Here is a 288,358-nt window from a genome sequence, read left to right as displayed (position 1 = left end):
CAGGACAGATACAGCACGGGGTTAGACACAGAGTAAAGCCCCCCTACACTGTCCCCATCAAACACTCCCAGAACAGGTACACCACGGGGTTAGATACAGAGTAAAGCCCCCTCTACACTGTCCCCCATCAAACACTCCCAGGACAGGTACAGCACGGGGATAGATACAGAGTAAAGCTCCCTCTATACTGTCCCCATGAAACGCTCCCAGGACAGGTCCAGCACGGGGTTAGCTACAGAGTAAAGCTCCTTCTACACTGTCCCCATCAAACACTCCCAGGACAGGTACAGCACGGGGTTAGATACAGAGTAAAGCTCCCTCTACACTGTCCCCATCAAACACTCCCAGGACAGGGACAGCACGGGGTTAGATACAGAGTACAGCTCCCTCTACACTGTCCCCATCAATCACTCCCATGACAGATACAGCACGGGATTAGATACAGAGTAAAGCTCCCTCTACACTGTCCCCATCAAACACTCCCAGGACAGGACAGCTCGGGGTTAGATACAGAGTAAAGCTCCCTCTACACTGTCCCCATAAGACACTCCCAGGACAGGTACAGCACGGGGTTAGATACAGAGTAAAGCTCCCTCTATACTGTCCCCATCAAACACTCCCAGGACAGGTACAGCACGGGGTTAGGTACAGAGTAATGATCCATCTACACAGTCCCCATCAAACACTCCCAGGACAGGGACAGCACGGGGTTAGATCCAGAGTAAAGCTCCCTCTACACTGTCCCTTTCAAACATTCACAGGACAGGTACAGCGCGGGGCAAGATACAGAGTAAAGCTCCCTATACACTGTCCCCATCAAACACTCCCAGGACAGGGACAGCAGGGGGTTAGATACAGAGTAAAGCTCCCTCTACACTGTCCCCATCAAACATTCCCAGGACAGGTACAGCACAGGGTTAGATACAGAGTAAAGATCCCTCTACACAGTCCCCATCAAACACTCCCAGGACAGGGACAGCACGGGGTTAGATACAGAATAAAGCTCCCTCTACACTGTACCAATCAAACACTCCCAGGACAGGTACAGCACGGGGTTAGATACAGAGTAAAGATCCCTCTACACTGTCCCCATCAAACACTCCCAGGACAGGTACAGCACGAGGTTAGATACAGAGTAAAGCTCCCTCTACACTGTCCCCATCAAACACTCCCAGGACAGGTACAGCACGTGGTTAGATACAGAGTAAAGCTCCCTCTATACTGTCCCCATCAAACACTCCCAGGACAGGTACAGCACGGGGTTAGCTACAGAGTAAAGCTCCCTCTACACTGTCCCCATCAAACACTCCCAGGACAGGAACAGCACGGGGTTAGATACAGAATAAAGCTCCATCTACACTGTCCCCATCAAACACTCCCAGGACAGGTACAGCACAGGGTTAGATACAGAGTAAAGCTCCCTTTACACTGTCCCCATCAAACACTCCCAGGACAGGTACGGCACGGGGTTAGATAGAGAGTAAAGCTCCCTCTACACTACCCCATCAAACACTCCCAGGACAGGTACAACACGGGGTTAGATACAGAGTAAAGATCCCTCTACACAGTCCCCATCAAACACTCCCAGGACAGGGACAGCACGGGGTTAGATACAGAGTTAAGCTCCCTCTACACTGTCCTTTTCAAACACTCACAGGACAGGTACAGCGCGGGGCAAGATGCAGAGTAAAGCTCCCTATACACTGTCCCCATCAAACACTCCCAGGACAGGGACAGCACGGGGTTAGATACAGAGTAAAGCTCCCCCTACACTGTCCCCATCAAACACTCCCAGGACAGGTACAGCACGGGGTTAGATACAGAGTAATGATCGCTCTACACAGTCCCCATCAAACACTCCCAGGACAGGGACAGCACGGGGTTAGATACAGAGTAAAGCTCCCTCTACATTGTCCCCATCAAACACTCCCAGGACAGGGACAGCACGGGGTTAGATACAGAGTAAAGCTCCCTCTACACCGTCCCCATCAAACACTCCCAGAACAGGTACAGCACGTGGTTAGATACAGAGTAAAGCTCCCTCTATACTGTCCCCATCAAACACTCCCAGGACAGGTACAGCACGGGGTTAGCTACAGAGTAAAGCTTCCTCTACACTGTCCCCATCAAACACTCCCAGGACAGGGACACACAGGGTTAGATACAGAGTAAAGCTCCCTCTGCACTGTCCCCATCAAACAGTCCCAGGACAGGTACACACAGGGTTAGATACACAGTAAAGCTCCGTCTGCACTGTCCCCATCAAACACTCCCAGGACAGGTACAGCACGGGGTTAGATACAGAGTAAAGCTACCTCTACACTGTCCCCATGAAACACTCCCAGGACAGGTACAGCACGGAGTTAGCTACAGAGTAAAGCTCCCTCTACACTGTCCCCATCAAACACTCCCAGGACAGGTACAGCACGGGGTTAGATACAGAGTAAAGCTCCCTCTACACTGTCCCCATCAAACACTCCCAGGACAGGGACAGCACGGGGTTAGATACAGAGTAAAGCTCCCTCTCCACTGTCCCCATCAATCACTCCCATGACAGATACAGCACGAGGTCAGATACAGAGTAAAGCTCCCTCTACACTGTCCCCATCAAACACTCCCAGGACAGGACAGCCCGGGGTTAGATACAGAGTAAAGCTCCCTCTACACTGTCCCCATCAGACACTCCCAGGACAGGTACAGCACGGGGTTAGATACAGAGTAAAGCTCCCTCTATACTGTCCCCATCAAACACTCCCAGGAGAGGTACAGCACGGGGTTAGCTACAGAGTAAAGCACCCTCCACAATGTCACCATCAAACACTCCCAGGACAGGTACAACACGGGGTTAGATACAGAGTAAAGCTCCCTATACACTGTCCCCATCAAACACTCCCAGGACAGGGACAGCACGGGGTTAGATACAGAGTAAATCTCCCTCTACACTGTCCCCATCAAACACTCCCAGGACAGGTACAGCACCGGGTTAGATACAGAGTAGAGATCCCTCTACACAGTCCCCATCAAACACTTCCAGGACAGGGACAGCACGGGGTTAGATCCAGAGTAAAGCTCCCTCTACACTGTCCTTTTCAAACACTCACAGGACAGGTACAGCACGGGGCTAGATACAGAGTAAAGCTCCCTATACACTGTCCCCATCAAACACTCCCAGGACAGGGACAGCACGGGGTTTGATACAGAGTAAAGCTCCCTCTACACTCCCACTCAAACACTCCCAGGACAGGTACAGCACGGGGTTAGATACAGAGTAAAGCTCCCTCTACACTGTCCCCATCAAACACTCCCAGAACAGGTACAGCACGTGGTTAGATACAGAGTAAAGCTCCCTCTATACTGTCCCCATCAAACACTCCCAGGACAGGTACACACAGGGTTAGATACAGAGTAAAGCTCCCTCTGCACTGTCCCCATCAAACACTCCCAGGACAGGTACAGCACGGGGTTAGATACAGAGTAAAGCTCCCTATACACTGTCCCCATCAAACACTCCCAGGACAGGGACAGCACGGGGTTTGATACAGAGTAAAGCTCCCTCTACACTGTCCCCATCAAACACTCCCAGGACAGGTACAGCACGGGGTTAGATACAGAGTAAAGCTCCCTCTACACTGTCCCCATCAAACACTCCCAGAACAGGTACAGCACGTGGTTAGATACAGAGTAAAGCTCCCTCTTTACTGTCCCCATCAAACACTCCCAGGACAGGTACACACAGGGTTAGATACACAGTAAAGCTCCCTCTGCACTGTCCCCATCAAACACTCCCAGGGCAGGTACAGCACGGGGTTAGATACAGAGTAAAGCTACCTCTACACTGTCCCCATCTAACACTCCCAGGACAGGACAGCCCGGGGTTAGATACAGAGTAAAGCTCCCTCTACACTGTCCCCATCAGACACTCCCAGGACAGGTACAGCACGGGGTTAGATACAGAGTAAAGCTCCCTCTATACTGTCCCCATCAAACACTCCCAGGAGAGGTACAGCACGGGGTTAGCTACAGAGTAAAGCACCCTCCACAATGTCCCCATCAAACACTCCCAGGACAGGTACAACACGGGGTTAGATACAGAGTAAAGCTCCCTATACACTGTCCCCATCAAACACTCCCAGGACAGGGACAGCACGGGGTTAGATACAGAGTAAATCTCCCTCTACACTGTCCCCATCAAACACTCCCAGGACAGGTACAGCACCGGGTTAGATACAGAGTAAAGATCCCTCTACACAGTCCCCATCAAACACTTCCAGGACAGGGACAGCACGGGGTTAGATCCAGAGTAAAGCTCCCTCTACACTGTCCTTTTCAAACACTCACAGGACAGGTACAGCACGGGGCTAGATACAGAGTAAAGCTCCCTATACACTGTCCCCATCAAACACTCCCAGGACAGGGACAACACGGGGTTTGATACAGAGTAAAGCTCCCTCTACACTGTCCCCATCAAACACTCCCAGGACAGGTACAGCACGGGGTTAGATACAGAGTAAAGCTCCCTCTACACTGTCCCCATCAAACACTCCCAGAACAGGTACAGCACGTGGTTAGATACAGAGTAAAGCTCCCTCTATACTGTCCCCATCAAACACTCCCAGGACAGGTACAGCACGGGGTTAGCTACAGAGTAAAGCTCCCTCTACACTGTCCTGATCAAACACTCCCAGGACAGGTACACACAGGGTTAGATACAGAGTAAAGCTCCCTCTGCACTGTCCCCATCAAACACTCCCAGGACAGGTACAGCACGGGGTTAGATACAGAGTAAAGCTCCCTCTACACTGTCCCCATCAAACACTCCCAGGACACGTACACACAGGGTTAGATACACAGTAAAGCTCCCTCTGCACTGTCCCCATCAAACACTCCAAGACAGGTACAGCACGGGGTTAGATACAGAGTAAAGCTCCCTATACACTGTCCCCATCAAACACTCCCAGGACAGGGACAGCACGGGGTTTGATACAGAGTAAAGCTCCCTCTACACTGTCCCCGTCAAACACTCCCAGGACAGGTACAGCACGGGGTTAGATACACAGTAAAGCTCCCTCTACACTGTCCCCATCAAACACTCCCAGAACAGGTACAGCACGTGGTTAGATACAGAGTAAAGCTCCCTCTTTACTGTCCCCATCAAACACTCCCAGGACAGGTACACACAGGGTTAGATACACAGTAAAGCTCCCTCTGCACTGTCCCCATCAAACACTCCCAGGACAGGTACAGCACGGTGTTAGATACAGAGTAAAGCTACCTCTACACTGTCCCCATCAAACACTCCCAGGACAGGTACAGCACGGGGTTAGATACAGAGTAAAGCTCACTCTGCACTGTCCCCATCAAACACTCCCAGGAGAGGTACAGCACGGGGTTAGATACAGAGTAACGCTCCCTCTACACTGTCCACATCAAACACTCCCAGGACAGATACAGCACGGGTTTAGATACGGAGTAAAGCTCCCTCTACACTGTACCCATCAAACACTCCCAGGACAGGTACAGCACGGGGTTAGATACAGAGTACAGCTCCCTCTACACTGTCCCCATCAATCACTCCCATGACAGATACAGCACGGGATTAGATACAGAGTAAAGCTCCCTCTACACTGTCCCCATCAAACACTCCCAGGACAGGACAGCTCGGGGTTAGATACAGAGTAAAGCTCCCTCTACACTGTCCCCATAAGACACTCCCAGGACAGGTACAGCACGGGGTTAGATACAGAGTAAAGCTCCCTCTATACTGTCCCCATCAAACACTCCCAGGACAGGTACAGCATGGGGTTAGATACAGAGTAATGATCCCTCTACACAGTCCCCATCAAACACTCCCAGGACAGGTACAGCACGGGATTAGATACAGAGTAAAGATCCCTCTACACTGTCCCCATCAAACACTCCCAGGACAGGTACAGCAGGAGGTTAGATACAGAGTAAAGCTCCCTCTACACTGTCCCCATCAAACACTCCCAGGACAGGTACAGCACGTGGTTAGATACAGAGTAAAGCTCCCTCTATACTGTCCCCATCAAACACTCCCAGGACCGGTACAGCACGGGGTTAGCTACAGAGTAAAGCTCCCTCTACACTGTCCCCATCAAACACTCCCAGGACAGGAACAGCACGGGGTTAGATACAGAATAAAGCTCCATCTACACTGTCCCCATCAAACACTCCCAGGACAGGTACAGCACAGGGTTAGATACAGAGTAAAGCTCCCTTTACACTGTCCCCATCAAACACTCCCAGGACAGGTACGGCACGGGGTTAGATAGAGAGTAAAGCTCCCTCTACACTACCCCATCAAACACTCCCAGGACAGGTACAACACGGGGTTAGATACAGAGTAAAGATCCCTCTACACAGTCCCCATCAAACACTCCCAGGAGAGGGACAGCACGGGGTTAGATACAGAGTAAAGCTCCCTCTACACTGTCCTTTTCAAACACTCACAGGACAGGTACAGCGCGGGGCAAGATACAGAGTAAAGCTCCCTATACACTATCCCCATCAAACACTCCCAGGACAGGGACAGCACGGGGTTAGATACAGAGTAAAGCTCCCCCTACACTGTCCCCATCAAACACTCCCAGGACAGGTACAGCACGGGGTTAGATACAGAGTAATGATCCCTCTGCACAGTCCCCATCAAACACTCCCCGGACAGGGACAGCACGGGGTTAGATACAGAGTAAAGCTCCCTCTACATTGTCCCCATCAAACACTCCCAGGACAGGGACAGCACGGGGTTGAATACAGAGTAAAGCTCCGTCTGCACTGTCCCCATCAAACACTCCCAGGACAGGTACAGCACGGGGTTAGATACAGAGTAAAGCTACCTCTACACTGTCCCCATGAAACACTCCCAGGACAGGTACAGCACGGAGTTAGCTACAGAGTAAAGCTCCCTCTACACTGTCCCCATCAAACACTCCCAGGACAGGTACAGCACGGGGTTAGGTACAGAGTAAAGCTCCCTCTACACTGTCCCCATCAAACACTCCCAGGACAGGGACAGCACGGGGTTAGATACAGAGTAAAGCTCCCTCTCCACTGTCCCCATCAATCACTCCCATGACAGATACAGCACGAGGTCAGATACAGAGTAAAGCTCCCTCTACACTGTCCCCATCAAACACTCCCAGGACAGGACAGCCCGGGGTTAGATACAGAGTAAAGCTCCCTCTACACTGTCCCCATCAGACACTCCCAGGACAGGTACAGCACGGGGTTAGATACAGAGTAAAGCTCCCTCTATACTGTCCCCATCAAACACTCCCAGGAGAGGTACAGCACGGGGTTAGCTACAGAGTAAAGCACCCTCCACAATGTCACCATCAAACACTCCCAGGACAGGTACAACACGGGGTTAGATACAGAGTAAAGCTCCCTATACACTGTCCCCATCAAACACTCCCAGGACAGGGACAGCACGGGGTTAGATACAGAGTAAATCTCCCTCTACACTGTCCCCATCAAACACTCCCAGGACAGGTACAGCACCGGGTTAGATACAGAGTAGAGATCCCTCTACACAGTCCCCATCAAACACTTCCAGGACAGGGACAGCACGGGGTTAGATCCAGAGTAAAGCTCCCTCTACACTGTCCTTTTCAAACACTCACAGGACAGGTACAGCACGGGGCTAGATACAGAGTAAAGCTCCCTATACACTGTCCGCATCAAACACTCCCAGGACAGGGACAGCACGGGGTTTGATACAGAGTAAAGCTCCCTCTACACTCCCCATCAAACACTCCCAGGACAGGTACAGCACGGGGTTAGATACAGAGTAAAGCTCCCTCTACACTGTCCCCATCAAACACTCCCAGAACAGGTACAGCACGTGGTTAGATACAGAGTAAAGCTCCCTCTATACTGTCCCCATCAAACACTCCCAGGACAGGTACAGCACGGGGTTAGCTACAGAGTAAAGCTCCCTCTACACTGTCCTGATCAAACACTCCCAGGACAGGTACACACAGGGTTAGATACAGAGTAAAGCTCCCTCTGCACTGTCCCCATCAAACACTCCCAGGACAGGTACAGCACGGGGTTAGATACAGAGTAAAGCTCCCTCTACACTGTCCCCATCAAACACTTCCAGGACACGTACACACAGGGTTAGATACACAGTAAAGCTCCCTCTGCACTGTCCCCATCAAACACTCCCAGGACAGGTACAGCACGGGGTTAGATACAGAGTAAAGCTCCCTATACACTGTCCCCATCAAACACTCCCAGGACAGGGACAGCACGGGGTTTGATACAGAGTAAAGCTCCCTCTACACTGTCCCCATCAAACACTCCCAGGACAGGTACAGCACGGGGTTAGATACAGAGTAAAGCTCCCTCTACACTGTCCCCATCAAACACTCCCAGAACAGGTACAGCACGTGGTTAGATACAGAGTAAAGCTCCCTCTTTACTGTCCCCATCAAACACTCCCAGGACAGGTACACACAGGGTTAGATACACAGTAAAGCTCCCTCTGCACTGTCCCCATCAAACACTCCCAGGGCAGGTACAGCACGGGGTTAGATACAGAGTAAAGCTACCTCTACACTGTCCCCATCTAACACTCCCAGGACAGGACAGCCCGGGGTTAGATACAGAGTAAAGCTCCCTCTACACTGTCCCCATCAGACACTCCCAGGACAGGTACAGCACGGGGTTAGATACAGAGTAAAGCTCCCTCTATACTGTCCCCATCAAACACTCCCAGGAGAGGTACAGCACGGGGTTAGATACAGAGTAAAGCTCCCTATACACTGTCCCCATCAAACACTCCCAGGACAGGGACAGCACGGGGTTAGATACAGAGTAAATCTCCCTCTACACTGTCCCCATCAAACACTCCCAGGACAGGTACAGCACCGGGTTAGATACAGAGTAAAGATCCCTCTACACAGTCCCCATCAAACACTTCCAGGACAGGGACAGCACGGGGTTAGATCCAGAGTAAAGCTCCCTCTACACTGTCCTTTTCAAACACTCACAGGACAGGTACAGCACGGGGCTAGATACAGAGTAAAGCTCCCTATACACTGTCCCCATCAAACACTCCCAGGACAGGGACAGCACGGGGTTTGATACAGAGTAAAGCTCCCTCTACACTGTCCCCATCAAACACTCCCAGGACAGGTACAGCACGGGGTTAGATACAGAGTAAAGCTCCCTCTACACTGTCCCCATCAAACACTCCCAGAACAGGTACAGCACGTGGTTAGATACAGAGTAAAGCTCCCTCTATACTGTCCCCATCAAACACTCCCAGGACAGGTACAGCACGGGGTTAGCTACAGAGTAAAGCTCCCTCTACACTGTCCTGATCAAACACTCCCAGGACAGGTACACACAGGGTTAGATACAGAGTAAAGCTCCCTCTGCACTGTCCCCATCAAACACTCCCAGGACAGGTACAGCACGGGGTTAGATACAGAGTAAAGCTCCCTCTACACTGTCCCCATCAAACACTCCCAGGACACGTACACACAGGGTTAGATACACAGTAAAGCTCCCTCTGCACTGTCCCCATCAAACACTCCCAGGACAGGTACAGCACGGGGTTAGATACAGAGTAAAGCTCCCTATACACTGTCCCCATCAAACACTCCCAGGACAGGGACAGCACGGGGTTTGATACAGAGTAAAGCTCCCTCTACACTGTCCCCGTCAAACACTCCCAGGACAGGTACAGCACGGGGTTAGATACACAGTAAAGCTCCCTCTACACTGTCCCCATCAAACACTCCCAGAACAGGTACAGCACGTGGTTAGATACAGAGTAAAGCTCCCTCTTTACTGTCCCCATCAAACACTCCCAGGACAGGTACACACAGGGTTAGATACACAGTAAAGCTCCCTCTGCACTGTCCCCATCAAACACTCCCAGGACAGGTACAGCACGGGGTTAGATACAGAGTAAAGCTACCTCTACACTGTCCCCATCAAACACTCCCAGGACAGGTACAGCACGGGGTTAGATACAGAGTAAAGCTCACTCTGCACTGTCCCCATCAAACACTCCCAGGAGAGGTTCAGCACGGGGTTAGATACAGAGTAACGCTCCCTCTACACTGTCCACATCAAACACTCCCAGGACAGATACAGCACGGGTTTAGATACGGAGTAAAGCTCCCTCTACACTGTACCCATCAAACACTCCCAGGACAGGTACAGCACGGGGTTAGATACAGAGTACAGCTCCCTCTACACTGTCCCCATCAATCACTCCCATGACAGATACAGCACGGGATTAGATACAGAGTAAAGCTCCCTCTACACTGTCCCCATCAAACACTCCCAGGACAGGACAGCTCGGGGTTAGATACAGAGTAAAGCTCCCTCTACACTGTCCCCATAAGACACTCCCAGGACAGGTACAGCACGGGGTTAGATACAGAGTAAAGCTCCCTCTATACTGTCCCCATCAAACACTCCCAGGACAGGTACAGCATGGGGTTAGATACAGAGTAATGATCCCTCTACACAGTCCCCATCAAACACTCCCAGGACAGGTACAGCACGGGATTAGATACAGAGTAAAGATCCCTCTACACTGTCCCCATCAAACACTCCCAGGACAGGTACAGCAGGAGGTTAGATACAGAGTAAAGCTCCCTCTACACTGTCCCCATCAAACACTCCCAGGACAGGTACAGCACGTGGTTAGATACAGAGTAAAGCTCCCTCTATACTGTCCCCATCAAACACTCCCAGGACCGGTACAGCACGGGGTTAGCTACAGAGTAAAGCTCCCTCTACACTGTCCCCATCAAACACTCCCAGGACAGGAACAGCACGGGGTTAGATACAGAATAAAGCTCCATCTACACTGTCCCCATCAAACACTCCCAGGACAGGTACAGCACAGGGTTAGATACAGAGTAAAGCTCCCTTTACACTGTCCCCATCAAACACTCCCAGGACAGGTACGGCACGGGGTTAGATAGAGAGTAAAGCTCCCTCTACACTACCCCATCAAACACTCCCAGGACAGGTACAACACGGGGTTAGATACAGAGTAAAGATCCCTCTACACAGTCCCCATCAAACACTCCCAGGACAGGGACAGCACGGGGTTAGATACAGAGTAAAGCTCCCTCTACACTGTCCTTTTCAAACACTCACAGGACAGGTACAGCGCGGGGCAAGATACAGAGTAAAGCTCCCTATACACTATCCCCATCAAACACTCCCAGGACAGGGACAGCACGGGGTTAGATACAGAGTAAAGCTCCCCCTACACTGTCCCCATCAAACACTCCCAGGACAGGTACAGCACGGGGTTAGATACAGAGTAATGATCCCTCTACACAGTCCCCATCAAACACTCCCCGGACAGGGACAGCACGGGGTTAGATACAGAGTAAAGCTCCCTCTACATTGTCCCCATCAAACACTCCCAGGACAGGGACAGCACGGGGTTAGATACAGAGTAAAGCTCCCTCTACACTGTCCCCATCAAACACTCCCAGAACAGGTACAGCACGTGGTTAGATACAGAGTAAAGCTCCCTCTATACTGTCCCCATCAAACACTCCCAGGACAGGTACAGCACGGGGTTAGCTACAGAGTAAAGCACCCTCTACACTGTCCCCATCAAACACTCCCAGGACAGGTACACACAGGGTTAGATACAGAGTAAAGCTCCCTCTGCACTGTCCCCATCAAACACGCCCAGGACAGGTACACACAGGGTTAGATAGACAGTAAAGCTCCCTCTGCACTGTCCCCATCAAACACTCCCAGGACAGGTACAGCACGGGGTTAGATACAGAGTAAAGCTACCTCTACACTGTCCCCATGAAACACTCCCAGGACAGGTACAGCACGGAGTTAGCTACAGAGTAAAGCTCCCTCTACACTGTCCCCATCAAACACTCCCAGCACAGGACAGCCCGGGGTTAGATACAGAGTGAAGCTCCCTCTACACTGTCCCCATCAGACACTCCCAGGACAGGTACAGCACGGGGTTAGATACAGAGTAAAGCTCCCTCTATACTGTCCCCATCAAACACTCCCAGGAGAGGTACAGCACGGGGTTAGCTACAGAGTAAAGCACCCTCCACACTGTCCCCATCAAACACTCCCAGGACAGGTACAACACGGGGTTAGATACAGAGTAAAGCTCCCTATACACTGTCCCCATCAAACACTCCCAGGACAGGGGAGGCACGGGGTTAGATACAGAGTAAATCTCCCTCTACACTGTCCCCATCAAACACTCCCAGGACAGGTACAGCACGGGGTTAGATACAGAGTAAAGATCCCTCTACACAGTCCCCATCAAACACTCCCAGGACAGGGACAGCACGGGGTTAGATCCAGAGTAAAGCTCCCTCTACACTGTCCTTTTCAAACACTCACAGGACAGGTACAGCACGGGGCTAGATACAGAGTAAAGCTCCCTATACACTGTCCCCATCAAACACTCCCAGGACAGGGACAGCACGGGGTTTGATACAGAGTAAAGCTCCCTCTACACTGTCCCCATCAAACACTCCCAGGACAGGTACAGCACGGGGTTAGATACAGAGTAAAGCTCCCTCTACACTGTCCCCATCAAACACTCCCAGAACAGGTACAGCACGTGGTTAGATACAGAGTAATGATCCCTCTACACAGTCCCCATCAAACACTCCCAGGACAGGTACACACAGGGTTAGATACAGAGTAAAGCTCCCTCTGCACTGTCCCCATCAAACACTCCCAGGACAGGTACACACAGGGTTAGATACACAGTAAAGCTCCCTCTGCACTGTCCCCATCAAACACTCCCAGGACAGGTACAGCACGGGGTTAGATACAGAGTAAAGCTACCTCTACACTGTCCCCATGAAACACTCCCAGGACAGGTACAGCACGGAGTTAGCTACAGAGTAAAGCTCCCTCTACACTGTCCCCATCAAACACTCCCAGGACAGGTACAGCACGGGGTTAGATACAGAGTAAAGCTCCCTCTACACTGTCCCCATCAAACACTCCCAGGACAGGGACAGCACGGGGTTAGATACAGAGTAAAGCTCCCTCTACACTGTCCCCATCAATCACTCCCATGACAGATACAGCATGAGGTCAGATACAGAGTAAAGCTCCCTCTACACTGTCCCCATCAAACACTCCCAGCACAGGACAGCCCGGGGTTAGATACAGAGTAAAGCTCCCTCTACACTGTCCCCATCAGACACTACCAGGACAGGTACAGCACGGGGTTAGATACAGAGTAACGCTCCCTCTATACTGTCCCCATCAAACACTCCCAGGAGAGGTACAGCACGGCGTTAGCTACAGAGTAAAGCACCCTCCACACTGTCCCCATCAAACACTCCCAGGACAGGTACAACACGGGGTTAGATACAGAGTAAAGCTCCCTATACACTGTCCCCATCAAACACTCCCAGGACAGGGGTGGCACGGGGTTAGATACAGAGTAAATCTCCCTCTACACTGTCCCCATCAAACACTCCCAGGACAGGTACAGCACGGGGTTAGATACAGAGTAAAGCTCACTCTGCACTGTCCCCATCAAACACTCCCAGGACAGGTACAGCACGGGGTTAGATACAGAGTAACGCTCCCTCTACACTGTCCCCCTCAAACACTCCCAAGACAGGTACAGCACGGGGTTAGATACAGAGTAAAGCCCCCTCTACATTGTCCCCCATCAAACACTCCCAGGACAGGTACAGCACGGGGATAGATACAGAGTAATGCTCCCTCTATACTGTCCCCATGAAACACTCCCAGGACAGGTACGGCACGGGGTTAGCTACAGAGTAAAGCTCCCTCTACACTGTCCCCATCAAACACTCCCAGGACAGGTACAGCACGGGGTTAGATACAGAGTAAAGCTCCCTCTACACTGTCCCCATCAAACACTCCCAGGACAGGGACAGCACGGGGTTAGATACAGAGTAAAGCTCCCTCTACACTGTCCCCATCAATCACTCCCATGACAGATACAGTACGAGGTCAGATACAGAGTAAAGATCCCTCTACACAGTCCCCATCAAACACTCCCAGGACAGGGACAGCACGGGGTTAGATACAGAGTAAAGCTCCCTCTACACAGTCCCCATCAAACACTCCCAGGACAGGGACAGCACGGGGTTAGATACAGAGTAAAGCTCCCTCTACACTGTCCCCATCAAACACTCCCAGGACAGGTACAGCACGGGGTTAGATACAGAGTAAAGCTCCCTCTACACTGTCCCCATCAAACACTCCCAGGACAGATACAGCACGGGGTGAGATACAGAGTAAAGATCCCTCTACACAGTCCCCATCAAACACTCCCAGGACAGGGACAGCACGGGGTTAGATCCAGAGTAAAGCTCCCTCTACACTGTCCTTTTCAAACACTCACAGGACAGGTACAGCACGGGGCTAGATACAGAGTAAAGCTCCCTATACACTGTCCCCATCAAACACTCCCAGGACAGGGACAGCACGGGGTTTGATACAGAGTAAAGCTCCCTCTACACTGTCCCCATCAAACACTCCCAGGACAGGTACAGCACGGGGTTAGATACAGAGTAAAGCTCCCTCTACACTGTCCCCATCAAACACTCCCAGAACAGGTACAGCACGTGGTTAGATACAGAGTAAAGCTCCCTCTATACTGTCCCCATCAAACACTCCCAGGACAGGTACAGCACGGGGTTAGCTACAGAGTAAAGTTCCCTCTACACTGTCCCGATCAAACACTCCCAGGACAGGTACACACAGGGTTAGATACAGAGTAAAGCTCCCTCTGCACTGTCCCCATCAAACACTCCCAGGACAGGTACAGCACGTGGTTAGATACAGAGTAAAGCTCCCTCTTTACTGTCCCCATCAAACACTCCCAGGACAGGTACACACAGGGTTAGATACACAGTAAAGCTCCCTCTGCACTGTCCCCATCAAACACTCCCAGGACAGGTACAGCACGGGGTTAGATACAGAGTAAAGCTACCTCTACACTGTCCCCATCAAACACTCCCAGGACAGGTACAGCACGGGGTTAGATACAGAGTAAAGCTCACTCTGCACTGTCCCCATCAAACACTCCCAGGACAGGTACAGCACGGGGTTAGATACAGAGTAACGCTCCCTCTACACTGTCCCCCTCAAACACTCCCAAGACAGGTACAGCACGGGGTTAGATACAGAGTAAAGCCCCCTCTACATTGTCCCCCATCAAACACTCCCAGGACAGGTACAGCACGGGGATAGATACAGAGTAATGCTCCCTCTATACTGTCCCCATGAAACACTCCCAGGACAGGTACGGCACGGGGTTAGCTACAGAGTAAAGCTCCCTCTACACTGTCCCCATCAAACACTCCCAGGACAGGTACAGCACGGGGTTAGATACAGAGTAAAGCTCCCTCTACACTGTCCCCATCAAACACTCCCAGGACAGGGACAGCACGGGGTTAGATACAGAGTAAAGCTCCCTCTACACTGTCCCCATCAATCACTCCCATGACAGATACAGTACAAGGTCAGATACAGAGTAAAGATCCCTCTACACAGTCCCCATCAAACACTCCCAGGACAGGGACAGCACGGGGTTAGATACAGAGTAAAGCTCCCTCTACACAGTCCCCATCAAACACTCCCAGGACAGGGACAGCACGGGGTTAGATACAGAGTAAAGCTCCCTCTACACTGTCCCCATCAAACACTCCCAGGACAGGTACAGCACGGGGTTAGATACAGAGTAAAGCTCCCTCTACACTGTCCCCATCAAACACTCCCAGGACAGATACAGCACGGGGTGAGATACAGAGTAAAGATCCCTCTACACAGTCCCCATCAAACACTCCCAGGACAGGGACAGCACGGGGTTAGATCCAGAGTAAAGCTCCCTCTACACTGTCCCCATCAAACACTCCCAGGACAGGTACAGCACGTGGTTAGATACAGAGTAAAGCTACCTCTATACTGTCCCCATCAAACACTCCCAGGACAGGTACAGCACGGGGGTAGCTACAGAGTAAAGCTCCCTCTACACTGTCCCCATCAAACACTCCCAGGACAGGAACAGCACGGGGTTAGATACAGAGTAAAGCTCCCTCTACACTGTCCCCAACAAACACTCCCAGGACATATACAGCACGGGGTTAGATACAGAATAAAGCTCCATCTACACTGTCCCCATCAAACACTCCCAGGACAGGTACAGCACGGGGTTAGATACAGAGTAAAGGTCCCTCTACACTACCCCATCAAACACTCCCAGGACAGGTACAACACTGGGTTAGATGCAGAATAAAGCTCCCTCTACACTGTCCCCATCAAACACTCCCAGGACAGGGACAGCACGGGGTTAGATACAGAGTAAAGCTCCCTCTACACTACCCCATCAAACACGCCCAGGACAGGTACAGCACGGGGTTAGATACAGAGTAAAGCTCCCTCTACACTGTCCCCATCAAACACTCCCAGGACAGTTACAGCATGGGGTTAGATACAGAGTAAAGCTCCCTCTACACTGTCCCCATCAAACACTCCCAGGACAGGAACAGCATGGGGTTAGATACAGAATAAAGCTCCATCCACACTGTCCCCATCAAACACTCCCAGGACAGGTACAGCACGGGGTTAGATACAGAGTAAAGCTCCCTCTACACTACCCCATCAAACACTCCCAGGACAGGTACAACACGGCGTTAGATACAGAGTAAAGCTCCATCTACACTGTCCCCATCAAACACTCCCAGGACAGGTACAGCACAGGGTTAGATACAGAGTAAAGCTCCCTCGACACTGTCCCCATCAAACACTCCCAGGACAGGAACAGCACGGGGTTAGATACAGAGTAAAGCTCCCTCGACACTGTCCCCATCAAACACTCCCAGGACAGGTACAGCACAGGGTTAGATACAGAGTAAAGCTCCCTCTACACTGTCCCGATCAAACACTCCCAGGACAGGCACAGCACGGGGTTAGATACAGAGTAAAGCTCCCTCTACATTGTTGTTGTATGTCCAATTGATGTCCTTTGGTCCTGTGCAAATGATCAGATCTGGTGTCGGTCGCGCCGCGGAACAGACTGTGTTCGATTCCTTAACTGTTTAATTGTCATTCTTTTCTTTTTTTCCTTCCCACCCATGTCTTTCTCCCTCCCTCTCTCTCCCACCCACACTTTCTCTACCCCTCGCTCTTTCCCTTTCTCTTCCTCTCTGTCTCTCCCTCTCTCTTTCTTTCTCTGTCTCGGTCTCTCTCTCTTTCTTTACCTCTCCCGCCCTCTTTCCCCCTACCTCTCTCTCTCTCTCCCTCCCTCTCTCACTTTCATTACCCCCCTCACCTTCCCCTCTCTCTCTCTCTCTCTCTCTCCCCCCATCCTCCACAACCACAGTGCCGTCCGCCGGGATGACCAGGCTGTCCCGCTCCCGCACCACCTCGCTGTCGGGCGCCTCGGTCGACGGATCCCGCTCGCGGTCTCGCACTCTGTCCCAGGGCAGCGACGCCGGGCAGCTGACCTCCAGCCCCTCGCACACCATGGAGGTCTCCTGCTAAGAGGAGCAGGCGCGCCGAGCGCCGGCGGCGGGGGGGCGGGGAGAGGGGGTTGGGGAGGGGGCGGCGGACGGACGGACGGCCGTACAAACCCGAACGGGGAAAAAGAACGTACGCCTTTCACCTCACAGGGAACGAAGTATCCTGTCCTCCAGTCCTTCCGACTTGGCTGGGTCGGACGCTGGGGAGGTTGGAGTGGGAGGGTGGTGGGTGGGTGGAAAAGAAGGAAGTTACGATCGAAGACTTAGTGACGGGAGGGAGGGGGAATCGTGTGAAAGAATTATGTTAAATCATTAAACAAAAAGAACTAATTTTCTGTCTGGGGGGTGGCGAGTCCGTACGCAATGACACGTACTCCGGCCCCACCCTGTTGACTCGCTCCTTGGTGATTTTGTTGTGTTCACTGCATGATAGAGGCCTCCGGAAAGGGACGAACATCTTCATCCACTGCCCCACCCCCCCAAGCTCCCCCCCCCCGACCACCACCTCAACCTCTTTCCGTGCTCTCTGGCTCAAGCTCTCTCCCTCTCTCTTTTATTTGAACAAGTCGCTTGGCAGGACGCGACCCCAATTTTTTTTTCGAATAACAAAAGGGAAAGACAGTCAAAGTTTTTAATCTTGCACCCGTCAGACGCAAGACTTCCAAATGCCAGGGCTTAGCTGTGGAGAAATGCGGCAGGAACTATTGTACCCCCCCCCCTTTTTTTTTTTTAATTCACACATGCGTTGGCCTGGACATGTTCCTTTCGCCTGCGAGGGGACAGATCCCTGCTCACTGATATTATGCAGCTTCTAGCACATCTGCGTGAGACGCATTGCGAAGCCCGCCTGATAATCGTAAATCGGATGATGGCGTGATTCCCAGCGCACTCAGGATTTTCCCGCAAGTGCTGGCCAATCGTGCAATCACCTCTACTACCCCACATTTAGCTTCTGAGTTTTGTGAGCTTGTTTCTCTCTCTCGTTTTTCTTCTAACTTTCCAAATTCCGGGTGGGAGGTGCTCTCGAGATGCCTGCCAGGCTTGGCGTTGGTTTTGTTGCATTCGGAATAACTTCTGGCGGAGATGGGGGCCGGCGGGGGGAGGGGGGCACGGTTTAGGAAAAAAAACGGAACATTGAAACATCCAACATTGACACTTTCGTTAATGCATAACGCAACCGTCATTTAACTCAGGCGGGAAACCATTTTGCTGCCACTTCATGCAAGCGGCCATTTCCCCGACTGTTCATGTGGGCGCCATTTTGCTACCGCTTCATGCGAGCAGTCATTTCCCTGATACTCATCTCACTGACAATTCATACAGGCAGCCATTTTGCAGACACTCCATGCGGGCGGCTATTTTTCTGACACTTCATGTGGGCGGCGATTATTATGCTGACTCTCCATGCAGGTGGCCATTTTTGCCGACACTTCATTTGGCCGGCCATCTTTGCTGACAATTCAGTTGGGCTGCCATTTTGCTGACGTTTCAGGCTGTGGCCATTTTGTTGACAAATCCCTAGCACTGAACCTGACATCGAGGAATGACATTGGAGCTTAAGGGGGGGGGGGGGGGGGGCTTCAGACCCTCGCTCCAACCCATTACCCCTCCACCACCTGCATCCTTCCCATCTCCATCCTTCCCTCCTTCACAGCGAGTCATCCTGCCCACACATGCCATTCTGGGCTCACGCGTGGAGGAGGGCCACTTTGGTGGGGGCGACCCACCAACCTCACTGCTCCGCCCACCTGGCACAGGGCTTCGGTCGGGAAGAAGCGGGCGTGTTGAAGAGAGTCAGGGTGGAGGGGGGAAGAGAGGGAAAAGAGACTACTCTCACACTCACAAATGGTGGGGGGGGGGGGGTTAAAGTCATGTGGTACAAAACACCAAAACCCAACTGCAAGTGTAGGCCCGAGGGCGGGTCATGGCATAGTGTGTACAATTGCTGTGGATCTGGGAAAACCGGTAAAGGGGGAGAGGCTGGCAGGAAGTAGGCGGGGGGCACCCGAGAACTGCCCTCCCCTGAAAAAGCACAAATTCCTGCCACCCTGCACCAGGCAGGATCTTTTTATAAAACGCTGATACGCTCGGACCGGGGACACCCTTCTCACTTGCAGTGGTGTTAGCAAGCTTGACCGTGTCGTCGGCCTAGGTTAGGAGGGTGGCCGGGGAGGGTAGGGGCAGGGGAGGAGTCAGCAACCCACACTTCTGCTGGTGGGAAGGGGGGGGGGGCACTTGGAAAGAGGGCCGCAATCCCCCCCACTCGCCAATTCAACCCTTTCACAGCCACACCGCTCCCTCGCCAAACTCCCCTCGGGTGAGCCAGAGAGAGAGAGGAGGGGAGGGGAGAATGTTCATGGTCAAGGGTTTCTGGGGAGGACCCATTGCCAACACGGAGGCCTGTCTCTTCGCAATCGTCTCTATAATGATTAATTATTAATGAAAAAAGTATTAACATTGTGTGATGGCCGTATATATAAAATATGTTATATACAGACTGTATGAATAAATGAAATAAAATCACTTCGATTTACAGGCTCCATGTGTTCTGTGCAACTCCTGCATTGAGGGACGTGTGGCGGTACTTGTACATTCCCCCCCCCCCCACTCCCCTCCCACCGCCCTTCGCTGCTGGAGTCCATTTTGTGTCGGCCCTTTATTTTGGGGGGGGGGGGGGTTGGCTGTATTAACGCTGGTGGTTCTGCAAAAGAGTTGGCGGAGATGAAAGCTGCCAAAATCCCCCCCCTCCCCCCCCCCCCCCCCCACCCCCGGCTTTTAAAAAAGGATATTGGAAGCCATGTCGCGCGAAGACCAAAATCACGCCAACAAAACAAGACACAGGGCCGGATTCTCCGGTCGGCGAGACCAAAGGGTGTTCAGCGCTCGGCCGGAGAATCCATTTCGACGCCGCAATCGGGGGGGGGCGGCGCCGTTTGTCCGATGCCCCGCCCCCCTCAAAATGACGTACTCGAGGAGTACGCCGCACTCCGCAATGGGTACGGCCTCGGGGAGTCACCTCAGGCTCTCCCCCCGATGGGCCGAATTCCTGACGGCGTGGGGCGCGTGTCCTCTCCCCTTTCGGGGAACTCGCGTGACGGCTGCGGACTGTGGTCCAGCGCCGCCCGGGGGGGGCGGGGAAGGGGGCACACCGTTCCGCTGGCAGGGGGGTCTGGTGGAGGGTGGCGAGGGGTGTTATAGAGGGGGGGGGGGGGGGGCTTCTGGCAGGACAGGTTCGCGCGCGGCTGCGCCATGTTGTACGGACCCGGCCATTCTGTATCTGCGGGTAAAGCCGGGGGTTTACGTGGCGCGGCTGCCAACCTCCCAATGGGCGGATCAATGGCGTGTGGGCGGCGCCGACCTTTTGGACGTAAGACCCAACGGATCCTGCAGACATAGCCGCAGAATCGGAAAATCCGACCCACGGTTTTTTTTGTCACAAAATGTTGCCAGAATTCATTTACGAAAGAGGCTGGGAATCCTGTGGCGTGTAACTCACCTCCTGACTCCCCCCCAAAAGCCTGTCCACAAGTCGGGAGTGTGATGGGATACTCTCCACTTGCCTGGGTGAGTGCGGCTCCGACAACACTCGAGAAGCTCGACACCATCCAGGACAAAGCAGCCCCGCTTTGATCGGCACCCCATCCACAAACATTCACTCCCTCCATCACCGACGCACAGTGACAGCAGCGTGTGTACCATCTACAAGATGCACCGCAGCGACTCACCAAGGCTCCTTCGACAGCACCTTCCAAACCCACCACCTCTACCATCTAGAAGGACAAGGGGCAGCAGACACATGGGGAACTCCACCACCTGCAAGTTCCCCTCCAAGCCCCACACTCACCACCCTGACTGGGAAATATATCGGCCGTTCCTTCACTGTCGCCGGGTCACAATCCTGGAACTCCCTCCCTGACAGCACTGTGGGTGTTACCCACACCACACAGGGACTGCAGCCGGTTCGAGAAGGCGGCTCACCCACCACCTCCTCGAGGGGCAATTAGGGACGGGCAATAAAGTCCCACATCCCTTAAATTAATAAAATAAAATCCACAGAGACACATCCTGTCCCCATCCAACACTCCCAGGACAGGTACAGCACGGGGTTAGATACAGAGTAAAGCTCCCTCTCCACTGTCCCCATCAAACACTCCCAGGACAGGTACAGCACGGGGTTAGATACCGAGTAAAGGTCCCTCTGCACTGTCCCCATCAAACACTCCCAGGACAGGAACAGTACGAGGTTAGATACAGAGTAAAGCTCCCTCTACACTGTCCCCATCAAACACTCCCAGGGCAGGTACAGCACGGGGTTAGATACAGAGTAAAGGTCCCTCTGCACTATCCCCATCAAACACTCCCAGGACAGGTACAGCACGGGGTTAGATACAGAGTAAAGCTCCCTCTACACTGTCCCCATCAAACACTCCCAGGACAGGTACAGCACGGGGTTAGATACAGAGTAAAGCTCCCTCTACACTGTCCCCATCAAACGCTCCCAGAACAGGTACAGCACGGGGTTAGATACAGAGTAAAGCTCCCTCTACACTGTCCCCATCAAACACACCCAGGACAGGTACAGCACGAGGTTAGATACAGAGTAAAGCTCCCTCTACACTGTCCCCATCAAACACTCCCAGGACAGGTACACACGGGGTTAGATACAGAGTAAAGCTCCCTCTACACTGTCCCCATCAAACACTCCCAGGACAGATACAGCACGGGGTTAGATACAGAGTAAAGCTCCCTCTACACTGTCCCCATCAAACGCTCCCAGAACAGGTACAGCACGGGGTTAGATACAGAGTAAAGCTCCCTCTACACTGTCCCCATCAAACACACCCAGGACAGGTACAGCACGAGGTTAGATACAGAGTAAAGCTCCCTCTACACTGTCCCCATCAAACACTCCCAGGACAGGTACACACGGGGTTAGATACAGAGTAAAGCTCCCTCTACACTGTCCCCATCAAACACTCCCAGGACAGATACAGCACGGGGTTAGATACAGAGTAAAGCTCCCTCTACACTGTCCCCATCAAACGCTCCCAGAACAGGTACAGCACGGGGTTAGATACAGAGTAAAGCTCCCTCTACACTGTCCCCATCAAACACACCCAGGACAGGTACAGCACGAGGTTAGATACAGAGTAAAGCTCCCTCTACACTGTCCCCATCAAACACTCCCAGGACAGGTACACACGGGGTTAGATACAGAGTAAAGCTCCCTCTACACTCTCCCCATCAAACACTCCCAGGACAGGTACAGCACGGGGTTAGATACAGAGTAAAGCTCCCTCTACACTGTCCCCATCAAACACTCCCAGGACAGGTACAGCACGGGGTTAGATACAGAGTAAAGCTCCCTCTACACTCTCCCCATCAAACACTCCCAGGACAGGTACAGCACGGGGTTAGATACAGAGTAAAGCTCCCTCTACACTGTCCCCATCAAACACTCCCAGAACAGGTACAGCACAGGGTTAGATACAGAGTAAAGCTCCCTCTACACTGTCCCCATCAAACACTCCCAGGACAGGTACAGCACGGGGTTAGATACAGAGTAAAGCTCCCTCTACACTGTCCCCATCAAACACTCCCAGGACAGGTACAGCACGGGGTTAGATACAGAGTAAAGCTCCCTCTACACTGTCCCCATCAAACGCTCCCAGAACAGGTACAGCACGGGGTTAGATACAGAGTAAAGCTCCCTCTACACTGTCCCCATCAAACACACCCAGGACAGGTACAGCACGAGGTTAGATACAGAGTAAAGCTCCCTCTACACTGTCCCCATCAAACACTCCCAGGACAGGTACACACGGGGTTAGATACAGAGTAAAGCTCCCTCTACACTGTCCCCATCAAACACTCCCAGGACAGATACAGCACGGGGTTAGATACAGAGTAAAGCTCCCTCTACACTGTCCCCATCAAACGCTCCCAGAACAGGTACAGCACGGGGTTAGATACAGAGTAAAGCTCCCTCTACACTGTCCCCATCAAACACACCCAGGACAGGTACAGCACGAGGTTAGATACAGAGTAAAGCTCCCTCTACACTGTCCCCATCAAACACTCCCAGGACAGGTACACACGGGGTTAGATACAGAGTAAAGCTCCCTCTACACTGTCCCCATCAAACACTCCCAGGACAGATACAGCACGGGGTTAGATACAGAGTAAAGCTCCCTCTACACTGTCCCCATCAAACGCTCCCAGAACAGGTACAGCACGGGGTTAGATACAGAGTAAAGCTCCCTCTACACTGTCCCCATCAAACACACCCAGGACAGGTACAGCACGAGGTTAGATACAGAGTAAAGCTCCCTCTACACTGTCCCCATCAAACACTCCCAGGACAGGTACACACGGGGTTAGATACAGAGTAAAGCTCCCTCTACACTCTCCCCATCAAACACTCCCAGGACAGGTACAGCACGGGGTTAGATACAGAGTAAAGCTCCCTCTACACTGTCCCCATCAAACACTCCCAGGACAGGTACAGCACGGGGTTAGATACAGAGTAAAGCTCCCTCTACACTCTCCCCATCAAACACTCCCAGGACAGGTACAGCACGGGGTTAGATACAGAGTAAAGCTCCCTCTACACTGTCCCCATCAAACACTCCCAGGACAGGTACAGCACGGGGTTAGATACAGAGTAAAGCTCCCTCTACACTGTCCCCATCAAACACTCCCAGGACAGGTACAGCGCGGGGTTAGATACAGAGTAAAGCTCCCTCGACACTGTCCCCATCAAACACTCCCAGGACAGGTACAGCGCGGGGTTAGATACAGAGTAAAGCTCCCTCTACACTGTCCCCATCAAACACTCCCAGGACAGGTACAGCACGGGGTTAGATACAGAGTAAAGCTCCCTCTACACTGTCCCCATCAAACACTCCCAGGACAGGTACAGCGCGGGGTTAGATACAGAGTAAAGCTCCCTCTACACTGTGATACACAATCAATACTCTTGAGTCCACGTGGAGTCATATCGATTCAGCTTTAATCAGATAGAACTGTACCCAGCAGCGAAGTTACAGAAGTGAAGGCTGCTGGGACGGCATTGGTTCTTATACCCCGCCTCTCAGGGCGGGGCTATGTACATTGCCCAATGGTAGACCCCGCGGTCTAGCCAATGGTCATTCCTCTCTCTGGTACCGCAATACCTGGTATTACCACATTCACCCCCTGTTAAAAAAGAGCCAGCGGGGTGATGGCCAGTATTACTGTCACCTTTTCATGGTAGGACCAGGTATTGCAGGTACCATGCTATCGAGGTTTACAGAGAAAGTTCTTGCGTTGTTAATTTTCTTCATGGTGCTGCAATCAGACGATCGGGCGGCCTGGTCGTCCTACTGCAGCGTCTAAGTTTCGGCGGCGATCCTGTTGAGGGCCCCGGCAGTAGTGACTCCGGGAACGTGGTGTCTTCCTCCCAGGCAGTTTCGGCACACCTGGGCGGCGCTGTAAGGTCGAAGGATGGGCAGAAGGAAGGGGTGCCTGTAGGGGGCGTCGGTGCCTGCTCGGCTCCGGGTCGGGGTTCTGGCGGCAGTACTGACCCTCCGGTGGGGTGGGGGGGGTGGGGGCAGTGGCTCGGGCGCGCGTGGTGCTCCGGCGGGCGCCAGGTCCCGGAGGGAGACCGTATCTTGGTGTCCGTCGGGGAACGCTACGTAGGCGTACTGGGGGTTGGCATGCAGCAGGTGGACCCTTTCGAACAGCGGGTCCGACTTTGCGCCCTCGCATGTTTCCGCAGCAGGACGGGTCCGGGTGTTGCTAGCCAGGTTGGGAGCGAGGTCCCCGAGGAGGACTTCCTGGGGAAAACAAGGAGACGTTCAGGAGGTGTCTGGTTTGTGGTAGTACATAGCAGCGACCGGATGGAGTGAAGGGCCACTGGGAGGACTTCTTGCCAGCGGGAGACTGGGAGATTCCTGGACCGAAGGGCCAGCAGGACGGCCTTCCAGACCGTTCCGTTCTCCCTTTCTACCTGCCCGTTTCCCCAGGGGTTATAGCTGGTCGTCCTGCTCGAGGCGATGCCTTTGCTTAGCAGGAACTGGCGCAGCTCGTCGCTCATAAAGGAGGACCCCCTGTCGCTGTGGATGTATGCGGGGAAACCGAACAGTGTAAAAATAGTTTGGAGTGCCTTGATGACGGTGGTTGTGGTCATGTCCGGGCAGGGGATGGCGAATGGGAACCGGGAGTACTTATCAATCACGTTCAGGAAATACGTGTTGTGGTCGATGGAGGGGAGGGGGCCTTTGAAGTCCATGCTGAGGCGTTCAAAGGGACGGGAAGCCTTTATCAGATGCGCCCTCTCTGGTCGGTAGAAGTGCAGTTTGCACTCCGCGCAGATTTGGCAGTCCCTGGTGGCTGTCATGACCTCCTCGATGGAGTAAGGCAGGTTCCGGGACTTAACGAAATGGAAGAACCGGGTGACTCCCGGGTGGCAGAGGTCCTCGGAGGCGGTCTACTTGCGCGGTGGCACAAGTGCCGCGGGATAGGGCATCAGGAGGCTCGTTCAGCTTCCCGGGACGATACAAGATCTCGTAATTGAAGGTGGAGAGTTCGATCCTCCACCGCAAGATCTTGTCGTTCTTGATCTTGCCCCGCTGTGCATTATCAAACCTGAAGGCCACCGACCGTTGGTCCGTGAGGAGAGTGAATCTCCTGCCGGCCAGGTAATGCCTCCAGTGCCGCACCTCTTCCACTATGGCCTGGGCCTCCTTTTCGACCGAGGAGTGGCGAATTTCGGAGGCATGGAGAGTGCGGGAGAAGAAGGCCACAGGTCTGCCTGCTTGGTTAAGGGTAGCCGCGAGAGCTACGTCAGACGCGTCGCTCTCGACCTGGAAGGGGAGGGACTCGTCGATGGCGCGCATCGTGGCTTTTGCGATGTCCGCTTTGATGCGGCAGAAGGCCTGGCGGGCCTCCGTCGACAGGGGGAAGGTTGTGGATTGGATTAGGTGTCGAGCCGTGTCGGCGTAATTGGGGACCCATTGTGCATAGTAGCTAAAGAAGCCGAGGCAGCGCTTCAGGGCCTTGGAGCAGTGAGGGAGGGGGAACTCCATAAGGTGGCGCATGCGTTCGGGGTCGCGGCCTATAACTCGCATTTCGCACTACGTAGCCTAGAATGGCTAGACGGTCGGTGCTAAACACGCACTTCTTATTGTAGGTCAGATTCAGGAGGTGCGCGGTCTGGAGAAATTTTCGGAGGTTGGTGTCGTGGTCCTGCTGGTCGTGGCCGCAGATGGTGACATTATCAAGATACGGGAATGTTGCCCGTAAACCGTACCGGTCAACCATTCGGTCCATCTCGCGTTGGAAGACCGAGACCCCCTTTGTGACACCGAAGGGAACCCTTAAAAAGTGGTAGAGCCACCCATGTGCTTCGAAGGCAGTGTACTGGTGGTCACTAGTACGGAGGGGTAGCTGGTGGTAGGTAGACTTGAGATCCACCGTGGAGAAGACCTTGTATTGCACAATCCTGTTTACCAGATCGGCAATACGGGGGAGGGGGTACGTGTCCAGTTGCGTAAACCGGTTGATGGTCTGGCTATAGTCGATGACCTTCCTATGCTTCTCCCCGGTCTTTACCACCACTACTTGAGCCCTCCAGGGGCTGTTGCTCGCTTCGATGACCCCCTCCTTCAGCAGCCTTTGGACCTCGGACCTGATGAAGGTCCGGTCCTGGGCGCTGTACCGTCTGCTCCTGGTGGCGACGGGTTTGCAATCCGGGGTGAGGTTCGCAAACAGGGAAGGCGGGTCGACCTTAAGGGTCACGAGGCCGCAGACAGTAAGGGGGGGTATAGGGCCGCCGAATTTAAAAGTATGTCTTTGTAGGTGGCACTGGAAATCCAGTCCCAGAAGGGTGGCTGCGCAGCGGTGCGGCAGCACGTATAGGCGCAAATTGCGGAATTCCCTGCCTTGGACGGTGAGGTTCGCGAGGCAGAACACTTATATCTGCACCGCGTGTGACCCGGAGGCCAGGGAGATCCTTTGTTGGGTGGGATAGGTGACCAGAGAACAGCGCCTTACTATGTCGGGGTGGACGAAACTCTCCGTGCTCCCGGAGTTGATGAGGCACGACGTCACGTGTCCGTTGATGGCGATCGTCGTGGTGGCCTTTGCTAGCGTTCGGGGCCGACTCTGGTCCAGGGTAATGGAGGCCAGCTGCAACAAGGAGTGAAGAAGATCGGGCAGCGCATCGTCAGCCATGTTGGGGGCTTGCGGCCCCATCCAAGATGGCGCCGTCCATGGATCACACATGGAGTCCGGGGACTCCGAAGATGGCGGCGGGGAGGAACAAAATGGCGGCAGGGAGGGACAAACTGGCGGCGCACTCTGCTCCCGCGAGGCGGAGGCCAGCTGCAACAAAGGGTTTTGGTCGGGCAGCGCATAGCCAGCCGTGCAGGGGGCTTGAGGCCCCATCCAAGATGCGCCGGCCATGGATCGCACGTGGAGTCCAGGGACTCCGAAGATGGCGGCGGGGAGGAGCAAACTGGCGGCGTACGCTGCTCCAGCGTGGCGGAGGCCAGCTGCAGCAAAGGGTTTTAGTCCGGCAGCGCGTAGCCAGCCGTGCTGGGGGCTTGAGGCCCTATCCAAGATGGCGCGGCCATGGATCGCACGTGGAGTTCGGGGACAGAGACCCCGCCGATTGGACCGGCGAGGGACAAAATGTCTGCGCGCACTCCTCCAGCATGGTTGCCGGAGGGAAGAATGGCCACGGCTGCGACGCTGCCTGGCGGGGCAAAGGCTACGGTGCGCCTTGGGTCGGCGGGGCAGGGAAAAGGGAGTCCGGCGGTGGGCCCGAGACGGTCGGGACTTGGAAGAACGGCTGTGGTTGCAGAGCGGGCGGCTGGAAGAACGGCTGAAGGTAGTCATTGGATACTGCGTTCACCGCGCGAGCGAGGCAGACCGCGGCATAGTGGCCTTTCTTGCCGCACCCTTTGCAGGTGACGGTGCGGGCCGGACAGCGCGTGCGGTTGATTCGCCTGGCCGCAGAAGAAGCAGCGTTGGCCGGCGGCGGTAGAGGGGCGCCTTGCCGTGCAGGCCTGCGGAGTTAGCGGGTGAGTCTGGGGGGCTGCCGCGGCGGGGTGCCACGAAGCCCAGGGGGGCGCAGTGCGCGGGGGAGCGTATGAAAGTGCGTTTTTGTACGCCACGTCCATGGACCCTGCCAGGGCCCGGGCCTCGGTGAGGCCTAGCGTGTCCATTTCGAGTAGCCTTCGGCGAATGACGGGGGAGATCATACCTGCCACGAAAGCGTCTCGAATTAAAAGTTCGGAGTGCTCGTTCGCCGTCACCGCTGGGCAGCCGCAGTTCTGGCGCAGCACGATCAGTGCCCTGTAGAAATCTTCTAGCGTCTCATTTGGGCTCTGCCGTCTCGTTGCCAGTAGGTGACGGGCGTAGACCTGATTAAGTGGACGAATGTAGTGTCCTTCCAGCAGTTCCATGGCTTTATCATAGTTCGCCGCCCCTTCGATCAGGGGGTAGATCGCCGGGCTGACCCGCGAGCGTAGGAGGTGTATTTTCTGCCTTTCCGTGGGGGTGTCGGCAGCCGTCTCGAGGTAGCTCTGGAAGCGTGCCAGCCAATGCTTAAAAATCGCGGCAGAGTTTTCTGCGTGAGGGCTGAGCTGAAGCACGCCGGCTTGATGCGGAGATCCATCCTTCAAAGTACTTATCTGATTAAATTGATACACAATCAATACTCTTGAGTCCACATGGAGTCATATCGATTCAGCTTTAATCAGATAGAACTGTACCCAGCAGCGAAGTTACAGAAGTGAAGGCTGCTGGGTACGGCACAGGTTCTTGTACACCGCCTCTCAGGGCGGGGCTATGTACATTGCCCAATGGTAGACCCCGTGGTCTAGCCAATGGTCATTCCTCTCTCTGGTACCGCAATACCTGGTATTACCACACACTGTCCCCATCAAATAATCCCAGGACAGGTACCACACGGGGTTAGATACAGAGTAAAGTTCCCTCTACACTGTCCCCATCAAACACTCCCAGGACAGGTACAGCACGGGGTTAGATACAGAGTAAAGATCCCTCTACACAGTCCCCATCAAACACTCCCAGGACAGGGACAGCACGGGGTTAGATACAGAGTAAAGCTCCCTCTACACTGTCCCCATAAAACACTCCCAGGACAGGTACAGCACGTGGTTAGATACAGAGTAAAGCTCCCTCTATACTGTCCCCATCAAACACTCCCAGGACAGGTACAGCACGGGGTTAGCTACAGAGTAAAGCTCCCTCTACACTGTCCCCATCAAACACTCCCAGGACAGGAACAGCACGGGGTTAGATACAGAATAAAGCTCCATCTACACTGTCCCCATCAAACACTCCCAGGACAGGTACAGCACGGGGTTAGATACAGAGTAAAGCTCCCTCTTCACTGTCCCAATCAAACACTCCCATGCGAGGTACAGCACGGGGTTAGATACAGAGTAAAGCTCCCTCTACACTGTCCCCATCAAACACTCCCAGGACAGGAACAGCACGGGTTAGATACAGAATAAAGCTCCATCTACACTGTCCCCATCAAACACTCCCAGGAGAGGTACAGCACGGGGTTAGATACAGAGTAAAGCTCCCTCGACACTACCCCAGCAAACACTCCCAGGACAGGGACAGCACGGGATTAGATACAGAGTAAAGCTCCCTCTACACTACCCCATCAAACACGCCCAGGACAGGTACAGCACGGGGTTAGCGACAGAGTAAAGCACCCTCCACACTGTCCCCATCAAACACTCCCAGGACAGGTACAACACCGGGTTAGATACAGAGTAAAGCTCCCTATACACTGTCCCCATCAAACACTCCCAGGACAGGGAAAGCACGGGGGTAGATACAGAGTAAATCTCCCTCTACACTGTCCCCATCAAACACTCCCAGGACAGGTACAGCACGGGGTTAGATACAGAGTAAAGATCCCTCTACACAGTCCCCATCAAACACTCCCAGGACAGGGACAGCACGGGGTTAGATCCAGAGTAAAGCTCACTCTACACTGTCCTTTTCAAACACTCACAGGACAGGTACAGCACGGGGCTAGATACAGAGTAAAGCTCCCTATAAACTGTCCCCATCAAACACTCCCAGGACAGGGACAGCACGGGGTTAGATACAGAGTAAAGCTCCCTATACACTGTCTCCATCAAACACTCCCAGGACAGGTACAGCACGGGGTTAGATACAGAGTAAAGATCCCTCTACACAGTCCCCATCAAACACTCCCAGGACAGGGACAGCACGGGGTTAGATACAGAGTAAAGCTCCCTCTACACTGTCCCCATCAAACACTCCCAGGACAGGGACAGCACGGGGTTAGATACAGAGTAAAGCTCCCTCTACACTGTCCCCATCAAACACTCCCAGGACAGGCATAGCACGGGGTTAGATACAGAGTAAAGATCCCTCTACACAGTCCCCATCAAACACTCCCAGGACAGGGACAGCACGGGGTTAGATACAGAGTAAAGCTCCCTCTACACTGTCCCCATCAAACACTCCCAGCACAGGTACAGCACGTGGTTAGATACAGAGTAAAGCTCCCTCTATACTGACCCCATCAAACACTCCCAGGACAGTTACAGCATGGGGTTAGCTACAGAGTAAAGCTCCCTCTACACTGTCCCCATCAAACACTCCCAGGACAGGAACAGCATGGGGTTAGATACAGAATAAAGCTCCATCTACAATGTCCCCATCAAACACTCCCAGGACAGGTACAGCACGGGGTTAGATACAGAGTAAAGCTCCCAGGGACAGCACGGGGTTAGATACAGAGTAAAGCTCCCTCTACACTGTCCCCATCAAACACTCCCAGGACAGGGACAGCACGGGGTTAGATACAGAGTAAAGCTCCCTCTACACTGTCCCCATCAAACACTCCCAGGACAGGCATAGCACGGGGTTAGATACAGAGTAAAGATCCCTCTACACAGTCCCCATCAAACACTCCCAGGACAGGGACAGCACGGGGTTAGATACAGAGTAAAGCTCCCTCTACACTGTCCCCATCAAACACTCCCAGCACAGGTACAGCACGTGGTTAGATACAGAGTAAAGCTCCCTCTATACTGTCCCCATCAAACACTCCCAGGACAGTTACAGCATGGGGTTAGCTACAGAGTAAAGCTCCCTCTACACAGTCCCCATCAAACACTCCCAGGACAGGAACAGCATGGGGTTAGATACAGAATAAACCTCCCTCTGCACTGTCCCCATCAAACACTCCCAGGACAGGAACAGCACGGTGTTAGATACAGAGTAAAGTTCCCTCTACACTACCCCATCAAACACTCCCAGGACAGGTACAGCACGGGGTTAGATAGAGAGTAAAGCTCCCTCTACACTACCCCATCAAACACTCCCAGGACAGGTACAGCACGCGGTTAGATACAGAATTAAGCTCCATCTACACTGTCCCCATCAAACACTCCCAGGAGAGGTACAGCACGGGGTTCGATACAGAGTAAAGCTCCCCCTACACTACCCCATCAAACACTCCCAGGACAGGTACAGCACGGGGTTAGATACAGAGTAAAGCTCTGTCTACACTGTCCCCATCAAACACTCCCAGGCCAGGTACAGCACAGGGTTAGATACAGAGTAAAGCTCCCTCTACACTGTCCCCATCAAACACTCCCAGGACAGGTACAGCACGGGGTTAGATACAGAGTAAAGCTCCCTCTACACTGTCCCCATCAAACACTCCCAGGACAGGTACAGCACGGGGTTAGATACAGAGTAAAGCTCCCTCTACACTGTCCCCATCAAACACTCCCAGGACAGGTACAGCACGGGGTTAGATACAGAGTAAAGCTCCCTCTACACTGTCCCCATCAAACACTCCCAGGACAGGTACAGCACGGGGTAAGATACAGAGTAACGCTCCCTCTACACTGTCCCCATCAAACACTCCCAGGACAGGTACAGCACGGGGTTAGATACAGAGTAATGCTCCCTCTGCACTGTTCCCATCAAACACTCCCAGGACAGGTACAGCACGGGGTTAGATACAGAGTAACGCTCCCTCTACACTGTCCCCATCAAACACTCCCGGGACAGGTACAGCACGGGGTTAGATACAGAGTAAAGCTCCCTCTACACTGTCCCCATCAAACACTCCCAGGACAGGTACAGCACAGGGTTAGATACAGAGTAAAGCTCCCTCTACATTGTTGTTGTATGTCCAATTGATGTCCTTTGGTCCTGTGCAAATGATCAGATCTGGTGTCGGTCGCGCCGCGGAACAGACTGTGTTCGGTTCCTTAACTGTTTAATTGTCATTCTTTTCTTTTTTTCCTTCCCACCCATGTCTTTCTCCCTCCCTCTCTCTCCCACCCACACTCTCTCTACCCCTCGCTCTTTCCCTTTCGCTTCCTCTCTGTCTCTCCCTCTCTCTTTCTTTCTCTCTCTCGGTCTCTCTCTCTTTCTTTACCTCTCCCGCCCTCTTTCCCCCTACCTCTCTCTCTCTCCCTCCCTCTCTCACTTTCATTACCCCCCTCACCTTCCCCTCTCTCTCTCTCTCTCTCTCTCTCTCTCCCCTCATCCTCCACAACCACAGTGCCGTCCGCCGGGATGACCAGGCTGTCCCGCTCCCGCACCACCTCGCTGTCGGGCGCCTCGGTCGACGGATCCCGCTCGCGGTCTCGCACTCTGTCCCAGGGCAGCGACGCCGGGCAGCTGACCTCCAGCCCCTCGCACACCATGGAGGTCTCCTGCTAAGAGGAGCAGGCGCGCCGAGCGCCGGCGGCGGGGGGGGGGGGAGAGGGGGTTGGGGAGGGGGCGGACGGACGGACAGCGGGCCGTACAAACCCGAACGGGGAAAAAGAACGTACGCCTTTCACCTCACAGGGAACGAAGTATCCTGTCCTTCAGTCCTTCCGACTTGGCTGGGTCGGACGCTGGGGAGGTGGGAGTGGGAGGGTGGTGGGAGGGTGGAAAAGAAGGAAGTTACGATCGAAGACTTAGTGACGGGAGGGAGGGGGAATCGTGTGAAAGAATTATGTTAAATCATTAAACAAAAAGAACTAATTTTCTGTCCTGGGGGTGGCGAGCCCGTACGCAATGACACGTACTCCGGCCCCACCCTGTTGACTCGCTCCTTGGTGATTTTGTTGTGTTCACTGCATGATAGAGGCCTCCGGAAAGGGACGAACATCTTCATCCACTGCCCCCCCCCCCCCCCCCCCCCCCCCCCCCCCCACCACCTCAACCTCTTTCCGTGCTCTCTGGCTCAAGCTCTCTCCCTCTCTCTTTTATTTGAACAAGTCGCTTGACAGGACGCGACCCCCAATTTTTTTTCGAATAACAAAAGGGAAAGACAGTCAAAGTTTTTAATCTTGCACCCGTCAGACGCAAGACTTCCAAATGCCAGGGCTTAGCTGTGGAGAAATGCGGCAGGAACTATTGTACCCCCCCCCCTTTTTTTTTTAAATTCACACATGCGTTGGCCTGGACATGTTCCTTTCGCCTGCGAGGGGACAGATCCCTGCTCACTGATATTATGCAGCTTCTAGCACATCTGCGTGAGACGCATTGCGAAGCCCGCCTGATAATCGTAAATCGGATGATGGCGTGATTCCCAGCGCACTCAGGATTTTCCCGCAAGTGCTGGCCAATCGTGCAATCACCTCTACTACCCCACATTTAGCTTCTGAGTTTTGTGAGCTTGTTTCTCTCTCTCGTTTTTCTTCTAACTTTCCAAATTCCGGGTGGGAGGTGCTCTCGAGATGCCTGCCAGGCTTGGCGTTGGTTTTGTTGCATTCGGAATAACTTCTGGCGGAGATGGGGGCCGGCGGGGGGAGGGGGGCACGGTTTAGGAAAAAAAACGGAACATTGAAACATCCAACATTGACACTTTCGTTAATGCATAACGCAACCGTCATTTAACTCAGGCGGGAAACCATTTTGCTGCCACTTCATGCAAGCGGCCATTTCCCCGACTGTTCATGTGGGCGCCATTTTGCTACCGCTTCATGCGAGCAGTCATTTCCCTGATACTCATCTCACTGACAATTCATACAGGCAGCCATTTTGCAGACACTCCATGCGGGCGGCCATTTTTCTGACACTTCATGTGGGCGGCGATTATTATGCTGACTCTCCATGCAGGTGGCCATTTTTGCCGACACTTCATTTGGCCGGCCATCTTTGCTGACAATTCAGTTGGGCTGCCATTTTGCTGACGTTTCAGGCTGTGGCCATTTTGTTGACAAATCCCTAGCACTGAACCTGACATCGAGGAATGACATTGGAGCTTAAGGGGGGGGGCTTCAGACCCTCGCTCCAACCCATTACCCCTCCACCACCTGCATCCTTCCCATCTCCATCCTTCCCTCCTTCACAGCGAGTCATCCTGCCCACACATGCCATTCTGGGCTCACGCGTGGAGGAGGGCCACTTTGGTGGGGGCGACCCACCAACCTCACTGCTCCGCCCACCTGGCACAGGGCTTCGGTCGGGAAGAAGCGGGCGTGTTGAAGAGAGTCAGGGTGGAGGGGGGGAGAGAGGGAAAAGAGACTACTCTCACACTCACAAATGGTGGGGGGGGGGAGAGGGAAAAGAGACTACTCTCACACTCACAAATGGTGGGGGGGGGGGTTAAAGTCATGTGGTACAAAACACCAAAACCCAACTGCAAGTGTAGGCCCGAGGGCGGGTTATGGCATAGTGTGTACAATTGCTGTGGATCTGGGAAAACCGGTAAAGGGGGAGAGGCTGGCAGGAAGTAGGCGGGGGGCACCCGAGAACTGCCCTCCCCTGAAAAAGCACAAATTCCTGCCACCCTGCACCAGGCAGGATCTTTTTATAAAACGCTGATACGCTCGGACCGGGGACACCCTTCTCACTTGCAGTGGTGTTAGCAAGCTTGACCGTGTCGTCGGCCTAGGTTAGGAGGGTGGCCGGGGAGGGTAGGGGCAGGGGAGGAGTCAGCAACCCACACTTCTGCTGGTGGGAAGGGGGGGGGGCACTTGGAAAGAGGGCCGCAATCCCCCCCCCCGCACTCGCCAATTCAACCCTTTCACAGCCACACCGCTCCCTCGCCAAACTCCCCTCGGGTGAGCCAGAGAGAGAGAGGAGGGGAGGGGAGAATGTTCATGGTCAAGGGTTTCTGGGGAGGACCCATTGCCAACACGGAGGCCTGTCTCTTCGCAATCGTCTCTATAATGATTAATTATTAATGAAAAAAGTATTAACATTGTGTGATGGCCGTATATATAAAATATGTTATATACAGACTGTATGAATAAATGAAATAAAATCACTTCGATTTACAGGCTCCATGTGTTCTGTGCAACTCCTGCATTGAGGGACGCGTGGCAGTACTTGTACATTCCCCCCCCCCCACTCCCCTCCCACCGCCCTTCGCTGCTGGAGTCCATTTTGTGTCGGCCCTTTATTTTGGGGGGGGGGGGTTGGCTGTATTAACGCTGGTGGTTCTGCAAAAGAGTTGGCGGAGATGAAAGCTGCCAAAATCCCACCCCGCCCCCCCCCCCACCCCCACCCCCGGCTTTTAAAAAAGGATATTGGAAGCCATGTCGCGCGAAGACCAAAATCACGCCAACAAAACAAGACACAGGGCCGGATTCTCCGGTCGGCGAGACCAAAGGGTGTTCAGCGCTCGGCCGGAGAATCCATTTCGTCGCCGCAATCGGGGGGGGGCGGGGGGGGTGGGGGGGGGGGGGGGGCGGCGCCGTTTGTCCGATGCCCCGCCCCCCCTCAAAATGACGTACTCGAGGAGTACGCCGCACTCCGCAATGGGTACGGCCTCGGGGAGTCACCTCAGGCTCTCCCCCCGATGGGCCAAATTCCTGACGGCGTGGGGCGCGTGTCCTCTCCCCTTTCGGGGAACTCGCGTGACGGCTGCGGACTGTGGTCCAGCGCCGCCCGGGGGGGGGGCGGGGAAGGGGGCACACCGTTCCGCTGGCAGGGGGGTCTGGTGGAGGGTGGCGAGGGGTGTTATAGAGGGGGGGGGGGGGGCTTCTGGCAGGACAGGTTCGCGCGCGGCTGGCGCCATGTTGTACGGACCCGGCCATTCTGTATCTGCGGGTAAAGCCGGGGGTTTACGTGGCGCGGCTGCCAACCTCCCAATGGGCGGATCAACGGCGTGTGGGCGGCGCCGACATTTTGGACGTAAGACCAGATGGATCCTGCAGACATAGCCGCAGCATCGGAAAATCCGACCCACAGTTTTTTTTGTCACAAAATGTTGCCAGAATTCACTTACGAAAGAGGCTGGGAATCCTGCGGAGAGTAACTCACCTCCTGACTCCCCCCCCAAAAGCCTGTCCACAAGTCGGGAGTGTGATGGGATACTCTCCACTTGCCTGGGTGAGTGCGGCTCCGACAACACTCGAGAAGCTCGACACCGTCCAGGACAAAGCAGCCCCGCTTTGATCGGCACCCCATCCACAAACATTCACTCCCTCCACCACCGACGCACAGTGACAGCAGCGTGTGTACCATCTACAAGATGCACCGCAGCGACTCACCAAGGCTCCTTCGACAGCACCTTCCAAACCCACCACCTCTACCATCTAGAAGGACAAGGGGCAGCAGACACATGGGGAACTCCACCACCTGCAAGTTCCCCTCCAAGCCCCACACTCACCACCCTGACTGGGAAATATATCGGCCGTTCCTTCACTGTCGCCGGGTCACAATCCTGGAACTCCCTCCCTGACAGCACTGTGGGTGTTACCCACACCACACAGGGACTGCAGCCGGTTCGAGAAGGCGGCTCACCCACCACCTCCTCGAGGGGCAATTAGGGACGGGCAATAAAGTCCCACATCCCTTAATAAAATAAAATCCACAGAGACACATCCTGTCCCCATCCAACACTCCCAGGACAGGTACAGCACGGGGTTAGATACAGAGTAAAGCTCCCTCTACACTGTCCCCATCAAACACTCCCAGGACAGGTACAGCACGGGGTTAGATACAGAGTAAAGCTCCCTCTCCACTGTCCTCATCAAACACTCCCAGGACAGGTACAGCACGGGGTTAGATACCGAGTAAAGGTCCCTCTGCACTGTCCCCATCAAACACTCCCAGGACAGGAACAGTACGAGGTTAGATACAGAGTAAAGCTCCCTCTACACTGTCCCCATCAAACACTCCCAGGGCAGGTACAGCACGGGGTTAGATACAGAGTAAAGGTCCCTCTGCACTGTCCCCATCAAACACTCCCAGGACAGGTACAGCACGGGGTTAGATACAGAGTAAAGCTCCCTCTACACTGTCCCCATCAAACACTCCCAGGGCAGGTACAGCACGGGGTTAGATACAGAGTAAAGCTCCCTCTACAGTGTCCCCATCAAACACTCCCAGGACAGGTACAGCACGGGGTTAGATACAGAGTAAAGCTCCCTCTACACTGTCCCCATCAAACACTCCCAGGACAGGTACAGCACGGGGTTAGATACAGAGTAAAGCTCCCTCTACACTGTCCCCATCAAACGCTCCCAGAACAGGTACAGCACGGGGTTAGATACAGAGTAAAGCTCCCTCTACACTGTCCCCATCAAACACACCCAGGACAGGTACAGCACGAGGTTAGATACAGAGTAAAGCTCCCTCTACACTCTCCCCATCAAACACTCCCAGGACAGGTACAGCACGGGGTTAGATACAGAGTAAAGCTCCCTCTACACTGTCCCCATCAAACACTCCCAGGACAGGTACAGCACGGGGTTAGATACAGAGTAAAGCTCCCACTACACTGTCCCCATCAAACACTCCCAGGACAGGTACAGCACGGGGTTAGATACAGAGTAAAGCTCCCTCTACTCTGTCCCCATCAAACACTCCCAGGACAGGTACAGCACGGGGTTAGATACAGAGTAAAGCTCCCTCTACACTGTCCCCATCAAACACTCCCAGGACAGGTACAGCACGGGGTTAGATACAGAGTAAAGCTCCCTCTACACTGTCCCCCATCAAACACTCCCAGGACAGAGTACAGCACGGGTTAGATACAGAGTAAAGCTCCCTCCACACTGTCCCCATCAAACACTCCCAGGACAGGTACAGCACGGGGTTAGGTACAGAGTAAAGCTCCCTCTACACTGTCCCCATCAACACTCCCAGGACAGGTACAGCACGGGGTTAGGTACAGAGTAAAGCTCCCTCTACACTGTCCCCATCAAACACTCCCAGGACAGGTACAGCACGGGGTTAGATACAGAGTAAAGCTCCCTCTACACTGTCCCCATCAAACACTCCCAGGACAGGGACAGCACGGGGTTAGATACAGAGTAAAGCTCCCTCTACACTGTCCCCCATCAAACACTCCCAGGACAGGTACAGCACGGGTAGATACAGAGTAAAGCTCCCTCCACACTGTCCCCATCAAACACTCCCAGGACAGGTACAGCACGGGGTTTAGGTACCAGAGTAAAGCTCCCTCTACACTGTCCCCATCAAACACTCCCAGGACAGGTACAGCACGGGGTTAGGTACAGAGTAAAGCTCCCTCTACACTGGTCCCCATCAAACACTCCCAGGACAGAGTAACAGCACGGGGTTAGATACAGAGTAAAGCTCCCTCTACACTGTCCCCATCAAACACTCCCAGGACAGGGACAGCACGGGGTTAGATACAGAGTAAAGCTCCCCTCTACACTGTCCCCATCAAAACACTCCCAGGACAGGGACAGCACGGGGTTAGATACAGAGTAAAGCTCCCTCTACACTGTGATACACAATCAATACTCTTGAGTCCACGTGGAGTCATATCGATTCAGCTTTAATCAGATAGAACTGTACCCAGCAGCGAAGTTACAGAAGTGAAGGCTGCTGGGACGGCATTGGTTCTTATACCCCGCCTCTCAGGGCGGGGCTATGTACATTGCCCAATGGTAGACCCCCGCGGTCTAGCCAAATCGGTTATCTTCCTCTCTCTGGTACCCGCAATACCTGGTATTACTACACATTCACCCCCTGTTAAAAAAGAGCCTGCGGGGTGATGGCCACAGTATTACTGTCACCTTTTCATGGTAGGACCAGGTATTGCAGGTACCATGCTATCGAGGGTGTTGTTAATTTTCTTCATGGTGCTGCAATCAGACGATCGGGCGGCCTGGTCGTCCTACTGGAGCGTCTAAGTTTCGGCGGCGATCCTGTTGAGGGCCCCGGCAGTAGTGACTCCGGGAACGTGGTGTCTTCCTCCCAGGCAGTTTCGTCACCCCTAGGCGGCGCTGTAAGGACGAAAGATGGGCAGAAGGAAGGGGTGCCTGTAGGGGGCGTCGGTGCCTGCTCGGCTCTGGGTCGGGGTTCTGGCGGCAGTACTGACCCTCCGGTGGGGTGGGGGGGTGGGGGCAGTGGCTCGGGCGCGCGTGGTGCTCCGGCGGGCGCCAGGTCCCGGAGGGAGACCGTATCTTGGCGTCCGTCGGGGAATGCTATGTCGGCGTACTGGGGGTTGGCATGCAACAGGTGGACCCTTTCGAACAGCGGGTCCGACTTGTGCGCCCTCGCATGTTTCCGCAGCAGGACGGGTCCGGGTGTGGCTAGCCAGGTTGGGAGCGAGGTCCCCGAGGAGGACTTCCTGGGGAAAACAAGGAGACGTTCAGGAGGTTTCTGGTTCGTGGTAGTACAGAGCAGCGACCGGATGGAGTGAAGGGCCATTGGGAGGACTTCTTGCCAGCGGGAGACTGGGAGATTCCTGGACGGTAGGGCCAGCAGGACGGTCTTCCAGACCGTTCCGTTCTCCCTTTCTACCTGCCCGTTTCCCCAGGGATAATAGCTGGTCGTCCTGCTCGAGGCGATGCCTTTGCTTAGCAGGAACTGGCGCAGCTCGTCGCTCATAAAGGAGGACCCCCTATCACTGTGGATGTATGCGGGGAAACCGAACAGTGTAAAAATAGTTTGGAGTGCCTTGATGACGGTGGTTGTGGTCATGTCCGGGCAGGGGATGGCGAATGGGAACCGGGAGTACTTATCAATCACGTTCAGGAAATACGTGTTGTGGTCGATGGAGGGGAGGAGGCCTTTGAAGTCCATGCTGAGGCGTTCAAAGGGACGGGAAGCCTTTATCAGGTGCGCTTTCTCTGGTCGGTAGAAGTGCAGTTTGCACTCCGCGCAGATTCGGCAGTCCCTGGTGACTGTCCTGACCTCCTCGATGGAGTAAGGCAGGTTCCGGGACTTAACGAAATGGAAGAACCGGGTGACTCCCGGGTGGCAGAGGTCCTCGTGGAGGGCTCGGAGGCGGTCTACTTGCGCGGTGGCACAAGTGCCGCGGGATAGGGCATCAGGAGGCTCGTTCAGCTTCCCGGGACGATACAAGATCTCGTAATTGAAGGTGGAGAGTTCGATCCTCCACCGCAAGATCTTGTCGTTCTTGATCTTGCCCCGCTGGGATTATCGAACATGAACGCCACCGACCGTTGGTCCGTGAGGAGAGTGAATCTCCTGCCGGCCAGGTAATGCCTCCAGTGCCGCATCTCTTCCACTATGGCCTGGGCCTCCTTTTCGACCGAGGAGTGGCGAATTTCGGAGGCATGGAGAGTGCGGGAGAAGAAGGCCACGGGTCTGCCCGCTTGGTTAAGGGTGGCCGCTAGAGCTACGTCAGACGCGTCGCTCTCGACCTGGAAGGGGAGGGACTCGTCGATGGCGCGCATCGTGGCTTTTGCGATGTCCGCTTTGATGCGGCAGAAGGCATGGCGGGCCTCCGTCGACAGGGGGAAGGTTGTGGATTGGATTAGGGGTCGAGCCGTGTCGGCGTAATTGGGGACCCATTGTGCATAGTAGCTAAAGAAGCCGAGGCAGCGCTTCAGGGCCTTGGAGCAGTGAGGGAGGGGGAACTCCATAAGGTGGCGCATGCGTTCGGGGTCGCGGCCTATAACTCGCATTTCGCGCTACGTAGCCTAGAATGGCTAGACGGTCGGTGCTAAACACGCACTTCTCCTTATTGTAGGTCAGATTCAGGAGGTGCGCGGTCTGGAGAAATTTTCAGAGGTTGGTGTCGTGGTCCTGCTGGTCGTGGCCGCAGATGGTGACATTATCAAGATACGGGAATGTTGCCCGTAAACCGTACCGGTCAACCATTCGGTCCATCTCGCGTTGGAAGACCGAGACCCCCTTTGTGACACCGAAGGGAACCCTTAAAAAGTGGTAGAGCCACCCATGTGCTTCAAAGGCAGTGTACTGGTGGTCACTAGTACGGAGGGGTAGCTGGTGGTAGGTAGACTTGAGATCCACCGTGGAGAAGACCTTGTATTGCACAATCCTGTTTACCAGGTCGGCAATACGGGGGAGAGGGGACGCGTCCAGCTGCGTAAACCGGTTGATGGTCTGACTGTAGTCGATGACCTTCCTATGCTTCTCCCCGGTCTTTACCACCACTACTTGAGCCCTCCAGGGGCTGTTGCTCGCTTCGATGACCCCTTCCTTCAGCAGCCTTTGGACCTCGGACCTGATGAAGGTCCGGTCCTGGGCGCTGTACCGTCTGCTCCTGGTGGCGACGGGTTTGCAATCCGGAGTGAGGTTCGCAAACAGGGAAGGCGGGTCGACCTTAAGGGTCACGAGGCCGCAGACAGTAAGGGGGGGTATAGGGCCGCCGAATTTAAAAGTATGTCTTTGTAGGTGGCACTGGAAATCCAGTCCCAGAAGGGTGGCTGCGCAGAGGTGCGGCAGCACGTATAGGCGGAAATTGCGGAATTCCCTGCCTTGGACGGTGAGGTTCGCGAGGCAGAACCCTTTTATCTGCACCGCGTGTGACCCGGAGGCCAGGGAGAACCTTTGTTGGGTGGGATAGGTGACCAGAGTACAGCGCCTTACTATGTTGGGGTGGACGAAACTCTCCGTGCTCCCGGAGTTGATGAGGCACGACGTCACGTGTCCGTTGATGGCGATCGTCGTGGTGGCCTTTGCTAGCGTTCGGGGCCGACTCTGGTCCAGGGTAATGGAGGCCAGCTGCAACAAGGAGTGAAGAAGATCGGGCAGCGCATCGTCAGCCATGTTGGGGGCTTGCGGCCCCATCCAAGATGGCGCCGTCCATGGATCGCACATGGAGTCCGGGGACTCCGAAGATGGCGGCGGGGAGGAACAAAATGGCGGCAGGGAGGGACAAAATGGCGGCGCACTCTGCTCCCGCGAGGCGGAGGCCAGCTGCAACAAAGGGTTTTGGTCGGGCAGCGCATAGCCAGCCGTGCAGGGGGCTTGAGGCCCCATCCAAGATGCGCCGGCCATGGATCGCACGTGGAGTCCAGGGACTCCGAAGATGGCGGCGGGGAGGAGCAAACTGGCGGTGTACGCTGCTCCAGCGTGGCGGAGGCCAGCTGCAGCAAAGGGTTTTAGTCCGGCAGCGCGTAGCCAGCCATGCTGGGGGCTTGAGGCCCTATCCAAGATGGCGCGGCCATGGATCGCATGTGGAGTTCGGGGACAGAGACCCCGCCGATTGGACCGGCGAGGGACAAAATGTCTGCGCGCACTCCTCCAGCATGGTTGCCGGAGGGAAGAATGGCCACGGCTGCGACGCTGCCTGGCGGGGCAAAGGCTACGGTGCGCCTTGGGTCGGCGGGGCAGGGAAAAGGGAGTCCGGCGGTGGGCCCGAGACGGTCGGGACTTGGAAGAACGGCTGTGGTTGCAGAGCGGGCGGCTGGAAGAACGGCTGAAGGTAGTCATTGGATACTGCGTTCACCGCGCGAGCGAGGCAGATCGCGGCACAGTGGCCTTTCTTGCAGCACCCTTTGCAGGTGACGGTGCGGGCCGGACAGCGCGCGCGGGTGATTCGCCTGGCCGCAGAAGAAGCAGCGTTGGCCGGCGGCGGTAGAGGGGCGCCTTGCCGCGCAGGCCTGCGGAGTTAGCGGGTGAGTCTGGGGGGCTGCCGCGGCGGGGTGCCACGAAGCCCAGGGGGGCGCAGTGCGCGGGGGAGCGTATGAAAGTGCGTTTTTGTACGCCACGTCCATGGACCCTGCCAGGGCCCGGGCCTCGGTGAGGCCTAGCGTGTCCATTTCGAGTAGCCTTCGGCGAATGTCGGGGGAGATCATACCTGCCACGAAAGCGTCTCGAATTAAAAGTTCGGAGTGCTCGTTCGCCGTCACCGCTGGGCAGCCGCAGTTCTGGCGCAGCACGATCAGTGCCCTGTAGAAATCTTCTAGCGTCTCATTTGGGCTCTGTCGTCTCGTTGCCAGTAGGTGACGGGCGTAGACCTGATTAAGTGGACGAATGTAGTGTCCTTCCAGCAGTTCCATGGCTTTATCATAGTTCGCCGCCCCTTCGATCAGGGGGTAGATCGCCGGGCTGACCCGCGAGCGTAGGAGGTGTATTTTCTGCCTTTCCGTGGGGGTGTCGGCAGCCGTCTCGAGGTAGCTCTGGAAGCGTGCCAGCCAATGCTTAAAAATCGCGGCAGAGTTTTCTGCGTGAGGGCTGAGCTGAAGCACGCCGGCTTGATGCGGAGATCCATCCTTCAAAGTACTTATCTGATTAAATTGATACACAATCAATACTCTTGAGACCACGTGGAGTCATATCAATTCAGCTTTAATCAGATAGAACTGTACCCAGCAGCGAAGTTACAGAAGTGAAGGCTGCTGGGACGGCATTGGTTCTTATACCCTGCCTCTCAGGGCGGGGCTATGTACATTGCCCAATGGTAGACCCCGCGGTCTAGCCAATGGTCATTCCTCTCTCTGGTACCGCAATACCTGGTATTGCCACACACTGTCCCCATCAAATAATCCCAGGACAGGTACCGCACGGGGTTAGATACAGAGTAAAGCTCCCTCGACACTGTCCCCATCAAACACTCCCAGGACAGGTACAGCACGGGGTTAGATACAGAGTAAAGCTCCATCTACACTGTCCCCATCAAACACTCCCAGGACAGGTACAGCAGGGGGTTAGATACCTCTACACTGTCCCCATCAAACACTCCCAGGACAGGTACAGCACGGGGTTAGATACAGAGTAAAGTTCCCTCTACACTGTCCCCATCAAATACTCCCAGGACAGGTACCGCACGGGGTTAGATACAGAGTAAAGCTCCCTCTACACTGTCCCCATCAAACACTCCCAGGACAGGTACAGCACGGGGTTAGATACAGAGTAAAGCTCCCTCTACACTGTTCCCATCAAACACTCCCAGGACAGGTACAGCACGGGTTTAGATACAGAGTAAAGCTCCCTCTACACTGTCCCATCAAACACTCCCAGGACAGGTACAGCACGGGGTTAGATACAGAGTAAAGTTCCCTCTACACTGTCCCCATCAAACACTCCCAGGACAGGTACAGCACGGGGTTAGATACAGAGTAAAGTTCCCTCTACACTGTCCCCATCAAACACTCCCAGGACAGGTACAGCACGGGGTTAGATACAGAGTAAAGCTCCCTCTACACTGTCCCCATCAAACACTCCCAGGACAGGTACAGCACGGGGTTAGATACAGAGTAAAGCTCCCTCTACACTGTCCCCATCAAACACTCCCAGGACAGGTACAGCACGGGGTTAGATACAGAGTAAAGCTCCCTCTACACTGTCCCAATCAAACATTCCCAGGACAGGTACAGCACGGGGCTAGATACAGAGTAAGGCTCCCTCTACACTGTCCCCATCAAACACTCCCAGGACAGGTACAGCACGGGGTTAGATACAGAGTAAAACTCCCTCTGCACTGTCCCCATCAAACACTCCCAGGACTGGTACAGCACGGGGTTAGATACAGAGTAAAACTCCCTCTGCGCTGTCCCCATCAAACACTCCCAGGTAAGGGACAGCACGGGGTTAGATACAGAGTAAAGTTCCCTCTACACTGTCCCCATCAAACACTCCCAGGACAGGTACAGCACAGGGTTAGAGACAGAGTAAAGCTCCCTGTGCACTGTCCCCATCAAACACTCCCAGGACAGGTACAGCACAGGGTTAGATACAGAGTAAAGTTCCCTCTGCTGGGGATTGAGGATGATTTAGCAGTTTGGATAAGAAACTGGCTAGCTGAAAGAAGACAGAGGGTGGTGGTTGATGGGAAATGTTCAGAATGGAGTTCAGTTACAAGTGGCGTATCACAAGGATCTGTTCTGGGGCTGTTGCTGTTTGTCATTTTTATAAATGACCTAGAGGAGGGCGCAGAAGGGTGGGTGAGTAAATTTGCAGACAACACTAAAGTCGGTGGTGTTGTCGACAGTGCGGAAGGATGTTGCAGGTTACAGAGGGACATAGATAAGCTGCAGAGCTGGGCTGAGAGGTGGCAAATGGAGTTTAATGTAGAGAAGTGTGAGGTAATTCACTTTGGAAGGAATAACAGGAATGCGGAATATTTGGCTAATGGTAAAATTCTTGGAAGTGTGGATGAGCAGAGGGATCTAGGTGTCCATGTACATAGATCCCTGAAAGTTGCCACCCAGGCTGATAGGGTTGTGAAGAAGGCCGATGGTGTGTAGGCCTTTATTGGTAGAGGGATTGAGTTCCGGAGTCATGAGGTCATGTTGCAGCTGTACAAAACTCTGGTACGGCCGCATTTGGAGTATTGCGTACAGTTCTGGTCACCTCATTATAGGAAGGACGTGGAAGCTTTGGAACGGGTGCAGAGGAGATTTACCAGGATGTTGCCTGGTATGGAGGGAAAATCTTATGAGGAAAGGCTGGTGGACTTCAGGTTGTTTTCGTTAGAGAGAAGAAGGTTAAGAGGAGACTTAATAGAGGCATACAAAATGATCAGAGGGTTAGATAGGGTAGACAGTGAGAGCCTGCTCCCGCGGATGGAAATGGCTAGCACGAGGGGACATAGCCTTAAACTGAGGGGTAATAGTTATAGGACAGAGGTCAGAGGTAGGTTCTTTACGCAAAGAGTGGTGAGGCCGTGGAATGCCCTACCTGCTACAGTAGTGAATTCGCCAACATTGAGGGCATTTAAAGGTTTATTGGATAAGCATATGGATGATAATGGGATAGTGTAGGTTAGATGGCTTTTGTTTTTTGACTTCCCATGGCGGTGCAACATCGTGGGCCGAAGGGCCTGTACTGCGCTGTATAGTTCTATGTTCTATGCACTGTCCCAATCAAACACTCCCAGGACAGGTACAGCTCGGGGTGAGATACAGAGTAAAGCTCCCTCTACACTGTCCCCATCAAACACTCCCAGGACAGGTACAGCATGGGGTTAGATACAGAGTAAAGCTCCCTCTACACTGTCCCCATCAAACACTCCCAGGAGAGGTACAGCACGGGGTTAGATACAGAGTAAAGCTCTCTCTACACTGTCCCAATCAAACACTCCCAGCACAGGTACAGCTCGGGGTGAGATACAGAGTAAAGCTCCCTCTACACTGTCCCCATCAAACATTCCCAGGACGGGTACTGCACGGGGATAGATACAGAGTACAGCTCCATCTACACTGTCCCCATCAAACACTCCCAGGACAGGTACAGCACGGTGTTGGATACAGAGTAAAGCTCCCTCTACACTGTCCCCAGCAAACACTCCCAGGACAGGTACAGCACGGAGTTAGATACAGAGTAAAGCTCCCTCTACACTGTCCCCATCAAACACTCCCAGGACAGGTACAGCACGGGGATAGATACAGAGTAAAGCTCCCTCTACACTGTCCCCATCAAACACTCCCAGGACAGGTACAGCACGGGGATAGATACAGAGTAAAGCTCCATCTACACTGTCCCCATCAAACACTCCCAGGACAGGTACAGCACAGGGTTAAATACAGAGTAAAGCTCCCTCTACACTGTCCCCATCAAACACTCCCAGGACAGGTACAGCACGGGGTTAGATACAGAGTAAAGCTCCCTCTACACTGTCCCCATCAAACACTCCCAGGACAGGTACAGCACGGGGTTAGATACAGAGTAAAGTTCCCTCTACACTGTCCCCATCAAACACTCCCAGGACAGGTACAGCACGGGTTAGATACAGAGTAAAGCTCCCTCTACACTGTCCCCAACAAACACTCCCAGGACAGGTACAGCACGGGTTAGATACAGAGTAAAGCTCCCTCTACACTGTCCCCAACAAACACTCCCAGGACAGGTACAGCACGGGGTTAGATACAGAGTAAAGCTCTTTCTACACTGTCCCCATAAAACACTCCCAGGATAGGTACAGCATGGAGTTAGATACAGAGTAAAGCTCCCTCTACACTGTCCCCATCAAACACTCCCAGGACAGGTACAGCACGGGGTTAGATACCGAGTAAAGCTCACTCTACAGTGTCACCATCAAACACTCCCAGGACAGGTACAGCACGGGGTTAGATACAGAGTAAAGCTCCCTCTACACTGTCCCCATCAAACACTCCCAGGACAGGTACAGCACGGGGTTAGATACAGAGTAAAGCTCCCTCTACACTGTCCCCATTAAACACTCACAGGACTGGTACAGCATGGGGTTAGATACAGAGTAAAGCTCCCTCTACACTGGCCCCATCAAACACTCCCAGGACAGGTACAGCAAGGGGTTAGATACAGAGTAAAGCTCCCTCTACACTGTCCCCATCAAACACTCCCAGGACAGGTACAGCACAGGGTTAGATACAGAGTAAAGCTCCCTCTACACTGTCCCCATCAAACACTCCCAGGACAGGTACAGCACGGGGTTAGATACAGAGTAAAGCTCCCTCTACACTGTCCCCATCAAACACTCACAGGACAGGTACAGCACGGGGTTAGATACATTGTAAAGCTCCCTCTACACTGGCCCCATCAAACACTCCCAGGACAGGTCCAGCAAGGGGTTAGATACAGAGTAAAGCTCCCTCTACAGTGTCCCCATCAAACACTCCCAGGACAGGTACAGCACGGGGTTAGATACAGAGTAAAGCTCCCTCTACACTATCCCCATCAAACACTCACAGGACAGGTACAGCACGGGGTTAGATACAGAGTAAAGCTCCCTCTACACTGGCCCCATCAAACACTCCCAGGACAGGTCCAGCAAGGGGTTAGATACAGAGTAAAGCTCCCTCAACACTGTCCCCATCAAACACTCCCAGGACAGGTACTGCAAGGGATTAGATACAGAGTAAAGCTCCCTCTACACTGTCCCCATCAAACACTCCCCGGACAGGCACAGCACGGGGTTAGATACAGAGTAAAGCTCCCTTTACACTGTCCCCATCAAACACTCCCAGGACAGGTACAGCACGGGGTTAGATACAGAGTAAAGCTCCCTCTACACTGTCCCCATCAAACACTCCCAGGACAGGTACAGCACGGGGTTAGATACAGAGTAAAGCTCCCTTTACACTGTCCCCATCAAACACTCCCAGGACAGGTACAGCACGGGGTTAGATACAGAGTAAAGCTCCCTTTACACTGTCCCCATCAAACACTCCCAGGACAGGTACAGCACGGGGTTAGATACAGAGAAAAGCTCCCTCTACACTATCCCCATCAAACACTCCCAGGACAGCAGAGCTAACATTAGTTTCCAAGTGTGCAAGAACTTTTATTTACACTATTTGATACAAAGCCCATACTGGCTGCACTCCTCACCGTCTCCAATCCTGGTGAACAGACGTCACTTGTACAGACACAAGCTTTGACTATAATAGAAACACATGGAAGCATCTAGCAGCAGCCGGCGAGCAGAGCTGGGAATCGCCTTGGGATCCATTGCCTCCAGATCCTCGGGTTTCATTGCCAAGTAGTCCCCCACCTCCGGGCACTGCTCTACTCTGGGGATGTTAAATCCATTCTGCCCACCTGTGCAGACGGAGGAAAGACAAGGGAAGGGGGTCAGCAATGCGCCACTGGAAATGTTTCACTCTCCGCACACTCCAGCGCTTCCCGCGCACACACGCGGGCCTTAGGATTCGTAGTGTTACGCTGGTCAGTGTGCACTTTTTAAAGGCGGAACTCACCATCAGGGACCTCGGTTTTAAAGAGGGAGTCTCTCCGTCAGGGACCCCTTTTAAAGAGGGAGTCTCTCCATCAGGGACCCCTTTTAAAGAGGGAGCCTCTCCGTCAGGGACCCCTTTTAAAGAGGGAGTCTCTCCGTCAGGGACCCCTTTTAAAGAGGGAGTCTCTCCGTCAGGGACCGCTTTTAAAGAGGGAGTCTCTCCGTCAGGGACCCCTTTTAAAGAGGGAGTGTCTTCGTCAGAGACCCCTTTTAAAGAGGGAGTCTCTCCGTCAGGGACTCCTTTTAAAGAGGGAGTCTCTCCGTCAGGGACCCCATTTAAAGAGGGAGTCTCTCAGTCAGGGACCCCTTTTAAAGAGGGAGTCTCTCAGTCAGGGACCCCTTTTAAAGAGCGAGTCTCTCCGTCAGTGTCCCCTTTTAAAGAGGGAATCTCTCCGTCAGGGACCCCTTTTAAAGAGGGAGTCTCTCCGTCAAGGACCCCTTTTAAAGAGGGAGACTCTCCGTCAGGGACCCCTTTTAAAGAGGGAGCCTCTCCATCAGGGACCCCTTTTAAAGAGGGAGTCTCTCCGTCAGGGACCCCTTTTAAAGAGGGAGTCTCTCCGTCAGGGACCCCTTTTAAAGAGGGAGTCTCTCCGTCAGGGACCCCTTTTAAAGAGGGAGTCTCTCCGTCAGTGTCCCCTTTTAAAGAGGGAATCTCTCCATCAGGGACCCCTTTTAAAGAGGGAGTCTCTCCGTCAGGGACCCCTTTTAAAGAGGGGGTCTCTCCGTCAGGGACCCCTTTTAAAGAGGGAGTCTCTCCGTCAGGGACCCCTTTTAAAGAGGGAGTCACTCCGTCAGGGACCCCTTTTAAAGAGGGAGTCTCTCCGTCAGGGACCCCTTTTAAAGAGGGAGTCTCTCCATCAGGGACCCCTTTTAAAGAGGGAATCTCTCCAAAAGGGACCCCTTTTAAAGAGGGAATCTCTCCATCAGGGACCCCTTTTAAAGAGGGAGTCTCTCCGTCAGGGACCCCTTTTAAAGAGGGGGTCTCTCCGTCAGGGACCCCTTTTAAAGAGGGAGTCTCTCCGTCAGGGACCCCTTTTAAAGAGGGAGTCTCTCCGTCAGGGTCCCCTTTTAAAGAGGGAGTCTCTCCGTCAGGGCCCCCTTTTAAAGAGGGAGTCTCTCCGTCAGAGACCCCTTTTAAAGAGGGAATCTCTCCATCAGGGACCCCTTTTAAAGAGGGGGTCTCTCCGTCAGGGACCCCTTTTAAAGAGGGAGTCTCTCCGTCAGGGACCCCTTTTAAAGAGGGAGCCTCTCCGTCAGGGACCCCTTTTAAAGAGGGAGTCTCTCCGTCAGGGACCCCTTTTAAAGAGGGAGTCTCTCCGTCAGGGAGCCCTTTTAAAGAGGGAGCCTCTCCGTCAGGGACCCCTTTTAAAGAGGGAGTCTCTCCGTCAGTGATCCCTTTTAAAGAGGGAGTTTCTCCGTCAGGGACCCCTTTTAAAGAGGGAGTCTCTCCATCAGGGACCCCTTTTAAAGAGGGAGTCTCTCCGTCAGGGACCCCTTTTAAAGAGGGAGTCTCTCCGTCAGGGACCCCTTTTAAAGAGGGAGTCTCTCCGTCAGTGATCCCTTTTAAAGAGGGAGTCTCTCCGTCAGGGACCCCTTTTAAAGAGAGAGTCTCTCCGTCAGGGACCCCTTTTAAAGAGGGAGTCTCTCCATCAGGGACTCCTTTTAAAGAGGGAGTCTCTCCGTCAGGGACCCCTTTTAAAGAGGGAGACTCTCCGTCAGGGACCCCTTTTAAAGAGGGAGTCTCTCCGTCAGGGACCACTTTTAAAGAGAGACTCTCTCCGTCAGTGACCACTTTTAAAGAGGGAGTCTCTCCGTCAGGGACCCCTTTTAAAGAGGGAGTCTCTCCGTCAGGGACCCCTTTTAAAGCGGGAGTCTCTCCGTCAGGGACCCCTTTTTAAGTGGGAGTCTCTCCGTCAGGGACCCCTTTTAAAGAGGGAGTCTGTCCGTCAGGGACCCCTTTTAAAGAGGGGGTGTCTCCGTCAGGGACCCCTTTTAAAGAGGGAGTCTCTCCGTCAGGGACCCCTTTTAAAGAGGGAGTCTCTCCGTCAGGGACCCCTTTTAAAGAGGGAGTCTCTCTGTCAGGGACCCCTTTTAAAGAGGGAGTCTCTCCGTCAGAGACCCCTTTTAAAGAGGGAGTCTCTCTGTCAGGGACCCCTTTTAAAGAGGGAGTCTCTCCATCAGAGACCCCTTTTAAAGAGGGAGTCTCTCTGTCAGGGACACCTATTAAAGTGGGAGTCTCTCTGTCAGGGACCCCTTTTAAAGAGGGAGTCTCTCTGTCAGGGACCCCTTTTAAAGAGGGAGTCTCTCCGTCAGGGACCCCTTTTAAAGAGGGAGTCTCTCCATCAGAGACCCCTTTTAAAGAGGGAGTCTCTCCGTCAGGGACCCCTTTTAAAGTGGGAGTCACTCCGTCAGGGACCCCTTTTAAAGAGCGAGTCTCTCCGTCAGGGACCCCTTTTAAAGAGGCAGTCTCTCCGTCAGGGCCCCCTTTTAAAGAGGGAGTCTCTCCGTCAGGGACCCCTTTTAAAGAGGGGGGTCTCTCCGTCAGGGACCCCTTTTAAAGAGGGAGTCTCTCCGTCAGGGACCCGTTTTAAAGAGCGAGTCTCTCTGTCAGGGACCACTTTTAAAGAGGGAGTCTCTCCGTCAGGGACCCCTTTTAAAGAGGGGGGTCTCTCCGTCAGGGACCCCTTTTAAAGAGGGAGTCTCTCCGTCAGGGCCCCCTTTTAAAGAGCGAGTCTCTCTGTCAGGGACCACTTTTAAAGAGGGAGTCTCTCCGTCAGGGACCCCTTTTAAAGAGGGGGTTTCTTTTTGAAGTATTTATTGATGGAAACTCAACCCTTGTAAGAATAAATGAACTTTGAAAATGATGTAGCCATGAATATAAATGTGTGAACTAAAAGCTTCCCCCCCCCACACGCAGCTGCACACACACACAATAACACACTCATACTCACACACACTTACAGATACACACAGAGGCAATCACAACCACACTCATCCTCACACGCATTCACACACATGATCGCACAAAATCACAGTCACGCCCTCATACTCTCACGCACCATCACATGCTCATACATGAACACACATTCACAGGCACAAACAGTCACAATTTCACACAATCACCACATTCACACACTGATAAAAGGAAAGTCGCCATCGTCCCAGGTGGCCACAGACTGCTTTCCCCTTTGAGGGGGGAGAGCTGACTGGTGGCGATTTAACCTGGGGATCGACGCAGGTGAAGGGCAAGGTTGAGAAGGCGGAGCCTTCATGGATAACCTCACACTCATATGCACACTCACTCACTCACATTGTGTTATGTACTCTGGAATAACACGGGATGCAACTCGATGCAGCTTTGGCCAAAAGATACTCCAGACATTGAAGTATGTGATTTATTGAACCATTAGCACAGTTCTCTCCGAGTTCGACTCTCCTGCTAACCTTGCTATAGTAACTCAGTCTAACTAACCGGTCGGCTCTAACCCACGTGGTGGGTGTGATGCTTCTGATCTGCCCCTGTCTCTCTAAGTGTCGCCTGTGGAAAGAGAAAGAGCATGTGTACCCTGTCCTTATATATGGGTTGCCCCCTTGTGGTAGTGTCACCTCTGGGTGTCTTGACTGCCCATTGGCCGTGTCCTATTCTATGTGTTCAATAGCTGTATTCTCTGTTCTGCTTTACCTGGATGGCTCGGATGCGTAGTGTTGAATAAAGAACACAAAGCTTTGTTAACGAACAAAACTATAAATTCATACACTGCTAAGATTCGTTCACATTCCTAAAGTAGAAGGTTGTTATATAAAACTATGCTATCTCTAACTTACAGAACTCTCAAGTATACAACCGCTCTCTATGTCTGACACTCCTACAGCCCTCTCCTATCTCTTAACTCCTAATCATCTAATCCCAGAATCCCCAAAGTCACATGATATATATATGACTGTTCTGTCGTTCCCTCGATTCAGAAGAAGCATTCGCATTAACTTGTCAACTCGTTACATCCCAGTCGATATACACATTACAAAACACTCACACACACACACTCACAACCCACACACACTCACAACCCACACACACACTCACAACACACACACACTCACTACCCACACACACACTCACAACCCGCACACACACTCACAACCCACACACACACTCACAACCCACACACATGCAAAAAGCGTCATTGACAAACTAAGAGCCAGGCGGGTGTGTCTATCCACATGGGGACGCAGAGGGTACGGCAGTTGTATGACAGTGATGCTCACAGGGACACATGCATTCAGGCAGACAGAGGACTACTGGACGCAGCAAGGGGTCTTACCTTCCCGGTCTGCCATGCTGTCAAAGAAGAGCCAATGGTCGTCTCCTGGCCCGTGCTTGACGAAGGCCACATAGTGACTGGTCTGGATGCACAGCACGGCAAAGAGCTGCATGGCCTGCTGTGGGATGATCCCGGGGAATTCCAAGTTCCCTCTCAGCTCGCCAGGGAGCAGGACCGCTCGGGGGTTGTGGTTCTTTCTCGCTGGATGACGATGAACCTGGAAACCAAAGCAGATTCTCCATGTTCTCGGTGAGAAGCCAACGAACCTCCGTCACACAGCACCCTCGCCCCACTCACTCCTCGCCAGCCCATTGCTGGCCGATGTGCCCTCGCCAAGAGCCCGACACCTGAGGATTGGCGCCACGCACTCACAGACCAGCCTGTTCAACCAGAACCGTCGCCTGACCTTCCCCAAACCTCCTCAGCCACAGACATTAACAATCTACAGTTCTGGTCTCCCTATCACACTGGGAGCACTGTGCACAATTCTAGTCTCTATCACACTGGGAGCACTGTGCACAGTTCTAGTCTCTATCACACTGGGAGCACTGTGCACAGTTCTAGTCTCTATCACACTGGGAGCACTGTGAACAGTCCTAGTCTCTATCACACTGGGAGCACAGTGCACAGTTCTAGTCTCTCTATCACACTGGGAGCACTGTGCACAGTTCTAGTCTCTCTATCACACTGGGAGCACTGTGCACAGTTCTAGTCTCTATCACACTGGGAGCACTGTGCACCGTTCTAGTCTCTATCACACTGGGAGCACTGTGCACAGTTCTAGTCTCTATCACACTGGGAGCACTGTGCACAGTTCTAGTCTCTATCACACTGGGAGCACTGTGCACAGTTCTAGTCTCTATCACACTGGGAGCACTGTGCACAGTTCTAGTCTCTATCACACTGGGAGCACTGTGCACAGTTCTAGTCTCTATCACACTGGGAGCACAGTGCACAGTTCTAGTCTCTCTATCACACTGGGAGCACTGTGCACAGTTCTAGTCTCTATCACACTGGGAGCACTGTGCACAGTTCTAGTCTCTATCACACTGGGAGCACTGTGCACAGTTCTAGTCTCTATCACACTGGGAGCACTGTGAACAGTCCTAGTCTCTATCACACTGGGAGCACAGTGCACAGTTCTAGTCTCTCTATCACACTGGGAGCACTGTGCACAGTTCTAGTCTCTCTATCACACTGGGAGCACTGTGCACAGTTCTAGTCTCTAGCACACTGGGAGCACTGTGCACAGTTATAGTCTCTATCACACTGGGAGCACTGTGCACAGTTCTAGTCTCTATCACACTGGGAGCACTGTGCACAGTTCTAGTCTCTATCACACTGGGAGCACTGTGCACAGTTCTAGTCTCTATCACACTGGGAGCACTGTGCACAGTTCTAGTCTCTATCACACTGGGAGCACTGTGCACAGTTCTAGTCTCTATCACACTGGGAGCACAGTGCACAGTTCTAGTCTCTCTATCACACTGGGAGCACTGTGCACAGTTCTAGTCTCTATCACACTGGGAGCACTGTGCACAGTTCTAGTCTCTATCACACTGGGAGCACTGTGCACAGTTCTAGTCTCTATCACACTGGGAGCACTGTGCACAGTTCTAGTCTCTATCACACTGGGAGCACTGTGAACAGTCCTAGTCTCTATCACACTGGGAGCACAGTGCACAGTTCTAGTCTCTCTATCACACTGGGAGCACTGTGCACAGTTCTAGTCTCTCTATCACACTGGGAGCACTGTGCACAGTTCTAGTCTCTATCACACTGGGAGCACTGTGCACCGTTCTAGTCTCTATCACACTGGGAGCACTGTGCACAGTTCTAGTCTCTATCACACTGGGAGCACTGTGCACAGTTCTAGTCTCTATCACACTGGGAGCACTGTGCACAGTTCTAGTCTCTATCACACTGGGAGCACTGTGCACAGTTCTAGTCTCTATCACACAGGGAGCACTGTGCACCGTTCTAGTCTCTATCACACTGGGAGCACTGTGCACAGTTCTAGTCTCTATCACACTGGGAGCACTGTGCACCGTTCTAGTCTCTATCACACTGGGAGCACTGTGCACAGTTCTAGTCTCTATCACACTGGGAGCACTGTGCACAGTTCTAGTCTCTATCACACTGGGAGCACTGTGCACAGTTCTAGTCTCTATCACACTGGGAGCACTGTGCACAGTTCTAGTCTCTATCACACTGGGAGCACTGTGAACAGTCCTAGTCTCTATCACACTGGGAGCACAGTGCACAGTTCTAGTCTCTCTATCACACTGGGAGCACTGTGCACAGTTCTAGTCTCTCTATCACACTGGGAGCACTGTGCACAGTTCTAGTCTCTAGCACACTGGGAGCACTGTGCACAGTTCTAGTCTCTATCACACTGGGAGCACTGTGCACAGTTCTAGTCTCTATCACACTGGGAGCACTGTGCACAGTTCTAGTCTCTATCACACTGGGAGCACTGTGCACAGTTCTAGTCTCTATCACACTGGGAGCACTGTGCACAGTTCTAGTCTCTATCACACTGGGAGCACTGTGCACAGTTCTAGTCTCTATCACACTGGGAGCACAGTGCACAGTTCTAGTCTCTCTATCACACTGGGAGCACTGTGCACAGTTCTAGTCTCTATCACACTGGGAGCACTGTGCACAGTTCTAGTCTCTATCACACTGGGAGCACTGTGCACAGTTCTAGTCTCTATCACACTGGGAGCACTGTGCACAGTTCTAGTCTCTATCACACTGGGAGCACTGTGCACAGTTCTAGTCTCTATCACACTGGGAGCACTGTGCACAGTTCTAGTCTCTATCACACTGGGAGCACTGTGCACAGTTCTAGTCTCTCTATCACACCGGGAGCACTGTGCACAGTTCTAGTCTCTCTATCACACTGGGAGCACTGTGCACAGTTCTAGTCTCTATCACACTGGGAGCACTGTGCACAGTTCTAGTCTCTATCACACAGGGAGCACTGTGCACCGTTCTAGTCTCTATCACACTGGGAGCACTGTGCACAGTTCTAGTCTCTATCACACTGGGAGCACTGTGCACCGTTCTAGTCTCTATCACACTGGGAGCACTGTGCACAGTTCTAGTCTCTATCACACTGGGAGCACTGTGCACAGTTCTAGTCTCTATCACACTGGGAGCACTGTGCACCGTTCTAGTCTCTATCACACTGGGAGCACTGTGCACAGTTCTAGTCTCTATCACACTGGGAGCACTGTGCACAGTTCTAGTCTCTATCACACTGGGAGCACTGTGCACAGTTCTAGTCTCTATCACACTGGGAGCACTGTGCACAGTTCTAGTCTCTATCACACTGGGAGCACTGTGCACCGTTCTAGTCTCTATCACACTGGGAGCACTGTGCACCGTTCTAGTCTCTATCACACTGGGAGCACTGTGCACAGTTCTAGTCTCTATCACACTGGGAGCACTGTGCACAGTTCTAGTCTCTATCACACTGGGAGCACTGTGCACAGTTCTAGTCTCTATCACACTGGGAGCACTGTGCACCGTTCTAGTCTCTATCACACTGGGAGCACTGTGCACAGTTCTAGTCTCTATCACACCGGGAGCACTGTGCACAGTTCTAGTCTCTATCACACTGGGAGCACTGTGCACAGTTCTAGTCTCTATCACACTGGGAGCACTGTGCACAGTTCTAGTCTCTATCACACTGGGAGCACTGTGCACAGTTCTAGTCTCTATCACACTGGGAGCACTGTGCACCGTTCTAGTCTCTATCACACTGGGAGCACTGTGCACAGTTCTAGTCTCTATCACACTGGGAGCACTGTGCACAGTTCTAGTCTCTATCACACTGGGAGCACTGTGCACAGTTCTAGTCTCTATCACACTGGGAGCACTGTGCACCGTTCTAGTCTCTATCACACTGGGAGCACTGTGCACAGTTCTAGTCTCTATCACACTGGGAGCACTGTGCACAGTTCTAGTCTCTATCACACTGGGAGCACTGTGCACAGTTCTAGTCTCTATCACACTGGGAGCACTGTGCACCGTTCTAGTCTCTATCACACTGGGAGCACTGTGCACAGTTCTAGTCTCTATCACACTGGGAGCACTGTGCACAGTTCTAGTCTCTATCACACTGGGAGCACTGTGCACAGTTCTAGTCTCTATCACACTGGGAGCACTGTGCAAAGTTCTAGTCTCTATCACACTGGGAGCACTGTGCACAGTTCTAGTCTCTATCACACTGGGAGCACTGTGCACAGTTCTAGTCTCTATCACACTGGGAGCACTGTGCACAGTTCAAGTCTCTATCACACTGGGAGCACTGTGCACAGTTCTAGTCTCTATCACACTGGGAGCACTGTGCACAGTTCTAGTCTCTATCACACTGGGAGCACTGTGCACCGTTCTAGTCTCTATCACACTGGGAGCACTGTGCACAGTTCTAGTCTCTATCACACTGGGAGCACTGTGCACAGTTCTAGTCTCTATCCCACTGGGAGCACTGTGCACAGTTCTAGTCTCTATCACACTGGGAGCACTGTGCACCGTTCTAGTCTCTATCACACTGGGAGCACTATGCACAGTTCTAGTCTCTATCACACTGGGAGCACTGTGCACAGTTCTAGTCTCTATCACACTGGGTGCACTGTGCACAGTTCTAGTCTCTATCACACTGGGAGCACTGTGCACAGTTCTAGTCTCTATCACACTGGGAGCACTGTGCACAGTTCTAGTCTCTATCACACTGGGAGCACTGTGCACCGTTCTAGTCTCTATCACACTGGGAGCACTGTGCACAGTTCTAGTCTCTATCACACTGGGAGCACTGTGCACAGTTCTAGTCTCTATCACACTGGGAGCACTGTGCACAGTTCTAGTCTCTATCACACTGGGAGCACTGTGCACCGTTCTAGTCTCTATCACACTGGGAGCACTGTGCATAGTTCTAGTCTCTATCACACTGGGAGCACTGTGCACAGTTCTGGTCTCCCTATCACACTGGGAGCACTGTGCACCATTCTAGTCTCTATCACACTGGGAGCACTGTGCACCGTTCTAGTCTCTATCACACTGGGAGCACGGTGCACAGTTCTAGTCTCTATCACACTGGGAGCACTGTGCACAGTTCTAGTCTCTATCACACTGGGAGCACTGTGCACAGTTCTAGTCTCTATCACACTGGGAGCACTGTGCACAGTTCTAGTCTCTATCACACTGGGAGCACTGTGCACAGTTCTAGTCTCGATCACACTGGGAGCACTGTGCACAGTTCTAGTCTCTCTATCACACTGGGAGCACTGTGCACAGTTCTAGTCTCTATCACACTGGGAGCACTGTGCACAGTTCTAGTCTCTATCACACTGGGAGCACTGTGCACAGTTCTAGTCTCTATCACACTGGGAGCACTGTGCACAGTTCTAGTCTCTATCACACTGGGAGCACTGTGCACAGTTCTGGTCTCCCTATCACACTGGGAGCACTGTGCACCGTTCTAGTCTCTATCACACTGGGAGCACTGTGCACAGTTCTAGTCTCTATCACACTGGGAGCACGGTGCACAGTTCTAGTCTCCCTATCACACTGGGAGCACTGTGCACAGTTCTAGTCTCTATCACACTGGGAGCACTGTGCACAGTTCTAGTCTCTCTATCACACTGGGAGCACTGTGCACAGTTCTAGTCTCTATCACACTGGGAGCACTGTGCACAGTTCTAGTCTCTCTATCACACTGGGAGCACTGTGCACAGTTCTAGTCTCTATCACACTGGGAGCACTGTGCACAGTTCTAGTCTCTATCACACTGGGAGCACTGTGCACAGTTCTAGTCTCTATCACACTGGGAGCACTGTGCACAGTTCTAGTCCCTCTATCACACTGGGAGCACTGTGCACAGTTCTAGTCTCTATCACACTGGGAGCACTGTGCACAGTTCTAGTCTCTCTATCACACAGGGAGCACTGTGCACAGTTCTAGTCTCTATCACACTGGGAGCACTGTGCACCGTTCTAGTCTCTATCACACTGGGAGCACGGTGCACAGTTCTAGTCTCTCTATCACACTGGGAGCACTGTGCACCGTTCTAGTCTCTATCACACTGGGAGCACTGTGCACAGTTCTAGTCTCTATCACACTGGGAGCACTGTGCACAGTTCTAGTCTCTCTATCACACTGGGAGCACTGTGCACCGTTCTAGTCTCTATCACACTGGGAGCACTGTGCATAGTTCTAGTCTCTATCACACTGGGAGCACTGTGCACAGTTCTGGTCTCCCTATCACACTGGGAGCACTGTGCACCGTTCTAGTCTCTATCACACTGGGAGCACTGTGCACCGTTCTAGTCTCTATCACACTGGGAGCACGGTGCACAGTTCTAGTCTCTATCACACTGGGAGCACTGTGCACAGTTCTAGTCTCTATCACACTGGGAGCACTGTGCACAGTTCTAGTCTCTATCACACTGGGAGCACTGTGCACAGTTCTAGTCTCTATCACACTGGGAGCACTGTGCACAGTTCTAGTCTCGATCACACTGGGTGCACTGTGCACAGTTCTAGTCTCTCTATCACACTGGGAGCACTGTGCACAGTTCTAGTCTCTATCACACTGGGAGCACTGTGCACAGTTCTAGTCTCTATCACACTGGGAGCACTGTGCACAGTTCTAGTCTCTATCACACTGGGAGCACTGTGCACAGTTCTAGTCTCTATCACACTGGGAGCACTGTGCACAGTTCTGGTCTCCCTATCACACTGGGAGCACTGTGCACCGTTCTAGTCTCTATCACACTGGGAGCACTGTGCACAGTTCTAGTCTCTATCACACTGGGAGCACGGTGCACAGTTCTAGTCTCCCTATCACACTGGGAGCACTGTGCACAGTTCTAGTCTCTATCACACTGGGAGCACTGTGCACAGTTCTAGTCTCTCTATCACACTGGGAGCACTGTGCACAGTTCTAGTCTCTATCACACTGGGAGCACTGTGCACAGTTCTAGTCTCTCTATCACACTGGGAGCACTGTGCACAGTTCTAGTCTCTATCACACTGGGAGCACTGTGCACAGTTCTAGTCTCTATCACACTGGGAGCACTGTGCACAGTTCTAGTCTCTATCACACTGGGAGCACTGTGCACAGTTCTAGTCCCTCTATCACACTGGGAGCACAGTGCACAGTTCTAGTCTCTATCACACTGGGAGCACTGTGCACAGTTCTAGTCTCTATCACACTGGGAGCACTGTGCACAGTTCTAGTCTCTATCACACTGGGAGCACTGTGCACAGTTCTAGTCTCTCTATCACACAGGGAGCACTGTGCACAGTTCTAGTCTCTATCACACTGGGAGCACTGTGCACAGTTCTAGTCTCTATCACACTGGGAGCACTGTGCACAGTTCTAGTGTCTATCACACTGGGAGCACTGTGCACAGTTCTAGTCTCTATCACACTGGGAGCACTGTGCACAGTTCTAGTCTCTATCACACTGGGAGCACTGTGCACAGTTCTAGTCTCTATCACACTGGGAGCACTGTGCACAGTTCTAGTCTCTATCACACTGGGAGCACAGTGCACAGTTCTAGTCTCTCTATCACACTGGGAGCACTGTGCACAGTTCTAGTCTCTATCACACTGGGAGCACTGTGCACAGTTCTAGTCTCTATCACACTGGGAGCACTGTGCACAGTTCTAGTCTCTATCACACTGGGAGCACTGTGCACAGTTCTAGTCTCTATCACACTGGGAGCACTGTGAACAGTCCTAGTCTCTATCACACTGGGAGCACAGTGCACAGTTCTAGTCTCTCTATCACACTGGGAGCACTGTGCACAGTTCTAGTCTCTCTATCACACTGGGAGCACTGTGCACAGTTCTAGTCTCTATCACACTGGGAGCACTGTGCACCGTTCTAGTCTCTATCACACTGGGAGCACTGTGCACAGTTCTAGTCTCTATCACACTGGGAGCACTGTGCACAGTTCTAGTCTCTATCACACTGGGAGCACTGTGCACAGTTCTAGTCTCTATCACACTGGGAGCACTGTGCACAGTTCTAGTCTCTATCACACAGGGAGCACTGTGCACCGTTCTAGTCTCTATCACACTGGGAGCACTGTGCACAGTTCTAGTCTCTATCACACTGGGAGCACTGTGCACCGTTCTAGTCTCTATCACACTGGGAGCACTGTGCACAGTTCTAGTCTCTATCACACTGGGAGCACTGTGCACAGTTCTAGTCTCTATCACACTGGGAGCACTGTGCACAGTTCTAGTCTCTATCACACTGGGAGCACTGTGCACAGTTCTAGTCTCTATCACACTGGGAGCACTGTGAACAGTCCTAGTCTCTATCACACTGGGAGCACAGTGCACAGTTCTAGTCTCTCTATCACACTGGGAGCACTGTGCACAGTTCTAGTCTCTCTATCACACTGGGAGCACTGTGCACAGTTCTAGTCTCTAGCACACTGGGAGCACTGTGCACAGTTCTAGTCTCTATCACACTGGGAGCACTGTGCACAGTTCTAGTCTCTATCACACTGGGAGCACTGTGCACAGTTCTAGTCTCTATCACACTGGGAGCACTGTGCACAGTTCTAGTCTCTATCACACTGGGAGCACTGTGCACAGTTCTAGTCTCTATCACACTGGGAGCACTGTGCACAGTTCTAGTCTCTATCACACTGGGAGCACAGTGCACAGTTCTAGTCTCTCTATCACACTGGGAGCACTGTGCACAGTTCTAGTCTCTATCACACTGGGAGCACTGTGCACAGTTCTAGTCTCTATCACACTGGGAGCACTGTGCACAGTTCTAGTCTCTATCACACTGGGAGCACTGTGCACAGTTCTAGTCTCTATCACACTGGGAGCACTGTGCACAGTTCTAGTCTCTATCACACTGGGAGCACTGTGCACAGTTCTAGTCTCTATCACACTGGGAGCACTGTGCACAGTTCTAGTCTCTCTATCACACCGGGAGCACTGTGCACAGTTCTAGTCTCTCTATCACACTGGGAGCACTGTGCACAGTTCTAGTCTCTATCACACTGGGAGCACTGTGCACAGTTCTATTCTCTATCACACAGGGAGCACTGTGCACCGTTCTAGTCTCTATCACACTGGGAGCACTGTGCACAGTTCTAGTCTCTATCACACTGGGAGCACTGTGCACCGTTCTAGTCTCTATCACACTGGGAGCACTGTGCACAGTTCTAGTCTCTATCACACTGGGAGCACTGTGCACAGTTCTAGTCTCTATCACACTGGGAGCACTGTGCACCGTTCTAGTCTCTATCACACTGGGAGCACTGTGCACAGTTCTAGTCTCTATCACACTGGGAGCACTGTGCACAGTTCTAGTCTCTATCACACTGGGAGCACTGTGCACAGTTCTAGTCTCTATCACACTGGGAGCACTGTGCACAGTTCTAGTCTCTATCACACTGGGAGCACTGTGCACCGTTCTAGTCTCTATCACACTGGGAGCACTGTGCACCGTTCTAGTCTCTATCACACTGGGAGCACTGTGCACAGTTCTAGTCTCTATCACACTGGGAGCACTGTGCACAGTTCTAGTCTCTATCACACTGGGAGCACTGTGCACAGTTCTAGTCTCTATCACACTGGGAGCACTGTGCACCGTTCTAGTCTCTATCACACTGGGAGCACTGTGCACAGTTCTAGTCTCTATCACACCGGGAGCACTGTGCACAGTTCTAGTCTCTATCACACTGGGAGCACTGTGCACAGTTCTAGTCTCTATCACACTGGGAGCACTGTGCACAGTTCTAGTCTCTATCACACTGGGAGCACTGTGCACAGTTCTAGTCTCTATCACACTGGGAGCACTGTGCACCGTTCTAGTCTCTATCACACTGGGAGCACTGTGCACAGTTCTAGTCTCTATCACACTGGGAGCACTGTGCACAGTTCTAGTCTCTATCACACTGGGAGCACTGTGCACAGTTCTAGTCTCTATCACACTGGGAGCACTGTGCACCGTTCTAGTCTCTATCACACTGGGAGCACTGTGCACAGTTCTAGTCTCTATCACACTGGGAGCACTGTGCACAGTTCTAGTCTCTATCACACTGGGAGCACTGTGCACAGTTCTAGTCTCTATCACACTGGGAGCACTGTGCACCGTTCTAGTCTCTATCACACTGGGAGCACTGTGCACAGTTCTAGTCTCTATCACACTGGGAGCACTGTGCACAGTTCTAGTCTCTATCACACTGGGAGCACTGTGCACAGTTCTAGTCTCTATCACACTGGGAGCACTGTGCACAGTTCTAGTCTCTATCACACTGGGAGCACTGTGCACAGTTCTAGTCTCTATCACACTGGGAGCACTGTGCACAGTTCTAGTCTCTATCACACTGGGAGCACTGTGCACAGTTCTAGTCTCTATCACACTGGGAGCACTGTGCACAGTTCTAGTCTCTATCACACTGGGAGCACTGTGCACAGTTCTAGTCTCTATCACACTGGGAGCACTGTGCACAGTTCTAGTCTCTATCCCACTGGGAGCACTGTGCACAGTTCTAGTCTCTATCACACTGGGAGCACTGTGCACCGTTCTAGTCTCTATCACACTGGGAGCACTATGCACAGTTCTAGTCTCTATCACACTGGGAGCACTGTGCACAGTTCTAGTCTCTATCACACTGGGTGCACTGTGCACAGTTCTAGTCTCTATCACACTGGGAGCACTGTGCACAGTTCTAGTCTCTATCACACTGGGAGCACTGTGCACAGTTCTAGTCTCTATCACACTGGGAGCACTGTGCACCGTTCTAGTCTCTATCACACTGGGAGCACTGTGCATAGTTCTAGTCTCTATCACACTGGGAGCACTGTGCACAGTTCTGGTCTCCCTATCACACTGGGAGCACTGTGCACCATTCTAGTCTCTATCACACTGGGAGCACTGTGCACCGTTCTAGGCTCTATCACACTGGGAGCACGGTGCACAGTTCTAGTCTCTATCACACTGGGAGCACTGTGCACAGTTCTAGTCTCTATCACACTGGGAGCACTGTGCACAGTTCTAGTCTCTATCACACTGGGAGCACTGTGCACAGTTCTAGTCTCTATCACACTGGGAGCACTGTGCACAGTTCTAGTCTCGATCACACTGGGAGCACTGTGCACAGTTCTAGTCTCTCTATCACACTGGGAGCACTGTGCACAGTTCTAGTCTCTATCACACTGGGAGCACTGTGCACAGTTCTAGTCTCTATCTCACTGGGAGCACTGTGCACAGTTCTAGTCTCTATCACACTGGGAGCACTGTGCACAGTTCTAGTCTCTATCACACTGGGAGCACTGTGCACAGTTCTGGTCTCCCTATCACACTGGGAGCACTGTGCACCGTTCTAGTCTCTATCACACTGGGAGCACTGTGCACAGTTCTAGTCTCTATCACACTGGGAGCACGGTGCACAGTTCTAGTCTCCCTATCACACTGGGAGCACTGTGCACAGTTCTAGTCTCTATCACACTGGGAGCACTGTGCACAGTTCTAGTCTCTCTATCACACTGGGAGCACTGTGCACAGTTCTAGTCTCTATCACACTGGGAGCACTGTGCACAGTTCTAGTCTCTCTATCACACTGGGAGCACTGTGCACAGTTCTAGTCTCTATCACACTGGGAGCACTGTGCACAGTTCTAGTCTCTATCACACTGGGAGCACTGTGCACAGTTCTAGTCTCTATCACACTGGGAGCACTGTGCACAGTTCTAGTCCCTCTATCACACTGGGAGCACTGTGCACAGTTCTAGTCTCTATCACACTGGGAGCACTGTGCACAGTTCTAGTCTCTCTATCACACAGGGAGCACTGTGCACAGTTCTAGTCTCTATCACACTGGGAGCACTGTGCACCGTTCTAGTCTCTATCACACTGGGAGCACGGTGCACAGTTCTAGTCTCTCTATCACACTGGGAGCACTGTGCACCGTTCTAGTCTCTATCACACTGGGAGCACTGTGCACAGTTCTAGTCTCTATCACACTGGGAGCACTGTGCACAGTTCTAGTCTCTCTATCACACTGGGAGCACTGTGCACCGTTCTAGTCTCTATCACACTGGGAGCACTGTGCATAGTTCTAGTCTCTATCACACTGGGAGCACTGTGCACAGTTCTGGTCTCCCTATCACACTGGGAGCACTGTGCACCGTTCTAGTCTCTATCACACTGGGAGCACTGTGCACCGTTCTAGTCTCTATCACACTGGGAGCACGGTGCACAGTTCTAGTCTCTATCACACTGGGAGCACTGTGCACAGTTCTAGTCTCTATCACACTGGGAGCACTGTGCACAGTTCTAGTCTCTATCACACTGGGAGCACTGTGCACAGTTCTAGTCTCTATCACACTGGGAGCACTGTGCACAGTTCTAGTCTCGATCACACTGGGTGCACTGTGCACAGTTCTAGTCTCTCTATCACACTGGGAGCACTGTGCACAGTTCTAGTCTCTATCACACTGGGAGCACTGTGCACAGTTCTAGTCTCTATCACACTGGGAGCACTGTGCACAGTTCTAGTCTCTATCACACTGGGAGCACTGTGCACAGTTCTAGTCTCTATCACACTGGGAGCACTGTGCACAGTTCTTGTCTCCCTATCACACTGGGAGCACTGTGCACCGTTCTAGTCTCTATCACACTGGGAGCACTGTGCACAGTTCTAGTCTCTATCACACTGGGAGCACGGTGCACAGTTCTAGTCTCCCTATCACACTGGGAGCACTGTGCACAGTTCTAGTCTCTATCACACTGGGAGCACTGTGCACAGTTCTAGTCTCTCTATCACACTGGGAGCACTGTGCACAGTTCTAGTCTCTATCACACTGGGAGCACTGTGCACAGTTCTAGTCTCTCTATCACACTGGGAGCACTGTGCACAGTTCTAGTCTCTATCACACTGGGAGCACTGTGCACAGTTCTAGTCTCTATCACACTGGGAGCACTGTGCACAGTTCTAGTCTCTATCACACTGGGAGCACTGTGCACAGTTCTAGTCCCTCTATCACACTGGGAGCACAGTGCACAGTTCTAGTCTCTATCACACTGGGAGCACTGTGCACAGTTCTAGTCTCTATCACACTGGGAGCACTGTGCACAGTTCTAGTCTCTATCACACTGGGAGCACTGTGCACAGTTCTAGTGTCTATCACACTGGGAGCACTGTGCACAGTTCTAGTCTCTATCACACTGGGAGCACTGTGCACAGTTCTAGTGTCTATCACACTGGGAGCACTATGCACAGTTCTAGTCTCTATCACACTGGGAGCACTGTGCACAGTTCTAGTCTCTATCACACTGGGAGCACTGTGCACAGTTCTAGTCTCTATCACACTGGGAGCACTGTGCACAGTTCTAGTGTCTATCACACTGGGAGCACTATGCACAGTTCTAGTCTCTATCACACTGGGAGCACTGTGCACAGTTCTAGTCTCTATCACACTGGGAGCACGGTGCACAGTTCTAGTCTCCCTATCACACTGGGAGCACTGTGCACAGTTCTAGTCTCTATCACACTGGGAGCACTGTGCACAGTTCTAGTCTCTCTATCACACTGGGAGCACTGTGCACAGTTCTAGTCTCTATCACACTGGGAGCACTGTGCACAGTTCTAGTCTCTCTATCACACTGGGAGCACTGTGCACAGTTCTAGTCTCTATCACACTGGGAGCACTGTGCACAGTTCTAGTCTCTATCACACTGGGAGCACTGTGCACAGTTCTAGTCTCTATCACACTGGGAGCACTGTGCACAGTTCTAGTCCCTCTATCACACTGGGAGCACAGTGCACAGTTCTAGTCTCTATCACACTGGGAGCACTGTGCACAGTTCTAGTCTCTATCACACTGGGAGCACTGTGCACAGTTCTAGTCTCTATCACACTGGGAGCACTGTGCACAGTTCTAGTGTCTATCACACTGGGAGCACTGTGCACAGTTCTAGTCTCTATCACACTGGGAGCACTATGCACAGTTCTAGTCTCTATCACACTGGGAGCACTGTGCACAGTTCTAGTCTCTATCACACTGGGAGCACTGTGCACAGTTCTAGTCTCTCTATCACACTGGGAGCACTGTGCACAGTTCTAGTCTCTATCACACTGGGAGCACTGTGCACAGTTCTAGTCTCTATCACACTGGGAGCACTGTGCACAGTTCTAGTCTCTATCACACTGGGAGCACTGTGCACAGTTCTAGTCCCTCTATCACACTGGGAGCACAGTGCACAGTTCTAGTCTCTATCACACTGGGAGCACTGTGCACAGTTCTAGTCTCTATCACACTGGGAGCACTGTGCACAGTTCTAGTCTCTATCACACTGGGAGCACTGTGCACAGTTCTAGTGTCTATCACACTGGGAGCACTGTGCACAGTTCTAGTCTCTATCACACTGGGAGCACTATGCACAGTTCTAGTCTCTATCACACTGGGAGCACTGTGCACAGTTCTAGTCTCTATCACACTGGGAGCACTGTGCACAGTTCTAGTCCCTCTATCACACTGGGAGCACAGTGCACAGTTCTAGTCTCTATCACACTGGGAGCACTGTGCACAGTTCTAGTCTCTATCACACTGGGAGCACTGTGCACAGTTCTAGTCTCTATCACACTGGGAGCACTATGCACAGTTCTAGTCTCTATCACACTGGGAGCACTGTGCACAGTTCTAGTCTCGATCACACTGGGAGCACAGTGCACAGTTCTAGTCTCTATCACACTGGGAGCACTGTGCACAGTTCTAGTCTCGATCACACTGGGAGCACTATGCACAGTTCTAGTCTCTATCACACTGGGAGCACTGTGCACAGTTCTAGTCTCTATCACACTGGGAGCACTGTGCACAGTTCTAGTCTCTATCACACTGGGAGCACTGTGCACAGTTCTAGTCTCTATCACACTGGGAGCACTGTGCACAGTTCTAGTCTCTCTATCACACTGGGAGCACTGTGCACAGTTCTAGTCTCTATCACACTGGGAGCACTGTGCACAGTTCTAGTCTCTATCACACTGGGAGCACTGTGCACAGTTCTAGTCTCTATCACACCGGGAGCACTGTGCACAGTTCTAGTCTCTATCACACTGGGAGCACTGTGCACAGTTCTAGTCTCTATCACACTGGGAGCACTGTGCACAGTTCTAGTCTCTATCACACTGGGAGCACTGTGCACAGTTCTAGTCCCTATCACACTGGGAGCACTGTGCACAGTTCTAGTCTCTCTATCACACTGGGAGCACTGTGCACAGTTCTAGTCTCTATCACACTGGGAGCACTGTGCACAGTTCTAGTCTCTATCACACTGGGAGCACTGTGCACAGTTCTAGTCTCTATCACACCGGGAGCACTGTGCACAGTTCTAGTCTCTATCACACTGGGAGCACTGTGCACAGTTCTAGTCTCTATCACACTGGGAGCACTGTGCACAGTTCTAGTCTCTATCACACTGGGAGCACTGTGCACAGTTCTAGTCCCTCTATCACACTGGGAGCACTGTGCACAGTTCTAGTCTCTATCACACTGGGAGCACTGTGCACAGTTCTAGTCTCTCTATCACACTGGGAGCACTGTGCACAGTTCTAGTCTCTATCACACTGGGAGCACTGTGCACAGTTCTAGTCTCTATCACACTGGGAGCACTGTGCACAGTTCTAGTCTCTATCACACTGGGAGCACTGTGCACAGTTCTAGTCTCTATCACACTGGGAGCACTGTGCACAGTTCTAGTCTCTATCACACTGGGAGCACTGTGCACAGTTCTAGTCTCTATCACACTGGGAGCACTGTGCACAGTTCTAGTCTCTATCACACTGGGAGCACTGTGCACAGTTCTAGTCTCTATCACACAGGGAGCACTGTGCACAGTTCTAGTCTCTATCACACTGGGAGCACTGTGCACAGTTCTAGTCTCTATCACACCGGGAGCACTGTGCACAGTTCTAGTCTCTATCACACTGGGAGCACTGTGCACAGTTCTAGTCTCTATCACACTGGGAGCACTGTGCACAGTTCTAGTCTCTCTATCACACTGGGAGCACTGTGCACAGTTCTAGTCTCTATCACACAGGGAGCACTGTGCACAGTTCTAGTCTCTATCACACTGGGAGCACTGTGCACAGTTCTAGTCTCTATCACACTGGGAGCACTGTGCACAGTTCTAGTCTCTATCACACTGGGAGCACTGTGCACAGTTCTAGTCTCTATCACACTGGGAGCACTGTGCACAGTTCTGGGGCGGGATTCTCCATTGCCCGACGCCTAGATTATAATCGGGGATGGGGCGGAAAATCCCTGTTTACGACCGAATCGGGGGCGGGGCCTGTTTTTGGACGCTCCGCCCCCTCCAAAACGGCACCGTCGAGGACGCCGCACGCCATTGGGTCGGCCTCAGGACGTTACCTGGAGGCCCAGCCCCGAAGCTCCGGCCCCGATGGGTCGAGTTCCCGACGGCGCGGGGGACGTGTGATCCCCGTTTCCTGGAACCCGGACTGTCCGGCGCCACCAGTCGTGGGGGTTGGGGGGGTGAGCCGTGCTGCTGGCCGGCAGGGGGGCGGGGGGGAGGGCTTTGGCGAGGGCTGGTAGGACTGGTGGGTGTGGCCCGGGGGGTTCCGGGGGCGGGGGGGGGGGGGGCACTATAAGCCAGGTCGGGTACGCGCGCAGCTGTTGCCATGTTGTCCGGCCACGGACCCGGCAATTCTCCAGGCATTGTTATCGGGAAGGCCACGCGTTTTACCCGGCCGTCAGCCCCTCACCAGTCGGAGCATTGTTGGGTGGGCGGCGCCAACATTTTTCGCCGCTAAACCAGACACTTCCTCCGGACATAGCCTCAAAATGGGAGAATCCAGCCCCTGGTCTCCCTGCCACGCTGGGCGCACTGTGCACCGTCCTGCCCAATGCCACTACACCTCCCCTCTCCGCCGCGACTCCCCCAACTCCCCCACCCAGGAACGGAGCGTCGCTTACCTGCTCGCTGCAGGCCACGCAGAACTGCTTCACCTTCCCCGGGGCCAGGTCGGGATCCTTGTAGCATTCCCGGCATTCCCAATAGGCCAGCTGCCCGCAAATCCGGCATTCCCTGGGGGCTGGAGCAGAGGGGGCGGGGAAAGGGTTAAAAGGCGAGGTGATGGGGGCAGGACGGGAAACCCGTCCCAAGCCCCCCGCGGGCATCGCCGCAAATCATGGACGCTGAGGTCAACAGAGCAAGATCCCACACACAGACACACACACACACACACGGAGCAAACGACCCAATCGGCTGCCTTCGAGCCTTCTTTCTTTGTTTATTCTTTCACGGGGCATGGACGCCGCTGGTGATTGTCCCCCCCATGAGCCGAGTGAGCCTGATCGGGTATTTCAGAGATGGGGGGCCGGCAATCAACCAGACTACTATGTTGGGGGTGGGTGCGGGGTCAGGAGTCACATGGGCCAGAGGTTTAAGTTGCTCGGTCATGTGCCTGGCCGGAGGCACACGAATTCGCCAGGAAGGGCGCGTCTCGTCTGTATGACCCGCGACAACCGCGCCATTGCTGCTGAGCCAACTTTACGGACAACACATTTTCGCGACAGGAACACACAGGGTGGAGGCTCGGGATGCCTCGCTCCTGCCATCTCTCATCTGCGCCATCCGGCCTTCCACCCCCAGCTCAGGTGACGCCACACGTCGTACAGAGTGCACCGCACGGCCTCGTGGATGGGGAAACACAGGCGGGTGAGTAGGCCCCGCCTTCAACACGGTGGGCCGCAAGATTGAAACATGGCTTCGTCCACTAACCATGACCCCCGTGAATAAGATTAAATACGTTTAAAACAGGCTGAGTATTTCACTGAAAAGCCCCCAGTCGCCACATTCCGGAGCCTGTCCGGGTCACAGAGGGAGAATTCAGAATGTCCAATTCACCCAACAGCACGTCTTTCGGGACTTGTGGGAGGAAACCGGAGCACCCGGAGGAAACCCACGCAGACACGGGGAGAACGTGCAGACTCCCCACAGACAGTGACCCAGCGGGGAATCGAACTCGGATCCCTGGCAATGTGAGGCCTCAATTTACGCTTGATTGGGCGCAGAGAGAACGCAAGGCCAGTGTTGTGCCCTATTGTCGCTTCACTTGCCCTTTGATTTTCGTGTGGATAACTTTAGTTATACCAGGAGGGAAAAAAATGCGCAGACGGAAATCACCGGTATAGGATGTAATTCTGGAGGACATGACCACAATCAGCTGTTATCAAGATTAGACGGGCGTTCCCGTCCCACGGTCACCATGCACCCACGCAATATTTGGGTCGGTGGGTGGGTGCGCCCGCGAGATTCTGACGTGCACCCTGTCATGGGAGTGTCCCTTTAAGAAATGTTTTCGTCTTATCACATGGCTTCAGTGATGTCGTTGTGTGGGTGGAGCTGGGCTGTGGCTCTGTGGGTTTTACTTTCACTTTGAGTTTGGGCTGGTTTGAACTGCACAGGTTGAAAGAAGTGCTTCTCTATCTTCAGTTTAAAAGCTGTTTCCAGACTGCGCGATAACTTAAAAGAGGTCATTGCTTTCTGGCAGGAATTCAAACCTGCTGTTTGAAGAGGGGAACAGAGCATCAATAACAAGTCTCATACCAGTAAGAGTGCCGTGTGCTGGGCCACACCTTTCAAAAGGGGTTTCTGGTTTTACTTGGATTTTGTTATTGAATTGGAACAGTTAAGGGGGAATTCATTAAGGATTATACATAGATTACTGTAGCTGTGTGGGGTCTTTATGTTTGTAATTGATAAAAATGCTTACTGTGTGGGGTTATACAAATGTGAACTAAATTCTTAGAATAAATATTGTTTTTTGGATTAAAAGCGCCGAAGAAGTCCGTCGAATGACACCTGAAAGGCAGGCTCTTGTGCTCAACCCAGCAAAATTCAACAAAAAGTTATAGGTCAGGTGAACTCCATCATATACTTTGGATTTTTTTTAAACCCTGGCCCATAACAACCCGTTGGCAATCGAGCGGGTGATTCAGCCCATTAAGGGGGCCGATTGAGGACAGCACGGTGGGGCAGTGTTTAGCACTGCTGACTCACTGTGCCGAGGTCCCAGGTTCGATCCCGGCTCTGGGTCACTGTCCGTGTGGAGTTTGCACATTCTCCCCGTGTTTGCGTGGGTTTCGCCCCCACAACCCAAAGATATGCAGGGCAGGTGGATTGGCCACAGGAAATTGCCCGTTAATTGGAAATAATGAATTGGGCACTCTAAATTTATTTTTTAAAAAGGGGGGGCGACTGGAACATGCTTTCACGGTCGCAGGGGGCGGGTGGGAGCCAATTGGCCAGGAGGCATTTTATGTTTTAGCTTCAACCTCGACTGGGACGGGCTGAAGCACCCGGGGTGAAATAAAACAATTTAAAAACTGGGGGTGGACTGAGGTTTCTGTTTGAACGCACCGCACAGATACGCTTGGCATCGTTTTTCCTATCCCGCTTTATCTTTCCCGGGTCCGCAGCTCTCAGAGGCAGTTCAGCAAGCGGCTGTAAAAAGCCCCCCCAACCCAACACCCTCCCGGCCGACGAGGCACACGAGAAACGCCAGCCCTGCACCTCCTTTTTCTCAGTGCCCGCTCTCTTCCCTTTCCTTCCACGGGCAGCACTCAGCCATTCCCATGGCGCAGTCCGGGGCTGACTAGGAACGTGTTTCACGCCCATGTTCCAGGAACGCCGACGTGCACGCCCGATGGAGGCCAGACCGGTGTAAGGATGGCACGTTTCCCTTCCCCAAAGGAGTAACATCACTGAACCAGATGGGTTTTTGTTTGTGACAATCAATGATGGTTGTCTGGGTCATCAGTACCGGGATTAGCGCCATATATTCCAGATTTCAAAAATTGCATTTAAATTCCACTGGCTGCCGTTGGTGGGTTTTAAACCCTTGTATCCCCCCCCACCAAACCCCTGCCCCACCCTCGCGCCCCTACTAGCCCAGTGGCGTTACCACTGTGGCACCAACTCCCCAGCTGTTGGCTGAGGGATACTAATTGAGGTCGCTGGGTAGTGAGGATTACTCGCTCTCACACCTCCCCAACCCCTCGCGTCCACCAACGGGCGGGCCAGGGGACCTTTGACATCAGCTTCCGTGCCCCCCTTTTGTCACAGAATCCGTTGTGACTCTCCTCCAGGGAGCTGCGACTGGAAACACCTCCGCCCCTAACCCCAACACCCTGGCCTACAACCCCCCCCCCGCTCCCTCTGACCCCTGACCCCTGAACTCACTGTCCTCCAACAGGTCGGTGATGTTTAGCTCCAGCGTGGGGAGGACCAGGTCGAACATCTTGAAATTCTTCCCGAACCGAGGCATCTGTAGGATCAGACAGGACGGAGCCTGTGAGGGAGGGAATGCGGGTGTTCGGGGCGGAGGGTGTGGGGGTGGGGGGGTGGGGGGGCGGGGGGGGTTGGAAGGAAGAAAGACAGAAGTTCAGGATGAGCAGATTGGGAGCAGACCTTTCCCCCCCCCAGGCGAGGGTCTCCTGGTCGGCTCTTGGGGGTTGGGGGTGACGGACAGAACATCGGTCCCGTTTCCCAACCTCGGTCAACAGTGGCTCGCGTCCCAATTTCAAGCACGGACGACAGGCCATTCGTCCCATCTCATCCCCATACTGGTTTTTAGCTCCGCACGAGCTTTCTCCCTCCTGTACATAATCTCCCCAACCCCTCCATCACCCCCAGCCTCCGCCCTCCCCATCAACCTATCCTTTCATTCCGGTTCCCCTCATGCATTGGTCTGGTTTCCTCCACTTTTAAACACATTGAAATGATTCCCCTCAACCACTTGGCATTCACTGATAATGGAACAGAGTAGAAAAGTAGGGAGGTGTTGTTGCAACTCTATAGGCCATTGGTGAGACCACATCTGAAGGACTGCGGTCCATTTTGTTCCATTTACTTGAGGAAGGATGTAAATGCAATAGTGACGGTTCAGAGAAGGTTCACTAGGTTGAGTCCAGGGGTGAAGGACTTGTCTTATGCAGAGAGATTGAGCAGTTTAGGCCTATACTCGCTGGAGTTTAGAAGAATGAGAGGAGATCACATTGAGGTCTATAAGATGCTAAAGGGGGATTGACAAGGTAGTCGGACAATGGGTGTCTCCCTTGTAGAACATTCTGGAATGAGGGGACATCGTTTCAGGCTGAGAGCGGTGGGCGGGGGACAGATTTAAAACAGCAATGAGGAGGAATGGCTTCACTCACAGGGCCGTGAATCTGTGGAATTCTGTACCCCAGAGAGCAGTGGGCGTCGGGACACTAAACAAGTTTAAAGTGCAGGTAGATAGGTTTTTAATTATTAGCGGGATGGAGGGTTATGGGGAGAGGGCAGGACCACTATCCTAATAAATATTGGGGTCTGATCCAGTATCCTAATAAATGTTGGGGTCTGGTCCGCTATCCTAATAAATGTTGGGGTCTGATCCAGTATCCTAATAAATGTTGGGGTCTGGTCCAGTAACCTAATAAATGTTGGTGTCTGGTCCGCTATCCTAATAAATGTTGGGGTCTGGTCCGCTATCCTAATAAATGTTGGGGACTGGTCCACTATCCGAATAAATGTTGGTGTCTGGTCCTCTATCCTAATAAATGTTGGGGTTTGATCCAGTATCCTAATAAATGTTGGGGTCTGGTCCAGTATCCTAATAAATGTTGGGGTCTGGTCCTCTATCCTAATAAATGTTGGGGTTTGATCGAGAATCCTAATAAATGTTGGGGTCTGGTCCGCTATCCTAATAAATGTTGGGGTCTGGTCGCTATCCTAATAAATGTTGGGGTGTGGTCGCTATCCTAATAAATGTTGGGGTCTGGTCCCCTATCCTAATAAATGTTGGGGTCTGGTCGCTATCCTAATAAATGTTGGGGTCTGGTCGCTATCCTAATAAATATTGGGGTCTGGTCCGCTATCCTAATAAATGTTGGGGTCTGGTCGCTATCCTAATAAATGTTGGGGTCTGGTCCGCTATCCTAATAAATGTTGGGGTCTGGTCGCTATCCTAATAAATGTTGGGGTCTGGTCCCCTATCCTAATAAATGTTGGGGTCTGGTCGCTATCCTAATAAATGTTGGGGTCTCGTCGCTATCCTAATAAATGTAGGGGTCTGGTCGCTATCCTAATAAATGTTGGGATCTGGTCGCTATCCTAATAAATGTTGGGGTCTGGTCGCTATCCTAATAAATGTTGGGGTCTGGTCGCTATCCTAATAAATGTAGGGGTCTGTTCGCTATCCTAATAAATGTTGGGATCTGGTCGCTATCCTAATAAATGTTGGGGTCTGGTCCCCTATCCTAATAAATGTTGGGGTCTGGTCCGCTATCCTAATAAATGTTGGGGTCTGGTCCTCTATCCTAATAAATGTTGGGGTCTTGTCCGCTATCCTAATAAATGTTGGAGTCTGGTCCCCTATCCTAATAAATGTTGGGGTCTGGTCCCCAATCCTAATAAATGTAGGGGACTGGTCCGCTATCCTAATAAATGTTGGGGTCTGGTCCTCTATCTTAATAAATGTGGGGTCTGGTCCCCTATCCTAATAAATGTTGGGGTCTGGTCCTCTATCTTAATAAATGTGGGGTCTGGTCCCCTATCCTAATAAATGTTGGGGTCTGGTCCTCTATCCTAATAAATGTTAGGGTCTGGTCCTCTATCCTAATAAATGTTGGGGTCTGGTCCCCTATCCTAATAAATGTTGGGGTCTGGTCCTCTATCCTAATAAATGTAGGTGACTGGTCCGCAACCCTAATAAATGTTGGGGTCTGGTCCTCTATCCTAATAAATGTTCGGGTCTGGTCCGCTATTCTAATAAATGTTGGGGTCTGGTCCGCTATTCTAATAAATGTTGGGGTCTGGTCCGCTATCCTAATAAATGTTGGGGTCTGGTCCTCTATCCTAATAAATGTTGGGGTCTGGTCCTCTATCATAATAAATGTTGGGGTCTGGTCCTCTATCCTAATAAATGTTGGGGTCTGGTCCTCTATCCTAATAAATGTTGGGGTCTGGTCCCCTATCCTAATAAATGTTGGGGTCTGGTCCTCTATCCTAATAAATGTTGGGGTCTGGTCCTCTATCCTAATAAATGTTGGGGTCTGGTCGCTATCCTAATAAATGTTGGGGACTGGTCATCTATCCGAATAAATGTTGGGGTCTGGTCCTCTATCCTAATAAATGTTGGGGTCTGGTCGCTATCCTAATAAATGTTGGGGTCTGGTCGCTATCCTAATAAATGTTGGGGTCTGGTCCCCTATCCTAATAAATGTTGGGGACTGGTCCTCTATCCTAATAAATGTTAGGGTCTGGTCCTCTATCCTAATAAATGTTGGGGTCTGGTCCTCTATCCTAATAAATGTAGGTGATTGGTCCTCTATCCTAATAAATGTTAGGGTCTGGTCCTCTATCCTAATAAATGTTGGGGTCTGGTCCCCTATCCTAATAAATGTTGGGGTCTGGTCCTCTATCCTAATAAATGTAGGGGACTGGTCCGCTATCCTAATAAATGTTGGGGTCTGGTCCTCTATCCTAATAAATGTTGGGGTCTGGTCCGCTATTCTAATAAATGTTGGGGTCTGGTCCGTTATCCTAATAAATGTTGGGGTCTGGTCCTCTATCCTAATAAATGTTGGGGTCTGGTCCCCTATCTTAATAAATGTTGGGGTCTGGTCCTCTATCCCAATAAATGTTGGGGTCTGGTCCTCTATCCTAATAAATGTTGGGGTCTGGTCGCTATCCTAATAAATGTTGGGGACTGGTCCTCTATCCTAATAAATGTTGAGTTCTGGTCCCCTATCCTAATAAATGTTGGGGTCTGGTCCTCTATCCTAATAAATGTTGGGGTCTGGTCCCCTATCTTAATAAATGTTGGGGTCTGGTCCTCTATCCCAATAAATGTTGGGGTCTGGTCCTCTATCCTAATAAATGTTGGGGTCTGGTCGCTATCCTAATAAATGTTGGGGACTGGTCCTCTATCCTAATAAATGTTGAGTTCTGGAGCCCTATCCTAATAAATGTTGGGGTCTGGTCCGCTATCCTGATAAATGTTGGGGTCTGGTCCTCTATCCGAATAAATGTTTGGGGTCTGGTCTTCTATCCTAATAAATGTTGGGGTCTGGTCCGCTATCCTAATAAATGTTGGGGTCTGGTCCGCTATCCTAATAAATGTTGGGGACTGGTCCTCTATCCGAATAAATATTGGGGTCTGGTCCGCTATCCTAATAAATGTTGGGGACTGGTCCACTATTCAAATAAATGTTGGGGTCTGGTCCTCTATCCTAATAAATGTTGGGGACTGGTCCCCTATCCTGATAAATGTTGGGGTCTGGTCCCCTATCCTAATAAATGTTGGGGACTGGTCGCTATCCTAATAAATGTTGGGGTCTGGTCCTCTATCCTAATAAATGTTGGGGTCTGGTCCGCTATCCTAATAAATGTTGGGGTCTGTTCCAGTAACCTAATGAATGTTGGGGTCTGGTCCGCTATCCTAATAAATGTTGGTGTCTGGTCCAGGATCCTCGTAAATGTTGGGATCTGGTCCAGTAACCTAATAAATGTTGGGGTCTGGTCGCTATGCTAATATATGTTGGGGTCTGGTCGCTACCCTAATAAATGTTGGGGTCTGGTCCGCTATCCTAATAAATATTGGGGTCTGGTCCTCTATCCTAATAAATGTTGGGGTCTGGTCGCTATCCTAATAAATGTTGGGGTCTGCTCCAGTATCCTAATAAATGTTGGGGTCTGGTCCGCTATCCTAATAAATGTTGGGGACTGGTCCTCTATCCTAATAAATGTTGGGGACTGGTCCTCTATCCTAATAAATGTTGAGGCCTGGTCCGCTATCCTAATAAATGTTGGGGACTGGTCCGCTATCCTGATAAATGTTGGGGTCTGGTCCTCTATCCGAATAAATGTTCGGGTCTGGTCCTCTATCCTAATAAATGTTGGGGTCTGGTCCGCTATCCTAATAAATGTTGGGGTCTGGTCCGCTATCCTAATAAATGTTGGGGACTGGTCCTCTATCCTAATAAATGTTGGGGACTGGTCCTCTATCCTAATAAATGTTGGGGTCTGGTCCGCTATCCTAATAAATGTTGGGGTCTGGTCCTCTATCCTAATAAATGTTGGGGACTGGTCCTCTATCCTAATAAATGTTGGGGACTGGTCCGCTATCCTAATAAATGTTGGGGACTGGTCCGCTATCCTAATAAATGTTGGGGACTGGTCCTCTATCCTAATAAATGTTGGGGTCTGGTCCGCTATCCTAATAAATGTTGGGGTCTGGTCCGCTATCCTAATAAATGTTCGGGTCTGGTCCTCTATCCTAATAAATGTTGGGGTCTGGTCCGCTATCCTAATAAATGTTGGGGTCTGGTCCGCTATCCTAATAAATGTTGGGGTCTGGTCCACTATCCAAATAAATGTTGGGGACTGGTCCTCTATCCTAATAAATGTTGGGGTCTGGTCGCTATCCTAATAAATGTTGGGGACTGGTCATCTATCCTAATAAATGTTGGGGTCTGGTCCTCTATCCTAATAAATGTTGGGGTCTGGTCGCTATCCTAATAAATGTTGGGGTCTGGTCGCTATCCTAATAAATGTTGGGGTCTGGTCCCCTATCCTAATAAATGTTGGGGTCTGGTCCCCTATCCTAATAAATGTTGGGGACTGGTCCTCTATCCTAATAAATGTTAGGGTCTGGTCCTCTATCCTAATAAATGTTGGGGTCTGGTCCTCTATCCTAATAAATGTAGGTGATTGGTCCTCTATCCTAATAAATGTTAGGGTCTGGTCCACTATCCTAATAAATGTTGGGGTCTAGTCCCCAATCCTAATAAATGTTGGGGTCTGGTCCTCTAACCTAATAAATGTAGGTGACTGGTCCTCTATCCTAATAAATGTTAGGGTCTGGTCCTCTATCCTAATAAATGTTGGGGTCTGGTCCCCTATCCTAATAAATGTTGGGGTCTGGTCCTCTATCCTAATAAATGTAGGGGACTGGTCCGCTATCCTAATAAATGTTGGGGTCTGGTCCTCTATCCTAATAAATGTTGGGGTCTGGTCCGCTATTCTAATAAATGTTGGGGTCTGGTCCGTTATCCTAATAAATGTTGGGGTCTGGTCCTCTATCCTAATAAATGTTGGGGTCTGGTCCTCTATCCTAATAAATGTTGGGGTCTGGTCGCTATCCTAATAAATGTTGGGGTCTGGTCCTCTATCCTAATAAATGTTGGGGTCTGGTCCTCTATCCTAATAAATGTTGGGGTCTGGTCCGTTATCCTAATAAATGTTGGGGTCTGGTCCTCTATCCTAATAAATGTTGGGGTCTAGTCCCCTATCCTAATAAATGTTGGGGTCTGGTCCTCTAACCTAATAAATGTAGGTGACTGGTCCTCTATCCTAATAAATGTTAGGGTCTGGTCCTCTATCCTAATAAATGTTGGGGTCTGGTCCCCTATCCTAATAAATGTTGGGGTCTGGTCCTCTATCCTAATAAATGTAGGGGACTGGTCCGCTATCCTAATAAATGTTGGGGTCTGGTCCTCTATCCTAATAAATGTTGGGGTCTGGTCCTCTATCCTAATAAATGTAGGGGACTGGTCCGCTATCCTAATAAATGTTGGGGTCTGGTCCTCTATCCTAATAAATGTTGGGGTCTGGTCCGCTATTCTAATAAATGTTGGGGTCTGGTCCGTTATCCTAATCAATGTTGGGGTCTGGTCCTCTATCCTAATAAATGTTGGGGTCTGGTCCTCTATCCTAATAAATGTTGGGGTCTGGTCCTCTATCCTAATAAATGTTGGGGTCTGGTCCCCTATCTTAATAAATGTTGGGGTCTGGTCCTTTATCCTAATAAATGTTGGGGTCTGGTCCTCTATCCTAATAAATGTTGGGGTCTGGTCGCTATCCGAATAAATGTTGGGGTCTGGTCGCTATCCTAATAAATGTTGGGGTCTGGTCGCTATCCTAATAAATGTTGGGGTCTGGTCCCCTATCCTAATAAATGTTGGGGACTGGTCCTCTATCCTGATAAATGTTGGGGTCTGGTCCGCTATCCTGATAAATGTTGGGGTCTGGTCCTCTATCCTAATAAATGTTGGGGTCTGGTCCTCTATCCGAATAAATGTTGGGGTCTGGTCCTCTATCCGAATAAATGTTTGGGGTCTGGTCCTCTATCCTAATAAATGTTGGGGTCTGGTCCTCTATCCGAATAAATGTTTGGGGACTGGTCCCCTATCCTAATAAATGTTGGGGTCTGGTCCCCTATCCTGATAAATGTTGGGGTCTGGTCCTCTATCCTAATAAATGTTGGGGTCTGGTCCGCTATCCTCATAAATGTTGGGGTCTGGTCCGCTATCCTAATAAATGTTGGGGACTGGTCCTCTATCCGAATAAATATTGGGGTCTGGTCCGCTATCCTAATAAATGTTGGGGACTGGTCCACTATTCAAATAAATGTTGGGGTCTGGTCCTCTATCCTAATAAATGTTGGGGTCTGGTCCCCTATCCTGATAAATGTTGGGGTCTGGTCCCCTATCCTAATAAATGTTGGGGACTGGTCCTCTATCCTAATAAATGTTGGGGTCTGGTCCGCTATCCTAATAAATGTTGGGGTCTGTTCCAGTAACCTAATGAATGTTGGGGTCTGGTCCGCTATCCTAATAAATGTTGGTGTGTGGTCCAGGATCCTAGTAAATGTTGGGGTCTGGTCCAGTAACCTAATAAATGTTGGGGTCTGGTCGCTATCCTAATAAATGTTGGGGTCTGGTCTCTACCCTAATAAATGTTGGGTCTGGTCCGCTATCCTAATAAATATTGGGGTCTGGTCCTCTATCCTAATAAATGTTGGGGTCTGGTCGCTATCCTAATAAATGTTGGGGTCTGCTCCAGTATCCTAATAAATGTTGGGGTCTGGTCCGCTATCCTAATAAATGTTGGGGTCTGGTCCGCTATCCTGATAAATGTTGGGGTCTGGTCCGCTATCCTAATAAATGTTGGGAACTGGTCCTCTATCCGAATAAATGTTAGGGTCTGGTCCTCTATCCTAATAAATGTTGGGGTCTGGTCCTCTATCCTAATAAATGTAGGTGATTGGTCCTCTATCCTAATAAATGTTAGGGTCTGGTCCACTATCCTAATAAATGTTGGGGTCTAGTCCCCAATCCTAATAAATGTTGGGGTCTGGTCCCCTATCCTAATAAATGTTGGGGTCATATCCTCTATCCTAATAAATGTAGGGGACTGGTCCGCTATCCTAATAAATGTTGGGGTCTGGTCCTCTATCCTAATAAATGTTGGGGTCTGGTCCGCTATTCTAATAAATGTTGGGGTCTGGTCCGTTATCCTAATAAATGTTGGGGTCTGGTCCTCTATCCTAATAAATGTTGGGGTCTGGTCCTCTATCCTAATAAATGTTGGGGTCTGGTCGCTATCCTAATAAATGTTGGGGTCTGGTCCTCTATCCTAATAAATGTTGGGGTCTGGTCCTCTATCCTAATAAATGTTGGGGTCTGGTCCGTTATCCTAATAAATGTTGGGGTCTGGTCCTCTATCCTAATAAATGTTGGGGTCTAGTCCCCTATCCTAATAAATGTTGGGGTCTGGTCCTCTAACCTAATAAATGTAGGTGACTGGTCCTCTATCCTAATAAATGTTAGGGTCTGGTCCTCTATCCTAATAAATGTTGGGGTCTGGTCCCCTATCCTAATAAATGTTGGGGTCTGGTCCTCTATCCTAATAAATGTAGGGGACTGGTCCGCTATCCTAATAAATGTTGGGGTCTGGTCCTCTATCCTAATAAATGTTGGGGTCTGGTCCTCTATCCTAATAAATGTAGGGGACTGGTCCGCTATCCTAATAAATGTTGGGGTCTGGTCCTCTATCCTAATAAATGTTGGGGTCTGGTCCGCTATTCTAATAAATGTTGGGGTCTGGTCCGTTATCCTAATAAATGTTGGGGTCTGGTCCTCTATCCTAATAAATGTTGGGGTCTGGTCCTCTATCCTAATAAATGTTGGGGTCTGGTCCTCTATCCTAATAAATGTTGGGGTCTGGTCCCCTATCTTAATAAATGTTGGGGTCTGGTCCTCTATCCTAATAAATGTTGGGGTCTGGTCCTCTATCCTAATAAATGTTGGGGTCTGGTCGCTATCCGAATAAATGTTGGGGTCTGGTCGCTATCCTAATAAATGTTGGGGTCTGGTCGCTATCCTAATAAATGTTGGGGTCTGGTCCTCTATCCTAATAAATGTTGAGTTCTGGTCCGCTATCCTAATAAATGTTGGGGTCTGGTCCCCTATCCTAATAAATGTTGGGGACTGGTCCTCTATCCTGATAAATGTTGGGGTCTGGTCCGCTATCCTGATAAATGTTGGGGTCTGGTCCTCTATCCGAATAAATGTTTGGGGTCTGGTCCTCTATCCTAATAAATGTTGGGGTCTGGTCCTCTATCTGAATAAATGTTGGGGTCTGGTCCTCTATCCGAATAAATGTTTGGGGTCTGGTCCTCTATCCTAATAAATGTTGGGGTCTGGTCCTCTATCCGAATAAATGTTTGGGGACTGGTCCCCTATCCTAATAAATGTTGGGGTCTGGTCCCCTATCCTGATAAATGTTGGGGTCTGGTCCTCTATCCTAATAAATGTTGGGGTCTGGTCCGCTATCCTCATAAATGTTGGGGTCTGGTCCGCTATCCTAATAAATGTTGGGGACTGGTCCTCTATCCGAATAAATATTGGGGTCTGGTCCGCTATCCTAATAAATGTTGGGGACTGGTCCACTATTCAAATAAATGTTGGGGTCTGGTCCTCTATCCTAATAAATGTTGGGGTCTGGTCCCCTATCCTGATAAATGTTGGGGTCTGGTCCCCTATCCAAATAAATGTTGGGGACTGGTCCTCTATCCTAATAAATGTTGGGGTCTGGTCCGCTATCCTAATAAATGTTGGGGTCTGTTCCAGTAACCTAATGAATGTTGGGGTCTGGTCCGCTATCCTAATAAATGTTGGTGTGTGGTCCAGGATCCTAGTAAATGTTGGGGTCTGGTCCAGTAACCTAATAAATGTTGGGGTCTGGTCGCTATCCTAATAAATGTTGGGGTCTGGTCTCTACCCAAATAAATGTTGGGTCTGGTCCGCTATCCTAATAAATATTGGGGTCTGGTCCTCTATCCTAATAAATGTTGGGGTCTGGTCGCTATCCTAATAAATGTTGGGGTCTGCTCCAGTATCCTAATAAATGTTGGGGTCTGGTCCGCTATCCTAATAAATGTTGGGGTCTGGTCCGCTATCCTGATAAATGTTGGGGTCTGGTCCGCTATCCTAATAAATGTTGGGAACTTGTCCTCTATCCGAATAAATGTTGGGGTCTGGTCCGCTATCCTAATAAATGTTGGCGTCTGGTCCGCTATCCTAATAAATGTTGGGGACTGGTCCTCTATCCTAATAAATGTTGGGGACTGGTCCTCTATCCAAATAAATGTTGAGGTCTGGTCCGCTATCCTAATAAATGTTGGGGACTGGTCCGCTATCCTGATAAATGTTGGGGTCTGGTCCTCCATCCGAATAAATGTTCGGGTCTGGTCCTCTATCCTAATAAATGTTGGGGTCTGGTCCGCTATCCTAATAAATGTTGGGGTCTGGTCCGCTATCCTAATAAATGTTGGGGACTGGTCCACTATCCAAATAAATGTTGGGGACTGGTCCTCTATCCTAATAAATGTTGGGGTCTGGTCCGCTATCCTAATAAATGTTGGGGTCTGGTCCAGTAACCTAATGAATGTTGGGGTCTGGTCCAGTAACCTAATAAATGTTGGGGTCTGGTCCGCTATCCTAATTAATGTTGGGGTCTGGTCGCTACCCTAATAAATGTAGGGGTTTGGTCCTCTATCCTCAAATAAATGTTGGGGTCTGGTCTGCTATCCTAATAAATATTGGAGTCTGGTCATTATCCTAATAAATGTTGGGGTCTGGTCGCTATCCTAATAAATATTGGAGTCTGGTCGCTATCCTAATAAATGTTGGGGTCTGGTCGCTATCCTAATAAATGTTGGGGTCTGGTCAGCTATCCTAATAAATATTGGGGTCTGCTCGCAATCCTAATAAATGTTGGGGTCTGGTCGCTATCCTAATAAATATTGGGGTCTGGTCCGCTATCCTAATAAATGTTGGGGTCTGGTCCGCTATCCTAATAAATGTTGGGGTCTGGTCGCTATCCTAATAAATGTTGGGGTCTGGTCGCTATCCTAATAAATGTTGGGGTCTGGTCGCTATCCTAATAAATGTTGGGGTCTGGTCGCTATCCTAATAAATGTTGGGGTCTGGTCCCCTATCCTAATAAATGTTGGGGTCTGGTCCGCTATCCTAATAAATGTTGGGGACTGGTCCTCTATCCTAATAAATGTTGGGGTCTGGTCCGCTATCCTAATAAATGTTGGGGTCTGGTCCTCTATCCGAATAAATGTTGGGGTCTGGTCCTCTATCCTAATAAATGTTGGGGTCTGGTCCCCTATCCTAATAAATGTTGGGGTCTGGTCCGCTATCCTAATAAATGTTGGGGACTAGTCCACTATCCTAATAAATGTTGGGGTCTGTTCCAGTAACCTAATGAATGTTGGGGTCTGGTCCGCTACCCTAATAAATGTTGGTGTCTGGTCCAGGATCCTAGTAAATGTTGGGGTCTGGTCCAGTAACCTAATAAATGTTGGGGTCTGGTCGCTATCCTAATAAATGTTGGGGTCTGGTCGCTACCCTAATAAATGTTGGGGTCTGGTCCGCTATCCTAATAAATATTGGGGTCTGGTCCTCTATCCTAATAAATGTTGGGGTCTGGTCGCTATCCGAATAAATGTTGGGGTCTGGTCGCTATCCTAATAAATGTTGGGGTCTGGTCGCTATCCTAATAAATGTTGGGGTCTGGTCCGCTATCCTAATAAATGTTGGGGACTGGTTCTCTATCCTAATAAATGTTGGGGACTGGTCCTCTATCCTAATAAATGTTGGGGTGTGGTCCGCTATCCTAATAAATGTTGGGGACTGGTCCGCTATCCTGATAAATGTTGGGGTCTGGTCCTCTATCCTAATAATTGTTGGGGTCTGGTCCGCTATCCTAATAAATGTTGGGGTCTGGTCCGCTATCCTAATAAATGTTGGGGACTGGTCCACTATCCAAATAAATGTTGGGGACAGGTCCACTATCCTAATAAATGTTGGGGTCTGGTCCGCTATCCTAATAAATGTTGGGGTCTGGTCCAGTAACCTAATAAATGTTGGGGTCTGGTCCGCTATCCTAATAAATGTTGGGGTCTGGTCGCTACCCTTATAAATGTAGGGGTCTGGTCCTCTATCCTAATAAATGTTGGGGTCTGGTCTGCTATCCTAATAAATATTGGAGTCTGGTCACTATCCTAATAAATGTTGGGGTCTGGTCGCTATCCTAATAAATATTGGAGTCTGGTCGCTATCCTAATAAATGTTGGGGTCTGGTCGCTATCCTAATAAATGTTGGGGTCTGGTCAGCTATCCTAATAAATATTGGGGTCTGGTCGCAATCCTAATAAATGTTGGGGTCTGGTCGCTATCCTAATAATTAGTGGGGTCTGGTCCGCTATCCTAATAAATGTTGGGGTCTGGTCCGCTATCCTAATAAATGTTGGGGTCTGGTCGCTATCCTAATAAATGTTGGGGTCTGGTCGCTATCCTAATGAATGTTGGGGACTGGTCCGCTATCCTAATAAATGTTGGGGACTGGTCCTCTATCCTAATAAATGTTGGGGTCTGGTCCGCTATCCTAATAAATGTTGGGGTCTGGTCCGCTATCCTAATAAATGTTCGGGTCTGGTCCTCTATCCTAATAAATGTTGAGGTCTGGTCCGCTATCCTAATAAATGTTGGGGTCTGGTCCGCTATCCTAATAAATGTTGGGGTCTGGTCCACTATCCAAATAAATGTTGGGGACTGGTCCTCTATCCTAATAAATGTTGGGGTCTGGTCGCTATCCTAATAAATGTTGGGGACTGGTCATCTATCCTAATAAATGTTGGGGTCTGGTCCTCTATCCTAATAAATGTTGGGGTCTGGTCGCTATCCTAATAAATGTTGGGGTCTGGTCGCTATCCTAATAAATGTTGGGGTCTGGTCCCCTATCCTAATAAATGTTGGGGTCTGGTCCCCTATCCTAATAAATGTTGGGGACTGGTCCTCTATCCTAATAAATGTTAGGGTCTGGTCCTCTATCCTAATAAATGTTGGGGTCTGGTCCTCTATCCTAATAAATGTAGGTGATTGGTCCTCTATCCTAATAAATGTTAGGGTCTGGTCCACTATCCTAATAAATGTTGGGGTCTAGTCCCCAATCCTAATAAATGTTGGGGTCTGGTCCTCTAACCTAATAAATGTAGGTGACTGGTCCTCTATCCTAATAAATGTTAGGGTCTGGTCCTCTATCCTAATAAATGTTGGGGTCTGGTCCCCTATCCTAATAAATGTTGGGGTCTGGTCCTCTATCCTAATAAATGTAGGGGACTGGTCCGCTATCCTAATAAATGTTGGGGTCTGGTCCTCTATCCTAATAAATGTTGGGGTCTGGTCCGCTATTCTAATAAATGTTGGGATCTGGTCCGTTATCCTAATAAATGTTGGGGTCTGGTCCTCTATCCTAATAAATGTTGGGGTCTGGTCCTCTATCCTAATAAATGTTGGGGTCTGGTCGCTATCCTAATAAATATTGGAGTCTGGTCGCTATCCTAATAAATGTTGGGGTCTGGTCGCTATCCTAATAAATGTTGGGGTCTGGTCAGCTATCCTAATAAATATTGGGGTCTGGTCGCAATCCTAATAAATGTTGGGGTCTGGTCGCTATCCTAATAATTAGTGGGGTCTGGTCCGCTATCCTAATAAATGTTGGGGTCTGGTCCGCTATCCTAATAAATGTTGGGGTCTGGTCGCTATCCTAATAAATGTTGGGGTCTGGTCGCTATCCTAATGAATGTTGGGGACTGGTCCACTATCCTAATAAATGTTGGGGACTGGTCCTCTATCCTAATAAATGTTGGGGTCTGGTCCGCTATCCTAATAAATGTTGGGGTCTGGTCCGCTATCCTAATAAATGTTCGGGTCTGGTCCTCTATCCTAATAAATGTTGAGGTCTGGTCCGCTATCCTAATAAATGTTGGGGTCTGGTCCGCTATCCTAATAAATGTTGGGGTCTGGTCCACTATCCAAATAAATGTTGGGGACTGGTCCTCTATCCTAATAAATGTTGGGGTCTGGTCGCTATCCTAATAAATGTTGGGGACAGGTCATCTATCCTAATAAATGTTGGGGTCTGGTCCTCTATCCTAATAAATGTTGGGGTCTGGTCGCTATCCTAATAAATGTTGGGGTCTGGTCGCTATCCTAATAAATGTTGGGGTCTGGTCCCCTATCCTAATAAATGTTGGGGTCTGGTCCCCTATCCTAATAAATGTTGGGGACTGGTCCTCTATCCTAATAAATGTTAGGGTCTGGTCCTCTATCCTAATAAATGTTGGGGTCTGGTCCTCTATCCTAATAAATGTAGGTGATTGGTCCTCTATCCTAATAAATGTTAGGGTCTGGTCCACTATCCTAATAAATGTTGGGGTCTAGTCCCCAATCCTAATAAATGTTGGGGTCTGGTCCTCTAACCTAATAAATGTAGGTGACTGGTCCTCTATCCTAATAAATGTTAGGGTCTGGTCCTCTATCCTAATAAATGTTGGGGTCTGGTCCCCTATCCTAATAAATGTTGGGGTCTGGTCCTCTATCCTAATAAATGTAGGGGACTGGTCCGCTATCCTAATAAATGTTGGGGTCTGGTCCTCTATCCTAATAAATGTTGGGGTCTGGTCCGCTATTCTAATAAATGTTGGGATCTGGTCCGTTATCCTAATAAATGTTGGGGTCTGGTCCTCTATCCTAATAAATGTTGGGGTCTGGTCCTCTATCCTAATAAATGTTGGGGTCTGGTCGCTATCCTAATAAATGTTGGGGTCTGGTCCTCTATCCTAATAAATGTTGGGGTCTGGTCCTCTATCCTAATAAATGTTGGGGTCTGGTCCGTTATCCTAATAAATGTTGGGGTCTGGTCCTCTATCCTAATAAATGTTGGGGTCTAGTCCCCTATCCTAATAAATGTTGGGGTCTGGTCCTCTAACCTAATAAATGTAGGTGACTGGTCCTCTATCCTAATAAATGTTAGGGTCTGGTCCTCTATCCTAATAAATGTTGGGGTCTGGTCCCCTATCCTAATAAATGTTGGGGTCTGGTCCTCTATCCTAATAAATGTAGGGGACTGGTCCGCTATCCTAATAAATGTTGGGGTCTGGTCCTCTATCCTAATAAATGTTGGGGTCTGGTCCTCTATCCTAATAAATGTAGGGGACTGGTCCGCTATCCTAATAAATGTTGGGGTCTGGTCCGCTATCCTAATAAATGTTGGGGTCTGGTCCAGTAACCTAATAAATGTTGGGGTCTGGTCCGCTATCCTAATAAATGTTGGGGTCTGGTCGCTACCCTTATAAATGTAGGGGTCTGGTCCTCTATCCTAATAAATGTTGGGGTCTGGTCTGCTATCCTAATAAATATTGGAGTCTGGTCACTATCCTAATAAATGTTGGGGTCTGGTCGCTATCCTAATAAATATTGGAGTCTGGTCGCTATCCTAATAAATGTTGGGGTCTGGTCGCTATCCTAATAAATGTTGGGGTCTGGTCAGCTATCCTAATAAATATTGGGGTCTGGTCGCAATCCTAATAAATGTTGGGGTCTGGTCGCTATCCTAATAATTAGTGGGGTCTGGTCCGCTATCCTAATAAATGTTGGGGTCTGGTCCGCTATCCTAATAAATGTTGGGGTCTGGTCGCTATCCTAATAAATGTTGGGGTCTGGTCGCTATCCTAATGAATGTTGGGGACTGGTCCGCTATCCTAATAAATGTTGGGGACTGGTCCTCTATCCTAATAAATGTTGGGGTCTGGTCCGCTATCCTAATAAATGTTGGGGTCTGGTCCGCTATCCTAATAAATGTTCGGGTCTGGTCCTCTATCCTAATAAATGTTGAGGTCTGGTCCGCTATCCTAATAAATGTTGGGGTCTGGTCCGCTATCCTAATAAATGTTGGGGTCTGGTCCACTATCCAAATAAATGTTGGGGACTGGTCCTCTATCCTAATAAATGTTGGGGTCTGGTCGCTATCCTAATAAATGTTGGGGACTGGTCATCTATCCTAATAAATGTTGGGGTCTGGTCCTCTATCCTAATAAATGTTGGGGTCTGGTCGCTATCCTAATAAATGTTGGGGTCTGGTCGCTATCCTAATAAATGTTGGGGTCTGGTCCCCTATCCTAATAAATGTTGGGGTCTGGTCCCCTATCCTAATAAATGTTGGGGACTGGTCCTCTATCCTAATAAATGTTAGGGTCTGGTCCTCTATCCTAATAAATGTTGGGGTCTGGTCCTCTATCCTAATAAATGTAGGTGATTGGTCCTCTATCCTAATAAATGTTAGGGTCTGGTCCACTATCCTAATAAATGTTGGGGTCTAGTCCCCAATCCTAATAAATGTTGGGGTCTGGTCCTCTAACCTAATAAATGTAGGTGACTGGTCCTCTATCCTAATAAATGTTAGGGTCTGGTCCTCTATCCTAATAAATGTTGGGGTCTGGTCCCCTATCCTAATAAATGTTGGGGTCTGGTCCTCTATCCTAATAAATGTAGGGGACTGGTCCGCTATCCTAATAAATGTTGGGGTCTGGTCCTCTATCCTAATAAATGTTGGGGTCTGGTCCGCTATTCTAATAAATGTTGGGATCTGGTCCGTTATCCTAATAAATGTTGGGGTCTGGTCCTCTATCCTAATAAATGTTGGGGTCTGGTCCTCTATCCTAATAAATGTTGGGGTCTGGTCGCTATCCTAATAAATATTGGAGTCTGGTCGCTATCCTAATAAATGTTGGGGTCTGGTCGCTATCCTAATAAATGTTGGGGTCTGGTCAGCTATCCTAATAAATATTGGGGTCTGGTCGCAATCCTAATAAATGTTGGGGTCTGGTCGCTATCCTAATAATTAGTGGGGTCTGGTCCGCTATCCTAATAAATGTTGGGGTCTGGTCCGCTATCCTAATAAATGTTGGGGTCTGGTCGCTATCCTAATAAATGTTGGGGTCTGGTCGCTATCCTAATGAATGTTGGGGACTGGTCCACTATCCTAATAAATGTTGGGGACTGGTCCTCTATCCTAATAAATGTTGGGGTCTGGTCCGCTATCCTAATAAATGTTGGGGTCTGGTCCGCTATCCTAATAAATGTTCGGGTCTGGTCCTCTATCCTAATAAATGTTGAGGTCTGGTCCGCTATCCTAATAAATGTTGGGGTCTGGTCCGCTATCCTAATAAATGTTGGGGTCTGGTCCACTATCCAAATAAATGTTGGGGACTGGTCCTCTATCCTAATAAATGTTGGGGTCTGGTCGCTATCCTAATAAATGTTGGGGACAGGTCATCTATCCTAATAAATGTTGGGGTCTGGTCCTCTATCCTAATAAATGTTGGGGTCTGGTCGCTATCCTAATAAATGTTGGGGTCTGGTCGCTATCCTAATAAATGTTGGGGTCTGGTCCCCTATCCTAATAAATGTTGGGGTCTGGTCCCCTATCCTAATAAATGTTGGGGACTGGTCCTCTATCCTAATAAATGTTAGGGTCTGGTCCTCTATCCTAATAAATGTTGGGGTCTGGTCCTCTATCCTAATAAATGTAGGTGATTGGTCCTCTATCCTAATAAATGTTAGGGTCTGGTCCACTATCCTAATAAATGTTGGGGTCTAGTCCCCAATCCTAATAAATGTTGGGGTCTGGTCCTCTAACCTAATAAATGTAGGTGACTGGTCCTCTATCCTAATAAATGTTAGGGTCTGGTCCTCTATCCTAATAAATGTTGGGGTCTGGTCCCCTATCCTAATAAATGTTGGGGTCTGGTCCTCTATCCTAATAAATGTAGGGGACTGGTCCGCTATCCTAATAAATGTTGGGGTCTGGTCCTCTATCCTAATAAATGTTGGGGTCTGGTCCGCTATTCTAATAAATGTTGGGATCTGGTCCGTTATCCTAATAAATGTTGGGGTCTGGTCCTCTATCCTAATAAATGTTGGGGTCTGGTCCTCTATCCTAATAAATGTTGGGGTCTGGTCGCTATCCTAATAAATGTTGGGGTCTGGTCCTCTATCCTAATAAATGTTGGGGTCTGGTCCTCTATCCTAATAAATGTTGGGGTCTGGTCCGTTATCCTAATAAATGTTGGGGTCTGGTCCTCTATCCTAATAAATGTTGGGGTCTAGTCCCCTATCCTAATAAATGTTGGGGTCTGGTCCTCTAACCTAATAAATGTAGGTGACTGGTCCTCTATCCTAATAAATGTTAGGGTCTGGTCCTCTATCCTAATAAATGTTGGGGTCTGGTCCCCTATCCTAATAAATGTTGGGGTCTGGTCCTCTATCCTAATAAATGTAGGGGACTGGTCCGCTATCCTAATAAATGTTGGGGTCTGGTCCTCTATCCTAATAAATGTTGGGGTCTGGTCCTCTATCCTAATAAATGTAGGGGACTGGTCCGCTATCCTAATAAATGTTGGGGTCTGGTCCTCTATCCTAATAAATGTTGGGGTCTGGTCCGCTATTCTAATAAATGTTGGGGTCTGGTCCGTTATCCTAATAAATGTTGGGGTCTGGTCCTCTATCCTAATAAATGTTGGGGTCTGGTCCTCTATCCTAATAAATGTTGGGGTCTGGTCCTCTATCCTAATAAATGTTGGGGTCTGGTCCCCTATCTTAATAAATGTTGGGGTCTGGTCCTCTATCCTAATAAATGTTGGGGTCTGGTCCTCTATCCTAATAAATGTTGGGGTCTGGTCGCTATCCGAATAAATGTTGGGGTCTGGTCGCTATCCTAATAAATGTTGGGGTCTGGTCGCTATCCTAATAAATGTTGGGGTCTGGTCCTCTATCCTAATAAATGTTGAGTTCTGGTCCGCTATCCTAATAAATGTTGGGGTCTGGTCCCCTATCCTAATAAATGTTGGGGACTGGTCCTCTATCCTGATAAATGTTGGGGTCTGGTCCGCTATCCTGATAAATGTTGGGGTCTGGTCCTCTATCCGAATAAATGTTTGGGGTCTGGTCCTCTATCCTAATAAATGTTGGGGTCTGGTCCTCTATCCGAATAAATGTTGGGGTCTGGTCTTCTATCCGAATAAATGTTTGGAGTCTGGTCCTCTATCCTAATAAATGTTGGGGTCTGGTCCTCTATCCGAATAAATGTTTGGGGACTGGTCCCCTATCCTAATAAATGTTGGGGTCTGGTCCCCTATCCTGATAAATGTTGGGGTCTGGTCCTCTATCCTAATAAATGTTGGGGTCTGGTCCGCTATCCTCATAAATGTTGGGGTCTGGTCCGCTATCCTAATAAATGTTGGGGACTGGTCCTCTATCCGAATAAATATTGGGGTCTGGTCCGCTATCCTAATAAATGTTGGGGACTGGTCCACTATTCAAATAAATGTTGGGGTCTGGTCCTCTATCCTAATAAATGTTGGGGTCTGGTCCCCTATCCTGATAAATGTTGGGGTCTGGTCCCCTATCCTAATAAATGTTGGGGACTGGTCCTCTATCCTAATAAATGTTGGGGTCTGGTCCGCTATCCTAATAAATGTTGGGGTCTGTTCCAGTAACCTAATGAATGTTGGGGTCTGGTCCGCTATCCTAATAAATGTTGGTGTGTGGTCCAGGATCCTAGTAAATGTTGGGGTCTGGTCCAGTAACCTAATAAATGTTGGGCTCTGGTCGCTATCCTAATAAATGTTGGGGTCTGGTCTCTACCCTAATAAATGTTGGGTCTGGTCCGCTATCCTAATAAATATTGGGGTCTGGTCCTCTATCCTAATAAATGTTGGGGTCTGGTCCGCTATCCTAATAAATGTTGGGGTCTGGTCCGCTATCCTAATAAATGTTGGGGACTGGTCCTCTATCCTAATAAATGTTGGGGACTGGTCCTCTATCCTAATAAATGTTGAGGTCTGGTCCGCTATCCTAATAAATGTTGGGGACTGGTCCGCTATCCTGATAAATGTTGGGGTCTGGTCCTCTATCCGAATAAATGTTCGGGTCTGGTCCTCTATCCTAATAAATGTTGGGGTCTGGTCCGCTATCCTAATAAATGTTGGGGTCTGGTCCGCTATCCTAATAAATGTTGGGGACTGGTCCACTATCCAAATAAATGTTGGGGACTGGTCCTCTATCCTAATAAATGTTGGGGTCTGGTCCGCTATCCTAATAAATGTTGGGGTCTGGTCCAGTAACCTAATGAATGTTGTGGTCTGGTCCAGTAACCTAATAAATGTTGGGGTCTGGTCCGCTATCCTAATAAATGTTGGGGTCTGGTCGCTACCCTAATAAATGTAGGGGTCTGGTCCTCTATCCTAATAAATGTTGGGGTCTGGTCTGCTATCCTAATAAATATTGGAGTCTGGTCATTATCCTAATAAATGTTGGGGTCTGGTCGCTAGCCTAATAAATATTGGAGTCTGGTCGCTATCCTAATAAATGTTGGGGTCTGGTCGCTATCCTAATAAATGTTGGGGTCTGGTCAGCTATCCTAATAAATATTGGGGTCTGGTCGCAATCCTAATAAATGTTGGGGTCTGGTCGCTATCCTAATAAATATTGGGGTCTGGTCCGCTATCCTAATAAATGTTGGGGTCTGGTCCGCTATCCTAATAAATGTTGGGGTCTGGTCGCTATCCTAATAAATGTTGGGGTCTGGTCGCTATCCTAATAAATGTTGGGGTCTGGTCGCTTTCCTAATAAATGTTGGGGTCTGGTCGCTATCCTAATAAATGTTGGGGTCTGGTCCCCTATCCTAATAAATGTTGGGGTCTGGTCCGCTATCCTAATAAATGTTGGGGACTGGTCCTCTATCCTAATAAATGTTGGGGTCTGGTCCGCTATCCTAATAAATGTTGGGGTCTGGTCCTCTATCCGAATAAATGTTGGGGTCTGGTCCTCTATCCTAATAAATGTTGGGGTCTGGTCCCCTATCCTAATAAATGTTGGGGTCTGGTCCGCTATCCTAATAAATGTTGGGGACTAGTCCACTATCCTAATAAATGTTGGGGTCTGTTCCAGTAACCTAATGAATGTTGGGGTCTGGTCCGCTATCCTGATAAATGTTGGTGTCTGGTCCTCTATCCTAATAATTGTTGGGGTCTGGACCGCTATCCTAATAAATGTTGGGGTCTGGTCCGCTATCCTAATAAATGTTGGGGACTGGTCCACTATCCAAATAAATGTTGGGGACTGGTCCACTATCCTAATAAATGTTGGGGTCTGGTCCGCTATCCTAATAAATGTTGGGGTCTGGTCCAGTAACCTAATAAATGTTGGGGTCTGGTCCGCTATCCTAATAAATGTTGGGGTCTGGTCGCTACCCTTATAAATGTAGGGGTCTGGTCCTCTATCCTAATAAATGTTGGGGTCTGGTCTGCTATCCTAATAAATATTGGAGTCTGGTCACTATCCTAATAAATGTTGGGGTCTGGTCGCTATCCTAATAAATATTGGAGTCTGGTCGCTATCCTAATAAATGTTGGGGTCTGGTCGCTATCCTAATAAATGTTGGGGTCTGGTCAGCTATCCTAATAAATATTGGGGTCTGGTCGCAATCCTAATAAATGTTGGGGTCTGGTCGCTATCCTAATAATTATTGGGGTCTGGTCCGCTATCCTAATAAATGTTGGGGTCTGGTCCGCTATCCTAATAAATGTTGGGGTCTGGTCGCTATCCTAATAAATGTTGGGGTCTGGTCGCTATCCGAATGAATGTTGGAGTCTGGTCACTATCCTAATAAATGTTGGGGTCTGGTCGCTATCCTAATAAATGTTGGGGTCTGGTCCCCTATCCTAATAAATGTTGGGGTCTGGTCCGCTATCCTAATAAATGTTGGGAACTGGTCCTCTATCCTAATAAATGTTGGGGTCTGGTCCGCTATCCTAATAAATGTTGGGGTCTGGTCCTCTATCCGAATAAATGTTGGGGTCTGGTCCTCTATCCTAATAAATTTTGGGGTCTGGTCCCCTATCCTAATAAATGTTGGGGTCTGGTCCGCTATCCTAATAAATGTTGGGGACTAGTCCACTATCCAAATAAATGTTGGGGACTGGTCCTCTATCCTAATAAATATTGGGGTCTGGTCCTCTATCCGAATAAATGTTGGGGACTGGTCCTCTATCCTAATAAATGTTGGGGACTGGTCCCCTATCCTTGTAAATGTTGGGGTCTGGTCCGCTATCCTAATAAATGTTGGGGACTGGTCCACTATCCAAATAAATGTTGGGGTCTGGTCCGCTATCCTAATAAATGTTGGGGTCTGGTCCAGTATCCTAATAAATGTTGGGGTCTGGTCCAGTAACCTAATAAATGTTGGGGACTGGTCCTCTATCCTAATAAATGCTGGGGTCTGGTCCGCTATCCTAATAAATGTTGGGGTCCGGTCCAGTAACCTAATGCATGTTGGGGTCTGGTCCGCTATCCTAATAAATGTTGGCGTCTGGTCCAGTATCCTAATAAATGTTGGGGACTCGTCCTCTATCCTAATAAATGTTGGGGTCTGGTCCACTATCCTAATAAATGTTGGGGTCTGGTCCAGTAACCTAATAAATGTTGGGGTCTGGTCCAGTATCCTAATAAATGTTGGGGATTGGTCGTCTATCCTAATAAATGTTGGAGTCTGGTCCGCTATCCTAATAAATGTTGGGGTCTGGTCCTGTAACCTAATAAATGTTGGGGTCTGGTCCGCTATCCTAATAAATGTTGGGGTCTGGTCGCTACCCTAATAAATGTTGGGGTCTGGTCCTCTATCCTAATAAATGTTGGGCTCTGGTCCGCTATCCTAATAAATGTTGGGGTCTGGTCGCTATCCTAATAAATGTTGGGGTCTGGTCGCTATCCTAATAAATGTTGGGGTCTGGTCGCTATCCTAATAAATGTTGGGGACTGGTCCTCTATCCTAATAAATGTTGGAGTCTGGTCCGCTATCCTAATAAATGTTGGGGACTGGTCCACTATCCTAATAAATGTTGGGGTCTGGTCCACTATCCAAATAAATGTTGGGGACTGGTCCTCTATCCTAATAAATGTTGGGGTCTGGTCGCTATCCTAATAAATGTTGGGGACTGGTCATCTATCCTAATAAATGTTGGGGTCTGGTCCTCTATCCTAATAAATGTTGGGGTCTGGTCGCTATCCTAATAAATGTTGGGGTCTGGTCGCTATCCTAATAAATGTTGGGGTCTGGTCCCCTATCCTAATAAATGTTGGGGTCTGGTCCCCTATCCTAATAAATGTTGGGGACTGGTCCTCTATCCTAATAAATGTTAGGGTCTGGTCCTCTATCCTAATAAATGTTGGGGTCTGGTCCTCTATCCTAATAAATGTAGGTGATTGGTCCTCTATCCTAATAAATGTTAGGGTCTGGTCCACTATCCTAATAAATGTTGGGGTCTAGTCCCCAATCCTAATAAATGTTGGGGTCTGGTCCTCTAACCTAATAAATGTAGGTGACTGGTCCTCTATCCTAATAAATGTTAGGGTCTGGTCCTCTATCCTAATAAATGTTGGGGTCTGGTCCCCTATCCTAATAAATGTTGGGGTCTGGTCCTCTATCCTAATAAATGTAGGGGACTGGTCCGCTATCCTAATAAATGTTGGGGTCTGGTCCTCTATCCTAATAAATGTTGGGGTCTGGTCCGCTATTCTAATAAATGTTGGGGTCTGGTCCGTTATCCTAATAAATGTTGGGGTCTGGTCCTCTATCCTAATAAATGTTGGGGTCTGGTCCTCTATCCTAATAAATGTTGGGGTCTGGTCGCTATCCTAATAAATGTTGGGGTCTGGTCCTCTATCCTAATAAATGTTGGGGTCTGGTCCTCTATCCTAATAAATGTTGGGGTCTGGTCCGTTATCCTAATAAATGTTGGGGTCTGGTCCTCTATCCTAATAAATGTTGGGGTCTAGTCCCCTATCCTAATAAATGTTGGGGTCTGGTCCTCTAACCTAATAAATGTAGGTGACTGGTCCTCTATCCTAATAAATGTTAGGGTCTGGTCCTCTATCCTAATAAATGTTGGGGTCTGGTCCCCTATCCTAATAAATGTTGGGGTCTGGTCCTCTATCCTAATAAATGTAGGGGACTGGTCCGCTATCCTAATAAATGTTGGGGTCTGGTCCTCTATCCTAATAAATGTTGGGGTCTGGTCCTCTATCCTAATAAATGTAGGGGACTGGTCCGCTATGCTAATAAATGTTGGGGTCTGGTCCTCTATCCTAATAAATGTTGGGGTCTGGTCCGCTATTCTAATAAATGTTGGGGTCTGGTCCGTTATCCTAATAAATGTTGGGGTCTGGTCCTCTATCCTAATAAATGTTGGGGTCTGGTCCTCTATCCTAATAAATGTTGGGGTCTGGTCCTCTATCCTAATAAATGTTGGGGTCTGGTCCCCTATCTTAATAAATGTTGGGGTCTGGTCCTCTATCCTAATAAATGTTGGGGTCTGGTCCTCTATCCTAATAAATGTTGGGGTCTGGTCGCTATCCGAATAAATGTTGGGGTCTGGTCGCTATCCTAATAAATGTTGGGGTCTGGTCGCTATCCTAATAAATGTTGGGGTCTGGTCCTCTATCCTAATAAATGTTGAGTTCTGGTCCGCTATCCTAATAAATGTTGGGGTCTGGTCCCCTATCCTAATAAATGTTGGGGACTGGTCCTCTATCCTGATAAATGTTGGGGTCTGGTCCGCTATCCTGATAAATGTTGGGGTCTGGTCCTCTATCCGAATAAATGTTTGGGGTCTGGTCCTCTATCCTAATAAATGTTGGGGTCTGGTCCTCTATCCGAATAAATGTTGGGGTCTGGTCCTCTATCCGAATAAATGTTTGGAGTCTGGTCCTCTATCCTAATAAATGTTGGGGTCTGGTCCTCTATCCGAATAAATGTTTGGGGACTGGTCCCCTATCCTAATAAATGTTGGGGTCTGGTCCCCTATCCTGATAAATGTTGGGGTCTGGTCCTCTATCCTAATAAATGTTGGGGTCTGGTCCGCTATCCTCATAAATGTTGGGGTCTGGTCCGCTATCCTAATAAATGTTGGGGACTGGTCCTCTATCCGAATAAATATTGGGGTCTGGTCCGCTATCCTAATAAATGTTGGGGACTGGTCCACTATTCAAATAAATGTTGGGGTCTGGTCCTCTATCCTAATAAATGTTGGGGTCTGGTCCCCTATCCTGATAAATGTTGGGGTGTGGTCCCCTATCCTAATAAATGTTGGGGACTGGTCCTCTATCCTAATAAATGTTGGGGTCTGGTCCGCTATCCTAATAAATGTTGGGGTCTGTTCCAGTAACCTAATGAATGTTGGGGTCTGGTCCGCTATCCTAATAAATGTTGGTGTGTGGTCCAGGATCCTAGTAAATGTTGGGGTCTGGTCCAGTAACCTAATAAATGTTGGGGTCTGGTCGCTATCCTAATAAATGTTGGGGTCTGGTCTCTACCCTAATAAATGTTGGGTCTGGTCCGCTATCCTAATAAATATTGGGGTCTGGTCCTCTATCCTAATAAATGTTGGGGTCTGGTCCGCTATCCTAATAAATGTTGGGGTCTGGTCCGCTATCCTAATAAATGTTGGGGACTGGTCCTCTATCCTAATAAATGTTGGGGACTGGTCCTCTATCCTAATAAATGTTGAGGTCTGGTCCGCTATCCTAATAAATGTTGGGGACTGGTCCGCTATCCTGATAAATGTTGGGGTCTGGTCCTCTATCCGAATAAATGTTCGGGTCTGGTCCTCTATCCTAATAAATGTTGGGGTCTGGTCCGCTATCCTAATAAATGTTGGGGTCTGGTCCGCTATCCTAATAAATGTTGGGGACTGGTCCACTATCCAAATAAATGTTGGGGACTGGTCCTCTATCCTAATAAATGTTGGGGTCTGGTCCGCTATCCTAATAAATGTTGGGGTCTGGTCCAGTAACCTAATGAATGTTGTGGTCTGGTCCAGTAACCTAATAAATGTTGGGGTCTGGTCCGCTATCCTAATAAATGTTGGGGTCTGGTCGCTACCCTAATAAATGTAGGGGTCTGGTCCTCTATCCTAATAAATGTTGGGGTCTGGTCTGCTATCCTAATAAATATTGGAGTCTGGTCATTATCCTAATAAATGTTGGGGTCTGGTCGCTAGCCTAATAAATATTGGAGTCTGGTCGCTATCCTAATAAATGTTGGGGTCTGGTCGCTATCCTAATAAATGTTGGGGTCTGGTCAGCCATCCTAATAAATATTGGGGTCTGGTCGCAATCCTAATAAATGTTGGGGTCTGGTCGCTATCCTAATAAATATTGGGGTCTGGTCCGCTATCCTAATAAATGTTGGGGTCTGGTCCGCTATCCTAATAAATGTTGGGGTCTGGTCGCTATCCTAATAAATGTTGGGGTCTGGTCGCTACCCTAATAAATGTTGGGGTCTGGTCGCTATCCTAATAAATGTTGGGGTCTGGTCGCTATCCTAATAAATGTTGGGGTCTGGTCCCCTATCCTAATAAATGTTGGGGTCTGGTCCGCTATCCTAATAAATGTTGGGGACTGGTCCTCTATCCTAATAAATGTTGGGGTCTGGTCCGCTATCCTAATAAATGTTGGGGTCTGGTCCTCTATCCGAATTAATGTTGGGGTCTGGTCCTCTATCCTAATAAATGTTGGGGTCTGGTCCCCTATCCTAATAAATGTTGGGGTCTGGTCCGCTATCCTAATAAATGTTGGTGACTAGTCCACTATTCTAATAAATGTTGGGGTCTGTTCCAGTAACCTAATGAATGTTGGGGTCTGGTCCGCTATCCTGATAAATGTTGGTGTCTGGTCCTCTATCCGAATAATTGTTGGGGTCTGGACCGCTATCCTAATAAATGTTGGGGTCTGGTCCGCTATCCTAATAAATGTTGGGGACTGGTCCACTATCCAAATAAATGTTGGGGACTGGTCCACTATCCTAATAAATGTTGGGGTCTGGTCCGCTATCCTAATAAATGTTGGGGTCTGGTCCAGTAACCTAATAAATGTTGGGGTCTGGTCCGCTATCCTAATAAATGTTGGGGTCTGGTCGCTACCCTTATAAATGTAGGGGTCTGGTCCTCTATCCTAATAAATGTTGGGGTCTGGTCTGCTATCCTAATAAATATTGGAGTCTGGTCACTATCCTAATAAATGTTGGGGTCTGGTCGCTATCCTAATAAATATTGGAGTCTGGTCGCTATCCTAATAAATGTTGGGGTCTGGTCGCTATCCTAATAAATGTTGGGGTCTGGTCAGCTATCCTAATAAATATTGGGGTCTGGTCGCAATCCTAATAAATGTTGGGGTCTGGTCGCTATCCTAATAATTATTGGGGTCTGGTCCGCTATCCTAATAAATGTTGGGGTCTGGTCCGCTATCCTAATAAATGTTGGGGTCTGGTCGCTATCCTAATAAATGTTGGGGTCTGGTCGCTATCCGAATGAATGTTGGAGTCTGGTCACTATCCTAATAAATGTTGGGGTCTGGTCGCTATCCTAATAAATGTTGGGGTCTGGTCCCCTATCCTAATAAATGTTGGGGTCTGGTCCGCTATCCTAATAAATGTTGGGAACTGGTCCTCTATCCTAATAAATGTTGGGGTCTGGTCCGCTATCCTAATAAATGTTGGGGTCTGGTCCTCTATCCGAATAAATGTTGGGGTCTGGTCCTCTATCCTAATAAATTTTGGGGTCTGGTCCCCTATCCTAATAAATGTTGGGGTCTGGTCCGCTATCCTAATAAATGTTGGGGACTAGTCCACTATCCAAATAAATGTTGGGGACTGGTCCTCTATCCTAATAAATATTGGGGTCTGGTCCTCTATCCGAATAAATGTTGGGGACTGGTCCTCTATCCTAATAAATGTTGGGGACTGGTCCCCTATCCTTGTAAATGTTGGGGTCTGGTCCGCTATCCTAATAAATGTTGGGGACTGGTCCACTATCCAAATAAATGTTGGGGTCTGGTCCGCTATCCTAATAAATGTTGGGGTCTGGTCCAGTATCCTAATAAATGTTGGGGTCTGGTCCAGTAACCTAATAAATGTTGGGGACTGGTCCTCTATCCTAATAAATGCTGGGGTCTGGTCCGCTATCCTAATAAATGTTGGGGTCCGGTCCAGTAACCTAATGCATGTTGGGGTCTGGTCCGCTATCCTAATAAATGTTGGCGTCTGGTCCAGTATCCTAATAAATGTTGGGGACTCGTCCTCTATCCTAATAAATGTTGGGGTCTGGTCCACTATCCTAATAAATGTTGGGGTCTGGTCCAGTAACCTAATAAATGTTGGGGTCTGGTCCAGTATCCTAATAAATGTTGGGGATTGGTCCTCTATCCTAATAAATGTTGGAGTCTGGTCCGCTATCCTAATAAATGTTGGGGTCTGGTCCTGTAACCTAATAAATGTTGGGGTCTGGTCCGCTATCCTAATAAATGTTGGGGTCTGGTCGCTACCCTAATAAATGTTGGGGTCTGGTCCTCTATCCTAATAAATGTTGGGCTCTGGTCCGCTATCCTAATAAATGTTGGGGTCTGGTCGCTATCCTAATAAATGTTGGGGTCTGGTCGCTATCCTAATAAATGTTGGGGTCTGGTCGCTATCCTAATAAATGTTGGGGACTGGTCCTCTATCCTAATAAATGTTGGAGTCTGGTCCGCTATCCTAATAAATGTTGGCGACTGGTCCACTATCCAAATAAATGTTGGGGTCTGGTCCGCTATCCTAATAAATGTTGGGGTCTGGTCCAGTATCCTAATAAATGTTGGGGTCTGGTCCAGTAACCTAATAAATGTTGGGGACTGGTCCTCTATCCTAATAAATGTTGGGGTCTGGTCCGCTATCCTAATAAATGTTGGGGTCTGGTCCAGTAACCTAATGCATGTTGGGGTCTGGTCCGCTATCCTAATAAATGTTGGGGTCTGGTCCAGTATCCTAATAATGTTGGGGACTGGTCCTCTATCCTAATAAATGTTGGGGTCTGGTCCACTATCCTAATAAATGTTGGGGTCTGGTCCAGTAACCTAATAAATGTTGGGGTCTGGTCGCTATCCTAATAAATGTTGGGGTCTGGTCGCTACCCTAATAAATGTTGGGGTCTGGTCCTCTATCCTAATAAATGTTGGGGTCTGGTCTGCTATCCTAATAAATATTGGAGTCTGGTCACTATCCTAATAAATGTTGGGGTCTGGTCGCTATCCTAATAAATATTGGAGTCTGGTCGCTATCCTAATAAATGTCGGGGTCTGGTCGCTATCCTAATAAATGTTGGGGTCTGGTCCCCTATCCTAATAAATGTTGGGGTCTGGTCCGCTATCCTAATAAATATTGGGGTCTGGTCGCTATCCAAATAAATGTTGGGGTCTGGTCGCTATCCTAATAAATATTGGAGTCTGGTCACTATCCTAATAAATGTTGGGGTCTGGTCGCAATCCTAATAAATTTTGGCGTCTGGTCCAGTATCCTAATAAATGTTGGGGTCTGGTCGCTATCCTAATAAATGTTGGGGTCTGTTCCGCTATCCTAATAAATATTGGGGTCTGGTCGCTATCCTAATAAATGTTGGGGTCTGGTCGCTAGCCTAATAAATATTGGGATGGTCCGCTATCCTAATAAATTTTGGGTTCTGGTCGCTATCCTAATAAATGTTGGGGTCTGGTCCAGTATCATAATAAATGTTGGGGTCTGGTCGCTATCCTAATAAATGTTGGGGTCTGGTCCACTATCCTAATAAATGTTGGGGTCTGGTCGCTATCCTAATAAATGTTGGGGTCTGGTCCAGTATCATAATAAACGTTGGGGTCTGGTCCGCTATCCTAATAAATGTTGGGGTCTGTTCCAGTAACCTAATGAATGTTGGGGCCTGGTCCGCCACCCTAAGAAATGTTGGGGTCTGGTCCGCTATCCTAATAAATATTGGGGTCTGGTCCTCTATCCTAATAAATGTTGGGGTCTGGTCGCTATCCTAATAAATGTTGGGGTCTGGTCCTCTATCCCAATAAATGTTGGGGTCTGCTCCAGTATCCTAATAAATGTTGGGGTCTGGTCGCTATCCGAATAAATGTTGGGGTCTGGTCGCTATCCTAATAAATGTTGGGGTCTGGTCCCCTATCCTAATAAATGTTGGGGACTGGTCCTCTATCCTAATAAATGTTGGGGTCTGGTCCGCTATCCTAATAAATGTTGGGGACTGGTCCTCTATCCTAATAAATGTTGGGGTCTGGTCCTGTAACCTAATAAATGTTGGGGTCTGGTCCGCTATCCTAATAAATGTTGGGGTCTGGTCGCTACCCTAATAAATGTTGGGGTCTGGTCCTCTATCCTAATAAATGTTGGTGTGTGGTCCAGGATCCTAGTAAATGTTGGGGTCTGGTCCAGTAACCTAATAAATGTTGGGGTCTGGTCGCTATCCTAATAAATGTTGGGGTCTGGTCTCTACCCTAATAAATGTTGGGTCTGGTCCGCTATCCTAATAAATATTGGGGTCTGGTCCTCTATCCTAATAAATGTTGGGGTCTGGTCCGCTATCCTAATAAATGTTGGGGTCTGGTCCGCTATCCTAATAAATGTTGGGGACTGGTCCTCTATCCTAATAAATGTTGGGGACTGGTCCTCTATCCTAATAAATGTTGAGGTCTGGTCCGCTATCCTAATAAATGTTGGGGACTGGTCCGCTATCCTGATAAATGTTGGGGTCTGGTCCTCTATCCGAATAAATGTTCGGGTCTGGTCCTCTATCCTAATAAATGTTGGGGTCTGGTCCGCTATCCTAATAAATGTTGGGGTCTGGTCCGCTATCCTAATAAATGTTGGGGACTGGTCCACTATCGAAATAAATGTTGGGGACTGATCCTCTATCCTAATAAATGTTGGGGTCTGGTCCGCTATCCTAATAAATGTTGGGGTCTGGTCCAGTAACCTAATGAATGTTGTGGTCTGGTCCAGTAACCTAATAAATGTTGGGGTCTGGTCCGCTATCCTAATAAATGTTGGGGTCTGGTCGCTACCCTAATAAATGTAGGGGTCTGGTCCTCTATCCTAATAAATGTTGGGGTCTGGTCTGCTATCCTAATAAATGTTGGGGTCTGGTCATTATCCTAATAAATGTTGGGGTCTGGTCGCTAGCCTAATAAATATTGGAGTCTGGTCGCTATCCTAATAAATGTTGGGGTCTGGTCGCTATCCTAATAAATGTTGGGGTCTGGTCAGCTATCCTAATAAATATTGGGGTCTGGTCGCAATCCTAATAAATGTTGGGGTCTGGTCGCTATCCTAATAAATATTGGGGTCTGGTCCGCTATCCTAATAAATGTTGGGGTCTGGTCCGCTATCCTAATAAATGTTGGGGTCTGGTCGCTATCCTAATAAATGTTGGGGTCTGGTCGCTATCCTAATAAATGTTGGGGTCTGGTCGCTATCCTAATAAATGTTGGGGTCTGGTCGCTATCCTAATAAATGTTGGGGTCTGGTCCCCTATCCTAATAAATGTTGGGGTCTGGTCCGTTATCCTAATAAATGTTGGGGACTGGTCCTCTATCCTAATAAATGTTGGGGTCTGGTCCGCTATCCTAATAAATGTTGGGGTCTGGTCCTCTATCCGAATAAATGTTGGGGTCTGGTCCTCTATCCTAATAAATGTTGGGGTCTGGTCCTCTATCCTAATAAATGTTGGGGTCTGGTCCACTATCCTAATAAATGTTGGGGTCTGGTCCCCTATCCTAATAAATGTTGGGGTCTGGTCCGCTATCCTAATAAATGTTGGGGACTAGTCCACTATCCTAATAAATGTTGGGGTCTGTTCCAGTAACCTAATGAATGTTGGGGTCTGGTCCGCTATCCTGATAAATGTTGGTGTCTGGTCCTCTATCCTAATAATTGTTGGGGTCTGGACCGCTATCCTAATAAATGTTGGGGTCTGGTCCGCTATCCTAATAAATGTTGGGGACTGGTCCACTATCCAAATAAATGTTGGGGACTGGTCCACTATCCTAATAAATGTTGGGGTCTGGTCCGCTATCCTAATAAATGTTGGGGTCTGGTCCAGTAACCTAATAAATGTTGGGGTCTGGTCCGCTATCCTAATAAATGTTGGGGTCTGGTCGCTACCCTTATAAATGTAGGGGTCTGGTCCTCTATCCTAATAAATGTTGGGGTCTGGTCTGCTATCCTAATAAATATTGGAGTCTGGTCACTATCCTAATAAATGTTGGGGTCTGGTCGCTATCCTAATAAATATTGGAGTCTGGTCGCTATCCTAATAAATGTTGGGGTCTGGTCGCTATCCTAATAAATGTTGGGGTCTGGTCAGCTATCCTAATAAATATTGGGGTCTGGTCGCAATCCTAATAAATGTTGGGGTCTGGTCGCTATCCTAATAATTATTGGGGTCTGGTCCGCTATCCTAATAAATGTTGGGGTCTGGTCCGCTATCCTAATAAATGTTGGGGTCTGGTCGCTATCCTAATAAATGTTGGGGTCTGGTCGCTATCCGAATGAATGTTGGAGTCTGGTCGCTATCCTAATAAATGTTGGGGTCTGGTCGCTATCCGAATGAATGTTGGAGTCTGGTCACTATCCTAATAAATGTTGGGGTCTGGTCGCTATCCTAATAAATGTTGGGGTCTGGTCCCCTATCCTAATAAATGTTGGGGTCTGGTCCGCTATCCTAATAAATGTTGGGAACTGGTCCTCTATCCTAATAAATGTTGGGGTCTGGTCCGCTATCCTAATAAATGTTGGGGTCTGGTCCTCTATCCGAATAAATGTTGGGGTCTGGTCCTCTATCCTAATAAATTTTGGGGTCTGGTCCCCTATCCTAATAAATGTTGGGGTCTGGTCCGCTATCCTAATAAATGTTGGGGACTAGTCCACTATCCAAATAAATGTTGGGGACTGGTCCTCTATCCTAATAAATATTGGGGTCTGGTCCTCTATCCGAATAAATGTTGGGGACTGGTCCTCTATCCTAATAAATGTTGGGGACTGGTCCCCTATCCTTGTAAATGTTGGGGTCTGGTCCGCTATCCTAATAAATGTTGGGGACTGGTCCACTATCCAAATAAATGTTGGGGTCTGGTCCGCTATCCTAATAAATGTTGGGGTCTGGTCCAGTATCCTAATAAATGTTGGGGTCTGGTCCAGTAACCTAATAAATGTTGGGGACTGGTCCTCTATCCTAATAAATGCTGGGGTCTGGTCCGCTATCCTAATAAATGTTGGGGTCCGGTCCAGTAACCTAATGCATGTTGGGGTCTGGTCCGCTATCCTAATAAATGTTGGCGTCTGGTCCAGTATCCTAATAAATGTTGGGGACTCGTCCTCTATCCTAATAAATGTTGGGGTCTGGTCCACTATCCTAATAAATGTTGGGGTCTGGTCCAGTAACCTAATAAATGTTGGGGTCTGGTCCAGTATCCTAATAAATGTTGGGGATTGGTCCTCTATCCTAATAAATGTTGGAGTCTGGTCCGCTATCCTAATAAATGTTGGGGTCTGGTCCTGTAACCTAATAAATGTTGGGGTCTGGTCCGCTATCCTAATAAATGTTGGGGTCTGGTCGCTACCCTAATAAATGTTGGGGTCTGGTCCTCTATCCTAATAAATGTTGGGCTCTGGTCCGCTATCCTAATAAATGTTGGGGTCTGGTCGCTATCCTAATAAATGTTGGGGTCTGGTCGCTATCCTAATAAATGTTGGGGTCTGGTCGCTATCCTAATAAATGTTGGGGACTGGTCCTCTATCCTAATAAATGTTGGAGTCTGGTCCGCTATCCTAATAAATGTTGGGGACTGGTCCACTATCCTAATAAATGTTGGGGTCTGGTCCACTATCCAAATAAATGTTGGGGACTGGTCCTCTATCCTAATAAATGTTGGGGTCTGGTCGCTATCCTAATAAATGTTGGGGACTGGTCATCTATCCTAATAAATGTTGGGGTCTGGTCCTCTATCCTAATAAATGTTGGGGTCTGGTCGCTATCCTAATAAATGTTGGGGTCTGGTCGCTATCCTAATAAATGTTGGGGTCTGGTCCCCTATCCTAATAAATGTTGGGGTCTGGTCCCCTATCCTAATAAATGTTGGGGTCTGGTCGCTATCCTAATAATTATTGGGGTCTGGTCCGCTATCCTAATAAATGTTGGGGTCTGGTCCGCTATCCTAATAAATGTTGGGGTCTGGTCCGCTATCCTAATAAATGTTGGGGTCTGGTCCGCTATCCTAATAAATGTTGGGGTCTGGTCGCTATCCTATTAAATGTTGGGGTCTGGTCGCTATCCGAATGAATGTTGGAGTCTGGTCGCTATCCTAATAAATGTTGGGGTCTGGTCGCTATCCGAATGAATGTTGGAGTCTGGTCACTATCCTAATAAATGTTGGGGTCTGGTCGCTATCCTAATAAATGTTGGGGTCTGGTCCCCTATCCTAATAAATGTTGGGGTCTGGTCCGCTATCCTAATAAATGTTGGGAACTGGTCCTCTATCCTAATAAATGTTGGGGTCTGGTCCGCTATCCTAATAAATGTTGGGGTCTGGTCCTCTATCCGAATAAATGTTGGGGTCTGGTCCTCTATCCTAATAAATTTTGGGGTCTGGTCCCCTATCCTAATAAATGTTGGGGTCTGGTCCGCTATCCTAATAAATGTTGGGGACTAGTCCACTATCCAAATAAATGTTGGGGACTGGTCCTCTATCCTAATAAATATTGGGGTCTGGTCCTCTATCCGAATAAATGTTGGGGACTGGTCCTCTATCCTAATAAATGTTGGGGACTGGTCCCCTATCCTTGTAAATGTTGGGGTCTGGTCCGCTATCCTAATAAATGTTGGGGACTGGTCCACTATCCAAATAAATGTTGGGGTCTGGTCCGCTATCCTAATAAATGTTGGGGTCTGGTCCAGTATCCTAATAAATGTTGGGGTCTGGTCCAGTAACCTAATAAATGTTGGGGACTGGTCCTCTATCCTAATAAATGCTGGGGTCTGGTCCGCTATCCTAATAAATGTTGGGGTCCGGTCCAGTAACCTAATGCATGTTGGGGTCTGGTCCGCTATCCTAATAAATGTTGGCGTCTGGTCCAGTATCCTAATAAATGTTGGGGACTCGTCCTCTATCCTAATAAATGTTGGGGTCTGGTCCACTATCCTAATAAATGTTGGGGTCTGGTCCAGTAACCTAATAAATGTTGGGGTCTGGTCCAGTATCCTAATAAATGTTGGGGATTGGTCCTCTATCCTAATAAATGTTGGAGTCTGGTCCGCTATCCTAATAAATGTTGGGGTCTGGTCCTGTAACCTAATAAATGTTGGGGTCTGGTCCGCTATCCTAATAAATGTTGGGGTCTGGTCGCTACCCTAATAAATGTTGGGGTCTGGTCCTCTATCCTAATAAATGTTGGGCTCTGGTCCGCTATCCTAATAAATGTTGGGGTCTGGTCGCTATCCTAATAAATGTTGGGGTCTGGTCGCTATCCTAATAAATGTTGGGGTCTGGTCGCTATCCTAATAAATGTTGGGGACTGGTCCTCTATCCTAATAAATGTTGGAGTCTGGTCCGCTATCCTAACAAATGTTGGGGACTGGTCCACTATCCTAATAAATGTTGGGGTCTGGTCCACTATCCAAATAAATGTTGGGGACTGGTCCTCTATCCTAATAAATGTTGGGGTCTGGTCGCTATCCTAATAAATGTTGGGGACTGGTCATCTATCCTAATAAATGTTGGGGTCTGGTCCTCTATCCTAATAAATGTTGGGGTCTGGTCGCTATCCTAATAAATGTTGGGGTCTGGTCGCTATCCTAATAAATGTTGGGGTCTGGTCCCCTATCCTAATAAATGTTGGGGTCTGGTCCCCTATCCTAATAAATGTTGGGGACTGGTCCTCTATCCTAATAAATGTTAGGGTCTGGTCCTCTATCCTAATAAATGTTGGGGTCTGGTCCTCTATCCTAATAAATGTTAGGGTCTGGTCCACTATCCTAATAAATGTTGGGGTCTAGTCCCCAATCCTAATAAATGTTGGGGTCTGGTCCTCTAACCTAATAAATGTAGGTGACTGGTCCTCTATCCTAATAAATGTTAGGGTCTGGTCCTCTATCCTAATAAATGTTGGGGTCTGGTCCCCTATCCTAATAAATGTTGGGGTCTGGTCCTCTATCCTAATAAATGTAGGGGACTGGTCCGCTATCCTAATAAATGTTGGGGTCTGGTCCTCTATCCTAATAAATGTTGGGGTCTGGTCCGCTATTCTAATAAATGTTGGGGTCTGGTCCGTTATCCTAATAAATGTTGGGGTCTGGTCCTCTATCCTAATAAATGTTGGGGTCTGGTCCTCTATCCTAATAAATGTTGGGGCCTGGTCGCTATCCTAATAAATGTTGGGGTCTGGTCCTCTATCCTAATAAATGTTGGGGTCTGGTCCTCTATCCTAATAAATGTTGGGGTCTGGTCCGTTATCCTAATAAATGTTGGGGTCTGGTCCTCTATCCTAATAAATGTTGGGGTCTAGTCCCCTATCCTAATAAATGTTGGGGTCTGGTCCTCTAACCTAATAAATGTAGGTGACTGGTCCTCTATCCTAATAAATGTTAGGGTCTGGTCCTCTATCCTAATAAATGTTGGGGTCTGGTCCCCTATCCTAATAAATGTTGGGGTCTGGTCCTCTATCCTAATAAATGTAGGGGACTGGTCCGCTATCCTAATAAATGTTGGGGTCTGGTCCTCTATCCTAATAAATGTTGGGGTCTGGTCCTCTATCCTAATAAATGTAGGGGACTGGTCCGCTATCCTAATAAATGTTGGGGTCTGGTCCTCTATCCTAATAAATGTTGGGGTCTGGTCCGCTATTCTAATAAATGTTGGGGTCTGGTCCGTTATCCTAATAAATGTTGGGGTCTGGTCCTCTATCCTAATAAGTGTTGGGGTCTGGTCCTCTATCCTAATAAATGTTGGGGTCTGGTCCTCTATCCTAATAAATGTTGGGGTCTGGTCCCCTATCTTAATAAATGTTGGGGTCTGGTCCTCTATCCTAATAAATGTTGGGGTCTGGTCCTCTATCCTAATAAATGTTGGGGTCTGGTCGCTATCCGAATAAATGTTGGGGTCTGGTCGCTATCCTAATAAATGTTGGGGTCTGGTCGCTATCCTAATAAATGTTGGGGTCTGGTCCTCTATCCTAATAAATGTGGAGTTCTGGTCCGCTATCCTAATAAATGTTGGGGTCTGGTCCCCTATCCTAATAAATGTTGGGGACTGGTCCTCTATCCTGATAAATGTTGGGGTCTGGTCCGCTATCCTGATAAATGTTGGGGTCTGGTCCTCTATCCGAATAAATGTTTGGGGTCTGGTCCTCTATCCTAATAAATGTTGGGGTCTGGTCCTCTATCCGAATAAATGTTGGGGTCTGGTCCTCTATCCGAATAAATGTTTGGAGTCTGGTCCTCTATCCTAATAAATGTTGGGGTCTGGTCCTCTATCCGAATAAATGTTTGGGGACTGGTCCCCTATCCTAATAAATGTTGGGGTCTGGTCCCCTATCCTGATAAATGTTGGGGTCTGGTCCTCTATCCTAATAAATGTTGGGGTCTGGTCCGCTATCCTCATAAATGTTGGGGTCTGGTCCGCTATCCGAATAATTGTTGGGGACTGGTCCTCTATCCGAATAAATATTGGGGTCTGGTCCGCTATCCTAATAAATGTTGGGGACTGGTCCACTATTCAAATAAATGTTGGGGTCTGGTCCTCTATCCTAATAAATGTTGGGGTCTGGTCCCCTATCCTGATAAATGTTGGGGTCTGGTCCCCTACCCTAATAAATGTTGGGGACTGGTCCTCTATCCTAATAAATGTTGGGGTCTGGTCCGCTATCCTAATAAATGTTGGGGTCTGTTCCAGTAACCTAATGAATGTTGGGGTCTGGTCCGCTATCCTAATAAATGTTGGTGTGTGGTCCAGGATCCTAGTAAATGTTGGGGTCTGGCCCAGTAACCTAATAAATGTTGGGGTCTGGTCGCTATCCTAATAAATGTTGGGGTCTGGTCTCTACCCTAATAAATGTTGGGTCTGGTCCGCTATCCTAATAAATATTGGGGTCTGGTCCTCTATCCTAATAAATGTTGGGGTCTGGTCCGCTATCCTAATAAATGTTGGGGTCTGGTCCGCTATCCTAATAAATGTTGGGGACTGGTCCTCTATCCTAATAAATGTTGGGGACTGGTCCTCTATCCTAATAAATGTTGAGGTCTGGTCCGCTATCCTAATAAATGTTGGGGACTGGTCCGCTATCCTGATAAATGTTGGGGTCTGGTCCTCTATCCGAATAAATGTTCGGGTCTGGTCCTCTATCCTAATAAATGTTGGGGTCTGGTCCGCTATCCTAATAAATGTTGGGGTCTGGTCCGCTATCCTAATAAATGTTGGGGACTGGTCCACTATCCAAATAAATGTTGGGGACTGGTCCTCTATCCTAATAAATGTTGGGGTCTGGTCCGCTATCCTAATAAATGTTGGGGTCTGGTCCAGTAACCTAATGAATGTTGTGGTCTGGTCCAGTAACCTAATAAATGTTGGGGTCTGGTCCGCTATCCTAATAAATGTTGGGGTCTGGTCGCTACCCTAATAAATGTAGGGGTCTGGTCCTCTATCCTAATAAATGTTGGGGTCTGGTCTGCTATCCAAATAAATATTGGAGTCTGGTCATTATCCTAATAAATGTTGGGGTCTGGTCGCTAGCCTAATAAATATTGGAGTCTGGTCGCTATCCTAATAAATGTTGGGGTCTGGTCGCTATCCTAATAAATGTTGGGGTCTGGTCAGCTATCCTAATAAATATTGGGGTCTGGTCGCAATCCTAATAAATGTTGGGGTCTGGTCGCTATCCTAATAAATATTGGGGTCTGGTCCGCTATCCTAATAAATGTTGGGGTCTGGTCCGCTATCCTAATAAATGTTGGGGTCTGGTCGCTATCCTAATAAATGTTGGGGTCTGGTCGCTATCCTAATAAATGTTGGGGTCTGGTCGCTATCCTAATAAATGTTGGGGTCTGGTCGCTATCCTAATAAATGTTGGGGTCTGGTCCCCTATCCTAATAAATGTTGGGGTCTGGTCCGCTATCCTAATAAATGTTGGGGACTGGTCCTCTATCCTAATAAATGTTGGGGTCTGGTCCGCTATCCTAATAAATGTTGGGGTCTGGTCCTCTATCCGAATAAATGTTGGGGTCTGGTCCTCTATCCTAATAAATGTTGGGGTCTGGTCCCCTATCCTAATAAATGTTGGGGTCTGGTCCGCTATCCTAATAAATGTTGGGGACTAGTCCACTATCCTAATAAATGTTGGGGTCTGTTCCAGTAACCTAATGAATGTTGGGGTCTGGTCCGCTATCCTGATAAATGTTGGTGTCTGGTCCTCTATCCTAATAATTGTTGGGGTCTGGACCGCTATCCTAATAAATGTTGGGGTCTGGTCCGCTATCCTAATAAATGTTGGGGACTGGTCCACTATCCAAATAAATGTTGGGGACTGGTCCACTATCCTAATAAATGTTGGGGTCTGGTCCGCTATCCTAATAAATGTTGGGGTCTGGTCCAGTAACCTAATAAATGTTGGGGTCTGGTCCGCTATCCTAATAAATGTTGGGGTCTGGTCGCTACCCTTATAAATGTAGGGGTCTGGTCCTCTATCCTAATAAATGTTGGGGTCTGGTCTGCTATCCTAATAAATATTGGAGTCTGGTCACTATCCTAATAAATGTTGGGGTCTGGTCGCTATCCTAATAAATATTGGAGTCTGGTCGCTATCCTAATAAATGTTGGGGTCTGGTCGCTATCCTAATAAATGTTGGGGTCTGGTCAGCTATCCTAATAAATATTGGGGTCTGGTCGCAATCCTAATAAATGTTGGGGTCTGGTCGCTATCCTAATAATTATTGGGGTCTGGTCCGCTATCCTAATAAATGTTGGGGTCTTGTCCGCTATCCTAATAAATGTTGGGGTCTGGTCGCTATCCTAATAAATGTTGGGGTCTGGTCGCTATCCGAATGAATGTTGGAGTCTGGTCACTATCCTAATAAATGTTGGGGTCTGGTCGCTATCCTAATAAATGTTGGGGTCTGGTCCCCTATCCTAATAAATGTTGGGGTCTGGTCCGCTATCCTAATAAATGTTGGGAACTGGTCCTCTATCCTAATAAATGTTGGGGTCTGGTCCGCTATCCTAATAAATGTTGGGGTCTGGTCCTCTATCCGAATAAATGTTGGGGTCTGGTCCTCTATCCTAATAAATTTTGGGGTCTGGTCCCCTATCCTAATAAATGTTGGGGTCTGGTCCGCTATCCTAATAAATGTTGGGGACTAGTCCACTATCCAAATAAATATTGGGGTCTGGTCCTCTATCCGAATAAATGTTGGGGACTGGTCCTCTATCCTAATAAATGTTGGGGACTGGTCCCCTATCCTTGTAAATGTTGGGGTCTGGTCCGCTATCCTAATAAATGTTGGGGACTGGTCCACTATCCAAATAAATGTTGGGGTCTGGTCCGCTATCCTAATAAATGTTGGGGTCTGGTCCAGTATCCTAATAAATGTTGGGGTCTGGTCCAGTAACCTAATAAATGTTGGGGACTGGTCCTCTATCCTAATAAATGCTGGGGTCTGGTCCGCTATCCTAATAAATGTTGGGGTCCGGTCCAGTAACCTAATGCATGTTGGGGTCTGGTCCGCTATCCTAATAAATGTTGGCGTCTGGTCCAGTATCCTAATAAATGTTGGGGACTCGTCCTCTATCCTAATAAATGTTGGGGTCTGGTCCACTATCCTAATAAATGTTGGGGTCTGGTCCAGTAACCTAATAAATGTTGGGGTCTGGTCCAGTATCCTAATAAATGTTGGGGATTGGTCCTCTATCCTAATAAATGTTGGAGTCTGGTCCGCTATCCTAATAAATGTTGGGGTCTGGTCCTGTAACCTAATAAATGTTGGGGTCTGGTCCGCTATCCTAATAAATGTTGGGGTCTGGTCGCTACCCTAATAAATGTTGGGGTCTGGTCCTCTATCCTAATAAATGTTGGGCTCTGGTCCGCTATCCTAATAAATGTTGGGGTCTGGTCGCTATCCTAATAAATGTTGGGGTCTGGTCGCTATCCTAATAAATGTTGGGGTCTGGTCGCTATCCTAATAAATGTTGGGGACTGGTCCTCTATCCTAATAAATGTTGGAGTCTGGTCCGCTATCCTAATAAATGTTGGGGACTGGTCCACTATCCAAATAAATGTTGGGGTCTGGTCCGCTATCCTAATAAATGTTGGGGTCTGGTCCAGTATCCTAATAAATGTTGGGGTCTGGTCCAGTAACCTAATAAATGTTGGGGACTGGTCCTCTATCCTAATAAATGTTGGGGTCTGGTCCGCTATCCGAATAAATGTTGGGGTCTGGTCCAGTAACCTAATGCATGTTGGGGTCTGGTCCGCTATCCTAATAAATGTTGGGGTCTGGTCCAGTATCCTAATAATGTTGGGGACTGGTCCTCTATCCTAATAAATGTTGGGGTCTGGTCCACTATCCTAATAAATGTTGGGGTCTGGTCCTCTATCCTAATAAATGTTGGGGTCTGGTCGCTATCCTAATAAATGTTGGGGTCTGGTCCTCTATCCCAATAAATGTTGGGGTCTGCTCCAGTATCCTAATAAATGTTGGGGTCTGGTCGCTATCCGAATAAATGTTGGGGTCTGGTCGCTATCCTAATAAATGTTGGGGTCTGGTCCCCTATCCTAATAAATGTTGGGGACTGGTCCTCTATCCTAATAAATGTTGGGGTCTGGTCCGCTATCCTAATAAATGTTGGGGACTGGTCCTCTATCCTAATAAATGTTGGGGTCTGGTCGCTATCCTAATAAATGTTGGGGTCTGGTCCCCTATCCTAATAAATGTTGGGGTCTGGTCCGCTATCCTAATAAATGTTGGGGACTGGTCCACTATCCAAATAAATGTTGGGGACTGGTCCTCTATCCTAATAAATGTTGGGGTCTGGTCCGCTATCCCAATAAATGTTGGGGTCTTTACCAGTAACCTAATGAATGTTGGGGTCTGGTCCAGTAACCTAATAAATGTTGGGGTCTGGTCCGCTATCCTAATAAATGTTGGGGTCTGGTCGCTACCCTAATAAATGTAGGGGTCTGGTCCTCTATCCTAATAAATGTTGGGGTCTGGTCTGCTATCCTAATAAATATTGGAGTCTAGTCACTATCCTAATAAATGTTGGGGTCTGGTCGCTATCCTAATAAATATTGGAGTCTGGTCGCTATCCTAATAAATGTTGGGGTCTGGTCGCTATCCTAATAAATGTTGGGGTCTGGTCAGCTATCCTAATAAATATTGGGGTCTGGTCGCAATCCTAATAAATGTTGGGGTCTGGTCGCTATCCTAATAATTATTGGGGTCTGGTCCGCTATCCTAATAAATGTTGGGGTCTGGTCCGCTATCCTAATAAATGTTGGGGTCTGGTCGCTATCCTATTAAATGTTGGGGTCTGGTCGCTATCCTAATGAATGTTGGAGTCTGGTCACTATCCTAATAAATGTTGGGGTCTGGTCGCTATCCTAATAAATGTTGGGGTCTGGTCCCCTATCCTAATAAATGTTGGGGTCTGGTCCGCTATCCTAATAAATGTTGGGAACTGGTCCTCTATCCTAATAAATGTTGGGGTCTGGTCCGCTACCCTAATAAATGTTGGGGTCTGGTCCTCTATCCGAATAAATGTTGGGGTCTGGTCCTCTATCCTAATAAATGTTGGGGTCTGGTCCCCTATCCTAATAAATGTTGGGGTCTGGTCCGCTATCCTAATAAATGTTGGGGACTAGTCCACTATCCAAATAAATGTTGGGGACTGGTCCTCTATCCTAATAAATATTGGGGTCTGGTCCTCTATCCGAATAAATGTTGGGGTCTGGTCCTCTATCCTAATAAATGTTGGGGACTGGTCCCCTATCCTAATGGAAGCAAATGGACGTATTAGTGAGAGGCAGCACGGTTTTGTGAAGGGGAGGTCGTGTCTCACTAACTTGATAGAGTTTTTCGAGGAGGTCACTAAGATGATTGATGCAGGTAGGGCAGTAGATGTTGTCTATATGGACTTCAGTAAGGCCTTTGACAAGGTCCCTCATGGTAGACTAGTACAAAAGGTGAAGTCACACGGGATCAGGGGTGAACTGGCAAGGTGGATACAGAACTGGCTAGGCCATAGAAGGCAGAGGGTAGCAATGGAGGGATGCTTTTCTAATTGGAGGGCTGTGACCAGTGGTGTTCCACAGGGATCAGTGCTGGGACCTTTGCTCTTTGTAGTATATATAAATGATTTGGAGGAAAATGTAACTGGTCTGATTAGTAAGTTTGCAGACGACACAAAGGTTGGTGGAATTGCGGATAGCGATGAGGACTGTCTGAGGATACAGCAGGATTTAGATTGTCTGGAGACTTGGGCGGAGAGATGGCAGATGGAGTTTAACCTGGACAAATGTGAGGTAATGCATTTTGGAAGGGCTAATGCAGGTAGGGAATATACAGTGAATGGTAGAACCCTCAAGAGTATTGAAAGTCAAAGAGATCTAGGAGTACAGGTCCACAGATCACTGAAAGGGGCTACACAGGTGGAGAAGGTAGTCAAGAAGGCATACGGCATGCTTGCCTTCATTGGCCGGGGCATTGAGTATAAGAATTGGCAAGTCATGTTGCAGCTGTATAGAACCTTAGTTAGGCCACACTTGGAGTATAGTGTTCAATTCTGGTCGCCACACTACCAGAAGGATGTGGAGGCTTTAGAGAGGGTGCAGAAGAGATTTACCAGAATGTTGCCTGGTATGGAGGGCATAAGCTATGAGGAGCGATTGAATAAACTCGGTTTGTTCTCACTGGAACGAAGGAGGTTGAGGGGCGACCTGAGAGAGGTAGACAAAATTATGAGGGGCATAGACAGAGTGGATAGTCAGAGGCTTTTCCCCAGGGTAGAGGGGTCAATTACTAGGGGGCATAGGTTTAAGGTGAGAGGGGCAAAGTTTAGAGTAGATGTACGAGGCAAGTTTTTTACGCAGAGGGTAGTGGGTGCCTGGAACTCACTACCGGAGGAGGTAGTGGAAGCAGGGACGATAGGGACATTTAAGGGGCATCTTGACAAATATATGAATAGGATGGGAATAGAAGGATACGGACCCAGGAAGTGTAGAAGATTGTAGTTTAGTCGGGCAGTATGGTCGGCACGGGCTTGGAGGGCCGAAGGGCCTGTTCCTGTGCTGTACATTTCTTTGTTCTTTGTTTGTTCTAATAAATGTTGGGGTCTGGTCCGCTATCCTAATAAATGTTGGGGACTGGTCCACTATCCAAATAAATGTTGGGGTCTGGTCCGCTATCCTAATAAATGTTGGGGTCTGGTCCAGTATCCTAATAAATGTTGGGGTCTGGTCCAGTAACCTAATAAATGTTGGGGACTGGTCCTCTATCCTAATAAATGCTGGGGTCTGGTCCGCTATCCTAATAAATGTTGGGGTCCGGTCCAGTAACCTAATGCACGTTGGGGTCTGGTCCGCTATCCTAATAAATGTTGGGGTCTGGTCCAGTATCCTAATAAATGTTGGGGACTGGTCCTCTATCCTAATAAATGTTGGGGTCTGGTCCACTATCCTAATAAATGTTGGGGTCTGGTCCAGTAACCTAATGCATGTTGGGGTCTGGTCCGCTATCCTAATAAATGTTGGGGTCTGGTCCAGTATCCTAATAAATGTTGGGGATTGGTCCTCTATCCTAATAAATGTTGGGGACTGGTCCTCTATCCTAATAAATGTTGGGGTCTGGTCCGCTATCCTCATAAATGTTGGGGTCTGGTCGCTATCCTAATAAATGTTGGGGTCTGGTCGCTATCCTAATAAATGTTGGGGACTGGTCCCCTATCCTAATAAATGTTGGGGTCTGGTCCGCTATCCTAATAAATGTTGGGGTCTGGTCCGCTATCCTAATAAATGTTGGGGACTGGTCCACTATCCAAATAAATGTTGGGGTCTGGTCCGCTATCCTAATAAATGTTGGGGTCTGGTCCAGTATCCTAATAAATGTTGGGGTCTGGTCCAGTAACCTAATAAATGTTGGGGACTGGTCCTCTATCCTAATAAATGTTGGGGTCTGGTCCGCTATCCTCATAAATGTTGGGGTCTGGTCCAGTATCCTAATAAATGTTGGGGACTGGTCCTCTATCCTAATAAATGTTGGGGTCTGGTCCGCTATCCTAATAAATGTTGGGGTCTGGTCCAGTAACCTCATAAATGTTGGGGTCTGGTCGCTATCCTAATAAATGTTGGGGTCTGGTCGCTACCCTAATAAATGTTGGGGTCTGGTCCTCTATCCTAATAAATGTTGGGGTCTGGTCTGCTATCCTAATAAATATTGGAGTCTGGTCACTATCCTAATAAATGTTGGGGTCTGGTCGCTATCCTAAGAAATATTGGAGTCTGGTCGCTATCCTAATAAATGTCGGGGTCTGGTCGCTATCCTAATAAATGTTGGGGTCTGGTCCCCTATCCTAATAAATGTTGGGGTCTGGTCCGCTATCTGAATAAATATTGGGGTCTGGTCGCTATCCAAATAAATGTTGGGGTCTGGTCGCTATCCTAATAAATATTGGGGTCTGGTCGCAATCCTAATAAATTTTGGCCTCTGGTCCAGTATCCTAATAAATGTTGGGGTCTGGTCGCTATCCTAATAAATGTTGGGGTCTGGTCCGCTATCCTAATAAATATTGGGGTCTGGTCGCTATCCTAATAAATGTTGGGGTCTGGTCGCTAGCCTAATAAATATTGGGATGGTCCGCTATCCTAATAAATTTTGGGTTCTGGTCGCTATCCTAATAAATGTTGGGGTCTGGTCCAGTATCATAATAAATGTTGGGGTCTGGTCGCTACCCTAATAAATGTTGGGCTCTGGTCCACTATCCTAATAAATGTTGGGGTCTGGTCGCTATCCTAATAAATGTTGGGGTCTGGTCCAGTATCATAATAAACGTTGGGGTCTGGTCCGCTATCCTAATAAATGTTGGGGTCTGTTCCAGTAACCTAATGAATGTTGGGGTCTGGTCCGCCACCCTAAGAAATGTTGGGGTCTGGTCCGCTATCCTAATAAATATTGGGGTCTGGTCCTCTATCCTAATAAATGTTGGGGTCTGGTCCGCTATCCTAATAAATGTTGGGGTCTGGTCCTCTATCCCAATAAATGTTGGGGTCTGCTCCAGTATCCTAATAAATGTTGGGGTCTGGTCGCTATCCGAATAAATGTTGGGGTCTGGTCGCTATCCTAATAAATGTTGGGGTCTGGTCCCCTATCCTAATAAATGTTGGGGACTGGTCCTCTATCCTAATAAATGTTGGGGTCTGGTCCGCTATCCTAATAAATGTTGGGGACTGGTCCTCTATCCTAATAAATGTTGGGGTCTGGTCGCTATCCTAATAAATGTTGGGGTCTGGTCCCCTATCCTAATAAATGTTGGGGTCTGGTCCGCTATCCTAATAAATGTAGGGGACTGGTCCTCTATCCTAATAAATGTTGGGGTCTGGTCCGCTATCCTGATAAATGTTGGGGTCTGGTCCTCTATCCGAATAAGTGTTGGGGTCTGGTCGCTATCCGAATAAATGTTGGGGTCTGGTCGCTATCCTAATAAATGTTGGGGTCGGGTCCCCTATCCTAATAAATGTTGGGGTCTGGTCCTCTATCCTAATAAATGTTGGGGTCTGGTCCGCTATCCTTATAAATGTTGGGGACTGGTCCTCTATCCTAATAAATGTTGGGGTCTGGTCGCTATCCTAATAAATGTTGGGGTCTGGTCCCCTATCCTAATAAATGTTGGGGTCTGGTCCGCTATCCTAATAAATGTTGGGGACTGGTCCTCTATCCTAATAAATGTTGGGGTCTGGTCCGCTATCCTGATAAATGTCGGGGTCTGGTCCTCTATCCGAATAAATGTTGGGGTCTGGTCCTCTATCCTAATAAATGTTGGGGTCTGGTCCGCTATCCTAATAAATGTTGGGGTCTGGTCCGCTATCCTAATAAATGTTGGGGACTGGTCCACTATCCAATTAAATGTTGGGGACTGGTCCTCTATCGTAATAAATGTTGGGGTCTGGTCCGCTATCCTAATAAATGTTGGGGTCTGGTCCAGTAACCTAATGAATGTTGGGGTCTGGTCCAGTAACCTAATAAATGTTGGGGTCTGGTCCGCTATCCTAATAAATGTTGCGGTCTGGTCGCTACCCTAATAAATGTAGGGGTCTGGTCGCTATCCTAATAAATGTTGGGGTCTGGTCCGCTATCCTAATAAATGTTGCGGTCTGGTCGCTACCCTAATAAATGTAGGGGTCTGGTCCGCTATCCTAATAAATGTTGGGGTCGGGTCGCTATCCTAATAAATGTTGGGGTCTGGTCGCTATCCTAATAAATGTTGGGGTCTGGTCGCTATCCTAATAAATGTTGGGGTCTGCTCGCTATCCTAATAAATGTTGGGGTCTGGTCCCCTATCCTAATAAATGTTGAGGTCTGGTCCCCTATCCTAATAAATGTTGGGGTCTGGTCCGCTATCCTATTAAATGTTGGGGACTGGTCCTCTATCCTAATAAATGTTGGGGTCTGGTCCGCTATCCTAATAAATGTTGGGGTCTGGTCCAGTATCCGAATAAATGTTGGGGTCTGGACCAGTAACCTAATAAATGTTGGGGCCTGGTCCGCTATCCTAATAAATGTTGGGGTCTGGTCGCTATCCTAATAAATGTTGGGGTCTGGTCCAGTATCCTAATAAATGTTGGGGTCTTGTCGCTATCCTAATAAATATTGGAGTCTGGTCACTATCCTAATAAATGTTGCGGTCTGGTCGCTATCCTAATAAATATTGGAGTCTGGTCACTATCCTAATAAATATTGAGGTCTGGTCCCCAATAAATGTTGGGGTCTGGTCTGCTATCCTAATAAATATTGGAGTCTGGTCACTATCCTAATAAATGTTGGGGTCTGGTCGCTATCCTAATAAATGTTGGGGTCTGGTCTGCTTTCCTAATAAATGTTGGGGTCTGGTCCCCTATCCGAATAAATGTTGGGGTCTGGTCCACTATCCTAATAAATGTTGGGGTCTGGTCCGCTATCCTAATAAATGTTGGGGTCTGGTCCCCTATCCTAAGAAATGTTGGATCTGGTCCCCTATGCTAATAAATGTTGGGTCTGGTCCGCTATCGTAATAAATGTTGGGGTCTGGTCCCCTATCCAAATAAATGTTGGGGTCTGGTCCGCTATCCAAATAAATGTTGGGGTCTGGTCGCTATCCGAATAAATGTTGGGGTCTGGTCCAGTATCCTAATAAATGTTGGGGTCTGGTCTGCTATCCTAATAAATATTGGCGTCTGGTCACTATCCTAATAAATGTTGGGGTCTGGTCCAGTATCCTAATAAATGTTGGGGTCTGGTCGCTATCCTAATAAATGTTGGGGTCTGGTCCGCTATCTTAATAAATGTTGGGGTCTGGTCCGCTATCCTAATAAATATTGGGGTCTGGTCGCTATCCTAATAAATGTTGGGGTCTGGTCGCTATCCTAATAAATATTGGGGTCTGGTCCGCTATCCTAATAAATGTTGGGGTCTGGTCCACTATCCTAATAAATGTTGGGGTCTGGTCCCCTATCCTAATAAATGGTGGGGTCTGGTCCGCTATCCTAATAAATGTTGGGGCCTGGTCCGCTATCCTAATAAATGTTGGGGTCTGGTCCTCTATCCTAATAAATGTTGGGGACTGGTCCGCTATTCTAATAAATGTTGAGGTCTGGTCCGCTATCCTAATAAATGTTGGGGACTGGTCCTCTATCCTAATAAATGTTGGAGTCTGGTCCCCTATCCTAATAAATGTTGGGGTCTGGTCGCTATCCTAATTAATGTTGGGGTCTGGTCCTCTACCCTAATAAATGTTGGGGTCTGGTCCGATATCCTAATAAATGTTGGGGTCAGGTCCTCTATTCGAATAAATGTTGGGGTCTGGTCTGCTATCCTGATGAATGTTGGGGTCTGGTCCTCTATCCTAATTATGTTGGGGTCTGGTCCGCTTTCCAAATAAATATTGGGGTCTGGTCCGCTATCCTAATAAATGTTGGGGTCAGGTCCTCTATCCTACTAAATGTTGGGGTCTGGTCCGCTATCCTGATAAATGTTGGGGTCTGGTCCTCTATCCGAATAAATGTTGGGGTCTGGTCCCCTATCCTAATAAAAGTTGGGGACTGGTCCTCTATCCAAATAAATGTTGGGGACTGGTCCTCTATCCAAATAAATGTTGGGGTCTGGTCCTCTATCCTAATAAATGTTGGGGACTGGTCCTCTATCCAAATAAATGTTGGGGACTGGTCCTCTATCCTAATAAATTTTGGAGTCTGGTCCGCTATCCTAATAAATGTTTGGGTCTGGTCCGCTATCCTAATAAATGTTGGGGACTGGTCCACTGTCCAAATAAATGTTGGGGTCTGGTCCTCTATCCTAAAAAATGTTGGGGTCTGGTCCGCTATCCTGATAAATGTTGGGGTCTGGTCCTGTCTCCTAATAAATGTTGGTGACTGGACCTCTATCCTAATAAATGTTGGGGTCTGGTCCGCTATCCTAATAAATGTTGGGGTCTGGTCCGCTATCCGGATAAATGTTGGGGTCTGGTCCAGTCTCCTAATAAATGTTGGGGACTGGTCGTCTATCCTAATAAATGTTGGGGTCTGGTCCGCTATCCTAATAAATGTTGGGGTCTGGTCCAGTAACCTAATAAATGTTGGGGTCTGGTCCGCTATCCTAATAAATGTTGGGGTCTGGTCCAGTATCCTAATAAATGTTGGGGTCTGGACCAGTAACCTAATAAATGTTGGGGTCTGGTCCGCTATCCTAATAAATGTTGGGGTCTGGTCACTATCCTAATAAATGTTGGGGTCTGGTCCAGCATCCTAATAAATGTTGGGGTCTGTTCGCTATCCTAATAAATATTGGAGTCTGGTCACTATCCTAATAAATGTTACGGTCTGGTCGCTATCCTAATAAATATTGGAGTCTGGTCACTATCCTAATAAATATTGAGGTCTGGTCCCCAATAAATGTTGGGGTCTGGTCTGCTATCCTAATAAATATTGGAGTCTGGTCACTATCCTAATAAATGTTGGGGTCTGGTCGCTATCCTAATAAATGTTGGGGTCTGGTCTGCTTTCCTAATAAATGTTGGGGTCTGGTTCCCTATCCGAATAAATGTTGGGGTCTGGTCCACTATCCTAATAAATGTTGGGGTCTGGTCCGCTATCCGAATAAATGTTGGGGTCTGGTCCCCTATCCTAAGAAATGTTGGGTCTGGTCCCCTATGCTAATAAATGTTGGGTCTGGTCCGCTATCGTAATAAATGTTGGGGTCTGGTCCCCTATCCAAATAAATGTTGGGGTCTGGTCCCCTATCCTAATAAATGTTGGGGTCTGATCCGCTATCCTAATAAATGTTGGGGTCTGGTCCCCTATCCTAAGAAATGTTGGGTCTGGTCGCTATCCTAATAAATGTTGGGGTCTGGTCCACTATCCTAATAAATGTTGGGGTCTGGTCGCTATCCTAATAAATGTTGGGGTCTGGTCCAGTATCCTAATAAATGTTGGGGTCTGGTCGCTAACCTAATAAATGTTGGGGTCTGGTCGCTATCCTAATAAATATTGGAGTCTGGTCACTATCCTAATAAATATTGAGGTCTGGTCCCCAATAAATGTTGGGGTCTGGTCTGCTATCCTAATAAATATTGGAGTCTGGTCACTATCCTAATAAATGTTGGGGTCTGGTCGCTATCCTAATAAATGTTGGGGTCTGGTCTGCTTTCCTAATAAATGTTGGGGTCTGGTCCCCTATCCGAATAAATGTTGGGGTCTGGTCCACTATCCTAATAAATGTTGGGGTCTGGTCCGCTATCCTAATAAATGTTGGGGTCTGGTCCCCTATCCTAAGAAATGTTGGGTCTGGTCCCCTATGCTAATAAATGTTGGGTCTGGTCCGCTATCGTAATAAATGTTGGGGTCTGGTCCCCTATCCAAATAAATGTTGGGGTCTGGTCCGCTATCCAAATAAATGTTGGGGTCTGGTCGCTATCCGAATAAATGTTGGGGTCTGGTCCAGTATCCTAATAAATGTTGGGGTCTGGTCTGCTATCCTAATAAATATTGGCGTCTGGTCACTATCCTAATAAATGTTGGGGTCTGGTCCAGTATCCTAATAAATGTTGGGGTCTGGTCGCTATCCTAATAAATGTTGGGGTCTGGTCCGCTATCCTAATAAATGTTGGGGTCTGGTCCGCTATCCTAATAAATATTGGGGTCTGGTCGCTATCCTAATAAATGTTGGGGTCTGGTCGCTATCCTAATAAATATTGGGGTCTGGTCCGCTATCCTAATAAATGTTGGGGTCTGGTCCACTATCCTAATAAATGTTGGGGTCTGGTCCCCTATCCTAATAAATGGTGGGGTCTGGTCCGCTATCCTAATAAATGTTGGGGCCTGGTCCGCTATCCTAATAAATGTTGGGGTCTGGTCCTCTATCCTAATAAATGTTGGGGACTGGTCCGCTATTCTAATAAATGTTGGGGTCTGGTCCGCTATCCTAATAAATGTTGGGGACTGGTCCTCTATCCTAATAAATGTTGGAGTCTGGTCCCCTATCCTAATAAATGTTGGGGTCTGGTCGCTATCCTAATTAATGTTGGGGTCTGGTCCTCTACCCTAATAAATGTTGGGGTCTGGTCCGATATCCTAATAAATGTTGGGGTCAGGTCCTCTATCCGAATAAATGTTGGGGTCTGGTCTGCTATCCTGATGAATGTTGGGGTCTGGTCCTCTATCCTAATTATGTTGGGGTCTGGTCCGCTTTCCAAATAAATATTGGGGTCTGGTCCGCTATCCTAATAAATGTTGGGGTCAGGTCCTCTATCCTACTAAATGTTGGGGTCTGGTCCGCTATCCTGATAAATGTTGGGGTCTGGTCCTCTATCCGAATAAATGTTGGGGTCTGGTCCCCTATCCTAATAAAAGTTGGGGACTGGTCCTCTATCCAAATAAATGTTGGGGACTGGTCCTCTATCCAAATAAATGTTGGGGTCTGGTCCTCTATCCTAATAAATGTTGGGGACTGGTCCTCTATCCAAATAAATGTTGGGGACTGGTCCTCTATCCTAATAAATTTTGGGGTCTGGTCCGCTATCCTAATAAATGTTTGGGTCTGGTCCGCTATCCTAATAAATGTTGGGGACTGGTCCACTGTCCAAATAAATGTTGGTGACTGGACCTCTATCCTAATAAATGTTGGGGTCTGGTCCGCTATCCTAATAAATGTTGGGGTCTGGTCCTCTATCCTAATAAATGTTGGGGTCTGGTCCGCTATCCTAATAAATGTTGGGGTCTGGTCCGCTATCCGGATAAATGTTGGGGTCTGGTCCAGTCTCCTAATAAATGTTGGGGACTGGTCGTCTATCCTAATAAATGTTGGGGTCTGGTCCGCTATCCTAATAAATGTTGGGGTCTGGTCCAGTAACCTAATAAATGTTGGGGTCTGGTCCGCTATCCTAATAAATGTTGGGGTCTGGTCCAGTATCCTAATAAATGTTGGGGTCTGGACCAGTAACCTAATAAATGTTGGGGTCTGGTCCGCTATCCTAATAAATGTTGGGATCTGGTCACTATCTTAATAAATGTTGGGGTCTGGTCCAGTATCCTAATAAATGTTGGGGTCTGTTCGCTATCCTAATAAATATTGGAGTCTGGTCACTATCCTAATAAATGTTACGGTCTGGTCGCTATCCTAATAAATATTGGAGTCTGGTCACTATCCTAATAAATATTGAGGTCTGGTCCCCAATAAATGTTGGGGTCTGGTCTGCTATCCTAATAAATATTGGAGTCTGGTCACTATCCTAATAAATGTTGGGGTCTGGTCGCTATCCTAATAAATGTTGGGGTCTGGTCTGCTTTCCTAATAAATGTTGGGGTCTGGTTCCCTATCCGAATAAATGTTGGGGTCTGGTCCACTATCCTAATAAATGTTGGGGTCTGGTCCGCTATCCGAATAAATGTTGGGGTCTGGTCCCCTATCCTAAGAAATGTTGGGTCTCGTCCCCTATGCTAATAAATGTTGGGTCTGGTCCGCTATCGTAATAAATGTTGGGGTCTGGTCCCCTATCCAAATAAATGTTGGGGTCTGGTCCCCTATCCTAATAAATGTTGGGGTCTGATCCGCTATCCTAATAAATGTTGGGGTCTGGTCCCCTATCCTAAGAAATGTTGGGTCTGGTCGCTATCCTAATAAATGTTGGAGTCTGGTCCGCTATCCTAATAAATGTTGGGGTCTGGTCGCTATCCTAATAAATGTTGGGGTCTGGTCCAGTATCCTAATAAATGTTGGGGTCTGGTCGCTAACCTAATAAATGTTGGGGTCTGGTCCAGTATCCTAATAAATGTTGGGGTCTGGTCCCCTATCCTAATAATTGTTGGGGTCTTGTCCTCTCTCCTAATAAATGTTGGGCTCTGGTCCGCTATCCGAATAAATGTTGGGGTCTGGTCGCTATCCTAATAAATGTTGGGGTCTGGTCCTCTATCCTAATAAATGTTGGGCTCTGGTCCGCTATCCTAATAAATGTTGGGGTCTGGTCCCCTATCCTAATAAATGTTGGGGTCTGGTCCTCTATGCTAATAAATGTTGGGGTCTGGTCGCTATCCTAATAAATGTTGGGGTCTGGTCGCTATGCTAATAAATGTTGGGGTCTGGTCCCCTATCCTAATAAATGTTGGGGTCTGGTCGCTATCCTAATAAATATTGGAGTCTGGTCGCTATCCTAATAAATATTGGGGTCTGGTCCCCTATCCTAATAAATGTTGGGGTCTGGTCCCCTATCCTAATAAATGTTGGGGTCTGGTCGCTGTCCTAATAAATGTTGGGGTCTGGTCCTCTATCCTAATAAATGTTGGAGTCTGGTCCTCTATCCTAATAAATGTTGGGGTCTGGTCCGCTATCCTAATAAATGTTGGGGTCTGGTCCAGTAACCTAATAAATGTTGGGGTCTGGTCCGCTATCCTAATAAATGTTGGGGTCTGGTCCAGTATCCTAATAAATGTTGGGGTCTGGACCAGTAACCTAATAAATGTTGGGCTCTGGTCCGCTATCCTAATAAATGTTGGGGTCTGGTCGCTATCCTAATAAATGTTGGGGTCTGGTCCAGTATCCTAATAAATGTTGGGGTCTGGTCGCTATCCTAATAAATATTGGAGTCTGGTCACTATCCTAATAAATGTTGCGGTCTGGTCGCTATCCTAATAAATATTGGAGTCTGGTCACTATCCTAATAAATATTGAGGTCTGGTCCGCGATCCTAATAAATGTTGGGGTCTGGTCTGCTATCCCAATAAATATTGGAGTCTGGTCACTATCCTAATAAATGTTGGGTCTGGTCGCTATCCTAATAAATGTTGGGGTCTGGTCTGCTTTCCTAATAAATGTTGGGGTCTGGTCCCCTATCCGAATAAATGTTGGGGTCTGGTCCACTATCCGAATAAATGTTGGGGTCTGGTCCGCTATCCTAATAAATGTTGGGGTCTGGTCCCCTATCCTAAGAAATGTTGGGTCTGGTCCCCTATGCTAATAAATGTTGGGTCTGGTCCGCTATCGTAATAAATGTTGGGGTCTGGTCCCCTATCCAAATAAATGTTGGGGTCAGGTCCCCTATCCTAATAAATGTTGGGGTCTGATCCGCTATCCTAATAAATGTTGGGGTCTGGTCCCCTATCCTAAGAAATGTTGGGTCTGGTCGCTATCCTAATAAATGTTGGGGTCTGGTCCGCTATCCTAATAAATGTTGGGGTCTCGTCGCTATCCTAATAAATGTTGGGGTCTGGTCCAGTATCCTAATAAATGTTGGGGTCTGGTCGCTAACCTAATAAATGTTGGGGTCTGGTCCAGTATCCTAATAAATGTTGGGGTCTGGTCCCCTATCCTAATAATTGTTGGGGTCTGGTCCTCTATCCTAATAAATGTTGGGCTCTGGTCCGCTATCCTAATAAATGTTGGGGTCTGGTCGCTATCCTAATAAATGTTGGGGTCTGGTCCTCTATCCTAATAAATGTTGGGGTCTGGTCCTCTATCCTAATAAATGTTGGGCTCTGGTCCGCTATCCTAATAAATGTTGGGGTCTGGTCCCCTATCCTAATAAATGTTGGGGTCTGGTCCACTATCCTAATAAATGTTGGGGTCTGGTCCGCTATCCTAATAAATGTTGGGGTCTGGTCCCCTATCCTAAGAAATGTTGGGTCTGGTCCCCTATGCTAATAAATGTTGGGTCTGGTCCGCTATCGTAATAAATGTTGGGGTCTGGTCCCCTATCCAAATAATTGTTGGGGTCTGGTCCGCTATCCAAATAAATGTTGGGGTCTGGTCGCTATCCGAATAAATGTTGGGGTCTGGTCCAGTATCCTAATAAATGTTGGGGTCTGGTCTGCTATCCTAATAAATATTGGCGTCTGGTCACTATCCTAATAAATGTTGGGGTCTGGTCCAGTATCCTAATAAATGTTGGGGTCTGGTCGCTATCCTAATAAATGTTGGGGTCTGGTCCGCTATCCTAATAAATGTTGGGGTCTGGTCCGCTATCCTAATAAATATTGGGGTCTGGTCGCTATCCTAATAAATGTTGGGGTCTGGTCGCTATCCTAATAAATATTGGGGTCTGGTCCGCTATCCTAATAAATGTTGGGGTCTGGTCCACTATCCTAATAAATGTTGGGGTCTGGTCCCCTATCCTAATAAATGGTGGGGTCTGGTCCGCTATCCTAATAAATGTTGGGGCCTGGTCCGCTATCCTAATAAATGTTGGGGTCTGGTCCTCTATCCTAATAAATGTTGGGGACTGGTCCGCTATTCTAATAAATGTTGGGGTCTGGTCCGCTATCCTAATAAATGTTGGGGACTGGTCCTCTATCCTAATAAATGTTGGAGTCTGGTCCCCTATCCTAATAAATGTTGGGGTCTGGTCGCTATCCTAATTAATGTTGGGGTCTGGTCCTCTACCCTAATAAATGTTGGGGTCTGGTCCGATATCCTAATAAATGTTGGGGTCAGGTCCTCTATCCGAATAAATGTTGGGGTCTGGTCTGCTATCCTGATGAATGTTGGGGTCTGGTCCTCTATCCTAATTATGTTGGGGTCTGGTCCGCTTTCCAAATAAATATTGGGGTCTGGTCCGCTATCCTAATAAATGTTGGGGTCAGGTCCTCTATCCTACTAAATGTTGGGGTCTGGTCCGCTATCCTGATAAATGTTGGGGTCTGGTCCTCTATCCGAATAAATGTTGGGGTCTGGTCCCCTATCCTAATAAAAGTTGGGGACTGGTCCTCTATCCAAATAAATGTTGGGGACTGGTCCTCTATCCAAATAAATGTTGGGGTCTGGTCCTCTATCCTAATAAATGTTGGGGACTGGTCCTCTATCCAAATAAATGTTGGGGACTGGTCCTCTATCCTAATAAATTTTGGGGTCTGGTCCGCTATCCTAATAAATGTTTGGGTCTGGTCCGCTATCCTAATAAATGTTGGGGACTGGTCCACTGTCCAAATAAATGTTGGTGACTGGACCTCTATCCTAATAAATGTTGGGGTCTGGTCCGCTATCCTAATAAATGTTGGGGTCTGGTCCTCTATCCTAATAAATGTTGGGGTCTGGTCCGCTATCCTAATAAATGTTGGGGTCTGGTCTGCTATCCGGATAAATGTTGGGGTCTGGTCCAGTCTCCTAATAAATGTTGGGGACTGGTCGTCTATCCTAATAAATGTTGGGGTCTGGTCCGCTATCCTAATAAATGTTGGGGTCTGGTCCAGTAACCTAATAAATGTTGGGGTCTGGTCCGCTATCCTAATAAATGTTGGGGTCTGGTCCAGTATCCTAATAAATGTTGGGGTCTGGACCAGTAACCTAATAAATGTTGGGGTCTGGTCCGCTATCCTAATAAATGTTGGGATCTGGTCACTATCCTAATAAATGTTGGGGCCTGGTCCAGTATCCTAATAAATGTTGGGGTCTGTTCGCTATCCTAATAAATATTGGAGTCTGGTCACTATCCTAATAAATGTTACGGTCTGGTCGCTATCCTAATAAATATTGGAGTCTGGTCACTATCCTAATAAATATTGAGGTCTGGTCCCCAATAAATGTTGGGGTCTGGTCTGCTATCCTAATAAATATTGGAGTCTGGTCACTATCCTAATAAATGTTGGGGTCTGGTCGCTATCCTAATAAATGTTGGGGTCTGGTCTGCTTTCCTAATAAATGTTGGGGTCTGGTTCCCTATCCGAATAAATGTTGGGGTCTGGTCCACTATCCTAATAAATGTTGGGGTCTGGTCCGCTATCCGAATAAATGTTGGGGTCTGGTCCCCTATCCTAAGAAATGTTGGGTCTCGTCCCCTATGCTAATAAATGTTGGGTCTGGTCCGCTATCGTAATAAATGTTGGGGTCTGGTCCCCTATCCAAATAAATGTTGGGGTCTGGTCCCCTATCCTAATAAATGTTGGGGTCTGATCCGCTATCCTAATAAATGTTGGGGTCTGGTCCCCTATCCTAAGAAATGTTGGGTCTGGTCGCTATCCTAATAAATGTTGGAGTCTGGTCCGCTATCCTAATAAATGTTGGGGTCTGGTCGCTATCCTAATAAATGTTGGGGTCTGGTCCAGTATCCTAATAAATGTTGGGGTCTGGTCGCTAACCTAATAAATGTTGGGGTCTGGTCCAGTATCCTAATAAATGTTGGGGTCTGGTCCCCTATCCTAATAATTGTTGGGGTCTTGTCCTCTCTCCTAATAAATGTTGGGCTCTGGTCCGCTATCCGAATAAATGTTGGGGTCTGGTCGCTATCCTAATAAATGTTGGGGTCTGGTCCTCTATCCTAATAAATGTTGGGCTCTGGTCCGCTATCCTAATAAATGTTGGGGTCTGGTCCCCTATCCTAATAAATGTTGGGGTCTGGTCCTCTATGCTAATAAATGTTGGGGTCTGGTCGCTATCCTAATAAATGTTGGGGTCTGGTCGCTATGCTAATAAATGTTGGGGTCTGGTCCCCTATCCTAATAAATGTTGGGGTCTGGTCGCTATCCTAATAAATATTGGAGTCTGGTCGCTATCCTAATAAATATTGGGGTCTGGTCCCCTATCCTAATAAATGTTGGGGTCTGGTCCCCTATCCTAATAAATGTTGGGGTCTGGTCGCTGTCCTAATAAATGTTGGGGTCTGGTCCTCTATCCTAATAAATGTTGGAGTCTGGTCCTCTATCCTAATAAATGTTGGGGTCTGGTCCGCTATCCTAATAAATGTTGGGGTCTGGTCCAGTAACCTAATAAATGTTGGGGTCTGGTCCGCTATCCTAATAAATGTTGGGGTCTGGTCCAGTATCCTAATAAATGTTGGGGTCTGGACCAGTAACCTAATAAATGTTGGGCTCTGGTCCGCTATCCTAATAAATGTTGGGGTCTGGTCGCTATCCTAATAAATGTTGGGGTCTGGTCCAGTATCCTAATAAATGTTGGGGTCTGGTCGCTATCCTAATAAATATTGGAGTCTGGTCACTATCCTAATAAATGTTGCGGTCTGGTCGCTATCCTAATAAATATTGGAGTCTGGTCACTATCCTAATAAATATTGAGGTCTGGTCCGCGATCCTAATAAATGTTGGGGTCTGGTCTGCTATCCCAATAAATATTGGAGTCTGGTCACTATCCTAATAAATGTTGGGTCTGGTCGCTATCCTAATAAATGTTGGGGTCTGGTCTGCTTTCCTAATAAATGTTGGGGTCTGGTCCCCTATCCGAATAAATGTTGGGGTCTGGTCCACTATCCGAATAAATGTTGGGGTCTGGTCCGCTATCCTAATAAATGTTGGGGTCTGGTCCCCTATCCTAAGAAATGTTGGGTCTGGTCCCCTATGCTAATAAATGTTGGGTCTGGTCCGCTATCGTAATAAATGTTGGGGTCTGGTCCCCTATCCAAATAAATGTTGGGGTCTGGTCCCCTATCCTAATAAATGTTGGGGTCTGATCCGCTATCCTAATAAATGTTGGGGTCTGGTCCCCTATCCTAAGAAATGTTGGGTCTGGTCGCTATCCTAATAAATGTTGGGGTCTGGTCCGCTATCCTAATAAATGTTGGGGTCTCGTCGCTATCCTAATAAATGTTGGGGTCTGGTCCAGTATCCTAATAAATGTTGGGGTCTGGTCGCTAACCTAATAAATGTTGGGGTCTGGTCCAGTATCCTAATAAATGTTGGGGTCTGGTCCCCTATCCTAATAATTGTTGGGGTCTGGTCCTCTATCCTAATAAATGTTGGGCTCTGGTCCGCTATCCTAATAAATGTTGGGGTCTGGTCGCTATCCTAATAAATGTTGGGGTCTGGTCCTCTATCCTAATAAATGTTGGGGTCTGGTCCTCTATCCTAATAAATGTTGGGCTCTGGTCCGCTATCCTAATAAATGTTGGGGTCTGGTCCCCTATCCTAATAAATGTTGGGGTCTGGTCCTCTATCCTAATAAATGTTGGGGTCTGGTCGCTATCCTAATAAATGTTGGGGTCTGGTCGCTATCCTAATAAATGTTGGGGTCTGGTCCCCTATCCTAATAAATGTTGGGGTCTGGTCCCCTATCCTAATAAATGTTGGGGTCTGGTCGCTATCCTAATAAATGTTGGGGTCTGGTCTGCATTCCTAATAAATGTTGGGGTCTGGTCCTCTATCCGAATAAATGTTGGGGTCTGGTCCACTATCCTAATAAATGTTGGGGTCTGGTCCGCTATCCTAATAAATGTTGGGGTCTGGTCCCCTATCCCAAGAAATGTTGGGTCTGGTCCCCTATGCTAATAAATGTTGGGTCTGGTCCACTATCGTAATAAATGTTGGGGTCTGGTCCCCTATCCAAATAAATGTTGGGGTCTGGTCCCCTATCCTAATAAATGTTGGGGTCTGATCCGCTATCCTAATAAATGTTGGGGTCTGGTCCCCTATCCTAAGAAATGTTGGGTCTGGTCGCTATCCTAATAAATGTTGGGGTCTGGTCCGCTATCCTAATAAATGTTGGGGTCTGGTCGCTATCCTAATAAATGTTGGGGTCTGGTCCAGTATCCTAATAAATGTTGGGGTCTGGTCGCTAACCTAATAAATGTTGGGGTCTGGTCCAGTATCCTAATAAATGTTGGGGTCTGGTCCCCTATCCTAATAAATGTTGGGGTCTTGTCCTCTCTCCTAATAAATGTTGGGCTCTGGTCCGCTATCCTAATAAATGTTGGGGTCTGGTCCTCTATCCTAATAAATGTTGGGGTCTGGTCCTCTATCCTAATAAATGTTGGGCTCTGGTCCGCTATCCTAATAAATGTTGGGGTCTGGTCCCCTATCCTAATAAATGTTGGGGTCTGGTCCTCTATGCTAATAAATGTTGGGGTCTGGTCGCTATCCTAATAAATGTTGGGGTCTGGTCGCTATGCTAATAAATGTTGGGGTCTGGTCCCCTATCCTAATAAATGTTGGGGTCTGGTCGCTATCCTAATAAATATTGGAGTCTGGTCGCTATCCTAATAAATATTGGGGTCTGGTCCCCTATCCTAATAAATGTTGGGGTCTGGTCCCCTATCCTAATAAATGTTGGGATCTGGTCGCTGTCCTAATAAATGTTGGGGTCTGGTCCTCTATCCTAATAAATGTTGGAGTCTGGTCCTCTATCCTAATAAATGTTGGGGTCTGGTCCGCTATCCTAATAAATGTTGGGGTCTGGTCCAGTAACCTAATAAATGTTGGGGTCTGGTCCGCTATCCTAATAAATGTTGGGGTCTGGTCCAGTATCCTAATAAATGTTGGGGTCTGGACCAGTAACCTAATAAATGTTGGGCTCTGGTCCGCTATCCTAATAAATGTTGGGGTCTGGTCGCTATCCTAATAAATGTTGGGGTCTGGTCCAGTATCCTAATAAATGTTGGGGTCTGGTCGCTATCCTAATAAATATTGGAGTCTGGTCACTATCCTAATAAATGTTGCGGTCTGGTCGCTATCCTAATAAATATTGGAGTCTGGTCACTATCCTAATAAATATTGAGGTCTGGTCCGCGATCCTAATAAATGTTGGGGTCTGGTCTGCTATCCCAATAAATATTGGAGTCTGGTCACTATCCTAATAAATGTTGGGTCTGGTCGCTATCCTAATAAATGTTGGGGTCTGGTCGCTATCCTAATAAATGTTGGGGTCTGGTCCGCTATCCTAATAAATGTTGGGGTCTGGTCCCCTATCCTAAGAAATGTTGGGTCTGGTCCCCTATGCTAATAAATGTTGGGTCTGGTCCGCTATCGTAATAAATGTTGGGGTCTGGTCCCCTATCCAAATAAATGTTGGGGTCTGGTCCGCTATCCAAATAAATGTTGGGGTCTGGTCGCTATCCGAATAAATGTTGGGGTCTGGTCCAGTATCCTAATAAATGTTGGGGTCTGGTCTGCTATCCTAATAAATATTGGCGTCTGGTCACTATCCTAATAAATGTTGGGGTCTGGTCCAGTATCCTAATAAATGTTGGGGTCTGGTCGCTATCCTAATAAATGTTGGGGTCTGGTCCGCTATCCTAATAAATGTTGGGGTCTGGTCCGCTATCCTAATAAATATTGGGGTCTGGTCGCTATCCTAATAAATGTTGGGGTCTGGTCGCTATCCTAATAAATATTGGGGTCTGGTCCGCTATCCTAATAAATGTTGGGGTCTGGTCCACTATCCTAATAAATGTTGGGGTCTGGTCCCCTATCCTAATAAATGGTGGGGTCTGGTCCGCTATCCTAATAAATGTTGGGGCCTGGTCCGCTATCCTAATAAATGTTGGGGTCTGGTCCTCTATCCTAATAAATGTTGGGGACTGGTCCGCTATTCTAATAAATGTTGGGGTCTGGTCCGCTATCCTAATAAATGTTGGGGACTGGTCCTCTATCCTAATAAATGTTGGAGTCTGGTCCCCTATCCTAATAAATGTTGGGGTCTGGTCGCTATCCTAATTAATGTTGGGGTCTGGTCCTCTACCCTAATAAATGTTGGGGTCTGGTCCGATATCCTAATAAATGTTGGGGTCAGGTCCTCTATCCGAATAAATGTTGGGGTCTGGTCTGCTATCCTGATGAATGTTGGGGTCTGGTCCTCTATCCTAATTATGTTGGGGTCTGGTCCGCTTTCCAAATAAATATTGGGGTCTGGTCCGCTATCCTAATAAATGTTGGGGTCAGGTCCTCTATCCTACTAAATGTTGGGGTCTGGTCCGCTATCCTGATAAATGTTGGGGTCTGGTCCTCTATCCGAATAAATGTTGGGGTCTGGTCCCCTATCCTAATAAAAGTTGGGGACTGGTCCTCTATCCAAATAAATGTTGGGGACTGGTCCTCTATCCAAATAAATGTTGGGGTCTGGTCCTCTATCCTAATAAATGTTGGGGACTGGTCCTCTATCCAAATAAATGTTGGGGACTGGTCCTCTATCCTAATAAATTTTGGGGTCTGGTCCGCTATCCTAATAAATGTTTGGGTCTGGTCCGCTATCCTAATAAATGTTGGGGACTGGTCCACTGTCCAAATAAATGTTGGTGACTGGACCTCTATCCTAATAAATGTTGGGGTCTGGTCCGCTATCCTAATAAATGTTGGGGTCTGGTCCTCTATCCTAATAAATGTTGGGGTCTGGTCCGCTATCCTAATAAATGTTGGGGTCTGGTCCGCTATCCGGATAAATGTTGGGGTCTGGTCCAGTCTCCTAATAAATGTTGGGGACTGGTCGTCTATCCTAATAAATGTTGGGGTCTGGTCCGCTATCCTAATAAATGTTGGGGTCTGGTCCAGTAACCTAATAAATGTTGGGGTCTGGTCCGCTATCCTAATAAATGTTGGGGTCTGGTCCAGTATCCTAATAAATGTTGGGGTCTGGACCAGTAACCTAATAAATGTTGGGGTCTGGTCCGCTATCCTAATAAATGTTGGGATCTGGTCACTATCCTAATAAATGTTGGGGTCTGGTCCAGTATCCTAATAAATGTTGGGGTCTGTTCGCTATCCTAATAAATATTGGAGTCTGGTCACTATCCTAATAAATGTTACGGTCTGGTCGCTATCCTAATAAATATTGGAGTCTGGTCACTATCCTAATAAATATTGAGGTCTGGTCCCCAATAAATGTTGGGGTCTGGTCTGCTATCCTAATAAATATTGGAGTCTGGTCACTATCCTAATAAATGTTGGGGTCTGGTCGCTATCCTAATAAATGTTGGGGTCTGGTCTGCTTTCCTAATAAATGTTGGGGTCTGGTTCCCTATCCGAATAAATGTTGGGGTCTGGTCCACTATCCTAATAAATGTTGGGGTCTGGTCCGCTATCCGAATAAATGTTGGGGTCTGGTCCCCTATCCTAAGAAATGTTGGGTCTCGTCCCCTATGCTAATAAATGTTGGGTCTGGTCCGCTATCGTAATAAATGTTGGGGTCTGGTCCCCTATCCAAAAAAATGTTGGGGTCTGGTCCCCTATCCTAATAAATGTTGGGGTCTGATCCGCTATCCTAATAAATGTTGGGGTCTGGTCCCCTATCCTAAGAAATGTTGGGTCTGGTCGCTATCCTAATAAATGTTGGAGTCTGGTCCGCTATCCTAATAAATGTTGGGGTCTGGTCGCTATCCTAATAAATGTTGGGGTCTGGTCCAGTATCCTAATAAATGTTGGGGTCTGGTCGCTAACCTAATAAATGTTGGGGTCTGGTCCAGTATCCTAATAAATGTTGGGGTCTGGTCCCCTATCCTAATAATTGTTGGGGTCTTGTCCTCTCTCCTAATAAATGTTGGGCTCTGGTCCGCTATCCGAATAAATGTTGGGGTCTGGTCGCTATCCTAATAAATGTTGGGGTCTGGTCCTCTATCCTAATAAATGTTGGGCTCTGGTCCGCTATCCTAATAAATGTTGGGGTCTGGTCCCCTATCCTAATAAATGTTGGGGTCTGGTCCTCTATGCTAATAAATGTTGGGGTCTGGTCGCTATCCTAATAAATGTTGGGGTCTGGTCGCTATGCTAATAAATGTTGGGGTCTGGTCCCCTATCCTAATAAATGTTGGGGTCTGGTCGCTATCCTAATAAATATTGGAGTCTGGTCGCTATCCTAATAAATATTGGGGTCTGGTCCCCTATCCTAATAAATGTTGGGGTCTGGTCCCCTATCCTAATAAATGTTGGGGTCTGGTCGCTGTCCTAATAAATGTTGGGGTCTGGTCCTCTATCCTAATAAATGTTGGAGTCTGGTCCTCTATCCTAATAAATGTTGGGGTCTGGTCCGCTATCCTAATAAATGTTGGGGTCTGGTCCAGTAACCTAATAAATGTTGGGGTCTGGTCCGCTATCCTAATAAATGTTGGGGTCTGGTCCAGTATCCTAATAAATGTTGGGGTCTGGACCAGTAACCTAATAAATGTTGGGCTCTGGTCCGCTATCCTAATAAATGTTGGGGTCTGGTCGCTATCCTAATAAATGTTGGGGTCTGGTCCAGTATCCTAATAAATGTTGGGGTCTGGTCGCTATCCTAATAAATATTGGAGTCTGGTCACTATCCTAATAAATGTTGCGGTCTGGTCGCTATCCTAATAAATATTGGAGTCTGGTCACTATCCTAATAAATATTGAGGTCTGGTCCGCGATCCTAATAAATGTTGGGGTCTGGTCTGCTATCCCAATAAATATTGGAGTCTGGTCACTATCCTAATAAATGTTGGGTCTGGTCGCTATCCTAATAAATGTTGGGGTCTGGTCTGCTTTCCTAATAAATGTTGGGGTCTGGTCCCCTATCCGAATAAATGTTGGGGTCTGGTCCACTATCCGAATAAATGTTGGGGTCTGGTCCGCTATCCTAATAAATGTTGGGGTCTGGTCCCCTATCCTAAGAAATGTTGGGTCTGGTCCCCTATGCTAATAAATGTTGGGTCTGGTCCGCTATCGTAATAAATGTTGGGGTCTGGTCCCCTATCCAAATAAATGTTGGGGTCTGGTCCCCTATCCTAATAAATGTTGGGGTCTGATCCGCTATCCTAATAAATGTTGGGGTCTGGTCCCCTATCCTAAGAAATGTTGGGTCTGGTCGCTATCCTAATAAATGTTGGGGTCTGGTCCGCTATCCTAATAAATGTTGGGGTCTCGTCGCTATCCTAATAAATGTTGGGGTCTGTTCCAGTATCCTAATAAATGTTGGGGTCTGGTCGCTAACCTAATAAATGTTGGGGTCTGGTCCAGTATCCTAATAAATGTTGGGGTCTGGTCCCCTATCCTAATAATTGTTGGGGTCTGGTCCTCTATCCTAATAAATGTTGGGCTCTGGTCCGCTATCCTAATAAATGTTGGGGTCTGGTCGCTATCCTAATAAATGTTGGGGTCTGGTCCTCTATCCTAATAAATGTTGGGGTCTGGTCCTCTATCCTAATAAATGTTGGGCTCTGGTCCGCTATCCTAATAAATGTTGGGGTCTGGTCCCCTATCCTAATAAATGTTGGGGTCTGGTCCTCTATCCTAATAAATGTTGGGGTCTGGTCGCTATCCTAATAAATGTTGGGGTCTGGTCGCTATCCTAATAAATGTTGGGGTCTGGTCCCCTATCCTAATAAATGTTGGGGTCTGGTCCCCTATCCTAATAAATGTTGGGGTCTGGTCGCTATCCTAATAAATGTTGGGGTCTGGTCTGCATTCCTAATAAATGTTGGGGTCTGGTCCTCTATCCGAATAAATGTTGGGGTCTGGTCCACTATCCTAATAAATGTTGGGGTCTGGTCCGCTATCCTAATAAATGTTGGGGTCTGGTCCCCTATCCCAAGAAATGTTGGGTCTGGTCCCCTATGCTAATAAATGTTGGGTCTGGTCCACTATCGTAATAAATGTTGGGGTCTGGTCCCCTATCCAAATAAATGTTGGGGTCTGGTCCCCTATCCTAATAAATGTTGGGGTCTGATCCGCTATCCTAATAAATGTTGGGGTCTGGTCCCCTATCCTAAGAAATGTTGGGTCTGGTCGCTATCCTAATAAATGTTGGGGTCTGGTCCGCTACCCTAATAAATGTTGGGGTCTGGTCGCTATCCTAATAAATGTTGGGGTCTGGTCCAGTATCCTAATAAATGTTGGGGTCTGGTCGCTAACCTAATAAATGTTGGGGTCTGGTCCAGTATCCTAATAAATGTTGGGGTCTGGTCCCCTATCCTAATAAATGTTGGGGTCTTGTCCTCTCTCCTAATAAATGTTGGGCTCTAGTCCGCTATCCTAATAAATGTTGGGGTCTGGTCCTCTATCCTAATAAATGTTGGGGTCTGGTCCTCTATCCTAATAAATGTTGGGCTCTGGTCCGCTATCCTAATAAATGTTGGGGTCTGGTCCCCTATCCTAATAAATGTTGGGGTCTGGTCCTCTATGCTAATAAATGTTGGGGTCTGGTCGCTATCCTAATAAATGTTGGGGTCTGGTCGCTATGCTAATAAATGTTGGGGTCTGGTCCCCTATCCTAATAAATGTTGGGGTCTGGTCGCTATCCTAATAAATATTGGAGTCTGGTCGCTATCCTAATAAATATTGGGGTCTGGTCCCCTATCCTAATAAATGTTGGGGTCTGGTCCCCTATCCTAATAAATGTTGGGATCTGGTCGCTGTCCTAATAAATGTTGGGGTCTGGTCCTCTATCCTAATAAATGTTGGAGTCTGGTCCTCTATCCTAATAAATGTTGGGGTCTGGTCCGCTATCCTAATAAATGTTGGGGTCTGGTCCAGTAACCTAATAAATGTTGGGGTCTGGTCCGCTATCCTAATAAATGTTGGGGTCTGGTCCAGTATCCTAATAAATGTTGGGGTCTTGACCAGTAACCTAATAAATGTTGGGCTCTGGTCCGCTATCCTAATAAATGTTGGGGTCTGGTCGCTATCCTAATAAATGTTGGGGTCTGGTCCAGTATCCTAATAAATGTTGGGGCATGGTCGCTATCCTAATAAATATTGGAGTCTGGTCACTATCCTAATAAATGTTGCGGTCTGGTCGCTATCCTAATAAATATTGGAGTCTGGTCACTATCCTAATAAATATTGAGGTCTGGTCCGCGATCCTAATAAATGTTGGGGTCTGGTCTGCTATCCTAATAAATATTGGAGTCTGGTCACTATCCTAATAAATGTTGGGGTCTGGTCGCTATCCTAATAAATGTTGGGGTCTGGTCTGCTTTCCTAATAAATGTTGGGGTCTGGTCCCCTATCCGAATAAATGTTGGGGTCTGGTCCGCTATCCTAATAAATGTTGGGGTCTGGTCCGCTATCCTAATAAATGTTGGGGTCTGGTCCACTATCCGAATAAATGTTGGGGTCTGGTCCGCTATCCTAATAAATGTTGGGGTCTGGTCCCCTATCCTAAGAAATGTTGGGTCTGGTCCCCTATGCTAATAAATGTTGGGTCTGGTCCGCTATCGTAATAAATGTTGGGGTCTGGTCCCCTATCCAAATAAATGTTGGGGTCTGGTCCCCTATCCTAATAAATGTTGGGGTCTGATCCGCTATCCTAATAAATGTTGGGGTCTGGTCCCCTATCCTAAGAAATGTTGGGTCTGGTCGCTATCCTAATAAATGTTGGGGTCTAGTCCGCTATCCTAATAAATGTTGGGGTCTCGTCGCTATCCTAATAAATGTTGGGGTCTGGTCCAGTATCCTAATAAATGTTGGGGGCTGGTCGCTAACCTAATAAATGTTGGGGTCTGGTCCAGTATCCTAATAAATGTTGGGGTCTGGTCCCCTATCCTAATAATTGTTGGGGTCTGGTCCTCTATCCTAATAAATGTTGGGCTCTGGTCCGCTATCCTAATAAATGTTGGGGTCTGGTCGCTATCCTAATAAATGTTGGGGTCTGGTCCTCTATCCTAATAAATGTTGGGGTCTGGTCCTCTATCCTAATAAATGTTGGGTTCTGGTCCGCTATCCTAATAAATGTTGGGGTCTGGTCCCCTATCCTAATAAATGTTGGGGTCTGGTCCTCTATCCTAATAAAAGTTGGGGTCTGGTCGCTATCCTAATAAATGTTGGGGTCTGGTCCCCTATCCTAATAAATGTTGGGGTCTGGTCCCCTATCCTAATAAATGTTGGGGTCTGGTCGCTATCCTAATAAATATTGGAGTCTGGTCGCTATCCTAATAAATATTGGGGTCTGGTCCCCTATCCTAATAAATGTTGGGGTCTGGTCCCCTATCCTAATAAATGTTGGGGTCTGGTCGCTGTCCTAATAAATGTTGGGGTCTGGTCCTCTATCCTAATAAATGTTGGAGTCTGGTCCTCTATCCTAATAAATATTGGGGTCTGGTCGCTATCCTAATAAATATTGGGGTCTGGTCGCTATCCTAATAAATGTTGGGGTCTGGTCGCTAGCCTAATAAATATTGGGGTCTGGTCGCTATGCTAATAAATGTTGGGCTCTGGTCCGCTACCCTAATAAATATTGGGGTCTGGTCGCTATCCTAATAAATGTTGGGGTCTGGTCCTCTACCCTAATAAATGTTGGGGTCTGGTCGCTATCCTAATAAATGTTGGGGTCTGGTCCCCTATCCTAATAAATGTTGGGGTCTGGTCCGCTATCCTAATAAATGTTGGGGACTGGTCCTCTATCCTAATAAATATTGGGGTCTGGTCCTCTATCCTAATAAATGTTGGGGTCTGGTCCCCTATCCTAATAAATGTTGGGGTCTGGTCGCTATCCTAATAAATGTTGGGGTCTGGTCCCCTATCCTAATAAATGTTGGGGTCTGGTCCTCTATCCTAATAAATGTTGGGGTCTGGTCGCTATCCTAATAAATGTTGGGGTCTGGTCCTCTATCCTAATAAATTTTGGGGTCTGGTCCCCTATCCTAATAAATGTTGGGGTCTGGTCCTCTATCCTAATAAATGTTGGGGTCTGGTCGCTATCCTAATAAATGTTGGGGTCTGGTCCTCTATCCTAATAAATGTTAGGGTCTGGTCCTCTATCCTAATAAATGTTAGGGTCTGGTCCGCTATCCTAATAAATGTTGGGGTCTGGTCCAGTATCCTAATAAATGTTGGGGTCTGGTCGCTATCCTAATAAATGTTGGGGTCTGGTCCTCTATCCTAATAAATGTTGGGGTCTGGTCGCTATCCTAATAAATGTTGGGGTCTGGTCCTCTATCCTAATAAATGTTGGGGTCTGGTCGCTATCCTAATAAATGTTGGGGTCTGGTCCTCTATCCTAATAAATGTTGGTGTCTGGTCCCCTATCCTAATAAATGTTGGGGTCTGGTCGCTATCCTAATAAATGTTGGGGTCTGGTCCCCTATCCTAATAAATGTTGGGGTCTGGTCCTCTATCCTAATAAATGTTGGGGTCTGGTCCCCTATCCTAATAAATGTTGGGGTCTGGTCCTCTATCCTAATAAATGTTGGGGTCTGGTCGCTATCCTAATAAATGTTGGGGTCTGGTCCGCTATCCTAATAAATGTTGGGGTCTGGTCCTCTATCCTAATAAATGTTGGGGTCTGGTCGCTATCCTAATAAATGTTGGGGTCTGGTCCAGTATCCTAATAAATGTTGGGGTCTGGTCGCTATCCTAATAAATGTTGGGGTCTGGTCCTCTATCCTAATAAATGTTGGGGTCTGGTCGCTATCCTAATAAATGTTGGGGTCTGGTCCTCTATCCTAATAAATGTTGGGGTCTGGTCGCTATCCTAATAAATGTTGGGGTCTGGTCCTCTATCCTAATAAATGTTGGTGTCTGGTCCCCTATCCTAATAAATGTTGGGGTCTGGTCGCTATCCTAATAAATGTTGGGGTCTGGTCCCCTATCCTAATAAATGTTGGGGTCTGGTCCTCTATCCTAATAAATGTTGGGGTCTGGTCCCCTATCCTAATAAATGTTGGGGTCTGGTCCTCTATCCTAATAAATGTTGGGGTCTGGTCGCTATCCTAATAAATGTTGGGGTCTGGTCCGCTATCCTAATAAATGTTGGGGTCTGGTCCTCTATCCTAATAAATGTTGGGGTCTGGTCGCTATCCTAATAAATGTTGGGGTCTGGTCCGCTATCCTAATAAATGTTGGGGTCTGGTCGCTACCCTAATAAATGTTGGGGTCTGGTCGCTATCCTAATAAATGTTGGGGTCTGGTCCGCTATCCTAATAAATGTTGGGGTCTGGTCGCTATCCTAATAAATGTTGGGGTCTGGTCGCTATCCTAATAAATGTTGGGGTCTTGTCCGCTATCCTAATAAATGTTGGGGTCTGGTCGCTATCCTAATAAATGTTGGGGTCTGGTCCGCTATCCTAATAAATGTTGGGGTCTGGTCCCCTATCCTAATAAATGTTGGGGTCTGGTCCAATACCCTGACAGGCCTGCCATGTCCGTAGCAGCTCTCTGAGGGAGCAATTTACCAGGTGCCATTCTCAATCTGCTCTCCACCTCCTCTTCTCCAAGGTAAACAGTCCCGACCGCTCCCAATCGATCAAGATCCTCGTCCCTGGGACCAATCGCGGGAATCTTTTCCACACTCTTATCTCTCTCTGTGAGGCCTTCACATCTTTCCTTTCCCACTGGGTAACTGCTGCCACCTTGTGGGAGTAGACCATTGCTGCCACATTCCCCCAACCACTCCACCTCAACATACCTCCTACTCCGCCAAAACCACCCTACCCGCATTGGTTGCGACCAGGTACCCCAGCACCAACTGTGTGGGGGAAGGTAAAAACCAAGGAGTTGTTTGCTCTGTGTGGGGCTCTGTATCCCACATGGAGCAGGCGGCAATATGGATGTGAGGGGGGGGGGGGGGGGGGCGACACTTTGGGAGTGCAGACAAACTGTTACCTCGGTGAGCTTCAGGTCGCTGTGCTGGAAGGAAAGTTCCAGCAGCTTCTGCACGGTGGGAACCCGGATGGAACCTTTTTCCTGGAAAAAGATCTGGTGGGAAGTGCAGTCCTGTGGCTCCTGTCGCCCTGCTCTGGAAGACAACAAGACTGCCAGTGAAACCCACGGCAACCACATCAACAAAGACAACAAACTCCGACACCAACAAAACCAACAACATTCACACCAAGGGCACCCCAACACCAAGAACTCCCAACACCAATAACACCCAGCACCACCAAACACATCACCAACACCTATGTTAGGATATTGTTGATGTGGAGGTGCTGGCGTTGGACTGGGGTGAGCACAATAAGAAGTCTGACAACACCAGGTTAAAGTCCAACAGGTTTGTTTCGATGTCACTAGCTTTTGGAGCGCAGCTCCTTCCTCAGGTGAATGAAGAGGTATGCTCCAGAAACACATATATGGACAGATTCAAAGATGCCAGACAATGCTTGGAATGCGAGCATTAGCAGGTGATTAAATCTTCACAGATCCAGAGATGGGGTAACCCCAGGTTAAAGAGGTGTGAATTGTACCAAGCCAGGACAGTTGGTAGGATTTCGCAGGCCAGATGGTGGGGGATGAATGTAATGCGACATGAATCCCAGGTCCCGGCTGAGGCCGCACTCATGTGTGCGGAACTTGGCTATAAGTTTCTGCTCGGCGATTCTGCGTTGTCGCGGGTCCTGAAGGCCGCCTTGGAGAACGCTGACCCGGAGGTCAGAGGCTGAATGCCCTTGACTGCTGAGGTGTTCCCTGACTGGAAGGGAACATTCCTGCCTGCCGATTGTTGCGCGATGTCCGTTCATCCGTTGTCGCAGCGTCTGCATGGTCTCACCAATGTACCACGCTTCGGGACATCCTTTCCTGCAGCGTATGAGGAAGACAACGTTGGCTGAGTCGCACGAGTATGTACCGCGTACCTGGTGGGTGGTGTTCTCACGTGTAATGGCGGTATCCATGTCGATGATCTGGCACGTCTTGCAGAGATTGCCATGGCAGGGTTGTGTGGTGTCGTGGTCGCTGTTCTGAAGTTTGGGTAGTTTGCTGCAAACAATGGTTTGTTTGAGGTTGCGCGGTTGTTTGAAGGCAAGTAGTGGGGGTGTGGGATGACCTTGGCAAGATGTTCGTCTTCATCGATGAAGTGTTGAAAGCTGCGAAGAAGATGTCGTAGTTTTCCCGCTCCGGGGAAGGACTGGACGACGAAGGATATTGTTGTTAAACCTTTTGCCTGCCCTGTGTCCCCCTTTTTATCCCTGTCCTGCTGCCCGCTTTGATCTACAGTCTTCTGGTTAGCTGCAACAACCTTACTGCACCATTTGGGAATTCTGTTAAACTACAGATTTTAGGCAGAGCAGTAACACGCCTGACCTGTTGGGCCAGGCCATGACGTCCCCTCTAGGTTCGGTGGTGGAACCTATGATGTCATTTGATAGACTTGGCAAGCAGCCAATCATGTATACAAGATTTACAGCCAGCCCCTATCGATGCCTGTGGTTGGTGAAGCCAATCAGAACCTTTCTGGAAAGAAGGTGGGTCTTCTGGAGAGTGCCATCTTTTGTTCAGTTCTGTGAGGAAAGTCAGCTAGTAGGGACCTTCAAGAGTCACTCTCCCCTTCTCTCTCTCTGCCGCTCTTTTTCCCTCAGCCATGCGATATTTAAAACCACCACGCCAGTTCTGTCAAGGCTCCCCGAGGGAGGAGGCAGACAGCACTCACTTTTGTGGAAGGCTTCGGGAGTAAGAAAACAAGCAGTCGTTCACGAGGCCTGGAACCTTTTAACTTGGGTGTCTGAAGGGCTGGGAAGAGATTGGAATCGAAGCTTAAGGTGGGAGCATTCGTGGTCAAACTGCCAGAGTCTTGTCCAGGAATCAGGCCAGTAAAAACCGCTAATTCCTGGGTCAGAGCTGTATTAATCTATCAAAGAGGCGAAAGCTCCATCTGGTGGTAGAAAAGCAGAAGTGCACCAATATGAACATCCTGTGTGCAGCATCATCTGGTGGCTGACGACAGGAATTGCACCGGCTTGGAACTCTTGGGTAAAACGGCATCTGATGGTCGAAAGACGGAATTACGCCAACCCAAAGCTTTTGGGTAAATCTATTTCCCAGAGACCGCAACCACAGCAGTGAAGACTCATCTCAAACCTACCCTTTAATATTCTTTTTTTTATCCCTTCCAACCCTTACCTTGTGTCTGTCTTGTGTGTGTCTGGGTAGAGGGTGGGACGGGGTCTTGGGATTAAGTAGATTGATAGACCATTTCTTTATATACATCCACTTTTTCCTCTTTTTATGAACAAGGTTTGTTAATATTTTACTTATAAATCTAGTGTCTGTAACTCATTGGAGCAATCGAGGGTTAAAGATCTCAGGAAAACACAAATTATTGGTCCATTCATTTGTGTTGTGCCTGTGGGGCTGCAATTGACCGCGCACCAACCCAGGGTGTCATAACACCAACAAGGCCCACATCAACACCAACCACAACAGACAAGCCTTCTGGAAGCTCTTGCCCCTCACCTGATTTTCAGCAGGGGCTCTGTCTTCAGCAGCTGGAAAAGCTGGTTCAGGAATTCTTCCGGATCTGGGGGAAGAAGGAAAAGAAAAACCGGAGCAACTGAAAACTAGAATTGGCAGGTCAACCAGGGCAAAAGGTTGGTGACTGACCCAAAGACCCCAGTCCAGCCCTTTCCTGAAGGGACATTAGCGAACCAGGTGGGTTTCTACAACAATCGGTCCGTACATGACAACTAACTTTACAACTCTAGATCTTTCTTGGTTTCCCGAACTGAATTTCTGGTGAGATTCGACTCCCGGGGATTTAGCACAGTCCTCTGATACTAATGCGGGGGTCATACGAGCATACAGATTAGGGGCAGGGGTAGAGGTCACTGGGCCCCCTCAGGCCTGTTCCGCCATTTAATAATATCAGGCCTGATCTGATTGTCACCTCTGCCAGGGCCGGGGGGGGGGGGGGGGGGGGCGGGGTGGGGGGGGGGGGGGGTGGGGGGGGGGGAGTAGTGGAGGGGATGGCCAGGAGGAGGGGGGCCATGGGGTCAGGGTGGACGGCCACGGAACACCATTGCCGCAGCCGGCAAGGCAGCCATGCAGCTGCGCACGCCGCTGATTGCCCACCGTGAACATAGGGCCATGGGAACGTCTACCCTGGCGTCAACACTTAGTCTCAGGAATGGAGAATCGACCCCCCTATGCCTTCTTGGCCACTGTATCGACCTGCTCTGCTACCTTAAGGGACCGGTGTACATCCAGACCAAGGTCCCCCTGATCCTCGGTGCTTCCCAGAGACTTGCTGTTAATCATGTGTCCCCTTGCCTTGTCTGTCCTGCCCAAGTGCATCGCTGCACACATTTCCAGAGTGAATTCCATTTGCCACTGATCAGCCCCAGACATGAGGAGACCAGAGACCACCACGTGAGCCAAGTGGCCTCTGGCTGCTTCCGCGCGGCCTACCTTTCTCCTCGCTGGTGAACCCTGTGGAACTCCCGGCTCCTTCCAGAATCTTCCGCAGCGCCATCACCTTGGTCGCGCTGACGTAACCGTCCCTGCAAAGGGAAATAACGGGAATTTCACCCAGAAATCCCTATTGCCCATTGGGTTGCATTCAGCAAATAGCCCCCCCCCACACCCCGCCCCTCCCACCCCTGCCTCCCACCCGCCCTCACCACTCAACCCCCCCCGGACCGGGCACTATGACAGCCACCCCACTCCGGACGTCGAGGCCCCCCCACTCACTGGCGTTGCCCCAGCCTCAGTGTCTCAGGCTCTCGCCTTGGGATCCAAAGATCCTGAGTCGGAATTCCTGATCCGGAGATTCGAGGTCACGGTGAGGCACGATCAATTTGGCTGGAGACGATGTTGAATTCAAACTGAGGCTTTATTAGTCTCTGAAGTGTGGCCTCCTACAGCAGCTGGCAGAATGGCTGCGAGCTGGAGGCCACGCATATTTATAACCCGGCTCCTGGGCGGAGCTAGCATGCAGGGGCCCAGGTCAACCTGTAGTGCAGGTTCTACCGTACAACCCTTAATATAGGAACACAGTGGTTTACCACACACAGTACGAGAGAGAGAGAGAGACAGATAGATAGAGAGAGACAGAGTTGGGGAAGGAGTGAGAGAGAGAGTCACAGAGGTAGAGAGAGAGAGACATGCAGAGAGAGGGAGGAAAAGAGATCGACACAGGGAAAAACAGACAGTGAGAGAGACAGAGACAGAGAGAGAGTAAGACAAAGAGGGGGAAAGAAACAGAGAGAGGGAGGAAGAGAGGGAGGGACAGAGAAACAGGGTGAGAGAGAGACACAGAGAGAGAGAAAGAGGCAGACCTACCTCCGTAGGGGATTAACGATCTCTGTCCGCAATAAGTCTCGTGTTTCACTGTACAGCTCACTGTCGTCTGTCGCTCTGGGCCGCAGCAGGAGTGTATCAAGCACTGAATTGAAGGCAAACATGCTGTACCGGGAGAAGGGAAACAATGGTGAGCCAACAACACGCTCGCTTCGGACAATTACAGACCAAACCGATTCGACTAGAACAATTACAAACACCGTGCTGTACCTGTCCTGGCAGTGTTTGATGGGGACAGTGTAGAGGGAACTTTACTCTGTATCTAACCCCGTGCTGTACCTGTCCTGGGAGTGTTTGATGGGGACAGTGTAGAGGGAACTTTACTCTGTATCTAACCCCGTGCTGTACCTGTCCTGGGAGTGTTTGATGGGGACAGTGTAGAGGGAGCTTTACTCTGTATCTAACCCTGTGCTGTACCTGACCTGGGAGTGTTTGATGGGGACAGTGTAGAGGGAGCTTTACTCTGTATCTAACCCCGTGCTGTACCTGTCCTGGGAGTGTTTGATGGGGACAGTGTAGAGGGAGCTTTACTCTGTATCTAACCCGTGCTGTACCTGTCCTGGGAGTGTTTGATGGGGACAGTGTAGAGGGAGCTTTACTCTGTATCTAACCCCGTGCTGTACCTGTCCTGGGAGTGTTTGATGGGGACAGTGTAGAGGGAGCTTTACTCTGTATCTAACCCCGTGCTGTACCTGTCCTGGGAGTGTTTGATGGGGACAGTGTAGAGGGAGCTTTACTCTGTATCTAACCCCATGCTGTACCTGTCCTGGGAGTGATTGATGGGGACAGTGTAGAGGGAGCTTTACCCTGTATCTAACCCCGTGCTGTACCTGTCCAGGGAGTGTTTGATGGGGACAGTGTAGAGGGAGCTTTACTCTGTATCTAACCCCGTGCTGTACCTGTCCTGGGAGTGTTTGATGGGGACAGTGTAGAGGGAGCTTTACTCTGTATCTAACCCTGTGCTGTACCTGTCCTGGGAGTGTTTGATGGGGACAGTGTAGAGGGAGCTTTACTCTGTATCTAATCCCGTGCTGTACCTGTCCTGGGAGTGTTTGATGGGGACAGTGTAGAGGGAGCTTTACTCTGTATCTAACCCCGTGCTGTACCTGTCCTGGGAGTGTTTGATGGGGACAGTGTAGAGGGAGCTTTACTCTGTATCTAACCCCGTGCTGTAGCTGTCCTGGGAGTGTTTGATGGGGACAGTGTAGAGGGAGCTTTACTCTGTATCTAACCCCGTGCTGTACCTGTCCTGGGAGTGTTTGATGGGGACAGTGTAGAGGGAGCTTTACTCTGTATCTAACCCCGTGCTGTAGCTGTCCTGCGAGTGTTTGATGGGGACAGTGTAGAGGGAGCTTTACTCTGTATCTAATCCCGTGCTGTATCTGTCCTGGGAGTGTTTGATGGGGACAGTGTAGAGGGAGCTTTACTCTGTATCTAACCCCGTGCTGTAGCTGTCCTGGGAGTGTTTGATAGGGACAGTGTAGGGGGAGCTTTACTCTGTATCTAACCCCGTGTGTACCTGTCCTGGGAGTGTTTGATGGGGACAGTGTAGAGGGAGCTTTACTCTGTATCTAACCCCGTGCTGTACCTGTCCTGGGAGTGTTTGATGGGGACAGTGTAGAGGGAGCTTTACTCTGTATCTAACCCCGTGCTGCACCTGTCCTGGGAGTGGTTGATGGGGACAGGGTGGAGGGAGCTTTACTCTGTATCTAACCCCGTGCTGTACCTGTCCTGGGAGTGTTTGATGGGGAAAGTGTAGAGGGAGCTTCACTCCATGTCTAATCTTCTCGCTGCTCTCAGTTCTCTGAACTCGCTTACCAGAAGAGAGTGGCGTCCAGGTAACAGGAGTTGCAATGACCCTGAATCCCTTTCCTCCAGCCTTGGATGACGGCCGTCGCTGCCCGTCCCTTGTCTGGTGGTGTGTTCTCCCTAACTCTCGGGCTGTTGCAGTTTTTGAAATCTGAAAGTGAACCGCAGTTGCCGTCAGAACTATGCTTTTGTTGCCTAGAGCTTTGAGTCGATTCCCATCCTGAATTGTTCTATACCCACTGCACCTCCTGCTCCCCCCCCTCAATATTTAATAACAGCAAAAGGGATTATTATTTAAATGATAAAATATTAAAACATGCTTCTGTGCAGAGAGACCTGGGCGTGCTAGTGCATGAGTCGTAAAAAGTTGGTTTACAGGTGCAGCAGGTGATTAAGAAGGCAAATGGAATTTTGTCCTTCATTGCTAGAGGGATGGAGTTTAAGACTAAGGAGGTTATGCTGCAATTGTATAAGGTGTTAGTGAGGCCACACCTGGAGGATTGTGTTCAATTTTGGTCTCCTTACTTGAGAAAGGACGTACTGGCGCTGGAGGGTGTGCAGAGGAGATTCACTCGGTTAATCCCAGAGCTGAAGGAGTTGGATTACGAGGAGAGGTTGAGTAGACTGGGACTGTACTCATTGGAATTTAGAAGGATGAGGGGGGATCTCATAGAAACATATAAAATTATGAAGGGAATAGATAGGATAGATGCGGGCAGGTTGTTTCCACTGGCGAGTGAAAGCAGAACTAGGGGGTATAGCCTCAAAATAAGGGGAAGTAGATTAAGGACTGAGTTTAGGAGGAACTTCTTCACCCAAAGGGTTGTGAATCTATGGAATTCCTTGCCCAGTGAAGCAGTAGAGGCTCCTTCATTAAATGTTTTTAAGATAAAGATAGATAGTTTTTTGGAGAGTAAAGGGATTAAGGGTTATGGTGTTCGGGCCGGAAAGTGGAGCTGAGTCCACAAAAGATCAGCCATGATCTCATTGAATGGTGGAGCAGGCTCGAGGGGCCAGATGGCCTCCTCCTGCTCCTAGTTCTTATTGTAGCCACCTGAGTTGGCCAAGTCCTGATTTAAAATGGCGAACGGCAAAGGCTGAAGGGAAATTCAGCCAACACAGGCAGAAACCAGCAGGTGCAGGTTTGCTGTGTATTTAACTCTGCAAAAGCCCAGACAGCATCGATACAAGCAGCCATCTGCATAATAATGTAGCAACCATCTACATACTAATGAGCGATCCGTGGGAACAATCAAAACATTTGGGACAAACAAAACTAAGACAGACACCCGGCGCCAGCAGGAGCCAACACAAACGAGGTTAACGGACACCTCAAGACCGCCCATCGATCAGGGAACCGCTCCAGTATTGGAGAAATCGAACCAAGCGATTGGAACGTAGTCCAATCACTTGGAACCAGGTACGGGGTCCGCCCCGAAAGGCAGGAAGCCCCTGGGGACTATAATGTAAAGCCCCCAAGTTCAAATCGTTCTTCTTGACCGGGTCACCCAGCAACGCGAACCAACATTGACTGTGATCGGTTCAACTGCCGCCGAGAGATCGTTAGTCTTAAGTCAACGCTCGCTACGAGATAGGCGCTCCCAGCTACCAGTCCATACCAACTTCGAATCCCGCAGACTCAGAACCTGAACGAAAGGCCATTTGTTCCCCTGACCTGGTGGGCCAGTCCGAAGCTAAGTATAGGCCTGTTAGTTGTAGAAGTAGCTTAGACGTAGAATTTGTGCATGAGTAGCGATTACTGTGTATAATAAATGTGCTTTAATTTAAATCTTACTAATCGGTGTATTGAGTTATCGATCATTACTTGGACTTGAACCTCGTGGCAGTATCATAAAGATACCTGGCGACTCGAGAGCAAAGGTTATAAAACAGAGCCAAGTGAACCAACCAAAAGTTAGCAACATTATGATTATGTTCTTTGTCCCCTCCAGACTCAGCCATTACCACCCCACCCCCAGCTCCTCTCTCACGACCTGCACTCCGCCAGCCTCCGCTGATGGAAACACACTGTTGCTCCGTACCGTAGCTCGCAGATCGTCGCGTTCCACTCGATTGGTGGGAAGTTAATTTTGGGATTAGCTGGGTAGGGAGCGGGGGTGGCGTAGCAGCTCGTCAGTGTTACCCGTAATCCGGACACAAAGGGCAATGATCGGGGCACCCGCATTCCAAACCCACAAGGTTCGAAATTAGAATTGAACTAGAAAAGCCTGGAATTAGAAGTCTTAAGGACGACCCTGAACTCGTTGTCGATTGTCGTTAAAAAAAACAAAAAGCCCACCAGGTTCACTAATGTCCTTTAGGGAAGGAAATCCGCCGTCCTTACCTGGCCTGGCTGACAAGGGGCTGGTTTAGCACAGTGGGCTAAACAGCTGGCTTGTAAAGCAGAACAAGGCCAGCAGCACGGTTCAATTCCCATACCGGCCTCCCTGAACAGGCACCGGAATGTTGCCACTAGGGGCTTTTCACATGAACTTCATTGAAGCCTACTCGTGACAATAAGCGATTATTATTATTATTAATATGTTCCAGATCCTCATCAACGTGATTTTCTCTTAAATACCCCCTGTGATCTGGTCGAGCACGCCACTTAGTTGAAGGGAAAGTGAGGATGGGAAACAAATGCTGCCCTCGTCTCATGAATGAATGTAAAAAGAGTCACAGCTGAAGGGCATTGTTCACTTAAGTAGCTAGAGTACTTCTAAAGAGAGACCGTCGGGACATACCGGGTGGGAGGGCGGATAGGCATCTGTAATGCTGAATTCTGCAAATAAACCAGCTAGGAAAAGAGGATTTTAATCAAGTTTCATAATTTAAAGTCTGGTTTGGGTTCCAATTAACATTATTACGTCTTTCGCTTGCTGTCCTATATTGGAGCCCAGTCCTTTAAGGCCTTGATTTTAAAAATCTCATCCTTGTTTGCAGATCACTCCATGGATCCTGCACCCTCACCCTGTTCCACCTCTCCCTCTCCTAACATCGTACTCTCCTCCTCCTCTTCCATTCCTTCCTCCATCCCCCATTCCTTCCTTCTGACCTTCTCTCCGCCCTTCGTCTCCAGGTTCCTCCCGTCCCATTCCTCTGGCTGTGATCCGTCCTTCCCTCCGACTGCTCCCCTCCGCCTCCGACCACCGCGCGCATTCCTCCTCTCCCTCCAGCATCCCTCCTGACCCCTATCCCTGCCTCCTCCCAGCTCTCATCTTCCACCTCTCCCCTCGCGCCCCCATCTCCACCCCCTCACCCTTCCTCTCCTCACCCTGATTTCTCTTTCTGCTTCCCCACCCCACACACCCCTCGTGCACCCTCTCCCCCTTCCCCCACCCTCAGAACCAATACCTCAAAACCCCCCCCAGCCCCACCCACCCACACCCGCCCCTTACCGAGTGAGTTGCACCGTTCGGCGGGACTGCCTGAAGGAGACAGAGAGCGGAACCGGGAGTCGGGCCTACAGGTTTTCAGCTTGACGAACAGGGCCTTGTTCGGGGGGCATCGGAAATAACGCCGACCACAGTAGGTGCCGTCCGTGCAGCCGGTTGGTAGAGCCACCTCCTGCCAACACACACACACACACACACACACAAAGAGAAACGTGGTCAGTATGGATCCTTCGGGGCACCAGGCCAGGCCTCGTCAATCAACCACCCCCACCCCACCATCCCGCACATTGCAGCCATCTCCAAGGCAACAACGTACCAACAGCAACTTTAACATCGACAAAAATATCCACTAACAGGATGTGGGCGTCGCTGGCCGGGCCCAGCATTTATTGCCCATCTCTAATTGCCCCTTGAGAAGGTGGTGGGTGAGCCGCCTTCTCGAACCGGCTGCAGTCCCTGTGTGGTGTGGGTAACACCCACAGTGCTGTCAGGGAGGGAGGTCCAGGATTGTGACCCGGCGACAGTGAAGGAACGGCCGATATATTTCCCAGTCAGGATGGTGAGTGTGGGGCTCGGAGGGGAACTTGCAGGTGGTGGCAAGGTGGTGGTACAGGTACACACGGCACAGTGGTTAGCACTGCTGCCTCACAGCGCCAGGCATCCGGGTTCAAAGCCGGCCTCTGGTTACTGTTTGTGTGAAGTCTGTACTTTCTCCCTGTGCCCTCGAGCGCCAATCAGTGTTGGTCTCCATCAACAGGGACCAGATGCAATGGGACTTGTGGGGGTCACCCATGGGATCAGAGGCACCCAGGTGGTTGCCCTCTGGTGTCAGCTGGGCACCTTGGCACTGGCACCATGGTACTGCCACTGGGGTGCCAGTCTGGCACTGCCAAAGTGCCCAGATGGCAATGGCAGGGCAGTGTTAGGCTGGCAGTGCCAAGGCGCCAGGCTGGCATTTTTCCCCATGGTGGGGATAATCAGATCATCACAGAATTTACAGTGCAGAAGGAGGCCACTTGGCCCATCGAGTCTGCACTGGCCCTTGGAAAGAGCATCCTACTCAAGCCCACACCTCCACCCTCTCCCCGTAACTCAACTTCATCTTTTTTGGACACTAAGGGCAATTTGGCACGACCAACCCACCTAACCCGCACATCTTTGGACTTGTGGGAGGAAACCGGAGCACCTGGAGGAAACCCACGCAGACACGGGGAGGATGTGCAGACTCCGCACAGACAGTTACCCAAGCCGGGAATCGAACCCGGGACCCTGGCGCTGTGAAGCCACAGTGCTAACCACTGTGCCGTCGTGCTGCCCGCTATGGGGTGTCCTACATGTGGGAGGTGTTGTGTGGTGGGGCCCGATGACCCTCTTCAAGGTGAGTTGGGGCTTTGGGGGGGGGGGTGCTCCCCGTTTCGTGTCAGGGCCATCAAGAGGTCGGAATGCCGTTTTCAAATCCTGATCTCTTCCTCCACTGAGGGGGTCTGGCGGGCAGAGCCCCTCATTGCCGGAAACGGGATTAAGGGTGGCCGTGGAGGAACGTTTGCCGCTGAGTCTCAATAGGTAGCGTGGTGTTTATCGGTGCTGCGAATGCCAGGACTCACGCAACTAAACGCGCTCGCCACGGGTCTCTGTTCCAATTTGGTTAGATTGCACCCCCTGTATCAAACCCAATGCTGTCGCGGTCCCAGCAGTGTTTGATGGGGACTGTACAGAAATGCGAGAAGGGCAGAGCGTTGGTTAATAATGAGCCCACCGGCAGCACGGTAGCACCGTGGTTAGCACAATTGCTTCACAGCTCCAGGGTCCCAGGTTCGATTCCCCGCTGGGTCACTGTCTGTGCGGAGTCTACACATCCTCCCCGTGTGTGCGTGGGTTTCCTCCCACAGTCCAAAGATGTGCAGGTTAGGTGGATTGGCCATGATAAATTGCCCTTAGTGTCCAAAATTGCCCTTAGTGTTGGATGGGGTTACTGGGTTATGGGTATAGGGTGGATGTGTTGACCTTGGGTGGGGTGCCCTTTCCAAGAGTCGGTGCAGACTCGATGGGCCGAGTGGCCTCGTTTTGCACTGTAAATTCGATGTAAATTCTACGTACCATTTCCAATCCAGCGAGGGGCTCAGCCTGGGTGGGCACCTCTCCAATCCATCGAATGACCCCATAGAGAGGTGGGTTGTTCACTTCCACCATCGACTCCACCTCCAGGGGCAATCCTCTCCTTCCCTTCTCGCTCAGCACTGAGCTCCATACCCCGTACGGCTCGCTGACTGGTCCTGTCAGCGAATGGCTTCCCCCGTGCCTCATCTGCTCTTCCTTCAGTTCGAACGGACTGGTTTCGTTGTCATCGAGAGTGGGATGTCGGAGGGACTCTGGGGCTGAAATCTTATTATCCTGGTCAGAAACTGCGCAAAGAGAGAAATAAATCATTCCCACGTACATAATCCCAATGGACCCAAAACCCTTCCCAATCACTCCCACTGTACACAATCCCAATGGACCCAAATCTCTTCCCATTCACTCCCATTTGTACACAATCCCAATGGACCCAAATCCCTTCCTATTCACTCCCACTGTACACAATCCCAATGGATCCAAATCCCTTCCCATTCACTCCCACTGTACACAATCCCAATGGACCCAACCCCATTCCCATTCACTCCCACTGTACACAATCCCAATGGACCCAAACCCCTTCCCATTCACTCCCACTGTACACAATCCCAATGGACCCAACCCCATTCCCATTCACTCCCATTTGTACACAATCCCAATGGACCCAAATCCCTTCCTATTCACTCCCACTGTACACAATCCCAATGGATCCAAACCCCTTCCCATTCACTCCCATTGTACACAATCCCAATGTACCCAAACCCCTTCCCATTCACTCCCACTGTCCACAATCCCAATGGACCCAATCTCTTTCCCATTCACTCCCACTGTACACAATCCCAATGGACCCAACCCCCTTCCCATTCACTCCCACTCTACACAATCCCAATGGACCCAAACCCCTTCCCATTCACTCCCACTGTACACAACCCAATAGACCCAAACCCCTTCCCATTCACTCCCACTCTACACAATCCCAATGGACCCAAACCCCTTCCCATTCACTCCCACTGTACACAATCCCAATGGACCCAAACCCCTTCCCATTCATTCCCACTGTCCACAATCCCAATGGACCCAATCTCTTTCCCATTCACTCCCACTGTACACAATCCCAATGGACCCAAACCCCTTCACATTCACTCCCACTGTACACAATCCCAATGGACCCAAATCTCTTCCCATTCACTCCCATTTGTACACAATCCCAATGGACCCAAATCCCTTCCTATTCACTCCCACTGTACACAATCCCAATGGATCCAAATCCCTTCCCATTCACTCCCACTGTACACAATCCCAATGGACCCAACCCCATTCCCATTCACTCCCATTGTACACAATCCCAATGGACCCAACCCCCTTCCCATTCACTCCCACTGTACACAATCCCAATGGACCCAAACCCCTTCCCATTCACTCCCACTGTACACAATCCCAATGGACCCAAACCCCTTCCCATTCACTCCCACTGTCCACAATCCCAATGGACCCAATCTCTTTCCCATTCACTCCCACTGTACACAATCCCAATGGACCCAACCCCCTTCCCATTCACTCCCACTCTACACAATCCCAATGGACCCAAACCCCTTCCCATTCACTCCCACGGTACACAACCCAATGGACCCAAACCCCTTCCCATTCACTCCCACTCTACACAATCCCAATGGACCCAAACCCCTTCCCATTCACTCCCACTGTACACAATCCCAATGGACCCAAACCCCTTCCCATTCATTCCCACTGTCCACAATCCCAATGGACCCAATCTCTTTCCCATTCACTCCCACTGTACACAATCCCAATGGACCCAACCCCCTTCCCATTCACTCCCACTGTCCACAATCCCAATGGACCCAAACCCCTTCCCATTCATTCCCACTGTCCACAATCCCAATGGACCCAATCTCTTTCCCATTCACTCCCACTGTACACAATCCCAATGGACCCAAACCCCTTCCCATTCACTCCCATTGTACACAATCCCAATGGACCCAACCCCCTTCCCATTCACTCCCACTGTACACAATCCCAATGGACCCAAACCCCTTCCCATTCATTCCCACTGTCCACAATCCCAATGGACCCAATCTCTTTCCCATTCACTCCCACTGTACACAATCCCAATGGACCCAAACCCCTTCACATTCACTCCCACTGTACACAATCCCAATGGACCCAAACCCCTTCCCATTCACTCCCACTGTACACAATCCCAATGGACCCAACCCCCTTCCCATTCACTCCCACTGTCCACAATCCCAATGGACCCAATCTCCTTCCCATTCACTCCCACTGTACACAACCCAATAGACCCAACCCCCTTCCCATTCACTCCCACTGTACACAATCCCAATGGACCCAATCTCTTTCCCATTCACTCCCACTGTACACAATCCCAACGGGCCCAACCCCCTTCCCATTCACTCCCACTGTACACAATCCCAATGGACCCAATCTCCTTCCCATTCACTCCCACTGTACACAACCCAATAGACCCAAACCCCTTCCCATTCACTCCCACTGTACACAACCCAATAGACCCAAACCCCTTCCCATTCACTCCCACTCTACACAATCCCAATGGACCCAACCCCCTTCCCATTCACTCCCACTCTACACAATCCCAATGGACCCAACCCCCTTCCCATTCACTCCCACTCTACACAATCCCAATGCATCTGTCAGATAGTCGCCAAAACAATATCCTCAATTGCAATTTGGGCAACTGCTGAACCATGCAGCACTGTACCAACTCCATCTGGCACCCCCCCATCGATGTGCGGTGAGTGCCATGCCATCTGCTGATCTGCACCATCTTGCGGCATTCCTGGAAAGGGAAAGAGAGCCAGACGGAAAGTATGAGTAAGAGATACAGGGAATGAGAGAGAGAGAGACAGAAGCAGAGCGAGGAGGAGAGAGGGAGAAAGTGAGAGCAACAGCGAAGGAGAGATAGAATGAGAGACAGGGAGTGAGGGAGGGAGGGAGAAGGAGAGCCAGAGAGAGGTAGAATGGAGAGAGAGGTAGGGCGGGATCTACCGGCCGGTTTATGCGCGAAAGCCAAGTGTGGTGTGGCACGACGCGGTCGATAGTAGCCTTGAGATCCCTCTTTCGGTAAACATCTGGCTCGCCACTTCTCACGAGATGTAACGTGCTCTCGCGAGACGCCGTGATGTGAATCCCACCAATTGGGATCACTTATAGCAAATCTGGATATTTGAGTGAGACAGCTAGTCTAACATGCGTTGCCACGATCTAGCCTTGTAGGCCTCGGGCCTGTGCCGTTCAGTACTGGTCTCCACAAACGGAAACCGAATGGTACTGCTCTTGGGGGGTCTGGCAGGGGTTAGGAGGCCCCCAGGTGCTTGCCCTCTGGGTAGGGTGGCACTGCTGGCACTGCCAGTCTGGCACCCTGGGAACAGAGTCCCGTCCGATACCAGGGGGTTTCTCGAGAAACACCCGGCTAAACACACTCTTTATGGGATTTTGTTCCCATGTGCGTACATCATTCCCAGAGAGAGAGAGAGTGAGAGAGACACTGTGGCCGGGATTCTCCGCGAACAGGTGGGGCAGACCACTCCGGCGGGAAGGAGTGGCATGAACCACTCCGGCGGGAAGGAGTGGCATGAACCACTCCGGCGTCAGGCCGTTCCGCACCTTCAGGGGCTAGGCCGTCGGCCGAGTGTTTGGCGCCGCACCAGGCGCCGCGGAAGGGGCTTGGCGCCATGCCAACCGGCGCCGAAGGGCCTCCGCCAGCCGGCGCGAGTTTGTGCAGGCGTGGGAGCGCCAGCGTGTGCTGGCGTCATCCCAGTGCTTGCGCAGGGGGGGTTCGTCTCCGCGTCGGCCGTGGCGGAGGTCGACAGCGGCCGGTGCGGAGGAAAAGAGGAGGAACAGGGGCTGTTTAGCACAGGGCTAAATCGCTGGCTTTTAAAGCAGACCAAGGCAGGCCAGCAGCACGGTTCAATTCCCGTACCAGCCTCCCCGAACAGGCGCCGGAATGTGGCGACTAGGGGCTTTTCACAGTAACTTCATTTGAAGCCTACTTGTGACAATAAGCGATTTTCATTTTCAAAGAATGCCCCCATGGCACAGACAGGCCCACCCGCGGATCGGTGGGCCCCGATCGCGAGCCACTTCCCCGTTTTCACCCTCCCTCTGTTCCTGAGTACTGGAATGTTTACCAGTTTGCAATCCAACGGGCGAATTCTATGAACAAGGGAAAGGTGTGACGGGATACTCTCCACTTGCCTGGGTGAGTGCGGCTCCGACAACACTCGAGAAGCTCGACACCACCCAGGACAAAGCAGCCCCGCTTTGATCGGCACCCCATCCACAAACATTCACTCCCTCCACCACCGACGCACAGGGACAGCAGCGTGTGTACCATCGACAAGATGCACCGCAGCGACTCACCAAGGCTCCTTCGACAGCACCTTCCAAACCATAACCACTACCATCTAGAAGGACAAGGGGCAGCAGACACATGGGGAACTCCACCACCTGCAAGTTCCCCTCCGAGCCCCACACTCACCACCCTGACTGGGAAATATATCGGCCGTTCCTTCACTGTCGCCGGGTCACAATCCTGGACCTCCCTCCCTGACAGCACTGTGGGTGTTGTCATGATATGCAAACATGCAACCAATGAACACTCAGAATAGGACACAACCAATGGGCAGTCAGGACACTCAGAGGTGGCATCACCACAAGGGGGCATGCCATAAACACTATAAAAGGGATGAGGCACCCACACCCTGCCTCTCTCCACAGACAGACACATAGAGAGTTAGACAGGGTTGATCAGCAGCTTCACACCCCAGCACGTGTCTTAGAGCAAGCTGGTACAGTTAGACTGAGTTACTACAGTTAGATTAGCAGAGAGTCAAACTCATTTGAGAACTGTGTTAATAGTTCAATAAACACGGTGAACTCATTTCAGAGTCTGGAGCATCCTTTAGTTAAGACTAAAGGCGGCATGTGGCACAGTGGTTAGCACTGGGACTGCGGCGCTGAGGACCCGGGTTCGAATCCCGGCCCTGGGTCACTGTCCGTGTGGAGTTTGCACATTCTCCCCGTGTCTGCGTGGGTTTCGCCCCCACAACCCAAAGATGTGCAGGGTAGGTGGATTGGCCACGGTAAATCGCCCCTTAATTGGACTTCAAGCGAATCAAGAATCCCCCCACAATCCTTCCAGCTGCCTGCACACTCCTGGACTGCAATGGAAACGCAATCAAGGCACTGGGGTCCTGCCATCTGCAGGTGTCCAGCCGACACACACAAGCAAGCTTACGCTTTGAGATTGTTAAACCAGCCAGGGCGTCCCTGCTAGGTGCGCACGCCTGCAAGCAACTGAACCTCATTCAAAGGGTCTACACCACGACGCCGTCCCATTCGGATCTTCAGGCCGGCATCGACGACATCCTAACCCAGTACCCAGATGTATTTAGCGGGATGGGCACGCTGCCGTACGAGTACAAGATTCTACTGCGGCCTGATGCGAAGCCAGTGGTCCACGCACCACGACGTGTCCCTGCCCCACTGAGAGACGCCTGAAGGCAGAGCTCACGAGTCTACAACAAAAAGGCACCATCTCCAAGGTCACTGAACCACCCGACTGGGTCAGCTCGATGGTGTGCGTAAAGAAGCCTTCGGGGGACCTACGCATCTGCATTGACCCCAAGGATCTAAACAAAAACATGCGGGAACATTACCCCATCCCGAAGAGGGAAGAAATCACAAGTGAGATGGCACACGCGCGCTTCTTCACAAAATTGGACGCATCCCAAGGATTTTGGCAAATCCAACTTGAAGAATCCAGCAGAAGGCTCTGCACCTTCAACACACCTTTTGGCAGATTCTGCTACAACCGAATGCCATTTGGCATCATCTCGGCATCAGAGATTTTCCATCGCATCATGGAGCAGATGATGGAGGGAATAGACGGGGTTCGTGTCTACGTTGATGATATCATAATCTGGTCCACAACCCCAGAGGAACATGTGTCGCGACTCAAGAAAGTATTCCGACACAGACATGAACATGGCCTCAAGCTAAACAGGTCCAAGTGCTGTTTTGGGACATCCACGCTGAAGGTCCTGGGTGATCAGATTTCGCAACACAGTGTGCGCCCAGACACAGACAAAAATAAAGCCATCGAGGCAATGAAAGTCCCCGAGGACAAGAAGGCAGTACTGCGCTTCCTGGGGATGGTCAATTTCCTTGGCAAGTTCATCCCGAATTTGGCCACACACACCACGGCCCGAGGCAACCTGGTGAAAAATGTTTGCCTGCCTTTGAGTGGAAGGCGGAGCGCCGAACAGAGTGGCTGGAGTTGAAAGCCAAGCTCCTCACTGCACCCGTCCTTGCATTCTTTGACCCAGACCGAGAGACCACAGATGTGAGTCAGGATGGCATTGGGGCGGTGTTGCTTCAAAGAGACGACACGTCATCCTGGGTACCAGTAGCATACGCATCACGGGCAATGACACCCACTGAGACCAGATATGCGCAGATTGAGAAGCAGTGTTTGGGTCTTCTCACCGGCATCATCAAATTTCATGATTATGTCGACGGCTTGCCAACATTTACTGTTGAGACGGATCATAGGCCTCTGGTCCACATCACCCAAAAGGACCTGAACGACATGACGCCTCGTTTGCAGAGAATTCTGCTCAAACTCCGGAGGTATGATTTTAGTTTGGTGTACACACCTGGCAAGGAGCTAATCATCGCCGATGCATTGTCCCTCTCCGTCACCTCGCCCAGTGAACCACTGGAGATCATCCAGCACATTGAATTTCAGGTACAACTGTGTGCAAGCACTCTCCCGGCAACAGATGAGAAGATTGTTCTCATCCAAGAAGAGACGGCCAAAGACCCCCTGTTGCAGCGAGTCATCCACAACCTCAGCAATGGCTGGCAGAAAGGGCAATGCCCTCAATTCTACAACGTCAAGGACGGCCTGATGCTGATCGATGGCATCCTGCTCAAGCTGGACAGGATAGTCATCCCGCTACGTCACCAGAGCTTGGTGCTGCGCCAGATTCATGAGGGACACCTGGGCGTAGAAAAGTGCAGACGCAGGGCCCGGCAAGCTGTCTACTGGCCCGGCATCGACCAGGACATCACGGACATGGGGCACGATTCTCCGACGCCCCACCGGGCCTCGATGGGCCCGCGATGGGCCGAAGTCCCGCTGCTGTCAACCCTCACCAGCCGGCGTGGATTAGACCTCCTTTTGAACGGCGGGACAAGGTGGCGCGGGCAGGTTCCGGGGTCCTGGGGGGGGGGGGGCGATCTGGGCCCGGGGGGTGCCCCCAGGATGGCCTGGACTGCAATCAGGGCCCACCGATCCACGGGCGGGCCTGTGCTGTGGGGGCTCTCTTTTTCTTCTGCCTTCGCCATGGTCTCCACTATGGCGGAGGCGGAAGAGACCCCCTCCACTGCGCATGCGCGGGGAAGGCGTCAGCAGCCGCTGACGATCCCACGCATGCGTCGCCCGCCGAAGTCCTATCAGCGCCGGCTGGCGTGGCGCCAAAGGCCTTTCCCGCCAGCCGGTGGAGCAGAAACCGCTCCGGCGCGGGGCTAGCCCCTCAAGGTGAGGGCTTGGGCCCTAAATGTGCGGAGAATTCCGCACCTTTGGGGCCGCCCGACGCCGGACTGATCCGCGCTGTTTTTGGTGTCGGGTAGCGGACATCGCGCCGTTTGTGGAGAATCCCGCCCATGGTCCTGAACTGCGAAACCTGTCAGAGGTTCCAACCAGTGCAGAGCAAGGAGATACTCCAACTACATGACCTAGAGACCTCTCCGTGGTCCAAGGTTGACATTGACCTATTCCACGCGAATGGTCGTGACTATATCTGAATCATCGATTACTTTTCGATCTATCCTGAGGTGCTGAAGCTGCCAGACCTCACCTCACGGACTGTCATCAAAGCGTGTAAAGAGACGTGGGGCGGGATTCTCCGATATCAGCGCGATGTCCGGCGGCCGGCGCCAAAAACCGCGCGAATCAGTCCGGCATCGCGCCGCCCCAAAGGTGCGGAAGTCTCTGCATCTTGAGGGGCCGAGACAATGAGGGGCTAGGCCCGCGCCGGACTGATGTCCGCCCCGCCAGCTGGTGGGAAAGGCCTTTGGTGCACCACGCCGCCTCGATGCCGGGACGCGATTCTCCGCAGAGCGAATCGGCGCCATTGGGGCCGGCGTGGTCGGCACGGCGCCGGTCGGGGTATGCGGCGTCTATGCGGCACGGTTCTCCGTCATCAGAAAGCCGAGTCCCGCCGGCGCCGTTCTACCATCCTCTGAGCCGGCGGGACCCTGGCGTTAAAGGGTCTGGGGGCGGCCTGTGGGGAGGGGGGGGGGGGGGGGGTCCGACCCCGGGGGGGGGGGGGGGCCTCCGTGGTGGCCTGGCCCGCGATCGGGGCCCACCGATCGGCGGGCCGGCCTCTCTGTCCCCCGGCCTCCTTTCCTCCGCGCCGGCTCCTGTAGCCTTGCGCCTTTTGGCGGAGGCCGCTCCAGCGCCGTGCTAGCCCCTGTGGGCCGCAGAATGGGGTCCCGGAACGGGCACCGACGCCGGCGTAAAACACTCCCGTTTTTACGCTGGCGTCGGCACTTAGCCGCCCGAAGGGAAACTCCCGCCCCAGATTTGTCGGAATACTGGACGGGATTCTCCCATCGGGCGGCTAAGTGTTGATGCTGGAGTAAAAATGGGAGTATTTTACTCCGGCGTCAACAGGCCTCCCGAGACCCCATTCTCCGGCCCACAGGGGGCTAGCAGGGCGCTGGAGCGGCCCACGCTGCCAAATGGCACAGGGCTACAGGAGCCGGCGCGGAGGAAAGGAGGCCCCCCCGACAGAGACGCCGGCCCCGATCGCGGGCCAGTCCACTACGGATGTCCCACACCCTCCCCCCCCCCACCCCCCCCCACCCCCAGGGTCGGACCCCCCCTTCCCCTCCCACAGGCCGCCCCCGGATCCTTCAACGCCGAGGATGTTAGAACGGCGAAGGCGGGACTCGGCCTATTTTTGACGGCCGCTCGGCCCATTCGGGACGGAGAATCGGCGGGCCGACCCATGCCGGAGAGTCGGCGCATACCCTGATCGGCGCCGCGCTCTGCGGAGAATTGCGTCCCGGCGTCGGGGCGGCGTGGCGCGATTTGCGCGGCGCGTGGCGATTCTCCGGCCCGGTGGGGGGGGGTCAGAGAATACCGCCCCTCTTCTTTCACAGGGCGGTGAGTCTCTGTAACTCGTTTCCTCAAAGAGTGGTGGAAGCAGAATGTTTGTGGCGGAATGGCCAATATATTTCCAAGTCAGGAGGTTGAGTGACTTGGAGGAGAACCTCCGGGCAGTGCTGTCCCCCATGTCAATGGTTAGATCTACCAGCTCTTCTGAACGACCACCCGACTGAGGCCCAACCCCCCCTGCTCTATCCCTGCACCTCCACCTATCCTGCGCATCTTTGGACTGTGGGAGGAAACCGGAGCACCCGGAGGAAACCCACGCACACACGGGGAGGACGTGCAGACTCCGCACAGACAGTGACCCAAGCCGGAATCGAACCTGGGATCCTGGAGCTGTGAAGCCACAGTGCTAACCACTGTGCCAGCATGGGGCGAGAGCGTCGCTGGCCGGGCCCAGCATTGATTGGCCATCTTTAATTTCCCCTTGAGAGGGTGGTCGTTTGCACGATGTGTGTGTGTGTGTGGGGGGAGGGAGGGGCGGGGAGAGGTGCGGGGGGGGGGGGAGGGGGTTGTGGGAGTGGGCCTATGCTGGGTGCTCTTTTGGTAGGTCGGAGCAGAGTCGATGGCCCGAATGGCCTCCTTCTGCATTTTCGGGATTCTATGGCTTTTATGGTCATCATTGGACCAACTGGATCGAAACTTTAGCATCTGCCAAGGTGGGATTCGAACCCTGGACTTCCCCAGAGTATTATCCTGGGTCTCTGGATTACTAATCCAGCGACCATACCACCACACCGCCGCCTCCAACAACACATCCCCCCCCCCCCCCCCCCGCCCTCCCCCCTCCGCCCCCCCCCTTACCCCATTCTGCGGGCTCCAGACGTACCTACCCCTCTCGTCGGTCCGTGTTTCCGTCTCAGTTCCCCTCGGGGCAGGAAGGTGATCTCCGTCGGGCCTTCTTTGGAGCTGGAGGGCACTGTCGCTGCGGAGGGCGCTACCCCGTGGGGGGAGAAGGGACACGATGCATCACAGGGAACAGGTCAGAGTTGAACCGAAACATGTCAATCCCCAAACACAGACAGCCCCCACCCCCCACCTCTCTCCACCCCAGCCCCCCGCACCTCCCACCCTCCACAACCCCTGCGAAGCTCTCGGTGGGGAGAGGGATGGACTTTCCCTCTTGTCCCCGAGATGGAAGGTGGCGGGTTCGAAACACCCCACACCCCTCCCGCACCACCGCAACCCCCCCCCCCCGCCTCAACAATCCGCACAATAACCCGTTGGTCCCACCCTGCCAACCACCGGCCCTCCAGATGGGCAATGCCCCAGGTGCCATACTCTCTCACCAACCACCCCCCCCCCCCACCCACATCCCCAGCCACCATCCCCTCCCCCCGCACCCCCCCCCTCCGCCCGTTCTCCCCGTCACCCTGCACATTCTTCCCGTATTCAGACAATGAACAGACTCTTCCCGAGGCCCTCGGACAGCGCGCTCCTGGTCCTGGCCTTGCGGGAAGGGACTTTCTCCTCCCATCCCGTTGCCTCGTTTTGCCCAATCACCTTGAATCGACGCACCTCTCCTGCTAGATCTTTCCAGTCAATTGGAACGGTTTCTCCCCCCCCCCCTCCCCCCCTTTCGACTCTGTCACGACTCTGTCCAAGTTAGAATCCCCCTTAACTCGGGCCTTGAATATATTCAGGGACCCGCAGCCCCCCCTTTGCTCCTGTGGGAATTCCAAACACTGACCATCCTCCTAGACAGGAAGCTCCTCCTCGCCTCCATCTTCAATCGGGATGTGCGTTGTATCATAAACGCCCGAATCGGGGCAGCACGGTGGCGCAATGGGTTAGCCCTGCTGCCTCACAGCACTGAGGGGGGGGTCCTTACCAGGATGTACGTCACGAAGGGGCAGCAATGTTCCGTAATTTGGGTCGGTTATGGTACATAACTGCCGACCGTCATCCCAGCCGTCCCAATTCCCGACAGGACAATCCTGGTCAGAAAAAGCGAAATACGGGGAAAGATGTCAAATACGGACATTCCCGAATGTGTCTCAATGATACCAGCTCATCGTAGGGTAATATCACTCTCCAATACCCCTCCTCCCTCACTCTGGGGTAACATCACTCTCCAATACCCCTCCCCCCTCACTCTGGGGTAATATCACTCTCCAATACCCCTCCCCCCTCACTCTGGGGTAATATCACTCTCCAATACCCCTCCCCCTTCACTCTGGGGTAATATCACTCTCCAATACCCCTCCCCCTCACTGTGGGGTAATATCACTCTCCAATAGCCCTCCCCCCTCACTCTGGGGTAATATCACTCTCCAATACCCCTCCCCCCTCACTCTGGGGTAATATCACTCTCCAATAGCCCTCCCCCCTCACTCTGGGGTAATATCACTCTCCAATAGCCCTCCCCCTCACTCTGGGGTAATATCACTCTCCAATACACCTCCCCCCTCACTCTGGGGTAATATCACTCTCCAATACCCCTCCACCCTCACTCTGGGGTAATATCACTCTCCAATACCCCTCCCCCCTCACTCTGGGGTGATATCACTCTCCAATACCCCTCCCCCCTCACTCTGGGGTAATATCACTCTCCAATACCCCTCCCCCCTCACTCTGGGGTAATATCACTCTCCAATACCCCTCCCCCCTCACTCTGGGGTAATATCACTCACCAATACCCCTCCGCTGACTCTGGGGTAATATCACTCTCCAATACACCTCCCCCTCACTGTGGGGTAATATCACTCTCCAATACCCCTCCCCCTCACTCTGGGGTAATATCACTCTCCAATACCCCTCCCCCCTCACTGTGGGGTAATATCACTCTCCAATACACCTCCCCCTCACTGTGGGGTAATATCACTCTCCAATACCCCTCCCCCCTCACTGTGGGGTAATATCACTCTCCAATACTCCTCCCTCCTCACTGTGGGGTAATATCACTCTCCAATACCCCTCCCCCCTCACTCTGGGATAATATCACTCTCCAATACCCCTCCCCCCCTCACTCTGGGGTAATTTCACTCTCCAATACCTCTCCCCCCTCACTCTGGGGTAATATCACTCTCCAATACCCCTCCCCCTCACTGTGGGGTAATATCACTCTCCAATACACCTCCCCCTCACTCTGGGGTAATATCACTCTCCAATACCCCTCCCCCTCACTGTGGGGTAATATCACTCTCCAATACCCCTCCCCCTCACTCTGGGGTAATATCACTCTCCAGTACCCCTCCCCCCCTCACTCTGGGGTAATATCACTCTCCAATACCCCTCCCCCTCACTGTGGGGTAATATCACTCTCCAATACCCCTCCCCCTCACTCTGGGGTAATATCACTCTCCAGTACCCCTCCCCCCTCACTCTGGGGTAATATCACTCTCCAATACCCCTCCCCCTCACTGTGGGGTAATATCACTCTACAATACCCCTCCCCCCCTCACTCTGGGGTAATATCACTCTCCAATACCCCTCCCCACTCACTCTGGGGTAATATCACTCTCCAATACCCCTCCCCCTCACTCTGGGGTAATATCACTCCCCAATACCCCTCCTCCCTCACTCTGGGGTAATATCACTCTCCAATACACCTCCCCCCTCACTCTGGGGTAATATCACTCTCCAATACCCCTCCCCCCTCACTCTGGCGTAATATCACTCTCCAATACACCTCCCCCCTCACTCTGGGGTGATATCACTCTCCAATACCCCTCCCCCTCACTCTGGGGTAATATCACTCTCCAATACCCCTCCGCTCACTCTGGGGTAATATCACTCTCCAATACACCTCCTCCTCACTGCGGGGTAATATCACTCTCCAATACCCCTCCTCCCTCACTGTGGGGTAATATCACTCTCCAATACACCTCCCCCCTCACTGTGGGGTAATATCACTCTCCAATACACCTCCCCCCTCACTGTGGGGTAATATCACTCTCCAATATCCCTCCCCCCTCACTGTGGGGTAATATCACTCTCCAATACCCCTCCCTCCTCACTGTGGGGTAATATCACTCTCCAATACCCCTCCCCCCTCACTCTGGGGTAATATCACTCTCCAATACCCCTCCCCCCTCACTCTGGGGTAATATCACTCTCCAATACCCCTCCCCCCTCACTCTGGGGTAATATCACTCTCCAATACCCCTCCCCCTCACTGTGGGGTAATATCACTCTCCAATACACCTCCCCCTCACTGTGGGGTAATATCACTCTCCAATACCCCTCCCCCTCACTGTGGGGTAATATCACTCTCCAATACCCCTCCCCCTCACTCTGGGGTAATATCACTCTCCAGTACCCCTCCCCCTCACTCTGGGGTAATATCACTCTCCAATACCCCTCCCCCCTCACTGTGGGGTAATATCACTCTCCAGTACCCCTCCCCCCTCACTGTGGGGTAATAGCACTCTCCAATACCCCTCCCCCTCACTGTGGGGTAATATCACTCTCCAATACCCCTCCCCCCTCACTGTGGGGTAATATCGCTCTCCAATACCCCTCCCCCTCACTCTGGGGTAATATCACTCTCCAATTCCCCTCCCCCCCCACTGTGGGGTAATATCACTCTCCAATACCCCTCCCCCCTCACTCTGGGGTAATATCACTCTCCAATACCCCTCCCCTCTCACTCTGGGGTAATATCACTCTCCAATATCCCTCCCCCTCACTCTGTGGTAATATCACTCTCCAATAGCCCTCCTCCCTCACTCTGGGGTAATATCACTCTCCAATACCCCTCCCCCTCACTCTGGGGTAATATCATTCTCCAATACCCCTCCCCATCACTCTGGGGTAATATTACTCTCCAATACCCCTCCCCCCTCACTCTGGGGTAATATCACTCTCCAATACCCCTCCCCCCTCACTGTGGGGTAATATCACTCTCCAATACCCCTCCCCCCTCACTCTGGGGTAATATCACTCTCCAATACCCCTCCCCCCTCACTCTGGGGTAATATCACTCTCCAATACCCCTCCCCCTCACTGTGGGGTAATATAACTCTCCAATACACCTCCCCCTCACTCTGGGGTAATATCACGCTCCAATACCCCTCCCCCCTCACTGTGGGGTAATAACACTCTCCAATACCCCTCCCCCTCACTCTGGGGTAATATCACTCTCCAGTACCCCTCCCCCCTCACTCTGGGGTAATATCACTCTCCAATACCCCTCCCCCTCACTGTGGGGTAATATCACTCTCCAATCCCCCTCCCCCCTCACTCTGGGGTAATATCACTCTCCAATACCCCTCCCCACTCACTCTGGGGTAATATCACTCTCCAATACCCCTCCCCCTCACTCTGGGGTAATATCACTCTCCAATACCCCTCCTCCCTCACTCTGGGGTAATATCACTCTCCAATACACCTCCCCCCTCACTCTGGGGTAATATCACTCTCCAATACCCCTCCCCCCTCACTCTGGGGTAATATCACTCTCCAATACACCTCCCCCCTCACTCTGGGGTGATAAACTCTCCTATACCCCTCCCCCTCACTCTGGGGTAATATCACTCTCCAATACCCCTCCGCTCACTCTGGGGTAATATTACTCTCCAATACACCTCCTCCTCACTGCGGGGTAATATCACTCTCCAATACCCCTCCCCCCTCACTGTGGGGTAATATCACTCTCCAATACACCTCCCCCCTCACTGTGGGGTAATATCACTCTCCAATACACCTCCCCCTCACTGTGGGGTAATATCACTCTCCAATATCCCTCCCCCTCACTGTGGGGTAATATCACTCTCCAATACCCCTCCCTCCTCACTGTGGGGTAATATCACTCTCCAATACCCCTCCCCCCTCACTCTGGGGTAATATCACTCTCCAATACCCCTCCCCCCTCACTCTGTGGTAATATCACTCTCCAATACCCCTCCCCCCTGACTCTGGGGTAATATGACTCGCCAATACCCCTCCCCCTCACTGTGGGGTAATATCACTCTCCAATACACCTCCCCCTCACTGTGGGGTAATATCACTCTCCAATACCCCTCCCCCTCACTGTGGGTTAATATCACTCTCCAATACCCCTCCCCCTCACTCTGGGGTAATATCACTCTCCAGTACCCCTCCCCCCTCACTCTGGGGTAATATCACTCTCCAATACCCCTCCCCCCTCACTGTGGGGTAATATCACTCTCCAGTACCCCTCCCCCCTCACTGTAGGGTAATAGCACTCTCCAATACCCCTCCCCCTCACTGTGGGGTAATATCACTCTCCAATACCCCTCCCCCCTCACTGTGGGGTAATATCACTCTCCAATACCCCTCCCCCCTCACTCTGGGGTAATATCACTCTCCAATACACCTCCCCCCTCACTCTGGGGTAATATCACTCTCCAATACCCCTCCCCCCTCACTCTGGGGTAATATCACTCTCCAATACCCCTCCCCTCTCACTCTGGGGTAATATCACTCTCCAATATCCCTCCCCCTCACTCTGTGGTAATATCACTCTCCAATACCCCTCCTCCCTCACTCTGGGGTAATATCACTCTCCAATACCCCTCCCCCTCAATCTGGGGTAATATCACTCTCCAATACCCCTCCGCATCACTCTGGGGTAATATTACTCTCCAATACCCCTCCCCCCTCACTCTGGGGTAATATCACTCTCCAATACCCCTCCCCCCTCACTGTGGGGTAATATCACTCTCCAATACCCCTCCCCCCTCACTCTGGGGTAATATCACTCTCCAATACCCCTCCCCCTTACTGTGGGGTAATATCACTGTCCAATACCCCTCCTCCTCACTCTGGGGTAATATCACTCTCCAATACCCCTCCCCCCTCACTGTAGGGTAATAGCACTCTCCAATACCCCTCCCCCTCACTGTGGGGTAATATCACTCTCCAATACCCCTCCCCCCTCACTGTGGGGTAATATCACTCTCCAATACCCCTCCCCCCTCACTCTGGGGTAATATCACTCTCCAATACCCCTCCCCCCTCACTGTGGGGTAATATGACTCTCCAATACCCCTCCCCCCTCACTCTGGGGTAATATCACTCTCCAATACCCCTCCCCTCTCACTCTGGGGTAATATCACTCTCCAATATCCCTCCCCCTCACTCTGTGGTAATATCACTCTCCAATACCCCTCCTCCCTCACTCTTGGGTAATATCACTCTCCAATACCCCTCCCCCTCACTCTGGGGTAATATCACTCTCCAATACCCCTCCGCATCACTCTGGGGTAATATTACTCTCCAATACCCCTCCCCCCTCACTCTGGGGTAATATCACTCTCCAATACCCCTCCCCCCTCACTGTGGGGTAATATCACTCTCCAATACCCCTCCCCCCTCACTCTGGGGTAATATCACTCTCCAATACCCCTCCCCCTTACTGTGGGGTAATATCACTGTCCAATACGCCTCCTCCTCACTCTGGGGTAATATCACTCTCCAATACCCCTCCCCACTCACTGTGGGGTAATATCACTCTCCAATACCCCTCTCTCCTCACTCTGGGGTAATATCACTCTCCAATAGCCCTCCCCCTTCCTCTGGGGTAATATCACTCTCCAATACCCCTCCCCATCCCTCTGGGGTAATATCACTCTCCAATACCCCTCCCGCCTCACTCTGGGGTAATATCACTCTCCAGTACCACTCCCCCCTCACTGTGGGGTAATATCACTCTCCAATACCCCTCCCCCTCACTCTGGGGTAATATCACTCTCCAATACCCCTCCCCCCTCACTCTGGGGTAATATCACTCTCCAATACCCCTCCCCCCTCACTGTGGGGTAATATCACTCTCCAATACCCCTCCCCCCTCACTCTGGGGGAATATCACTCTCCAATACCCCTCCCCCCTCACTCTGGGGTAATATCACTCTCCAATACCCCTCCCCCTCACTGTGGGGTAATATCACTCTCCAATACCCCTCCCTCCTCACTCTGGGGTAATATCACTCTCCAATACCCCTCCCTCCTCACTCTGGGGTAATATCACTCTTGAATACCCCTCCCCCCTCACTGTGGGGTAATATCACTCTCCAATACCCCTCCCTCCTCACTGTGGGGTAATATCACCCTCCAATACCCCTCACCCTCACTCTGTGGTAATATCACTCTCCAATACCCCTCCTCCCTCACTCTGGGGTAATATCACTCTCCAATACCCCTCCCCCCTCACTGTGGGGTAATATCACTCTCCAATACCCCTCCGCATCACTCTGGGGTAATATTACTCTCCAATACCCCTCCCCCTCACTCTGGGGTAATATCACTCTCCAATACCCCTCCCCCCTCACTGTGGGGTAATATCACTCTCCAATACCCCTCCCCCCTCACTCTGGGGTAATATCACTCTCCAATACCCCTCCCCCTTACTGTGGGGTAATATCACTGTCCAATACCCCTCCTCCTCACTCTGGGGTAATATCACTCTCCAATACCCCTCCCCCCTCACTGTAGGGTAATAGCACTCTCCAATACCCCTCCCCCTCACTGTGGGGTAATATCACTCTCCAATACCCCTCCCCCCTCACTGTGGGGTAATATCACTCTCCAAAAACCCTCCCCCCTCACTCTGGGGTAATATCACTCTCCAATACCCCTCCCCCCTCACTGTGGGGTAATATCACTCTCCAATACCCCTCCCCCCTCACTCTGGGGTAATATCACTCTCCAATACCCCTCCCCTCTCACTCTGGGGTAATATCACTCTCCAATATCCCTCCCCCTCACTCTGTGGTAATATCACTCTCCAATACCCCTCCTCCCTCACTCTGGCGTAATATCACTCTCCAATACCCCTCCCCCTCACTCTGGGGTAATATCACTCTCCAATACCCCTCCGCATCACTCTGGGGTAATATTACTCTCCAATACCCCTCCCCCTCACTCTGGGGTAATATCACTCTCCAATACCCCTCCCCCCTCACTGTGGGGTAATATCACTCTCCAATACCCCTCCCCCCTCACTCTGGGGTAATATCACTCTCCAATACCCCTCCCCCTTACTGTGGGGCAATATCACTGTCCAATACCCCTCCTCCTCACCCTGGGGTAATATCACTCTCCAATACCCCTCCCCACCCACTGTGGGGTAATATCACTCTCCAATACCCCTCTCTCCTCACTCTGGGGTAATATCACTCTCCAATAGCCCTCCCCCTTACTCTGGGGTAATATCACTCTCCAATACCCCTCCCCATCCCTCTGGGGTAATATCACTCTCCAATACCCCTCCCCCCTCACTCTGGGGTAATATCACTCTCCAGTACCACTCCCCCCTCACTGTGGGGTAATATCACTCTCCAATACCCCTCCCCCTCACTCTGGGGTAATATCACTCTCCAATACCCCTCCCCCCTCACTCTGGGGTAATATCACTCTCCAATACCCCTCCCCCCTCACTGTGGGGTAATATCACTCTCCAATACCCCTCCCCCCTCACTCTGGGGGAATATCACTCTCCAATACCCCTCCCCCCTCACTCTGGGGTAATATCACTCTCCAATACCCCTCCCCCTCACTGTGGGGTAATATCACTCTCCAATACCCCTCCCCCCTCACTCTGGGGTAATATCACTCTCCAATACCCCTCCCCCCTCACTCTGGGGTAATATCACTCTTGAATACCCCTCCCCCCTCACTGTGGGGTAATATCACTCTCCAATACCCCTCCCTCCTCACTGTGGGGTAATATCACCCTCCAATACCCCTCACCCTCACTCTGGGGTGATATCACTCTCCAATACCCCTCCCCCTCACTCTGGGGTAATATCACTCTCCAATACCCCTCCCCCCTCACTGTGGGGTAATATCACTCTCCAATACCCCTCCCCCTCACTGTGGGGTAATATCACTCTCCAATACACCTCCCCCCTCACTGTGGGGTAATATCACTCTCCAATACCCCTCCCCCTCACTGTGGGGTAATATCACTCTCCAATACCCCTCCCCCCTCACTCTGGGGTAATATCACTCTCTAATACCCCTCCCCCTCACTCTGGGGTAATATCACTCTGCAATATCCCTCCCCCCTTACTGTGGGGTAATATCACTGTCCAATACCCCTCCCCCTCACTGTGGGGTAATATCACTCTCCAATACCCCTCCCCACTCACTGTGGGGTAATATCACTCTCCAATACCCCTCTCTCCTCACCCTGGGGTAATATCACTCTCCAATAGCCCTCCCCCTTACTCTGCGTTAATATCACTCTCCAATACCCCTCCCCCCTCACTCTGGGGTAATATCACTCTCCAATACACCTGCCCCCTCACTCTGGGGTAATATCACTCTCCAGTACACCTGCCCCCTCACTGTGGGGTAATATCACTCTCCAATACCCCTCCCCCCTCACTGTGGGGTAATATCACTCTCCAATACCCCTCCCCACTCACTGTGGGGTAATATCACTCTCCAATACCCCTCTCTCCTCACTCAGGGGTAATATCACTCTCCAATAGCCCTCCCCCTTACTCTGGGGTAATATCACTCTCCAATACCCCTCCCCCCTCACTCTGGGGTAATATCACTCTCCAATACACCTCTCCCCTCACTCTGGGGTAATATCACTCTCCAGTACCCCTCCCCCTCACTGTGGGGTAATATCACTCTCCAATACCCCTCCCCCCTCACTGTGGGGTAATATCACTCTCCAATACCCCTCCCCCCACGCTGTGGGGTAATATCACTCTCCAATACCCGTCCCCCCTCACTCTGGGGTAATATCACTCTCCAATACCACTCCCCCATCACTGTGGGGTAATATCACTCTCCAATACCCCTCCCTCCTCACTCTGGGGTAATATCACTCTCCAATGCCCCTCCCCTCTCACTCTGGGGTAATATCACTCTCCAATACCCCTCCCCCTCACTCTGGGGTAATATCACTCTCCAATACCCCTCCTCCCTCACTCTGGGGTAATATCACTCTCCAATACCCCTCCCCCCTCACTCTGGGGTAATATCACTCTCCATTACCCCTCCCCCTCACTCTGGGGTAATATCACTCTCCAATACCCCCCCCCCTCACTCTGGGGTAATATCACTCTCCAATACCCCTCCCCCCTCACTGTGTGGTAATATCACTCTCCAATACCCCTCCCCCCTCACTCTGGGGTAATATCACTCTCCAATACCCCTCCCCCTTACTGTGGGGTAATATCACTGTCCAATACCCCTCCCCCTCACTCTGGGGTAATATCACTCTCCAATACCCTTCCCCACTCACTGTGGGGTAATATCACTCTCCAATACCCCTCTCTCCTCACTCTGGGGTAATATCACTCTCCAATAGCCCTCCCCCCTTACTCTGGGGTAATATCACTCTCCAATACCCCTCCCCCTCACTCTGGGGTAATATCACTGTCCAATACCCCTCCCCCCTCACTCTGGGTAATATCACTCTCCAATACCCCTCCCCCTCACTCTGGGGTAATATCACTCTCCAATACCCCTGCCCCCTCACTCTGGGGTAACATCACTCCAATACCCCTCCCCCTCACTCTGGGGTAATATCACACTCTAATACCCCTCCCCCCTCACTCTGGGGTAATATCACTCACCAATACCCCCCTCCCCTCACTCTGGGGTAACATCACTCTCCAATAACCCTCCCCCCACTCTGGGGTAATATCACTCTCCAGTACCCCTCCCCCCTCACTCTGGGGTAATATCACTCTCCAATACCCCTCCCCCGTCACTGTGGGGTAATATCACTGTCCAATACCCCTCCCCCCTCACTCTGGGGTAATATCACTCTCCAATACCCCCCCCCCCCTCACTCTGGGGTAACGTCACTCTCCAATACCCCTCCCCCCTCACTCTGGGGTAATATCACTCTCCTATACCCCTCCCCCCTCACTCTGGTGTAATATCACTCTCCAATACCCCTCCCGCTCACTCTGGGGTAATATCACTCTCCAATACCCCTCCCCCTCACTCTGGGGTAATATCACTCCAATACCCCTCCCCCCTCACTCTGGGGTAATATCACTTTCCAATACCCCTCCCCCCTCACTCTGGGGTAATATCACTCTCCAATACCCCTCCCCCCTCACTCTGGGGTAATATCACTCTCCAATACCCCTCCCCCCTCACTCTGGGGTAATATCACTCTCCAATACCCCACTCCCCTCACTCTGGGGTAATATCACCCTCCAATACCCCGACCCCCTCACTCTGGGGTAATATCACTGTCCAATACCCCTCCCCCCTCACTCTGGGGTAATATCACTCTCCAATACCCCTTCACTCACTCTGGGGTAATATCACTCTCCAATACCCCTCCCCCCTCACTCTGGGGTAATATCACTCTCCAATACCCCTCTCCCTTACTCTGGGGTAATATCACTCTCCAATACCCCTCCCCCCTCTCTCTGGGGTAATATCACTCTCCAATACCCCTCCCCCTCACTCTGGGATAATATCACTCTCCAATACCCCTCCCCCCTCACTCTGGGATGATATCACTCTCCAATACCACTCCCCCCTTACTGTGGGGTAATATCACTCTCCAATACCCCTCCCCCCTCACTGTGGGGTAATATCACTCTCCAATACCCCTCCCCCCTCAGTGTGGGGTAATATCACTCTCCAATACCCCTCCCCCTCACTCTGGGGTAATATCACTGTCCAATAACCCTCCCCCACACTCTGGGGTAATATCACTCTCCAATACCCCTCCGCTCACTCTGGGGTAATATCACTCTCCAATACCCCTCCCCCCTCACTCTGGGGTAATATCACTCTGCAATACCCCTCCCCCCTCACTGTGGCGTAATATCACTCTCCAATACCCTTCCCCCTTACTCTGGGGTAATATCACTCTCCAATACCCCTCCCCCTCACTCTGGGGTAATATCACTCTCCAGTACACCTCCCCCTCACTCTGGGGTAATATCACTCTCCAATACCCCTCCCCCCTCACTCTGGGGTAATATCACTCTCCAATACCCCTCCCCCCTCACTCTGGGGTAATATCACTCTCCAATACCCCTCTCCCTCACTCTGGGGTAATATTACTCTCCAATACCCCTCCCCCTCACTCTGGGGTAACATCACTCTCCAGTACCCCTCCCCCTCACTCTGGGGTAACATCACTCTCCAATACCCCTCCCCCCTCACTCTGGGGTAATATCACTCTTCAATACCCCTCCCCCCTCACTCTGGGGTAATATCACTCTCCAATACCCCTCCCCCCTCACTCTGGGGTAACATCACTCTCCAATACCCCTCCCCCTCACTCTCGGGCAATATCACTCTCCACTACCCCTTCCCCTCACTCTGGGGTAACAGCACTCTCCAATACCCCTCCCCCCTCACTCTGGGGTAATATCACTCTCCAATACCCCTCCCCCTCACTCTGGGGTAACATCACTCTCCAGTACCCCTCCCCCCTCACTCTGGGGTGACATCACTCTCCAATACCCCTCCCCCCTCACTGTGGGGTAATATCACTCTCCAATACCCCTCCCCCCTCACTCTGGGGGTAATATCACTCTCCAATACCCCTCTCCCTCACTCTGGGGTAATATCACTCTCCAATACCCCTCCCCCTCTCTGGGGTAATATCACTCTCCAATACCCCTCCCCCTCACTCTGGGGTAATATCACTCTCCAATACCCCTCCCCCCTCACTCTGGGGCAATATCACTCTCCAATACCCCTCTCTCCTCACTCTGGGGTGATATCACTCTCCAATACCCCTCCCCCCTCACTGTGGGGTAATATCACTCTCCAATACCCCACCCCCCTCACTGTGGGGTAATATCACTCTCCAATACCCCTCCCCCCTCAGTGTGGGGTAATATCACTCTCCAATACCCCTCCCCTCACTCTGGGGTAATATCACTCTCCAATACCCCTCCGCTCACTCTGGGGTAATATCACTCTCCAATACCCCTCCCCCCTCACTCTGGGGTAATATCACTCTGCAATACCCCTCGCCCCTCACTGTGGGGTAATATCACTCTCCAATACCGCTCCCCCTCACTCTGGGGTAATATCACTCTCCAATACCCCTCCCCCTCACTCTGGGGTAATATCACTCTCCAATACCCCTCCCCCCTCACTCTGGGGTAACATCACTCTCCAATACCCCTCCCCCTCACTCTCGGGTAATATCACTCTCCACTACCCCTTCCCCTCACTCTGGGGTAACAGCACTCTCCAATACCCCTCCCCCCTCACTCTGGGGTAATATCACTCTCCAATACCCCTCCCCCTCACTCTGGGGTAACATCACTCTCCAGTACCCCTCCCCCCTCACTCTGGGGTGACATCACTCTCCAATACCCCTCCCCCTCACTGTGGGGTAATATCACTCTCCAATACCCCTCCCCCCTCACTCTGGGGGTAATATCACTCTCCAATACCCCTCTCCCTCACTCTGGGGTAATATCACTCTCCAATACCCCTCCCCCTCTCTGGGGTAATATCACTCTCCAATACCCCTCCCCCTCACTCTGGGGTAATATCACTCTCCAATACCCCTCCCCCTTACTGTGTGTTAATATCACTGTCCAATACCCCTCCTCCTCACTCTGGGGTAATATCACTCTCCAATACCCCTCCCCCCTCACTGTAGGGTAATAGCACTCTCCAATACCCCTCCCCCTCACTGTGGGGTAATATCACTCTCCAATACCCCTCCCCCCTCACTGTGGGGTAATATCACTCTCCAATACCCCTCCCCCCTCACTCTGGGGTAATATCACTCTCCAATACCCCTCCCCCCTCACTGTGGGGTAATATCACTCTCCAATACCCCTCCCCCCTCACTCTGGGGTAATATAACTCTCCAATACCCCTCCCCTCTCACTCTGGGGTAATATCACTCTCCAATATCCCTCCCCCTCACTCTGTGGTAATATCACTCTCCAATACCCCTCCTCCCTCACTCTGGGGTAATATCACTCTCCAATACCCCTCCCCCTCACTCTGGGGTAATATCACTCTCCAATACCCCTCCGCATCACTCTGGGGTAATATTACTCTCCAATACCCCTCCCCCCTCACTCTGGGGTAATATCACTCTCCAATACCCCTCCCCCCTCACTGTGGGGTAATATCACTCTCCAATACCCCTCCCCCCTCACTCTGGGGTAATATCACTCTCCAATACCCCTCCCCCTTACTGTGGGGTAATATCACTGTCCAATACCCCTCCTCCTCACCCTGGGGTAATATCACTCTCCAATACCCCTCCCCACTCACTGTGGGGTAATATCACTCTCCAATACCCCTCTCTCCTCACTCTGGGGTAATATCACTCTCCAATAGCCCTCCCCCTTACTCTGGGGTAATATCACTCTCCAATACCCCTCCCCATCCCTCTGGGGTAATATCACTCTCCAATACCCCTCCCCCCTCACTCTGGGGTAATATCACTCTCCAGTACCACTCCCCCCTCACTGTGGGGTAATATCACTCTCCAATACCCCTCCCCCTCACTCTGGGGTAATATCACTCTCCAATACCCCTCCCCCCTCACTCTGGGGTAATATCACTCTCCAATACCCCTCCCCCCTCACTGTGGGGTAATATCACTCTCCAATACCCCTCCCCCCTCACTCTGGGGGAATATCACTCTCCAATACCCCTCCCCCCTCACTCTGGGGTAATATCACTCTCCAATACCCCTCCCCCTCACTGTGGGGTAATATCACTCTCCAATACCCCTCCCCCCTCACTCTGGGGTAATATCACTCTCCAATACCCCTCCCCCCTCACTCTGGGGTAATATCACTCTTGAATACCCCTCCCCCCTCACTGTGGGGTAATATCACTCTCCAATACCCCTCCCTCCTCACTGTGGGGTAATATCACACTCCAATACCCCTCACCCTCACTCTGGGGTGATATCACTCTCCAATACCCCTCCCCCTCACTCTGGGGTAATATCACTCTCCAATACCCCTCCCCCCTCACTGTGGGGTAATATCACTCTCCAATACCCCTCCCCCTCACTGTGGGGTAATATCACTCTCCAATACACCTCCCCCCTCACTGTGGGGTAATATCACTCTCCAATACCCCTCCCCCTCACTGTGGGGTAATATCACTCTCCAATACCCCTCCCCCTCACTCTGGGGTAATATCACTCTCCAATACCCCTCCCCCCTCACTCTGGGGTAATATCACTCCAATACCCCTCCCCCCTCACTCTGGGGTAATATCACTTTCCAATACCCCTCCCCCCTCACTCTGGGGTAATATCACTCTCCAATACCCCTCCCCCCTCACTCTGGGGTAATATCACTCTCCAATACCCCTCCCCCCTCACTCTGGGGTAATATCACTCTCCAATACCCCACTCCCCTCACTCTGGGGTAATATCACCCTCCAATACCCCGACCCCCTCACTCTGGGGTAATATCACTGTCCAATACCCCTCCCCCCTCACTCTGGGGTAATATCACTCTCCAATACCCCTTCACTCACTCTGGGGTAATATCACTCTCCAATACCCCTCCCCCCTCACTCTGGGGTAATATCACTCTCCAATACCCCTCTCCCTTACTCTGGGGTAATATCACTCTCCAATACCCCTCCCCCCTCTCTCTGGGGTAATATCACTCTCCAATACCCCTCCCCCTCACTCTGGGATAATATCACTCTCCAATACCCCTCCCCCCTCACTCTGGGATGATATCACTCTCCAATACCACTCCCCCCTTACTGTGGGGTAATATCACTCTCCAATACCCCTCCCCCCTCACTGTGGGGTAATATCACTCTCCAATACCCCTCCCCCCTCAGTGTGGGGTAATATCACTCTCCAATACCCCTCCCCCTCACTCTGGGGTAATATCACTGTCCAATAACCCTCCCCCACACTCTGGGGTAATATCACTCTCCAATACCCCTCCGCTCACTCTGGGGTAATATCACTCTCCAATACCCCTCCCCCCTCACTCTGGGGTAATATCACTCTGCAATACCCCTCCCCCCTCACTGTGGCGTAATATCACTCTCCAATACCCTTCCCCCTTACTCTGGGGTAATATCACTCTCCAATACCCCTCCCCCTCACTCTGGGGTAATATCACTCTCCAGTACACCTCCCCCTCACTCTGGGGTAATATCACTCTCCAATACCCCTCCCCCCTCACTCTGGGGTAATATCACTCTCCAATACCCCTCCCCCCTCACTCTGGGGTAATATCACTCTCCAATACCCCTCTCCCTCACTCTGGGGTAATATTACTCTCCAATACCCCTCCCCCTCACTCTGGGGTAACATCACTCTCCAGTACCCCTCCCCCTCACTCTGGGGTAACATCACTCTCCAATACCCCTCCCCCCTCACTCTGGGGTAATATCACTCTTCAATACCCCTCCCCCCTCACTCTGGGGTAATATCACTCTCCAATACCCCTCCCCCCTCACTCTGGGGTAACATCACTCTCCAATACCCCTCCCCCTCACTCTCGGGCAATATCACTCTCCACTACCCCTTCCCCTCACTCTGGGGTAACAGCACTCTCCAATACCCCTCCCCCCTCACTCTGGGGTAATATCACTCTCCAATACCCCTCCCCCTCACTCTGGGGTAACATCACTCTCCAGTACCCCTCCCCCCTCACTCTGGGGTGACATCACTCTCCAATACCCCTCCCCCCTCACTGTGGGGTAATATCACTCTCCAATACCCCTCCCCCCTCACTCTGGGGGTAATATCACTCTCCAATACCCCTCTCCCTCACTCTGGGGTAATATCACTCTCCAATACCCCTCCCCCTCTCTGGGGTAATATCACTCTCCAATACCCCTCCCCCTCACTCTGGGGTAATATCACTCTCCAATACCCCTCCCCCCTCACTCTGGGGCAATATCACTCTCCAATACCCCTCTCTCCTCACTCTGGGGTGATATCACTCTCCAATACCCCTCCCCCCTCACTGTGGGGTAATATCACTCTCCAATACCCCACCCCCCTCACTGTGGGGTAATATCACTCTCCAATACCCCTCCCCCCTCAGTGTGGGGTAATATCACTCTCCAATACCCCTCCCCTCACTCTGGGGTAATATCACTCTCCAATACCCCTCCGCTCACTCTGGGGTAATATCACTCTCCAATACCCCTCCCCCCTCACTCTGGGGTAATATCACTCTGCAATACCCCTCGCCCCTCACTGTGGGGTAATATCACTCTCCAATACCGCTCCCCCTCACTCTGGGGTAATATCACTCTCCAATACCCCTCCCCCTCACTCTGGGGTAATATCACTCTCCAATACCCCTCCCCCCTCACTCTGGGGTAACATCACTCTCCAATACCCCTCCCCCTCACTCTCGGGTAATATCACTCTCCACTACCCCTTCCCCTCACTCTGGGGTAACAGCACTCTCCAATACCCCTCCCCCCTCACTCTGGGGTAATATCACTCTCCAATACCCCTCCCCCTCACTCTGGGGTAACATCACTCTCCAGTACCCCTCCCCCCTCACTCTGGGGTGACATCACTCTCCAATACCCCTCCCCCTCACTGTGGGGTAATATCACTCTCCAATACCCCTCCCCCCTCACTCTGGGGGTAATATCACTCTCCAATACCCCTCTCCCTCACTCTGGGGTAATATCACTCTCCAATACCCCTCCCCCTCTCTGGGGTAATATCACTCTCCAATACCCCTCCCCCTCACTCTGGGGTAATATCACTCTCCAATACCCCTCCCCCTTACTGTGTGTTAATATCACTGTCCAATACCCCTCCTCCTCACTCTGGGGTAATATCACTCTCCAATACCCCTCCCCCCTCACTGTAGGGTAATAGCACTCTCCAATACCCCTCCCCCTCACTGTGGGGTAATATCACTCTCCAATACCCCTCCCCCCTCACTGTGGGGTAATATCACTCTCCAATACCCCTCCCCCCTCACTCTGGGGTAATATCACTCTCCAATACCCCTCCCCCCTCACTGTGGGGTAATATCACTCTCCAATACCCCTCCCCCCTCACTCTGGGGTAATATAACTCTCCAATACCCCTCCCCTCTCACTCTGGGGTAATATCACTCTCCAATATCCCTCCCCCTCACTCTGTGGTAATATCACTCTCCAATACCCCTCCTCCCTCACTCTGGGGTAATATCACTCTCCAATACCCCTCCCCCTCACTCTGGGGTAATATCACTCTCCAATACCCCTCCGCATCACTCTGGGGTAATATTACTCTCCAATACCCCTCCCCCCTCACTCTGGGGTAATATCACTCTCCAATACCCCTCCCCCCTCACTGTGGGGTAATATCACTCTCCAATACCCCTCCCCCCTCACTCTGGGGTAATATCACTCTCCAATACCCCTCCCCCTTACTGTGGGGTAATATCACTGTCCAATACCCCTCCTCCTCACCCTGGGGTAATATCACTCTCCAATACCCCTCCCCACTCACTGTGGGGTAATATCACTCTCCAATACCCCTCTCTCCTCACTCTGGGGTAATATCACTCTCCAATAGCCCTCCCCCTTACTCTGGGGTAATATCACTCTCCAATACCCCTCCCCATCCCTCTGGGGTAATATCACTCTCCAATACCCCTCCCCCCTCACTCTGGGGTAATATCACTCTCCAGTACCACTCCCCCCTCACTGTGGGGTAATATCACTCTCCAATACCCCTCCCCCTCACTCTGGGGTAATATCACTCTCCAATACCCCTCCCCCCTCACTCTGGGGTAATATCACTCTCCAATACCCCTCCCCCCTCACTGTGGGGTAATATCACTCTCCAATACCCCTCCCCCCTCACTCTGGGGGAATATCACTCTCCAATACCCCTCCCCCCTCACTCTGGGGTAATATCACTCTCCAATACCCCTCCCCCTCACTGTGGGGTAATATCACTCTCCAATACCCCTCCCCCCTCACTCTGGGGTAATATCACTCTCCAATACCCCTCCCCCCTCACTCTGGGGTAATATCACTCTTGAATACCCCTCCCCCCTCACTGTGGGGTAATATCACTCTCCAATACCCCTCCCTCCTCACTGTGGGGTAATATCACACTCCAATACCCCTCACCCTCACTCTGGGGTGATATCACTCTCCAATACCCCTCCCCCTCACTCTGGGGTAATATCACTCTCCAATACCCCTCCCCCCTCACTGTGGGGTAATATCACTCTCCAATACCCCTCCCCCTCACTGTGGGGTAATATCACTCTCCAATACACCTCCCCCCTCACTGTGGGGTAATATCACTCTCCAATACCCCTCCCCCTCACTGTGGGGTAATATCACTCTCCAATACCCCTCCCCCTCACTCTGGGGTAATATCACTCTCCAATACCCCTCCCCCCTCACTCTGGGGTAATATCACTCTCCAATACCCCTCCCCTCTCACTGTGGGGTAATATCACTCTCCAGTACCCCTCCCCCCTCACTGTGGGGTAATATCACTCTCCAATACCCCTCCCCCCTCACTGTGGGGTAATATCACTCTCCAATGCCCCTCCCCCTCACTCTGGGGTAATATCACTCTCTAATACCCCTCCCCCTCACTCTGGGGTAATATCACTCTGCAATATCCCTCCCCCCTTACTGTGGGGTAATATCACTGTCCAATACCCCTCCCCCTCACTGTGGGGTAATATCACTCTCCAATACCCCTCCCCACTCACTGTGGGGTAATATCACTCTCCAATACCCCTCTCTCCTCACCCTGGGGTAATATCACTCTCCAATAGCCCTCCCCCTTACTCTGCGTTAATATCACTCTCCAATACCCCTCCCCCCCTCACTCTGGGGTAATATCACTCTCCAATACACCTGCCCCCTCACTCTGGGGTAATATCACTCTCCAGTACACCTCCCCCCTCACTGTGGGGTAATATCACTCTCCAATACCCCTCCCCCCTCACTGTGGGGTAATATCACTCTCCAATACCCCTCCCCACTCACTGTGGGGTAATATCACTCTCCAATACCCCTCTCTCCTCACTCTGGGGTAATATCACTCTCCAATAGCCCTCCCCCTTACTCTGGGGTAATATCACTCTCCAATACCCCTACCCCCTCACTCTGGGGTAATATCACTCTCCAATACACCTCTCCCCTCACTCTGGGGTAATATCACTCTCCAGTACCCCTCCCCCTCACTGTGGGGTAATATCACTCTCCAATACCCCTCCCCCCTCACTGTGGGGTAATATCACTCTCCAATACCCCTCCCCCACACTGTGGGGTAATATCACTCTCCAATACCCGTCCCCCCTCACTCTGGGGTAATATCACTCTCCAATACCACTCCCCCATCACTGTGGGGTAATATCACTCTCCAATACCCCTCCCTCCTCACTCTGGGGTAATATCACTCTCCAATACCCCTCCCCTCTCACTCTGGGGTAATATCACTCTCCAATACCCCTCCCCCTCACTCTGGGGTAATATCACTCTCCAATACCCCTCCTCCCTCACTCTGGGGTAATATCACTCTCCAATACCCCTCCCCCCTCACTCTGGGGTAATATCACTCTCCATTACCCCTCCCCCTCACTCTGGGGTAATATCACTCTCCAATACCCCCCCCCCCTCACTCTGGGGTAATATCACTCTCCAATACCCCTCCCCCCTCACTGTGTGGTAATATCACTCTCCAATACCCCTCCCCCCTCACTCTGGGGTAATATCACTCTCCAATACCCCTCCCCCTTACTGTGGGGTAATATCACTGTCCAATACCCCTCCCCCTCACTCTGGGGTAATATCACTCTCCAATACCCTTCCCCACTCACTGTGGGGTAATATCACTCTCCAATACCCCTCTCTCCTCACTCTGGGGTAATATCACTCTCCAATAGCCCTCCCCCTTACTCTGGGGTAATATCACTCTCCAATACCCCTCCCCCTCACTCTGGGGTAATATCACTGTCCAATACCCCTCCCCCCTCACTCTGGGCAATATCACTCCAATAGCCCTCCCCCTCACTCTGGGGTAATATCACTCTCCAATACCCCTCCCCATCACTCTGGGGTAATATCACTCTCCAATACCCCTGCCCCCTCACTCTGGGGTAACATCACTCCAATACCCCTCCCCCTCACTCTGGGGTAATATCACTCTCTAATACCCCTCCCCCCTCACTCTGGGGTAATATCACTCACCAATACCCCCCTCCCCTCACTCTGGGGTAACATCACTCTCCAATAACCCTCCCCCACTCTGGGGTAATATCACTCTCCAGTACCCCTCCCCCCTCACTCTGGGGTAATATCACTCTCCAATACCCATCCCCCCTCACTGTGGGGTAATATCACTGTCCAATACCCCACCCCCCTCACTCTGGGGTAATATCACTCTCCAATACCCCCCCCCCCTCACTCTGGGGTAACGTCACTCTCCAATACCCCTCCCCCCTCACTCTGGGGTAATATCACTCTCCTATACCCCTCCCCCCTCACTCTGGTGTAATATCACTCTCCAATACCCCTCCCCCCTCACTCTGGGGTAATATCACTCTCCAATACCCCTCCCCCTCACTCTGGGGTAATATCACTCCAATACCCCTCCCCCTCACTCTGGGGTAATATCACTTTCCAATACCCCTCCCCCCTCACTCTGGGGTAATATCACTCTCCAATACCCCTCCCCCCTCACTCTGGGGTAATATCACTCTCCAATACCCCTCCCCCCTCACTCTGGGGTAATATCACTCTCCAATACCCCTCTCCCCTCACTCTGGGGTAATATCACCCTCCAATACCCCTACCCCCTCACTCTGGGGTAATATCACTGTCCAATACCCCTCCCCCCTCACTCTGGGGTAATATCACTCTCCAATACCCCTTCGCTCACTCTGGGGTAATATCACTCTCCAATACCCCTCCCCCCTCACTCTGGGGTAATATCACTCTCCAATACCCCTCTCCCTTACTCTGGGGTAATATCACTCTCCAATACCCCTCCCCCCTCTCTCTGGGGTAATATCACTCTCCAATACCCCTCCCCCTCACTCTGGGATAATATCACTCTCCAATACCCCTCCCCCTCACTCTGGGGCAATATCACTCTCCAATACCCCTCTCTCCTCACTCTGGTGTGATATCACTCTCCAATACCACTCCCCCCTTACTGTGGGGTAATATCACTCTCCAATACCCCTCCCCCCTCACTGTGGGGTAATATCACTCTCCAATACCCCTCCCCACTCAGTGTGGGGTAATATCACTCTCCAATACCCCTCCCCCTCACTCTGGGGTAATATCACTGTCCAATAACCCTCCCCCACACTCTGGGGTAATATCACACTCCAATACCCCTCCGCTCACTCTGGGGTAATATCACTCTCCAATACCCCTCCCCCCTCACTCTGGGGTAATATCACTCTGCAATACCCCTCCCCCTCACTGTGGCGTAATATCACTCTCCAATACCCTTCCCCCTTACTCTGGGGTAATATCACTCTCCAATACCCCTCCCCCTCACTCTGGGGTAATATCACTCTCCAGTACACCTCCCCCTCACTCTGGGGTAATATCACTCTCCAATACCCCTCCCCCCTCACTCTGGGGTAATATCACTCTCCAATACCCCTCTCCCTCACTCTGGGGTAATATTACTCTCCAATACACCTCCCCCTCACTCTGGGGTAACGTCACTCTCCAATACCCCTCCCCCTCACTCTGGGGTACTATCACTCTCCAATACCCCTTCCCCTCACTCTGGGGTAACATCACTCTCCAATACCCCCCCCCCTCACTCTGGGGTAATATCACTCTCCAATACCCCTCCCCCTCACTCTGGGGTAACATCACTCTCCAGTACCCCTCCCCCTCACTCTGGGGTAACATCACTCTCCAATACCCCTCCCCCCTCACTCTGGGGTAATATCACTCTTCAATACCCCTCCCCCCTCACTCTGGGGTAATATCACTCTCCAATACCCCTCCCCCCTCTCTCTGGGGTAACATCACTCTCCAATACCCCTCCCCCTCACTCTCGGGTAATATCACTCTCCACTACCCCTTTCCCTCACTCTGGGGTAACAGCACTCTCCAATACCCCTCCCCCCTCACTCTGGGGTAATATCACTCTCCAATACCCCTCCCCCTCACTCTGGGGTAACATCACTCTCCAGTACCCCTCCCCCCTCACTCTGGGGTGACATCACTCTCCAATACCCCTCCCCCCTCACTGTGGGGTAATATCACTCTCCAATACCCCTCCCCCCTCACTCTGGGGGTAATATCACTCTCCAATACCCCTCTCCCTCACTCTGGGGTAATATCACTCTCCAATACCCCTCCCCCTCTCTGGGGTAATATCACTCTCCAATACCCCTCCCCCTCACTCTGGGGTAATATCACTCTCCAATACCCCTCCCCCCTCACTCTGGGGCAATATCACTCTCCAATACCCCTCTCTCCTCACTCTGGCGTGATATCACTCTCCAATACCCCTCCCCCCTCACTGTGGGGTAATATCACTCTCCAATACCCCTCCCCCCTCACTGTGGGGTAATATCACTCTCCAATACCCCTCCCCCCTCAGTGTGGGGTAATATCACTCTCCAATACCCCTCCCCTCACTCTGGGGTAATATCACTCTCCAATACCCCTCCGCTCACTCTGGGGTAATATCACTCTCCAATACCCCTCCCCCCTCACTCTGGGGTAATATCACTCTGCAATACCCCTCGCCCCTCACTGTGGGGTAATATCACTCTCCAATACCGCTCCCCCTCACTCTGGGGTAATATCACTCTCCAATACCCCTCCCCCTCACTCTGGGGTAATATCACTCTCCAATACCCCTCCCCCCTCACTCTGGGGTAACATCACTCTCCAATACCCCTCCCCCTCACTCTCGGGTAATATCACTCTCCACTACCCCTTCCCCTCACTCTGGGGTAACAGCACTCTCCAATACCCCTCCCCCCTCACTCTGGGGTAATATCACTCTCCAATACCCCTCCCCCTCACTCTGGGGTAACATCACTCTCCAGTACCCCTCCCCCCTCACTCTGGGGTGACATCACTCTCCAATACCCCTCCCCCCTCACTGTGGGGTAATATCACTCTCCAATACCCCTCCCCCCTCACTCTGGGGGTAATATCACTCTCCAATACCCCTCTCCCTCACTCTGGGGTAATATCACTCTCCAATACCCCTCCCCCTCTCTGGGGTAATATCACTCTCCAATACCCCTCCCCCTCACTCTGGGGTAATATCACTCTCCAATACCCCTCCCCCCTCACTCTGGGGCAATATCACTCTCCAATACCCCTCTCTCCTCACTCTGGGGTGATATCACTCTCCAATACCCCTCCCCCCTCACTGTGGGGTAATATCACTCTCCAATACCCCTCCCCCTCACTGTGGGGTAATATCACTCTCCAATACCCCTCCCCCCTCAGTGTGGGGTAATATCACTCTCCAATACCCCTCCCCTCACTCTGGGGTAATATCACTCTCCAATACCCCTCCGCTCACTCTGGGGTAATATCACTCTCCAATACCCCTCCCCCCTCACTCTGGGGTAATATCACTCTGCAATACCCCTCGCCCCTCACTGTGGGGTAATATCACTCTCCAATACCGCTCCCCCTCACTCTGGGGTAATATCACTCTCCAATACCCCTCCCCCTCACTCTGGGGTAATATCACTCTCCAATACACCTCCCCCTCACTCTGGGGTAATATCACTCTCCAATACCCCTCCCCCTCACTCTGGGGTAATATCACTCTCCAATACCCCTCCCCCTCACTCTGGGGTAATATCACTCTCCAATACCCCCCTCCCCTCACTCTGGGGTAACATCACTCTCCAATACCCCTCCCCCTCACTCTGGGGTAATATCACTCTCCAATACCCCTTCCCCTCACTCTGGGGTAACATCACTCTCCAATACCCCTCCCCCTCACTCTGGGGTAATATCACTCTCCAATACCCCTCCCCCTCACTCTGGGGTAACATCACTCTCCAGTACCCCTCCCCCTCACTCTGGGGTAACATCACTCTCCAATACCCCTCCCCCCTCACTCTGGGTTAATATCACTCTCCAATACCCCTCCCCCCTCACTCTGGAGTAATATCACTCTCCAATACCCCTCCCCCCTCACTCTGGAGTAACGTCACTCTCCAATACCCCTCCCCCTCACTCTGGGGTAATATCACTCTCCAATACCACTTCCCCTCATTCTGGGGTAACATCACTCTCCAATACCCCTCCCCCCTCACTCTGGGGTAACATCACTCTCCAGTACCCCTCCCCCCTCACTCTGGGGTAATATCACTCTCCAATACCCCTCCCCCTCAGTGTGGGGTAATATCACTCTCCAATACCCCTCCCCTCACTCTGGGGTAATATCACTCTCCAATACCCCTCCGCTCACTCTGGGGTAATATCACTCTCCAATACCCCTCCCCCTCACTCTCGGGTAATATCACTCTCCAATACCGCTCCCCCCTCACTCTGGGGTAATATCACTCTCCAATACCCCTCCCCCTCACTCTGGGGTAATATCACTCTCCAATACACCTCCCCCTCACTCTGGGGTAATATCACTCTCCAATACCCCTCCCCCCTCACTCTGGGGTAATGTAACTCTCCAATACCCCTCCCCCTCACTCTGGGGTAATGTCACTCTCCAATACCCCTCCCCCCTCACTCTGGGGTAACGTCACTCTCCAATACCCCTCCCCCTCACTCTGGGGTAATATCACTCTCCAATACCCCTTCCCCTCACTCTGGGGTAACATCACTCTCCAATACCCCTCCCCCTCACTCTGGGGTAATATCACTCTCCAATACCCCTCCCCCTCACTCTGGGGTAACATCACTCTCCAGTACCCCTCCCCCTCACTCTGGGGTAACATCACTCTCCAATACCCCTCCCCCCTCACTCTGGGGTAATATCACTCTCCAATACCCCTCCCACCTCACTCTGGGGCAATATCACTCTCCAATACCCCTCCCCCCTCACTCTGGGGTAACGTCACTCTCCAATACCCCTCCCCCCTCACTCTGGGATAACATCACTCTCCAATACCCCTCCCCCCCTCACTCTGGGGTAATATCACTCTCCAATACCCCTCTCCCTCACTCTGGGGTAATATCACTCTCCAATACCCCTCCCCCCTCACTCTGGGGTAACGTCACTCTCCAATACCCCTCCCCCTCACTCTGGGGTAATATCACTCTCCAATACCCCTTCCCCTCACTCTGGGGTAACATCACTCTCCAATAACCCTCCCCACTCACTCTGGGTTAACGTCACTCTCCAAAAACCCTCCCCGTCACTCTGGGGCAATATCACTCTCCAATACCCCTCCCCCCTCACTCTGGGGTAATATCACTCTCCAATAACCCTCCCCACTCACTCTGGGGTAACGTCACTCTCCAATACCCCTCCCCCTCACTCTGGGGTAATATCACCCTCCAATACCCCTCCCCTCTCACTCTGGGGTAATATCACTCTCCAGTACCCCTCCCCCTCACTGTGGGGTAATATCACTCTCCAATACCCCTCCCCCCTCGCTGTGGGGTAATATCACTCTCCAATACCCCTCCCCACTCACTGTGGGGTAATATCACTCTCCAATACCCCTCTCTCCTCACTCTGGGGTAATATCACTCTCCAATAGCCCTCCCCCCTCACTCTGGGGTAATATCACTCTCCAATACCCCTCCCGCTCACTCTGGGGTAACATCACTCTCCAGTACCCCTCCCCCTCACTCTGGGGTAACATCACTCTCCAATACCCCTCCCCCCCTCACTCTGGGGTAATATCACTCTCCAATACCCCTCCCCCTCACACTGGGGTAACGTCACTCTCCAATACCCCTCCCCCTCACTCTGGGGTAATATCACTCTCCAATACCCCTTCCCCTCACTCTGGGGTAACATCACTCTCCAATACCCCTCCCCCCTCACTCTGGGGTAATATCACTCTCCAATACCCCTCCCGCTCACTCTGGGGTAACATCACTCTCCAGTACCCCTCCCCCCTCACTGTGGGGTAATATCACTCTCCAATACCGCTCCCCCCTCACTCTGGGGTAATATCACTCTCCAATACCCCTCCCCCTCACTCTGGGGTAATATCACTCTCCAATACACCTCCCCCTCACTCTGGGGTAATATCACTCTCCAATACCCCTCCCCCCTCACTCTGGGGTAATGTAACTCTCCAATACCCCTCCCCCTCACTCTGGGGTAATGTCACTCTCCAATACCCCTCCCCCCTCACTCTGGGGTAACGTCACTCTCCAATACCCCTCCCCCTCACTCTGGGGTAATATCACTCTCCAATACCCCTTCCCCTCACTCTGGGGTAACATCACTCTCCAATACCCCTCCCCCTCACTCTGGGGTAATATCACTCTCCAATACCCCTCCCCCTCACTCTGGGGTAACATCACTCTCCAGTACCCCTCCCCCTCACTCTGGGGTAACATCACTCTCCAATACCCCTCCCCCCTCACTCTGGGGTAATATCACTCTCCAATACCCCTCCCACCTCACTCTGGGGCAATATCACTCTCCAATACCCCTCCCCCCTCACTCTGGGGTAACGTCACTCTCCAATACCCCTCCCCCCTCACTCTGGGATAACATCACTCTCCAATACCCCTCCCCCCCTCACTCTGGGGTAATATCACTCTCCAATACCCCTCTCCCTCACTCTGGGGTAATATCACTCTCCAATACCCCTCCCCCCTCACTCTGGGGTAACGTCACTCTCCAATACCCCTCCCCCTCACTCTGGGGTAATATCACTCTCCAATACCCCTTCCCCTCACTCTGGGGTAACATCACTCTCCAATAACCCTCCCCACTCACTCTGGGTTAACGTCACTCTCCAAAAACCCTCCCCGTCACTCTGGGGCAATATCACTCTCCAATACCCCTCCCCCCTCACTCTGGGGTAATATCACTCTCCAATAACCCTCCCCACTCACTCTGGGGTAACGTCACTCTCCAATACCCCTCCCCCTCACTCTGGGGTAATATCACCCTCCAATACCCCTCCCCTCTCACTCTGGGGTAATATCACTCTCCAGTACCCCTCCCCCTCACTGTGGGGTAATATCACTCTCCAATACCCCTCCCCCCTCGCTGTGGGGTAATATCACTCTCCAATACCCCTCCCCACTCACTGTGGGGTAATATCACTCTCCAATACCCCTCTCTCCTCACTCTGGGGTAATATCACTCTCCAATAGCCCTCCCCCCTCACTCTGGGGTAATATCACTCTCCAATACCCCTCCCGCTCACTCTGGGGTAACATCACTCTCCAGTACCCCTCCCCCTCACTCTGGGGTAACATCACTCTCCAATACCCCTCCCCCCCTCACTCTGGGGTAATATCACTCTCCAATACCCCTCCCCCTCACACTGGGGTAACGTCACTCTCCAATACCCCTCCCCCTCACTCTGGGGTAATATCACTCTCCAATACCCCTTCCCCTCACTCTGGGGTAACATCACTCTCCAATACCCCTCCCCCCTCACTCTGGGGTAATATCACTCTCCAATACCCCTCCCGCTCACTCTGGGGTAACATCACTCTCCAGTACCCCTCCCCCCTCACTCTGGGGTAACATCACTCTCCAATACCCCTCCCCCCTCACTCTGGGGTAATATCACTCTCCAATGCCCCTCTCCCTCACTCTGGGGTAATATCACTCTCCAATACCCCTCCCCCCTCACTCTGGGGTAACCTCACTCTCCAATACCCCTCCCCCTCACTCTGGGGTAATATCACTCTCCAATACCCCTTCCCCTCACTCTGGGGTAACATCACTCTCCAATATCCCTCCCCCTCACTCTGGGGTAATATCACTCTCCAATACCCCTCCCCCTCACTCTGGGGTAACATCACTCTCCAATACCCCTCCCCCTCACTCTGGGGTAACATCACTCTCCAATACCCCTCCCCCCCTCACTCTGGGGTAATATCACTCTCCAATATACCTCCCCCCTCACTCTGGGGTAATATCACTCTCCAATACCCCTCCCCCCTCACTCTGGGGTAACGTCACTCTCCAATACCCCTCCCCTCACTCTGGGGTAATATCACTCTCCAATACCCCTTCCCCTCACTCTGGGGTAACATCACTCTCCAATACCCCTCCCCCCTCACTCTGGGGTAATATCACTCTCCAATACCCCTCCCCCTCGCTCTGGGGTAACATCACTCTCCAGTACCCCTCCCCCCTCACTCTGGGGTAACATCACTCTCCAATACCCCTCCCCCTCACTCTGGGGTAATATCACTCTCCAATACCCCTCCCCCCTCACTCTGGGGTAATATCACTCTCCAGTACCCCTCCCCCCTCACTCTGGGGTAACATCACTCTCCAATACCCCTCCCCCCTCTCTCTGGGGTAATATCACTCTCCAATACCCCTCCCCCCTCACTCTGGGGTAATATCACTCTCCAATACCCCTCCCCCTCACTCTTGGGTAACGTCACTCTCCAATACCCCTCCCCCCTCACTCTGGGGTAATATCACTCTCCAATAACCCTCCCCACTCACTCTGGGGTAACGTCACTCTCCAATACCCCTCCCCCTCACTCTGGGGTAATATCACTCTCCAATACCCCACCCCTCTCACTCTGGGGTAATATCACTCTCCAGTACCCCTCCCCCCTCACTGTGGGGTAATATCACTCTCCAATACCCCTCCCCCTCACTGTGGGGTAATATCACTCTCCAATACCCCTCCCCACTCACTGTGGGGTAATATCACTCTCCAATACCCCTCTCTCCTCACTCTGGGGTAATATCACTCTCCAATAGCCCTCCCCCTTACTCTGGGGTAATATCACTCTCCAATACCCCTCCCCCTCACTCTGGGGTAATATCACTCTGCAATACCCCTCCCCCCTCACTCTGGGGTAACGTCACTCTGCAATATCCCTCCCCCCTTACTGTGGGGTAATATCACTCTCCAATACCCCTCCCCCTCACTCTGGGGTAACGTCACTCTCCAATACCCCTCCCCCTCACTCTGGGGTAATATCACTCTCCAATACCCCTCCCCCCTCACTCTGGGGTTATATCACTCTCTAATAACCCTCCCCACTCACTCTGGGGTAACGTCACTCTCCAATACCCCTCCCCCTCACTCTGGGGTAATATCACTCTCCAATAACCCTCCCCACTCACTCTGGGGTAACGTCACTCTCCAATACCCCTCCCCCTCACTCTGGGGTAATATCACTCTCCAATACCCCTCCCCCCTCACTCTGGGGTATTATCACTCTCCAATAACCCTCCCCACTCACTCTGGGGTAACGTCACTCTCCAATACCCCTTCCCCTCACTCTGGGGTAATATCACTCTCCAATACCCCTCCCCCCTCACTCTGGGCTAACATCACTCTCCAATACCCCTCCCCCCTCACTCTGGGGTAACTTCACTCTCCAGTACCCCTCCGCCCTCACTCTTTGGTAATATCACTCTCCAATAACCCTCCCCACTCACTCTGGGGTAATATCACTCTCCAATACCCCTCCCCCCTCACTGTGGGGTAATATCACTCTCCAATACCCCTCCCCCCTCACTCTGGGGTAACGTCACTCTCCAATAACCCTCCCCACTCACTCTGCGGTAATATCACTCTCCAATACCCCTCCCCCCTCACTGTGGGATAATATCACTCTCCAATACCCCTCCCCCTCACTCTGGGGTAATATCACTCTCCAATACCCCTCCCCCTCACTCTGGGGTAATATCACTCTCCAATACCCCTCCCCCCTCACTCTGGGGTAATATCACTCTCCAATACCCCTCTCCCTCACTCTGGGGTAATATCACTCTCCAATACCCCTCCCCCCTCACTCTGGGGTAACGTCACTCTCCAATACCCCCCCCCCCCTCACTCTGGGGTAATATCACTCTCCAATACCCCTTCCCCTCACTCTGGGATAACATCACTCTCCAATACCCCTCCCCCCTCACTCTGGGGTAATATCACTCTCCAATACCCCTCCCCCTCACTCTGGGGTAACATCACTCTCCAGTACCCCTCCCCCTCACTCTGGGTTAACATCACTCTCCAATACCCCTCCCCCCCTCACTCTGGTGTAGTATCGCTCTCCAATACCCCTGCCCCCTCACTCTGGGGTAATATCACTCTCCAATACCCCTCCCCCCTCACTCTGGGGTAACGTCACTCTCCAATACCCCTCCCCCTCACTCTGGGGTAATATCACTCTCCAATACCCCTTCCCCTCACTCTGGGGTAACATCACTCTCCAATACCCCTTCCCCTCACTCTGGGGTAATATCACTCTCCAATACCCCTCACCCCTCACTCTGGTGTAACATAACTCTCCAGTACCCCTCCCCCCTCACTCTGGGGTAACATCACTCTCCAATACCCCTCCCCCCTCAGTCTGGGGTAATATCACTCTCCAATACCCCTCCCCCCTCACTCTGGGGTAATATCACTCTCCAATACCCCTCGCCTTCACTCTGGGGTAACGTCACTCTCCAATACCCCTCCCCCCTCACTCTGGGGTAATATCACTCTCCAATAACCCTCCCCACTCACTCTGGGGTAACGTCACTCTCCAATACCTCTCCCCCTCACTCTGGGGTAATATCACTCTCCAATACCCCTCCCCTCTCACTCTGGGGTAATATCACTCTCCAGTACCCCTCCCCCTCACTGTGGGGTAATATCACTCTCCAATACCCCTCCCCACTCACTGTGGGGTAATATCACTCTCCAATACCCCTCTCTCCTCACTCTGGGGTAATATCACTCTCCAATAGCCCTCCCCCTTACTCTGGGGTAATATCACTCTCCAATACCCCTCCCCCTCACTCTGGGGTAATATCACTCTCCAATACCCCTCCCCCCTCACTCTGGGGTAACGTCACTCTGCAATACCCCTCCCCCCTCACTGTGGGGTAATATCACTCTCCAATACCCCTCCCCCTCACTCTGGGATAACGTCACTCTCCAATACCCCTCCCCCTCACTCTGGGGTAATATCACTCTCCAATACCCCTCCCCCCTCACTCTGGGGTAATATCACTCTCCAATAACCCTCCCCACTCACTCTGGGGTAACGTCATTCTCCAATACCCCTCCCCCCTCACTCTGGGGTAATATCACTCTCCAATAACCCTCCCCACTCACTCTGGGGTAACGTCACTCTCCAATACCCCTCCCCCTCACTCTGGGGTAATATCACTCTCCAATACCCCTCCCCCCTCACTCTGTGGTATTATCACTCTCCAATAACCCTCCCCACTCACTCTGGGGTAACGTCACTCTCCAATACCCCTCCCCCTCACTCTGGGGTAATATCACTCTCCAATACCCCTCCCCCCTCACTCTGGGGTAACAACACTCTCCAATACCCCTCCCCCCTCACTCTGGGGTAATATTACTCTCCAGTACCCCTCCCCCTCACTGTGGGGTAATATCACTCTCCAATACCCCTCCCCCCTCACTGTGGGGTAATATCACTCTCCAATACCCCTCCCCACTCACTGTGGGGTAATATCACTCTCCAATACCCCTCTCTCCTCACTCTGGGGTAATATCACTCTCCAATAGCCCTCCCCCTTACTCTGGGGTAATATCACTCTCCAATACCCCTCCCCCTCACTCTGGGGTAATATCACTCTCAAATACCCCTCCCCCCTCACTCTGGTGTAACATCACTCTCCAGTACCCCTCCCCCCTCACTCTGGGGTAACATCACTCTCCAATACTCCTCCCCCCTCACTCTGGGGTAATATCACTCTCCAATACCCCTCCCCCCTCACTCTGGGGTAATATCACTCTCCAATACCCCTCGCCTTCACTCTGGGGTAACGTCACTCTCCAATACCCCTCCCCCCTCACTCTGGGGTAATATCACTCTCCAATAACCCTCCCCACTCACTCTGGGGTAACGTCACTCTCCAATACCTCTCCCCCTCACTCTGGGGTAATATCACTCTCCAATACCCCTCCCCTCTCACTCTGGGGTAATATCACTCTCCAGTACCCCTCCCCCTCACTGTGGGGTAATATCACTCTCCAATACCCCTCCCCCCTCACTGTGGGGTAATATCACTCTCCAATACCCCTCCCCACTCACTGTGGGGTAATATCACACTCCAATACCCCTCTCTCCTCACTCTGGGGTAATATCACTCTCCAATAGCCCTCCCCCTTACTCTGGGGTAATATCACTCTCCAATACCCCTCCCCCTCACTCTGGGGTAATATCACTCTCCAATACCCCTCCCCCCTCACTCTGGGGTAACGTCACTCTGCAATACCCCTCCCCCCTCACTGTGGGGTAATATCACTCTCCAATACCCCTCCCCCTCACTCTGGGGTAACGTCACTCTCCAATACCCCTCCCCCTCACTCTGGGGTAATATCACTCTCCAATACCCCTCCCCCCTCACTCTGGGGTAATATCACTCTCCAATAACCCTCCCCACTCACTCTGGGGTAACGTCATTCTCCAATACCCCTCCCCCCTCACTCTGGGGTAATATCACTCTCCAATAACCCTCCCCACTCACTCTGGGGTAACGTCACTCTCCAATACCCCTCCCCCTCACTCTGGGGTAATATCACTCTCCAATACCCCTCCCCCCTCACTCTGGGGTATTATCACTCTCCAATAACCCTCCCCACTCACTCTGGGGTAACGTCACTCTCCAATACCCCTCCCCCTCACTCTGGGGTAATATCACTCTCCAATGCCCCTCCCCCTCACTCTGGGGTAACAACACTCTCCAATGCCCCTCCCCCCTCACTCTGGGGTACTATTACTCTCCAGTACCCCTCCCCCTCACTGTGGGGTAATATCACTCTCCAATACCCCTCCCCCCTCACTGTGGGGTAATATCACTCTCCAATACCCCTCCCCACTCACTGTGGGGTAATATCACTCTCCAATACCCCTCTCTCCTCACTCTGAGGTAATATCACTCTCCAATAGCCCTCCCCCTTACTCTGGGGTAATATCACTCTCCAATACCCCTCCCCCTCACTCTGGGGTAATATCACTCTCCAATGCCCCTCCCCCCTCACTCTGGGGTAACGTCACTCTGCAATACCCCTCCCCCCTCACTGTGGGGCAATATCACTCTCCAATACCCCTCCCCCTCACTCTGGGGTAACGTCACTCTCCAATACCCCTCCCCCTCACTCTGGGGTAATATCACTCTCCAATACCCCTCCCCCCTCACTCTGGGGTAATATCACTCTCCAATAACCCTCCCCACTCACTCTGGGGTAACGTCATTCACCAATACCCCTCCCCCCTCACTCTGGGGTAATATCACTCTCCAATAACCCTCCCCACTCACTCTGGGGTAACGTCACTCTCCAATACCCTTCCCCCTCACTCTGGGGTAATATCACTCTCCAATACCCCTCCCCCTCACTCTGGGGTATTATCACTCTCCAATAACCCTCCCCACTCACTCTGGGGTAACGTCACTCTCCAATACCCCTCCCCCTCACTCTGGGGTAATATCACTCTCCAATACCCCTCCCCCCTCACTCTGGGGTAACAACACTCTCCAATACCCCTCCCCCCTCACTCTGGGGTAACTTCACTCTCCAGTACCCCTCCCCCCTCACTCTGGGGTAATATCACTCTCCAATAACCCTCCCCACTCACTCTGGGGTAATATCACTCTCCAATACCCCTCCCCCTCACTGTGGGGTAATATCACTCTCCAATACCCCTCCCCCCTCACTCTGGGGTAACGTCACTCTCCAATACTCCCCCCCCTCACTCTGGGGTAATATCACTCTCCAATAACCCCCCCCACTCACTCTGGGGTAACGTCACTCTCCAATACCCCTCCCCCTCACTCCGGGGTAATATCACTCTCCAATACCCCTCCCCCCTCACTCTGGGGTAACATCACTCTCCAATACCCCTCCCCCCTCACTCTGGGGTAACATCACTCTCCAACACCCCTCCCCCCTCACTCTGGGGTAACATCACTCTCCAATACCCCTCCCCCCTCACTCTGGGGTAACAACACTCTCCAATACCCCTTCCCCTCACTCTGGGGTAACATCACTCTCCAGTACCCCTCCCCCCTCACTCTGGGGTAACATCACTCTCCAATACCCCTCGCCCCCTCACTCTGGGGTAACATCACTCTACAATACCCCTCCCCCTCACTGTGGGGTAATAGCACTCTCGAATACCCCTCCTCCCTCACTCTGGGGTAATATCACTCTCCAATACCCCTCCCCCTCACTCTGGGGTAACATCACTCTCCAATGCACCTCCTCCCTCACTCTGGGGTAATATCACTCTCCAATACCCCCCCTCCCTCACCCTGGGGTAATATCACTCTCCAATATCCCTCCCCCCTCACTCTGGGGTACTATTACTCTCCAGTACCCCTCCCCCTCACTGTGGGGTAATATCACTCTCCAATACCCCTCCCCCCTCACTGTCGGGTAATATCACTCTCCAATACCCCTCCCCACTCACTGTGGGGTAATATCACTCTCCAATACCCCTCTCTCCTCACTCTGAGGTAATATCACTCTCCAATAGCCCTCCCCCTTACTCTGGGGTAATATCACTCTCCAATACCCCTCCCCCTCACTCTGGGGTAATATCACTCTCCAATGCCCCTCCCCCCTCACTCTGGGGTAACGTCACTCTGCAATACCCCTCCCCCCTCACTGTGGGGCAATATCACTCTCCAATACCCCTCCCCCTCACTCTGGGGTAACGTCACTCTCCAATACCCCTCCCCCTCACTCTGGGGTAATATCACTCTCCAATACCCCTCCCCCCTCACTCTGGGGTAATATCACTCTCCAATAACCCTCCCCACTCACTCTGGGGTAACGTCATTCTCCAATACCCCTCCCCCCTCACTCTGGGGTAATATCACTCTCCAATAACCCTCCCCACTCACTCTGGGGTAACGTCACTCTCCAATACCCTTCCCCCTCACTCTGGGGTAATATCACTCTCCAATACCCCTCCCCCTCACTCTGGGGTATTATCACTCTCCAATAACCCTCCCCACTCACTCTGGGGTAACGTCACTCTCCAATACCCCTCCCCCTCACTCTGGGGTAATATCACTCTCCAATACCCCTCCCCCCTCACTCTGGGGTAACAACACTCTCCAATACCCCTCCCCCCTCACTCTGGGGTAACTTCACTCTCCAGTACCCCTCCCCCCTCACTCTGGGGTAATATCACTCTCCAATAACCCTCCCCACTCACTCTGGGGTAATATCACTCTCCAATACCCCTCCCCCCTCACTGTGGGGTAATATCACTCTCCAATACCCCTCCCCCCTCACTCTGGGGTAACGTCACTCTCCAATACTCCCCCCCCCTCACTCTGGGGTAATATCACTCTCCAATAACCCCCCCCACTCACTCTGGGGTAACGTCACTCTCCAATACCCCTCCCCCTCACTCCGGGGTAATATCACTCTCCAATACCCCTCCCCCCTCACTCTGGGGTAACATCACTCTCCAATACCCCTCCCCCCTCACTCTGGGGTAACATCACTCTCCAATACCCCTCCCCCCTCACTCTGGGGTAACATCACTCTCCAATACCCCTCCCCCCTCACTCTGGGGTAACAACACTCTCCAATACCCCTTCCCCTCACTCTGGGGTAACATCACTCTCCAGTACCCCTCCCCCCTCACTCTGGGGTAACATCACTCTCCAATACCCCTCGCCCCCTCACTCTGGGGTAACATCACTCTACAATACCCCTCCCCCTCACTGTGGGGTAATAGCACTCTCGAATACCCCTCCTCCCTCACTCTGGGGTAATATCACTCTCCAATACCCCTCCCCCTCACTCTGGGGTAACATCACTCTCCAATACACCTCCTCCCTCACTCTGGGGTAATATCACTCTCCAATACCCCCCCTCCCTCACTCTGGGGTAATATCACTCTCCAATATCCCTCCCTCCTCACTCTGGGGTAACATCACTCTCCAATACCCCTCTCCCTCACTCTGGGGTAATATCACTCTCCAATACCCCTCACCCCCTCACTCTGGGGTAACGTCACTCTCCAATAGCCCTCCCCCTCACTCTGGGGTAATATCACTCTCCAATACCCCTTCCCCTCACTCTGGGGTAACATCACTCTCCAATAACCCTCCCCACTCACTCTGGGGTAACGTCACTCTCCAATACCCCTCCCCCTCACTCTGGGGTAATATCACTCTCCAATACCCCTCCCCCCTCACTCTGGGGTAATATCACTCTCCAATAACCCTCCCCACTCACTCTGGGGTAACGTCACTCTCCAATACCCCTCCCCCTCACTCTGGGGTAATATCACCCTCCAATACCCCTCCCCTCTCACTCTGGGGTAATATCACTCTCCAGTACCCCTCCCCCCTCACTGTGGGGTAATATCACTCTCCAATACCCCTCCCCCCTCACTGTGGGGTAATATCACTCTCCAATACCCCTCCCCACTCACTGTGGGGTAATATCACTCTCCAATACCCCTCTCTCCTCACTCTGGGGTAATATCACTCTCCAATAGCCCTCCCCCTCACTCTGGGGTAATATCACTCTCCAATACCCCTCCCCCTCACTCTGGGGTAACATCACTCTCCAGTACCCCTCCCCCTCACTCTGGGGTAACATCACTCTCCAATACCCCTCCCCCCTCACTCTGGGGTAATATCACTCTCCAATACCCCTCCCCCCTCACTCTGGGGTAATATCACTCTCCAATACCCCTCCCCCTCACTCTGGGGTAACGCCACTCTCCAATACCCCTCCCCCTCACTCTGGGGTAATATCACTCTCCAATACCCCTTCCCCTCACTCTGGGGTAGCATCACTCTCCAATACCCCTCCCCCCTCACTCTGGGGTAATATCACTCTCCAATACCCCTCCCCCTCACTCTGGGGTAACATCACTCTCCAGTACCCCTCCCCCTCACTCTGGGGTAACATCACTCTGCAATACCCCTCCCCCCTCACTCTGGGGTAATATCACTCTCCAATACCCCTCTCCCTCACTCTGGGGTAATATCACTCTCCAATACCACTCCCCCTCACTCTGGGGTAACATCACTCTCCAATACACCTCCCCCTCACTCTGGGGTAATATCACTCTCCAATACCCCTCCTCCCTCACTCTGGGGTAATATCACTCTCCAATATCCCTCCCCCCTCACACTGGGGTAACATCACTCTCCAATACCCCTCTCCCTCACTCTGGGGTAATATCACTCTCCAATACCCCTCCCCCCTCACTCTGGGGTAACGTCACTCTCCAATACCCCTCCCCCTCACTCTGGGGTAATATCACTCTCCAATACCCCTTCCCCTCACTCTGGGGTAACATCACTCTCCAATAACCCTCCCCACTCACTCTGGGGTAACGTCACTCTCCAATACCCCTCCCCCTCACTCTGGGGTAATATCACTCTCCAATACCCCTCCCCCCTCACTCTGGGGTAATATCACTCTCCAATAACCCTCCCCACTCACTCTGGGGTAACGTCACTCTCCAATACCCCTCCCCCTCACTCTGGGGTAATATCACCCTCCAATACCCCTCCCCTCTCACTCTGGGGTAATATCACTCTCCAGTACCCCTCCCCCCTCACTGTGGGGTAATATCACTCTCCAACACCCCTCCCCCCTCACTGTGGGGTAATATCACTCTCCAATACCCCTCCCCACTCACTGTGGGGTAATATCACTCTCCAATACCCCTCTCTCCTCACTCTGGGGTAATATCACTCTCCAATAGCCCTCCCCCTCACTCTGGGGTAATATCACTCTCCAATACCCCTCCCCCTCACTCTGGGGTAACATCACTCTCCAGTACCCCTCCCCCTCACTCTGGGGTAACATCACTCTCCAATACCCCTCCCCCCTCACTCTGGGGTAATATCACTCTCCAATACCCCTCCCCCCTCACTCTGGGGTAATATCACTCTCCAATACCCCTCCCCCTCACTCTGGGGTAACGTCACTCTCCAATACCCCTCCCCCTCACTCTGGGGTAATATCACTCTCCAATACCCCTTCCCCTCACTCTGGGGTAGCATCACTCTCCAATACCCCTCCCCCCTCACTCTTGGGTAATATCACTCTCCAATACCCCTCCCCCTCACTCTGGGGTAACATCACTCTCCAGTACCCCTCCCCCTCACTCTGGGGTAACATCACTCTGCAATACCCCTCCCCCCTCACTCTGGGGTAATATCACTCTCCAATACCCCTCTCCCTCACTCTGGGGTAATATCACTCTCCAATACCCCTCCCCCCTCACTCTGGGGTAACGTCACTCTCCAATACCCCTCCCCCTCACTCTGGGGTAATATCACTCTCCAATACCCCTTCCCCTCACTCTGGGGTAACATCACTCTCCAATACCCCTCCCCCCTCACTCTGGGGTAATATCACTCTCCAATACCCCTACCCCTCACTCTGGGGTAACATCACTCTCCAATACCCCTCCCCCTCACTCTGGGGTAACATCACTCTCCAATACCCCTCCCCCCTCACTCTGGGGTAATATCACTCTCCAATATACCTCCCCCCTCACTCTGGGGTAATATCACTCTCCAATACCCCTCCCCCCTCACTCTGGGGTAACGTCACTCTCCAATACCCCTCCCCCTCACTCTGGGGTAATATCACTCTCCAATACCCCTTCCCCTCACTCTGGGGTAACATCACTCTCCAATACCCCTCCCCCCCTCACTCTGGGGTAAGATCACTCTCCAATACCCCTCCCCCCTCACTCTGGGGGAATATCACTCTCCAGTACCCCTCCCCCCTCACTCTGGGGTAACATCACTCTCCAATACCCCTCCCCACTCACTCTGGGGTAATATCACTCTCCAATACCCCTCCCCCCTCACTCTGGGGTAATATCACTCTCCAATACTCCTCCCCCTCACTCTTGGGTAACGTCACTCTCCAATACCCCTCCCCCCTCACTCTGGGGTAATATCACTCTCCAATAACCCTCCCCACTCACTCTGGGGTAACGTCACTCTCCAATACCCCTCCCCCTCACTCTGGGGCAATATCACTCTCCAATACCCCTCCCCTCTCACTCTGGGGTAATATCACTCTCCAGTACCCCTCCCCCCTCACTGTGGGGTAATATCACTCTCCAATACCCCTCCCCCCTCACTGTGGGGTAATATCACTCTCCAATACCCCTCCCCACTCACTGTGGGGTAATATCACTCTCCAATACCCCTCTCTCCTCACTCTGGGGTAATATCACTCTCCAATAGCCCTCCCCCTTACTCTGGGGTAATATCACTCTCCAATACCCCTCCCCCCTCACTCTGGGGTAATATCACTCTCCAATACCCCTCCCCCCTCACTCTGGGGTAACGTCACTCTGCAATACCCCTCCCCCCTCACTGTGGGGTAAAATCACTCTCCAATACCCCTCCCCCTCACTCTGGGGTAACGTCACTCTCCAATAACCCCTCCCCCTCACTCTGGGGTAATATCACTCTCCAATACCCCTCCCCCTCACTCTGGGGTAATATCACTCTCTAATAACCCTCCCCACTCACTCTGGGGTAACGTCACTCTCCAATACCCCTCCCCCCTCACTCTGGGGTAATATCACTCTCCAATAACCCTCCCCACTCACTCTGGTGTAACGTCACTCTCCAATACCCCTTCCCCTCACTCTGGGGTAATATCACTCTCCAATACCCCTCCCCCCTCACTCTGGGCTAACATCACGCTCCAATACCCCTCCCCGCTCACTCTGGGGTAACTTCACTCTCCAGTACCCCTCCGCCCTCACTCTGGGGTAATATCACTCTCCAATAACCCTCCCCACTCACTCTGGGGTAATATCACTCTCCAATACCGCTCCCCCCTCACTGTGGGGTAATATCACTCTCCAATACCCCTCCCCCCTCACTCTGGGGTAATATCACTCTCCAATACCCCTCGCCCTCACTCTGGGGCAATATCACTCTCCAATACCCCTCCCTCACTCTGGGGTAACATCACTCTCCAATACCCCCCCCCTCACTCTGGGGTAATATCACTCTCCAATACCCCTTCCCCTCACTCTGGGATAACATCACTCTCCAATACCCCTCCCCCCTCACTCTGGGGTAATATCACTCTCCAATACCCCTCCCCCTCATTCTGGGGTAACATCACTCTCCAGTACCCCTCCCCCCTCACTCTGGGGTAACATCACTCTCCAATACCCCTCCCCCCCCTCAATCTGGGGTAGTATCGCTCTCCAATACCCCTCCCCCCTCACTCTGGGGTAATATCACTCTCCAATACCCCTCCCCCCTCACTCTGGGGTAACGTCACTCTCCAATACCCCTCCCCCTCACTCTGGGGTAATATCACTCTCCAATACCCCTTCCCCTCACTCTGGGGTAACATCACTCTCCAATACCCCTCCCCCTCACTCTGGGGTAATATCACTCTCCAATACCCCTCCCCCCTCACTCTGGTGTAACATCACTCTCCAGTACCCCTCCCCCTCACTCTGGGGCAACATCACTCTCCAATACCCCTCCCCCCTCACTCTGGGGTAATATCACTCTCCAATACCCCTCCCCCCTCACTCTGGGGTAATATCACTCTCCAATACCCCTCGCCTTCACTCTGGGGTAACGTCACTCTCCAATACCACTCCCCCCTCACTCTGGGGTAATATCACTCTCCAATAACCCTCCCCACTCACTCTGGGGTAACGTCACTCTCCAATACTTCTCCCCCTCACTCTGGGGTAATATCACTCTCCAATACCCCTCCCCTCTCACTCTGGGGTAATATCACTCTCCAGTACCCCTCCCCCTCACTGTGGGGTAATATCACTCTCCAATACCCCTCCCCCCTCACTGTGGGGTAATATCACTCTCCAATACCCCTCCCCACTCACTGTGGGGTAATATCACTCTCCAATACCCCTCTCTCCTCACTCTGGGGTAATATCACTCTCCAATAGCCCTCCCCCTTACTCTGGGATAATATCACTCTCCAATACCCCTCCCCCTCACTCTGGGGTAATATCACTCTCCAATACCCCTCCCCCTCACTCTGGGGTAACGTCACTCTGCAATACCCCTCCCCCCTCACTGTGGGGTAATATCACTCTCCAATACCCCTCCCCCTCACTCTGGGGTAACGTCACTCTCCAATACCCCTCACTCTGGGGTAATATCACTCTCCAATACCCCTCCCCCCTCACTCTGGGGTAATATCACTCTCCAATAACCCTCCCCACTCACTCTGGGGTAACGTCACTCTCCAATACCCCTCCCCCCTCACTCTGGGGTAATATCACTCTCCAATAACCCTCCCCACTCACTCTGGGGTAACGTCACTCTCCAATACCCCTCCCCCTCACTCTGGGGTAATATCACTCTCCAATACCTCTCCCCCCTCACTCTGGGGTATTATCACTCTCCAATAACCCTCCCCACTCACTCTGGGGTAACGTCACTCTCCAATACCCCTTCCCCTCACTCTGGGGTAATATCACTCTCCAATACCCCTCCCCCTCACTCTGGGGTAACAACACTCTCCAATACCCCTCCCCCCTCACTCTGGGGTAACTTCACTCTCCAGTACCCCTCCCCCCTCACTCTGGGGTAATATCACTCTCCAATAACCCTCCCCACTCACTCTGGGGTAATATCACTCTCCAATACCCCCCCCCCCCCTCACTGTGGTGTAATATCACTCTCCAATACCCCTCCCCCCTCACTCTGGGGTAACGTCACTCTCCAATACTCCTCCCCCCTCACTCTGGGGTAATATCACTCTCCAATAACCCTCCCCACTCACTCTGGGGTAACGTCACTCTCCAATACCCCTCCCCCTCACTCCGGGGTAATATCACTCTCCAATACCCCTCCCCCTTACTCTGGGGTAACATCACTCTCCAATACCCCTCCCCCCTCACTCTGGGGTAACATCACTCTCCAATACCCCTCCCCCCTCACTCTGGGGTAACATCACTCTCCAATACCCCTCCCCCCTCACTCTGGGGTAACATCACTCTCCAATACCCCTTCCCCTCACTCTGGGGTAATAGCACTCTTGAATACCCCTCCCTCCTCACTCTGGGGTAATATCACTCTCCAATACCCCTCCCCCTCACTCTGGGGTAACATCACTCTCCAATACACCTCCCCCCTCACTCTGGGGTAATATCACTCTCCAATACCCCTCCTCCCTCACTCTGGGGTAATATCACTCTCCAATATCCCTCCCCCCTCACTCTGGCGTAACATCACTCTCCAATACCCCTCCCCCTCACACAGGGGTAACATCAATCTCCAATACCCCTCCCCCCTCACTCTGGAGTCACATCACTCTCCAGTACCCCTCCCCCCTCACTCTGGGGTAACATCACTCTCCAATACCCCTCGGCCCTTACTCTGGGGGAACATCACTCTACAATACCCCTCCCCCTCACTGTGGGGTAATAGCACTCTCCAATACCCCTCCCCCCTCACTCTGGGGTAATATCACTCTCCAATACCCCTCCCCCCTCACTCTGGGGTAACATCACTCTCCAATACACCTCCCCCCTCACTCTGGGGTAATATCACTCTCCAATACCCCTCCCCCCTCACTCTGGGGTAACATCACTATCCAGTACCCCTCCTCCCTCACTGTGGGGTAATTTCACTCTCCAATACCCCTCCCCCCTCACTCTGGGGTAATATCACTCTCCAATACCCCTCCCCCCTCACTCTGGGGTAACATTACTCTCCAGTACCCCTCCTCCCTCACTCTGGGGTAATATCACTCTCCAATAACCCTCCCCCACACTGTGGGGTAACATCACTCTCCAGTACCCCTTCCCCTCACTGTGGGGTAATATCACTCTCCAGTACTCCTCCCCCCTCACTCTGGGGTAACATCACTCTCCAGTACCCCTCCCCCCTCACTCTGGGGTAACATCACTCTCCAATACCCGTACCCCTCACTCTGGGGTAATATCACTCTCCAATACCCCTCCCCCCTCACTCTGGGGTAATATCACTCTCCAATAACCCTCCCCACTCACTCTGGGGTAACGTCACTCTCCAATACCCCTCCCCCCTCACTCTGGGGTAATATCACTCTCCAATAACCGTCCAAACTCACTCTGGGGTAACGTCACTCTCCAATACCCCTCCCCCTCACTCTGGGGTAATATCACTCTCCAATACCCCTCCCCCCTCACTCTGGGGTATTATCACTCTCCAATAACCCTCCCCACTCACTCTGGGGTAACGTCACTCTCCAATACCCCTCCCCCTCACTCTGGGGTAATATCACTCTCCAATACCCCTCCCCCTCACTGTGGGGTAATATCACTCTCCAATACCCCTCCCCCTCACTCTGGGGTAACGTCACTCTCCAATACCCCTCACTCTGGGGTAATACCACTCTCCAATACCCCTCCCCCCTCACTCTGGGGTAATATCACTCTCCAATAACCCTCCCCACTCACTCTGGGGTAACGTCACTCTCCAATACCCCTCCCCCCTCACTCTGGGGTAATATCACTCTCCAATAACCCTCCCCACTCACTCTGGGGTAACGTCACTCTCCAATACCCCTCCCCCTCACTCTGGGGTAATATCACTCTCCAATACCTCTCCCCCCTCACTCTGGGGTATTATCACTCTCCAATAACCCTCCCCACTCACTCTGGGGTAACGTCACTCTCCAATACCCCTCCCCCTCACTCTGGGGTAATATCACTCTCCAATACCCCTCCCCCTCACTCTGGGGTAACAACACTCTCCAATACCCCTCCCCCCTCACTCTGGGGTAACTTCACTCTCCAGTACCCCTCCCCCCTCACTCTGGGGTAATATCACTCTCCAATAACCCTCCCCACTCACTCTGGGGTAATATCACTCTCCAATACCCCCCCCCCTCACTGTGGTGTAATATCACTCTCCAATACCCCTCCCCCCTCACTCTGGGGTAACGTCACTCTCCAATACCCCTCCCCCCTCACTCTGGGGTAATATCACTCTCCAATAACCCTCCCCTCTCACTCTGGGGTAACGTCACTCTCCAATACCCCTCCCCCTCACTCTGGGGTAATATCACTCTCCAATACCCCTCCCCCCTCACTCTGGGGTAACATCACTCTCCAATACCCCTCCCCCCTCACTCTGGGGTAACATCACTCTCCAATACCCCTCCCCCTCACTCTGGGGTAACATCACTCTCCAATACCCCTCCCCCCTCACCCTGGGGTAACATCACTCTCCAATACCCCTTCCCCTCACTCTGGGGTAATAGCACTCTCGAATACCCCTCCCTCCTCACTCTGGGGCAACATCACTCTCCAATACCCCTCGCCCCCTCACTCTGGGGTAACATCACTCTACAATACCCCTCCCCCTCACTGTTGGGTAATAGCACTCTCCAATACCCCTCCCCCCTCACTCTGGGGTAATATCACTCTCCAATATCCCTCCCCCCTCACTCTGGCGTAACATCACTCTCCAATACCCCTCCCCCTCACACTGGGGTAACATCAATCTCCAATACCCCTCCCCCCTCACTCTGGGGTAACATCACTCTCCAGTACCCCTCCCCCCTCACTCTGGGGTAACATCACTCTCCAATACCCCTCGGCCCTTACTCTGGGGGAACATCACTCTACAATACCCCTCCCCCTCACTGTGGGGTAATAGCACTCTCCAATACCCCTCCCCCCTCACTCTGGGGTAATATCACTCTCCAATACCCCTCCCCCCTCACTCTGGGGTAACATCACTCTCCAATACACCTCCCCCCTCACTCTGGGGTAATATCACTCTCCAATACCCCTCCCCCCTCACTCTGGGGTAACATCACTATCCAGTACCCCTCCTCCCTCACTGTGGGGTAATTTCACTCTCCAATACCCCTCCCCCCTCACTCTGGGGTAATATCACTCTCCAATACCCCTCCCCCCTCACTCTGGGGTAACATTACTCTCCAGTACCCCTCCTCCCTCACTCTGGGGTAATATCACTCTCCAATAACCCTCCCCCACACTGTGGGGTAACATCACTCTCCAGTACCCCTTCCCCTCACTGTGGGGTAATATCACTCTCCAGTACCCCTCCCCCCTCACTCTGGGGTAACATCACTCTCCAGTACCCCTCCCCCCTCACTCTGGGGTAACATCACTCTCCAATACCCGTACCCCTCACTCTGGGGTAATATCACTCTCCAATACCCCTCCCCCCTCACTCTGGGGTAATATCACTCTCCAATAACCCTCCCCACTCACTCTGGGGTAACGTCACTCTCCAATACCCCTCCCCCCTCACTCTGGGGTAATATCACTCTCCAATAACCGTCCAAACTCACTCTGGGGTAACGTCACTCTCCAATACCCCTCCCCCTCACTCTGGGGTAATATCACTCTCCAATACCCCTCCCCCCTCACTCTGGGGTATTATCACTCTCCAATAACCCTCCCCACTCACTCTGGGGTAACGTCACTCTCCAATACCCCTCCCCCTCACTCTGGGGTAATATCACTCTCCAATACCCCTCCCCCTCACTCTGGGGTAACATCACTCTCCAATGCCCCTCCCCCCTCACTCAGGGGTAACTTCACTCTCCAGTACCCCTCCACCCTCACTCTGGGGTAATATCACTCTCCAATAACCCTCCCCACTCACTCTGGGGTAATATCACTGTCCAATACCCCTCCCCCCTCACTGTGGGGTAATATCACTCTCCAATACCCCTCCCCCTCACTCTGGGGTAACAACACTCTCCAATACCCCTCCCCCCTCACTCTGGGGTAACTTCACTCTCCAGTACCCCTCCACCCTCACTCTGGGGTAATATCACTCTCCAATAACCCTCCCCCTCACTCTGGGGTAACATCACTCTCCAATACCCCTCCCCCCTCACTCAGGGGTAACTTCACTCTCCAGTACCCCTCCACCCTCACTCTGGGGTAATATCACTCTCCAATAACCCTCCCCACTCACTCTGGGGTAATATCACTCTCCAATACCCCTCCCCCCTCACTCTGGGGTAATATCACTCTCCAATACCCCTCCCCCTCACTCTGGGTATAACAACACTCTCCAATACCCCTCCCCCCTCACTCTGGGGTAACTTCACTCTCCAGTACCCCTCCCCCCTCACTCTGGGGTAATATCACTCTCCAATAACCCTCCCCACTCACTCTGGGGTAACGTCACTCTCCAATACCCCTCCCCCTCACTCTGGGGTAATATCACTCTCCAATACCCCTCCCCCTCACTCTGGGGTAACATCACTCTCCAATACCCCTCCCCCCTCACTCTGGGGTAATATCACTCTCCAATACCCCTCCCCCCTCACTCTGGGGTAATATCACTCTCCAATAACCCTCCCCACTCACTCTGGGGTAACGTCACTCTCCAATACCCCTCCCCCTCACTCTGGGGTAATATCACTCTCCAATACCCCTCCCCCTCACTCTGGGGTAACATCACTCTCCAATACCCCTCCCCCTCACTCTGGGGTAATATCACTCTCCAATACCCCTCCCCCTCACTCTGGGGTAACGTCACTCTCCAATACCCCTCCCCCTCACTCTGGGGTAATATCACTCTCCAATACCCCTCCCCCTCACTCTGGGGTAACATCACTCTCCAATACCCCTCCCCCCTCACTCTGGGGTAACATCACTCTCCAATACCCCTCCCCCCTCACTCAGGGGTAACTTCACTCTCCAGTACCCCTCCACCCTCACTCTGGGGTAATATCACTCTCCAATAACCCTCCCCACTCACTCTGGGGTAATATCACTCTCCAATACCCCTCCCCCCTCACTCTGGGGTAATATCACTCTCCAATAACCCTCCCCCTCACTCTGGGGTAACATCACTCTCCAATACCCCTCCCCCCTCACTCAGGGGTAACTTCACTCTCCAGTACCCCTCCACCCTCACTCTGGGGTAATATCACTCTCCAATAACCCTCCCCACTCACTCTGGGGTAATATCACTCTCCAATACCCCTCCCCCCTCACTCTGGGGTAACATCACTCTCCAATACCCCTCCCCCCTCACTCTGGGGTAACATCACTCTCCAATACCCCTCCCCCCTCACTCTGGGGTAATATCACTCTCCAGTACCCCTCCCCCCTCACTCTGGGGTAATATCACTCTCCAATAACCCTCCCCACTCACTCTGGGGTAATATCACTCTCCAATACCCCTCCCCCCTCACTCTGGGGTAATATCACTCTCCAATAACCCTCCCCCTCACTCTGGGGTAACATCACTCTCCAATACCCCTCCCCCCTCACTCAGGGGTAACTTCACTCTCCAGTACCCCTCCACCCTCACTCTGGGGTAATATCACTCTCCAATACCCCTCCCCCTCACTCTGGGGTAATATCACTCTCCAATACCCCTCCCCCTCACTCTGGGGTAATATCACTCTCCAGTACCCCTCCCCCCTCACTGTGGGGTAATATCACTCTCCAATAACCCTCCCCACTCACTCTGGGGTAATATCACTCTCCAATACCCCTCCCCCCTCACTCTGGGGTAACATCACTCTCCAGTACCCCTCCCCCCTCACTGTGGGGTAATATCACTCTCCAATAACCCTCCCCACTCACTCTGGGGTAATATCACTCTCCAATACCCCTCCCCACTCACTCTGGGGTAATATCACTCTCCAATAACCCTCCCCCCTCACTCTGGGGTAACATCACTCTCCAGTACCCCTCCCCCTCACTCTGGGGTAACATCACTCTCCAATACCCCTCCCCCTTCACTCTGGGGTAACATCACTCTCCAATCCCCCTCCCCCCTCACTCTGGGGTAATATCACTCTCCAATACCCCTCCCCCCTCACTCTGGGGTAATATCACTCTCCAATACCCCTCCACCTCACTCTGGGGTAATATCACTCTCCAGTACCCCTCCCCCCTCACTCTGGGGTAACATCACTCTCCAATACCCCTCCCCCTCACTCTGGGGTAACGTCACTCTCCAATACCCCTCCCCCTCACTCTGGGGTAATATCACTCTCCAATACCCCTCCCCCCTCACTCTGGGGTAATATCACTCTCCAATACCCCTCCACCTCACTCTGGGGTAATATCACTCTCCAGTACCCCTCCCCCCTCACTCTGGGGTAACATCACTCTCCAATACCCCTCCCCCTCACTCTGGGGTAACGTCACTCTCCAATACCCCTCCCCCTCACTCTGGGGTAATATCACTCTCCAGTACCCCTCCCCCCTCACTCTGGGGTAATATCACTCTCCAGTACCCCTCCCCCCTCACTCTGGGGTAACATCACTCTCCAATACCCCTCCCCCTCACTCTGGGGTAACATCACTCTCCAATACCCCTCCCCCCTCACTCTGGGGTAACATCACTCTCCAATACCCCTCCCCCCTCACTCTGGGGTAACATCACTCTCCAATACCCCTCCCCCTCACTCTGGGGTAACATCACTCTCCAATACCCCTCCCCCCTCACTCTGGGGTAACATCACTCTCCAATACCCCTCCCCCCTCACTCTGGGGTAACATCACTCTCCAATACCCCTCCCCCCTCACTCTGGGGTAACATCACTCTCCGGCGATTCTCCAGCCCGGCGGGGGGGTCGGAGAATCCCGCCCCTGGTTCCTGACCACTGCGGCCACGCTTGTCCCGCGCCGTCGGGATCTCTGTCCGTCTGGGGCGGAGCATCGCTGGTGGGCCGGCCGTCGGTGGTCCAGCACCGCCCGAAACGGCACGCGTCGCGCGTCGCGGTGACATCAGTTTGGAGGGGGGGCGGGGCAAGGCTGACCGGCGGCAATCCATTCTCCGCCCCGTCGGCGAGCACGATTTCGGTGTCGGGCTACGCAGAATCCAGCCCAGAGTATCCATGCCCCAGTTACAGTGTTGACGACCATTTCGTAGACTGCCTCAAATATTTGGCGTCATAAACTTAACATGGCCGGAAGCCATTTTGTGCACGAGCATTGCCGGAAGAAACCATCAGAGCAACTGAAGCAGTTACTGCATTATTGGAAACCAACCAGACTTGTGAGATAGACGGCCTTGATTGTGAGGCAATTACTGAATAAGGATTGATCAATGGGTGTATCAGTGAGGCTGGTGAAATAACATGCAGCTCATGGGCACCCCGTGTGGAGGTGGGAGGGAGCGGGAGGAGGGCGACCTCCTCATGGCCAAGGGTGGTCATTAAAAGGTCTGGACAGCGGAGAGTTGGGGGAAGGGGGGGGGCGGTGCTCTCAACCTCTACCGCTGCTACCTGCACTGCCGGGTTCCCCCCCCCCCCCCCCGAGCAGAAACCACGCGGTGTCCACCGGCACCGTCGAACGCTTCCACGCCCCGTGGGCACCCCGCGTATCAGCACACCCCCTCCCCGAGCACACCCCCTCCCCGGGAAACGCCTGAAGCATGCCGGGCACACACCGTGCACTCCCTCCCCAAGGCCGTTCGAGCACAAACGTAGTAGACGGTTGGGTCAGAACTCTCCCCCCCCTCTCCCCCCACCTCACCCCGCAGCCTGCCCCTCTCCACCCCCCTCCTGACTTCTTGACTGCCCGCTGCCTGCGGCCTGTTCACGGCCAGGCCCAGGAGCAGGTTCAACAAGGTAGTCCTCCTCCTCCACCATCCCTCTCCGACTGACCGAAGTGTAGGAGCAATGGGGCTAACAGGCGAATAGGTGTAACTCAAAATGGCCGATGATAGATCAGGCTGACAGTTATGTCAATAAATGATTAGGCCAACTCAAGATAAGGGATATCGCTGAAGGTTCGCTGAAGGTGAAGACAACGAGCACGTAATTAGCTGAAACCTTGTGGTAGTATGTATTAGGGGTCATGTGGGACTGGAAGCCCTAATGTCATTGGCTGACAGATCCCGGGTCCTGGTTGGCCGTTGACCTCTAGCTCCGCCCTGAAGGCGGAGTATAAGAAGCAGGCGTCCTCCCCCGCAGGCCATTCTACTATCGAGCTGCGGGGGAACAGACACGCTTAATAAAGCCTCATCGACTTCACTCTATTCTTCTCACGGAGTCTTTGTGCGCTACAATTTATTAAGCGTGCCTAAAAAGGACTATGGAGCTCAGGATCATTGCGGACTGCCTGAGGATCAGCCCCCACGCAGTGAACGCGGCAGCAGCCTTCAAGCACTGGCAGACTTGTTTCGAGGCCTACCTCAGAACGGCCACCGGCCGGGTCACAGAAGACCAAAAACTACAGGTCCTGCACTCGAGGGTAAGCACGGAGATCTTCTCCCTCATCGAAGACTCGGAAGATTTCCAGACGGCGTTCGCAGCACTGAAAAGTCTCTATGTCCGCCCAGTTAACCAAATGTACGCTCGCTACCAGCTCGCGACGAGACGGCAAGGTCCCGGAGAATCGATGGACGAATTCTACGCTGCGCTGCTGATTTTGGGACGAGCCTGCAGCTGCCCTTCGGTGAACGCAAATGAACACATGGACATGTTAATGCGCGATGCTTTTGTGGCAGGTATGAATTCCTCCCAAATCCGCCAAAGACTTCTAGAAAGAGAGTCGCTAGGACTATCAGAGGCACGGGCCCTAGCAGCCTCCCTAGACGTGGCCGCGCGTAATACCCGCGCCTACGGCCCCGACCGCGCGGCAGCCCATTGGGCTCCGTACGTACCCGTCGCGACAAACCCACCCCCCCCCCCGGACACCCCACAGGCTTGCGCGGTCCAAACGCCAAGTCGCACCGGGGGCGCCCGCTGCTATTTCTGCGGCCAGGTGAAACACCCCCGGCAGCGCTGCCCGGCCCGCGCAGCGATCTGCAACAGCTGCGGGAAAAAGGGCCATTTCGCGGTTGTGTGCCGGTCCCGCGAGGTCGCCGCTGTCCCGGGAGAACAGGGAGCCCTGCAAGCCGTTTACGCTCCCCAACCCCCCCAGCGCCCCATGTACGACCCGCAGGCGCAGCCGCTCTGGGTCCCGACCACCGCGGTCCCGGGAGAACAGGGAGCCCTGCACGCCGCTTACGCTCCCCAACGCCCCCCCCCCCCCCCCCGCACCTCATGTATGACCCGCCGGTGCTAACTCTTTGGGTCCCGACCACCACTCCCCACGGAGAAGAGGGAGTTCTGGGCGTCTCTAACGCCCCCCTAACGCCCCCCCCGCGCCCCACGTCTGACCCGCCGGCGCTACCAACTTTGGTCCCGACCACCGCTGTCCCCGGAGATGAGGGAGCCCCGCGCGGTCCTAACGCTCCCCAACCCCCCCAGCGCCCCATGTGCGACCTGCAGACGCCGCCATTTCGGGTCCCGGCCACCACGAGGGGAGGAAGGGTGCCGCCATCTTGGACCACCCCAAACCTCTACGACGCGTGGGGCGGCCATTTTGTCCACCCCCGCCGCCATCTTGTGACCCCCAGCCATGTGCGATGTATGGGGGCGGCCATTTTGTTCATCCCGACGCCATCTTGGACGGCAACAACGGACCCCACTCCGCTACTACAACCACGTCTCGCTTCAATTACGCTCGATCAAGCTCGGCCCCGGACACTCCAGACGACGACGACAACGGTGCTAATAAACGGCCACGAGACACCATGCCTAGTCGACTCCGGGAGCACGGAGAGCTTTATCCACACGGACACGGTAAGACGCTGTTCCTTGACCACCTATCCCAGCGCACAAAAGATTTCCCTAGCTGCAGGATCCCACTCCGTACAGATCCAAGGATTCTGCATAGTTACCCTAACGGTGCAGGGGAGGGAGTTCAAAAACTACAAACTAAACGTCCTTCCCCAACTCTGCGCCCCCACATTACTGGGATTAGATTTCCAATGCAATCTACAGAGCCTTACGTTCAAATTCGGCGGCCCCATACCCCCACTCACTATCTGCGGCCTCGCAACCCTCAAGGTGCAACCCCCGTCCTTGTTTGCGAACCTCACCCCGGATTGCAAACCCGTCGCCACTAGGAGCAGACGGTACAGCGCCCAGGACCGGACCTTCATTCGGTCCGAAGTCCAGCGGCTACTAAAGGAAGGCATAATCCAGGCCAGCAATAGTCCCTGGAGAGCACAGGTGGTAGTAGTGAAGACAGGGGAGAAACAAAGGATGGTCATAGACTATAGCCAGACCATCAACAGGTACACACAACTAGACGCGTACCCTCTCCCCCGCATATCCGACATGGTCAATCGGATTGCCCAATATAAAGTCTTCTCCACCGTGGACCTCAAGTCCGCCTACCATCAGCTCCCCATCCGCCCAAGTGACCGCAAGTACACAGCCTTCGAGGCAGACGGGCGATTATACCATTTCCTAAGGGTCCCATTTGGCGTCACAAACGGGGTCTCGGTCTTCCAACGGGAGATGGACCGAATGGTTGATCAACATGGGTTGCGGGCCACGTTCCCGTATCTCGACAATGTAACCATCTGCGGCCACGATCAGCAGGACCACGACGCCAACCTCCAAAAATTCCTCCAGACCGCCAAAGCCTTGAACCTCACGTACAACGAGGACAAGTGCGTTTTTAGCACCAATCGGCTAGCCATTCTGGGCTACGTAGTGCGCAATGGGATAATAGGCCCCGACCCCGAACGTATGCATGCCCTCATGGAATTTCCCCTCCCGCACTGCCCAAAAGCCCTGAAACGCTGCCTGGGGTTTTTTTCATACTACGCCCAGTGGGTCCCCCAGTACGCAGACAAGGCCCGCCCCCTAATACAGACCACTACCTTCCCTCTGTCGACAGAGGCTTGCCAGGCCTTCAGCCGCATCAAAGCGGATATCGCAAAGGCCACGATGCGCGCCATCGACGAGTCCCTCCCCTTCCAGGTCGAGAGCGACGCCTCAGACGTAGCTCTAGCGGCCACCCTTTACCAAGCGGGCAGATCGTGGCCTTTTTCTCCCGGACCCTCCACGCCTCAGAAATCCGCCACTCCTCAGTGGAAAAGGAAGCCCAAGCCATAGTGGAAGCTGTGCGACATTGGAGGCATTACCTGGCCGGCAGGAGATTCACTCTCCTCACTGACCAACGGTCGGTAGCCTTCATGTTCGATAATGCACTGCGGGGCAAAATCAAAAACGACAAGATCTTAAGGTGGAGGATCGAGCTCTCCACCTTCAACTACGAGATCTTGTATTGTCCCGGAAAGCTGAACGAGCCGTCCGATGCCCTATCCCGCGGCACATGTGCCAACGCACAAATTAACCGCCTCCAAACCCTCCACGAGGACCTCTGCCACCCGGGGGTCACTCGGTTTTTCCACTTTATCAAGTCCCGCAATCTCCCATACTCTTTAGAGGAGGTCCGTACAGTCACAAGGGACTGCCACATCTGCGCGGAATGCAAACCGCATTTTTTCAGACCGGATGGTGCGCACCTGATTAAGGCTTCCCGCCCCTTTGAACGCCTTAGTCTGGATTTCAAAGGGCCCCTCCCCTCCACCGACCGCAACACATACTTTCTTAATGTGGTGGACGAATACTCCCGCTTCCCTTTTGCCATTCCCTGCTCTGACATGACCGCGGCCACAGTCATTAAAGCCCTGAACACCATCTTCACACTGTTCGGTTGCCCCGCATACGTCCACAGCGACAGGGGGTCCTCTTTCATGAGTGACGAGCTGCGCCAGTTCCTGCTCAGCAAGGGCATAGCCTCGAGCAGGACGACCAGCTACAACCCCCGGGGGAACGGGCAAGTAGAGAGGGAGAACGGCACGGTCTGGAAGACCGTCCTACTGGCCCTATGGTCCAGGGACCTCCCAGTTTCACGGTGACAGGAGGTCCTCCCGGACGCTCTCCACTCCATCCGGTCGCTATTATGTACGAGCACTAATCAAAGGCCTCATGAGCGTCTCCTTGTCTTCCCTAGGAGGTCCTCCTCTGGAACGTCGCTGCCGACCTGGCTGGCGGCCCCAGGACCCATCTTGCTCCGAAAGCATGTGCGGGCACATAAGGCGGACCCGTTGGTCGAAAGGGTTCACCTCCTCCACGCGAACCCGCAATACGCTTACGTGGAGTACCCCGACGGCCGACAGGACACGGTCTCCCTGCGGGATCTGGCGCCCGCCGGCAACACACACACCCCCCCGACACCATTCACCCAACCCCCCCCGCCCTTCCTGCCACTGCCGCACCCCGCGACCGCCCCCTTCCCAGGAGGATCGGTTCCCCTCCCCTCAGGCCCGACCAAGAATAAAGCCCAAGCGGAAACCGTACGGCTCCCGGAGACGACAACACCGGTACAAGCACCACCACCACCACCGGGGCCGAGGCGATCGACACGGACGACCAGATCGCCCGACCGACTCGTGGCGTCGATCTAAATCAATATATGGACTTTTCACAAGAACATTTTGCTTTTCTCCCGATACCTTCTGTAAATAGTTGAAACAGGACAAAATTGTACAATACTGTATTGCCATGTGAATGTTTTTTTTTCCTCCCAGGACCAGCCCTGTAAACCCTTACCACCATACGAAGCATCACCCCGCCGGGTTCATTTTTGACAAGGGGTGAATGTGGTAGTATGTATTAGGGGTCATGTGGGACTGGAAGCCCTAATGTCATTGGCTGACAGATCCCGGGTCCTGGTTGGCCGTTGACCTCTAGCTCCGCCCTGAAGGCGGAGTATAAGAAGCCAGAGTCCTCCCCCGCAGGCCATTCTACTATCGAGCTGCGGGGGAACAAACACGCTTAATAAAGCCTCATCGACTTCACTCTATTCGTCTCACAGAGTCTTTGTGCGCTACAAACCTCAAGGGCTTAATTCACCTTGACAAACGATAGGCCAATTGGCTATTTCCAGAAATTGGCTAAGGTGGGCCTTCTACACCTTTAGGGCGCGAATGTGAAAGTGTCGAGAAGCCGTCTTGGTTATCAACATTTGCGGAGCCATCGCTTCACGTCCTGGTCTGAGGAGGAAGGGCGGCACGGTGGCACAGTGGTTAGCACTGCTGCCTCACTGCGCCAGGGACCCAGGTTCAATTCCGACCTCGGGTGACTGTCTGTGCGGAGTCTGCACTTCCTCCCCGTGTCTGCGTGGGTTTCCTCCGGGTGCTCCGGTTTACTCCGACAGTCCAAAGATGTGCAGGTTAGGTGGATTGGGCATTCTAAATTGCCCCTCAGTGTCCAACGGTTAGGTGGGGTTACGGGGATAGGGTGGAGGTGTGGGCTTAACTTCCAAGGGCCGGTGTAGTCTCGATGGGCCGATTGGCCTCCTTCTGCACTGTATGTTCTATGACTCTCTGACTATGAAGTGTTCTTTCTTGTGCGGACGACTAGGTCTGTTGAAGCGGGTGTGATTTACGATTGGGGAGTTGTTGCAAATTAGCTGAACCACCCCTGCCCCTCCCCACCCCCCCTCCCTCCCCAGCATCACCCCAAACAATAAACCCTCTTGAGACTACCCGGAATGTACGAGAGTCGATGATAACCCCAATTGGGATATAACGAGAAACGTACGTCCCTGGGCAACTGTGAGATCGTTGTAACGACAGGCTTTCAGAGATGCCATTAATGAATGGCCAAAGGATTTATTTACAAGTATCAACAAGGGTGGAAGCGTGTCCGCTGCTTGTTCTGGACTGCCTCCATCCTGAGAGAACACTTGCTCCTGGGGAGGTTCCTCCTCCCTGACTCTGTGTCCCGATTGGACACCCCATTCAGGTGACCCTTACTCTGCTGTGTGGCCCTTTAAGCAATGGTGGGCAATCTTTGGCCCGGGGGGAAGGAGTCACGTGCGGGCCATCTGAGTGACGGACTCCACGGGACATTTTGTCGGCCGGTGCCCCCGCCCCGTGCAGGGTCGCGACATTCCGTTAATTTACGTCCTCGTGGTTTTTTTTCCTGCCGGTCTGGCTGAAGAGATCCGCACGAAAAGTCAAGCCAAAGTGACGTGAGGGGGCGGGACGATAGCGCACAACATTGATCATGAGAGCCATGCGCTCCCTCTGCGTCCAATCAAGCGTAAACGATAGCATGGTGGCACAGTAATTAGTGCTGTTGCCTCACAGCGCCAGGGACCTGGATTCGATTCTGACCTTGGATGACTGTCTGTGTGGAGTTTGCACGTTCTCCCCGTGTCTGCGTGGGTTTCCTCCAGTTTCCTCCCACAGTGCAAAAGATGTGCAGGTTAGAGTATGGATATAAGGATAGGGAGGGTAGTGGGCCTGTGAAGGGGGCTCTTTCAGAGGGTCGGTGCAGATTTGATGGACCGAATGGCTTCCTTCTGCACTGTAGGAATTCAGTGCTTCTTCTGAATATTTATTTTGCTGTCATTCCAATTGAATTTGAGGTTATGTGTTTTCCATAACCCCTTTACAAAATATTCGGCAGAAATTAAACGTCTTTGATCTTATTCAAGGGGTCGTGGTTAGCGAATGAGCCTCATTTTAATCTTGTGGCCCGCTAAGAATAAGAGGGGGGGGGCCACTCGTGCAGCCCACCCAGTGGCCTAAGTTGTCCATTGCTGCCTTAAAGGACCAATCGCCATCAGCGTGGGAGCCGCTGCCAGAGGTTGAGGCGAATCGTGTCGATGTATTTAAGGGACAGACCCATGAGGGAGAAAGGAATAGAAGGATATATGAGTGTGGGGGTAGCTGAAGAGGAGCAGGGAGGACGTTCAGTTGGTGCAATCAACACCAGACATCTCCCTCAGGGAGGTCTCCGGTTAGGCCGGAGAGAAGTGAATTAAACAGAAACCGTGGGCGGCCTGCACTGATAGCTGACACACAACCCCCCCACCCACTCACCGCCCGCTAGGATTCTCAGAGGAACCGTGAGGGAATGACTTACCAGCTGGATTCCCACGTAAACGCCGCCCTCGGCCTTACCCGAGCAGGCCCCACAGTACAGGACCTGCCCGAACCTCAGGGTGCCCGCTTGCTTGAAGTAGACCCGGCTGCCCGGCTGGAGGGCAGGGGCCTGTGGCCCTGTCAGCTCGCTCCGGCAGGGGTCGCCCCCTGCCCGCCCCCGAACCCGGGCCTCCTCGTCAGGCTCCAGACTACAGGCTGCCACGAACACACCTGCGTTCTCGGCGCAGCTGAAGAAACGCTTCTTGTTCCAGAGACCATCCGTGTAGCCCTTCCTGGAGGCTGCACCCTGCAAGAGAGCGTGGGGATTAGCTGGACCAGGGGGCGGAAAACAAGCATGCAGCCTAGCCGCTTGGTCACAAATGTTCAAATGCCGTGTAACATTGTCGCCTCACTCAGACTGCCCTCTGAGAGCCACTCTTCTTCCTCAGTCCCCTCTCTCTCAGGGAGATATCTGTACACTGACTGGTGTCTCTCAGTCCCCTCTCTCTCAGGGAGATATCTGTACACTGACTGGTGTCTCGCAGTCCCCTCTCTCCCAGGGAAATATCTGTACACTGACTGGTGTCTCTCAGTCCCCTGTCTCTCAGGGAGATATATGTACACTGACTGGTGTCTCTCAGTCCCCTCTCTCTCAGGGAGATATCTGTACACTAACTGGTGTCTCTCAGTCCTCTCTCTCTCAGGGAGATAACTGTACACTGACTGGTGTCTCTCAGTCCCCTCTCTCTCAGGGAGATATCTGTACACTGACTGGTGTCTCTCAGTCCCCTCTCTCTCAGGGAGATATCTGTACACTGACTGGTGTCTCTCAGTCCCCTCTCTTTCAGGGAGATATCTGTACACTGACTGGTGTCTCTCAGTCCCCTCTCTCTCTCTCAGGGAGATATCTGTACACTGACTGGTGTCTCTCAGTCCTCTCTCTCTCAGGGAGATATCTGTACACTGACTGGTGTCTCTCAGTCCCCTCTCTCTCTCTCAGGGAGATATCTGTACACTGACTGGTGTCTCTCAGTCCCCTCTCTCAGGGAGATATCTGAACACTGACTGGTGTCTCTCAGTCCCCTCTCTCTCAGGGAGATATCTGTACACTGACTGGTGTCTCTCAGTCCCCTCTCTCTCAGGGAGATATCTGTACACTGACTGGTGTCTCTCAGTCCCCTCTCTCTCGGGGAGATATCTGTACACTGACTGGTGTCTCTCAGTCCCCTCTCTCTCTCTCAGGGAGATATCTGTACACTGACTGGTGTCTCTCAGTCCTCTCTCTCTCAGGGAGATATCTGTACACTGACGGGTGTCTCTCAGTCCCCTCTCTCTCAGAGGGATATCTGTACACTGACTGGTGTCTCTCAGTCCCCTCTCTCTCAGGGAGATATCTGTACACTGACTGGTGTCTCTCAGTCCCCTCTCTCTCAGGGAGATATCTGTACACTGACTGGTGTCTCTCAGTCCCCTTTCTCTCACGAAGATATCTGTACACTGACTGGTGTTTCTCAGTCCCTCTCTCTCACGAAGATATCTGTACACTGACTGTTGTCGCTCAGTCCCCTCTCTCTATCAGGGAGATATCTCTACACTGACTGTTGTCGCTCAGTCCCCTCTCTCAGGGAGATATCTGTACACTGACTGGTGTCTCTCAGTCCCCTCTCTCTCAGGGAGATAGCTGTACACTGACTGGTGTCTCTCAGTCCCCTCTCTCTCAGGGAGATATCTGTACACTGACTGGTGTCTCTCAGTCCCCTCTCTCTCAGGGAGATATCTGTACACTGACTGGTGTCTCTCAGTCCCCTTTCTCTCACGAAGATATCTGTACACTGACTGGTGTTTCTCAGTCCCTCTCTCTCACGAAGATATCTGTACACTGACTGTTGTCGCTCAGTCCCCTCTCTCAGGGAGATATCTGTACACTGACTGGTGTCTCTCAGTCCCCTTTCTCTCACGAAGATATCTGTACACTGACTGGTGTTTCTCAGTCCCTCTCTCTCACGAAGATATCTGTACACTGACTGGTGTCTCTCAGTCCTCTCTCTCTCAGGGAGATATCTGTACACTGACTGGTATCTCTCAGTCCCCTCGCTCTCAAAGAGATATTTGTATATTAACTGGTGTCTCTCAGTCCCCTCTCTCTCAGGGTGATATCTGTACAGACTTGTGTCTCTCAGTCCCCTCTCTCTCTCAGGGAGATAACTGTACACAGACTTGTGTCTCTCAGTCCCCTCTCTCTCTGGGAGATATCTGTACACTGACTGGTGTCTCTCAGTCCCCTCTCTCTCTCAGGGTGATATCTGTACACCGACTGGTGTCTCTCAGTCCCCTCTCTCTCAGGGAGATATCTATACATTGACTGGTGTCTCTCAGTCCCCCCTCTCTCAGGGAGATAGATATCTGTACACTGACAGGTGTCTCTCAGTCCCCTCTCTCTCAGGGAGATATCTGTACACTGACTGGAGTCTCTCAGTCCCCTCTCTCTCAGGGAGATATCTGTACACTGACTGGTGTCTCTCAGTCCCCTCTCTCTCAGGGAGATACCTGTACACTGACTGGTGTCTCTCAGTCCCCTCTCTCTCAGGGAGATATCTGTACACTGACTGGTGTCTCTTAGTCCCCTCTTTCTCAGGAGGCATCTGTACACTGACTGGAGTCTCTCAGTCCCCTCTCTCTCAGGGAGATATCTGTACATTGACTGGTGTCTCTCAATCCCCTCTATCCTACGGAGATATCAGTACACTGACTGGTGTCTCTCAGTCCCCTCTCTCTCAGGGAGATATCTGTACACTGACTGGTGTCTCTCAGTCCCCTCTCTCTCAGAGAGATATCTGTACACTGACTGGTGTCTCTCAGTCCCTCTCTCTCAGGGAGATATCTGTACACTGACTGGTGTCTCTCAGTCCCCTCTCTCTCAGGGAGATATCTGTACACTGACTGGTGTCTCTCAGTCCCCTCTCTCTCAGGGAGATATCTGTACACTAACTGGTGTCTCTCAGTCCCCACTCTCTCAGGGAGACATCTGTACACTGACTGGTGTCTCTCAGTCCCCTCTCTCTCGGGGAGATATCTGTACACTGACTGGTGTCTCTCAGTCCCCTCTCTCTCAGGGAGATATCTGTACACTGACTGGTGTCTCTCAGTCCTCTATCCCTCAGGGAGATATCTGTACACTGACTGGTGTCTCTCAATCCCCTGTCTCTCAGGGAGATATCTGTACACTGACTGGTGTCTCTCAGTCCCCTCTCTATCAGGGAGATATCTGTACCCTGACTGGTGTCTCTCAGTCCCCTCTCTGTCAGGGAAATATCTGTACACTGACTGGTGTCTCTCAGTCCTCTCTCTCCCAGGGAGATATCTGTACACTGACTGGTTTCTCTCAGACCCCTGTCTCTCAGGGAGATAACTGTACACTGACTGGTGTCTCTCAGTCCCCTCTCTCTCAGGGAGATATCTGTACACTGACTGGTGTCTCTCAGTCCCCTCTCTCTCAGGGAGATATCTGTACACTGACTGGTGTCTCTCAGTCCCTCTCTCTCACGAAGATATCTGTACACTGACTGTTGTCGCTCAGTCCCCTCTCTCTATCAGGGAGATATCTCTACACTGACTGTTGTCGCTCAGTCCCCTCTCTCAGGGAGATATCTGTACACTGACTGGTGTCTCTCAGTCCCCTCTCTCTCAGGGAGATAGCTGTACACTGACTGGTGTCTCTCAGTCCCCTCTCTCTCAGGGAGATATCTGTACACTGACTGGTGTCTCTCAGTCCCCTCTCTCTCAGGGAGATATCTGTACACTGACTGGTGTCTCTCAGTCCCCTTTCTCTCACGAAGATATCTGTACACTGACTGGTGTTTCTCAGTCCCTCTCTCTCACGAAGATATCTGTACACTGACTGTTGTCGCTCAGTCCCCTCTCTCAGGGAGATATCTGTACACTGACTGGTGTCTCTCAGTCCCCTTTCTCTCACGAAGATATCTGTACACTGACTGGTGTTTCTCAGTCCCTCTCTCTCACGAAGATATCTGTACACTGACTGGTGTCTCTCAGTCCTCTCTCTCTCAGGGAGATATCTGTACACTGACTGGTATCTCTCAGTCCCCTCGCTCTCAAAGAGATATTTGTATATTAACTGGTGTCTCTCAGTCCCCTCTCTCTCAGGGTGATATCTGCACAGACTTGTGTCTCTCAGTCCCCTCTCTCTCTCAGGGAGATATCTGTACACAGACTTGTGTCTCTCAGTCCCCTCTCTCTCTCAGGGAGATAACTGTGCACAGACTTGTGTCTCTCAGTCCCCTCTCTCTCTGGGAGATATCTGTACACTGACTGGTGTCTCTCAGTCCCCTCTCTCTCTCAGGGTGATATCTGTACACCGACTGGTGTCTCTCAGTCCCCTCTCTCTCAGGGAGATATCTATACATTGACTGGTGTCTCTCAGTCCCCCCTCTCTCAGGGAGATAGATATCTGTACACTGACTGGTGTCTCTCAGTCCCCTCTCTCTCAGGGAGATATCTGTACACTGACTGGAGTCTCTCAGTCCCCTCTCTCTCAGGGAGATATCTGTACACTGACTGGTGTCTCTCAGTCCCCTCTCTCTCAGGGAGATACCTGTACACTGACTGGTGTCTCTCAGTCCCCTCTCTCTCAGGGAGATATCTGTACACTGACTGGTGTCTCTTAGTCCCCTCTTTCTCAGGAGGCATCTGTACACTGACTGGAGTCTCTCAGTCCCCTCTCTCTCAGGGAGATATCTGTACATTGACTGGTGTCTCTCAATCCCCTCTATCCTACGGAGATATCAGTACACTGACTGGTGTCTCTCAGTCCCCTCTCTCTCAGGGAGATATCTGTACACTGACTGGTGTCTCTCAGTCCCCTCTCTCTCAGAGAGATATCTGTACACTGACTGGTGTCTCTCAGTCCCTCTCTCTCAGGGAGATATCTGTACACTGACTGGTGTCTCTCAGTCCCCTCTCTCTCAGGGAGATATCTGTACACTGACTGGTGTCTCTCAGTCCCCTCTCTCTCAGGGAGATATCTGTACACTAACTGGTGTCTCTCAGTCCCCACTCTCTCAGGGAGACATCTGTACACTGACTGGTGTCTCTCAGTCCCCTCTCTCTCAGGGAGATATCTGTACACTGACTGGTGTCTCTCAGTCCCCTCTCTCTCAGGGAGATATCTGTACACTGACTGGTGTCTCTCAGTCCTCTATCCCTCAGGGAGATATCTGTACACTGACTGGTGTCTCTCAATCCCCTGTCTCTCAGGGAGATATCTGTACACTGACTGGTGTCTCTCAGTCCCCTCTCTATCAGGGAGATATCTGTACCCTGACTGGTGTCTCTCAGTCCCCTCTCTCTCAGGGAAATATCTGTACACTGACTGGTGTCTCTCAGTCCTCTCTCTCCCAGGGAGATATCTGTACACTGACTGGTTTCTCTCAGACCCCTGTCTCTCAGGGAGATAACTGTACACTGACTGGTGTCTCTCAGTCCCCTCTCTCTCAGGGAGATATCTGTACACTGACTGGTGTCTCTCAGTCCCCTCTCTCTCAGGGAGATATCTGTACACTGACTGGTGTCTCTCAGTCCTCTCTCCCTCAGGGAGATATCTGTACACTGACTGGTGTCTCTCTGTCCCCTCTCTCTCAGGGAGATATCTGTACACTGACTGGTGTCTCTCAGTCCCCTGTCTCTCAGGGAGATAACTGTACACTGACTGGTGTCTCTCAGTCCCCTCTCTCTCAGGGAGATATCTGTACACTGACTGGTGTCTCTCAGTCCCCTGTCTCTCAGGGAGATATATGTACACTGACTTGTGTCTCTCAGTCCCCTCTCTCCCAGGGAGATATATGTACACTGACTGGTGTCTCTCAGTCCCCTCTCTCTCAGGGAGATATCTGTACACTGACTGGTGTCTCTCAGTCCTCTCTCCCTCAGGGAGATATCTGTACACTGACTGGTGTCTCTCAGTCCCCTCTCTCTCAGGGAGATAACTGTACACTGACTGGTGTCTCTCAGTCCCCTCTCTCTCAGGGAGATATCTGTACACTGACTGGTGACTCTCAGTCCCCTCTCAGGGAGATATCTGTACCCTGACTGGTGTCTCTCAGTCCCCTCTCTCTCAGAGAGATATCTGTACACTGACTGGTGTCTCTAAGTCCCTCTCTCCCAGGGAGATATCTGTACACTGACTGGTGTCTCTCAGTCCCCTCTCTCTCAGGGAGATATCTGTACACTGACTGGTGTCTCTCAGTCCCCTCTCTCTCAGGGAGATATCTGTACACTGACTGGTGTCTCTCAGTCCCCACTCTCTCAGGGAGATATCTGTACACTGACTGGTGTCTCTCAGTCCCCTCTCTCTCTGGGAGATATCTGTACACTGACTGGTGTCTCTCAGTCCCCTCTCTCTCAGGGAGATATATGTACACTGACTGGTGTCTCTCAGTCCTCTCTCCCTCAGGGAGATATCTGTACACTGACTGGTGTCTCTCAGCCCCCTGTCTCTCAGGGAGATATCTGTACACTGACTGGTGTCTCTCAGTCCCCTCTCTCTCAGGGAGATATCTGTACCCTGACTGGTGTCTCTCAGTCCCCTCCCTCTCAGGGAAATATCTGTACACTGACTGGTGTCTCTCAGTCCTCTCTCTCCCAGGGAGATATCTGTACACTGACTGGTGTCTCTCAGTCCCCTGTCTCTCAGGGAGATAACTGTACACTGACTGGTGTCTCTCAGTCGCCTCTCTCTCACGGAGATATCTGTACACTGACTGGTGTCTCTCAGTCCCCACTCTCTCTCTCAGGGAGATATCTGTACACTGACTGGTGTCTCTCAGTCCCCTCTCTCTCAGGGAGATATATGTACACTGACTGGTGTCTCTCAGTCCCCTCTCTCTCAGGGAGATATCTGTACACTGACTGGTGTCTCTCAGTCCCCTCTTTCCCAGGGAGATATCTGTACACTGACTGGTGTCTCTCAGTCCCCTGTCTCTCAGGGAGATAACTGTACACTGACTGGTGTCTCTCAGTCCCCTCTCTCTCAGGGAGATATCTGTACACTGACTGGTGTCTCTCAGTCCCCTGTCTCTCAGGGAGATATCTGTACACTGACTGGTGTCTCTCAGTCCCCTCTCTCCCAGGGAGATATCTGTACACTGACTGGTGTCTCTCAGTCCCCTCTCTCTCAGGGAGATATCTGTACACTGACTGGTGTCTCTCAGTCCCCTCTCTCTCGGGGAGATATCTGTACACTGACTGGTGTCTCTCAGTCCCCTGTCTCTCAGGGAGATAACTGTACACTGACTGGTGTCTCTCAGTCCCCTCTCTCTCAGGGAGATATCTGTACACTGACTGGTGTCTCTCAATCCCCTGTCTCTCAGGGAGATATCTGTACACTGACTGGTGTCTCTCAGTCCCCTCTCTCCCAGGGAGATATCTGTACACTAACTGGTGTCTCTCAGTCCCCTCTCTCTCAGGGAGATATCTGTACACTGACTGGTGTCTCTCAGTCCCCTGTCTCTCAGGGAGATATCTGTACACTGACTGGTGTCTCTCAGTCCCCTCTCTCCCAGGGAGATATCTGTACACTGAATGGTGTCTCTCAGTCCCCTCTCTCTCAGGGAGATATCTGTACACTGACTGGTGTCTCTCAGTCCCCTCTCTCTCAGGGAGATATCTGTACACTGACTGGTGACTCTCAGTCCCCTCTCAGGGAGATATCTGTACCCTGACTGGTGTCTCTCAGTCCCCTCTCTCTCAGAGAGATATCTGTACACTGACTGGTGTCTCTCAGTCCCTCTCTCCCAGGGAGATATCTGTACACTGACTGGTGTCTCTCAGTCCCCTCTCTCTCAGGGAGATATCTGTACACTGACTGGTGTCTCTCAGTCCCCTCTCTCTCAGGGAGATATCTGTACACTGACTGGTGTCTCTCAGTCCCCACTCTCTCAGGGAGATATCTGTACACTGACTGGTGTCTCTCAGTCCCCTCTCTCTCTGGGAGATATCTGTACACTGACTGGTGTCTCTCAGTCCCCTCTCTCTCAGGGAGATATCTGTACACTGACTGGTGTCTCTCAGTCCTCTCTCCCTCAGGGAGATATCTGTACACTGACTGGTGTCTCTCAGCCCCCTGTCTCTCAGGGAGATATCTGTACACTGACTGGTGTCTCTCAGTCCTCTCTCCCTCAGGGAGATATCTGTACACTGACTGGTGTCTCTCAGTCCCCTCTCTCTCAGGGAGATAACTGTACACTGACTGGTGTCTCTCAGTCCCCTCTCTCTCAGGGAGATATCTGTACACTGACTGGTGACTCTCAGTCCCCTCTCAGGGAGATATCTGTACCCTGACTGGTGTCTCTCAGTCCCCTCTCTCTCAGAGAGATATCTGTACACTGACTGGTGTCTCTCAGTCCCTCTCTCCCAGGGAGATATCTGTACACTGACTGGTGTCTCTCAGTCCCCTCTCTCTCAGGGAGATATCTGTACACTGACTGGTGTCTCTCAGTCCCCTCTCTCTCAGGGAGATATCTGTACACTGACTGGTGTCTCTCAGTCCCCACTCTCTCAGGGAGATATCTGTACACTGACTGGTGTCTCTCAGTCCCCTCTCTCTCTGGGAGATATCTGTACACTGACTGGTGTCTCTCAGTCCCCTCTCTCTCAGGGAGATATCTGTACACTGACTGGTGTCTCTCAGTCCTCTCTCCCTCAGGGAGATATCTGTACACTGACTGGTGTCTCTCAGCCCCCTGTCTCTCAGGGAGATATCTGTACACTGACTGGTGTCTCTCAGTCCCCTCTCTCTCAGGGAGATATCTGTACCCTGACTGGTGTCTCTCAGTCCCCTCCCTCTCAGGGAAATATCTGTACACTGACTGGTGTCTCTCAGTCCTCTCTCTCCCAGGGAGATATCTGTACACTGACTGGTGTCTCTCAGTCCCCTGTCTCTCAGGGAGATAACTGTACACTGACTGGTGTCTCTCAGTCGCCTCTCTCTCACGGAGATATCTGTACACTGACTGGTGTCTCTCAGTCCCCACTCTCTCTCTCAGGGAGATATCTGTACACTGACTGGTGTCTCTCAGTCCCCTCTCTCTCAGGGAGATATATGCACACTGACTGGTGTCTCTCAGTCCCCTCTCTCTCAGGGAGATATCTGTACACTGACTGGTGTCTCTCAGTCCCCTCTTTCCCAGGGAGATATCTGTACACTGACTGGTGTCTCTCAGTCCCCTGTCTCTCAGGGAGATAACTGTACACTGACTGGTGTCTCTCAGTCCCCTCTCTCTCAGGGAGATATCTGTACACTGACTGGTGTCTCTCAGTCCCCTGTCTCTCAGGGAGATATCTGTACACTGACTGGTGTCTCTCAGTCCCCTCTCTCCCAGGGAGATATCTGTACACTGACTGGTGTCTCTCAGTCCCCTCTCTCTCAGGGAGATATCTGTACACTGACTGGTGTCTCTCAGTCCCCTCTCTCTCGGGGAGATATCTGTACACTGACTGGTGTCTCTCAGTCCCCTGTCTCTCAGGGAGATAACTGTACACTGACTGGTGTCTCTCAGTCCCCTCTCTCTCAGGGAGATATCTGTACACTGACTGGTGTCTCTCAATCCCCTGTCTCTCCGGGAGATATCTGTACACTGACTGGTGTCTCTCAGTCCCCTCTCTCCCAGGGAGATATCTGTACACTGACTGGTGTCTCTCAGTCCCCTCTCTCTCAGGGCGATATCTGTACACTGACTGGTGTCTCTCAGTCCCCTGTCTCTCAGGGAGATATCTGTACACTGACTGGTGTCTCTCAGTCCCCTCTCTCCCAGGGAGATATCTGTACACTGAATGGTGTCTCTCAGTCCCCTCTCTCTCAGGGAGATATCTGTACATTGACTGGTGTCTCTCAGTCCCCTCTCTCTCAGGGAGATATCTGTACACTGACTGGTGACTCTCAGTCCCCTCTCAGGGAGATATCTGTACCCTGACTGGTGTCTCTCAGTCCCCTCTCTCTCAGAGAGATATCTGTACACTGACTGGTGTCTCTCAGTCCCTCTCTCCCAGGGAGATATCTGTACACTGACTGGTGTCTCTCAGTCCCCTCTCTCTCAGGGAGATATCTGTACACTGACTGGTGTCTCTCAGTCCCCTCTCTCTCAGGGAGATATCTGTACACTGACTGGTGTCTCTCAGTCCCCACTCTCTCAGGGAGATATCTGTACACTGACTGGTGTCTCTCAGTCCCCTCTCTCTCTGGGAGATATCTGTACACTGACTGGTGTCTCTCAGTCCCCTCTCTCTCAGGGAGATATCTGTACACTGACTGGTGTCTCTCAGTCCTCTCTCCCTCAGGGAGATATCTGTACACTGACTGGTGTCTCTCAGCCCCCTGTCTCTCAGGGAGATATCTGTACACTGACTGGTGTCTCTCAGTCCCCTCTCTCTCAGGGAGATATCTGTACCCTGACTGGTGTCTCTCAGTCCCCTCCCTCTCAGGGAGATATCTGTACACTGACTGGTGTCTCTCAGTCCTCTCTCTCCCAGGGAGATATCTGTACACTGACTGGTGTCTCTCAGTCCCCTGTCTCTCAGGGAGATAACTGTACACTGACTGGTGTCTCTCAGTCGCCTCTCTCTCAGGGAGATATCTGTACCCTGACTGGTGTCTCTCAGTCCCCTCCCTCTCAGGGAAATATCTGTACACTGACTGGTGTCTCTCAGTCCTCTCTCTCCCAGGGAGATATCTGTACACTGACTGGTGTCTCTCAGTCCCCTGTCTCTCAGGGAGATAACTGTACACTGACTGGTGTCTCTCAGTCGCCTCTCTCTCACGGAGATATCTGTACACTGACTGGTGTCTCTCAGTCCCCACTCTCTCTCTCAGGGAGATATCTGTACACTGACTGGTGTCTCTCAGTCCCCTCTCTCTCAGGGAGATATATGTACACTGACTGGTGTCTCTCAGTCCCCTCTCTCTCAGGGAGATATCTGTACACTGACTGGTGTCTCTCAGTCCCCTCTTTCCCAGGGAGATATCTGTACACTGACTGGTGTCTCTCAGTCCCCTGTCTCTCAGGGAGATAACTGTACACTGACTGGTGTCTCTCAGTCCCCTCTCTCTCAGGGAGATATCTGTACACTGACTGGTGTCTCTCAGTCCCCTGTCTCTCAGGGAGATATCTGTACACTGACTGGTGTCTCTCAGTCCCCTCTCTCCCAGGGAGATATCTGTACACTGACTGGTGTCTCTCAGTCCCCTCTCTCTCAGGGAGATATCTGTACACTGACTGGTGTCTCTCAGTCCCCTCTCTCTCGGGGAGATATCTGTACACTGACTGGTGTCTCTCAGTCCCCTGTCTCTCAGGGAGATAACTGTACACTGACTGGTGTCTCTCAGTCCCCTCTCTGTCAGGGAGATATCTGTACACTGACTGGTGTCTCTCAGTCCCCTGTCTCTCAGGGAGATATCTGTACACTGACTGGTGTCTCTCAGTCCCCTCTCTCCCAGGGAGATATCTGTACACTGACTGGTGTCTCTCAGTCCCCTCTCTCTCAGGGAGATATCTGTACACTGACTGGTGTCTCTCAGTCCCCTGTCTCTCAGGGAGATATCTGTACACTGACTGGTGTCTCTCAGTCCCCTCTCTCCCAGGGAGATATCTGTACACTGACTGGTGTCTCTCAGTCCCCTCTCTCTCAGGGAGATATCTGTACACTGACTGGTGACTCTCAGTCCCCTCTCAGGGAGATATCTGTACCCTGACTGGTGTCTCTCAGTCCCCTCTCTCTCAGAGAGATATCTGTACACTGACTGGTGTCTCTCAGTCCCTCTCTCCCAGGGAGATATCTGTACACTGACTGGTGTCTCTCAGTCCCCTCTCTCTCAGGGAGATATCTGTACACTGACTGGTGTCTCTCAGTCCCCACTCTCTCAGGGCGATATCTGTACACTGACTGGTGTCTCTCAGTCCCCTCTCTCTCTGTGAGATATCTGTACACTGACTGGTGTCTCTCAGTCCCCTCTCTCTCAGGGAGATATCTGTACACTGACTGGTGTCTCTCAGTCCTCTCTCCCTCAGGGAGATATCTGTACACTGACTGGTGTCTCTCAGCCCCCTGTCTCTCAGGGAGATATCTGTACACTGACTGGTGTCTCTCAGTCCCCTCTCTCTCAGGGAGATATCTGTACCCTGACTGGTGTCTCTCAGTCCCCTCCCTCTCAGGGAAATATCTGTACACTGACTGGTGTCTCTCAGTCCTCTCTCTCCCAGGGAGATATCTGTACACTGACTGGTGTCTCTCAGTCCCCTGTCTCTCAGGGAGATAACTGTACACTGACTGGTGTCTCTCAGTCGCCTCTCTCTCACGGAGATATCTGTACACTGACTGGTGTCTCTCAGTCCCCACTCTCTCTCTCAGGGAGATATCTGTACACTGACTGGTGTCTCTCAGTCCCCTCTCTCTCAGGGAGATATATGTACACTGACTGGTGTCTCTCAGTCCCCTCTCTCTCAGGGAGATATCTGTACACTGACTGGTGTCTCTCAGTCCCCTCTTTCCCAGGGAGATATCTGTACACTGACTGGTGTCTCTCAGTCCCCTGTCTCTCAGGGAGATAACTGTACACTGACTGGTGTCTCTCAGTCCCCTCTCTCTCAGGGAGATATCTGTACACTGACTGGTGTCTCTCAGTCCCCTCTCTCTCGGGGAGATATCTGTACACTGACTGGTGTCTCTCAGTCCCCTGTCTCTCAGGGAGATAACTGTACACTGACTGGTGTCTCTCAGTCCCCTCTCTCTCAGGGAGATATCTGTACACTGACTGGTGTCTCTCAGTCCCCTGTCTCTCAGGGAGATATCTGTACACTGACTGGTGTCTCTCAGTCCCCTCTCTCCCAGGGAGATATCTGTACACTGACTGGTGTCTCTCAGTCCCCTCTCTCTCAGGGAGATATCTGTACACTGACTGGTGTCTCTCAGTCCCCTCTCTCTCAGGGAGATATCTGTACACTGACTGGTGTCTCTCAGTCCCCTCTCTCTCAGGGAGATATCTGTACACTGACTGGTGTCTCTCAGTCCTCTCTCCCTCAGGGAGATATCTGTACACTGACTGGTGTCTCTCAGTCCCCTCTGTCTCAGGGAGATATCTGTACACTGACTGGTGTCTCTCAGTCCCCTCTCTCCCAGGGAGATATCTGTACACAGACTGGTGTCTCTCAGTCCCCTCTCTCAGGGAGATATCTGTACACTGGCTGGTGTCTCTCAGTCCTCTCTCCCTCAGGGAGTTATCTGTACACTGACTGGTGTCTCTCAGCCCCCTGTCTCTCATGGAGATAACTGTACACTGACTGGTGTCTCTCAGTCCTCTCTCTCCCAGGGAGATATCTGTACACTGACTGGTGTCTCTCAGTCCCCTGTCTCTCAGGGAGATAACTGTACACTGACTGGTGTCTCTCAGTCGCCTCTCTCTCACGGAGATATCTGTACACTGACTGGTGTCTCTCAGTCCCCACTCTCTCTCTCAGGGAGATATCTGTACACTGACTGGTGTCCCTCAGTCCCCTCTCTCTCAGGGAGATATCTGTACACTGACTGGTGTCTCTCAGTCCCCACTCTCTCTCTCAGGGAGATATCTGTACACCGACTGGTGTCTCTCAGTCCCCTCTCTCTCAGGGAGATATATGTACACTGACTGGTGTCTCTCAGTCCCCTCTCTCTCAGGGAGATATATGTACACTGACTGGTGTCTCTCAGTCCCCTCTCTCTCAGGGAGATATCTGTACACTGACTTGTGTCTCTCAGTCCCCTCTTTCGCAGGGAGATATCTGTACACTGACTGGTGTCTCTCAGTCCCCTCTCTCCCAGGGAGATATCTGTACACTGACTGGTGTCTCTCAGTCCCCTGTCTCTCAGGGAGATAACTGTACACTGACTGGTGTCTCTCAGTCCCCTCTCTCTCAGGGAGATATCTGTACACTGACTGGTGTCTCTCAGTCCCCTGTCTCTCAGGGAGATATCTGTACACTGACTGGTGTCTCTCAGTCCCCTCTCTCCCAGGGAGATATCTGTACACTGACTGGTGTCTCTCAGTCCCCTCTCTCTCAGGGAGATATCTGTACACTGACTGGTGTCTCTCAGTCCCCTCTCTCTCGGGGAGATATCTGTACACTGACTGGTGTCTCTCAGTCCCCTGTCTCTCAGGGAGATAACTGTACACTGACTGGTGTCTCTCAGTCCCCTCTCTCTCAGGGAGATATCTGTACACTGACTGGTGTCTCTCAGTCCCCTGTCTCTCAGGGAGATATCTGTACACTGACTGGTGTCTCTCAGTCCCCTCTCTCCCAGGGAGATATCTGTACACTGACTGGTGTCTCTCAGTCCCCTCTCTCTCAGGGAGATATCTGTACACTGACTGGTGTCTCTCAGTCCCCTCTCTCTCAGGGAGATATCTGTACACTGACTGGTGTCTCTCAGTCCCCTCTCTCTCAGGGAGATATCTGTACACTGACTGGTGTCTCTCAGTCCTCTCTCCCTCAGGGAGATATCTGTACACTGACTGGTGTCTCTCAGTCCCCTCTCTCTCAGGGAGATATCTGTACACTGACTGGTGTCTCTCAGTCCCCTCTCTCCCAGGGAGATATCTGTACACTGACTGGTGTCTCTCAGTCCCCTCTCTCAGGGAGATATCTGTACACTGACTGGTGTCTCTCAGTCCTCTCTCCCTCAGGGAGATATCTGTACACTGACTGGTGTCTCTCAGTCCCCTCTCTCTCAGGGAGATAACTGGACACTGTCTGGTGTCTCTCAGTCCTCTCTCTGTCAGTGAGATATCTGTGCACTGACTGGTGTCTCTCAGTCCCCTCTACTCTCAGGGAGATATCTGTACACTGACTGGTGTCTCTCAGTCCCCTCTCAGGGAGATATCTGTACCCTGACTGGTGTCTCTCAGTCCCCTCTCTCTCAGGGAAAGATCTGTACACTGACTGGTGTCTCTCAGTCCTCTCTCTCCCAGGGAGATATCTGTACACTGACTGGTGTCTCTCAGTCCCCTGTCTCTCAGGGAGATATCTGTACACTGACTGGTGTCTCTCAGTCCACTCTCTCTCAGGGAGATATCTGTACACTGACTGGTGTCTCTCAGTCCCCTGTCTCTCAGGGAGATATCTGTACACTGACTGGTGTCTCTCAGTCCCCTCTCTCCCAGGGAGAGATCTGTACACTGACTGGTGTCTCTCAGTCCCCTGTCTCTCAGGGAGATAACTGTACACTGACTGGTGTCTCTCAGTCGCCTCTCTCTCACGGAGATATCTGTACACTGACTGGTGTCTCTCAGTCCCCACTCTCTCTCTCAGGGAGATATCTGTACACTGACTGGTGTCCCTCAGTCCCCTCTCTCTCAGGGAGATATCTGTACACTGACTGGTGTCTCTCAGTCCCCACTCTCTCTCTCAGGGAGATATCTGTACACCGACTGGTGTCTCTCAGTCCCCTCTCTCTCAGGGAGATATATGTACACTGACTGGTGTCTCTCAGTCCCCTGTCTCTCAGGGAGATATCTGTACACTGACTGGTGTCTCTCAGTCCCCTCTCTCCCAGGGAGATATCTGTACACTGACTGGTGTCTCTCAGTCCCCTCTCTCTCAGGGAGATATCTGTACACTGACTGGTGTCTCTCAGTCCCCTCTCTCTCAGGGAAAGATCTGTACACTGACTGGTGTCTCTCAGTCCTCTCTCTCCCAGGGAGATATCTGTACACTGACTGGTGTCTCTCAGTCCCCTGTCTCTCAGGGAGATATCTGTACACTGACTGGTGTCTCTCAGTCCACTCTCTCTCAGGGAGATATCTGTACACTGACTGGTGTCTCTCAGTCCCCTGTCTCTCAGGGAGATATCTGTACACTGACTGGTGTCTCTCAGTCCCCTCTCTCCCAGGGAGAGATCTGTACACTGACTGGTGTCTCTCAGTCCCCTCTCTCTCAGGGAGATATCTGTACACTGATTGCTGTCTCTCATTCCCCTGTCTCGCAGGGAGATAACTGTACACTGACTGGTGTCTCTCAGTCCCCTCTCTCTCAGGGAGATATCTGTACACTGACTGGTGTCTCTCAGTCCCCTGTCTCTCAGGGAGATATCTGTACACTGACTGGTGTCTCTCAGTCCCCTCTCTCCCAGGGATATATCTGTACACTGACTGGTGTCTCTCAGTCCCCTCTCTCTGAGGGAGATATCTGTACACTGACTGGTGTCTCTCAGTCATCTCTCCCTCAGGGAGATATCTGTACACTGACTGGTGTCTCTCAGCCCCCTGTCTCTCAGGGAGATAACTGTACGCTGACTGGTGTCTCTCAGTCCCCTCTCTCTCAGGGAGATATCTGTACACTGACTGGTGTCGCTCAGTCCCCTGTCTCTCAGGGAGATATCTGTACACTGACTGGTGTCTCTCAGTCCCCTCTCTCCCAGGGAGATATCTGTACATTGACTGGTGTCTCTCAGTCCCCTCTCTCTCAGGGAGATATCTGTACACTGACTGGTGTCTCTCAGTCCCCTCTCTCTCACGGAGATATCTGTACACTGACTGGTGTCTCTCAGTCCCCTCTCAGGGAGATATCTGTCCACTGACTGGTGTCTCTCAGTCCCCTCTCTCTCAGGGAGATATCTATACACTGACTGGGGTCTCTTAGTCCCCTGTCTCTCAGGGAGATATCTGTAAACTGACTGGTGTCTCTCAGTCCCCTCTCTCTCAGGGAGATATCTGTACACTGACTGGTGTCTCTCAGCCCTCTCTCTCTCAGGGAGATATCTGTACACTGACTGGTGTCTCTCAGTCCCCTCTCTCTCAGGGAGATATCTGTACACTGACTGGTGTCTCTCAGTCCCCTCTCTCTCAGGGAGATAACGGTACACTGACTGGTGTCTCTCAGTCCTCTCTCTCTCAGTGAGATATCTGTGCACTGACTGGTGTCTCTCAGTCCCCTCTCTCTCAGGGAGATATCTGTACACTGACTGGTGTCTCTCAGTCCCCTCTCAGGGAGATATCTGTACCCTGACTGGTGTCTCTCAGTCCCCTCTCTCTCAGGGAAAGTTCTGTACACTGACTGGTGTCTCTCAGTCCTCTCTCTCCCAGGGAGATATCTGTACACTGACTGGTGTCTCTCTGTCCCCACTCTCTCAGGGAGATAACTGTACACTGACTGGTGTCTCTCAGTCCGCTCTCTCCCAGGGAGATATCTGTACACTGACTGGTGTCTCTCAGTCCCCTCTCTCTCAGGGAGATATCTGTACACTGACTGGTGTCTCTCAGTCCCCTGTCTCTCAGGGAGATATCTGTACACTGACTGGTGTCTCTCAGTCCCCTCTCTCTCAGGGAGATATCTGTACACTGACTGGTGTCTCTGAGTCCCCTCTCTCTCAGGGAGATATCTGTACACTGACTGGTGTCTCTCAGTCCTCTCTCCCTCAGGGAGATATCTGTACACTGACTGGTGTCTCTCAGCCACCTGTCTCTCAGGGAGATAACTGTACACTGACTGGTGTCTCTCAGTCCCCTCTCTCTCAGGGAGATATCTGTACACTGACTGGTGTCTCTCAGTCCCCTCTCTCCCAGGGAGATATCTGTACACTGACTGGTGTCTCTCAGTCCCCTGTCTCTCAGGGAGATATCTGTACACTGACTGGTGTCTCTGAGTCCCCTCTCTCTCAGGGAGATATCTGTACACTGACTGGTGTCTCTCAGTCCTCTCTCCCTCAGGGAGATATCTGTACACTGACTGGTGTCTCTCAGCCACCTGTCTCTCAGGGAGATAACTGTACACTGACTGGTGTCTCTCAGTCCCCTCTCTCTCAGGGAGATATCTATACACTGACTGGTGTCTCTCAGTCCCCTGTCTCTCAGGGAGATATCTGTACACTGACTGGTGTCTCTCAGTCCCCTCTCTCTCAGGGAGATAACTGTACACTGACTGGTGTCTCTCAGTCCTCTCTCTCTCAGTGAGATATCTGTGCACTGACTGGTGTCTCTCAGTCCCCTCTCTCTCAGGGAGATATCTGTACACTGACTGGTGTCTCTCAGTCCCCTCTCAGGGAGATATCTGTACCCTGACTGGTGTCTCTCAGTCCCCTCTCTCTCAGGGAAAGATCTGTACACTGACTGGTGTCTCTCAGTCCTCTCTCTCCCAGGGAGATATCTGTACACTGACTGGTGTCTCTCAGTCCCCTCTCTCCAAGGGAGAGATCTGTACACTGACTGGTGTCTCTCAGTCCCCTCTCTCTCAGGGAGATATCTGTACACTGACTGGTGTCTCTCAGTCCCCTGTCTCTCAGGGAGATATCTGTACACTGACTGGTGTCTCTCAGTCCCCTCTCTCCCAGGGAGATATCTGTACACTGACTGGTGTCTCTCAGTCCCCTCTCTCTGAGGGAGATATCTGTACACTGACTGGTGTCTCTCAGTCCTCTCTCCCTCAGGGAGATATCTGTACACTGACTGGTGTCTCTCAGCCCCCTGTCTCTCAGGGAGATAACTGTACGCTGACTGGTGTCTCTCAGTCCCCTCTCTCTCAGGGAGATATCTGTACACTGACTGGTGTCGCTCAGTCCCCTGTCTCTCACGGAGATATCTGTACACTGACTGGTGTCTCTCAGTCCCCTCTCTCTCAGGGAGATATCTGTACACTGACTGGTGTCTCTCAGTCCCCTCTCTCTCAGGGAGATATCTGTACACTGACTGGTGTCTCTCAGTCCCCTCACTCTCAGGGAGATATCTGTACACTGACTGGTGTCTCTCAGTCCTCTCTCTCTCAGGGAGATATCTGTACACTGACTGGTGTCTCTCAGTCCCCTCTCTCCCAGGGAGATATCTGTACACTGACTGGTGTCTCTCAGTCCCCTCTCTCTCAGGGAGATATCTGTACACTGACTGGTGTCTCTCTGTCCCCTCGCTCTCAGGGAGATATCTGTACACTGACTGGTGTCTCTCTGTCCCCTCTCTCCCAGGGAGATATCTGTACACTGACTGGTGTCTCTCAGTCCCCTCTCTCTCAGGGAGATATCTGTACACTGACTGGTGTCTCTCTGTCCCCTCTCCCTCAGGGAGATATCTGTACACTGACGGGTGTCTCTCAGTCCCCTCTCTCTCAGGGAGATATCTGTACACTGACTGGTGTCTCTCAGTCCTCTCTCCCTCAGGGAGATATCTGTACACTGAATGGTGTATCTCAGTCCCCTGTCTCTCAGGGAGATAACTGTACACTGACTGATGTCTCTCAGTCCTCTCTCTCTCAGGGAGATATCTGTACACTGACTGGTGTCTCTCAGTCCCCTCTCTCTCAGGGAGATATCTGTACACTGACTGGTGTCTCTCAGTCCTCTCTCTCTCAGGGAGATATCTGTACACTGACTGGTGTCTCTCAGTCCTCTCTCTCAGGGAGATATCTGTACACTGACTGGTGTCTCTCAGTCCCCTGTCTCTCAGGGGGATAACTGTACACTGACTGGTGTCTCTCAGTCCCCTCTCTCCCAGGGAGATATCTGTACACTGACTGGTGTCTCTCAGTCCCCTCTCTCTGAGGGAGATATCTGCACACTGACTGGTGTCTCTCAGTCCTCTCTCCCTCAGGGAGATATCTGTACACTGACTGGTGTCTCTCAGCCCCCTGTCTCTCTGGGAGATAACTGTACGCTGACTGGTGTCTCTCAGTCCCCTCTCTCTCAGGGAGATATCTGTACACTGACTGGTGTCTCTCAGTCCCCTGTCTCTCAGGGAGATATCTGTACACTGACTGGTGTCTCTCAGTCCCCTCTCTCCCAGGGAGATATCTGTACACTGACAGGTGTCTCTCAGTCCTCTCTCCCTCAGGGAGATATCTGTACACTGACTGGTGTCTCTCAGTCCCCTCTCTCTCAGGGAGATATCTGTACACTGACTGGTGTCTCTCAGTCCCCTCTCTCTCAGGGAGATATCTGTACACTGACTGGTGTCTCTCAGTCTCCTCTCTCTCAGGGAGATATCTGTACACTGACTGGTGTCTCTCAGTCCCCTCTCTCTCAGGGAGATATCTGTACACTGACTGGTGTCTCTCAGTCATCTCTCTCTCAGGGAGATATCTGTACACTGACTGGTGTCTCTCAGTCCCTTGTCTCTCAGGGAGATATCTGGACACTGACTGGTGTCTCTCTGTCCTCTCTCTCTCAGGGAGATATCTGTACACTGACTGGTGTCTCTCAGTCCCCTGTCTCTCAGGGTGATATCTGTACACTGACTGGTGTCTCTCAGGGAGATATCTGTACACTGATTGGTGTCTCTCAGTCCCCTCTCTCTCAGGGAGATATCTGTACACTGACTGGTGTCTCTCGGTCCCCTCTCCATCAGGGAGATATCTGTACACTGACTGGTGTCTCTCAGTCCCCTCTCCCTCAGGGAGATATGTGTGCACTGACTGGTGTCTCTCAGTCCCTCGTCTCTCAGGGAGATATCTGGACACTGACTGGTGTCTCTCAGTCCCCTCTCTCTCAGGGAGGTATCTGTACACTGACTGGTGTCTCTCACACCCCTCTCTCTCAGGGAGATATCTGTACACTGACTGGTGTCTCTCAGTCCCCTCTCTCTCAGGGAGATATCTATACACTGACTGGTGTCTCTCAGTCCCCTCTCTCTCAGGGAGATATCTGTACACTGACTGGTGTCTCTCAGTCCCTAGTCTCTCAGGGAGATATCTGTACACTGACTGGTGTCTCTCAGTCCCCTCTCTCTCAGGGAGATATCTGTACACTGACTGGTGTCTCTCAGTCCTCTCTCTCCCTCTCAGGGAGATATTTGTACACTGACTGGTGTCTCTCAGTCTCCTCTCTCTCAGGGGTATATCTGTACACTGACTGGTGTCTCTCAGTCCCCTCTCTCTCAGGGAGATATCTGTACACTGACTGGGGTCTCTCAGTCCCCTCTCTCTCAGAGAGATATCTGTACACTGACTGTTGTCTCTCAGTCCCCTCTCTCTCAGGGAGATATCTGTACACTGACTGGTGTCTCTCAGTCGCCTCTCTCTCTGGGGGATATCTGTACACTGACTGGTGTCTCTCAGTCCCCTCTCTCGCAGGGAGATATCTGTACACTGACTGGTGTCTCTCAATCCCCTCTCTCTCAGGGAGATATCTGTACACTGACTGGTGTCTCTCAGCCCCCTCTCTCTCTGGGAGATATCTGTACACTGACTGGTGTCTCTCAGTCCCTTGTCTCTCAGCGAGATATCTGTACACTGACTGGTGTCTCTCAGTCCCCTCTCTCTCAGGGAGATATCTGTACACTGACTGGTGTCTCTCAGTCCCCCCTCTCTCTCAGGGAGATATCTGTACACTGACTGGTGTCTCTCAGTCCCCTCTCTCCCAGGGAGATATCTGTACACTGATTGGTGTCTCTCAGTCCCCTGTCTCGCAGGGAGATATCTGTACACTGACTGGTGTCTCTCAGTCCCCTCTCTCTCAGGGAGATATGTGTACACTGACTGGTGTCTCTCAGTCCCCTGTCTCTCAGGGAGATATCTGTACACTGACTGGTGTCTCTCAGTCCCCTCTCTCTCAGGGAGATATCTGTACACTGACTGGTGTCTCTCAGTCCCCTCTCTCCCAGGGAGATATCTGTACACTGACTGGTGTCTCTCAGTCCCCTCTCTCTGAGGGAGATATCTGTACACTGACTGGTGTCTCTCAGTCCTCTCTCCCTCAGGGAGATATCTGTACACTGACTGGTGTCTCTCAGCCCCCTGTCTCTCAGGGAGATAACTGTACGCTGACTGGTGTCTCTCAGTCCCCTCTCTCTCAGGGAGATATCTGTACACTGACTGGTGTCTCTCACACCCCTCTCTCTCAGGGAGATATCTGTACACTGACTGGTGTCGCTCAGTCCCCTGTCTCTCAGGGAGATATCTGTACACTGACTGGTGTCTCTCAGTCCCCTCTCTCCCAGGGACATATCTGTACACTGACTGGTGTCTCTCAGTCCCCTCTCTCTCAGGGAGATATCTGTACACGGACTGGTGTCTCTCAGTCCCCTCTCTCTCAGGGAGATATCTGTACACTGACTGATGTCTCTCAGTCCTCTCTCTCTCAGGGAGATATCTGTACACTGACTGGTGTCTCTCAGTCCCCTCTCTCTCAGGGAGATATCGGTACACTGACTGGTGTCTCTCAGTCCCCTCTTTCTCATGGAGATATCTGTACACTGACTGGTGTCTCTCAGTCCCCTCTCTCTCAGGGAGATATCTGTACACTGACTGGTGTCTCTCAGTCCTCTCTCTCTCAGGGAGATATCTGTACACTGACTGGTGTCTCTCAGTCCCCTGTCTCTCAGGGAGATATCTGTACACTGACTGGTGTCTCTCAGTCCCCTCTCTCTCAGGGAGATATCTGTACACTGACTGGTGTCTCTCAGTCCCTTGTCTCTCAGGGAGATATCTGTACACTGACTGGTGTCTCTCAGTCCCCTCTCTCTCAGGGAGATATCTGTACACTGACTGGTGTCTCTCAGTCCTCTCTCTCCCTCTCAGGGAGATATTTGTACACTGACTGGTGTCTCTCAGTCTCCTCTCTCTCAGGGGGATATCTGTACACTGACTGGTGTCTCTCAGTCCCCTCTCTCTCAGGGAGATATCTGTACACTGACTGGTGTCTCTCAGTCCCCTTTCTCTCACGAAGATATCTGTACACTGACTGGTGTTTCTCAGTCCCTCTCTCTCACGAAGATATCTGTACACTGACTGTTGTCGCTCAGTCCCCTCTCTCAGGGAGATATCTGTACACTGACTGGTGTCTCTCAGTCCCCTTTCTCTCACGAAGATATCTGTACACTGACTGGTGTTTCTCAGTCCCTCTCTCTCACGAAGATATCTGTACACTGACTGGTGTCTCTCAGTCCTCTCTCTCTCAGGGAGATATCTGTACACTGACTGGGGTCTCTCAGTCCCCTCTCTCTCAGAGAGATATCTGTACACTGACTGTTGTCTCTCAGTCCCCTCTCTCTCAGGGAGATATCTGTACACTGACTGGTGTCTCTCAGTCGCCTCTCTCTCTGGGGGATATCTGTACACTGACTGGTGTCTCTCAGTCCCCTCTCTCGCAGGGAGATATCTGTACACTGACTGGTGTCTCTCAATCCCCTCTCTCTCAGGGAGATATCTGTACACTGACTGGTGTCTCTCAGCCCCCTCTCTCTCTGGGAGATATCTGTACACTGACTGGTGTCTCTCAGTCCCTTGTCTCTCAGCGAGATATCTGTACACTGACTGGTGTCTCTCAGTCCCCTCTCTCTCAGGGAGATATCTGTACACTGACTGGTGTCTCTCAGTCCCCCCTCTCTCTCAGGGAGATATCTGTACACTGACTGGTGTCTCTCAGTCCCCTCTCTCCCAGGGAGATATCTGTACACTGATTGGTGTCTCTCAGTCCCCTGTCTCGCAGGGAGATAACTGTACACTGACTGGTGTCTCTCAGTCCCCTCTCTCTCAGGGAGATATGTGTACACTGACTGGTGTCTCTCAGTCCCCTGTCTCTCAGGGAGATATCTGTACACTGACTGGTGTCTCTCAGTCCCCTCTCTCTCAGGGAGATATCTGTACACTGACTGGTGTCTCTCAGTCCCCTCTCTCCCAGGGAGATATCTGTACACTGACTGGTGTCTCTCAGTCCCCTCTCTCTGAGGGAGATATCTGTACACTGACTGGTGTCTCTCAGTCCTCTCTCCCTCAGGGAGATATCTGTACACTGACTGGTGTCTCTCAGTCCCCTCTCTCTCAGGGAGATATCTGTACACTGACTGGTGTCTCTCACACCCCTCTCTCTCAGGGAGATATCTGTACACTGACTGGTGTCGCTCAGTCCCCTGTCTCTCAGGGAGATATCTGTACACTGACTGGTGTCTCTCAGTCCCCTCTCTCCCAGGGACATAGCTGTACACTGACTGGTGTCTCTCAGTCCCCTCTCTCTCAGGGAGATATCTGTACACGGACTGGTGTCTCTCAGTCCCCTCTCTCTCAGGGAGATATCTGTACACTGACTGATGTCTCTCAGTCCTCTCACTCTCTCATTGGGGGATATCTGTACACTGACTGGTGTCTCTCAGTCCCCTCTCTCCCAGGGACATATCTGTACACTGACTGGTGTCTCTCAGTCCCCTCTCTCTCAGGGAGATATCTGTACACGGACTGGTGTCTCTCAGTCCCCTCTCTCTCAGGGAGATATCTGTACACTGACTGATGTCTCTCAGTCCTCTCACTCTCTCATTGGGGGATATCTGTACACTGACTGGTGTCTCTCAGTCCCCTCTCTCAGGGAGTTATCTGTACACTGACTGGTGTCTCTCTGTCCCCTCTCTCTCAGGGAGATATCTGTCCACTGACTGGTGTCTCTCAGTCCCCTCTCTCTCAGGGAGATATCTGTACACTGACTGGTGTCTCTCAGTCCTCTCTCTCTCAGGGAGATATCTGTACACTGACTGGTGTCTCTCAGTCCCCTCTCTCTCAGGGAGATATCTGTACACTGACTGGTGTCTCTCAGTCCCCTGTCTCTCAGGGAGATATCTGTACACTGACTGGTGTCTCTCAGTCCCCTCTCTACCAGGGAGATATCTGTACACTGACTGGTGTCTCTCAGTCCCCTCTCTCTCAGGGAGATATCTGTACACTGACTGGTGTCTCTCAGTCCTCTCTCCCTCAGGGAGATATCTGTACACTGACTGGTGTCTCTCAGCCCCCTGTCTCTCAGGGAGATAACTGTACACTGACTGGTGTCTCTCAGTCCGCTCTCTCTCAGGGAGATATCTGTACACTGACTGGTGTCTCTCAGTCCCCTGTCTCTCAGGGAGATATCTGTACACTGACTGGTGTCTCTCAGTCCCCTCTCTCTCAGGGAGATATCTGTACACTGACTGGTGTCGCTCAGTCCCCTGTCTCTCAGGGAGATATCTGTACACTGACTGGTGTCTCTCAGTCCCCTCTCTCTCAGGGAGATATCTATACACTGACTGGTGTCTCTCAGTCCCCTCTCTCTCAGGGAGATATCTGTACACTGACTGGTGTCTCTCAGTCCCTAGTCTCTCAGGGAGATATCTGTACACTGACTGGTGTCTCTCAGTCCCCTCTCTCTCAGGGAGATATCTGTACACTGACTGGTGTCTCTCAGTCCTCTCTCTCCCTCTCAGGGAGATATTTGTACACTGACTGGTGTCTCTCAGTCTCCTCTCTCTCAGGGGTATATCTGTACACTGACTGGTGTCTCTCAGTCCCCTCTCTCTCAGGGAGATATCTGTACACTGACTGGGGTCTCTCAGTCCCCTCTCTCTCAGAGAGATATCTGTACACTGACTGTTGTCTCTCAGTCCCCTCTCTCTCAGGGAGGTATCTGTACACTGACTGGTGTCTCTCAGTCGCCTCTCTCTCTGGGGGATATCTGTACACTGACTGGTGTCTCTCAGTCCCCTCTCTCGCAGGGAGATATCTGTACACTGACTGGTGTCTCTCAATCCCCTCTCTCTCAGGGAGATATCTGTACACTGACTGGTGTCTCTCAGCCCCCTCTCTCTCTGGGAGATATCTGTACACTGACTGGTGTCTCTCAGTCCCTTGTCTCTCAGCGAGATATCTGTACACTGACTGGTGTCTCTCAGTCCCCTCTCTCTCAGGGAGATATCTGTACACTGACTGGTGTCTCTCAGTCCCCCCTCTCTCTCAGGGAGATATCTGTACACTGACTGGTGTCTCTCAGTCCCCTCTCTCCCAGGGAGATATCTGTACACTGATTGGTGTCTCTCAGTCCCCTGTCTCGCAGGGAGATAACTGTACACTGACTGGTGTCTCTCAGTTCCCTCTCTCTCAGGGAGATATGTGTACACTGACTGGTGTCTCTCAGTCCCCTGTCTCTCAGGGAGATATCTGTACACTGACTGGTGTCTCTCAGTCCCCTCTCTCTCAGGGAGATATCTGTACACTGACTGGTGTCTCTCAGTCCCCTCTCTCCCAGGGAGATATCTGTACACTGGCTGGTGTCTCTCAGTCCCCTCTCTCTGAGGGAGATATCTGTACACTGACTGGTGTCTCTCAGTCCTCTCTCCCTCAGGGAGATATCTGTACACTGACTGGTGTCTCTCAGCCCCCTGTCTCTCAGGGAGATAACTGTACGCTGACTGGTGTCTCTCAGTCCCCTCTCTCTCAGGGAGATATCTGTACACTGACTGGTGTCTCTCACACCCCTCTCTCTCAGGGAGATATCTGTACACTGACTGGTGTCGCTCAGTCCCCTGTCTCTCAGGGAGATATCTGTACACTGACTGGTGTCTCTCAGTCCCCTCTCTCCCAGGGACATATCTGTACACTGACTGGTGTCTCTCAGTCCCCTCTCTCTCAGGGAGATATCTGTACACGGACTGGTGTCTCTCAGTCCCCTCTCTCTCAGGGAGATATCTGTACACTGACTGATGTCTCTCAGTCCTCTCTCTCTCAGGGAGATATCTGTACACTGACTGGTGTCTCTCAGTCCCCTCTCTCTCAGGGAGATATCTGTACACTGACTGGTGTCTCTCAGTCCCCTCTTTCTCATGGAGATATCTGTACACTGACTGGTGTCTCTCAGTCCCCTCTCTCTCAGGGAGATATCTGTACACTGACTGGTGTCTCTCAGTCCTCTCTCTCTCAGGGAGATATCTGTACACTGACTGGTGTCTCTCAGTCCCCTGTCTCTCAGGGAGATATCTGTACACTGACTGGTGTCTCTCAGTCCCCTCTCTCTCAGGTAGATATCTGTACACTGACTGGTGTCTCTCAGTCCCTTGTCTCTCAGGGAGATATCTGTACACTGACTGGTGTCTCTCAGTCCCCTCTCTCTCAGGGAGATATCTGTACACTGACTGGTGTCTCTCAGTCCTCTCTCTCCCTCTCAGGGAGATATTTGTACACTGACTGGTGTCTCTCAGTCTCCTCTCTCTCAGGGGGATATCTGTACACTGACTGGTGTCTCTCAGTCCCCTCTCTCTCAGGGAGATATCTGTACACTGACTGGGGTCTCTCAGTCCCCTCTCTCTCAGAGAGATATCTGTACACAGACTTGTGGTGTTGGGTGTTCTAACACACAGAAGAGCCAACACAGTTGCATATGGTACAACACTTGTTTATTTAAACTCACTATTTACAACTTGGTCTTTGCACTCTGCACGTGGGGGGCTCCCTGCTTGTGGTGTTTCAACAGCTCTTTCATGCTTCCTTCTCCCCAGACCTACTGACCTCCAGGTGTCGTGCTCGTGCTTTTTATGTGGTTGGTGTTCTTGTCTGTGATTGGTTGTGGTGTTGTGTACTCTGATTTGCCTGTTAGTGTGTCCATCATGATGTGTGTGTTTGAATATCATGACATGACTGTTGTCTCTCAGTCCCCTCTCTCTCAGGGAGATATCTGTACACTGACTGGTGTCTCTCAGTCGCCTCTCTCTCTGGGGGATATCTGTACACTGACTGGTGTCTCTCAGTCCCCTCGCTCGCAGGGAGATATCTGTACACTGACTGGTGTCTCTCAGTCCCCTCTCTCTCAGGGAGATATCTGTACACTGACTGGTGTCTCTCAGTCCCCTCTCTCTCTCAGGGAGATATCTGTACACTGACTGGTGTCTCTCAATCCCCTCTCTCTCAGGGAGATATCTGTACACTGACTGGTGTCTCTCAGCCCCCTCTCTCTCTGGGAGATATCTGTACACTGACTGGTGTCTCTCAGTCCCTTGTCTCTCAGCGAGATATCTGTACACTGACTGGTGTCTCTCAGTCCCCTCTCTCTCAGGGAGATATCTGTACACTGACTGGTGTCTCTCAGTCCCCCCTCTCTCTCAGGGAGATATCTGTACACTGACTGGTGTCTCTCAGTCCCCTCTCTCCCAGGGAGATATCTGTACACTGATTGGTGTCTCTCAGTCCCCTGTCTCGCAGGGAGATAACTGTACACTGACTGGTGTCTCTCAGTCCCCTCTCTCTCAGGGAGATATGTGTACACTGACTGGTGTCTCTCAGTCCCCTGTCTCTCAGGGAGATATCTGTACACTGACTGGTGTCTCTCAGTCCCCTCTCTCTCAGGGAGATATCTGTACACTGACTGGTGTCTCTCAGTCCCCTCTCTCCCAGGGAGATATCTGTACACTGACTGGTGTCTCTCAGTCCCCTCTCTCTGAGGGAGATATCTGTACACTGACTGGTGTCTCTCAGTCCTCTCTCCCTCAGGGAGATATCTGTACACTGACTGGTGTCTCTCAGTCCCCTCTCTCTCAGGGAGATATCTGTACACTGACTGGTGTCTCTCACACCCCTCTCTCTCAGGGAGATATCTGTACACTGACTGGTGTCGCTCAGTCCCCTGTCTCTCAGGGAGATATCTGTACACTGACTGGTGTCTCTCAGTCCCCTCTCTCTCAGGGACATAGCTGTACACTGACTGGTGTCTCTCAGTCCCCTCTCTCTCAGGGAGATATCTGTACACGGACTGGTGTCTCTCAGTCCCCTCTCTCTCAGGGAGATATCTGTACACTGACTGATGTCTCTCAGTCCTCTCACTCTCTCATTGGGGGATATCTGTACACTGACTGGTGTCTCTCAGTCCCCTCTCTCCCAGGGACATATCTGTACACTGACTGGTGTCTCTCAGTCCCCTCTCTCTCAGGGAGATATCTGTACACGGACTGGTGTCTCTCAGTCCCCTCTCTCTCAGGGAGATATCTGTACACTGACTGATGTCTCTCAGTCCTCTCACTCTCTCATTGGGGGATATCTGTACACTGACTGGTGTCTCTCAGTCCCCTCTCTCAGGGAGTTATCTGTACACTGACTGGTGTCTCTCTGTCCCCTCTCTCTCAGGGAGATATCTGTCCACTGACTGGTGTCTCTCAGTCCCCTCTCTCTCAGGGAGATATCTGTACACTGACTGGTGTCTCTCAGTCCTCTCTCTCTCAGGGAGATATCTGTACACTGACTGGTGTCTCTCAGTCCCCTCTCTCTCAGGGAGATATCTGTACACTGACTGGTGTCTCTCAGTCCCCTGTCTCTCAGGGAGATATCTGTACACTGACTGGTGTCTCTCAGTCCCCTCTCTACCAGGGAGATATCTGTACACTGACTGGTGTCTCTCAGTCCCCTCTCTCTGAGGGAGATATCTGTACACTGACTGGTGTCTCTCAGTCCTCTCTCCCTCAGGGAGATATCTGTACACTGACTGGTGTCTCTCAGTCCCCTCTCTCTCAGGGAGATATCTGTACACTGACTGGTGTCTCTCACACCCCTCTCTCTCAGGGAGATATCTGTACACTGACTGGTGTCGCTCAGTCCCCTGTCTCTCAGGGAGATATCTGTACACTGACTGGTGTCTCTCAGTCCCCTCTCTCCCAGGGACATAGCTGTACACTGACTGGTGTCTCTCAGTCCCCTCTCTCTCAGGGAGATATCTGTACACGGACTGGTGTCTCTCAGTCCCCTCTCTCTCAGGGAGATATCTGTACACTGACTGATGTCTCTCAGTCCTCTCACTCTCTCATTGGGGGATATCTGTACACTGACTGGTGTCTCTCAGTCCCCTCTCTCCCAGGGACATATCTGTACACTGACTGGTGTCTCTCAGTCCCCTCTCTCTCAGGGAGATATCTGTACACGGACTGGTGTCTCTCAGTCCCCTCTCTCTCAGGGAGATATCTGTACACTGACTGATGTCTCTCAGTCCTCTCACTCTCTCATTGGGGGATATCTGTACACTGACTGGTGTCTCTCAGTCCCCTCTCTCAGGGAGTTATCTGTACACTGACTGGTGTCTCTCTGTCCCCTCTCTCTCAGGGAGATATCTGTCCACTGACTGGTGTCTCTCAGTCCCCTCTCTCTCAGGGAGATATCTGTACACTGACTGGTGTCTCTCAGTCCTCTCTCTCTCAGGGAGATATCTGTACACTGACTGGTGTCTCTCAGTCCCCTCTCTCTCAGGGAGATATCTGTACACTGACTGGTGTCTCTCAGTCCCCTGTCTCTCAGGGAGATATCTGTACACTGACTGGTGTCTCTCAGTCCCCTCTCTACCAGGGAGATATCTGTACACTGACTGGTGTCTCTCAGTCCCCTCTCTCTCAGGGAGATATCTGTACACGGACTGGTGTCTCTCAGTCCCCTCTCTCTCAGGGAGATATCTGTACACTGACTGATGTCTCTCAGTCCTCTCACTCTCTCATTGGGGGATGTCTGTACACTGACTGGTGTCTCTCAGTCCCCTCTCTCAGGGAGTTATCTGTACACTGACTGGTGTCTCTCTGTCCCCTCTCTCTCAGGGAGATATCTGTCCACTGACTGGTGTCTCTCAGTCCCCTCTCTCTCAGGGAGATATCTGTACACTGACTGGTGTCTCTCAGTCCTCTCTCTCTCAGGGAGATATCTGTACACTGACTGGTGTCTCTCAGTCCCCTCTCTCTCAGGGAGATATCTGTACACTGACTGGTGTCTCTCAGTCCCCTGTCTCTCAGGGAGATATCTGTACACTGACTGGTGTCTCTCAGTCCCCTCTCTACCAGGGAGATATCTGTACACTGACTGGTGTCTCTCAGTCCCCTCTCTCTGAGGGAGATATCTGTACACTGACTGGTGTCTCTCAGTCCTCTCTCCCTCAGGGAGATATCTGTACACTGACTGGTGTCTCTCAGTCCCCTCTCTCTCAGGGAGATATCTGTACACTGACTGGTGTCTCTCACACCCCTCTCTCTCAGGGAGATATCTGTACACTGACTGGTGTCGCTCAGTCCCCTGTCTCTCAGGGAGATATCTGTACACTGACTGGTGTCTCTCAGTCCCCTCTCTCCCAGGGACATAGCTGTACACTGACTGGTGTCTCTCAGTCCCCTCTCTCTCAGGGAGATATCTGTACACGGACTGGTGTCTCTCAGTCCCCTCTCTCTCAGGGAGATATCTGTACACTGACTGATGTCTCTCAGTCCTCTCACTCTCTCATTGGGGGATATCTGTACACTGACTGGTGTCTCTCAGTCCCCTCTCTCCCAGGGACATATCTGTACACTGACTGGTGTCTCTCAGTCCCCTCTCTCTCAGGGAGATATCTGTACACGGACTGGTGTCTCTCAGTCCCCTCTCTCTCAGGGAGATATCTGTACACTGACTGATGTCTCTCAGTCCTCTCACTCTCTCATTGGGGGATATCTGTACACTGACTGGTGTCTCTCAGTCCCCTCTCTCAGGGAGTTATCTGTACACTGACTGGTGTCTCTCTGTCCCCTCTCTCTCAGGGAGATATCTGTCCACTGACTGGTGTCTCTCAGTCCCCTCTCTCTCAGGGAGATATCTGTACACTGACTGGTGTCTCTCAGTCCTCTCTCTCTCAGGGAGATATCTGTACACTGACTGGTGTCTCTCAGTCCCCTCTCTCTCAGGGAGATATCTGTACACTGACTGGTGTCTCTCAGTCCCCTGTCTCTCAGGGAGATATCTGTACACTGACTGGTGTCTCTCAGTCCCCTCTCTACCAGGGAGATATCTGTACACTGACTGGTGTCTCTCAGTCCCCTCTCTCTCAGGGAGATATCTGTACACTGACTGGTGTCTCTCAGTCCTCTCTCCCTCAGGGAGATATCTGTACACTGACTGGTGTCTCTCAGCCCCCTGTCTCTCAGGGAGATAACTGTACACTGACTGGTGTCTCTCAGTCCGCTCTCTCTCAGGGAGATATCTGTACACTGACTGGTGTCTCTCAGTCCCCTGTCTCTCAGGGAGATATCTGTACACTGACTGGTGTCTCTCAGTCCCCTCTCTCTCAGGGAGATATCTGTACACTGACTGGTGTCGCTCAGTCCCCTGTCTCTCAGGGAGATATCTGTACACTGACTGGTGTCTCTCAGTCCCCTCTCTCTCAGGGAGATATCTATACACTGACTGGTGTCTCTCAGTCCCCTCTCTCTCAGGGAGATATCTGTACACTGACTGGTGTCTCTCAGTCCCTAGTCTCTCAGGGAGATATCTGTACACTGACTGGTGTCTCTCAGTCCCCTCTCTCTCAGGGAGATATCTGTACACTGACTGGTGTCTCTCAGTCCTCTCTCTCCCTCTCAGGGAGATATTTGTACACTGACTGGTGTCTCTCAGTCTCCTCTCTCTCAGGGGTATATCTGTACACTGACTGGTGTCTCTCAGTCCCCTCTCTCTCAGGGAGATATCTGTACACTGACTGGGGTCTCTCAGTCCCCTCTCTCTCAGAGAGATATCTGTACACTGACTGTTGTCTCTCAGTCCCCTCTCTCTCAGGGAGGTATCTGTACACTGACTGGTGTCTCTCAGTCGCCTCTCTCTCTGGGGGATATCTGTACACTGACTGGTGTCTCTCAGTCCCCTCTCTCGCAGGGAGATATCTGTACACTGACTGGTGTCTCTCAATCCCCTCTCTCTCAGGGAGATATCTGTACACTGACTGGTGTCTCTCAGCCCCCTCTCTCTCTGGGAGATATCTGTACACTGACTGGTGTCTCTCAGTCCCTTGTCTCTCAGCGAGATATCTGTACACTGACTGGTGTCTCTCAGTCCCCTCTCTCTCAGGGAGATATCTGTACACTGACTGGTGTCTCTCAGTCCCCCCTCTCTCTCAGGGAGATATCTGTACACTGACTGGTGTCTCTCAGTCCCCTCTCTCCCAGGGAGATATCTGTACACTGATTGGTGTCTCTCAGTCCCCTGTCTCGCAGGGAGATAACTGTACACTGACTGGTGTCTCTCAGTCCCCTCTCTCTCAGGGAGATATGTGTACACTGACTGGTGTCTCTCAGTCCCCTGTCTCTCAGGGAGATATCTGTACACTGACTGGTGTCTCTCAGTCCCCTCTCTCTCAGGGAGATATCTGTACACTGACTGGTGTCTCTCAGTCCCCTCTCTCCCAGGGAGATATCTGTACACTGACTGGTGTCTCTCAGTCCCCTCTGTCTGAGGGAGATATCTGTACACTGACTGGTGTCTCTCAGTCCTCTCTCCCTCAGGGAGATATCTGTACACTGACTGGTGTCTCTCAGCCCCCTGTCTCTCAGGGAGATAACTGTACGCTGACTGGTGTCTCTCAGTCCCCTCTCTCTCAGGGAGATATCTGTACACTGACTGGTGTCTCTCACACCCCTCTCTCTCAGGGAGATATCTGTACACTGACTGGTGTCGCTCAGTCCCCTGTCTCTCAGGGAGATATCTGTACACTGACTGGTGTCTCTCAGTCCCCTCTCTCCCAGGGACATATCTGTACACTGACTGGTGTCTCTCAGTCCCCTCTCTCTCAGGGAGATATCTGTACACGGACTGGTGTCTCTCAGTCCCCTCTCTCTCAGGGAGATATCTGTACACTGACTGATGTCTCTCAGTCCTCTCTCTCTCAGGGAGATATCTGTACACTGAATGGTGTCTCTCAGTCCCCTCTCTCTCAGGGAGATATCTGTACACTGACTGGTGTCTCTCAGTCCCCTCTTTCTCATGGAGATATCTGTACACTGACTGGTGTCTCTCAGTCCCCTCTCTCTCAGGGAGATATCTGTACACTGACTGGTGTCTCTCAGTCCTCTCTCTCTCAGGGAGATATCTGTACACTGACTGGTGTCTCTCAGTCCCCTGTCTCTCAGGGAGATATCTATACACTGACTGGTGTCTCTCAGTCCCCTCTCTCTCAGGGAGATATCTGTACACTGACTGGTGTCTCTCAGTCCCTTGTCTCTCAGGGAGATATCTGTACACTGACTGGTGTCTCTCTGTCCCCTCTCTCTCAGGGAGATATCTGTACACTGACTGGTGTCTCTCAGTCCTCTCTCTCCCTCTCAGGGAGATATTTGTACACTGACTGGTGTCTCTCAGTCTCCTCTCTCTCAGGGGGATATCTGTACACTGACTGGTGTCTCTCAGTCCCCTCTCTCTCAGGGAGATATCTGTACACTGACTGGGGTCTCTCAGTCCCCTCTCTCTCAGAGAGATATCTGTACACTGACTGTTGTCTCTCAGTCCCCTCTCTCTCAGGGAGATATCTGTACACTGACTGGTGTCTCTCAGTTGCCTCTCTCTCTGGGGGATATCTGTACACTGACTGGTGTCTCTCAGTCCCCTCGCTCGCAGGGAGATATCTGTACACTGACTGGTGTCTCTCAATCCCCTCTCTCTCAGGGAGATATCTGTACACTGACTGGTGTCTCTCAGCCCCCTCTCTCTCTGGGAGATATCTGTACACTGACTGGTGTCTCTCAGTCCCTTGTCTCTCAGCGAGATATCTGTACACTGACTGGTGTCTCTCAGTCCCCTCTCTCTCAGGGAGATATCTGTACACTGACTGGTGTCTCTCAGTCCCCCCTCTCTCTCAGGGAGATATCTGTACACTGACTGGTGTCTCTCAGTCCCCTCTCTCCCAGGGAGATATCTGTACACTGATTGGTGTCTCTCAGTCCCCTGTCTCGCAGGGAGATAACTGTACACTGACTGGTGTCTCTCAGTCCCCTCTCTCTCAGGGAGATATGTGTACACTGACTGGTGTCTCTCAGTCCCCTGTCTCTCAGGGAGATATCTGTACACTGACTGGTGTCTCTCAGTCCCCTCTCTCTCAGGGAGATATCTGTACACTGACTGGTGTCTCTCAGTCCCCTCTCTCCCAGGGAGATATCTGTACACTGACTGGTGTCTCTCAGTCCCCTCTCTCTGAGGGAGATATCTGTACACTGACTGGTGTCTCTCAGTCCTCTCTCCCTCAGGGAGATATCTGTACACTGACTGGTGTCTCTCAGTCCCCTCTCTCTCAGGGAGATATCTGTACACTGACTGGTGTCTCTCACACCCCTCTCTCTCAGGGAGATATCTGTACACTGACTGGTGTCGCTCAGTCCCCTGTCTCTCAGGGAGATATCTGTACACTGACTGGTGTCTCTCAGTCCCCTCTCTCCCAGGGACATAGCTGTACACTGACTGGTGTTTCTCAGTCCCCTCTCTCTCAGGGAGATATCTGTACACGGACTGGTGTCTCTCAGTCCCCTCTCTCTCAGGGAGATATCTGTACACTGACTGATGTCTCTCAGTCCTCTCACTCTCTCATTGGGGGATATCTGTACACTGACTGGTGTCTCTCAGTCCCCTCTCTCCCAGGGACATATCTGTACACTGACTGGTGTCTCTCAGTCCCCTCTCTCTCAGGGAGATATCTGTACACGGACTGGTGTCTCTCAGTCCCCTCTCTCTCAGGGAGATATCTGTACACTGACTGATGTCTCTCAGTCCTCTCACTCTCTCATTGGGGGATATCTGTACACTGACTGGTGTCTCTCAGTACCCTCTCTCAGGGAGTTATCTGTACACAGACTGGTGTCTCTCTGTCCCCTCTCTCTCAGGGAGATATCTGTCCACTGACTGGTGTCTCTCAGTCCCCTCTCTCTCAGGGAGATATCTGTACACTGACTGGTGTCTCTCAGTCCTCTCTCTCTCAGGGAGATATCTGTACACTGACTGGTGTCTCTCAGTCCCCTCTCTCTCAGGGAGATATCTGTACACTGACTGGTGTCTCTCAGTCCCCTGTCTCTCAGGGAGATATCTGTACACTGACTGGTGTCTCTCAGTCCCCTCTCTACCAGGGAGATATCTGTACACTGACTGGTGTCTCTCAGTCCCCTCTCTCTCAGGGAGATATCTGTACACTGACTGGTGTCTCTCAGTCCTCTCTCCCTCAGGGAGATATCTGTACACTGACTGGTGTCTCTCAGCCCCCTGTCTCTCAGGGAGATAACTGTACACTGACTGGTGTCTCTCAGTCCGCTCTCTCTCAGGGAGATATCTGTACACTGACTGGTGTCTCTCAGTCCCCTGTCTCTCAGGGAGATATCTGTACACTGACTGGTGTCTCTCAGTCCCCTCTCTACCAGGGAGATATCTGTACACTGACTGGTGTCTCTCAGTCCCCTCTCTCTCAGGGAGATATCTGTACACTGACTGGTGTCTCTCAGTCCTCTCTCCCTCAGGGAGATATCTGTACACTGACTGGTGTCTCTCAGCCCCCTGTCTCTCAGGGAGATAACTGTACACTGACTGGTGTCTCTCAGTCCGCTCTCTCTCAGGGAGATATCTGTACACTGACTGGTGTCTCTCAGTCCCCTGTCTCTCAGGGAGATATCTGTACACTGACTGGTGTCTCTCAGTCCCCTCTCTCTCAGGGAGATATCTGTACACTGACTGGTGTCGCTCAGTCCCCTGTCTCTCAGGGAGATATCTGTACACTGACTGGTGTCTCTCAGTCCCCTCTCTCTCAGGGAGATATCTATACACTGACTGGTGTCTCTCAGTCCCCTCTCTCTCAGGGAGATATCTGTACACTGACTGGTGTCTCTCAGTCCCTAGTCTCTCAGGGAGATATCTGTACACTGACTGGTGTCTCTCAGTCCCCTCTCTCTCAGGGAGATATCTGTACACTGACTGGTGTCTCTCAGTCCTCTCTCTCCCTCTCAGGGAGATATTTGTACACTGACTGGTGTCTCTCAGTCTCCTCTCTCTCAGGGGTATATCTGTACACTGACTGGTGTCTCTCAGTCCCCTCTCTCTCAGGGAGATATCTGTACACTGACTGGGGTCTCTCAGTCCCCTCTCTCTCAGAGAGATATCTGTACACTGACTGTTGTCTCTCAGTCCCCTCTCTCTCAGGGAGATATCTGTACACTGACTGGTGTCTCTCAGTCGCCTCTCTCTCTGGGGGATATCTGTACACTGACTGGTGTCTCTCAGTCCCCTCTCTCGCAGGGAGATATCTGTACACTGACTGGTGTCTCTCAATCCCCTCTCTCTCAGGGAGATATCTGTACACTGACTGGTGTCTCTCAGCCCCCTCTCTCTCTGGGAGATATCTGTACACTGACTGGTGTCTCTCAGTCCCTTGTCTCTCAGCGAGATATCTGTACACTGACTGGTGTCTCTCAGTCCCCTCTCTCTCAGGGAGATATCTGTACACTGACTGGTGTCTCTCAGTCCCCCCTCTCTCTCAGGGAGATATCTGTACACTGACTGGTGTCTCTCAGTCCCCTCTCTCCCAGGGAGATATCTGTACACTGATTGGTGTCTCTCAGTCCCCTGTCTCGCAGGGAGATAACTGTACACTGACTGGTGTCTCTCAGTCCCCTCTCTCTCAGGGAGATATGTGTACACTGACTGGTGTCTCTCAGTCCCCTGTCTCTCAGGGAGATATCTGTACACTGACTGATGTCTCTCAGTCCCCTCTCTCCCAGGGAGATATCTGTACACTGACTGGTGTCTCTCAGTCCCCTCTCTCTGAGGGAGATATCTGTACACTGACTGGTGTCTCTCAGTCCTCTCTCCCTCAGGGAGATATCTGTACACTGACTGGTGTCTCTCAGCCCCCTGTCTCTCAGGGAGATAACTGTACGCTGACTGGTGTCTCTCAGTCCCCTCTCTCTCAGGGAGATATCTGTACACTGACTGGTGTCTCTCACACCCCTCTCTCTCAGGCAGATATCTGTACACTGACTGGTGTCGCTCAGTCCCCTGTCTCTCAGGGAGATATCTGTACACTGACTGGTGTCTCTCAGTCCCCTCTCTCCCAGGGACATATCTGTACACTGACTGGTGTCTCTCAGTCCCCTCTCTCTCAGGGAGATATCTGTACACGGACTGGTGTCTCTCAGTCCCCTCTCTCTCAGGGAGATATCTGTACACTGACTGATGTCTCTCAGTCCTCTCTCTCTCAGGGAGATATCTGTACACTGACTGGTGTCTCTCAGTCCCCTCTCTCTCAGGGAGATATCTGTACACTGACTGGTGTCTCTCAGTCCCCTCTTTCTCATGGAGATATCTGTACACTGACTGGTGTCTCTCAGTCCCCTCTCTCTCAGGGAGATATCTGTACACTGACTGGTGTCTCTCAGTCCTCTCTCTCTCAGGGAGATATCTGTACACTGACTGGTGTCTCTCAGTCCCCTGTCTCTCAGGGAGATATCTGTACACTGACTGGTGTCTCTCAGTCCCCTCTCTCTCAGGGAGATATCTGTACACTGACTGGTGTCTCTCAGTCCCTTGTCTCTCAGGGAGATATCTGTACACTGACTGGTGTCTCTCAGTCCCCTCTCTCTCAGGGAGATATCTGTACACTGACTGGTGTCTCTCAGTCCTCTCTCTCCCTCTCAGGGAGATATTTGTACACTGACTGGTGTCTCTCAGTCTCCTCTCTCTCAGGGGGATATCTGTACACTGACTGGTGTCTCTCAGTCCCCTCTCTCTCAGGGAGATATCTGTACACTGACTGGGGTCTCTCAGTCCCCTCTCTCTCAGAGAGATATCTGTACACTGACTGTTGTCTCTCAGTCCCCTCTCTCTCAGGGAGATATCTGTACACTGACTGGTGTCTCTCAGTCGCCTCTCTCTCTGGGGGATATCTGTACACTGACTGGTGTCTCTCAGTCCCCTCGCTCGCAGGGAGATATCTGTACACTGACTGGTGTCTCTCAATCCCCTCTCTCTCAGGGAGATATCTGTACACTGACTGGTGTCTCTCAGCCCCCTCTCTCTCTGGGAGATATCTGTACACTGACTGGTGTCTCTCAGTCCCTTGTCTCTCAGCGAGATATCTGTACACTGACTGGTGTCTCTCAGTCCCCTCTCTCTCAGGGAGATATCTGTACACTGACTGGTGTCTCTCAGTCCCCCCTCTCTCTCAGGGAGATATCTGTACACTGACTGGTGTCTCTCAGTCCCCTCTCTCCCAGGGAGATATCTGTACACTGATTGGTGTCTCTCAGTCCCCTGTCTCGCAGGGAGATAACTGTACACTGACTGGTGTCTCTCAGTCCCCTCTCTCTCAGGGAGATATGTGTACACTGACTGGTGTCTCTCAGTCCCCTGTCTCTCAGGGAGATATCTGTACACTGACTGGTGTCTCTCAGTCCCCTCTCTCTCAGGGAGATATCTGTACACTGACTGGTGTCTCTCAGTCCCCTCTCTCCCAGGGAGATATCTGTACACTGACTGGTGTCTCTCAGTCCCCTCTCTCTGAGGGAGATATCTGTACACTGACTGGTGTCTCTCAGTCCTCTCTCCCTCAGGGAGATATCTGTACACAGACTGGTGTCTCTCAGTCCCCTCTCTCTCAGGGAGATATCTGTACACTGACTGGTGTCTCTCACACCCCTCTCTCTCAGGGAGATATCTGTACACTGACTGGTGTCGCTCAGTCCCCTGTCTCTCAGGGAGATATCTGTACACTGACTGGTGTCTCTCAGTCCCCTCTCTCCCAGGGACATAGCTGTACACTGACTGGTGTCTCTCAGTCCCCTCTCTCTCAGGGAGATATCTGTACACGGACTGGTGTCTCTCAGTCCCCTCTCTCTCAGGGAGATATCTGTACACTGACTGATGTCTCTCAGTCCTCTCACTCTCTCATTGGGGGATATCTGTACACTGACTGGTGTCTCTCAGTCCCCTCTCTCCCAGGGACATATCTGTACACTGACTGGTGTCTCTCAGTCCCCTCTCTCTCAGGGAGATATCTGTACACGGACTGGTGTCTCTCAGTCCCCTCTCTCTCAGGGAGATATCTGTACACTGACTGATGTCTCTCAGTTCTCTCACTCTCTCATTGGGGGATATCTGTACACTGACTGGTGTCTCTCAGTCCCCTCTCTCAGGGAGTTATCTGTACACTGACTGGTGTCTCTCTGTCCCCTCTCTCTCAGGGAGATATCTGTCCACTGACTGGTGTCTCTCAGTCCCCTCTCTCTCAGGGAGATATCTGTACACTGACTGGTGTCTCTCAGTCCTCTCTCTCTCAGGGAGATATCTGTACACTGACTGGTGTCTCTCAGTCCCCTCTCTCTCAGGGAGATATCTGTACACTGACTGGTGTCTCTCAGTCCCCTGTCTCTCAGGGAGATATCTGTACACTGACTGGTGTCTCTCAGTCCCCTCTCTGCCAGGGAGATATCTGTACACTGACTGGTGTCTCTCAGTCCCCTCTCTCTCAGGGAGATATCTGTACACTGACTGGTGTCTCTCAGTCCTCTCTCCCTCAGGGAGATATCTGTACACTGACTGGTGTCTCTCAGCCCCCTGTCTCTCAGGGAGATAACTGTACACTGACTGGTGTCTCTCAGTCCGCTCTCTCTCAGGGAGATATCTGTACACTGACTGGTGTCTCTCAGTCCCCTGTCTCTCAGGGAGATATCTGTACACTGACTGGTGTCTCTCAGTCCCCTCTCTCTCAGGGAGATATCTGTACACTGACTGGTGTCGCTCAGTCCCCTGTCTCTCAGGGAGATATCTGTACACTGACTGGCGTCTCTCAGTCCCCTCTCTCTCAGGGAGATATCTGTACACTGACTGGTGTCTCTCAGTCCTCTCTCTCTCACGGAGATATCTGTACACTGACTGGTGTCTCTCAGTCCCCTCTCTCCCAGGGAGATATCTGTACACTGACTGGTGTCTCTCAGTCCCCTCTCTCTCAGGGAGATATCTGTACACTGACTGGTGTCTCTCAGTCCTCTCTCCCTCAGGGAGATATCTGTACACTGACTGGTGTCTCTCAGTCCCCTGTCTCTCAGGGAGATAACTGTACACTGACTGATGTCTCTCAGTCCTCTCTCTCAGGGAGATATCTGTACACTGACTGGTGTCTCTCAGTCATCTCTCTCTGAGGGAGATATCTGTACACTGACTGGTGTCTCTCAATCCCCTGTCTCTCAGGGTGATATCTGTACACTGACTGGTGTCTCTCGGTCCCCTCTCCCTCAGGGAGATATCTGTACACTGACTGGTGTCTCTCAGTCCCCTCTCCCTCAGGGAGATATGTGTGCACTGACTGGTGTCTCTCAGTCCCTTGTCTCTCAGGGAGATATCTGGACACTGACTGGTGTCTCTCAGTCCCCTCTCTCTCAGGGAGATATCTGTACACTGACTGGTGTCTCTCACACCCCTCTCTCTCAGGGAGATATCTGTACACTGACTTGTGTCTCCCAGTCCCCTCTCTCTCAGGGAGATATCTGTACACTTACTGGTGTCTCTCAGTCCCCTCTCTCTCAGGGAGATATCTGTACACTGACTGGTGTCTCTCAGTCCCTTGTCTCTCAGGGAGATATCTGTACACTGACTGGTGTCTCTCAGTCCCCTCTCTCTCAGGGAGATATCTGTACACTGACTGGTGTCTCTCAGTCCTCTCTCTCCCTCTCAGGGAGATATTTGTACACTGACTGGTGTCTCTCAGTCCCCTCTCTCTCAGGGAGATATCTGTACACTGACTGGTGTCTCTCAGTCTCCTCTCTCTCTGGGGGATATCTGTACACTGACTGGTGTCTCTCAGTCCCCTCTCTCTCAGGGAGATATCTGTACACTGACTGGTGTCTCTCAATCCCCTCTCTCTCAGGGAGATATCTGTACACTGACTGGTGTCTCTCAGTCCCCTCTCTCTCTGGGAGATATCTGTACACTGACTGGTGTCTCTCAGTCCCCTCTCTCTCAGGGAGATATCTGTACACTGACTGGTGTCTCTCAGTCCCTTGTCTCTCAGCGAGATATCTGTACACTGACTGGTGTCTCTCAGTCCCCTCTCTCTCAGGGAGATAACTGTACACTGACTGGTGTCTCTCAGTCCCCTCTCTCTCTCAGGGAGATATCTGTACACTGACTGGTGTCTCTCAGTCCCCTCTCTCCCAGGGAGATATCTGTACACTGACTGTTGTCTCTCAGTCCCCTCTCTCTCAGGGAGATATCTGTACACTGACTGGTGTCTCTCAGTCCCCTCTCTCTCAGGGAGATATCTGTACACTGACTGGTGTCTCTCACACCCCTCTCTCTCAGGGAGATATCTGTACACTGACGGGTGTCTCTCAGTCCCCTCTCTCTCAGGGAGATATCTGTACACTGACTTGTGTCTCTCAGTCCCCTCTCTCTCAGGGAGATATCTGTACACTGACTGGTGTCTCTCAGTTCCCTCTCTCTCAGGGGGATATCTGTACACTGACTGGTGTCTCTCAGTCCCCTCTCTCTCAGGGAGATATCTGTACACTGTCTGGTGTCTCTCAATCCCCTCTCTCTTAGGGAGATATCTGTACACTGACTGGTGTCTCTCAGTCCCCTCTCTCTGGGAGATATCTGTACACTGACTGGTGTCTCTCAGTCCCCTCTCTCTCAGGGAGATATCTGTACACTGACTGGTGTCTCTAAGTCCCTTGTCTCTCAGGGAAATATCTGTACACTGACTGGTGTCTCTCAGTCCCCTCTCTCTCAGGGAGATATCTGTACACTGACTGGTGTCTCTCAGTCCCCTCTCTCTCTCAGGGAGATATCTGTGCAATGACTGGTGTCTCTCAGTCCCCTCTCTCTCAGGGAGATATCTGTACACTGACTGGAGTCTCTCAGTCCCCTCTCTCTCAGGGAGATATCTGTGCACTGACTAGTGTCTCTCAGTCCCGTCTCTCCCAGGGAGATATCTGTACACTGACTGGTGTCTCTCAGTCCCCTCTCTCTCAGGGAAATATCTGTACACTGACTGGTGTCTCTCAGTCCCCTCTCTCTCAGGGAGATATCTGTACACTGACTGGTGTCTCTCAGTCCCTTGTCTCTCAGGGAGATATCTGTACACTGACTGGTGTCTCTCAGTCCTCTCTCTCTCAGGGAGATATCTGTACACTGACTGGTGTCTCTCAGTCCCCTCTCTCTCAGGGAGATATCTGTACACTGACTGGTGTCTCTCAGTCCCCTCTTTCTCATGGAGTTATCTGTACACTGACTGGTGTCTCTCAGTCCCCTCTCTCTCAGGGAGATATCTGTACACTGACTGGTGTCTCTCAGTCCTCTCTCTCTCAGGGAGATATCTGTACACTGACTGGTGTCTCTCAGTCCCCTGTCTCTCAGGGAGATATCTGTACACTGACTGGTGTCTCTCAGTCCCCTCTCTCTCAGGGAGATATCTGTACACTGACTGGTGTCTCTCAGTCCCTTGTCTCTCAGGGAGATATCTGTACACTGACTGGTGTCTCTCAGTCCCCTCTCTCTCAGGGAGATATCTGTACACTGACTGGTGTCTCTCAGTCCTCTCTCTCCCTCTCAGGGAGATATTTGTCCACTGACTGGTGTCTCTCAGTCTCCTCTCTCTCAGGGGGATATCTGTACACTGACTGGGGTCTCTCAGTCCCCTCTCTCTCAGGGAGATATCTGTACACTGACTGGTGTCTCTCAGTCCTCTCTCTCCCTCTCAGGGAGATATTTGTACACTGACTGGTGTCTCTCAGTCTCCTCTCTCTCAGGGGGATATCTGTACACTGACTGGGGTCTCTCAGTCCCCTCTCTCTCAGAGAGATATCTGTACACTGACTGGGGTCTCTCAGTCCCCTCTCTCTCAGAGAGATATCTGTACACTGACTGTTGTCTCTCAGTCCCCTCTCTCTCAGGGAGATATCTGTACACTGACTGGTGTCTCTCAGTCGCCTCTCTCTCTGGGGGATATCTGTACACTGACTGGTGTCTCTCAGTCCCCTCTCTCGCAGGGAGATATCTGTACACTGACTGGTGTCTCTCAATCCCCTCTCTCTCAGGGAGATATCTGTACACTGACTGGTGTCTCTCAGCCCCCTCTCTCTCTGGGAGATATCTGTACACTGACTGGTGTCTCTCAGTCCCTTGTCTCTCAGCGAGATATCTGGACACTGACTGGTGTCTCTCAGTCCCCTCTCTCTCAGGGAGATATCTGTACACTGACTGGTGTCTCTCAGTCCCCCCTCTCTCTCAGGGAGATATCTGTACACTGACTGGTGTCTCTCAGTCCCCTCTCTCCCAGGGAGATATCTGTACACTGATTGGTGTCTCTCAGTCCCCTGTCTCGCAGGGAGATAACTGTACACTGACTGGTGTCTCTCAGTCCCCTCTCTCTCAGGGAGATATGTGTACACTGACTGGTGTCTCTTAGTCCCCTGTCTCTCAGGGAGATATCTGTACACTGACTGGTGTCTCTCAGTCCCCTCTCTCTCAGGGAGATATCTGTACACTGACTGGTGTCTCTCAGTCCCCTCTCTCCCAGGGAGATATCTGTACACTGACTGGTGTCTCTCAGTCCCCTCTCTCTGAGGGAGATATCTGTACACTGACTGGTGTCTCTCAGTCCTCTCTCCCTCAGGGAGATATCTGTACACTGACTGGTGTCTCTCAGTCCCCTCTCTGTCAGGGAGATATCTGTACACTGACTGGTGTCTCTCAGCCCCCTGTCTCTCAGGGCGATAACTGTACGCTGACTGGTGTCTCTCAGTCCCCTCTCTCTCAGGGAGATATCTGTACACTGACTGGTGTCTCTCACACGCCTCTCTCTCAGGGAGATATCTGTACACTGACTGGTGTCGCTCAGTCCCCTGTCTCTCAGGGAGATATCTGTACACTGACTGGTGTCTCTCAGTCCCCTCTCTCCCAGGGACATATCTGTACACTGACTGGTGTCTCTCAGTCCCCTCTCTCTCTGGGAGATATCTGTACACTGACTGGTGTCTCTCAGTCCCCTCTCTCTCAGGGAGATATCTGTACACTGACTGGTGTCTCTAAGTCCCTTGTCTCTCAGGGAAATATCTGTACACTGACTGGTGTCTCTCAGTCCCCTCTCTCTCAGGGAGATATCTGTACACTGACTGGTGTCTCTCAGTCCCCTCTCTCTCTCAGGGAGATATCTGTGCAATGACTGGTGTCTCTCAGTCCCCTCTCTCTCAGGGAGATATCTGTACACTGACTGGAGTCTCTCAGTCCCCTCTCTCTCAGGGAGATATCTGTGCACTGACTAGTGTCTCTCAGTCCCGTCTCTCCCAGGGAGATATCTGTACACTGACTGGTGTCTCTCAGTCCCCTCTCTCTCAGGGAAATATCTGTACACTGACTGGTGTCTCTCAGTCCCCTCTCTCTCAGGGAGATATCTGTACACTGACTGGTGTCTCTCAGTCCCTTGTCTCTCAGGGAGATATCTGTACACTGACTGGTGTCTCTCAGTCCTCTCTCTCTCAGGGAGATATCTGTACACTGACTGGTGTCTCTCAGTCCCCTCTCTCTCAGGGAGATATCTGTACACTGACTGGTGTCTCTCAGTCCCCTCTTTCTCATGGAGTTATCTGTACACTGACTGGTGTCTCTCAGTCCCCTCTCTCTCAGGGAGATATCTGTACACTGACTGGTGTCTCTCAGTCCTCTCTCTCTCAGGGAGATATCTGTACACTGACTGGTGTCTCTCAGTCCCCTGTCTCTCAGGGAGATATCTGTACACTGACTGGTGTCTCTCAGTCCCCTCTCTCTCAGGGAGATATCTGTACACTGACTGGTGTCTCTCAGTCCCTTGTCTCTCAGGGAGATATCTGTACACTGACTGGTGTCTCTCAGCCCCCTCTCTCTCAGGGAGATATCTGTACACTGACTGGTGTCTCTCAGTCCTCTCTCTCCCTCTCAGGGAGATATTTGTCCACTGACTGGTGTCTCTCAGTCTCCTCTCTCTCAGGGGGATATCTGTACACTGACTGGGGTCTCTCAGTCCCCTCTCTCTCAGGGAGATATCTGTACACTGACTGATGTCTCTCAGTCCTCTCTCTCCCTCTCAGGGAGATATTTGTACACTGACTGGTGTCTCTCAGTCTCCTCTCTCTCAGGGGGATATCTGTACACTGACTGGGGTCTCTCAGTCCCCTCTCTCTCAGAGAGATATCTGTACACTGACTGGGGTCTCTCAGTCCCCTCTCTCTCAGAGAGATATCTGTACACTGACTGTTGTCTCTCAGTCCCCTCTCTCTCAGGGAGATATCTGTACACTGACTGGTGTCTCTCAGTCGCCTCTCTCTCTGGGGGATATCTGTACACTGACTGGTGTCTCTCAGTCCCCTCTCTCGCAGGGAGATATCTGTACACTGACTGGTGTCTCTCAATCCCCTCTCTCTCAGGGAGATATCTGTACACTGAATGGTGTCTCTCAGCCCCCTCTCTCTCTGGGAGATATCTGTACACTGACTGGTGTCTCTCAGTCCCTTGTCTCTCAGCGAGATATCTGTACACTGACTGGTGTCTCTCAGTCCCCTCTCTCTCAGGGAGATATCTGTACACTGACTGGTGTCTCTCAGTCCCCCCTCTCTCTCAGGGAGATATCTGTACACTGACTGGTGTCTCTCAGTCCCCTCTCTCCCAGGGAGATATCTGTACACTGATTGGTGTCTCTCAGTCCCCTGTCTCGCAGGGAGATAACTGTACACTGACTGGTGTCTCTCAGTCCCCTCTCTCTCAGGGAGATATGTGTACACTGACTGGTGTCTCTCAGTCCCCTGTCTCTCAGGGAGATATCTGTACACTGACTGGTGTCTCTCAGTCCCCTCTCTCTCAGGGAGATATCTGTACACTGACTGGTGTCTCTCAGTCCCCTCTCTCCCAGGGAGATATCTGTACACTGACTGGTGTCTCTCAGTCCCCTCTCTCTGAGGGAGATATCTGTACACTGACTGGTGTCTCTCAGTCCTCTCTCCCTCAGGGAGATATCTGTACACTGACTGGTGTCTCTCAGTCCCCTCTCTGTCAGGGAGATATCTGTACACTGACTGGTGTCTCTCAGCCCCCTGTCTCTCAGGGCGATAACTGTACGCTGACTGGTGTCTCTCAGTCCCCTCTCTCTCAGGGAGATATCTGTACACTGACTGGTGTCTCTCACACCCCTCTCTCTCAGGGAGATATCTGTACACTGACTGGTGTCGCTCAGTCCCCTGTCTCTCAGGGAGATATCTGTACACTGACTGGTGTCTCTCACACCCCTCTCTCTCAGGGAGATATCTGTACACTGACGGGTGTCTCTCAGTCCCCTCTCTCTCAGGGAGATATCTGTACACTGACTTGTGTCTCTCAGTCCCCTCTCTCTCAGGGAGATATCTGTACACTGACTGGTGTCTCTCAGTTCCCTCTCTCTCAGGGGGATATCTGTACACTGACTGGTGTCTCTCAGTCCCCTCTCTCACAGGGAGATATCTGTACACTGTCTGGTGTCTCTCAATCCCCTCTCTCTCAGGGAGATATCTGTACACTGACTGGTGTCTCTCAGTCCCCTCTCTCTCTGGGAGATATCTGTACACTGACTGGTGTCTCTCAGTCCCCTCTCTCTCAGGGAGATATCTGTACACTGACTGGTGTCTCTAAGTCCCTTGTCTCTCAGGGAAATATCTGTACACTGACTGGTGTCTCTCAGTCCCCTCTCTCTCAGGGACATATCTGTACACTGACTGGTGTCTCTCAGTCCCCTCTCTCTCTCAGGGAGATATCTGTGCAATGACTGGTGTCTCTCAGTCCCCTCTCTCTCAGGGAGATATCTGTACACTGACTGGAGTCTCTCAGTCCCCTCTCTCTCAGGGAGATATCTGTGCACTGACTAGTGTCTCTCAGTCCCGTCTCTCCCAGGGAGATATCTGTACACTGACTGGTGTCTCTCAGTCCCCTCTCTCTCAGGGAAATATCTGTACACTGACTGGTGTCTCTCAGTCCCCTCTCTCTCAGGGAGATATCTGTACACTGACTGGTGTCTCTCAGTCCCTTGTCTCTCAGGGAGATATCTGTACACTGACTGGTGTCTCTCAGTCCCTTGTCTCTCAGGGAGATATCTGTACACTGACTGGTGTCTCTCTGTCCCCTCTCTCTCAGGGAGGTATCAGTACACTGACTCGTGTCTCTCAGTCCCCTCTCTCTCAGGGAGATATCTGTACACTGACTGGTGTCTCTCAGTCTCCTCTCTCTCAGGGAGATATCTGTACACTGACTCGTGTCTCTCAGTCCCCTCTCTCTCAGGGAGATATCTGTACACTCACTGGTGTCTCTCAGGCCCCTCTCTCTCAGGGAGATATCTGTACACTAACTCGTGTCTCTCAGTCCCCTCTCTCTCAGGGAGATATCTGTACACTGACTGGTGTCTCTCAGTCCCCTCTCTCTCAGGGAGATATCTGTACACTAACTCGTGTCTCTCAGTCCCCTCTCTCTCAGGGAGATATCTGTACACTGACTGGTGTCTCTCAGGCCCCTCTCTCTCAGGGAGATATCTGTACGCTGACTGGTGTCTCTCAGTCCCCACTCTCTCAGGGAGATATCTGTACACTGACTGGTGTCTCTCAGTCCCCTCTCTCTCAGGGAGATATCTGTACACTGACTGGTGTCTCTCAGTCCCCTCTCTCTCAGGGAGATATCTGTACACTGACTGGTGTCTCTCAGTCCCCTCTCTCTCTCAGGGAGATATCTGTACACTGACTGGTGTCTCTCAGTCCCCTCTCTCCCAGGGAGATATCTGTACACTGACTGGTGTCTCTCAGTCCCCTCTCTCTCAGGGAGATATCTGTACACTGACTGGTGTCTCTCAGTCCCCTCTCTCTCAGGGAGATATCTGTACACTGACTGGTGTCTCTCACACCCCTCTCTCTCAGGGAGATATCTGTACACTGACTGGTGTCTCTCAGTCCCCACTCTCTCAGGGAGATATCTGTACACTGACTTGTGTCTCTCAGTCCCCTCTCTCTCAGGGAGATATCTGTACACTGACTGGTGTCTCTCAGTTCCCTCTCTCTCAGGGGGATATCTGTACACTGACTGGTGTCTCTAAGTCCCTTGTCTCTCAGGGAAATATCTGTACACTGACTGGTGTCTCTCAGTCCCCTCTCTCTCAGGGAGATATCTGTACACTGACTGGTGTCTCTCACACCCCTCTCTCTCAGGGAGATATCTGTACACTGACTGGTGTCTCTCAGTCCCCACTCTCTCAGGGAGATATCTGTACACTGACTTGTGTCTCTCAGTCCCCTCTCTCTCAGGGAGATATCTGTACACTGACTGGTGTCTCTCAGTTCCCTCTCTCTCAGGGGGATATCTGTGCACTGACTGGTGTCTCTCAGTCCCCTCTCTCTCAGGGAAATATCTGTACACTGACTGGTGTCTCTCAGTCCCCTCTCTCTCAGGGAAATATCTGTACACTGACTGGTGTCTCTCAGTCCCTCGTCTCTCAGGGAGATATCTGGACACTGACTGGTGTCTCTCAGTCCCCTCTCTCTCAGGGAGATATCTGTACACTGACTGGTGTCTCTCACACCCCTCTCTCTCAGGGAGATATCTGTACACTGACTTGTGTCTCCCAGTCCCCTCTCTCTCAGGGAGATATCTGTACACTGACTGGTGTCTCTCAGTCCCCTCTCTCTCAGGGAGATATCTGTACACTGACTGGTGTCTCTCAGTCCCTTGTCTCTCAGGGAGATATCTGTACACTGACTGGTGTCTCTCAGTCCCCTCTCTCTCAGGGAGATATCTGTACACTGACTGGTGTCTCTCAGTCCTCTCTCTCCCTCTCAGGGAGATATTTGTACACTGACTGGTGTCTCTCAGTCCCCTCTCTCTCAGGGAGATATCTGTAAACTGACTGGTGTCTCTCAGTCTCCTCTCTCTCTGGGGGATATCTGTACACTGACTGGTGTCTCTCAGTCCCCTCTCTCTCAGGGAGATATCTGTACACTGACTGGTGTCTCTCAATCCCCTCTCTCTCAGGGAGATACCTGTACACTGACTGGTGTCTCTCAGTCCCCTCTCTCTCTGGGAGATATCTGTACACTGACTGGTGTCTCTCAGTCCCCTCTCTCTCAGGGAGATATCTGTACACTGACTGGTGTCTCTCAGTCCCTTGTCTCTCAGCGAGATATCTGTACACTGACTGGTGTCTCTCAGTCCCCTCTCTCTCAGGGAGATATCTGTACACTGACTGGTGTCTCTCAGTCCCCTCTCTCTCTCAGGGAGATATCTGTACACTGACTGGTGTCTCTCAGTCCCCTCTCTCCCAGGGAGATATCTGTACACTGACTGGTGTCTCTCAGTCCCCTCTCTCTCAGTGAGATATCTGTACACTGACTGGTGTCTCTCAGTCCCCTCTCTCTCAGGGAGATATCTGTACACTGACTGGTGTCTCTCACACCCCTCTCTCTCAGGGAGATATCTGTACACTGACGGGTGTCTCTCAGTCCCCTCTCTCTCAGGGAGATATCTGTACACTGACTTGTGTCTCTCAGTGCCCTCTCTCCCAGGGAGATATCTGTACACTGACTGGTGTCTCTCAGTCCCCTCTCTCTCAGGGAGATATCTGTACACTGACTGGTGTCTCTCAGTCCCCTCTCTCTCAGGGAGATATCTGTACACTGACTGGTGTCTCTCACACCCCTCTCTCTCAGGGAGATATCTGTACACTGACGGGTGTCTCTCAGTCCCCTCTCTCTCAGGGAGATATCTGTACACTGACTTGTGTCTCTCAGTCCCCTCTCTCTCAGGGAGATATCTGTACACTGACTGGTGTCTCTCAGTTCCCTCTCTCTCAGGGGGATATCTGTACACTGACTGGTGTCTCTCAGTCCCCTCTCTCTCAGGGAGATATCTGTACACTGTCTGGTGTCTCTCAATCCCCTCTCTCTCAGGGAGATATCTGTACACTGACTGGTGTCTCTCAGTCCCCTCTCTCTCTGGGAGATATCTGTACACTGACTGGTGTCTCTCAGTCCCCTCTCTCTCAGGGAGATATCTGTACACTGACTGGTGTCTCTAAGTCCCTTGTCTCTCAGGGAAATATCTGTACACTGACTGGTGTCTCTCAGTCCCCTCTCTCTCAGGGAGATATCTGTACACTGACTGGTGTCTCTCAGTCCCCTCTCTCTCTCAGGGAGATATCTGTGCAATGACTGGTGTCTCTCAGTCCCCTCTCTCTCAGGGAGATATCTGTACACTGACTGGAGTCTCTCAGTCCCCTCTCTCTCAGGGAGATATCTGTGCACTGACTAGTGTCTCTCAGTCCCGTCTCTCCCAGGGAGATATCTGTACACTGACTGGTGTCTCTCAGTCCCCTCTCTCTCAGGGAAATATCTGTACACTGACTGGTGTCTCTCAGTCCCCTCTCTCTCAGGGAGATATCTGTACACTGACTGGTGTCTCTCAGTCCCTTGTCTCTCAGGGAGATATCTGTACACTGACTGGTGTCTCTCAGTCCCTTGTCTCTCAGGGAGATATCTGTACACTGACTGGTGTCTCTCTGTCCCCTCTCTCTCAGGGAGGTATCAGTACACTGACTCGTGTCTCTCAGTCCCCTCTCTCTCAGGGAGATATCTGTACACTGACTGGTGTCTCTCAGTCTCCTCTCTCTCAGGGAGATATCTGTACACTGACTCGTGTCTCTCAGTCCCCTCTCTCTCAGGGAGATATCTGTACACTCACTGGTGTCTCTCAGGCCCCTCTCTCTCAGGGAGATATCTGTACACTAACTCGTGTCTCTCAGTCCCCTCTCTCTCAGGGAGATATCTGTACACTGACTGGTGTCTCTCAGTCCCCTCTCTCTCAGGGAGATATTTGTACACTAACTCGTGTCTCTCAGTCCCCTCTCTCTCAGGGAGATATCTGTACACTGACTGGTGTCTCTCAGGCCCCTCTCTCTCAGGGAGATATCTGTACGCTGACTGGTGTCTCTCAGTCCCCACTCTCTCAGGGAGATATCTGTACACTGACTGGTGTCTCTCAGTCCCCTCTCTCTCAGGGAGATATCTGTACACTGACTGGTGTCTCTCAGTCCCCTCTCTCTCAGGGAGATATCTGTACACTGACTGGTGTCTCTCAGTCCCCTCTCTCTCTCAGGGAGATATCTGTACACTGACTGGTGTCTCTCAGTCCCCTCTCTCCCAGGGAGATATCTGTACACTGACTGGTGTCTCTCAGTCCCCTCTCTCTCAGGGAGGTATCTGTACACTGACTGGTGTCTCTCAGTCCCCTCTCTCTCAGGGAGATATCTGTACACTGACTGGTGTCTCTCACACCCCTCTCTCTCAGGGAGATATCTGTACACTGACTGGTGTCTCTCAGTCCCCACTCTCTCAGGGAGATATCTGTACACTGACTTGTGTCTCTCAGTCCCCTCTCTCTCAGGGAGATATCTGTACACTGACTGGTGTCTCTCAGTTCCCTCTCTCTCAGGGGGATATCTGTACACTGACTGGTGTCTCTCAGTCCCCTCTCTCTCAGGGAGATATCTGTACACTGACTGATGTCTCTCAATCCCCTCTCTCTCAGGGAGATATCTGTACACTGACTGGTGTCTCTCAGTCCCCTCTCTCTCTGGGAGATATCTGTACACTGACTGGTGTCTCTCAGTCCCCTCTCTCTCAGGGAGATATCTGTACACTGACTGGTGTCTCTAAGTCCCTTGTCTCTCAGGGAAATATCTGTACACTGACTGGTGTCTCTCAGTCCCCTCTCTCTCAGGGAGATATCTGTACACTGACTGGTGTCTCTCACACCCCTCTCTCTCAGGGAGATATCTGTACACTGACTGGTGTCTCTCAGTCCCCACTCTCTCAGGGAGATATCTGTACACTGACTTGTGTCTCTCAGTCCCCTCTCTCTCAGGGAGATATCTGTACACTGACTGGTGTCTCTCAGTTCCCTCTCTCTCAGGGGGATATCTGTGCACTGACTGGTGTCTCTCAGTCCCCTCTCTCTCAGGGAAATATCTGTACACTGACTGGTGTCTCTCAGTCCCCTCTCTCTCAGGGAAATATCTGTACACTGACTGGTGTCTCTCAGTCCCCTCTCTCTCAGGGAGATATCTGTACACTGACTGGTGTCTCTCAGTCCCTTGTCTCTCAGGGAGATATCTGTACACTGACTGGTGTCTCTCAGTCCCTTGTCTCTCAGGGAGATATCTGTACACTGACTGGTGTCTCTCTGTCCCCTCTCTCTCAGGGAGGTATCAGTACACTGACTGGTGTCTCTCAGTCCCCTCTCTCTCAGGGAGATATCTGTACACTGACTGGTGTCTCTCCGGCCCCTCTCTCTCAGGGAGATATCTGTACGCTGACTGGTGTCTCTCAGTCCCCACTCTCTCAGGGAGATATCTGTACACTGACTGGTGTCTCTCAGTCCCCTCTCTCTCAGGGAGATATCTGTACACTGACTGGTGTCTCTCAGTCCCCTCTCTCTCAGGGAGATATCTGTACACTGACTGGTGTCTCTCAGGCCCCTCTCTCTCAGGGAGATATCTGTACGCTGACTGGTGTCTCTCAGTCCCCACTCTCTCAGGGAGATATCTGTACACTGACTGGTGTCTCTCAGTCCCCTCTCTCTCAGGGAGATATCTGTACACTGACTGGTGTCTCTCAGTCCCCTCTCTCTCAGGGAGATATCTGTACACTGACTGGTGTCCCTCAGTCCCCTCTCTCTCAGGGAGATATCTGTACACTGACTGGTGTCTCTCAGTCTCCTCTCTCTCAGGGAGATATCTGTACACTGACTGGTGTCTCTCAGTCCCCTCTCTCTCAGGGAGATATCTGTACACTGACTGGTGTCTATCACACCCCTCTCTCTCAGGGAGATATCTGTACAGTGACTGGTGTCTCTCAGTCCCCACTCTCTCAGGGAGATATCTGTACACTGACTTGTGTCTCTCAGTCCCCTCTCTCTCAGGGAGATATCTGTACACTGACTGGTGTCTCTCAGTTCCCTCTCTCTCAGGGGGATATCTGTGCACTGACTGGTGTCTCTCAGTCCCCTCTCTCTCAGGGAAATATCTGTACACTGACTGGTGTCTCTCAGTCCCCTCTCTCTCAGGGAAATATCTGTACACTGACTGGTGTCTCTCAGTCCCCTCTCTCTCAGGGAGATATCTGTACACTGACTGGTGTCTCTCAGTCCCTTGTCTCTCAGGGAGATATCTGTACACTGACTGGTGTCTCTCAGTCCCTTGTCTCTCAGGGAGATATCTGTACACTGACTGGTGTCTCTCTGTCCCCTCTCTCTCAGGGAGGTATCAGTACACTGACTGGTGTCTCTCAGTCCCCTCTCTCTCAGGGAGATATCTGTACACTGACTGGTGTCTCTCCGGCCCCTCTCTCTCAGGGAGATATCTGTACGCTGACTGGTGTCTCTCAGTCCCCACTCTCTCAGGGAGATATCTGTACACTGACTGGTGTCTCTCAGTCCCCTCTCTCTCAGGGAGATATCTGTACACTGACTGGTGTCTCTCAGTCCCCTCTCTCTCAGGGAGATATCTGTACACTGACTGGTGTCTCTCAGGCCCCTCTCTCTCAGGGAGATATCTGTACGCTGACTGGTGTCTCTCAGTCCCCACTCTATCAGGGAGATATCTGTACACTGACTGGTGTCTCTCAGTCCCCTCTCTCTCAGGGAGATATCTGTACACTGACTGGTGTCTCTCAGTCCCCTCTCTCTCAGGGAGATATCTGTACACTGACTGGTGTCCCTCAGTCCCCTCTCTCTCAGGGAGATATCTGTACACTGACTGGTGTCTCTCAGTCTCCTCTCTCTCAGGGAGATATCTGTACACTGACTGGTGTCTCTCAGTCCCCTCTCTCTCAGGGAGATATCTGTACACTGACTGGTGTCTCTCAGTCCTCTCTCTCTCTCAGGGAGATATCTGTGCACTGGCTGGTGGCTCTCACTCTCCTCTCACTCCCAGGCAGATATCTGTACAATGACTGGTGTCTCTAAGTCCCCTCTCTCTCTCAGAGATATATCTGTACACTGACTGGTGCCTCTCAGTCCCCTCTCTCTCTCAGGGAGATATCTGTACACTGACTGGTGTCTCTCAGTCCCTCTCTCTCAGGGAGATATCTGTACACTGACTGGTGTCTCTCTGTCCCCACTCTCTCTCTCAGGGAGATATCTATACACTGACTGGTGTCTCTCAGTCCCCTCTCTCTCAGGGAGATATCTGTACACTGTCTGGTGTCTCTGTCCCCTCTCTCTCAGGGAGATATCTGTACACTGACTGGTGTCTCTCAGTCCCCTCTCTCTCTCTCAGGGAGATATCTGTTCACTGACTGGTGTCTCTCAGTCCCCTCTCTCTCAGGGAGATATCTGTACACTGACTGGTGTCTCTCTGTCCCCCTTCTCTGTGAACCAAATTCCCTAAAGTCATAAAGGACGCTCAATTACCAGGAATTCGATGCCAAAATATACTCCGGAATGCTTGCTGACGGGTCCTCGGTAACGGACTACACCCTGGGCCCGCTCCTCAGAGGAGGAGCTCATCCTGACGCGGACCCTCGCGCCGGGTGTCAGGCCCTCGGCCCAGGCCAGCCACGGCCTGTTGGCTGACAGAGCCAGCCTCTTCTCGGGGTCGCTCACCCCCTCCAGAAGCTCGAAGGCCGTCCGCTCCAGCCACCTCACCTCCCTCTCCTCCACCAGCAGGGCCTGGCCCGTGTCCAGGCCCCGCAGCCTCAGCGGAGCCTTCCTGCCTGCCGGGCGGCCTGATTCCTGGGCGGTCTCTGCCCCTGCCCCCGTCAGCAGGCTTCCCTTGGCCACTACTGACGAACCGGAATGCCAGTCGTTGATCAAGATGCAGAGGCGTCCTTCCGGTCTGGAACTCCCCATCGTAGCCTCCATCCTGAATGTGAGTGGGGGTGAGGGGCAGGGAGGGGAGGGCGTGAATTTGGAAGGCTGTGGAAAAAAAGAGAGAGAATTCATTTGAAAACAATGCCCCTGCTTTTAATTCCTTTCGTCTTTTTGTAATTTTCCCCATCCCTCCCTCCTTTCTTCCTCACCAGACCTACCCTGCCCCTCTTCCTTCATCCCCTCCGCCCCTACTCACAATTCCTCCTTCCTGCTGTGTTGCCGAGTGGGGGAGGGGAGGAAGATGGGATTTGCCCACGAGCACTTCGGCCTACAGGCCATGTTTGGCTCGTGAGGCCTATTGTCAGCCAGGATAGAGAGTCAACCCCACCGGGAAACATAGATTCTCGGCGCGGGAGTGCGACATGTTCAGGGACGTTCCTCCATCTCAATGCCGCATTCGAACCAATCTCTCCTCGTAGTGCACTCCTGCCAACCAAGTATCGGCCTAGTGAACCTCCGCTGCACTCCCTCTGTGGCAAGCAGTCCCTTTCTCAGGTAGGGAGGACCAAAACTGCACACAATACCTCAGGTGTGGTCTCACCAAGGCCCAGTGTAACTGCAGTAAGCCATCTCTACTTCTGAACTCAGCTCCTCGTGCAATGAAGGCCAACATACCATTTGCCTACCTCGCCGCTTGCCGAGCCGCTTCTACGTTGACTGGTGTACAAGGACAACCAGGCCCCTTGTACATCCACACTTACCAATATATCACCATTTAAATCAAACTCTTCCGTTCTGTTTTTCACACTGAAGTGTATAAATTCAGTTCGCCACATTGTACTGCATCTGCCACCTGTTTGCCCACTCACTCAACTTATCCAAGCCAGCTAGAAGCCTCTGTGCAACCTCCTCACAATTCCGCCCAGTTTTGGTGTTGTCAGCTAACTTGGGAATGTTACATTTGGTTCCCTCATTGAGGTAATTTATAAATATCGTAAACAGCTTGGGGCCCAGCACTGATTCAGGCGGGACCCCTCCCGCCAATGCATTTTGGAAGGTCTAATGCAGATAGGGAATATACAGTGAATGGTAGAACCCTCAAGAGTATTGACAGTCAGAGAGATCTAGGTGTACAGGTCCACAGGTCACTGAAAGGGGCAACACAGGTGGAGAAGGTAGTCAAGAAGGCATATGGCATGCTTGCCTTCATTGGCCGGGGCATTGAGTATAAGAATTGGCCAGTCATGTTGCAGCTGTATAGAACCTTAGTTAGGCCACACTTGGAGTATAGTGTTCAATTCTGGTCGCCACACTACCAGAAGGATGTGGAGGCTTTAGAGAGGGTGCAGAAGAGATTTACCAGAATGCTGCCTGGTATGGAGGGCATTAGCTATGAGGAGCGGTTGAATAAACTCTGTTTATTCTCACTGGAACGAAGGAGGTTGAGGGGCGACCTGGTAGAGGTCTACAACATTATGAGGGGCATCAGCACAGTGGCTGGCAGAGACTTTTTCCCCAGGTAGAGGGGTCAATTACTAGAGGGCATAGGTTTAAGGTGAGAGGGGCAAGGTTTAGAGTAGATGTACGAGGCAAGTTTTTTTACACAGAGGGTAGTGGGTGCCTGGAACTCGCTACCGGAGGAGGTAGTGGAAGCAGGGACGATAGGGACATTTAAGGGGCATCTTGACAAACATATGAATAGGATGGGAATAGAAGGATACGGACCCAGGAAGTGTAGCAGATTGTAGTTTAGTCGGGCAGTATGGTCGGCGCAGGCTTGGAGGGCCGAAGGGCCTGTTCCTGTGCTGTACATTTCTTTGTTCTTTGTTCTTTGCTTGCCACTCAGAAAATGACCCATTTATTCTCATTCTGTTTCCTTCGAGCCATAGAAACCCTGAAGTACAGAAAGAGGTAATTTGTCCCATCGAATCTGCACCAGCCCTCTGAAAGAGCACCCTTGCTCGGCCCATTCCCCAACCTATCCCTGTATCCCAATAACCCCACCTAACCTGCACAACTTTGGACACTAAGGGGCGATTTCATCATGGTCAATCCACCTAACCCGCGCATCTTTGGACTGCGGGAGGAAACCGGAGCACCCGGAGGAAACCCACACAGACACGGGGAGAACGTGCAGACTCCGCACAGACAGTGGCCCAGCGGGGAATCGAACCTGGGACCCTGGCGCTGTGAAGCAGCAGTGCTAACCACTGTGCCACCGTGCACCAGTTCTCGATCCACTCTAATACATAACCCTCTATCCCATGTGTTTTCATTCTGCCCTCTGATCAAAGGCCTTCTGAAAGTCCAAATACACCACATCCACAGGTTCGCCCTCATCTATTGTACCCGTAAGAGGCTGGTTCAGCTCAGTGGGCTAAATCACTGGCTTTGAAAGCAGACCAAGGCAGGCCAGCAGCACGGTTCAATTCCCGTACCAGCCTCCCCGAACAGGCGCCGGAATGTGGCGACTAGGGGCTTTTCACAGTAACTTCATTTGAAGCCTACTTGTGACAATAAGCGATTTTCATTTCATTTTTTTCATTTCATATCCACAAAGGACTCCAGTCAATAGAATTATGGGCAATGATGGGCGACAAATTCCTCTTTTAAACTCCAGTGATCACAGTAAGAAGTCTTACAACACCAGGTTAAAGTCCAACAGGTTTGTTTCGATGTCACTAGCTTTCGGAGCGCTGCTCCTTCCTCAGGTGAATGAAGAGGTCTGTCCAGAAACACATATATATAGACAAATTCAAAGATGCCACACAATGCTTGGAATGCGAGCATTAGCAGGTGATTAAATCTTTACAGATCCAGAGATGGGGTAACCCCAGGTTAAAGAGGTGTGAATTGTGTCAAGCCAGGACAGTTGGTAGGATTTCGCAGGCCAGATGGTGGGGGATGAATGTAATGCGACATGAATCCCAGGTCCCGGCGTGTCGCATTTCATTCATCCCCCACCATCTGGCCTGGACTTGCGAAATCCTGCAAATGCTCGCATTCTAAGCATTGTCCGGCATCTTTGAATTTGTCTATATATATGTTTCTGGAACAGACCTCTTCATTCACCTGAGGAAGGAGCAGCGCTCCGAAAGCTAGTGACATCGAAACAAACCGGTTGGACTTTAACCTGGTGTTGTAAGACTTCGTACTGTGCTCACCCCAGTCCAACGCCGCCATCTCCACGACAAAACTCCAGTGAGCACAAGATCGGTCTGTCCCAAGCTTCCTTCATAAGACAACCGCCCATTCCAGGTATTAGACAGGTAAACATTATCCGAACTCGCCCAAACACGGAAAACACACAAACATTCAAACGAGGGGGATTCCTGGAATACCTGACTGCAGGACCCATCCCCGCCAGTACACACACACACACACACACTACACACCCACACCACCCAACACTAACCCAGCGAGGGAGGGAGAGAGAGAGTTGACAGGAAACGTGGCGTTACCTGCTAGCTGACGGCGGGGGCTGAGGGGAGATCTCGTCGCGCACACTTTTCCCCTCGTTCTCCCTCCCCGCACAAAAGGGGACTCCTTCCCCTCTCGCCCGACAATGCGCGCCCCCCCCCCCTCCCCCCCCGCCCACAACACCAACCCACCCCTGCCGGCTTTCCCCTTCCTCTCGTTTTTTTCACCCACCCTCCCAATCAGGTCACCTCTCTCAAAGCGGTAGCCACCGGTTACACGATTAGGAAAGTTAAAGTCTTCTTTTAAACTTATATTGAGAAGGTAAGAGGGGGGGGGAGGCGTGACCCATGGAGCAACCAGGAAGAAGGCAGATCCCGCCCACAGTTTGGTCAGCAAGGGCTCCAATCAATGAGAAGTGGGGCGGGCCACCCACCGTAACCAATGGCAGAAGAGAAGGTGGGGCAACTCTATAGATCATTTTTCAGATGGAAATCCCCAACCGCTCGCACCACCCCTCCCCTAAGCCCCATGGGATGGGGAAATCCCTTAAAGGGGAAGGACGGTTGGTACCGGCCAAAAATAAAAAAGGACAAGCCCAGGGGAAGGCAGCCCACCTATCAACCAACATGCAATTTATTAACCCATGCACCAACCGTCTCTCAGACTTCTGAGCTGCATTTCCTGCTACGATGTACAATTGAATGAAGGGATTGCAGGTCAGGGAACAAGAGAGGGACTGTAGAGGTTAACAGATACCCGGGAGTGAGTTACAGACTGGAATCTAATCGAGGGGTTCGGGTGGTTTATATACAGAATAACAGATACCCGAGAGTGATTTACAGACTGGAATCTAATCGAGGGGTTTGGGTGGTTTATATATAGAATAACAGATACCCGGGAGTGAGTTACAGACTGGAATCTAATCGAGGGGTTTGGGTGGTTTATATATAGAATAACAGATACCTGGGAGTGAGTTACAGACTGGAATCTAATCGAGGGGTTTGGGTGGTTTATATATAGAATAACAGATACCAGGGAGTGAGTTACAGACTGGAATCTAATCGAGGGGTTTGGATGGTTTATATATAGAATAACAGATACCTGGGAGTGAGTTACAGACAGGAATCTAATCGAGGGGTTCGGGTGGTTTATATATAGAATAACAGATACCCGGGAGTGAGTTACAGACTGGAATTTAATCGAGGGGTTTGGGTGGTTTATATATAGAATAACAGATACCCGGGAGTGAGTTACAGACTGGAATCTAATCGAGGGGTTTGGGTGGTTTATATATAGAATAACAGATACCCAGGAGTGAGTTACAGACTGGAATCTAATCAAGGGGTTTGGGTGGTTTATATATAGAATAACAGATACGCTGGAGTGAGTTACAGACTGGAATCTAATCGAGGAGTTTGGGTGGTTTATATATAGAATAACAGATACCCGGGAGTGAGTTACAGACTGGAATCTAATCGAGGGGTTTGGGTGGTTTATATATAGAATAACAGATACCCGGGAGTGAGTTACAGACTGGAATCTAATCGAGGGGTTTGGATGGCTTATATATAGAATAACAGATACCCGGGAGTGAGTTACAGACTGGAATCTAATCGAGGGGTTCGGGTGGTTTATATATAGAATAACAGATACATGGGAGTGAGTTACAGACTGGAATCTAATCGAGGGGTTCGGGTGGTTCCTATATAGAATAACAGATACCCGGGAGTGAGTTACAGACTGGAATCTAATCGAAGGGTTTGGGTGGTTTATATACAGAATAACAGATACCCGGGAGTGAATTACAGACTGGAATCTAATCGAGGGGTATGGGTGGTTTATATATAGAATAACAGATACCCGGGAGTGAATTACAGACTGGAATCTAATCGAGGGGTATGGGTGGTTTATATATAGAATAACAGATACCCGTGAGTGAGTAACAGACTGGAATCTAATCGAGGGGTATGGGTGGTTTATATACAGAATAACAGATACCCTGGAGTGAATTTCAGACTGGAATCTAATCGAGGGGCTTGGGTGGTTTATATATAGAATAACAGATACACTGGAGTGAATTTCAGACTGGAATCTAATCGAGGGGCTTGGGTGGTTTATATATAGAATAACAGATACCCGGAAGTGAGATACAGACTGGAATCTAATCAAGGGTTTGGGTGGTTTATATATAGAATAACAGATACCCGGGAGTGAGTTACAGACTGGAATCTAATCGAGGGGTTTGGATGGCTTATATATAGAATAACAGATACCCGGGAGTGAGTTACAGACTGGAATCTAATCGAGGGGTTCGGGTGGTTTATATATAGAATAACAGATACATGGGAGTGAGTTACAGACTGGAATCTAATCGAGGGGTTCGGGTGGTTCCTATATAGAATAACAGATACCCGGGAGTGAGTTACAGACTGGAATCTAATCGAAGGGTTTGGGTGGTTTATATACAGAATAACAGATACCCGGGAGTGAATTACAGACTGGAATCTAATCGAGGGGTATGGGTGGTTTATATATAGAATAACAGATACCCGGGAGTGAATTACAGACTGGAATCTAATCGAGGGGTATGGGTGGTTTATATATAGAATAACAGATACCCGTGAGTGAGTAACAGACTGGAATCTAATCGAGGGGTATGGGTGGTTTATATACAGAATAACAGATACCCTGGAGTGAATTTCAGACTGGAATCTAATCGAGGGGCTTGGGTGGTTTATATATAGAATAACAGATACACTGGAGTGAATTTCAGACTGGAATCTAATCGAGGGGCTTGGGTGGTTTATATATAGAATAACAGATACCCGGAAGTGAGATACAGACTGGAATCTAATCAAGGGTTTGGGTGGTTTATATATAGAATAACAGATACCCGGGAGTGAGTTACAGACTGGAATCTAATCGAGGGGTTTGGGTGATTTATATATAGAATAACAGATACCTGGGAGTGAATTACAGACTGGAATCTAATCGAGGGGTATGGGTGGTTTATATATAGAATAACAGATACCCGTGAGTGAGTAACAGACTGGAATCTAATCGAGGGGTATGGGTGGTTTATATACAGAATAACAGATACCCTGGAGTGAATTTCAGACTGGAATCTAATCGAGGGGCTTGGGTGGTTTATATATAGAATAACAGATACCCTGGAGTGAATTTCAGACTGGAATCTAATCGAGGGGCTTGGGTGGTTTATATATAGAATAACAGATACCCGGAAGTGAGATACAGACTGGAATCTAATCAAGGGTTTGGGTGGTTTATATATAGAATAACAGATACCCGGGAGAGAGTTACAGACTGGAATCTAATCGAGGGGTTTGGATGGTTTATATATAGAATAACAGATACCCGGGAGTGAGTTACAGACTGGAATCTAATCGAGGGGTCTGGGTGGTTTGCATATAGATTAACAGATTCCCGGGAGAGAGTTACAGACTGGAATCTAATCGAGGGGTTTGGATGCTTTATATATAGAATAACAGATACCCGGGAGTGAGTTACAGACTGGAATCTAATCGAGGGGTTTGGGTGGTTTATATATAGAATAACAGATACCCGGGAGTGAGTTACAGACTGGAATCTAATCGAGGGGTTCGGGTGGTTTCTATATAGAATAACAGATACCCGGGAGTGAGTTACAGACTGGAATCTAATCGAGGGGTTTGGGTGGTTTATATACAGAATAACAGATACCCGGGAGTGAATTACAGACTGGAATCTAATCGAGGGGTTTGGGTGGTTTATATATAGAATAACAGATACCCGGGAGTGAGTTACAGACTGGAATCTAATCGAGGGGTTTGAGTGGTTTATATATAGAATAACAGATACCCGGGAGTGAGTTACAGACTGGAATCTAATCGAGGGGTTCGGGTGGGTTATATACAGAATAACAGATACCAAGGAGTGAGTTACAGACTGGAATCTAATCAAGGGGTTCGGTTGGTTTATATATAGAATAACAGATACCCGGGAGTGAGTTACAGACTGAAATGTAATCGAGGGGTTTGGGTGTTTTATATATAGAATAACAGATACCCGGGAGTGAGTTACACACTGGAATCTAATCGAGGGGTTTGGATGGTTTATATATAGAATAACAGATACCCGGGAGTGAGTTACAGACTGGAATCTAATTGAGGGGTTCGGGTGGTTTATATATAGAATAACAGATACCCGGGAGTGAGTTACAGACTGGAATCTAATCGAGGGGTTTGGGTGGTTTATATATTGAATAACAGATACCCGGGAGTGAGTTACAGACTGGAATCTAATCGAGGGGTTCGGGTGGATTCTATATAGAATAACAGATACCCGGGAGTGAGTTACAGACTGGAATCTAATCGAGGGGTTTGGGTGGTTTATATATAGAATAACAGATACCCGGGAGTGAGTTACAGACTGGAATCTAATCGAGGGGTTTGGGTGGTTTATATACAGAATAACAGGTACCCGGGAGTGAGTTACAGACTGGAATCTAATCGAGGCGTTCGGGTGGTTTATATACGGAATAACAGATACCCGGGAGTGAGTTACAGACTGGAATCTAATCGAGGGGTATGGGTGGTTTATATACAGAATAACAGATATCCGGGAGTGAATTTCAGACTGGAATCTAATCGAGGGGTTTGGGTGGTTTATATATAGAATAACGGATACCCGGGAGTGAGTAACAGAATTGAATCTAATCGAGGGGTTTGGGTGGTTTATATATAGAATAACAGATACCCGGGTGTGAGTTACAGACTGGAATCTAATCGAGGGGTTTGGGTGGTTTATATATAGAATAACAGATACCCGGGAGTGAGTTACAGACTGGAATCTAATCGAGGGGTTTAGGTGGTTTATATATAGAATAACAGATACCCGGGAGTGAGGTACAGACTGGAATCTAATCGAGGGGTTTGGGTGGTTTATATATAGAATAACAGATACCCGGGAGTGAGTTACAGACTGGAATCTAATCGAGGGGTTCGGCTGGTTGAGATATAGAATAACAGATACCCGGGAGTGAGTTACAGACTGGAATCTAATCGAGGGGTTCGGGTGGTTTATAAAAAGAATAACAGATACCCGGGAGTGAGTTACAGATTGGAATCTATTTGAGGGGTTTGGATGGTTTATAT

At 51.2% G+C, this 288,358-nt stretch overlaps 2 protein-coding genes across 5 annotated transcripts in view; one reads left to right on the top strand and one right to left on the bottom strand.

Annotated features, from left to right (window-relative positions):
* LOC140419823 (protein NDRG2-like) overlaps positions 1–20,048 on the top strand; it is a 270,374-nt gene extending 250,326 nt beyond the window's left edge. For all 4 annotated transcript variants that reach the window (XM_072503848.1, XM_072503846.1, XM_072503847.1 and 1 more), the window contains one exon: positions 17,372–20,048. In XM_072503848.1, coding sequence (XP_072359949.1) covers positions 17,372–17,532 — 161 coding nt within the window. In that variant the 3' untranslated portion in view covers positions 17,533–20,048. The remainder of the gene's footprint in view (positions 1–17,371) is intronic.
* A 28,861-nt stretch (positions 20,049–48,909) lies between these two features.
* Positions 48,910–283,519, bottom strand: LOC140419822 (ubiquitin carboxyl-terminal hydrolase CYLD-like). Its single transcript, XM_072503845.1, has 16 exons — positions 283,437–283,519; positions 279,387–279,890; positions 224,414–224,719; positions 167,596–167,701; positions 166,594–166,701; positions 156,512–156,816; positions 154,418–154,586; positions 151,029–151,170; positions 149,193–149,315; positions 148,320–148,411; positions 147,369–147,432; positions 144,804–144,936; positions 73,959–74,067; positions 70,688–70,806; positions 53,706–53,922; positions 48,910–49,187 (listed from the first exon to the last, which is right to left on the bottom strand). Exons 2-16 carry the CDS (start codon positions 279,834–279,836, stop codon positions 49,003–49,005), a joined length of 2,628 nt encoding a protein of 875 aa, XP_072359946.1. The 5' UTR covers positions 279,837–279,890; positions 283,437–283,519; the 3' UTR covers positions 48,910–49,002.
* Between the last annotated feature and the right edge of the window lie 4,839 nt (positions 283,520–288,358).

The sequence above is a fragment of the Scyliorhinus torazame genome, chromosome 5, assembly GCF_047496885.1.
Source record: "Scyliorhinus torazame isolate Kashiwa2021f chromosome 5, sScyTor2.1, whole genome shotgun sequence".
NCBI classification, from domain to species: domain Eukaryota; kingdom Metazoa; phylum Chordata; class Chondrichthyes; order Carcharhiniformes; family Scyliorhinidae; genus Scyliorhinus; species Scyliorhinus torazame.
The sequence above is the reverse complement of the archived record's forward strand: the minus strand, read 5'-3'. Positions and strand labels throughout refer to the sequence as shown.

What these genes read in the sequence shown, in the direction of transcription:
- LOC140419822 (XM_072503845.1), bottom strand. Translation starts at nt 279,836, where the DNA reads ATGGAGGCTACGATGGGGAGTTCCAGACCGGAAGGACGCCTCTGCATC. An exon ending in CCTTCGTGACGTACATCCTG is followed by an intron (nt 166,702 to 167,595) that starts GTAAGGACCCCC and finishes CCCACGGGGTAG; the next exon opens with CGCCCTCCGCAGCGACAGTG. An exon ending in CACCGACCTGTTGGAGGACA is followed by an intron (nt 70,807 to 73,958) that starts GTGAGTTCAGGG and finishes CCTCTGCTCCAG; the next exon opens with CCCCCAGGGAATGCCGGATT.